Source organism: Sceloporus occidentalis, unplaced genomic scaffold, assembly GCF_023333645.1.
Source record: "Sceloporus occidentalis isolate IW3139 unplaced genomic scaffold, rSceOcc1.0.p SCAF_3, whole genome shotgun sequence".
NCBI classification, from domain to species: domain Eukaryota; kingdom Metazoa; phylum Chordata; class Lepidosauria; order Squamata; family Phrynosomatidae; genus Sceloporus; species Sceloporus occidentalis.
This window is the reverse complement of record NW_028316983.1, coordinates 226,954,017-227,242,374: the sequence shown is the minus strand read 5'-3', so window position 1 is coordinate 227,242,374 and position 288,358 is coordinate 226,954,017.

The window sequence follows — 288,358 nt, the reverse complement described above, 5'->3', positions numbered from 1 at the left end:
CTTTAATGGCAGGTTTATGTGTTTTAACTTGTGTTTTGCATTTTAACATGCTGTACCCTGCATCAAGCCTTGAGGAGAGACAAGAAATAAATAAAATTGTTGTTGTTGTTGTTGTTGTTGTTTTCCAGTTGTGGTTTGAAATTAATTTGTTTACTACTCCTTTCATGAAAAGACAGGCTTTTCGGTAAATATGTGATAGTACACACCCTTTATATGTCTAATTAGAGGTCTAGTTGAACTTACTATTGCAGTAAGTAGCATAGAATCAGAAGACTGGGAGAGATGTGACTTCCAGAGATGTAAAGGTCTTAGTCATTTTAATTTTAGAAGAAGGACTAAGAACTGCCATGCCCAATCAAAGTACTTACTACAGTTCACATAGTATTATACTTCTGGAGGCACCTTGATGCTCAGGATCACTTCAGAGTTTTCAGAGCTTCTAAAATCACTTAAGTATGAAGCTCTGGAGAAATGCATGCAAATTGGCACATAAAATCACAAGAAGCTTTAATCAGCGCATAAAGTTGTGAGATGTGAGTTTGCACTGGGCATTTTGCCAGTTCTACCAAAGAGATAGCTCTGAGCCATTTTCATATGTAACAATAAGAAGCTTTTACATTGACAGGGTTGAACCTTCTAATTTAAGCCTCAATTTCAGGTGATATTTGACCATTCAGCTACCTTTTAAAATCAGCTATAAAGTTCTAATTACACATCATGGGCGTATTCAAAACACACAGGTAGCAGTGAAGAAGGATCAGGAGGGACAGAAACCTGATACCTATACTTTACCTGCAGCTCCTGTTGCTTTCCTCTCCTCCTTCTCATCCTCCTTTCTTGGTAGTTGTTGAATTCTGTTTTTACAAATTGAAAAGTGTTTCATTCCCTCTTCTTCTTTTCACAGATAGGGAGAAGCACACACAGAGAGAAATCACACACCATTTGTACACGATACACAGTATATGAAAATAAATAAAATGAACAAGTGAATGAACGAATGAATGAAGAAAGGAAGTTGATTTGTTCTTTCAAAGGTCACTTGGTAACTGCACCAAAAATAAACATCAGGGATGGTGGATCAAACTGGAACTCTTATCTCCCTTACACATCAGAGTTGGAGGGAGGCTGAAAGGCCATCTAGTTCCACAACCTACTCAACATTAGAGCATCTCTAATAAAAGTTTCAGAATCTGAGGGTGCATGTGATCTGAGAATATCTTCATTTATAAAGGATGGGCTATATATTGCAACCTGGGCATGGCTATCTGGCTCTTCCAAGTCATGGCCAAGGAGGAGATCTCATAAAAGTCCTAGCATTAGCAAATTGTGGAGACTGTTTACATTGTAGGGAAAGAGGGAAGAACAAGTTTGGGGTTCAGTAGGGCCAATGTATTAACACTATTGACATTGTAAAGAGTATTAATATAGTGGTCCTACTTAACCCCAGACTTGTGCTTCTCTCTTTCTTTTGAGTGGATGGGCGATGCTGTTTCCTCTTCTACGTTTGTCTCCCACCGGAAAATGGCACTAGATCTAATGCTAGGTATGTAAAATGTATCTTGAATTTTATTTTATTGGGGGGGGGGGGGTTGGACTAAGTGGCCATGTTCTAGAAGAGTTTATTTCTCATGTTTTACCAGCATCTGTGGCCACCATCTTCAGAGAATGCTGGCATGGAAGAGAGTAGGGTATATATATACTGTGTGACCCTGGGGAGAGAGGAGTAATTTTCATGTTAATCTGCATAATGTTCTGATGTTGAATGCCAGGCCTCAGGGTTAGGGGATATGCAAAGAGGATTAGTGTCTGTTTAATTAGTGATCATTGTCTGCTGGGAAAACCCCTGACCCTGGGTGGTTTTTCATTTGTATTTGCTGAGTCTTGATTTTGGTGTTTTTCAGGACTGGCAACCAAACTTTGGCCCATTACAGATGGGTGTTTGCTCCGCCCCGAGTACATACTAGGGGGTGGCCGAGGATGCAGCGTCTAGTCAGGCCTCACCCTAGTATGTACTGGGGACGTCAAAATGGCGCATGGGCGCCACAACTGCGCCGCAAGAAGAACCCGCTTTTTGCCAGTTTGTTTTGCTGGGTGGGGGAGCCACATGGTTTGTCCGCTGCCACTCCCTCACACAGCAAACACGGGCGCCGGCAGAGCGCCCTTTTTGGGTGCTCTGTAAAGTGCCTTAGTTCACTTTAAGGGTTTCTCCTTTCATGTTGAAGTTGTCCAGGTGTTTGTGGATTTCAATGGCTTCCCTGTGCATTCTGACCTGATAGTTGTTGGCATGGTCCAGAATTTCAGTGTTTTCAAATAGCATTTTAATAATAATAATAATAATGATAATAATAATAATAATAATAATAATAATAATAATAATAATAATATGATTTATGTATATGCCGCCCAGTCATTGGGAATCCGGGCGGCTTACAACAGAGGGGATAATAGATGGTTCCCTGCCCTCAGGCTTACAATCTAAAAAGACACGACACAAAAGGAGAAGGGAATGGCGAGGGGGGAGGGGATCAGGTCCAGCATTCTTCTCTCGCTCTGAGGCCTGGACCAAGGCAGATGGACTGGAGGGAGGGCTCTTCTTCTTCAGCCTAGCCCTGATGGAGCTGGGCCAGACTAATTCCCTCCCTCATAGGCCGAAAGATGACAGTTATGGAGGGAGGAGCCACTTTAAAGAAAGAAAAAGATTATTTTATGCCCAGGATGGTTTATAACGTGTTCTGCTACTGCTGATTTTTCTGTCTGACCCAGTCTGTAGTTTCTCTCATGTCTCTGTTTGTTGTTCTGCCTCTTCAGGTCTTTTCCAGCTTATGATAGGTTTTTCTTGGCAAATTTCTTAAGAGAAGGTTTGCCATTGTCATCCTCTGAGGCTAATAGAGGCGGGTTACAGACCGCCGAGAAGCGGCGGTCTGGCTCCGCCTCTGCTTGCAGCGTCCGGGAACCACAGCCTTTAAATGGTGCAGCTCCCGGACGCTGCAGAGAAGGAGCGCGAAAATCACACTCCTTCTCAGGGCCCGGAAGAGGTGCCATGAGTGCCAAAGGGCGCACTCGCGGTGTCACTTCTGCTGTGCGATGTGCGGACGCAGAGCGTCCGCTATGTCAAAATGGCGGCGGCCATGTGGAACAGCTGCCGCCATTTGTCACAGACTCTGTCCATGATAGGGTAAGGGGCATCTGGAAGAGACGCCCCTTTTTCAAAATGGGACGTCCTAAGGACGTCCTTTATGGCGGTCTGTAACCCGCCAGAGTATGACTTGCCAGAGACCCAACAGTGGGTTTCATGGCTAAGCCAGGATTTGAATCCTGATCTCCTGAGTCACAGTCCAATGCTCAAACCACTACACCATGTTGGTTCTTTGGTACAGCCATTAAGCAGCAATAAGACATTGAGAAATTTCATATTTTACAAAAACAGAATAATATTCAGTAGAGGAATGTGATTTGATATGTGATCTGCTTTTAAGTGAAAAACAAACAACCAGCAATATTTTTAAATGGCACCCCTTTTCCACTAAGGACTCGGGATGCTTCAGAATGTAATAAAACACAATTGCTTCCATGATGTGGTATCATGCATTTAAATTGTACTACAAATATTAAAACATTTTTAAAGGGGCGAAATTGGGAAAAGGAGTGCGGATCATTTAGGAAGCCGCCTAGAGTGGCTCTCTGGGAATATATGTATGTTTATAGATATTTTAATAGGCAAGATTAACTATCTGCACAGAGTGAGTTAGACAATCAGAGCAAGAGCCGTGTCACTGAAAACATCTACAAAATTTTTTCGGTGGCAGTACTGATAAACAGAAGTTGGCACTTGGCATTCATATACATGTTATACAATAAAGTACAGTTAATAACTGTGATGTGATAAATCTTACCAAGAACTGACTACTAAGGGAAGTCTAGCAGCTTCTCTGTGATCTATTTCTATATGATTGTATGTGTGGGTTCACAGAGAAATGTGTTCTGAAATGAAACTAGCTGGAATTCCAGGTATACCCAAGGCTTCATTTGGAACCCAAAGTGGCACACATCACAATTACAAGATAAATTTTATGATCGGTAATTGATGTATCAGGTGGTCTACAGCACAGGAGCATTTCATACCTTTAGTAGATATATTCCAGAATACCCTAATGGAAAAAAGTCAAATTAGGCACCAAAACAATGAATCGTATTCAGATTCCAGATCTCCACGTTTGGCTAGAAAGTCCCTTGGGCTTGCGATATACCTCTTCCAGTTAAGGCCAACAGATCCCTGCAATTATATAGGGCAGAACCAAACCCAGAAAGTTGAAATGTGCAGATATGCTCCATTTCTCATCCTAGCAGTTGTGAAAATAATACATGCTAATTGGTAACAGGATTTTTTGGTCTTCCAGTCCATTACTAGCTTTGGACTGCAAGGCTAAAATGAATCTATCTATCAGGGCCTACTAAGCATGAAATAACCTTTTCCACGGCTCTGGGCAGCTGTTAACGTTTAGCCATGAGGCTGACAAGAGCTGAGGAATTCATCTGTTTAGTGGCAGGGACCATGGTTACTGCATCATGATGCATGAACCTGCAATTTAGCACAGACAAATAGAAAATATGTGGATTAAAATTTCTATACATTGAACAATAAGGAAAAGCTGTTTCCTTTCTACACTGCTTGTGAGTTTCACAGAGAAGCTGTGCTACTCACAGAAACACCTGGAAACAAAAAGCAAGACTAAATGGATGCTTTATGTGATCCAGCAGGACAATTTCTTTTCCTCTCCTGATTCAATGTGTATTGAATTTCCATATTTTTGTTGTAGTGATAGGGGAACATGAAACATTCACATTTTGGACAACAACTGCCAGAATCCTCAAGTCAAAATGGCAAATAGGTGCTGATGGCGAACCAGCTACAGTTTCTATTAGTTTAAATAGCTCTTTCACTCATATAATGGAAAATTACTGGGAGACCTTGAGCAAGACATGCTCTCTCAGCCTCAGCAGAAGGCAAAGGCAAACAACCCTCAGAACAAATCTTGCAAAGAAAACCCCATGATAGATTCATCTTATTGTTCCCATAACAATATTGTTGTTTCTGATTTATTTTTCTTTACCTTTTTGTAAGATCCTGTTCCAGGATAGGCAGCTAGGGAAACAAATGGTAAGGGGCAAGCCATGGATGCAATTTCAGGAGTCTTGGCAAGACTTGATTTAAGCCAACTGTAGCTTGTAAACCAAGAATAAACAATGAGTTTAGATTGTGGTTTGTGGCTGATTAATAAACCATGGCTTGTACTGGTTTATTGTAACACATGAATGCAGTCTTTGAATGATTCTGGAAAAACTGATAAAATGTACAGGCATTTCTCTGAATACACACAGAGATGGGTGTCCCCTTGTTGTAAATGCCCACTGCCATTAAAAGTTTAAAAGAGACTAAGGGCATCTTGTATACCCATATACACTTTCAGAAACTGTGCTGAATCTGTACATCTGACTCTCTGGTTGGAAGTGGTTGTGGAATCATCTTCCTTCTTTTACATTCAGCTGCAGTAGCACTCAGAAACCTTCATCACCCTGCATTCAGGAGCCAGACAAAGCAAGTTACCAAGTTATATCAAGTTAATATGCAGAACAACAGAAGAACCACCACCCCGCCGCCTTTCTTGCCACCCTACCATAACCAGAGAGCGAAAGAAAGGTAAGCAGGTTATTGAATTATGACGCTTGCTGATCACTAATAACTCACATAGTCCCTTTAAAATTGACTATAATGTGACATCTTTTGTTGTTGTTTTATTTTGCCCTATTTTACAGACAGTCTGTACTCTTCTGAACTGCTTTCCCTGGGGTTATTTTGGCTAATCAATAATTAGCTTAAATAATTAAACAATTTTAAAACACCTGTAGCTGTCTCTTTCAAGAGAGAAAGGCGATGGCACTCCTTTACTGTAGAACAAAACAACATAAACACAGATAATTACATTTAATGATAGACATCACTTGTACCCTACAGTGCACACATTAGCTGGCATATTTGGTCTTGTCAGTATGAAGGTTGCCATTTTATGGTTATGTTTAAGTTGTTGTCACTGAGTGCTTTTGTTCATTTGAAGCAAAGAAGAAGAAAACTTTTCTTGTGGTGTTTGGCGTTTACTTTTAAAAAGCCAAATTACTTTAATAATAATTTTACTGCTGGAAAATATATAAAATGTTTAGGAGGGGGAGTGGAAATATCGCAAGTAGCAAGATACAGAGTTATAGTGTTTATGTTGGGCTTGTGTTCATGGGCTGCATCTGCAATGCAAAAATAATGGAGGTTGACAGCACTTTAACTGCCACAGCAAGATGCTATGGAATTCCAGGATTTGTAGTTTTGTAAGATATTTCGCCTTCATTGTCAGATAGCTTTGATGCCACAACAAACTACAAATCCCAGGATTCCATAGAATGGGCCATGAAGGTTAAAATGGTGTGAAACTTCATCAATTCTGCAGTGTGGCTACAGCTCTAGTGCAAATTGAGTGCAAATTGAGATGGACATAAAAGGAAAGAGCTAATTCCAAAGAAAGTCATTGGGGATGCAGGGATGCATTCCAGGACAGCTGTAGTAACCACAAAGTTATCAGTTTTACTCAATTCACCACAGATTTAAAGATGTTTAAAGCATATAATGTCAGAGAAAACAATTTCAAGGGAAATGAGGATATGCCCTCCAGAGGGATCAGGAAAAAAAATGTTGATCCCAAGGGGGCTTGGCTTGATGATCTGGCTTGTCATTAGATGATAATTCCTTTGCAGAGGAGCAAACAGAAAAAGATGAATTGGTAGGAACAATGTTCATCTACTGTGCCTTCTCCAGCAGGCATGTCCATGTAGAGAAAGACCATTAGGCAAGGCAGCACATCACCAGTATTCTCTGCAGGAGGTGTAGAAAGAGACAGCACATCTGTATATTAACCTGATAGGTTAAAAAAGCAAAATAAAAAAATTCCACAAAACTTGTACTGACTTTTCTCTTTCCACTAAGCCTTTGATCATAAGCAAGCTTTAAGATTTCATAAGGTTCTTCATTATTTTACTGCCACATGCTTAGAAAACTTACCTCTTTCCATCTTGTCGTTCTCTCTCCATCTTGACCCTCACCTGAACAGTCAGATAAAATCCTCCCTTCAAGATTCCAGTTTCTTCCTCCCATTCAAACAAACAGCTTCATTTAGTATCTAAGCGGTTTACAACTGTAAGCTAATTGCCCCCAAAATGAATATTCATTTTAGCAACCTCAGAAGGATGCAAGCCTGAGTCAAGCTTGAGCCCTTTCTCTGGCATTGAACTTGCAACCTTATGGTTTGTGAGCAAGTGGCTGCAGTACAGGCATTTAACCACTGCGCCACCAGGGCTCTTTGTGCCACCAGGCACATACTCTTCTAGATGGGGAAAAGAAAACTTTTCCTTCCTGCTTTGTCAAGATTGTAATTACTTTATCCACCTCTCCTGCTCTCAAATAGGGGTGGTGAATAAATGAAACCCAATCCAGTCAGCTTTTCTTTATGTCAGGATGCTAATTCACCCCCTCCTCTTCGCTATGCTTCATTACTCAACTGTATAGGAGTGCTGAAAAGCCATGCATTGTAGGTGAGATATTTATTTATGTATGTGTTCCCAGAGAAATGTTGTAAATTTGAAATAAAAGTTATGTAAATTGAGGCCCTCTTGTATTTCACACACAAGCCCATTCCATTTTATGTTTGCTCAAAAAGGAACCACGAAACAATTCAGATATACATCTGAAAACATAGCATTTGAAGCAGCTGTAGAGCTGTCAATATAGCTATAGACATGAAGCTTTAGAATATATTTGTTACTAAGAAGCTCAGCCATGGTGACTTTTAGAATTGCATTTAATATTAGCATCAGCATGGTGCTTCGTCTTTATTGATTAAAAAAAGATGCAAGGATCTAGGCCTGGTTAGACAAAGTCATGGGATCTACAAGTCCACATGTTTAGACTAAGAGCTTTTCTCTTTCATTTGCAAGGTGAAGTGGGTTTTTTTCTCTGAGAAAGTTCAAGCCTCTCTCCTTTCTTTACTGGGAGATGAGACACACCAAGTGGAGATAAAATGAATTTGTTTATTTTAGGAATGCATCCTGGTGCTTCCTTCAAAAGATTCTTCAACAGAAAAGCATCAGTAAAGAGAAATACCCCTCCTTTACAGACTGTTCACTTTATATAGGTTTTTCTCAAGCCTTTCAATATGGAAAATAAAATTGCATATGTCAGAGTCTCTGGAACATGTTTTTAAATCAATCTCGATAACATATGGAAAAACATAAGGAGAACAGGAGCAGAGGCAGTTAGTACTCAACTGTTCATCTTATACTAAAAGAATATATCTAAATTCCATTCTCATGTTTATCTTAGTAGCTGGACACCAAGACCTTGTCTGAAAACAAAATCCATTAAGGATAGCATCTCTGTCAGACCTTTGTTTTCTTTTGGTTCCAATTAACAATAGAGAAGTAATTTTAATTTCTAATCTTTTCAACTTTAATTTTTTTGCTGCCTCACAGGTCCAGTGAACATTACATTCTGTAAAGGTCCAGTGAACATTACATTCTGTAAAGCATTCACCATTGCATTGACACAACAGATGCTGCAAAAGTGAGCTGGGCTATCTGTGTAAGAGATTCAAGGGGCTTGCTCATCAAAAGGGAAAATATCTTGATACAGTATGCTATTTGTTGCATCTTTTCAAGAAACTTTGTTAAACTCATGCAGCAATGGTGACAATAAGCAGACAGCATCTGTTATCTTGCAACATCCCATTTTCCCCATGTCTTAATGCTTTCATAGCCACTGATCCCGCAGTCTACACCTTCACACACATCCCCAATAAATAAATATGCTCAATAAATATAAATATTAGTCTTTGATGCATAGGGCAGGACAACTCTCTCTTGCCAAAATCAGCACAAATGGTTAAGAAAACATACTGGACAGATAGGGCTGATGGATCCTTGTCCACCTTTGAAAAAAAGTCAAGCCTTATTCTAAAAGTGCAAACAGAAAATGTCCTCATTCCTGCCCCTCTGGCTGACAAGTAAATGTTTCCATGGATGAGAGCAATCAGTTCTTAACTGTCTTGTTTGCTTCCACTGAATGGAGACCTCCTAAACTGGCTCACACTGGTACATCCCCCTTCCCACCACCACTGTGGGGTATCCTGAAGTTTTCAGAGACAGTGAGCAAGCTATCTGTATTTTGAAAGAGGGTAAATATTTATAATGATTGCTTCTGTCTTGTGTATGCAACTCCATTGACTCAGCTGTCCAGATTTAAAAAGCTATTATTAATACCTGAAGGACACGTTTGCCTCTACCCTTTACAAACATGTATTTGCGGGGGGGGGGGTTGAACAACATTGAGGTCATGTTTTGTTCCACCCAGAGGTGTTCCCTTCACCTTTAGGAGACATCCCCCAAGTTAGGAAGAAGTTAAATACAGACACACACAAAAATGTTCTCTTTCTTAGACCTGCTTCCCTCTCTCTCTGAGACCTGCCTCCCAGACTTCTGCTCTTCATCCATCCTAAACTCCTCTTCACATTGGAGGGTGAGAAAATCCATGTGTGTATTTTAGTGTATAATCCCTTAACCTTAACTAGATCCTCTTAGATTGGTCAGGAGTTGAGTTTTAGGTCCCATGGCGTTTTTTCCTTTCTTTTACTTTGAGAAACAGCTTGCATTGAGTATGGACAGTTCTGTTGTTTTATGTTGCTATTCTGTTGCTAAGATTGTTTTTGTTGCACAGTCAACTTGTCCTTCTATCTTGTACGACTCTGGTTAATTGTCCATTTTTAAAACCTTCAGCATGTAAGGTTCTGCAGACAGTGAGTGCCTGGCACACCTTTTTCTCCCAAACAAGTAAAACCAATGCACTGCTCTTTACAAGACTTTTGTGTGTCACTTAATGACCTAGGTAGACCTAGGTCATATTGTGAAAGTGTGTAATGTGATTGTTAAGGACTGCTGATTTTAAGCTCAATGGTTTTCCTTTACTATGGCTAACCTAATACCCAAGAGTGTTGGGCTTCATCTTTGCAATCTTGCGATAGCTTCTACCCTGCTGTCTATCACAGCACAAAATTCACTGCATGCATGCCACACCTCTGGAAAAAAGCCTAATATTTTGTTGTATATGTATATATGTTGATGAGATATTTCATTTTTGATTATGCCTTTGCAGATGTGCTCTCCCTGACAAATAAAACATATAGAGAGCAGTTTCACAGACTGTTTCAATCTCTAAGCACAGAATAAGAAGGCTGTAGAACTTCAGTCTCCATTTTTACTCCATTTACAATGACTGGGAACGATAAAGAATTTGTTAATAAAAAATGACAACCTTAATTCAACATTGTAAATGGTTTTGAGATTCAAATTAAGTTTTAAGATCTCAGTCAATATACCATTGTTACTTTTATGATCATCCTCTTATCTTGTTTGGTTCATAGTCTTTTAGAGCATGTGGCTCTGAGAAACCACCACTGCTTTAATAGAAGTTCTTTGCCATGTAAAATAAATAAATAAATGTTTAGAGAGGGCTATGTCATCTGGCTTTGCATTTTCAGGTGTTTGTCTGTTTTTATGCTTTGATCTGAACTTGTTCACAGCAGCTTGTGGACATAGGCTCTGAATCCATGGCCTACATTTATTAGAGTATATGTGTTTGTAAGCCCTTGCACATCAACTTCAATAAACATGTAAAGCCCAGAGGTGAGACTAGCAGGGGTGATTGCATTCCTCCTTACACATACTCGTTCCTAAACTGTTTGATTCTCTGCATAGAGCTAGAGCTGCAGCTAGCAGGATTAAAGGTTTGTCCATAGTGAGTGATGATAATGGCATTATGCTAGTCACACTGTTTTCATCTCAGCTGTCATTACATCAGGTCAAAGCATTAATGCAGCTTAACTGTATCCTGCTTAGGAAACAGAAGAACATTATCCTTCCACAAGCATAAAGAGAAGATGGGAAAGGAGGGGTTGTTTTCCATACTTTTAGAGATCATTTTTGGGTCACCTCTCAGCCTGGGGTTTTATCTCCTAATCAAGCACCTATTTTGTATTTTAATTAAAAATATTCCTGTATCTTCCTCTTTCTTTCTTTTCTTTTTCTTTTTTATGGTATCTTTGGACTACTTTGTAAATTCATAAAGACACCAGCTTTTCCATTCATCTAGTCTATTTGGAAAAAGTCAATTTTAATTTGCAGAGAACAGATCTCTGATAATGAGATTCTCCTCTACATGTCTTTTGCTTTCCCTATAGTCCTGTAGAGCCTGACAAGGATATTTTTTGTAATTATGATTTAATTAAGTATTCCCAAAAGAATTGCTGGATATAGAGCTGCCAGTGTAGCAAATGTCTTCCATTTAAAACCTTCACTTTTAGGATGACATTATATTGACCTGCTTTCACTGAAGCTCACCATTGTGGACAAAAAACAACAGCTCAAATATTCTGGTAAGCTTAAGAAAAGCATGACCTCAGACCTCAAAGTAGTCTTTCCTTAAACAAACTCTTCCCCCCCCCCTTTCCTTTTTTAAGAGAAAGAGTCATTATATGGATAACCAATTAAAATTCTATTCCTATATTATAGTTGAACAGGATAGACCAGCTGTGTGCCCTCCAAATATTTTAAGACTAGAAATGCAGCTTCATGGCACACTGGCCATTGTGTCTGGAATGGGGAAGATTTGTTATCCAAAACATCTAGTTTGTCCATTAAGGTTTGCTGCCTATGGCGGGATACAGACGGGCAAAAAGGGGTGTGTTCATGATGTCATGAAGGTATAGCCTTCAGACGGCCCTTACCTGAATGCCGCCATGAACACGCTGCCCGCACGCCCCAAGCGGGAAGAAGCAGCAATAAAAAGGTGCCGCTTTTCCCCGCTTCTTTTCTATATACTGCGCAGCTGCGCATCTCCGTTTGTAAGCTGCTGCACCGGTACGCCAGAATTGTTACGCCGCTAATTTAAGTTGCCCATTTAAAAGCTCCGTGTCTGCTGTGTCGCATAATGAGTCGGGGTCCTGGAACATGTGCAGTTTGCACCGAGGCTCTAATTAGAGCGTCAGATGCCATGCAGATGTGGAAGCTGCAGTACAGCTGCACTCTATTTTAATGCTCGTAACCCTAAGCCTAACCCTAACCCTAACCCTAGAGCAACATGTACGCATGTGCTGCTAAAATTGGGGAAAGTTTGGAATTTAAAGTGAACCCCTACACACATTCCTGTGCCATTTTCACCTAACAATAAAACCCCCCTAAAACTTTAAATATTTACATATGTACAAGGGAGGTGATGGGGGATGGCAGGGGGACAGCGGTGGCAGCGGCGACAGCTGTGGCTGTGCATTGCAGATTCAGCAAGAGCATGGGGACCAAAGGAGAGGAGGCATCCATGATGCTGGTGACACTACCAACGTGCAAGCGGACAAGGATGCCAACACCAGCTGATCACCAGCTGGCAGGAGACCACCATTGTTCTTAGACAGGGCGAGGGAAAAAGTTTAAAGGGACCTGGGTGCTTTAAATGTGCACATAGGCTTTCTGCCGCTGGTGCTGAGTGCCGCAGCTGCGCAGCTGCGCATCCGCCAGCCGGCAAAAGAAAAAAAAAAGCCCCGTTTTTGGCCGCCTGTGCAGAAGCTGCCTCTCTCTTTGCAGCGTCCTCCGAGGCGGCGGTATGGAAACTGCGGGTCAGAAACAGACCCAGGTGAGGCGTCTTCACTGCCCCCCATGTGGAAGCCCCATCTCCTGAGCCACGCCCCCGGGGCGGGCGGTCTGGAGGCTCCGTATTCAGCAGAATACACCTCCAAGACGTCTTCACCTGCCCATCTGTACCCCGCCCCAGTCACAACTGATGTATTGTAGTATTTGACGGTTTCCTTTATCAAAAAAGGAGGGAGTGCCCTCATTCACACAAACAGTGCCCCCTTAATGGACCTCAAGGATTTGGGGCACATCTTGGTGCTAGAAATCATCACCAGCACCCCATTGAATGAAAGTGTGCTCATGCAGTCTGCAGCTGTTGCTTTCTAACTTCCAATATTTACTCATGAAACTATAGGCTGTGCACTGCGGACAACATACCTGTTGTTGAGCAGAGGGACCTTGCCAATATTTCCTGTCTTGATGTAGGTAAATTGTAAAAAGTTATGGCCTGCTTTTCTGCCAAAAGATGTCATATCTGGTTTCTTTTCATTGTTCATTAATTCTCTTACCTACATGCACAAATGGTTCAAATATTTTGAACTGATGTTCATCTTACAATTGTTTGTAAGACAAGTAACAAATAAAAAAGCTGGAGCTAGACCAGGTAGTTGTCTGTTTCTCTCTCAGTCAGCTTGTCCCAGACTGTTTTGGCCCTCTTTAGTGGTCTGTTGTTCTGCTCTTAAGGATTTAAGGTCAGACCTGATGCTACACTGCAGTTCATAGTGCACATAAGCAGGAAAAAAACAGCAAAATCAGGTGTTATGCAATATGAGTTGTTCGTGGGAAGATGTGCCCAGTCCAGTAGGTGCCTTGTATCTGTCATTTGGGATTATCATCATAATAAAGACATTCCTTCTGTTTCTGAAAGTAGTACTTAGAAATAAAACTTCCACCATCTGAGATATAATAGGAGAAGGATTGTGCTGGCACTTCACCTTATGTGGCGACTTTAGTTAGTATTGGTTCAGGGAACTGGAGTTTGGTGACATTTCTGAAAGTCTTTTATTTATGTGTTGCATAACAAGATGGCATGTGAAAAGGGCTAAGATCCTACATTAAGCAGGCAAGGTATAACACTCCATCTACACAGTTCCATATTTTTTCCCTCATCCCAGAAACTGTCAAACTGAAGAAAGCCCCCCCCCCCTGCCTCTGCTGCTTATTGGGGGGGAAGGGGAGAGTGGCTATAACATTACTTACACTGTTTTCTATTGTCTCTTTTAGTTATTCCTTACTGCTTATAGAACAGTAACAAAAAGAAAGGGACGAGGTCTAAATATCCTAGATGCACCAGAGCCCATCTGATCTTGGAAACTAAATAGGGTCATCCTTAGTTAGTATTTGGATGGAAGAGTGCCAATGAATACTAGATGATTTGGGGTGTATTTCAGAGGATGGAACTGGAAAAAACCACCTCTGAGTAGCCCTTGCCTAAGAAAATTTTATGAAATTAATGGGGTTGCCATAAATCAACAGGTGATCTAGAGGTGCTCATGCACACATACACACTACGTACTCTAAAGCAGTGGTCCCCAAACCGTGCTCTTTAAGAGATTTTGGACTTCAGCTCCCAAAAACCTCAGCCATGTTGGCCAGTAACGTGGGATTCTGGGAGCTGAAGTACAAAATCCCTTAAAGATCACAGTTTGGGGACTACTGCTCTAAAGGCACCATATCCAATATGATCTTAGAAACTAAACAGGGGCAGCCCTGGTTAGTATTTAGTGGGAGAGCACCAATGATTACCAGCTTCTCTAAGTTGTATTTCAGAGGGTTTAAATGACAGTAATCCCTTGCTGAAGAACACCCTATGAATTAATGAGGTCACCATAAGTCAACAGGCAACTTGAAAGCACACACACATACACACACCAGAAATAATGGCATATGACCATAGGCTCATAAATATTCCCTGGATACAAAGAGATGTGAAGTGAAGGCATGCAATATCATTTTTAAAAGACACCTGATTGCAAATAGTGGTGTTAACGGACAGATAGATTTCTTCTTGCAGTCTGGAGTAAGTATAATGCTATGTGATGCTGATATGATAGTTTACACATCAGCATCGCTACAGGTTCCATCTTCTTTATCCAAAATGCTTGGGACCAGAAGTGTTTTCAATTCTGGAATGTTTGCATATACATAACGTTGGACTGGAACTGTAGTCTAAACATGAAATTAATTTATGTTTCATATTCACCTTATACACATAGTCTGAAGGTGATTTTATACACAATATGTTCAATAGTATTGTGCATGAAACAAAGTTTATGTACCCTGACCCATCAGAAAACATTTTGGAAAACCCAAAGAAAACTATCAAAAGATTAGAGGAGGTTCTAGGTAATTTTGGTAACCTAGCAGGATTTAGAGTAAATAAAAAAGTGGCTTGTTAATTAAAAATTTGACAACAAAAGAAGAAGAAGAAATGAAATCCATTATAGAATTTCAATTGATAACTAAAACCAAATATTTAGGCATAAATCTGACAAAAGACAATTCAGAACTCTTTAAGAATAATTATATACCAGTATGGGAAACTATCAAATCCAATTTAAAAAAGTGGGGCAAACAACAGACATCATTATTAGGGAAAATTGCTATTATTCAGATAAATGTCCTGCCAAGAATGTTGTTTTTATTTCAAACTTTGCCAGTTATAACAAATAAGAACACTTTTAAAATATGGGAAAGAGATATTTCTAAGTTTTTGTGGCAAGGAAGGAGACCCAGAATAAAATAAAGGTGATGCAGGACAGTAAAGATAGAGGTGGACTGGGATTACCTAACTTAGAGATGTACCATAATGCATGTGCTTTAACTTGGATCAAAGACTGGATTTCATTAGAGGATGATAAAATGATGTAGCTAGAAAATTATGGGTTAGATCTAGGATGGCACACATATATTTGTTATGGGACTGATAAAAGAATTAAAGAGTTCAAACAGCATTCTATTAGAAACGCCCTATTGACTATTCGGAATAAATATAAGAAACAACTGTACAGGCATTTACCCAGATGGACATCATTGTTGGAGGCATTTCATAAGAGAGGGAAAAATCTAACCAATAAAGAGTTAAGTTATGATGATATCTTTAAAAAGATGGGAGGAATGGAGGAATTAAAGACAAGAGAAGAATTAATGCAGATGGACCCCCAGATTAATTCGTTTAAATATTGGCAAATCAGAGAAGAGTGGAAAAGGGATACACTTAGAGATGGTATAGAAAGTAAAGAGACAGTTGAAGGCTTTCATGGCCGCCATCCATAGTATTTTGTGGGTTTTTCGGGCCATGTGGCCATGTTTCTTTCTGATGTTTCGCCAGCATCTATGGCTGGCATCTTCAGAGAATGCTTTGCCTAGAAAAATTGGGTGTATATATACTGTGTGAGCCTGGGAATGCAGGAGTGATTTACATGTGTATTGTTCTGTGTTGATGGCTGGCCTCAGCCTGGCAGGCTAATGCAAAAGAGGATTAATGTCTGCAAATTGGTGATCAATTATCTGCTGGGAAGTATCCCTTTGATTCCTGAATTATTTTTGTTAAATATCACTGATGCAATACCTGATAATTTGGTCCAAGGTGAACTGTTTTGTTATATATGATTACTGCTGCCCGACTGACATTTGCTAAATATTGTAAATCCAGTACTGTCCCAACAATAGAAGAATGAAGTTTGAGATTGAATGAACTAGCCACTTTTGATATGATTTCAATGTCTAAAAATGACAGAACTTTACAACAATATGAAGAAAATGGAAAGGAGCATCAATACTATGGGAAGATAAGAGTAATGTATAAAATAATGGAATAGGAGTTAATATTTTGTTTGTTATGTATGTGACTATGTGGTTATTCAATAAAGCAAAGAAGAAGAAGAAGAAGAAGAAGAAGAAGAAGAAGAAGAAGAAGAAGAAGAAGAAGAAGAAGAAAGCATAGATGTTACTGTCTCAGCCACTCATGTGGACAGTTTTGGACTTTGCAATATTCCAGATTTTGCACTTCAAGATAGGGGAGACTTAGGTGTCCTGGTGGTGATAGTAGGGTTCGGCACCGGGCACCAACCTATTGAGCGGCACCGCCCAAACGTCTCTTCCAGGAAGTGCCATCATAAGGGCTGTGACGCAGCTCTTATGATATCACAAAAAAGAAGCCGCTCTAGGTGGCTCCTTTTTTTTTTTGCAGCACAGTGGTGGCTCACCATTTGGTTGCTGCAGCAAGGCTGCAAGCAAATAGTTGAGGCATTTCAACGCCAGTGTATACCACCCTTTGGTCTGAACCACAGAATAAAATAGAATCACAAATACAGAAAGGGACCCTGAATAGACATCTTGTCCAGCTGTCTGCCAACGCAGGAATCTACTGCTAAAGTACCCATGAGATCTGGGCATCCAACATCTGTTTAAAACCCTCCAACAGAGGATATCCCAATACCTTCTAAGGGAATCTGTCAAATATTAATTACTGTCAAGATATTCTTCCTAACTCCTTACCTAAAATATCTGTTGCCCGTCTGCACAAACTGTTATGCCACCAGACTGTCCATAACTCACTCACCACACATTCAAGACAGAACTCCATACATTTTCTATTTGCAATGCTAATTACCTGTGAGTCAGGTTCACCACTATCATTAAGCAGAGTGAGGTGCTGAGACACAGCAGGGAGGGCAGAGATGTGTGCCATGCTGCCCATCTTATATCACTCCAAAGTACATTCCTGGTAAACTATTAGCAGGGTTTATGAAAATCAGATTGCTAGCCTAAATTGCACCTATTCAAGGAATAAAAAAATCTGTGGATAAGGAGAGCTGACTGTAATACTAACAAAATCTTTGGGACACTTTGTAGCCCATAGTGCATAGCAGGAGCTTGATCTGAGTTGTATGGGCCACAATTGTGCAAGGTTGATTTGTAAAGTGTAGTGCTTTTATCTCACCAGTCTTATAAAAGCATTCAACAGTCTTTGCATTTTGACGTGTCTAAATTAGGTTTTGATAAGTGCCATCTATCTGAGCAAAAACAAAAGTAAGTGAAAAATATCACTTTCACCATCATTAATGTACCTCAGATGTAAGTGCCAATAGGGTTACAGAACTCTTGATAAACCCCCAACATGCTAAATTAATCCCAATCAAAGCATGACATTTAGATCTCTCGTACGGAGTGTTAATAAAATGCTAATGCAAAAAGAGGAAAGAGAATGATAAAACTGTAAAATCAGCTGCCATATCACATATCTTTCACCTCATAATCTCTTTTCAGAAGCAATATTACTTTTATGCATGATACAAGGATTTAATGGGGATGCACTGGAAATGTTTGGCCTGAAGCTTTTAATTTGTAGGAATGCTTAGGTGCGTTCACATAAAACTGTGTGCCAGATCCTCTCCAGCTGGTGAAAATAAGACATATTTGCATTCCCTTCAATGGAACATCGATTTAATCTAGTTAGATGTGGCTACGTTGTTTTACTTTGTTTCTGAACCAGTGGGCATGGTCATCTTGTATGTTGTTATCTGAGGTAATGGGTTGTTACCAAAAAGCTGTATGGAACTGTTGTTTTCCTTCTGGCCATTCACAAAGAATAAGAAAATGTGTAAATGAGACTTTCCAAAGGACTCTAAATCATTAAAACAAAACAAAACAGAAAGAAGTCACATAGACTCCCAGTCTGTGTGTATGAAGAAGCAATTATGTTCTTAGAAGAAATGTAGTGCAGGCAAGAAAATAAAGGCCTGGAGAATAGCTGTTTTGGAACTCTGTTTTTGAATGTTGTTATTTTTGAACCAGTGGCTAAAGATGGGAGATGTAATTGGCCAGCTTGTTCAGAAAGACAAATTTACTGTTTTATGGCATTCCTTACTTACTTAATTCCTAAAGTATAGGAAAAACCTTCTCTGCACCATGATATAGACTCTCCTGCCCATTCCAAAGGCCATTGATCTGGCTTTGGACAGAGAGACGAATAGGTAGGCAGAGCCCCACTTCTCTCAGCCCCAGCAGCAGAATAAATAATATACACTATCTGCTAGGTTTAACCCTCTCCCCCATTGTCATTCCCTTTCCCTCATTTTTCATATCTTACTTAGATTGTAAACCTGAGGGCAAGGAACTGTCAAATTAGCCATTTGTAATCTACTCTTGGAGCCTTTTTGGCTGACGGGTGGGGTACATATACTCTAAAAACATAAATATATACATATTCAGGGAAACTGGAATTTAAAATAAGTTATTTGTGACATACCACATGACATGTTATTATATGAGGATATAAGAAGCATTGTTTAGACCAAAGGCCTATCTAGTCTGCAGAATTCTAACACACATTTAGAAGATAAATAAAATTTTCACTTTCAGATGCTTTCAAATTTGAAAGTGTGAGTATTGGTAAGTTCTGATTTAAAAATGAACTGAAGCCATATTCTCATCCATAATTATTCAGAAGTAGTACTCTAAGTCTTGGAGTGGCCCTTTTATACCCCTTGGAAGTTCCTTAGATTTTGCCCTAATCCTTCACCCATGAGTGCATCTGCAACCATAGCACTTGATTGGTCATGCTTAATATTCTTATCTTCATGTGCTATTCACTTCTTTCTGTATATCTACTCTATATGGGACTAGTACCCATGCAGTGGCTTGATGCAGTGGATCAAATGGTTAAGACGCTGACTAGATTGATTGCAAGATCAGAAGGTTGGCAGTTTGAGTGCCACATGATGGGGTGACCTCCCATCACTACTCCCAGCTTCTGCCAATCTAGATGTTTGAAAGCATGCAAATGCAAGTAGATAAATAGGTACCACTTTGATGGGAAGGTAAACTGTGTTCTGCGCAGTCATGCTGGCCATATGATCACAGAGTAGTCTCTGACAATGCTGGCTCTTTGGCTAAGCAACAGAGACAAGCACTACCCCCTATGGTTGGACACGACTTGACAGCCTTGTCAGTGGGGAATCAATCTTTACCTTGTTACCTTATGCAATTAACCTTATTCAATTAACTAGTCAGAATAATTGCTTAGATATATAGAAATCAAAACCAAAATAGATCATCCCAGATTGATTCATCATCTTTAAGTATTCCCAGCTAATGGAAAAGATTCTTAGGGCCTAAACAGACAGAAAGCTGCTTTGGGTCACTTTGGAGGTATGCTGTTTAAATGCTGCATGAGTCCTAAAAGGTCAGAAGCCATGCCAAAGCCACACTCCAGTTCTAAGGACTAGTTTGCAGCTTTGGCACAGCTTCTGACCTCTTAAGATACGTGTGTCATTTAAACAGCATACCTCCAAAGTGACCCAAAGCAGCTTTATTTTGGCTTGTCTGTTCAGGCTCAAAGTGTTCTCCTTAAACAAGTTTTGCAAAAGTGTAAGTCCTTACAAACAGAACAACTTGCAATTGCTACTGCTTTGTAAGTGGAGAAAATGATTTACCCTGAATCTGTTTGGAAATTGTTTTGAAGGTACAAAGACTTACTCAGCATGCAGCACTATAACTTAGCATTAGTTCTATCTCTCTATTTCTACAATTGTTTTATGCACGACCTGTTCCCATTTCATTGCCAATTGTATTTTCACTGATGCCTGCAATTTATGATTTTTATTATTGTTATGGTGTGGAAGATACTACTAATATATTTCTTGCCTAAGTCCTTTCATATTACTCTCTACATAATTTCTGTGAAACTATTGAGGAGTCTTTTAAAAACAATACGTTGAAGTCTGGAACTTTGATTAGAAATGGCAGATATGATTGTTTCCACATCACAGGTGGTCTCATGTAGCAATGGGAATTTGAGGCTAGGCACATACAGATACACCAGGATAAAAAGACAAGTGGATCTCAAACACACACACTTTCAACCTTGCATTACTATGTGCCATGCAAGAATTGGTCTGAGTAATACGCCCCCTATATAGTCATACAATCATCAGTAGGAGGGAAGGGGTAAGCTAGAATCATTTTCTCTGTGAACAATCCAGTTGTTCACACCTAAAGGTTTATATGTGTTTCTTGTGCATTTTATAAATGTACTTCCTTTCCCCCCTTTGTACCCTCTGTACCTGCTTTAGAAGACACAGCAGGAGTTGTGCTGTTCTTCTCTCACTCCTGATGTGCTTTCTCCACCAACAAAGCTTGCTGGAGAACAAGCAGCAGAAGAACACACTTCTTACCAGATTCTCTTAGGAAATTTATCACATGAGACTCAGTCTTGCATCAGTCTAGTCACATTTGTTTTATCAAAAGAGAATGAAAATATACTGTTTTTGATGCTTTTGTTACTACACTTCTCTTCAATAATGCAAGGGGGATTTTTGTGACATTGATGGACCGTCACACACTCTTTTCCTCATTCCCTCTTAATTCTGCTTTCCTGCCCTATGACCTACTCAGCATGTCACCATTATTATTATTATTATTATTATTATTATTATTATTATTATTGCAAATCCAGATTTTTCAGAATGTGATTAAATAAAAAGAAGAGGAGGAGGAGGAGGAGGAGGAAAGGTGTGGAAGTGGGGGGCGGGAGAGAAAACAAGGCTGCTTGTAAATAGCAAGGAAGAGGGGGAGAAGGGGAAAGGATGATATCTTGAGTCCAGGAATGTAATCCTGATGTAAATTAAGACCTGCCTGTACTGTACTGTGATCATATGGCATTAAACGTACAATTTAACATTGCCTTTGTCTTTTCCTTGTAATAGTAGTGTTGTGGATACTGATCCTTATCAGGCCAGGAACATGCTATATGGACTGGGAGGTTTAACTTTCTCCCCTCCAGTAAAATTCTCCTCTCTTTCCCACATATATTACCTTGTTTTTGGCCTGTTACATACAGGCACTTTAGTACGCGCAAAGCTCGTACTAGGGTTAGAAAGGGGCGGTGCTTCTGCACCCTAACCCGCACAAAATGGCGGCGGCCATTCCACACGGCCGCTGCCATGAGGACATACAGGGCAGCGTGGAAGTGACATCCTCGCTCCGCACCAGGGCGCATGGTGCGCCCTTAGCATGGAGCAGGAAGGAGCTCCATTTCGAAGCTCCTTCCTGGTTTGGTCCGCTGGGCGCAGCCTTCACACGGCTGCACCCAGCGGACCAAAGGAGAAAGGGGCCAAGCGGCCCCTTTCTCCTCCTCCCCACCGCCGTGGGGTGTCCTTGGGGCTTGAAGCCCCAGGGACACCCCTTTTCAGGCTGCAGGGAAGCGGCGTTTTGCCGCTTCTCCTCAGCCTGAAAAGCGGCGGATCGGGGCCTCAGCGGCTGCCATTCTGGCCACTGAGGCCCCGATACACCGGGGAAAGGGGCGGGTACAGCCCGCCCCAAATGGGCGGTCTGTAAACCGCCTAAGTTTTTAAAATGTGGAGAGGGGATTCTTTTTAGGGTGTTAAATTCAAAATGGGAATGTGGCTTTCCAAGGTTCTGGGAGAGCTAGGTGAGGCTCCATAACTGACAGAATTTGCTTTTGCTCATGTTTTTATAGAAATTAATTGAAGGCACTAATGCTTAAGCATTCGGGGAAAATGCTTATCTAATTTATTGGAAGAACTCAAAGATATAGCCACGTTAGAATCAATATGCAGAGAGATGTTGTAGCAGTTTTGAGAGTAACTGTAAGAAAGAAATTGGCAGCATGAGCTTTTATAAACTAAAGTCTAATTTTTATGATTTATTTATTTAAACTGAAGTTCATATAATGAATTTTATACAAAACATAATTTTGTATATATATTTTCTAATTCTATTACAACTTATGTCAATATCTTTTATATCCCACCTCAGTGTTCCCCTTTCACCCATTTTCACCATTATATTCCATCCAAAATCTCAGTTCCTTTCATGCAGGTAATCTTCTTTTCTCAATACTTTCTCAATGAATTATTTCCAGATTCCATCAAAGTCACTTCTTTTCCATAATCCCTTTTTTACTTTTAGTCTGCATTAAAGTTTTTCCTTTATACTCTCTTTCTCTGCTCTTAAATCCACCCAATTTTCTATTTTCCTCTTCTTTTACTCCTCATTTAACAATTCTCTCAAGTTTTTTTAAAAATTCCATTATTATTGCTGTTATTACCGAATATTCAGTCATAAACTCTTTTTTATATTTACTCCATATTTCTAATATTTTTTTTTTCATTTTGCCAACTACTTTTTTCCAGTTAGTCTCAAAGGTGATACAAGACCTCTCTACATACTAATTTATTGGAATAAAGGAGAGAGCATTAGGAGACATAGCAGAAAATGAACAAAAGGAATAGTAAATGAATGGAACAGGAGCAATTTAGTAGTGAAGTCACTACTGTAAACTCATAAACACAGAGTTCATCAAAATACACCAAAATATATGGTCTTCTCCTAGCTCACTTCATGGTCTTTCTCCCAGAGAGCAACAACATGACCAAAAATAACAATTACAATGAAAGCTAATTTCTTTTTTCCTCTCTTGGCAATTCTACAGCTTTACCTACTGTGACAGTAAGTGCTTTTGTTGTTACAGTCCTTTTGAAAGGACTGCCTTCATTGTGAACCAGTGTATCAGAACTCTGGAAGAATGAAAAGTTCCATTCATGTAATTTATAAGAAGCTTGTATTTCTTCTCCCTTTAGCAGCATGACGCATTAGTAAATGCTCTAAAGGCCTTCTTCAACTCGTTACCACCTAATGTTGTTTTCATTTGACATATTGCACAGTTTCTGAAAAATAATTCTATGGATTGCTATAGAGACTCATAAATTGTTTTAGTTAGATGTAGTGGTATATCCTAGAAAGTCTTGTTGCCTTATTCTGTATTTCTAGGTATTCCAACAATACATAATAAAAAGATACCTTGGACTTTGTTATTGTGTGCTTTCAAGTAGTTTCTGGCTTATGAAGATCCTAATGTAAACATAAATGACCATATCATGGGATTTTCTGTAATTGAGGGGCTATACAGATTGCCCCCAAGGAGCGGCTTGCAGCTGCCCCTTTCTTGGCCGGATAGGGCCCACAGCAACCTCATGATGTGGCCCCAATCTGGCCTCTGGACAGCATGAAAAGGAGCCGCAAAAGGCGGCTCCTTTTTGCACCCTCTAAAGGATTCCATAGCCATGGTAGCATGGCTCTATGGCACCCCTTCAGCACTGCATCATTTGGACGCAGCACCAGAGGTACGTCATGACAGTGCACACCAAAATGGCACCATGGGGGCGAATTAAGGACAAGCATCATCAGGATGCTCTGCCCTGACTCCACCTACAGGCTGGCACTTTCTGCTGGTCTGTATAGGGCCTGACAGTATGTTATTTGCCCAAGGTCACCTAATGTTTTCCCATGACTGAGTGGGGAACTGAACCTAGGTTTCCAGAGTTGTAGTCAGATGCTCAAAACACTAAACCACACTGGTTCTAATCCCCTGAATTACTTCCTTGCTTTCTATTTTTAGATGGTTTTTCTCACCACTAACCAACCTGAGTATGATAAGGATGAACATGTTTTAACAGCTTAGAAAGCAGCAAATGATATAAGGATATTATTTTATTTCATTTTATGTTTACACACGATATTAATTGTGACTATGACCATCTTATACTTGTATGATTGTTTGTTTGTTCACTAAGTAATAGCTATAGCAGAAAGGAAATGAGATGGCCACCATTTTACAGTAACCATTCCACATGCCTCCCCAATGGTTGCTCTTTGACAAACCAAACATAAGCCTGGGGCTGGGGACCACATTGAATTTGGCCCTTTGTGGTAAATATAGTTTATTGGAAAGTTGTGAGTGAACCAAAAGTTATAATTAGGAGAGTGATCTTGTAGCAGTTTTGAGACAAATTGAAAGAAGAAAGTTGGCAGCATGAACTTTCATAGACTTCAGTCTACTTCCTCAGATGCTTTTGGAGGAAGTAGACTGAAATCTATGAAAACTCATGCTGCCAACTTCTTTCTTTGTTAGTCTCAGAGTTGCTACAAGATCTCTGTACATACTGATTCAACAGACTAACATGGCTTTATTTTTGAATTGGGAGAGTGTTATGTAAAGTTCTAAATACCCTAAAGTTGCAAGATCCCATCTGATCTTGGAAGATAAGAAGGACCAGCCCTGGGTAGTGATTGGCTGGTAGATTACCAATGAATACCAGACTATGTATCAGAGAAAAAACTGGCTAAGCAACCAATATTCCTTGCATCAGAAAATATAATAAAATTCATGAGACTGCCATAAATTGACAAGTGACTTGAAGGCAGGCAGCCCTCAGTAAAGAATGAATGAGAGCCACACAACAGTATACCATAATAAAAAAATAAAAAAAATACAGTATGACTCTACTGGTTACAGAGTCACACTGGATGATCTGTAAAACTCATTGGTTGATCTTGGGCCACTCCTTTTCTATCAGTCTGACTTCACTCACAAGGCTTTTGAAGAAACAAATCAGAGAAGGAAAGCCTTACATACTAACTGGAGCTCATTGTCAGAAAAGTGGGATATAAATGTAACTAACATATTAATAAACAAAAAATAATAATATCCATACAGCTTTCTACTTTTCCAGAGATTGCCACAGTTATCAGCTTTCAGACAGCTTGTTACCAGAACTGAGAGAATAATTGTTCCTTCCCAGTCATTCTTGTGAAGTAGAATCTGACTAGTTTCTGCCCAAGCAGCTTTATATTTTATATTGAGTAGCACACAGTACTCCCAACAGTTAAAACAGAAGGAGAAAAGTTATGATCCAACAGTACATCAAGTGAAATCCACAATGCTTATTCATGATTATACAGAAATAAGACCACCTGCACTCAATGACAATTCTTCCCAGGTAAATGAAGCTAGAGATGAATACTTATTAATCACATATATAGGTGCCTAACAATATAATACATATAATACCAGCAATGTAATTATGAGAACCAGTGCAGTGTAGTGATCTGAGTGTATGGAGCTTTTTGCATGGGGCTTGTAGAACGGGACCGGAGTGGAACAAAAGGGGGTGGAAAGGGAACGGAACGGGGAAATCATGCATATTATTGCATGGGAGAATGCCGCTGATGCCGCCAGAAGTCCAGAATCTGTTCCTCAGCCATTCCACAGCAGCCGATTTTAAAGAACTCTTCAGATGCATTCTTGAAAATCAACTGCTCTGGGACGGATGGGGAACGGATTGGGGACTTCCAGCAGCATCAGTGGCATTCTCCCGTGCAGTAATATACATTCTTTCCTCTTCCCATTCCCTTCCCACCCCCTTTTGTTCCATTCCAGTCCTGATCTACAAGCCCTGTGAGATAAACCTATTAGACTTGGAGTCTGAAGACCACAATTCAAATCCCCACTTGTCATGGAAAACCACTGGGTGACCTTGGACAAGTCACAATCTCACAGCTACAGAGGAATGTAACAACACACACAATCCCAACAAGAGAAACCTGTGATAAATTGGAAACAACTTGAAAGTATAAAATATCCATAATACAATGCAGTTTAAACATCAGTTAAAGCTCATCAATTAAAGACACATTGAATAGAAAGATTCAGTTAAAAAAAACATCAAAAGCATTGCAATTTGGAGGTGGAATAATGTCTAGGCACTTTGGAAGGCTAAAATATTTGGATTTTTACTATCCTATTGGTTAGTTCCTTGCTCCTTCTCAGCAGTATTCATTTTTGTTCTCTTCTCTGGTTTGTAAGTGGGGTTGCCAGGTTAGGACTATCCCAAACCCTGAGATTATAGGAACAAAAACCTGGGACCTAGGAACAAATCCATGTGATGTTTTAAGGGGTTGTTGCTGGTGAAATTAAAGGACAACATTACAGGGGCAGCCCCTGGTGACACCATTAACCCTGATACATTAAACGTTAACCACAATTGCACAGAGTATGTCATTCAAATAAAAAATAACACCAGGTCTGACACATGAAGGAAATGTCTACCCTGAGATTCTCCCAACTCACCTTGAGGGCTGGAGAAGATGAGCCAGGCTGTTAGATCTAGGAACACTATTTCTAGTAGAGTGCTGGGTTTTTGTTGGTTTGTTTTTAACATAAAATGAAATGCTGCTCCCCATAAAATGCCCTCTGACTACCAAATCAGAAATGGGACACATTCCTGTTCACATTGTGGAATGCATGGGGTAGCATCTGTGTATTTGTGTCAGGAAGTGTCAGAGGTCTTGACTAATACAGAAAATCTGTTAGTCAAGGAAAGAAAAGTCTGATTTGGTCTATTTTGTCATGGCAACACTCTGGCCAGAATCAGCTTCCTTCCCTATAAATATATTCAATTCATTACAGCACATACACTTGGCACCAATCTTGGCTCATTGAACTGGCAAGGTAAATTTCAGCCCTGAGTTTGTTTCATCATGGCAGTCACTAGGATCTTTGCCCTCACTGTTGCTGTGGCGTCTCCCCTGTGCCAAAATGCTTGGCTTCAGCAAAGTGTGGGCTAGAACTGTATCCCATCCAGGACATACACAACAGTGTTCTTAATAGCAAGCAGGAACTGGCTATGGCTGATTGCTGTGTGAGTGACATATAGACATACACCTGTCACATTCCAGCATGCCAGATTTTGCAAATCAATGCAATGTATAAAAAGAGAAGTGCTTATTGTATATAAGGAAGTGCAGTGACAGTGGTATATATCAATCAGTTGGTGGGGGAGTCAATAATGTATGTTTAATTTTGATTAATATTTCAGTTGTGTTTAGTTATCTTTTATTTGTTATTACTGTTTGTATTTTAGATATATCTAAATAATGTTTTTGTGATTGTATTTATGTTTAATAAAAAAAATGAGAGAGAGAGAGAGAGAGAAGTGTTACAATTCCAGACTACCTGGATACTACAAAGTTATCCTTCCATCTTGCTTAATTTAGTATCTGAGACTTGATGGAGTAAAGGTGACTGGAGGCTTGTGCCCCAGCTATCAATCTGCTGGTGTCACAGATCTGACAGTTTCATTTGTGGACCCAGGGGAAAGTTCAACTCTGCTTACAACAAAACACACATAAACACATAGCTGAAGAAAATAAGGACACCATTTTATTGGTTACAGCTGCACATGGAGGTTGAAATGACACTGTGAAGCACTGCCCAATCTGCTGAGCATGGCAGTCACTGGTTACAGTTGAGATTATTACACCAGCTTTTATTCCTGCACTAGCCATGGGATGTAAATGCACATGGATGGATTCTATCACATAGCCCCGTCCCCAGGCAATACTCATCCCATACCCAATTCAAGCTTCTTCTGGACCTTTTAAAGAACATGGTTTTCCCATTCTTTAAAAGATCCAGGAGAAGACCAGATCGGGTACAGGATGAGTACTGCTCAGGGACAGAACTGTATGATAGAATCTGTCCCTGTGTGTTTACATCCTGTGTCTAGCATGGGAATAAAAAACAGTGTGATAATCTCCAGTGTTCCTGTTCTGGACCTTCTGGGGCACCTTTGTGTTGCCAAGACACAGAAAGGACAGAGGGAACTGAAGGGGTGGCCTCACACCCCACTGTATTCCAGCCCTTTAATGACATCCACCCAACTTTTTAAATTTCTCTGTAAGTAATACCTACATAGAACAGATGAAATTAAGGCATTTGCCAACTAACTGGGTACACATAACTTCTGTATGCAACTTCTACAAATAAAAAAATGAGTAAAACCTTTAAGAGCCTTCAATTTAGATTAAAGAAGACATAGTGCAGACAATTCGAGCTGTGAAAGGTAGAAATTGAGAAAATTTAAGTGCTGTCAGAAAAAAAATTAACCTGGACTTTACAGCATTCTTAAATAAATTTTAAATAGACTATAGTTTGACATGCTTTGTTTCCTGAACCAATGTTCAGATGTTCAATGTTCTGAGTCTGAGGGACATGCCTTGTGCAGACTATGAGACAGACAGGGAAACAGGACACTCCCAAGCATCAGAGATGTGAACTCAGTAATACTGGCCGTAATGGAAAACAGATGAGGGGTGGTGATGAAATGTTTGGACCATTTACATAGAAAATGCTCATTAATCAAGCATTTTTTGATAAAATTACCAGCTTGGTAGATGAAGGGAATGCTGTGGGTATAGTATACCTTGATTTCAGTAAGGCCTTTGACAAGGTTCCCCATGATATCCTTGCAAACAAGCTTGTAAAATGTGGGCTAGACAAGGTAACTGTTACATGGATTTGTAATTGGTTAACTGGCCGAACTCAAAGGGTATTCAACAATGGCTCCTTTTCATCCTGGAGAGAAGTGACCAGTGGGGTCCCACAGAGTTCTGTCATGGGCCCAGTACTATTCAACATCTTTATCAATGACTGGGATGACAGAATTGAGGGCATAGTTATCAAATTTGCAGATGATACCAAATTAGGAGGAGTAGCTAATACCCCAGAGGACAGGAACAAAATTCAAAATGACCTGAATAGACTAGAAAGTTGGGCCAAAGCTAACAAAATGAAATTGAACACGGAGAAATGTAAGGTACTGCACTTCGGGCAGAAAAATGAAATGCACAGATATAGGATGTGGGACACCTGGCTGAACGAGACTACGTGTGAAAAGGATCTAGGAGTCCAAGTAGACCACAAGCTGAACATGAGTCAACAGTACGATGCGCCAGCTGAAAAGGCCAATGAGATTTTAGGCTGCATCAATAGTGTCTAGTGTCTAGATCAAGGGAAGTAATAGTGCCACTGTGTTCTCCTTTGGTCAGGCCCCACTGGAATATTGTATCCAGTTCTGGGCACCACAATTAAAAAAGGACATTGAGAAACTGGAGCGTGTCCAAAGGAGGTGACTAAAATGGTGAAGGTTCTGGAAACCATGTCCTATGAGGAAAGACTCAGGGATCTGGGGATGTTTGGCCTGGAGAAGAGAAGGTTAAGAGGTGATATGACAACCCTGTTTAAATATTTGAAGGGATGCCATATTGAGGAGGGAGCAGGCTTGTTTTCTCCTGTTCCAGAGACTAGGACCCAGAGCAATGGATGCAAGCTAAAGGAAAAGGGATTCCACCTCAACATTAGGAAGAACTTCCTGACAGTAAGGGCTGTTCAACAGTGGAACACACTCCCTCATAGAGTGGTGTAGTCTCCTTCCTTAGAGGTCTTTAAGCAGAGGCTGGATGGCCATCTGTCTGGGATGCTTTGATTGAGAGTTCCTGCATGGCAGGGGGTTGGACTGGATGACCCTTGCGGTCTCTTCCAAATTTACGATTCTATGATCCCTGTGTAATCGATGACTCAGCAAAAGAGGCATCACTTTCACCACTTAAAGCAGCTCAAAATGTGTGGTTTGGGAAAAAGTCAGTTCTTCTCAGTCATCTATAGATCACATGGTACATTGTATCAACCATATCACATGGTACATTGTATCAACCATAATCCACAACTAATGTAGTAACACAGTATAATTACAGATCAGCCTCCCATTCATACTAGGCTTCAATCATAACAACAAGAGGTAATGCAGGAATTGCAAGTCAGGCTTCCTGTTTTTCTAGTGTTCCTGTGATAGCTAAAAAGCAACTAAGCAGCTCCTGTCTGTGAATGAATGTAGGCTTAACTTCAAAGCTGAACTGAATGTTATCCTTTAAGATAAGCAGTGCCTTGCAGTACTCCATTCTATTAAGTTTACTTGAAGTTGTGTTCATCTGAAATTATTTTTTTTTAGGTTTGGGCTCTCGATGGAAAAAAAATATAAATCTCTACAGTACTTCAGATATACGATTTTCTTCTTGATGATGATCTTTTTTTGTTGTTGTTGCATAAGGCTGAACCCCCGCATGTTCTGTTGAAATCCTATTATTTTAAAGTGGAGACCAATAACCAGAAATACCTGGCTGAAGAGCTCTTTTCTATTTCTTCAGATATTTATGTTTTCCTTTCTTTCTTTCACACATAATAAATGTCTGAATGTTTAAAGAAGTAGACATTTCCTCCAGAAAACCATCAGTTCAAACAGTTTCCATTCCACAGAATATTGTGCTTAATTTCATCTTGTTCAGTATGCAAAGTTCTAATTTCAAAAATATTTCAAAAATACTTAATTCAAAGACATTTCAAAAATACTGTCAAGATTGTTCTTGAATTTTGGAGGCACACTGATTTGGTTCTCTATTACAGATTAGATATACTGGGATGCACCCAGAAAAACTCTTCCTGGCTGCATTCACACTGCAGAAATACTCCCATTTGACACCATTTTAGCTGCTATTGCTCAATGCTATAGCATCTGGGAATTTTGTGAGACATTTAGCCTTCTTTGTCAGAGAGCTCTGGTGCTAAAACAAATTACAGTTCCCAGAATTCCATAGCACTGAGCCATGGCAGTTAAAGTTGTATCAAACTTTATTTCTAAAATGCAGGTGCTACATTTCCTAATTTAACAGAATTATAACTGGGAAAATATTGCATTAATAAAAGTGGGTATATCTTATTTTTGTGTGCATGATGATCCTGATCCAAATTGACTGGCTCAGCTGCTTTTGCTAAACATTTATAACAATGTGCTTTGAACCATGTAGTTTATGTAATGGAAGGGTAGGGTAGGGTAACATCGCCCCTTCAAACCTTTTTGGTTGCCCATGAGACTTGGTCATGCTTGCTGGGGCTGATGGTATAGGAGTAACATTTAGAAGGCCACAGGTTCTCTACATGTGGCTCTCAGTAGCTATCTATAGGCCATCTTGCAACTTATTTGCCTTACTCCCACCATGCTAAATATTGGAATAATTTCCTCATGCTAAATACATTTGTTATATACTATACACATTCCAAGTGTTGTTGCTATATACAGGCACTTTAAAGTTAAAGTATCTTTTGTAAAAATGATTTGTGTTTGCACTCCACTAGAAGATAGGCATGGAATAAAGAAATCACACAGAAACACCTCTCAAAGAATAGTCACAAAATTGATATTTATCAAACCCCACACACCCCTTTTTCTCATTTCAGGTAACTAATTTGAAATGGCTTGAATAAAGCTCTTATACAGTATGGGACAATGAAAGAATGTTAAGCATCAGCATCCTGTGCTTTAGCTTTTCAGGCAATTCCATTTTCTCTTTCATTAAGTCTGGTTTTATATTTTGGTTCACAGGTAGATTTTCAACCAACTGATATTCACTCCATTATGTGTGAGGGTAAAATTTGCATAGAAATCTGTTGTTGAAGGCATTATCTCTTCATAGCCTACTAAAAAGTACCTGAAAAAAAGCAGCCCTGCCCATTGGTATGTGCACAGCATTATTCTCAGATTGCCAATTTAGATTAACTGTTCTACATCAGGTGTGTTCCTGTTTGGGGAAGAAAGCTGTGTGGAAGAAAACACTGAATGATCAGCTGAGGAAGGGGCAGCCTCATTTTTTTTTTACTTTATTTTATTTAACCAACTCTCTTCAGAGATTACTATTAGACAGAGAGAGGCAGATATTTCAGGGGACAGATGCTGGACTGATAAATTGGGATAAATAAGTAGTAATAGTGCAGAGATTCCCTACTATTGTTTGCTTCTGCCAACAAAATGACTTGGATTAAGCCTGTTTTCCTCCCTGCTTATGCTCACTCTTCCCCAAATATTTATTTATTCATTTATTCATTCATTTGTTTGTTCTGAATAACCAAGGACACTATCAGACTGGGCCAATGAGTCAGGAAGTTAAGAGCATTTGTTCCTGTAGCTCTTGGAGTTTCTTTAAATATTCAAATGATATTTCTGTTGTCCCAGACTATTTTCAGCCATTTTCTAACACCAGCTGCAACATTATATTCCCACACTCAAGTGGATTTCTTTTTTTATTTTGGTGCATATCAGAACAATACACCCTTTTCTCTTTTGCTCCTCCTGTAAAATTGCTTGTTGATTTATAGTGCTATAGTGCATCAATGAAATTATAACAACAGTGGAGACAATTTGCACATCATTTCAACAAACCATAACCCAGTGGTTGTTGTTGTTGTTTTAAAAAATTGAACAGCTCTGGTGTGTTTGGGCATGTAGACACAAGAATCTAACGTGCAAAACATGCAGAAGACATGCATGTAGCTCAGAAACGCCAGCCGAAGGTTCTGTTGTGAAGCTCAGCTCCAGACTGCACAGGAAAATACCTCCCACACAGAGACTGCTTCTGCCATGATAAAGGCAATGCTAGACTCATGAAGAGGCTTTTATCCTTCAGTTGCAGATTTTTACAAATCATATAATCAAGCTGCTCCACCAGACACCAATATACAAACTCCACCACACGAAGCATCCATATACACTTTCCTTCTTGGGGTTTTGAGCCCTTCCTCCTCCTGGAATGTCACCCAGTTTTCTCTCACCTGCAGACCTGAAGCCTGCTGGTTTCACCTGCTGTGCCTGTGTCATCAGCTTCCTATGACTAAGGGCTTCCCAAATGCTGACTGCTATATCTTGAGAGTTAATGCTTCTTTACTTCAGTTTGGAAGAGCTCTAAATAAGTGTTACACTTAGTTTTTTGTGGTTACGTAGGTTTTTCTGTGGCTGGCATTTTCAGAGAATGCTGGCATGGAAGTGAGTGGGGTATATACATGTGTGTGTGTATAATATGTGACCTTGGGTTGGGAGGAGTGATTTCCATATTAATCTGTGTATTGTTCTGTTGTTGAATGGCAAGGCCTCGGGGTGGGAAGATATGCAAAGAGGATTTGTGTCTGTTTAATTAGAGATCCATTGTTTGCTGGGAAAACCTCTGACCCTGGGTGGTTTTCATTTGCATTTGCTGGGTCTTGATTTTAGTGTTTTTTGAGACTAGCCACAGATGCTGGTAAAACATCAGAAACAAACTCTTTTAGAATATGGCCGCATAGCCTGAAAAACCCACAAAAAACTATGGCTGTCCGCCATGAAAGCCTTTGACTTCACAGTGTTACACTTATTTTCTTTGCCCTTTAAAACAGCTTACCTCTGGGATCATTCTTGATTCTTTCTTGCTTCATCACCATACTTAACTTATACTATAAGGCTTATAGTCAGACTTGGGGCATCTCCCGTCATACAGTTGCTGATCCAGCTAGTTTGTTTCTTTGGTTTAATCTTGTGAATTTTACTGTGCTTTATTACTGGGATGTTTTTATGATATTTTTATATTGTATGTTTTTATATTGTATATTGCTTACATCTATGCTGTACCCCGCTTTGTTCATTTTTTGGAAAAGCGGGCTATAAATAAACAGTATTATTATTATTATTATTATTATTATTATTATTATTATTATTATGTAGGCTGCTATAAACAAATATACCAGCCAACAGATAAATGTAACAGTTATGTCTCTTACCTCCTTTCTCCTTAATTTCTGTATCAGCAGCACTATTGAAGACCTGTATGGTTGGAATACTTTGAAATTTCAATATTAGACATAACTCTTATGGTTCTTTTATATGCTTATGATATGGCTATGATTTCCACTGCACAAATTCGGATGAGATGTACATTGAATAAACTGAGTGAGTTTTGTACAGAACAGAATTTGATTATTATGTATGCTGGCAGGAACCATTCCCACCAAATTATGAAGATTTTCACCAGTCAGGATGTACTCTCAGTACAATAGTTTGTTCTCTTTTCAAGCTTTTTTGTGTCTACATTTTACTGTGGAAGGAGGATTGTGTACCTTTTATATTAGATGGGAATTTTTAATTGTAAATTATATTTTGTTTCCTCTTGTATATCTGTTGCTTGATTAATATAAAAGCTATGTTACTTTGTGGTTTGAATAGGTATTATGCATTTCCTAATTTCCATATTCAGTTGTGATGATCTATAGCTTAGAGCAATAAAGGGCCAAAACACACACTGCAGAAATAGTTCAGATTGAGACTGCTTCAACTGCCATGGCTCCTTGGTATGGAATCCTGGGAGTTTCTTGTGATGGCACCAGAGCTCTTTCTTTCAGAGAGAAGAGTAAATGCCTCACAAACCTTCAGTTCCCAGAATTCCCTAACATTGAGCCAGGGCAGTTAAAGCAGTCTCAAACTGGATTATTTCTGCAGTGTGTTTCATATCAAAGTGTCATGGACTGCCTTGGGCCTGAGTTACAGTCAGAGGACTCAGACTCTGAAGACATGGAGGAGGCTGAGACAGGGTCGGATCTGGGGTTGCCTGGATCAGCAGTCCCAGAGCAGGCTCAGGAAGCTGCAGAGGGAGAAACAGGCTCAAGGTGCTAGGAAGTGTGCAGAGAAGGCAGGTCATGGAGTCTTTGAGGCGTTCTTCCAGGCTAGAAGCCAAGAGGAGAGCTAATAGGTTTTAGCTGAGAGAAGCAGATGCCTTTTAAAAGACCTCCAGCTTCAGGAGTTCTTTGCAGCTTTGTTGTTCCTGTGTTCCTTGCTGTTTGATTCATGACTCTGGTTATCTGACCTCTGGACTTGCCTTGTGACTACGCTCTTGCCTCTGCCCTTTTGCTCTGACTGACTGGTGTTGTGTGACCTTTGGACTGCTCTCTCTCTCTCTCTCTCTCTCTCTCTGTGTGTGTGTGTGTGTGTGTGTGTGTGTGTGTGCGTATGTGTATGTCTTGGTTCTGATTCATCTCATAAGACATTCCACTACCCTATACTTTTGTTTCTGTTAAAACTATGTTAGAAATTTTTATGAATGTAGTATTTAATTTGATAAAGAGTTGTCTCAAAGGAGAAGATAAAGTGAAGGAGAAATCACTAACAAGCTGTTCAAAATATAAAAGATCCCAATGTATCATTAAGATATCATTTCAAATGTAAACACAGTTTCTGCAGCCCAGAAAAATGATGTAAGAGGCACAAAGTTACATACTCTATTCAGACAGTTCTCTGTATCTTGCATTTTATTTACACATTGAAATGTGTGATGTAGTTGTGAGTGAAGGTTTGTGATAAAACTAATAAACTCTTATTTCAAGAACAACATGACATCTGAAGATGTTTAATAGATCTGTTTTTCTCACATCTCTGAGACTGTTGTTATTTGATCCTATCCCCAAACACCCATTTTAATCAGAATTTTGATGAAGGAGGTTTATTGTTTGTGATCACCATCATTCGTCTCTTCCTGTCATAAATCAATCAGCAATAATGTGCCTAAGATGAGACAGTGAAAAGAAGGTTGGAGATAATTAAAAGCTGATGTGTAGTAAAGATATCCACCAGTGCTAACACCATAAAGGTTGACTTTTTCAATAATTGATATATCTAGCTTTTTAAAGGTCTAGAGCAGTCTTCCAAACTGCATTAGATAAATCCAGGAAATACATTGCAAGTCAACTCTAGCCAATGATTAGCTAGATAATTATGTTTCATTAGAGACTGAAAGTAGCTATTATTCAAGGAGACTTAGGCAATCTTCTACTGTCCTTGAAAAAGTCATAGGCCACTCAAAGGCTGCTGTCACACTGTAGAATTGAAGCAGTTTGACACTGTTTTGACTGTCTTGGCTCCATTGTATGAAATCCTGGGAACATTAGTTTGTTGTGGCACAAGAATGTTCTGAAAAAGAAGGCTAAACATCTCACAAAACTAGAAATCCAAGTATTCTTTAGCATCGAGCCATGGTAATTAAAGTGGTCCCAAACCACACTAATTCTGCAGTGTAGGTGCACCAAAATAAAAGTTTATTCCATTGTGTGGCTAGCACACTGTGATGGTGTGATAATACACACCTCTTTCTATGGCTGGCATTACTCAAGTGTCACTTGTAACCAGAGCTTCTCTTAATGGAGTACTTAAAGTGACTTTATGTCCGTACTCTATGGGGGTGTTCTCACTGGCTTATACTCCGTGTTTCAAATCGAATCCAAGGTATAGCGTTCCTATTGGAAACAGAATTAACTCTAGAACAGTTCTAGAGTAACCCACAATCATTCTCACTAAAATTCAATTCATATACCGTTTTTTTAAATCCGTGTTAACGACTTATAACCCATGTTAAAAAAACAGAAGGGTCGAACGTACTATTTTTCCTTGATTCGGGATAGGAATCGGAGTATTTAAATAGGAACGATCAGCCTCTGAAATCAGGTTGGGAGGAGCAGAGCGCGATGGGCTGGCTTGGGGGAGTTGCCCTTTCTTGTCCCCATCCGTTGTGGCCGTCGCCATCTTTGCTTCCCTCACCCCTTTGTCTGCGGCGGTCTTTCAATAAGAGATAAGGATTATTTTTTATTTTTTTAATGGTTTACAGGCGCTTAATCTCTTCAGCACTCTAAGCACTTGAAGTCCCGGCCGCTCAAGCACCTGCATCTGTCAAAGGACTCTTAAAGGCTTCCCGCGGTGTGAGGAGAGCCATTATTGAACAACATTTGTAATGGAGGAGAGGGTGGATGTACAGCAATCTGGGGGGAAATAGAGCCTTTCCTTCTCTCTTTCCCAAACGGAATCTGGGGAGACATAGGAAACCCTGGATGTGTGTGTGTGTGTGTGTGTGTGTGTGTGTGTGTGTATTCACCTGTCAAAGGACTCTGAGGAGAGCCATTGAACACCATTTGTAACGGAGGAGAGGCTGGATGCACAGCAATCTGGGGGGAAATAGAGTCTTTCTTTCTCTCTTTCCCAAACGGAATCTGGGGAGACATAGGAAACCCTGGATGTGTGTGTGTGTGTGTGTGTGTGTGTGTATTCATCTGTCAAAGGACTCTGAGGAGAGCCATTGAACACCATTTGTAACAGAGGAGAGGCTGGATGCACAGCAATCTGGGGGGAAATAGAGTCTTTCCTTCTCTCTTTCCCAAACGGAATCTGGGGAGACATAGGAAACCCTGGATATGTATATATGTGTGTGTGTGTGTGTGTGTGTATTCATCTGTCAAAGGACTCTGAGGAGAGCCATTGGACACCATTTGTAACAGAGGAGAGGCTGGATGCACAGCAATCTGGGGGAAATAGAGTCTTTCCTTCTCTCTTTCCCAAACGGAATCTGGGGAGACATAGGAAACCCTGGATGTGTGTGTGTGTGTGTGTGTGTATTCATCTGTCAAAGGACTCTGAGGAGAGCCATTGAACACCATTTGTAACAGAGGAGAGGCTGGATGCACAGCAATCTGGGGGAAATAGAGTCTTTCCTTCTCTCTTTCCCAAACGGAATCTGGGGAGACATAGGAAACCCTGGATGTGTGTGTGTGTGTGTGTGTGTATTCATCTGTCAAAGGACTCTGAGGAGAGCCATTGAACACCATTTGTAACGGAGGAGAGGCTGGATGCATAGCAATCTGGGGGGAAATAGAGCCTTTCCTTCTCTCTTTCCCAAAGGGAGTCTGGGGAGACATAGGAAACCCTGGATATGTGTGTGTGTGTGTGTGTGTGTGTGTATTCATATGTCAAAGGACTCTGAGGAGAGCCATTGAACACCATTTGTAACAGAGGAGAGGCTGGATGCACAGCAATCTGGGGGGAAATAGAGTCTTTCCTTCTCTCTTTCCCAAACGGAATCTGGGGAGACATAGGAAACCCTGGATATGTGTGTGTGTGTGTGTGTGTGTGTGTGTATTCATCTGTCAAAGGACTCTGAGAAGAGCCATTGAATCACCATTTGTAACAGAGGAGAGGCTGGATGCACAGCAATCTGGGGGGAAATAGAGCCTTTCCTTCTCTCTTTCCCAATCAGAATCTGCCTTCTCCTCCTTGATCCCATTTTCCAACCCTGGAAAGAGAATCTTTGGGGAAGAGTGCTCCCTCCCTGGGATGTCTGTAGAGCCATGAAGCGGGGATATGTCCTGCAAAACCCATCCCATAGTTCCTCTGGAAGGAGCTTCGGTTCCCAAAATCAGCTTTGCCTGCAGCCTCCCCCATTGATCTCTGGGCTCTCTGGAGGGCTCCCTGGCTGTCTTGGTAGCCATGAAGCGGGGATATGTCCTGCAAAACCCATCCCATAGTTCCTCTGGAAGGAGCTTCGGTTCCCAAAATCAGCTTTGCCTGCACCCTCCCCCACTGATCTCTGGGCTCTCTGGAGGGCTCCCTGGATGTCTGTAGAGCCATGAAGCGGGGATATATCCTGCAAAACTCATCCCATAGTTCCTGTTCCCCAAATTCGCTTTGCCTGCAGCCTCCCCCAGCCTCTCTGGGGTCTTTCTTCCAAGGCAGCAGCCAAGCAGTTTTCTCTCTCCCTCAACCATCCTTCCCCACGAATAATTACAGGACTCATAGGCACTTTAAGCGCCTCCTCATTGGCTCTTTTATAAAAAACCGTGAAATTTAAAAGTGAAGTTATGATGACGTCTCTTTGATTGACAGCCCCAAAATGGTGAGTGGGAACGAAATAAGGCTAAAATTGGTTTATATATACACCGTTTTATTTGAATAGGAACGAAAGCGGATCACTTAAAGCGAATCAGTTGGTAAATGAGAACGAAGAAAAAAAGCGATTTGGAACGCGGGATAACACCCGTTGTATTTTGAATCGGTTTAACCGATACCAGTGTATTTTAAACCGTTGTAAATCACAAGTGAGAACACCCCCTTTATTTCTTTTGCTACTCTGATGATGAAGTGGAAGAATCCATTTCCCCCCTGAAAATACTGATAATTTTCACCAGAGAAGGAAACTTCATGTTCATTTCATATTTTGCTTAGATAAAATCTCAGAAGAAACACTGTATCAAGTTGCCCTAGGCTTGTTTATGCAAATAAGGGGATCAGAGTCAGAACTAGAATCAGCCATTTTCTATAGGACCTAATGACACTTCAGAAAATGGAATTCAGATCTTCTACCTTTACTCCAGGGGTGAGTGACTAACGCTCTCCAAACCATTTTTTCTACAATTCCCCCAAAATCTTCACCATTGGCTGTGTTAATGAGGGTTGACAGGAGTTTCAGGCAAAATGTCTGAAGGGGAACAATCACCTACACCTGATTTATTCAAATCCTGTTTATGGACAAGAATATCATTTGATGATACATTAACAACAATATCTATCAAATCTCTCTTGACATCTCTGGATTTAACTTCATGGGAGATCAGCAGGCAGGATATTCTAGCTAGTTTTTTTTCCACAGTGACCATCAATGATTTTATTGTAATATACTCATCCCTCCACATTTGTGGCTTTGGCTTTTCCAGATGATTATTCACATATTTTATTAATATGTTCTCTCTAGAAATATCTAGGTCCTCCATTGCAACTCTATGGTCAACTTTAACAAAAGTTAGAGGAGGACATCTTCAAAAAGGGAAAAAAAGAGGATCCCAACAATTATTGTCCCGTTAGTCTGACATCAATACCAGGAAAGATTCTAGAGCAGATAATTAAACAGAGAGTCTGTGAACATCTTGAAGGCAATTCCATAATCACAAAAATTCAACATGGGTTTCAGAGAAACAAGTCATGCCAGGCAAATCCTCTCTCTCTCTCTCTCTCTCTCTCTCTCTCTCTCTCTATATATATATATATATATATATATATATATATATATATAAAATTACCAGCTTGGTAGATGAACGGAGTATTGTGGATGTAGTATATCTTGATTTCAGTAAGGCCTATGACAGGGTTCCCCATGACAATCTTGCAAACAAGCTAGTGAAATGTGGGCTTGACAACGTAACTGTTATATGGATTTGTAATTGGTTGACTGGCCGAACCCAAAGGGTGCTCAACAATGGTGTTTATCACATGGAGGTTTTTTCAGCTTTTTGCAGCTCAGATCCGGGGTGACTGCAGGTCCAACGATGCAGATGTGTTTCCTTTCTATGAGAACTCCTTCTGTGGTGCTTCTGCAGTGAATCCAAAGTGACTCCTCATTTTGATGAATTCAGAAAAAAGTGAATTCACAGAATTCGCTTTCAAGTTCATTTCGATTTCACTCCGAATTGGTCTGGTGTGGTATGTAAATTTGCTTCTGCTCTGGTACACAACCGCAAACCCCCCGGGTTGCAAATTTCTCATGATGAGGTGCTGCAACTTTCCCCTGTTTCCTTTTGGTGGTCCTTTCACTTTTGGGGCAACTTTCAGGGCAAGTCATTTTTTATATGTGTGTGTGTGTGCGTGAATGTTAATATACAGATATGTCTATCTGTCTATCTATCTATCATCTATCTATCTATCTATCTATCTATCTATCTATGTGTGTGTTGAAATTGCTGAAATGGAAGAGAAAATAAAAACAGGGGATGAAGAAGAAACGGAAATATTCAAGAGGCAAATATTTATGCAATCACGCAATTATGCGAAACAGGGAACAAGAAACGTACAAGGTCATGATTCATTCAGACCCACACTGATCATGTGCAAGGGTGCCTATTCGAATCGTTGAATCCCACTGGTGTGGTAATACAATTTGCACTCGCTCTGCTTTGCTTGAATCCACATCACGTGACTTGCCTTGGATTCAATTCTCCCTCGATTCGGAAGAGCAATGGAAGGGCAACCAGGTGTGATAAAACATTCACATTATAACATGAATTCGCATAGCTGAACCAGGAGTCACCCTGGATCTGAGCTGCAAAAACCCCTGTGTGATAAACACCAGAGGCTCCTCTTCATCCTGGAGAGAAGTGACCAGTGGGGTCCCACAGGGTTCTGTCCTAGGCCCAGTGCTATTCAACATCTTTATCAATTACTTGGATGACAGAATTGGGGGCATACTTATCAAATTTTCAGATGACACCAAAGTAGGAGGAGTAGCTAATACTCCAGAGGACAGGTTCAAAATTCAAAATGACCTTAATAGATTAGAAAGCTGGGCCAAAACTAACAAAATGAATTTCAACATGGAAAAATGTAAGGTATTGCACTTAGGGCAGAAAAATAAAATGCACAGATATAGGATGGGCGACACCTGGCTGAATGAGACTACATGTGAAAGGGATCTGGGAGTCCAAGTAGACCACAAATTGAACATGAGTCAACAGTGTGATGCGGCAGCTAAGAAAGCCAATGCAATTTTAATAATAATAAAATGTTATTTATGTTTCCCCGCCTCTCCCTATCGATCGAAGTGGGGTTACAGGCTACTAAAAACAAGTACATACAATAATCTTATAAAATATGAAGAAGATATTACAACAATAACATCAATCCATCAAACATCCAGGGGCAAGGCAGAATATCGCTGTCAAACAGGCATATTGGTCTTCACTCCACGGGGGGGGGGGGGGGGGAGCTTGATGAAAGAGTATGGTTTTAAGTCTCTTTTTAAATGTTTCCAAGGGGGTCTTGAGACGGAGCTCGTCAGGAAGACTATTCCACAACTTCGGGTCCATTATTGTAAAGGCCTTTTGGGATGAGAAAACATATTTGGAAGATGGTGTTTCCGATAAGTTTTTACCAGATGTTCTAAGTGTGCGGGGCGGATCGTACGGGCAGATGTGGTCCCTCAAGTAACTCGGGCCTAAGCCATGTATAGGTAATAACCAACACCTTGTATTGTGCCCAGAAGCGAATAGGCAGCCAGTGAAGAGCTTTCAGCTTACGTTGCATCAATAGAAGTAGAGTGTCTAGATCAAGGGAAGTAATAGTGCCACTCTATTCTGCTTTGGTCAGCCCCCACCTGGAATACTGTGTCCAGTTCTGGGCACCACAATTTAAAAAGGAGGGTGACTAAAATGGTGAAGGGTCTGGAAGTCATGCCCTATGAGGAAAGACTCACGTTGCTGGGGATGTTTAGCCTGGAGAATAGAAGGTTAAGAAGTGATATGATTTGAAGGGATGTCATATTGAATAGGGAGCGAGATTGTTTTCTGCTGCTCCAGACCCAGAAAAATAGATGCAAGCTCCAGGAAAAAAGATTCCACCTCACAATTAGGAGGAACTTCCTGACAATAAGAGCTGTTCGACAGTGGAACACACTCCCTCAGACAGTGGTGGAGTCTCCTTCTTTGGAGGTCTTCAGACAAACACTGGATGGCCATCTGTTGGGGGTGCTTTAATTGAGATTTCCTGCCTGGCAGAATTGGGTTGGACTTGATGGCCCTTCCAACTCTATTATTCAATGATTCTATGATTATAAAAAGGTGCACTGAAGAGATTCCTAGAGAGAACACTCCAATAGGCATTTGTAGCTCCTCCAGCACAATTCTATAGTAAATGTCTGGTAGATGTTGACCACAGAGTTACACTGGAGGACCTAGAGATTCCTAGGAACGTGTTTTTTCAGGTAAAAACATAATGTTTTTGTTATTTTCAGTTTTTCCACATTCATAGGAGTCCTGTGCCCCTAGCCCCAGTGAATGTGAAAGGAAAGGTATATTAGCAAGGCCTTATACCACATGGAGGGATGAGGAGACATTTCTCACTCTGTTTCATTTATGGCTGACTAAAAACATCTCAACAGAGTTCTGCATGCTTTTTGTCAGTGCAAAATCATTGAGGGTAAGGGAAATTTCATTGTTTATTCTCTGGTGCAACCTGAGGCATATCAATCTGCTCAGCCTTTTGAAAGTAGGATCTTATCTTCCCTAGTCTTGACAAGTATTCATACATTCCCTCTACTTCTCTGGTAGCATTCTCATTTTTGTATATGTGTGTCAGTCATCCTTTCATTCGGCTTAGCCATGCTAGCAACTCTGACACAGCCTACACTTACACAAACCACAGCTAACAAGTGAAGCTTATCAAACTCTGTCCTTTCTCTGTGTCACTTCTTTCTTAAAAAATAGCAAACTCAGACTTTGCCCTCTTCTTCAAAACAAACTTATGCTTTGAAGCTCAGTATCCTCAAGGGCCCCAGTATCAGATTTCACACACCACCACACCACTGCAAATTATCACATCCTTCTTTGTGTCCAAAACTGTGCTGAAGATGGCAGAAGGGACACTTGGATGAGACAAATTAGAACACTTTCCAAGACATTATTATTAAAGTGCAGTGGAAAAAGTCTACTGAGCTTAAAAAACTCACCCTGTTCCCTGGGATGCCCTTGAATGATTTTATTTGAACAATGAAATTCATATGGTGGCATTTAAATCAATTAAAGTAGGAGAATTGTTTTAAACTTTACTGGAGCTGTGATAAGGCTATGTTCTTGGTTCCAAAGTATTGTTAAAATGTAAAGTGAATTGTCATAGGAGAAATGTTTCAAAATACTATAGGCACTGGAAGAAGATTGACTTCTTAATAAAACCTATTATGTAAGGGTTTGACTTGAAATTTCCAAATTGACAACCCTAAGTTTTGTATCATCTCTTCTTCTTTTTCCTCCCCATCTTTTTAAGACCTACTTTCATAAAATCTTTTGTTTTCTTTAGTTTTCTTTGTTTTAGTGCCAAAGGAACTTTCAAAAATATATCCCAGGTAAGATGGGTTATCATATGAGATAAGACGAGTGGTGATATGGTCCTATGGTTTTCAGACCTGGGACTTTGGCCTGAAAGAGAGGAGCTTTTTAAGCCAGGTTTTGTGTGGCTTGGGTGGTGTTTAGATGATGCATGACCCCACCACATGCAGAAGCAGTGCCGGGGTTGCTCCCAGGCCACATGAGGTGGCCCATGCCTGACACCAGAAGGAGCAAATATTTTCTGCGCCTTACTATGGACCATCTGGGACCACAACAGGGGCTGGCATCTGGCCACTCCTTCCTGCCCTCTATTATGCCCCCTTAGTGAACCTAACCTGTGAACAACACTTCTATTCAACCAGTCCAGCAAGCCCGCGGTCTTGGTTTTATCTTTGATTCTTCTCTGTCGTGTATCCTTCAGATCTAGACCACAGCCAAGGCTTGTAGATTCCTTTTGTACAATATTGCCAAAATCTGACCATTTTTCTCCGCCTCTACTGCCAAGATTCTGGTCCATGCCTTAGTGATCTCACTACTTGATTACCGTCCCTTCACTGGCTCCCCCTCCGTTTCTGCATTCAGTATAAGCTCCTGCTGTCCACGTTTAAAGCCCTCCATGGGTTGGCCCCTCCTTACTTACCAGACCTTCTTTCTCCTCACCTTCCCACTCGGGCCCTCCGTTCTGGTAGTCAAGGTCTGCTGTCCCAGCCCAGGATTTCCTCTGCCCCATCTCGGATTCGCCCCTTTTCACTCGCTGCCCCTCCTGGAACCATCTTCCTCTGCGAACGAGAGCCATCACTTCTTTAAGCAGCTTCAAAATGGAGTTGAAAACCATCCATAATTGGTCTAAACTCCATCTTTCTCTATATGGAAGAATCGCAATAATTAAGATAAACATTTTGCCTCATTTTTTGTATCTATTTCAGAATCTCCCAGTGATCTCTTGTAGAAAATACTTTATGATATGGCAGAGAGAACTTTCGAAGTTTCTTTGGGAGGGGAAACGCGCCAGAATTAGATGGAAAGTCTTAACGGATGAGGTACTCAGAGGAGGTTGTGCATTACCTAATCTCGAGTTGTATTATTTTGCATCATGTATGTGCTGGGTAGAGAACTGGGTTCAATTGAGTAATGAAAGATTATTGGCACTTGAAGTTGGAGATCTTAGATATGGAATTCATGCTTATCTCTGGTATGATAAGGTAAAAGAACATAGGCGGGATACAGACGGGCAGGGGAAGACGTCTTGGAGGTGTATTCTGCTGAATACGGAGCCTCCAGACCGCCCGCCCTGGGGGCATGGCTCAGGAGATGGGGCTTCCACATGGGGGGCAGTGAAGACGCCTTACCTGGGGCCGTTTCAGACCCGGAGTTTCCAAACCGCCGCCTCGGAGGACGCTGCAAAGAGAGAGGCAGCTTCCTCACGGGCGGCCAAAAATGGGGCTTTTTTTTTCTTTTGCCGGCTGGCGGGTGCGCAGCTGTGCAGCTGCAGCGCTAAGCAGTGGCGGCAGAAAGCCTATGGGCACATTTAAAGTGCCCAAGCCCCTTTAAAACTTTTCCCCCCGCTCTGCCCAAGAACAATGGTGGTCTCCTGCCATCCTTGTCTGCTTGCACTTTGCCAGTGTCACCAGCATCATAGATGCCTCCTCTCCTTTGGTCCCCGCGCTCTTGCTGAATCTGCAATGCACAGCTACAGCTGTCTCCGCTGCCACCGCTGTCCCCCTGCCATCCCCCATCACCTCCCTTGTATATATGTAAATATTTACAGTTTTAGCGTTTTTTATTGTTAGGTGAAAATGGCACAGGAATGTGTGTAGGGGTTCACTTTAAAGTCCAAACTTTCCCCAATTCTAGCAGCGCATGCGTACATGTTGCTCTAGGGTTAGGGTTAGGGTTAGGGTTAGGGTTAGGGTTACGAGTCTTAAAATGCGCTGCAGCTGTGCTGCAGCTTCCACACCTGCATGGCAGCTGACGCTGCAATTAAAGCCTGACTGCAAACTGCGCATGTTCCAGGACCCCGACTCATTATGCGACGCAGCAGACATGGAGCTTTTAAATGGGCAACTTAAATTAGCAGCGTAGCAATTCTGGCGTACCGGTGCAGCAGCTTACAGACGGAGCTGCGCAGCTGCGCATCAAACGGAAAAGAAGCGGAGAAAAGCAGCACCTTTTTAATGCCGCTTCTTCCCGCTTGGGGTGTGCGGGGGGCGTGTTCATGGCGGCATTCAGGTAAGGGCCGTCTGAAGGCTCTACCTTCATGACGTCATGAATACACCCCTTTTTGCCCGTCTGTATCCCGCCATAAGGACTTTAAAAGACACTACTTGAGGAATGCACTGCTTTTTGTATGGAACAAGGTTAAAGACCTTTTCTATCTGGGTTTGCCTAAATGGGTTTCCTCACAGGAAGCTTTCTTTCAAAGAACAAGAGATAACAAGACATCTTGGTTGACATATAAAGATCTGATCTTTTGGAGATTTGATAACATAGTTTCAATGAGACAAAAAGAGGCTATTCTTCCAGGTGAATTTAAGATAGATTGGTACTTGTACTTCCAACTTACAGAAAGATTTAAAGTAGATCTAAAACAGAGAGGATTTAATAAAGAATTTAACGATTTAGATAAAATTTTGATGGATGATGGAAAGAAACATTTATCTTTGTATTATAAAATTTTGAAAGAAAGACAACTGGAAGACGAAGTGGTAAAACATTCAATGGTAAAATGGTCTCAAGACCTACAATGTTCAATAGACCTAGAATTGTGGGAAAAGTCTTGGAAAGATAGTAAAAAATTTACTGTCCGTCAAAATTATAAAGAAAACTATACAAATATGCTATACAGATGGTATATGACTCCTGTTATGATTAAGAAATTGTATAATACTGCAAACAATGTGTGTTGGAAATGTGAAAAGCATGAAGGATCCTTTTTCCATCTTTGGTGGGAATGTAAGATGGCAAAAGAATTTTGGGGAAACATACATAGATTAATGGGGAATATTTTACAAATAGAATTACCACTGGACCCTCGTCTATTTTTGCTAAATATGACTGGTACTTTAGAAAACTTAAAGCTAAAAGAAAAATCATCGCTGATCTTGTATATGGTCACACTGGGACGTATTATTTATGCACAATTTTGGAAAAAGAAAGAAATACCTTGTGAAGAAGAATGGATAGCCAAATTGAGGGAAGCAAAAGAAATGGATATTTTGACTGAGATGATGAGGAATAAGGATGTGGAAAAGATCTATAAGAAATGGGAATGTTTAGATGTATATTGTGGATTCATAATGCCATAGATTTGTAAGGCTTGGTGAATTTCAACCTGTTGTTATTACAGTTTATTTGTTCTATTTTATCTTCAAGAATTATCAACAGATTGGTAGATATAAGTGAATTTGTTTTTTGCGTTTATTTTAGATGTATAACATTGGTGAACTTTTTTTTTTTGAACTGCAGATATGGGAATATAGTCTTCTAAATTATATTTACAAAGTATCATATTATGTGTGGAAGTACTTTTAAGTGGAACAAAGACTGACACGGTCATATAGTATTCGATGCATTTATTTGTTATGTTTGTATGTCTTTTTTTGTTTGTAGGTAGATTGTATTGTGAATTTGTATTTGTGTATGTTATAATAAATTTTCTTTAAAAAAAAAAAAGAAAAAAGAAGACCATCCTGTTCAGAGAAGCATTCCCAGGCCTTGCTTAATTGTCGCTTGCCTCCCTGGATGAAGATTAACCATCCATTATGAAGCCAAACCCTCCCTCCAGTCCACCTGCCTTGGTCCAGGCCTTGGAGGTAGAGAGGAACTGCTGGACCTCATCCCCTTCCCCACCACAACTCCCTTCTCCTTTTGTGTGGTGTCTTTTTAGATTGTAAGCCTGAGGGCAGGGAACCGTCTAATTAAAAAGACTGTATGTACAGCGCTGTGTAAATTTACAGCACTTTATAAATAAAGGTTAATAATAATAATAATAATAATAATAATAATAATAATAATAATTGCTTGTTGTCAGAAAGTGCAATGGAGCAAAATGGAGGATGTACCCTGGCGATCCAATGACTAGGAGGGAATGATGAAGCTAAATAAACCTACAAGCACACACACACCAGTCTTTGAAAGTTACAGCAAGAAATCAATTAAGCCTTGCAAATTACAGTAACTTATTGCTCTTCTAGCTGAGCTGGAGATTTGCAAATGTCCCTTTGTTCTTGGTTGGAGCTGAATCCACCAAAACTAGAGAATTTGGACTCTCATCTCCCACCTGTAGTTGATCCAACTGGTGACATGGGGCTAGGCTCCAAGACCTGGCAGCCATATGTGAGGTACATTGTACTACTGCCACCCCTTATTTGTGTCTCTGTATGTACACATGTCTTCAGGTTGCTGTCAATTTACAGCAACCCCATGAATCCATACAGTTTTCTTAGGCAATGAATAATCAGAGGTAGTTTTGCCAGTTCCTTCTTCTAAATGTAGTTTACAACACCTGATATTCATTGGTGGTCTCCCATCCAAATACTAACCAGAGCTGGCCCTCCTTAACTCCTGGTGCATTTGGGGTATTTAGGCCAATAACAGCTATTTAGCCCTTAGCTATTTAGAGTGTTTAAGACAATATTTCTGTTTATTTGTATTTAAGCCAACAGGGTATCTAGGCCAACATTTCTGTTTTTGATGACACACTCCATGATATTTGCCATCAGGTATACCAGGGATGAGCAGTGGAAAAAAAGAAAATATTTATAATAACAACAATAATATATTTTTTTAATTTATATGCCACCTCTCCTGCAGGATTGAGGCAGATTACAACATCAGGTAAAAACACATATAAAACACAACATATAATTAAAATGTATACCTTTAATTCCCTTCTTCCCAACCTTACTACAATAAAATATCAATTAAACAATCAAGAATTAAAAGAATTACAGATTAAAATTGAATTAAAAGTAAATAATCAAACATTCACCAGACAGAGTCAAGAGGATGAACAGTTTGGGTGTTCTCTATGATGGTCTGTGTCCATGGGAGACCAGGTGGATTATTCAGGGAAGGCCTGTAAGAAAAGATCCATCTTGACAGCCCTTTTGAAGCTATCAGGATTGGTAATGTCCCTGATCTCTTCCAACAGACCATTCCATAGTTTGGGAGCAGCCTATGATAAGGCCCTCTGGGTAATCACCATCAACCTGGTCTTTTATTGGTTGAAGAAGGTTTTTCCCAAAGTGTGTGGGGTGGATTGTATGGAAGGAGGCAATCCCGCAAGTAGCTTGGACTCAAGCCTTTAATTCATACATAGGCTGTCTTTCCTTATAAAAGGGCTGCTCTGACTGCAAAGTTCTGTAACTAGTACAGACAGGCCTCGATATCCATGGGTTCTGTATTTCACGGCTTGAAAATATTTTAAAAATTATACATTCCAAAAAGCAAACCTTGATTTTGCCATTTTATATGAGGGACACAATTTTACTATGCCATTGTATTTAATGGGACTTGAGCATCCATGAATTTTGGTATCCATGGCGGCAGGGGGGTGGTGGAACAAAATTCAAGTGGATACCAAGGGTCCACTATATTGGTAATAATCTGTACAGCCATCCCGATGTGTGTGTGTGTGTGTGTGGAGAGACAGAGAGAATAGCTAAAATCCACAAAAAGTTGGGGTCTAGATTTCATGTCAAAGGGCTGCCAGTATGAATCAAAGGGCTGCAGTATTGAATAGTTGCTGGCAGCTAAGATGCATCATATAGTGACCTCTGAAATGCAAGCAAAAGTCTGGCAAGCATGTGGAAGACAAAGCTGCACCAACTGAGTCTTTAGTATACAAACCAGCATGTCAATAGCAACATCTCATTTCTTAAAATAGGTCATATCATTTCAGCACCATAGAGACACACAATCTGATAAGTGGGTGAAGAAGCTTCACTGATTGGCAATCTCTGACATTTGAAGAGAGCAGCAGGGCAACAAACTGTGTAAGTCTTTCAGAGGAAATTTACTGTGTGGAGAGCAAGACCTTATAAGATATCTGGGTAGGGGCATAAGAGCCAGAGATAGCTGAAGCAAAGATCATGACTCAAGGCTACTATCAAGTCTAGAAAATGGTAGTGTGAGTGGAAAGTCGGTGAAAATAAAAGATGAAGGGAGAAAATACATGTGCAGAGAGAGAAGGGAAATAAAGAGGAAGACATAAAGACTTGGTTGAACTAGGGCCACAATTTATTAAATTCACTGAGGATGATCAGCAGAGAGAAACAAATTTTCAGGGTCAACCTACCACAAGCTAAAATCTTAAAAACTGTCAGAGTAAATATTTCCAGCCTGGAGAAAAGAACGAAGCAATGTTTCTGTTCTTCTCCCTCAGTCATATCATGAAGTGTGGAGGATGTTCCTCTAAGAAGCATTCCCTCTCAGTACTTTTTAGTGCCTCACAGCACTGGGCAGATACCAATAGTTGACTAGAAACCCAGCCTTCTTCTTCTTCTTCTTCTTCTCATTATTATTATTATTATTATTATTATTATTATTATTATACTTTATTTATATAGTGCTGTAGATTTACACATGTTGTGGGTCCCATAGCCCTAGAGCACAAGTCTTTGGCTTGGCCAGTCTTTGAAAAGAAATATCCAGGCATACCAATGTGAACCTAATCTCAGCCACTTTGAAATCCTTGCCAAATTGTGACCTATTTACAAGCTGAAAAGCACCTAGCCATGCTGACATCATACTGACTTGCACTGGTAATGGGGGCACTGAGCAGCTTGCAAGGACTGTGAGTAAAGGCAGATGTTGCCATCATTGTGAAGAGCTGTATACCCACCAGAAAAGATGAGTTATTTAAATGTGGATTAAGGAAAAGAAGCCCCGAATTGGATGCCTCAGTCATGAAGACAGACCAGACCCAGTTTGGGGTTTTGGCTCGGAGTCATGTAAACAGGAAAAAGTGAGCCTGGTGGGGAGGTATGTGGATTTGGGGTAAATCACCCATGTAGACAAGGGTTATATCAGTTTCATGCTACTTAAATTGTCCAAAGGAAGCTTGATTTTTTAGCTTGGTGAAGTACAAGGCAAGCTAGCAACCACAGCACCTAAAAGAGCCTCTGAATAATCCCTCTACTGGTAAGGACTAGATGCTTTTCTTTCCTTAGAGAAAGACCGATCCCGTCCATGGCTCATCTCTTCCCTTTCTTAAAAAGAGAGATCCTTAGTACTAAAAGGTGTCACTCATAAATAATTTCCCCATAGTATGTTGGTGTGCTGTTTAAATTTCCCCCTCTACAAATACACTGCAAGATCAGAAGTGTTAAAATCCTGTTTTCTGTTTGATGTTTACGATGGCTGTGGTTTGCATTTTATTAGTGGGCATGGTTACAGCCCCAAGAGGGCAGGTACAGATTCTAAATTATGTATGCCATTTACCCTTGGCTTGATGTGTAAAGAAAAGAAGAAGATAATTGTATCCAGGCATTCACTTTCTTCAATTTATGCAAAGCTGTTTCTATGACTGTTGTAGTTTAGAGACAGAGTAGGCAGGAAAACATAATGTAAATAATCTAAATTTAGCTTTCTATTTTTTTTTAAAAAAAAGGATATGATTTGGAGAGTCCACTAATTTAGTTTAAGAAACTGGAAATCTGCACTTGGCCGCAGATCCCCTTGCATAGAAATGTGACAAGGTGCAGTGATAGCTTCCTAGTTTCGATAACTTGTAAAAGATATTACATACATTTACAATGGGAAATCAGTAACTGGTTTCTATTCATGATAAATACATCCAGCCTTCAGGTGCTGTATGCTTTTTTCCTGTATCCTTTTGCAGTTGCTAGGGACAGAGCTAATGACTTAATCCTCTTCTTGCAAACTTCTCAAATACATCAGGGGTCTTTACATACTACACCGTTATAGCACTATGTCATACCTTTCAGTATTTCAGAGATGAAAACTGAGATACATGTGCCCAAGCAGATTTCAGAGTTTGGTCAAAAATACGTGATCAAATGAGTTATTTTTGCACTTTGAACTTAGCTTGCAGAATAAACTAAAGTAAACTGAAACTGAAGAGAGAAAATGGGAAGAAGAGAGAGATCACAGAACTTTTAAAGAACAACTGAGAAAGTGGGAGAACAGAGGACTAACTGGGAGTGTCACTGCCAAACTTGGTTGGAGATGGTTGGAGATTTTGAGAAGATGATGCTAATAATGGTGATGATATTTATTTGTATTCCACCTTCTTCACAAACTTGGGACTCAAGGTGTTTTAAAATAATATAGTTCTTACTAAAATATAGTTTAAAACATAGAAAAATGTACACCTTAACATAGAATTAAACTAGTCCAAATATTTAACTTTAACTACTATGGCAAAATGCTGTGGAATCTTGGGGAATGGAATTTGGTGAGGCACTAGAACTATTTGGCTGAGAAGTTGAAATATCCCTTCTCAAACTGAGAATCCCAGAATTCTACAGGATATTTTCATGGCAGGTAAAGTGAAAGGGATGTAGTGGCTTAGTGGTTAAGACACCAATTCTAATGATCGTAAGATCAGAGGGTTGGCAGTTTGAGGCCCAATTGCTGCATGATGGGGTGAGCTCTTGTCACTGGTCCCAGCTTCTGCCAACCTGGCAGTTCGAAACCATGCAAATGCAAGTAGATAGACAGGTATCACTTCTCAGAGGGAAGGTAATAGCATTTGGTGCAATCATGCTGGCCACATGACCACCAGAACAGTCCTTGGACAATGCTAGCTCTTTGACTTAGAAACAGAGATGAGCACCACTCCCTACAGTAGGTTACGACTAGACATTCATGTCAAGGGACTATCTTTACTTTTGAAGTGATATCTTAGCACTATAATTCATAGTTCTTATGAAATTTGGGTGAATGCTAGCTGTTTTGAGTGGTTACTTTTATGTTTCTTATAATAGCTAGAGTTTGGAAAGTTACACAGACTTAAAAAGTTATTTTTGAACTCCAAATCCCAGAAAATCCCAGCCATTATGCTGGCTGGCGAATGTGAAATTTGTCATAAAAATTGTTCCCCCCCCCCCCCCCAGATAGCTTGAAAGTTACTTTTTAAAAGTAATTTCTTAAAAAGTTATAGTCCAAAGGCCCTAAAGTTCTTCAATCATAGTAAACATCACATTTTCAAAAATAATTTGTTTTTCTTTTTCTCAAAAGTAACCAAAATGGTTAAGTAAGAAAAAATCTAAATGTTTTCCGCATTTAGCAACATGAGGCAACATGAGCCACTATTTCTTCTTCCACAATTTGTACCACAAAGGGTAATTTATTTATTTTTATTATTATTTTTACAATTTTATTGATATTAAAAAAAGAATTTAACATCCAAAATATACCATAAATTTTAAAAATAATTGGTAAATTATACAAGCATTCTTATCATAGAATTAATTATTATTACACTTTCTAAGGCTATTTCTTTTCCTGCCTATCTTATCTTATTTGATAAGAGTCTGGGAAAAATATAAAAGGGGTTGTGTTCAAATCTCCCATTGTGGGTTTCATCAAATGAAGTGATGGTTTTAAGAGAAGAATTAGGAAAAGACTATTGGGTAATGTATGTAGATCTCACAAAATTACACCTGGGGAAAAAACAAATGAAAACACAAGAAGAATTCCAAAAAGAAGGGTTTACATGTAATTGGTTTACATACAGACAACTTAAAGAAAGGTTTTGGATGGATCAGCGAACTACCGGAATTAGTTTAGAAACTAGATTACACAAAATAATAAAGGATGATAAAAAAACAACTATCTAAATTTTATAAATTAATACGGGACTATGAATTGGAAGAAGAAACAGTCAAAGAGTTTATGATAAAATGGTCTAGGGACATAAATCAACCTATACAACTGGAGCAATGGGAAAAAATTTGGAAGAGGAAAATAAAACAAACATTAAATATAAGTTTAAAAGAAAATGTTTATAAATCACAATAGAGATGGTATTTGACCTCCTTTAAACTATCTAAAATAAATAAAAATAATGGACATAAATGTTGGAAATGCCAGAAAGATTTTGGAAATTATATGCATTGTTGGTGGAGTTGTGGAACAGTTACAACTTATTGGAAAAACATACATTCAGAAATGAAAAAGATATTTAGTATTAAAGAATGTACGGACCCTAAAATGTACCTCATGAATATAACTGATAACACCAAATTAGATGAGAAAGAAGGTAAATTGTTATTCCGTGTAATTATAGCAGTGAGAATGGTCCTTACGAAGTATTGGAAGAAGGAAGAAATACCTACGTTGGATGAATGGAGATTGAAGGTGATGGAGCTGTACGAGATGGTCAGATTACCGTATATACTCAACTATAAGTCGAGAAATTTTTGCCCCAAAATAGTCTCCAGAATCCTGGGTAGCCCTGGAGACCTCGCCTTCGCTGGGCTGCCTCCTCAGAGGAAGCCCAGCGAAGGAAAGGCTTCCCAGAGTGAGCCTTCACCCTGGAGACTTCTCCTTCACTGGGCTACCTCCTCAGAGGAAGCCCAGCGAAGGAAAGGCTTCCCAGAGTGAGCCTTCACCCTGGAGACCTCTCCTTCACTGGGCTGCCTCCTCAGAGGAAGCCCAGCGAAGGAAAGGCTTCCCAGAGTGAGCCTTCGCCCTGGAGACCTCTCCTTCGTTGGGCTGCCTCCTCAGAGGAAGCCCAGTGAAGGAAAGGTTTCCCAGAGCGAGCCTTCACCCTGGAGACCTCTCCTTTGTCAGGCTGCCTTCTCCGAGGAAGCCCAGCAAAGGACAGGCTTCCCAGGGTGAGCGTTCGCCCTGGAGACCACTCCCTCGCTGGGCTGCCTCTGCGGGGGAAAGTCCAGCTGGGGACAGGCTTGCAAGGGCGTGCGTTCGCCAGCAGCCTCTCCCCAGCTGGACTCCCCCTTAGGTCGGACCCTCGACTTATCCATGGGTCATATAAAAACCCACATTTTTGGCCCCAAAAGTTGACCTCGACTTATACACGAGGTCAACTTATACACGAGTATATACGGTAACTGCATTGTTGAAGAAAAATCACTAAAAGGTTTTCGCAAGGAATGGCAATTGTGGGGAAAATACATAATAGAAGAGAAAAAAGAAAGTATACAGACGGTCATTTTTGAAGTTTAATAGTATTTTGTTATATAAAAATTGTAATGTAAACAAGAAAATATAGAATAATAAGGTTAGAACAGTAAGATGTAGATAGAAATAGACACAAATATATAGGAATGATACATGAATCTTAAGGAGAAACAACAAATAGAGATAAGAGTTAGTAAAAAAAGGTTAATTTATAACAACATTGTAGCTATACTTCCATTAATAGGAAAGGAATTAGTTACAAGTAGCACTGTATAATGGTTTGAGCATTCCACTATAACTCTGCAGAATAGGGTTCAAATCCCTGATCATAAAACCCATTAGGTGTTCCTGGGCAAGGCACACTTCCCCACCCTCAGAGGATGGCAATGGCAACCCCCCTTTGAAGAAATTTGCCGAGAAAATCGTATGATAGCGTTGCCTTAGGGTTGCCATAATTCAGAAATGTCCTGAAGGCAAACAACAACAACAACAACAACAGTAATGTATAACTACTTGCTTCTGTTTGCTAATTTGACTTTTTCAGAGTAGGAAATGTTTGCTCTACAGATGTTGTTGGATTGCAGTTCTCATCAGCCTTTGCTGATTGAGCCAGGAATGATGTGTATTGTAGTCCATCAATGTTCAGAGTGTGATAGATTCTTTCTCCTTGCTTTAGTTCATCTTAGAAGTGTGGCAGGGACTAATCTATAAAGTTTCTAATTTATGCTTGTAACTATTTGATGTATAATTAAGTGAGTGAATAGCCAAATGAAAAATGAGAACTAATTACAAATTGATTAACACTGTATTAATAACCAAGGGAGCTCACCTTTGTTTGGACAACTGTGAGTAAATCTTTGCCTGAACACACTTAGTTTACTGGTTCTAGAATGTAGAACACCTCTGATGGAATTAGACATTCAAGGAAAGAGAGAGAGACATTATGTCAAAGTAATGCAAAGTAAATCTATAGGGATGCATAGTGCTATCACTCCATTGACTCAGACACGCTGTTGCTAGGCGCTTTGATATCAGCCGGAGTTATGCTGAGAAAATTAATTAGAGAAAATCATTACTGAAGACATAATGTCACTGATCTTCATTACCCATCATCCAAAAAAGGGACACACTTAATTTGATAAATTTTACTATTAATATGGAAACATAGATGCATGCTTGCATTATAATGATGAATTTCAGCAGAAACTGTCAGCTTCTTGAAAAATAATCATTACAATTTGGAAATGTGAAGCATTAGGGATATCACAGTTACCTAAATTAAGTTGATTTGCAAAGGAAAGGCAACAAGCTCATTTTCTACCTTTCACTCTACTCTCACAATAATTCCTGATGAGGATATTTCCTATATACATATTTTAATTATGTCTTAGTTGTAAGTCTTTCAGTGATGTCTTTGCTACCTTTTCTAAATTCTTTCTTCATGGATGTCAAAAATAACAGACCCAGTCTGATACTGTCCCACTGTGTCATGGCAGATGGGAACGGGAATAACCTATGTGTTCTGTTATGTATAGTATAAAAAGAATGCTATATGTGAGGCAACATGAATTTGGGTTTAAAAGGCTACACAAAATATTAGCTCTACACTACTTTTCCTCAACCTAGATCTGTGGGACTATAATGCACATTTTCACTTGCCATTAGCTATGTTAGATAGTATTGACGGGAGCTATACTTAAAAATGTCTGGAAGACACAAGATAGGTAAAGCCTGCTCTAGAAATGATTTACACATTCACTGAACAGTCATTTTCAATGAGCAATAAGACACTCCCAAGAAGACAGCTTTGAAACAACTCATCAGGTTCAAAATCAGGATCATGCCATCTTGTGAAAGGTAGATTTTATACTATTGACTGAAACAGGTGCTGATTTCCTGACTGTTAATTATTAGTGTCCATAGTTTACCCTTCTCCTTATGGCTGGGGCTTTGAGTGTTAAGACTAGACATCTGGTACATCACATGAGCTCATTTTCCTAAGTAAGATGTTACGATTCAGTGTCAATAAGTTAAGTGACATAAGGCTAAAAGCATTCATCTATGTAGCCAAAGGGAATACCTTTCCAGTGATAAGTAAAGCTGGCAACACCCATGGCTACCCTGATCCATAGATTTGCAAACAGAAAGTGGAAGAATAGTAATTTTCTGCTCCTGCTATCATCGTCATCGTCATCTTTTTCCATAAACAGGGATTCAAGGCAGCTTACAAATTACAATGATTGTGATATGGTTAAAAACATAGAAAAGATAAACATTAAAATGGAGTTCAACTATTGACAATAATGATAACAATTTAAAATATACACTTAAAATGACAAAAAGTACAATTTAAAGCAATATGATATCCTCTGAAAGAGCCAGTGTGGGGTAGCGATGAAAAGATAATTTTCTTTATAATCTTGACACAACGGAAAATGACTGGTAGTTTTCCATGTCCTTTCCCAGTTTTCCATTTCTATCAGCTTTCCAACATCTTGTGCCCATTTTATCATAATGTGTTTAATATTTTCATTTTTGAATTTTATAATATTTTGCTATGCGACCTTTTCTTTATATATATAAAAAATCTCATCTATCTCATTTTTGTCTGGGATTAAGCCTCAGCTCTTTTTATCTATTTTGAATTGTAAAAGTCATTTACAATTTATGGTGACCCAACATGGGGTTTTCTTGGCAAGATTTGTTCAGAGAGGATTGGCCAAGTCCATCCTCTGTGGCTGAGACAGTATGTCTTGCCCAGGGTCACCATTGGGTTTTATGTCTAAGCAGGGATTCAAACCTTGTTCTCTAGTCCAACTTGTGTGCTGAATAATAAATCTTTGCCATTTTGTTCTTTAACTCTATAGATTGATATTTTTATTTAATAATTAATGAGAATAATTGGTCTCAAATTATCAAAATTAACCCACCAATAAACATGTGTGTCTGTCCAGTATATGTGTGATCCACACCCAGATGTGTGTGTGTTTGGGGAGGGGGCGGGTAAATGATAGAAGGTCAAAATAAGTGATAGGAGCCCAAGATTTGGAAGAGCAAATGGTATGCTTTACAGAGAGAGAAGGGGTGAATTTCAGAGGTCTGTTATAGTGTAGTCTTTAGAGAGCTGGACTGAGATTTTCAAAGCTCCAAATTTAAGTCACCATTCTGTCATGAAATTCCCTGGATGACTTCATAGGATTCCACATTATAATATAGTGTTTGCTAACATGAGAGTTTTGTTTCAATTTTCTATAATACAAGTCTAAACTTTTTGGAAGAACTGATGCTACTTCTGAACTGATTCCAAAGTCTCCACTGTTTGAACCCAATTCCCACCAACATGTCCAACATGAGTGAATATGTGCTATATATATTTCAACTCTCCAGTGGTTTGTTTTGATCTACAAGAAAAAGGAACATAAAGTTGAACTTTTCCTCCACTTTATCTACAATGTCTTTATTGTTGCCAAGAGCAGCTTCATCTTCTAACTCCCATCACCACTTTAAGGGTCTTGGATTATACATCAGGTGGTAATCCCTTCTGAAGAACTATGAAAGTTTGAAATCTCACACTACACTGATGTATGTCACAGTTCAAACACACCTCAGGAAAATATTCATAGGAAAATATATCAAAGTGAAACATCCTACCTGAGAACAAGATACATATCAATAAGAGTTTACAGGGGGAAATCCATTTAAAATATGATGGTTTTGAACTTCCATCATTTATTATTGTTGAAGGTCCTTCCTTTGTTAGTACTCATTATGGCAATCACTGTCTTGTAGCAGCTTCTGGCTATACCTCTCTCTGAAGACAACAATTCAGAAATATCTAGGGCTGTTCTTTGGTGTAAGAAAAGCTAGTAAGTAATTCACGTACGTAGCAGGCCTCTTCCTTCAACTGCAAAAGCTCAACATTCACAGAAATGAATCATAAAATTATAGAGTTGGAAGAGACTCCAAGGGTCATTCATCCAACCCCTGCCATGCAAAAATCAAAGCAGTCCCAAGAGATGGCCATCCAGTCTCTGTTTAAAATCTCTAAAGAAGAAGACTCCACCACATTCCACCACACTACACACTATTCTGCTTTGATCAGACCTCACCAGGAATAATGGGTCCAATTCTGGGCATCAAAGAGGATGTTGACGAGCTGAAGCATGACTAGAGGGTGGCAACTAAAATGGTGAAGTGTCTGGAAACCACGCTTTAAGAAGAGAGACTTAGGGAGCTGGGCACTTTTAGCCTGGAGGAGAGTCGGTTAAGAGGTGATGTGATAACCCTGTTAAAGTAACTGAAGGGGTGTCATACTGAGGATAGAGCAAGCTTTTTTTTCCTGCTGCTCCAGAGAAAAGGATCCAGAGCAATGGATGCAGGCTACATGAAAAGTGATACCATCTAAACATTAGAGGGAACTTCTGGACAGTAAGAGCTATTATACAGTGGAATACAGGCCCTCAGAGAGTGGTGGAGTCTCCTTCTTTGGAGGTCTTTAAACAGAGATTAGATGGCCATCTGTCAGGAGTGTTTTGATTGTGAGTTCCTGCATGGTGGTGAGTTGGACTGGATGGCCCTTGGGGTAGCTTTCAATGCTATGATTCTATGACTTGATGATTCTATACAATTTGCTAACCTCGATTTCATCCAAGTCATTGATAAATATGTTGAATAGTACTGGGATCAGAACTGTGTGAATATTATATGTTCAGACAACATACAGTTGAACCTCATATCCATGGATTTTGTATCCAAGGATTCAATCATCCATTGAAATTGTTATTTTTTACAAAAATAAAATATATCTGAAAACCAAATCTTGTTTCTGCCATTTTATATACGGGACATCACTTTACTATCCCAATGTATATAATGGGATTTAAACATTCATGGACTTTGCTATCCTTGACAGTGGTGTGTGTGCCCTGGAATTAAACTTCAGGGGATACTAAGGATTATATATATATATATATATATATATATATATATATATATATATTATTAATCATAACAGAAACTATTAATGTTGTTTTAATATCTTCATAGTTTTAATTATACGATTAAGGACAAAAGAATGCTAACATTCTTGAGTTCACCTAATATGTTTGTTGGCGATACAAGATCTGAACCAGTAATTTCTTTGTTCACAGCTGGAAATTCTTGTAGTGTTGTTGTTTTAAAATCACCAGTACAGCAATGCAGATGGATTTGGACTGGGACTATGATGGTGAGACCAGAGTTCAAAATCCTGCTGAGCCACACACACTCAACTTTAGAGGAAGGCAATGTCAAATCTCCTTTAGATAAATCTTAGCAAGAAAGCCCTGTGCCAGTGTCACCAAAGGTTAGAGGGGACTTGAAGACACATAACAGTTACAACAACAACAACTACAAATATTGGAAATGAAGATGGGGTAAAAGCTATTTCAGAGCTGTCTCTCCAGATGACAACCCTCTCATCAGAAAGTTTCTATTTGTGACCAAAAAAAGTTCAGCATGTAGAATTATAACAGCAGAGAAGTCCTTGTAAACTCTCTACACTTACCCCGCCTACAAAATATGCAGATACTGCGAGTATTTTTGGATCTTGCCAATTTGTTGTTAGTATAAGGAAGGAGGTGACCTTACTATGTGCTGAAAGAAGACATGAAGGACATCATAGTGGAGCACAGATTGGTCTGTCACTTCTGTACATGATCCTACTATTATAAATTAGGTTGGTTTATGAAGTGGCTCAATATCCACACTGACAGATGTATATAAAGCTCCACCCCAAAAGACATTAAGGCATACCTACAAGAAGGTTGGAGCATGCCTAGTTTTGGTTTCAACTTTCTATATAGATAAAGCTGTTTAATTTTGATATGGTCTGGAGAAAACAGAAAGGAAGACTTTTTTCCCCTGCCTCATAATTCAAGAATCTGGGATCATCCACTGCAGATGATTGGTGGAGGTTTCAGAATAGGGGGAAATGTAAAGGAGTACGGTCAAATTTCTTCTTCTCTGCAATGGTGATCAATATATTTAAGTAACACATGGCTTAGTAGAATTGGGAATAATCTCCTAATAATGCAAGGAAATTTTCATAATTTATCTAATGTAAATAGTCTGAAAAAAGAATCTTTTCATTAGATTAAAAAATCATTTTCTTTTCTCTGCATATGCATGTTTATTACAGCATTTTAGCCCATGCAAGTGCAAATGTTTATGTTGCTACTCTTGCTGTCATGAGGAATGGCTTGGCTAGGATAGGGAAAGATTTAGCCAACAGAGTTGATGAGAATTTAACACTACTTGCCAAAATTACTGTCATTAGACAAAAATAGAATTTTATAGCCTTTTCCATTTTAGAAGTTTCCCCAAGCAATTAATTAGATATTTCTATCAAAGTTACAGTATTGTAATTGATAGCTGCTATGAGCTCAGCAATACAAACACACAGAGCCCTTGGGTGTCACAATTTTGTAAAGCTTAAGATTTGATTATTTTTATTTATTTTTCACCTTCAGATTATAAATAACACCCAAGGTGTAAACAACACTAAAATATAAGATAAAATCAATTACACTGGTTAAAAAAAGAAATTAAAAAACTACCAAGTTAAAACTGCTTAATGAAAGAAATCAGCTTAATTGAATGATACCCCAAAATGAACCAGTAGCCAGTGACACATTTGTAGCAAGGTCATGTGAATCCTGCCAGTAATCTGGCTTCAGAATTCTGCATCAGGTGTCATTTCCAAACACTGTAAAAGACAAAATAATATAGTTGCCCAATCAGGATGTAACTAAATCATAGGCAATCATGATCGGAACTAACATCTAGACTAGCTTCAGTTGTCATTGTGTCATTCCTGAAATCTAGTTCTCTGGATTCAGAATGTGAGACCAAGATTATACCAAACTTTGAATCTGAATCTTCAAGGGCAATGTAACCCCCATCAATAAAAGGATGAATCCTTATTTGCTGGTCTATTTTTCACCAGGAACATAGCAACTCTGTTGTCTGGATGAAATTTCAATTTGTTCAGCCTCACCCTATCCATTATTAGAGTTACTCAAATGCTGTAACATATTCAATTTTTAAAAATATGTAACAGCTCCAAATTGAAAATCTGAATGTACTCCATACCACTGGATGATATTTCTAAGTAGTTGTATCTTCACAAGTGAAGAATCCATTGATAACTCATTAAATTTACTGAAATGAAATGGATTTTTTAAGATGACAAAACATCTGGGAGGTTTGAAGCACCTCAACAGCCGGTTCTTTACAAGGACATTCTAGTACATTTGCTTCTTAAGCTATCTGATTTGAAGGATTAGCAATGTTTCATTTCCCCACAATGTGCCAGAACCAGAATCATACTTGTGTGTGTTGACTACAATTATTTATTTATTTCGTGGAAAGTCACTGCAGACCTGCAATCAATGATTCATGGACCACTACCAATAAGCAGACCATCATTTTGAGTAGCACTACCCTTGAGCATATGACTTGACATATTCTAGCCCAAACAGAGACCACTGTCATTCCTAGCATAATTGATGAGATGCTCACAGTGCTCAATGTAATCCTTCACCACAAGGGCACAAAACTGTATGGAGAACAGACAGACAATTCAGGAGCCTTGTTATTCTATAGTTCTGAGCTAACATTTTTGTTTCCACAGTTAATTTCTAACACTTTCTGATAAACACATTCTGTTTTCCCATTTTCCCAGGATATGTGGAAGGAATCAGATCTATAAGCAGGTAGCTGTTCCATGAATCACTGTCTATACGAGAAACCTGAGTCTAAATCCAATTATTAATTCCAAATAGAGTAAACCCACTGAATCAATGGGGATATGGTTAATCAACACAATGAAATGTGTTGATTCAGTGAAATAAATATAGTTAGAACTAACAATTGGAAAATGGAATTAAAAAGGCAGGATATGACAGGGTCAAACTGAAGAACAATTTTGAATTAATGTTGAGATGGATGTTTACAGTAAACTTCTTTTCTTTACTTAATATTATAAAATGATCTTGGCCTTCATCCTGTGATGATCGTAAAAACATACTTGAAATTTTTCATTGTATTTATGTTACAACATTGAGTTGCCTTGGGACGAACATTAAGGTCCAGGCTTCTTAGCAATATCCAAATCAGTTGTTTAAATGTAATAGCACAGTCAGAATTCATTAAAGTGTTGTACAATCATTTACAGTGTCATACACGCTTCCTGAATGGTCAATTCCACCAAGCAGGAGAACTGACTACAATGTTAATGAAGTTATCGTACTGTAATGAAAATCTTTTAAAAATGCTAATAAGGAAATTCCACTGAGAAATTATCTGAGGGTTAAATAACCTGAACTAGGATTAGAGCTGGTTAAGCTTTCTGCCAGTGGGAGGGGAACATGATCAATGTTTACTTTTGAAATTTGTTTGGTTCTCATTTTAATAAGAAGTGACCTAGTTCACGTTCCCAAATGAATACGTGAACTGATACACATCTATCATTTAGTTTTTGCACTTCTCCAAATTTTGTAATGTAGTTCTCCTTTCAAAAAGGCAGATGAAAAATGCTTGTTAGAAGTAACTATGATATGTGTGTGTGTGATGTATGCAAAATGCATAAATTGGAGAAGATTGTCTACAAAGTGTGTGTTATGTGTGGGGGGGGGGAGAAAGAGGGAAGTGCTTGCAAAAGTTTATATTACAGAAAACTACAAAATATGTACAATTCTGTTGTGTGCATATGGAATTTAATACTTTTTTCATTCAGATTTAAACCATCATCCCTTGAATGCCACAGGATAGCAAAATATAGACATGCAAATGTATATCTTTTTTTCCCCTCATGCAGACTTAATTCTTCACCCTCTGTGATTTCATAAGATAGTGAAAATCCACTGCAAAAATTCAGTGCAATAACAGTGGAGAGGTATCATTTGTTTAGAGGCCTAACTTGGATGAGGCAATAATTGCTTTCATTCTATCATAATCATTTAGAGAAAACTATTTTATTGTAGAATGGACTATGGCTGCATCTGCACTGTGGAAATAATCCAGTTTGACATCATTTCAACTGCCATGGCTCAGTGGTATGGAATTCTGGGAACTGTAGCATTGTGAGACATTTAGCCTTCTCTGTCAGACAGTTCTGCTGCTACAACAAACTACAGTTCCCAGAATTCCATAGCATTGAGCCATGGCAGTTAAACAATGGATTATTTCTGTAATGTGGATACAGTCCATATTACTGTAGGTGAGCATGAAATTATGAATGTGCCTTGATGTGAAAAACAAAATCTTTCCATGTAGAAATGCAAAGAGCAGGGAGAAAAATGTGCTCATGTCAAGGTGAAGAATAAATATTTTTTTTAAAAAAATGTTTTCTTAGTATTATATAGAGATGAATGTTTGTATACAGTTTGTGCATCTGAACATGTCCCTTTTCCCTCCACAGTTGGGTTCTCACCAATAAATCAATGGGAAATGCATATAAATCCCCACGGTGTTGATTTCATACAAGCTCTAAGACCTTTCTATATTATGGACATCACAGAAAGAGGTATGTGTGACTGAATTTGTTTGTGTACACATACTATCACTGAAGTGTCCTCTTAACACAATTGGAGTACATGAAGGTACATTTGATGAAAAAATTGTAAAACAGGTGAGTCTGATTTTTTTACAATGGTGAAACCTATAGTTATTCCTGAAAAGTAGGCATCGGGAAATGGCTGGTTCACATCATACACAGGAAAAAGCATGTTGTTATTATGATGCCTGCCTTGGCATATAAGTATTCCATCTGTGATTCACTCCTCCCTGCCAACCTGAAACTATATTTTGTTTCAAGTAGGGTTAAGAATATCCATTAGTGGTGTCCTCATAAATCATTTCCACTGAATATTGCAAGAATGCACCATAGCTTTGTATCAGGTACTAAAGAGCAAAGGAAGATACATGCATATACAGGAAACTCTAGCAGTTTAAATAACTTTATAATCCAGACAGATGCAAACCTGGGGAGGGCAATAGGAGGCAAAGACTACATTGTATATGGCCAGGTTTCCCAGGTATCACAGTTCTCATTAACTCTAACCAACATCGCCAACAGAGGGAAACAGTTTGAAGAAGGCTGAGTTATATCTTTGCTATTATATTTTGTGTACCGTGCACATATACATGAAGACCCATTGTGTACAGGTGTCAGCAGTACTCTGATTCATTGGTATAGCAATTCAGGTGGACGTTCCCAGGCTCAGACGATATGCAGAATGTCATATAATAGTCCATCAGTATTGTCCAGCTTGTAAAAATTTAACACCAGAAGGATGCCAGCAGGATGCTTGGAATACAACCCTTTATGAATCGGAGAAACAGCCATAGCATATTCTGAGGAGAAGTTTGAAGGGGAGGGAAGAAAAAGGAGAAAGAATGAGGAGACCACAGGGGGAGCAATGGTGAAGGAAAAAAATTGAAGCTGTTCACCTGATTCTACAATTTTAATTCAACCCCCCCTCCCCAAAAAACCCTTCCACTTTGACTTCCATCACTTCAGGGATGACTCTGTTCCAAAACACATTGCAGAAATAATCCAGTTTGAGACCACTTTAACTATCCTGGCTCAGTGCTATGGAATACTAGGGCTTGTAATGTATTGTGTCACCAGAGCTGCCTGGCAGCTAAATGTCTCACAAAACTAGAGTTCCCAGAATTCCCTAGCATTGAGCCAGGGCAGTAAAAGCAGACTCAAACTGGATTATCTCTGCAGTGTGTTTTGAACCTTGCACTGCTTTCCTTGCTTTTATGTATCCATATATAAGACATATGTAATCAATTAATACTATATCATCTTGTAAAATAAGGACCTTTATTTGATTTTTGTATTCCCAGAATCCAGTTTGCTTAAGGCCTGAGTAGATCAGCCCCCCCAGAGTTTTTACATTCATGACCTATGGTCATCTATCATTCTATTCTTGATTAAAATTTTCTTTTGATTTCTCTGATATTCTAGAAGAGGTCTCTTGGCCTTTCTTTCTTTCTTTCTTTTTGTTATCTTCTCTGTCACTTTGCAAAGAATATTATAATAGTTAACTTTATACATACAACTTGCTGAATATCTGCATTCAAGATTCTCTTCCTATTCCAGTCAACATTCATTTTTTGCTTCTCACCTATCCTTAACCATGTGAAGGGTCTCATCAATCATCCAGTGAGACTTCTCTTTCTTATTTTGCTAAAGATGTTGTCTTTTTGCATTGTTCCCTGATAATGTCCCTGGTTTTGGTCCACAGTTCTTCTGGCTCTCTGTCAGTTCAGTTTAGTAGTGCAATTTTTTACTGCAGCAAACCAGTCCATAAATTTTCACCAAAACTGATCTGTTATACAGACAAATGATATGATGTTTCCATTGTACTGAGCAGCAGATGTACGAGGCTGTATGAAATCTTGCTTTCTGTCCAAAAACTGAGGGTTTCCTTACTTTAATCTAATTCCATGCAGGGATTTTCTCATTTTCCTCATTGTGTAAAAATATTTCTTCTTCTTTTTCCCCTGGTGGGATGGAAAAGACAGTTTAAAAGGGTAAACATTATCCCTCCTTCACACCTGTACTGCTGAAAACATAACTCTGCATTGAAACTTAGAAGGCAAACTATTTTTGAAACATTTTAGCTCATAGTAGATGAGTATCAGCATATTGCCCTCTGATTTTATGCTAAAAAAATTCTTGGATTTCATTTGAAATGCAGTGGGAACATCTGACCTCGTAATCCCTATCTGTTAATTACAAAAGCTTTTCTATTTTGCCAACTGAAAGCCCCCCTCTCTTTCTGTATCTGATTAATATTTTCAGTCATGAACACAGATGATGATATAGCCTTTCCTCAAACGGAACAAGTACTCAAGGGATCTCTTTATGTCCACAGTAAGCAATATGAATGCATAATATGAAACACAGACAAAGCAAATGCCTGAAGGGACAGCTTTGTCATTTGAGATGAGACTGTATGATATGATACCACAAAATCTTGGAAACATATTCAGAGGAAGCTGTGTTAGCCATGCAGCAAAATACAAAATACAAAATCTGCAAAAGAGCAATAATTTTATCACCCAATCAAAATACAGAAAATATACCACACAAGCTTTCTAAGCTTCACCAGCTTCCTCATCAGACAAAAAGGTTAAAAAATTTACAGAGGAAGAAAAAATAATGGTGTTACAACCATAGACCTACATTTTGTCACAGAGATTAATTCTGTTGTCAGTTAAGATGGTCTAGAAGGATATTAGTACAGGCAGAGGCCATGTGGGGACCTGGGACAAAGGACAATAAAAGACAGGTAATAAAATTTCAACTCCACTTGCATTAGAAAAGTAACTTTCCTTGAGATTCAGGTTGCCCTTGTCCTGTGTAAATCTAAAGATGGCCACCTGACTCAGTGGGTCTACCACATTGCCGAAGGGGGGGGGGGGAAGCCGTTATCTGAGGGAGCCTCTGGAGCCAATGGTAGATGGTTCTCTCCACTTTATCATCACTACAATCCTACCAAGTAGGTCAGGCTGAGAAAGCGTGACCACCAGAAATTAATCCAGTAAGTTTTTTGGCTTAGTGTGGACATGAACAGATTCCAGTACAATACTCTTACCTACTGCCCCACATTGGCTCTCCCCTTCTAATATATTTATTTAGTTAAATCATTATTACAGAATTGCTTACATCTCTCCTCCATTGTATTTATGGTGTTTTATATTTACACAGGAGAATGAAAAACTGTATCATTTCTCATTTTGCCTACAAACTGGTGATATGTTTCATGACATTTCAATTAGAATCCTCACAATCTGTAAGAAGAATTTTTTCCACAGATTACACAATTGTGCAAACTATAATATTCATGCAAATGTTGATATCTTTTGGATAGACTTTAAAGTACTGGAATTAGTAGTGTTAGATGGGTTGTTTGCAACTTTTTCAGTCAGCCAGAGGTTCTGTATTTGATGCTTTGCCCCAGAAAGGTTAAAGTTTTTCAAGATATATTCTTACACAAATTACAGAAAATTCAGCACCCTTTCTCTGGTCCTCTCACTTGATCTCAGGGCAAGTGGGAGGAATATTAAGACAAAAGCACTGTCTTGAAAGTGTATGTGTGTGTTGTATGTATATATAGATTTATCTTTTATTAGATTTGGTTCTATTTAAATAGCATGCTCTGTGCTGCTGTTGCTTAAGATATGTCTAATAACATCATGAGGATCTGCCTAAGTACAAGGAATCATTCCTAGGTTTTGGCCCTGAAATCACAAGATTTGGGATTATTTTTAACTGACAATCCTACACACCAAAAATCCGGGCTGTGGCATACCGTAGCAATAGGATACTGGGTTTTGTCTCTTTCTTATGGAATCTGGTGATTTGCCATCACTGAGAATGAAAAAAAAAAAAAACCTTTGCTGATATTTTTTGTGTTACTGATGCAGTCATAGTGTACACATGGATCCCAAATGCACAACCAAGTCTCCAAATCCTCTGTCTCTGTCTTCCTATTTATTTATTAAATGTACTTATTTACTTATATCCTGCCTTTCTCCCAAAATAGGGAATCAAGGCAGTTGTTGCAGACCTGTTCTTAAAAGTCTTCCTGGAAGATATAGAGAAACTCCACTGATAAAACAATTAAGTCCTGAATAGCTGTATGAAGCACAAATCTCATAGTCAAAGTTCAACCGGCAAAACATCTTCCATTAAAATTGATGGTATTTAAAATTACTTCACTGTGGTTGGTTTCTGTTCCTGATGTCCTGAATAAACCTTTTCCACTGACGCACCTTGATTCCTACTGCTTTTTTGCTTTTAGCATTTTATAATTTGATCAGTGGTTTCAGTTCTCCATATTTCTTTAACATTTATGTGTAATTGAATCTGTTCACTTTTATTGCTCACTTTTTAAACTTTTACTTCCAACCCTGCTCTTATTGCTTTATCTTTCTTTAGTACTACTCCAGCAAATGTCTTCAAGCTTTATCTTTGTAAGCCACCAAATACATTAAGATCTCCATGTAAACATGAACATGGGTTAATTAAGAATCCACTAATGTCATAAGATAAAATAATCACTCTGCATCATTTAAGAAATTGGGATTTGCACTGAAGTGAATGCAAGCCTAGATAGGATGAAGGATTGTTTGAGAGAACAGGAATGGAAGGAGTGCAGGCTGATACAATGATTTCCATGATGTTCTTCCTTCCTTAATTGTAATATTATCAGATGTTTGATTACTTCTGTCTTAAAGAACATCCTGAGGGATTACTTGCTAGGTCTAACACTAGAACAGATGATCCTCTGGGGATTAGTTTACCTGTATGGCCATGAAGATAGGTCATGATCCTATCATGGAGGTTTTTGGACAAGATTTATTCAGAAGAGTTTTGCCATTGCCCTTGTCTGAGGCTGAGAAAGAGGATGACTTGTCCAAGGTTACCTAGTGTGTTTCCTTTGCTTTTAGGGATTTGACCCCTAGTCTCCTGGAGTTCTAGTCCAATACTCAAACCACTACACCTCAATTGTGTAATGAAGAAATATTTTCCTTGTCATCTGGACTTTTCCCCAGTAAAATATATTAAGATTGCAGTTTCGTAAAGGACAATTTTATACATTTTGTCATGCAACTCTGACTCTTTTTTTTATAACTATAGGAACATAGTCTATAGTTCATAGTAAATGGAAGCAGAATATCACATGGTTAAAGTGCTGTTTCATTATGTGCCCTGTAATCAGTGGTGTGTATAGAGGTGATAGCAGGCCCATAGCTAGGGTGGGGCAACGGGGGCACTGCTCTGGGGCCCCCAGCCAAAGGGAGCCCCAAATAGTGGTGCACCAAGATGGTGCCTGTGGCATGCGGTAGGACTTGGGAACATGCAAATGCTGTGCCCTACCAAGCCCTACTTTCCACCCCAGGGCCCCTAAATGCCTAGCTATGGGCCTGGGTGATAATGAGATGGCCTGAAGGAAAGTATGATTAGTAAGACAGATCAGTGGTTCCTAGGATTCAGGCATACATGTATACAATTTTTGTACTAATTAAAATGTTCCACTTGAAAAATGGGAAGGCAAATGTTATTCTTTTAAACTGTTATGAGCCAGTGTGGTGTAGCAGTTTGAGTGCTGGACAGCTACTCTGTACTAAGCATTCTGTATTCTGTCATATGGAAGGAGGTTAACGGAGATGACACCAGCCCTAATTAGACCACTGCTGAAAATGTTGGTATCTTCAAATCCAGGAAACATATACAAGGGTAGCCATGTTGGCTACGTAGCAAAATACAAAAAATCCAAAACAAAAAAAGAGCGAAACATTTATTAGCCAACCAAACTGCAGAAAATATATTATGCAAGGATCACTTGCCATCATTTTTTAGAAATCTTGGCAAATAGGAGAGGTGACAGAGGACTGAAGAAAAGCAAACATTGTCCCTCTCTAAGCAAACATTGTCCCTCTCTAAGCAAACATTGTCCCTCTCTTTAAAAAGGCCAGAAAAGAAGATCCAGGAAACTACAGACCATTCAACCTGATTTCAGTACCAGGAAGAATATTAAAATGCTTTATACAGGAATCTATTTGCAAATACCTTGATGACAATGTAGTCCGTAGGAGCTAGTATGGGTTTGTCTAGAAAAAAATCCTGTCAAACTAATATTTTTATCAGGCCTCTAGTTTAGTAAATAGCAGGAATGCTATGGATGCCATTTATATGGATTTTACCATTGCGTTTGATAAGATTCCTCATAATATATTGATTAGCAAACTTATTGCATGCGTAATAGATGGGAATATTGTCAGATGGATCTGCTCAAATATTAATCACGAATGACTGTGTTTCAAACTAGAAGGAGGACTTGAGTGGAGTGCCACAGGGTTCTATCCTAGGGTCATGATTCTTCAATAGTTTTCTCTGTGACTTAGATGTTGAGGTGGAAGTAATCCTTATCAGATTTGCAGATCACACAAACTGGGAAATGTATCTAACACATTGAAAGATGGGGACAGAATTCAAAAGGACCTAGATAAATTAGAGAATCAGCCTGAAATTATTACAGTAAAATTCAATAGCAAAAATTGCAAAATTTTACATTTATGCCACTAAACTGCAATGAACATGTATGGAATGGAGGATACTTGGCTTGGTAGTACTACAAGGGAAAAGGGCCTTGAGATTATTGTTGATCCTATGTTGAACATGAGCCAGCAGTGTGATGCTACAGTAAAGAAGGCAAATGCTGTCTTAGCCTGCATTTCTAGAAATATAAATTCATTTAAATCGTTAATAAGAAAAGGGCTCCAGGAGGCTCTCCTGGTGGGAATAGAGCGGGGTGCCCAATTCCACTTCTGTAGCACCATGGGTCACACCCATGACACTGGTGCGACATTTGGGGGGTGCTTAGATTACGTTTATCACATGGAATGACCTCCGTGTGGTAAACTCCTAAGAGTGGTTTGGCAATGGAGCCAACTGCATAAAGAGATGGTGGGGTCTCCTTTCCTGAACATCTTCAAAAAGAGTCTGGATATGCTTTAGTTGGATTACTATCACTGAGCAGAGGGCTAGACTCAATGGACTCTGAGACTCCTTCCAACTCTATGATTCTATTCTACAAAATCTATTTTAAGTTAAAAGTTTAAAAACCTCTGCCTGAAAATTAGAGCTGGCCCTATCATTAAGCAGAATGAGATAATGATATCAGACAGCCAATATTTATAGTAATATTTCCATTTCACCACTACCTCAGATGGAGTGGAAAAACTTATTTCTTCCTTTATATTGAAGTAATAGTAATCTGCCAGTCTTGATGGTTTCTATATGTGGAACAAGCAGGTGATCATTTTGTCCTTTCTTTCAATTGCAAAATGGCCTTGAAGAATTTGGTGAGCAGTTCCCATTTAGCACTGACTTTGTGTAAAGCAGCATTTTAAGTCCCTCATGAATTTACTACAAAACATAATTTTAAGATTTACTGATCTCAAATCTTACAGCTATAGGAATTCATTTTCCTAATTTGACATTTTCTTACCTAAGGAAATACAGGTTCCTTAGTTCAACAATAGGTTGGTTAAGACAAGAGACTTTAAAAAGCATATGGATCAGTTACATAGAGTTATGAAAATGAAAGGAGAGGAAAGGAAAGGAAAGATGGTTAGCCATATGGAAACTAAGGAAAGCCTGGAGTATGTTTATACTGGAGAAGAATAAGAGGGGATGTGACAGTATTCTTCAAATAAAAGGACTGTCACATAGACGTCTTGTTCTATGCTTCCCTTAGATTGACTGGATTTATGTATCATGAATGTTGACTATTAGGAGAAGCATCTTGACAATAGCAGTAGTTCAGTTATGTAACTAATTATCTTGAAGAGCAGTGGTCTTTTCATACTAGTATTGTATGTGTGTCTTTCTGTTTGTAAAGAGACTGGATAGGCTCTTTTGAGTATGCTCTGTTTCTGAACTCCTGTACAGGAAAAACCTCCCATCAACATGATGATGTAATGCTTTCTGAGTACAGCATCATGTGGTGACATGGATGTGTGAATGGGCCATCATAATTTAACAATCACAAATTTGATTTTTATATTACATGAAATGTCAAGCTTATCAATAGAGGCAGAATGCATTCAACAGAGGTCTTGCATGCAGTTGCCAGTGATAAAAGTGTCAATAGTCAAGAACTGAACTTGCTCTTATGAATCACCACAATCAGATCCAAGCTCAGCCTTGCCGTGTCTTTAACTGGCAAAATTATCATGCTAATGTCCACAGTGATGTACATGCATATATGTGTCTGCTTTAGATCTATCTCTGCAATAATTATACACTACAATCCAACTAAAAATAAAAATGTAAAATAACCTCTTTGGCTAAACTACTTATTTGTTATCCATTCTACTAGTTTAATGCTATAATTGATTCCTATCAACCTGGCAGACTTGTGTGTGCTATAATTTCTTTTTTCCAATGAAAAATGCAGACATTTCCACTGAATGATGCCCTTTCATTTTGTTTACTTGAGAACCTGGCATGGTGCTTAAGCTTAGAAATTTTGCATATTCATGAGTCACTAAATACTCTCAAAAAGACAGCAAAATCAATGTCATTTTGGTATTTGGTGTGCTCGAGCATGCTTTCTAAATTCATTATTTCCGTTTCAAATATTGCAGCCTGCTTTATTTTAATTGCTGAGTACTCTGACCCAAATCCAGTGGGGCAGTTCTGAAAATGTAATAGATGTCTCATTAAGAGCTGTGCTTTATAATTAAGCATATGCTTTGCTGGCTATTATTTGTTTCTTGGCAACTTGTTTTGTCCTTTCCACAACACTGAAATTCTCATTGCAATGAATTTTCTTTACAATGACCATAGGGCAAACACCTGGCCATATTTCCATCACAAAGCTTATTTAAGCCACTAGGTCCCACAGCTAACTCCCCAAGCCCCTCAGTGCCTAACTTGTATGCTACTGAGCATCTGTGACTTCTCTTTTACATTACTGAATAGACACTAGAACAAATCTGGAAGGAATGAGGCAAGGATCTGCAGGGGAGAGGTACTACTTCCAAGGCAGTGTTATCCTTGAGTCACTCATCATTTGTGATTTGTGGTAGTAATCAGGTGGCACACCAGATGTTGTCAAACAGCAAATCTCAACAATCTTTGCTAGTGGTGAGGGATGGTGGGAGTTACAGTTCAGTAACACTGGGAGTGCTGCATAGGACTCCGAGTTCAGGGTTGTCTCTGGCCTTGAAGTTTCCAGGCCAAAATTTTGAGCCTAGGGAGACCTTAGGTCAAGCTGTTAAGCAATATGCATTTGGTACCAACTACAGTTTTTCACATCTTGTCATTCAAACATAAACATGCACACAAAAGCACAGACCATATTTTTGTATTTCAAAAATATGGGTGCAATCTTAGGAAAATTCTGAGTCTGTTCCTGGATGGGATAGGTAAAACTTATTCTAGCATCCTTGCTTCTAGCCAGAAGGTGGATGCAGAGCAGAGCAGAGGATGAGCACTGGAATTGCAATAACTGGCAGGGAAGGAAAATAGCTAAATAAATCCATATAGCCCAGGTTGGTTTCCACAAGTTGTGGCAGCAAATCAATTAAGCCTTGGAATTGTAGCAAGCTTCTGCTCTTCTAGCTAAACTGGAGATTTCCATGCAGCACTTCCTTCTTTCCTGGCACTATGTCCCCCCACCTATGAAAACTGGAGACTCAGGGGCAACTTTGATATCTAACAACTTTAGTGCTGAGCTATTTACACTCCTGTTTTATGATGCTGATTGAGAATAATGTGATAGTAGCAGGGCCATGGGGGGGAGGGGATCTCACAATGCCTTACTTTTGCATGAGACAGAATGTATTTACCTGCCAAAACAGCCTGTCAAAGTTTCCTCAGCCCTGTGAGAAAACTCACATTCAGTGTGAGACCGAGATATCGAATACTTTTTTTTCTTTTGTGCTTTCTTCAATTTGTTGGATAGGTTTCTGTTTAAAAAATGTTTCCTTCATGAATGGAAGCATGGATACACATAGCCAGGGATGCAGCTATGGGACTAGGGAAAATAAGAATTTTACCTCCTACAATACAATTTTCATTGAATCCTAATTTTTTTGCATTGCAAGAGTGAGGCCCGGTACAAACCAGTGCTTTGCGCCAGCCTGGGGCTGAAATTAGGGTTAGGTAGAGCCGGAGGTCCACACACTCCCAGCCCTACTATCGGCATGCGAGTGCAATCTTGCCGTGCCCTGTCCACACATGTCATGCGATGATGACATCCGTGTGGCGCAGTGCTGTGCCACACAGATGTCATGATCACATGTGAGTGTGCCAATGGTGCCCCGGGCATGGCATAAAAAGAACCCACTGGAAGCAGGTTCTTTTTAGGCCTCCTGGAGGCTCCACCATTTGTCTACTGTGGTCACCATCTGGGGCAGAATAGGGCGACGTCTTGCCGCCCCTTTCTGCCAGTCTGTATCCCCCATGAAACACTAAAAGTCTTTCACACCTTAAACCCTTCTATTTGATGTGCTTGCTTTTTTGTAATAATTTTGCCTGACCTTTTTTCTGAATCTGTAAGCTCTATTTCTAAATTCCCAAATGAAGTTTTAAATTACTGTAGAAATTTTGGTAATGCAGAAAAAAAAAAATCAGTGGTGGGGCTGAATTCTTATTTGGGCCATAATTTATTTCCAGAAAAACAATATATAAAATACTAATATTGAATTACACATTCCTATTAGTTCCTTAGGAATGTGTAATTCAGTATTAGTATTTTAGAGATTTTTTTTCTGGATTGTACTGTATTGTTTTAATGATGTAATCCCACTTCGATCTTTGAGAGTGGCGGGAAATATAAAGAAAAATTATTATTATTATTATTATTATTATTATTATTATTATTATTTAGACATATCAGGTCTTTGATTTTTAAAATTATTCTTGGGTTTCTTTTAAGGCATATTTTGGTCTGGTTTTAAACTTACACAATTGTTCATAGCTTTGAGGACTCTGTGGGGCAGAAAAGGTGTCGTGTAAGTACTTCTAAAATACCTCCAAAAGTTTATTTAGTAGAGAAGAGAATCACTTTCCTGAGCAACTCCATTCTAAAGGACATCATGCTGCCTGTGAGGCCATACATCCATCAAGTTCTTCTGTTTATTCAAATGCCTAAGGATATATTTGCTAAGATAAACATGTTAATCCCTGTGTGCTAGTTAAATTCCACTAAGATAATTATATTGTGATAGTGCTTATATTAATGTCCTCTTTGTTCCATCTCATTTTTCATTCAAATTAATAAGGTTACTAACAGGACAAAACTATTATCCTGATGCTACTCCTTGGTCATGTAAATCATAATGAAGCAAAATTCATTTAGGAACTCATAAATAGCATCAGGCCTGTAGGCTAATTTCTCCACTATTCTTTCAACCAGTGATAATCTGAAACACATTCAAATACTTACATTGAAAGGTACAAGTGAATGTACCTTTAATTCTCCTTAGCTGTCAGTTTTGGCTTTTAATGTACCAATGTTACAAAAGCAGAACACACACAGAAAAGCCTGCAGGCTGAGAGAGAGGGCCCTGGCACAATGTGGCAATGCAGGTAAATGGATTTTCAGGGTTCAAAGCCAGTTCCCAAATAATTATCACACTTTCTCCTCCTCCACTGCTGTTCACCCTGAGACTTGTCTCCTTGCTTGCACGCCTGCAAAGATATAGCAATTGCTGAATCATCAGCCAGTGTTTTAAGAGCTTGAAACCCAACCCACCCACCCCGCACATGATAATAAATCAGCTACTTTACAAATGACACTTAAAATGAAGAATCTGTAGTTCAGCAGGTTAATATACTGGCTAAAATGTGGGTCAATAGCAATATAGTGTGCATTCAAAAGATTTTTTTTTCCCTGTAAAAAAATCCTGTGTCTTTAGTTTTAGTTAGTTTAGTTTTCTGTGACTTTCCCAGGCTGTTTTGGAATTATTATTTATTCCTGGAATATAATCCTGTGTTTTGATAGAAACTGCAAAACACAACAAAATTTGCCTCTCCTAAATTGCCATGACCGTTTTAGCCCATGTATTTTCTGGCCATTTTGCTGTAATTTAGAAAGACAGAAACAATTCCTCTCTCCCAACAATACAGCACGAGCCAACCATTCATCTCTTCTCAAACCCATATCAGTTTTCAAATGCCCTTCACACCTGGGACAAACCTGGATAGAAAACAAATCATTGTCTATTATGTATTTGTTAAATGACTGTTTTCCTCATCAATACATTGCAAAACCTTTAATTTTCTGCACATATGGATTCTGTCAAAGCAGTAAAACATCAATTTGTCTCTTTTTCCTTCATCTCCAAGAGCTTTTAGCTCTTCATGGCAATTTTAATATAATCTGTTCTTGAGTCCTATCCCGAAGTGATTTACTCTTGTTCAGGGAGCTAATTCCTAGGCACGAAATGCTAAACTTTCTCACTAACATTACACCACAAGCTTAATAAAAATATGTCCTTCCTTGGAGCTACATTTGAGAGACTTTAGGACAATGGTAGGTTTTCTTATTCTATAACAGAGTTCTGTAAGCAGTTTACAAGGTGTTATGCACTTTCTAGTAAACTCTGACTCATGATGACACTATCATAAGGTTTTCACAGCAAAATGTATTTTGAGGAGGTTTGCCATTGCCTTCTTCTGAGGAGGAGACAGTGTGGCTGAAGCCAGATGGACTGCAGGTGGCCTAATACCTGAATCAAACTGAAAGTCAGCAAAAACTCCCTTTATGCCTGTTGTGAGGCAGTGAAAGTAGCAAAAAAGTCATACTATACTTACATTGAAAGCCAGAATGATGTAGTGGTTTGTGCATTGGGCTACAACTCTGGAGGCCAGGATTTCAAGCTCCACTGTGTAACTTTGGACAAGTTACAATCTCAGACTCAGAGGAAGGCAAAGGCAAATTTTGTCATGAAAAACCTGTGATAGGTTCATCTTAGGGTCGTTGTAGGTCAGAAATGAGGTGAAGCTACACAACAACCACAAATACAGCATTGATTGCATTTTTAATGAAATTGAGCAGTTATTTCAAGAGTTGAGGAGACAATTGGGATCACATTTAGAAATAAGAAAAGTGGAGCCTCTGTTATACTGTGGCAATTTTGCCAGGCAATTCAGGGAGAAAGTATTTGCTCAAAGCTTGAGAACACAGTTATCACAGAATCTGGGGAAGGGTTGACTTCCCGTGGCATGGCTGTCTGAGGATCATCCCTTTGATCCCACTCTGGGGATGATAGCCAGTTTACAGAGTTAGACTGGGTTAAAAAAACATCAAAGTGGAGGGTGGACAGAAGAGCTCCAGAAGAGTTCTCCGATACTCCTGGGTATCCCTGATTGAATAGGATTGTAGTGAAATTAAGAAAATATAAGAGGATCGTGGAGATGAGTGGGGAAACGGAGCTATTCACGCTTGCAGGAAGACACAAGGACTGCAGCCACCACTTTTAACTTCTAATTTTAAACTTTATTGATAGCGAAACTAACATCAAGTAAATAGATCCCATGAAACCCGATGATTATTATTTCTGCTATTATAACCTATCTACAAAGTAGAGGAAACTACAAGAAGAAGGCTTACTTTGCAATTTTTGTTAATTTTTGTGGGAAGCAATCTACATATTTATTAAACCCTTAGCATTTTTTGAAACTGACTTAAAACAACAGACCTCCCCCACCAGACTATAAACTACATTTCCAACTTGGTGTACTTGGAATAATAGAGCATGTGAAGGGGAGAGTGGAAAGGATACAAATAAAAAGTACCTGAATGAGTTAGGAGCTGGTTCCTGTGACTTGTCGTGATGGTGGTGGAGATGATGGTCGTGGCCATGCAGATGATGGCTGGATGGTGAGAGGGGGACAAGTGGATGCCTGATGTGATATCTGTTCTAGGAACATTGGAGTGAAGTAGCTGGAGAGAAGAGACACATGGATTGCAGGCTGAGTGGAGTGGTGATAGAGTCTGACGGGCCATATTCTGGGCATTTCAAAGTCAGGAATCCACATGGAGAGCTGAGTGGAAAGAAGATGGAAGTGACAAGGAGAAACTAAAAATACCAGAGTAAGGAACTATACTTGGTGGCACACGGTGCAGCTTTGAACAGGTTCCCTCCAAAGGAACAGGAACAATAAGAGTCAAGCCAGTGACATCTAGTGGCTGGAGGGGGAAATTAAGGAACTATGGCCTGTTACAGACAGGCCAAAATAAAGCTGCTTCGAGTCACTTTGGAGATATGGTATTTCAATGATGCATGCATCCTAAGAGTCCAAAAGCTGCACCAAATCTGCACTCTAGTCCTTAGAACTGGCGCGTGGCTTTGGTGTGGCTTTTGGACTCTTAGGACGCATGCATCATTGAAATACCATACCTCCAAAGTGACTCGAAGCAGCTTTATTTTGGCCTGTCTGTAACAGGCCAATATTTGGCCAAACATAGTGCAGCTTTGAATAGATTCCCCCAAAGCAACAAGAACAATAAAAACTGAGCTGGTGCCATTTAGCGGACCAAGGGGAGAAATTGATTAATCCGGGAAGTGTAAAACTGAATGCAGAGAATAGAAAGTATTTTTATAGTGCCTTAAAAATAAGACAAGAAGAATATAAGAGGATTGGGGGAAACAAAAAGGTAGGCTAAATAATTAAGAGAAACAGTGGTTAGAGAGTTGTACTATCTTATAGTATAATATAGATTTGGATCTTTCTTGCTCGGGGCATTATAGTGGGTGCTTGTGCAAAAACAAAATTATAAGAAGACTAGAAAATTAAATTTATCATCTCTCTCCTTTAATAGAAAGAAATAAGGGGAAGGAAAAGGGAAGAAAACAAACTAAACATTTTTTTTTTACTTTTTGGGCTAATAGATACTAATAGGGTGGATAGCAAAGATTGACTTAAGGAGAAAGGAATCATACTAAATATTGGAAGGGAATATTGGATAATGATTAATAATACAGTGAGCCCGCGCCATATGCAGGCTTCTTATAGGCAGCTTTCAGCATACACTGAAGCCGCCTGGGAGACAGGCGAGTGCCCTGCATACGCATTGCCACGCGGTGAGCACAAGCCCCATTATATCCAATGGGGCTCATGAATGGTATGCATGGCTGAGGGGTGCACATAAGGCCACACAGCGAGCATGAGCCCCATTGGATATAATGGGGCTCAAGCTTATGCATTTTTTGCTTTACGTGGCGGGGGTCCGGAATGGATCCCATGTGTGAAGCAAGGGCCCACTGTACAATAAATTTAATATTAAAAATAAATATGCAACTGAAACCAGAATATTACTTGTTAAACATGTTCAAAAAATATTTAGAAAAGAAATATAGAAAAATACTTTTTAATATGGCCACTATGGCAAAGACAACTCTAGTGCAAAGATGGAAATCTGATCAGGTTTCAGGCAAAAAAGACTGGCTGCTAAACTTATATGATATAATAGAAATGGACAGTTTGACACAGTAAATGAGAGGAAAAATTGAAGATGAGGTAGTGGAAGAATGGTCCCTGTTAAATAAATATTTAGAAGAGATTTGGGATGTAAATCCAATACTAAATGCAGAAAAATAGTTAAAGATTTTTGGTACTTCATCAAGTTCCCAACAACTGAATGTGCCAAAATAAAAATTGGAACTAATTAGTTATGATTCTAATAATACTATATAATTATGTAATGAAATAGTGTGATAGTATGTAACTGTGATACTCATGAGTAGAAATGTATAAGCAATGTGAGTATCTAAGTAAAAAAAACTGGAAAGGCATGTGATATGAAGCAGTATCGTATAATAATAATTTGTTTTATTTATATACCGCTATTCCAAAGATCATAGCGGTGAACAGCAAGTAAGCAAATTAGCAAGTAAGCTAATTTGCCCCCAACAGTCTGGGTACTCATTTTAGCGACCTCGGAAGGATGCAAGCCTGAGTCGAGCTTGGGCCCTTTGCTGGTATTGAACTCGCAACCTTGTGGCTTCGAGTGAATGGCTGCAGTACAGGCATTTAACCACTGCGCCACCAGGGCTCCTAAAGGGGAGTATGAAAATGTTTGGAAAACAGTAAAAGGGAATATAATGAAGATATATAAATAATTAGAAAGGCTGGTTTCAGACCTAGGAATGTACTCTTTTGTGTGTGTGTGTGTGGGGGGGGGATATCTTCAAATACAAGCCATATGGTGACCTAACAGGCACTGGGTGGCATGCCAGAATCCAGGGAAAACCCAGACTGGGGTATGCAAACTCTACCAAGATGTTTCCAAAAAATGCAAGTAGCTGTGCTGATCTCTCTTATATACAGTCGCCCATCCAAGTCTGTGGACTTGAAATCGTCAGACTTGATGATCCACGGAAGGGTGACCTGACATTGAGGTGAATGGGGCGCGCTTCTGCGGTGTGCACCCTATGCTTGTGCGCAGGAGCGTACACCATTCATTTCAATGGAGCTTAATTATCTGTGAGTCTCCTAACTCACGAGGTGATCTGGAACGGATCCCCCACAAATTTGGAGGGGCGACTATAATTAAATTTTCTAGAAGTTTTCATCTCCACCAAGAACACATATATATTCAATCTAATGGATCTTGCTTATTTAATAATAAGACTCCCCAAAATAAGGATAACTAATAAGAATGTATCATTGCTGGTGGGGAGGGGAGGGCTAGAATCCCTTCCAGTTACTTTTGGGAATGTTAGCTAAATTCAGAAGGGAAAGTTGAGAGGGATGGCAATGATATTATAGTCCCCACTAATGAAAAAGAGCTTGAGACATTCATTCAGTGAGCTGTGAGTCCACTATACTAGAGTTAAATTAAATTATATTTAATGCTACATTTAGCTACATTATGTTTTAACTTATGTTGTAGTTCACTTTACAAGACACATGGGAGAAAGGTGAGATATAAGCAAGCAAACAAAAATGTAAACAAACACCCACACACACACACACAACTGAAAGTTATTGTCTTTTGTACTAGCAAATAAGTCGCTAGGAATGTTAGGACCATGTGACAAACTTGGCCTGGAAATGACATGGATGTGGCCACTAGGAGGAACTGGAGCAGAGGTAACTACAGTTCAAGTGGCAGCAGTATATGAGTCAGCATTTGGAAGCTGTGCATCATGGGACATCTGATGCAACATGCACATTAGGTGAAGTCAGTCAAGGGTGCATCATGGGATACAGTATGATGCAACATGCACTGGGTATGAAACTAGCAAGGTTTCTTTGGTGGCATGGCTGTCACATGACTTCACAGAAGACCACCTTCTGGTGACTATCTCCATTGTTGGTTGGATTGTTGGGTTGTTGTGGTCGGTGGTTGGAGAAGCACTTTGTTTGTATAGAACTGTGAATATCCAAGACGGCTGTCTGGAACTCTGTGCGATCTTGTAAATAGCTTACAACAAGTGATTAAAGCCCTCGTGTTCAAGAGATCCTTGCTGTCCAGCAGTGCTATTTCTTCAAGCCGGGAGCTCAAGGCTGAAACCTGCGTGGGAGGAATCTTTCCTTGCAGCCTGAAGCTTTGCAGACTTTTCTCCAACAGCCTTTTCCTGGTATCCTGCCTACATGGATCAACTCTGCAAGTCATTGTAGTGGACACAGCACATCTTCCTACACCCCTACAAGGGATCCTACCTGGATTGGGTTTAGTCTGAATTGGTAGGGAAGGTTAAACCTCCCCATCAGCAATTTTTAACTTAAATTTGTCCCTCCAATTGAGTTTTTCCATGTCTTTTTTGAGCTCCCTAGGCATTGGGTTTAATTTTGATTTTAAGAAGTGACTCTGGGAACATTTAAATCTCTTTTGTCCATCTGTCATGAATTTGGGAGTCACATGCTTTTATTTTCTGTTTCCTGAACACAGCTATGAGTTCTCATGTATTAATCTTCTTGAAATGGCATGGAAATAGCTGAACCACACTGAATTCTGTTTCTGCCATTGGTTTTCTCAGCAAGGGGCAATTTGATGTATGTTTTCTTGATAATGTATGGATAGACCATGAAGAATCCATCCTCACATCTTAAGGAATGAAGCAGAAATAGCAGATGTATGTTTGAAGGAAAAAACAGGAGGTGTGGCTTCTCAGCAGTATTCTTGAGCAACTGAGCTGAACGAAGGGAGACAAAAGTAAAGTGAGAAAGCCAGACTAGAAGCATAAACCTTTTCTGACCCTGACAAGACTACAAGTAGCTGATCTGACTGAGACAACTCTTGGGAGGAAGGCTGAGGTTCCCAGGTCAGTAAGCAGACATAGTACAATTGAAGCTTTTCTAACACAGTTCAGTACTGAAACTCTTGAACTATATCAGAGAATGTATGCCTACTTAGAAGCAAATTCCATTGGACCAAAGTGGAGATGATTTCTGAATAAATGTGTTTAAAATGGGTTTGTTTTTTTCATTTCATATTTCTGTAGTTGTGGTAATCACACTCTCAGCTTCATCCACAGATAGTATTGATTGACAATACAGTCCAGATTTGCCAAAAAGCTCCAGTAAAAACTAGTTAACCATGTTGACTGAAGCTCTGTGTTGGAATCTAGGACATAGTGAATAACCTTCTCTATATATTATTAAAATGAACTCAAAGGCTAGTCTTGGCCTCCATAGATTTTTATTTTATATGATCAAGAACAAACTCAAACACACTTCTTATTTCAAAATACAGCTAGCCCTCCATATCCATGGATATTTTTATTTTTTATATATATATATATATATATATATATATATATATATATCCCGCTCTATTCCCAGGACTGGGACTCAGAGCGGCTTCACAGCAATTAAAAAACAAACAAACAAACAAAAAGTACAATTAAAACATTTTAAAAATAAATAGATAAATGGATTCAACTATCAACAGATTGAAAATATTCCAAAAAATAAAAATTCTACAAAACTAACTTTGATTTTACCATTTTATATAATGGACACAATTTTACAATCCCATTGTATTCAATGAGACTTGAGCATCTACAGATTTTGGTATCTACAGGGGCCCTGGAACCAAACCCCAGCAGATATCAAGGGCCCACTGCACATCTAAATCCTCTAGGTAGGCTTGTCTAAACTGGTCTGTTGTTTGTCTGTCTGTATGTGAATTTATGTTTGTTTTTGATCACATTACTCACTTGTTCTCTTCTTCAGCTTCTTTTTAAATGTACAGAACAAACAAACAGAATACTTTTCTGCTAGACTATCTTTTATTTTTGGGAGCCAGTGTGGTATAGTGTTTTGAGTATAGGACTCTGAAAAACCCATGATATGGTCACCTTAGGTTCGCAATAAATCAGAAATGAATTGAAGGCACACAACAAAAACAGCAACGATTTTCTATTTATTTTTTTAATTGATTAATTTCTAACTTCAGACCAGGTAAATATGTTTAGGTTCAGAGTACTGAAATGACCAAAAAATAAAATAAACCAAAAGCTCCCCAAACAAACAAACAAACAAACAAACAAACACCTACTTAAATTTACTTCTAGAACCAGAACAGCTCTGAAGTATATCTTCACTTCTAGAACCAGAAGAGCTCTGAATTATATCTTCACTTCTTGAAACAGAACAGCTCTGAAGTATATCTCAGCTAAGAGCAGGTACCAGAATGTACTAAGAACTAGCAATCCTACTTCGGTGTACAAAGAGCCAGATTATTTAAAACACAGAAGATGCCACAGCATTCTCCTCCAGAAATTAATACAGAGCTGTAGTGTTCAAAATACTTGCAGTGAGATGAAAAATGATAACTGTAATACATGTTGAGTGCATTTTATGGATCATCTTAACACCATCACAAAAAAACTGATGTGTGTTTCTTCCTCCATTCCTTTTGGGAGCTCATTTATTCTGATCTTTATATTGAAATGAAATTAGACTAGGAAAACTGAACACCAGCTTAGAACTAAAATTTTGTCCCTTCATTCATTTCATTTGTAAGCAGTTGCTCTTCCCCCACTCCTTTCTCCACTGAAATGCATTGGCATTGTCAAGTTATCCTTTTAATTTTCTTGTTTTGCTCCTCAGTGTCTCAAAGTTGGGCCTTTTAAAGACACTGAGAGGCTAAGATCAGTACATTCACTTGAGCCCCTAGCCTGTTTCCTCCCTTTCCTTTATATGGAGCTCAGCTTAATGGGATTCTGAAAGAAATGGGTTGGCAATAGTACACCAGTGCCAATGCTGTTATGCCCCACTCATGTATGAAGCCAGGCAAAATTGCCCAACATGTCACCCTCCCTCCTTAAAAAGGCCCTGCTGTGATATGAGAAGGTAGTGAAGGGCTCATTGTGAGCTGGAGAGGTTTAGAAAAGGTGTAACTATTTTGCGAAGCTCCCTGGTGCTCAGCTGAAGTGGCAGGTAATTCTCTCCTTTTCTCTGGATTTGTGGAGGCAGAGAACATTGAAAGCAAAGATGGTCTGTTGTGCTGTTCTCTCCCCCCCCCCCCAACTCGTAAACTAAGAAGGAAAATTCTCCTCATGTTGCAATGTGCTTAAAGACAATAAGAAAGCAGCAGCATGACCTCTTGTTGCTTCAAAGCTCAGGGGCTTCACATAAGTTAGAAGAGAGAAACCTAGCTGTGTGCAGTAAGCCTTGATTGCTTTGGAAACCACTCTGACTCAGTGCAACAAGAGGATAGCTCCTTCCCCTCTGTCAGTCTGGAGTCATTCCACTCCTCTTTCCATCAGGCAGCCTCTTCTGAATCAATAGGCGAATGAACCCTCATGAATCCCAGTGGCTGCTTTCTGGGAATTATGCAATGGTCATATAGGATTCTGCTGAATGTTGGAAGAGGATGAAATATGATGAAACATGGTGATATTGCAGCCATAGGTACACATCATAATAATGTAGTTGTATTTATGAGAAAGTGAAAACACATCCAGTTGATTTGAGCAGAAATCACACAAAGCTGGTGGTTATGGGATGAAGCCCCAAGTAATACAACAAGGAACTATATTTTACCAGGGTTTTTTTTTTTCCTTTCCCTTATCTTTTTGCAGTTTGAATGGAGAACCTCTAAGTACTTCCTTTTCTTTGATCTTTCTCCTCTTTGGTACTATGAATTTTGCAGGTAATATTTACCCTCTTGACTCTTCTGTCATGCTATTATTGCTGTGTCAGTGGAGATCTGTGTTTAAGGTTGATATGGCCTTTTTGCAATCAACCCCAATTAGAAGACTTCAGAGATCACAGCTACTTCACATTCCATAAGGGTGAAGCTGGATAAATGAGCTGCTGGCACACTGTCCTCGGTTAGCAAAAACATGTCTAAAAATCAATAGGGCATACATTTGTGAGGTAAAAAATATATATATCCACAAACCAAAACTGGAAAACCTGTAATTGGTGTATTATTTTAGATTTTTGGACCTTGTTTAGAAATGTCATGTCAAGTTGAATGGCATTTACTTTCTGACTTTGTTGCCGTGTGCTCTAACATCTAGTAATCTATGCAGGAAGTATATTTTGCAGAATATACTTCCTGCTTAACCACCCCGATTGACCTCAAAGGTGCGGGATATAAATAAATTATTATTATTATTATTATTATTATTATTATTATTATTATTATTAATCTGTATTGTATAAAGTTTGTTTGGAAAATGAAATTATGTTTCATACTAACCTGGCAGAATAGACCTTAGCTCTCTTCCATTTCATTATCTTTTTCCTGCTTTATTGTAGAAATGTGAGACACCTATTTAGAAAATACATAGTCAAGTACATAAAATTTTATATTTTCAGTTTGATCCTATTTACATCACTTTGATATAAATAAGACTAGGTTTCACTCAGTTAAATGCATGCTGCCCTTAAGCAAGTTTGTATAGGGTTACAATTGTTGTGTATAATTATTCTGCATAACATTTATGCATAATTAGCCAACTATGTTCACTAAGTCTTGATTGTATTCTAAGGTAAGGGTGAACAGAATAACAGTTTATGCATGTTTAGTCAGCTATAAGTCCTATTAACATTTCCCAAGTGTGTAATGAGTGGGGCAGCTACAGCATAAGCAAGAAATTATGGTATTGTGCTTTAAACAGTTACCTATAACTGTAGGTAGATTCCCAGGACTGTGACTTGACTATGTGTCTACACATAAGATTGAGAGGGGTGAATCTACACTGTAGAAATAATGCACTTTTGATATTACTTTAACTGCCATGGCTCCATCCTACAGAATTCTGGGATTTGTAGTTTTGTAAGACACCAGCACTCAGTGGCAAAGAAGGTTAAAGACCTTGCAAAATTACAAATTCTATGAGTCCATAAGATGAAGCTACAACAGTGTCATCACTAGAGGAGTGTAGAGTGTGCAAACTGCACTGGGTGGCACCTGAGAGGGAAGTGTCACCCAGTTGAACCCTCCTCCCACTATGGGGTGGGGGTGGAGGGCCTTCTCTGCTGCCCTGGCTCTCTTGGCCAAGGGAGAAAGGGAGCAAAGAAGCAGACACAAGCATGTCCATGTGCCTGCCCCACCCCCTTCCCCATTGCATTGGCTATCTCAGGTGAAGGGGCAGGAGCCCCCCCACATCTTCCCCATTGCATTGGCTAGCTTGGGTGAAGGGGGAACAAAAAAACCCCACACTCATTGTGTTGGCTAGTTCAGGTGAAGGGGAAGCAATGAGGAAGGAGCGTGACCCCCTTCCCCCCACACCCCTTCCCTGTTGCATTGGCTAGCTCTTGGCTGGCATCTACAGGGGGTTGAGGGCAGGGCTGGCTGCCACCACTGCGCACCTGCACCAGTGACACCAATTCTAGGAATGCCACTGAACTATAGTACTTAAAGTGGTGTCAAACTGCAAAGAGAGAGAGACAGAGGTAGAGGCAGAGAGAGAGAGACAGACAGAGACGAGTGAAGGACAGAGAGGTGAGATGGTGAGATGTAATGCCTTCATTGCTGACTTAAAAATTAGGTTTAGAAGTGTGGTGTTGGAAAAATAAAATATAAAATGCAGACATATCCAAAGTCATATGTTTTGAATGAGACTATACTAGGTCCATCCGTCACTTTCGTATTGCCATAAAGAAAGAAAACTCAATCTGCTTCTCTTGCTCGTGCTTGTAAATGAATATTTCATGAGACTTTCTTAGGCTACAGCCTTTGTGGGCTCCATTGATAGATACATTGTTTTGAAAATGCTCCTTATGGTTTAATCCTGTTGATAGTTCTTAGAATCATAAAAAAAGATTTTTCTTCCCCTGCGTGCATATTTTTACAACAGGAAAGATTGAGAATTTAATAAAGATTCTGAGATTAGTTCAGTGCAACATGCTATCCCACAGTCATGAGAGAATATTTGTCTATTTGTCAAAATGGATTGTGAGGCAGAAAAAATAAAAAGGGGAAATACGTAGAGAAAGATGTATTATGAATGTCTATAAACCATTCTGAGACACTACTAAATCCCATACGAAATGCTGAAAGAAAAACGTCATGCAAGCAAATCAAGCTGATTAATTTTTTAAAGAAAAAAAAGATAATACCAGTATAATCCTTCCCCTGGTGCATTGGGTTGATTAAAACTGGTTTGTTAGTGCACCTTTTATGTTAGGGATGTGAAGAAATCTTATTAAATCTCTATAAGACAGATACACTATCAAGATTGCATCTTCAGGGCAGGGTGTTATCAGTACGCTGATGACACCCAAATATATTTCTGCATGTCTTGGTCATCAGCGACAATGACAGATAGCATTTCTCCCCTCAATCAGTGTCTTGAGGCAGTAATGGACTGGATGAGGGAAAACAAGCTCAAACTGAATCCAGACAAAACAGAGGTACTTACAGTAGGGGCCCCTAAACCAGGCATTGGGTTGCAACCTCCAGTCCTAGAGGGGTTCATGCTTTCCTCAAAAGTCTGTGTTCAAAGTCAATCCACCGGCTACCTATTAGTTTTCAGGCACGGTACAAGGTATTGGTTATTAACTTTAAAGTCCTACATGGCTTGGACACAACTTATTTAAAGGATCGGCTACTTCCAGACAATCTGCCCCTTGCTCTCAGGTGTCCTCTGGGAGGAATTTACTCCATCCTATAAAGACCAGATTGAGTGTGACCTCTCAGAGGGCTTTTTCTGCAACTGCTCTCAGCCTGTGGAATGGCCTGCTGGACGAGATCTGCCAAATCACTAATCTAGATAGCTTCAAGAAAGCTGTTAAGATGGATCTCTTCCAGCAGGCCTTCCCAGAATAAATTACTTGGCCATGTAGCGACACCCCCTCCCCCATATATTTGATGACTCTGCCCACTACTATTGTTTTAATTGTTCATGTAATTTTAACCTTAAACCGTTTAATTATTTTTAAGGGGGGGTATTTTGTATATATGGTGTATTCTTTTAACATTGTAAGCCGCTTTGATTGTTTTCGCAAAAAGCGGGGTAGAAATAAAAGTCTTATGTATTTATTTATTTAGTTTACCCTCCATGAAATTTTTCACTCTCTTGTGAGAACAAGATAGATAGATAGATAGATAGATAGATAGATAGATAGATAGATAGATAGATAGAGATAATTTCTGTAATATGCACAAAATGTATTTGCCCCAAATTAGTGTTGTTTCCCTTTGTGAAGCAAAGAACACACACAAGGCAAGCACAGAGGGATTGTTAGTTGATCACAAGAGTCACCACGACTTCTAATTTTTAAGTCTTTGTAACAAGGCCGCAACTAGTTTAGCCTCACAATTTTCATGAAAATGTTTCTCGCAAATGTGAAAAATGCCTTTTGACCAATAAAATATATGTTAACATTTCATTGAAGAGAAGAAGTGTTTGGCAGTTTCTTCTTCTTGCATGTAGGAATGACACAAGCACAGATTTACTTTAAAAGAAAAACAGAAGAACAGAAAGGTACAACCAGCATATGTTGGATATAACACTGTTGCGAGAGTCAAGCAAAAAATACATATACAAAATGTAAGATATATCCAGTTTTAAGTGTATGTGAGGAACCATTGGGGATATGAGCAGCAATTCAAACTGAGGTTGGACCAAGCTTGTTTTCTTCTACTCCAGAAACTAGGACATGGAGTGATGGATTAAAACAATTTTTAATTCTGGGCCTTTCTGCTTCATGTGTTGAGTAGATTTAGCATGGAAAGCTCTTTAGACAGGAAAGTATCTCAGCTGTTGCATTGATCCACAATTATTGCGACTGTTACCAATGGAAAATTTGTAAAACACTTCCTATTTAGGTAGGTGCTTTGCCTTGGATAATAATGATCTTTGTGGATCTGACCTGAGATTTGGTCTGGTTTGACATGCTACCAGACTGGCTCTGACTGATGGTGGAGCTCTTGACTCCTGGATCTGCTTTAACATCCCTGCACTGACCATATCCTAATCCTATACTGGGGCACAATTTTCCCAAATGGAAATCTAGTTTTGGATAGGCCAGGAATCAGGTATACAAATGGCTGTTATGCTTGTGCTTCTTCTCACAATTCAGCTGCTACAATTACATGATCTTTAGGGATATTCACTTGTCCAAACTCCCCATTTGCAGAGATCCTTCTTTTCACTACTAGATCCACTATTAAAAATAGTTTCACTATATAATTTTTTATGTTTGTTTTACAGGATGAGATCCTTACTTTTGTTATGTGTGTATCTTTGTGAGCATGCCTTAAATTGTGTGCATTGTTTGAACATATTCCCCCATGAACTAAAGTATGTCTGAACAGTTGTTTATGTGTGTTACAATGATACACATTTTCATTCCATAGGATAAATCAAGGAAATGACATGCAATGAAATTAACCGGTCTGTCATTGTATGGAATCTGGAACACAAATTACATCCATTCTAAAGATGGTCCAGAAAGTGCAAACCAAGACAATCCCACCAAGCAACTGATTAAAGTGGGATTCCTCACACAACACAAAAACACATAGATCTGGTCAGAAGAACAGTGACAGTCATCTCTTTGGAAAAGATAGTATGTCAGATGTGTGTCAGGGATTTAGTTTCCCTTTCCTCCTCTTATCTCAAACAATTGAGAAGAGGGAAGCAGGAAGATGTTCTACCAGTATAATGTTGGGATTAGGCCTTAGTCTTATCCTAAAGTAGCATCTAGTGCATTTAAAAAAGAGTTTACTTATACCAGTAACTTTGTGCAACTTTTTCTCCCATACGTCACAAACATAGAGCATAGCATTTTAACCATAAAGTCCATGTATGATACTAGTACTGGTACATCTGTGTCTTCTGAAATAATAATAGATTTTTGATAGGCCTTTGCTGCTTCTGATACAGCAGTAGTGCCAGCTTCTTTTTCATAGAATCATAAAGTTGGAATGTGTAGCACGGGACATCAAATCCAGATTATTTGTGTGTAATGAGGGGTGCCCCAGTTTAGAGCAGCGTTTCTTGCTGCTGCTCTAGCTTGATTTCTCACCTTCTTTCTGAAAATTTCAGACATTAATAACTTCTACAATGAAGACAGACAAATAATTCACTTGCAATTTCTGAATTCTCCCCTAACACCTCCTTCATTATCTTGTCATGGAGTAGTTCAGCCATTGCTTCTGATCTATTTAAAGAATGTTTTTAATTGATCTAAGTGCTATTACAGATATGCTCTTCAGAATCTCCTTTTGCATCTCTTATTATCAATTTGGCTTTCTTTTTTACCGTTTTGTATTCATTTTTGTTTATTGGGGAAATATTTGTCTTGAAGAAAATCACACACCCCCTTTCCAATAAATTTACTGACAATAAACATGATAGGGTTGGTGATACTCTTCTGGCTTACTATACAGTATACATTTCAATCTCAGCTTCTGTTATTGCGGCTTTGAGTAAGCCTCAATCAGTCTGCAGAGATCTGACCCTCTTGACTTTCTCTTTCAGCTTATTTTTACTATTTTGAGAAGTTTCCTCTTGTGAAATCAAATATAACTGTCTTACATTTCTTGGCAGTTTTCTGCTAACAAATAAATTCACTTGACACCATGATTACTGTTTCAAATCAGTTCAACAGAAAGTTGTATCTCCCATTAGTTCCTGAGCATAATTTAGAATAAATCCCAGGGCCACCTGTCCTCTGGTCAGTTCCATGATCAGCTGTGTGGTACATTGATTGTTGTAGTGTCTAGAAGTTTTATTTCTTTCTTGGGACCAGAACATGTATCCATCTGGTGTAAGGAAACCAGTTATAAAAGAGGCACTGGAAAACATAGTGCAGAACATACTGCTGTCTGAATTGAAGTAGAAGATGCGTGTAGGAAGCCACAGATGTCAAAACAAACTGCCCCATCCCAAAACACTGTGCAAAATGGTGGGTCAGCTGTTCATACTATTAAAGCGGCAACTATGAAATAGGCAGAGTCCAAGCTGTGCATTACTAAGAAAAAAAATGAAAATAAAACAGAGAGTACTTCAAAACTGAGGCACTGTGGTACAGTGGTACAGTGACACTTAGACTACTGGACACCTTTGTAATAATCATATCCCATAAGGATAGCATACAGTTGGAAAAAGTGCAGCTTTCCTGTGGATTTCCACTCCTTTATCAGTGCTCAGCACACAGAAGCACACAGAAGCTTCCTCTCTGTGGGCTGATGCTCCCAGCTTCAGCTGGGAAGAGAAGGATTAACCTTTCCCTTTCCTTGTCTGTTGTCTTGTCAAAGATTACCTTTTCTTGTGCAAGACAGCGTGATACAGCTGAACAGAAATATCAAAAGAAGCTGTTTAAAAAAACAGCAAAAAACAATGCAAAACACAGAGGAACTATATGAGTTTCTAATAAATAAAAAGGTCTATACCTGGCCTCTAAATAGTTGCAAATCAAGTGCCAGGGATGCTTTTTTTATTTTGAGAAAACATTCCAAAAATAGGGCAACACATTTGAGTAGTTTTACATGTACTTCCAATAAGAAGACACTTGAATATTGCATGCACCAGATATTAAGATGTAGGAAAGCTTGTGTGGAAAGATACATTCTTTTGCAATATGAAATGCTCTAATCTCAGCAGAAAAAAAACTGAAGTATAAGTATGGTAATGATGTTGATTGTCACGGTGATGATGGATTCTGTCTAGCAATGGAAAGAATATTCAAAAATATTTTTTAAAAAACAACATGCTTTTTGAGTGTTGAAAAACCCTGAAGAGAAGAATTTGTTAGCACTGGGGAAAAACTGAGTCCACACACAGAAGACTGCCAGCTAGCAAGACAAATACCACTGCCTAGTCTGGAAGTAGTTCACAACTGCTGAGTTTCTTCTGAAGAGGCTTTTAATCTTAGTTGCAGCAAATATTTACAATCACGATACAGCAATATCTACACAAACCAGCATAATGCTCCACCATCAACCAACATCCACACCACCACATGGTGTACTGCAGCATTCATCCTTTATATAGGCAAACAGCTAGGATTCTGATCCAAGCCCCTGCTAGTGTTTCATTAGCTTCTTGTCATGTAGCTACAGTGACAGTGCAGCATTGGCATGCTATGACTGATCTCCATACTCATGTTGCATCAGCTTCCTCTGAGTCAGTATTTCCTCTTTAACCCACTGCATGCTCCTGAGACATTTTAAACAGCCTGGGGCAAAAATATACTTCTCATACATTTAATTCTCACACCTTTGCATATTTGATTCAGCAAACATGTGAGTACTTTCTGTAGTTCCTTCAACATAATTTTTCATGCACTGCAAAGGCCCTATGCATCTGAATCCAAGAATCCCCCCCCCCCCCCCCCAAAAAAAAGCATATATCTAGTTAAAGGTCTGCTTGTCAGATGAGGTTTCTTGACATCTCTGTCAATTGTTTATAATAATCTGTTTTCAGTGATCATGGACTTCTCCTGAGGGAAATATGACTTGATTGCTTTGTTTAAAATGTGGCTCAAGTTGCACTGCCAAGGCTCATCTTTTTCCTAGCATTTTAATTATTCATTTCTCTGTAGAAAATCTGAGAGCTTTGTCTGCTGGCAAATAGAACGCAAATGTGTCCCTTTCATTTTTCTAATTAGGTTCTATATTGGTTTTCATATGATACACAGATGAGGTACCTGATATCTAGCAGTATCCAGATTAAGCATGGTTCAGCAGCAATGTCTTTCTAAATAATTGTCTTACACATTTTGCAGCTCAGTCTTCTGCATGTTTACTTGAAAGCAAAGCCCAATGAATTCAATAAAGCTTATTCCAAATCTGAATAAAATCCATATGGCTATCTTTGTTTACTCAGATGTAAGTCCCACTATGTTTTAAAGGGATTATTAGGGGGATGTCTATGAGTCTATGGTTTTAAGCATAATATTGCAGCCTTAGTGTGTCTTCATTAACAAAATCTCATCCTAGCTTACTTAGAAATAAATCTTGTTATATCCAATGGGACTTTGGGCTGAAATAGACAGGAAGTTTAAGACAGCTTGGGGGCATGGTGTTTACATGCTCCAAACCCCTAAGTCACCTGGAAGTCACGCTAGTGATTACACACTGGGTGGCTTCTGAGCAATTTGGGGGAGTGGTGTTTAGATACTGCAAGATCTGGAGCCAGTGAAAAGGTGGTTCTGGAGGCAAAGGAGTAGCTTTTTTACACCCCAAATAGGAGCAGATTTTTCCACTCAAATTTTGGATGGAAGTGGCTGGATTGGGGCTGCACATCTGTTTGCCACAGCCCCAATCCAACCTAAATGGGGTGGTTCCAAGCCTCCCCATCGGAGCCATCTGTTTCACCCCATATCCTGTCTGTCCATGTTTACAATCAAAGTGAATGGGATTTGAAACCTCTAAGGTTTAACTATAGGGTATTGGCCTATATAATATTTTAATCATGAACTGGACAATGGTGCCCTTGTGATGACTTACCCTATCATCGACATAACATGTCATGTTGCTCTCCATTTTCCTACTCCTTATCACATAGAACACCTCACCACTAAGACTATCACACCAGTAAGAATAAGGACTCCTGTCTGTTTACTGAATTTGTTATTTACTCATTCTCCAAGGAAAGAAGTCACAGGATAACACTTTTTGATAGTATCTAGTCTAGAAAACTATGGAGATTATCAAAAGAGAGATGTTCCTTCCATGTCCTGTCATATTCCTGTTCTTCCCGCACAATTGCAGGAAGGACTTTGAGATGGGATTCATGTTTATCCCACCTGGGAAGCACAAATGACAATGATCACATTAAAGCTTTTCAAATGAAGCCGCACAGATCCTGTCATTATCCTACCGTTAACCTGTCATTAAAGCTGACATTTTACGTTAACAGAGATCCGCATTAATGCAATGCCACTTTAATGACAGATTAAGGAGGGCCACCAAAATGGAAACCAAGCCTTATGAAGAAAGACTTGGGAAGCTGGGTATGTTTAGCTAGAAAAGAGATGGTTAAGAGGTAATATGATAGCCCTGTTTAAGCATTTGAAGGGGTGGCACACTGAGGATGGGGCAAGTTTGTTTTCTGCTGCTCCAAAGACTATAACATGGTACAATGGATGCAAGCTACAGGAAAAGAGGTTACACTTTAACATTAGGAGGAATTTCCTGACAGTAAGAACTGTTTGACAGTGGTATACACTTCATTGGAGTGTGATGGCGTCTCCTTCTTTGGAGGTCTTTAAACAGAGACTGGATGGCCATCTATCCGATCTGCTTTGATTGTGATTTCCTGCATGGCAGGGGGTTGGACTGGATGGCCCTTATGGTCTCTTCCACCTCTATGATTCTATGATTCAATAATGGTGGGATCGGCACAGACAGCTTAAGGACAGGATAAGGACTGGGGAGCAATAACATCCCTATCCCGTCCCTCTGTGAAATTCTCCTATGGTAGATCTGTACTGGTAGTCCCATCTACAGGAGATCCATTGAATCTATTGCTGAATAGTAAGTGGATGTGGTGTATACATAGGATGCGGTGGATTAGTCGATAAGACATCAATTCTGAGTACCAGAAGATGGAAGGTTGGCAGTTTGATTGTTAAATGATGGAGTGAGCTCCTGTCACTAGTCCCAGCTTCTGCCAACCTAGCAGTTCAAAAACATGCAAATGCAAGTAGACAGTGAATGACATTTCTATTCAGTCTATCAATGAGGCCTACAGTCTTGGCTTCCTATTTGACTCTTCATTATCATTCACTCCACAGATCCAGGCTACAACCAAGTCATACAGATTCTTTCTTTATAATCTCATCAGAATTCAACCGTTTCTTTCTGTTTCGATGACGAAGACTTCGGTGCATGCATTGGGGATATCATGCCTGGATTATTGCAGCTCATTGCTAGTGGGTCTTCCTATTTCTCACTTTAGCCACCTAATCTCTGTGCAATGCTCAACAACCAGGATCATCATCTCTGCCCGTCACTTTGATCGTGTTACCCCCTTGTCATTATCCCTTCATTGGCTCCCCATTCCTTTCAGAATCCAATATAAAATTATTCTCCTGACCTTTAAAGCTCTTCATGGCTTGGCTCCCTCTTATTTGACAGCACTCATCTCTCCTTACCACCCTCCATGTACATTGATATCTTATGACATCGGTCTCCTGACCCAGCCAAGAGTCTCTTCCTCTGCTGCTTGAATCCGCCCCTTCTTCCATGCTGCTCCTCATGAATGGAATCTACTCCCCACACAATTAAATAGATTTATATGATCCAAAGAGAAACCAGAGTATTAAAAACTGTTACTTCCTCAGCTAATGTTAAGGTCAAATTGAAGACACTCTTGTTTAGGGAGGTCTTCCAAATTACTGGTTGTTAATCTGCTCCTTATTTTGTTTTTATTGTATACTAGTTAGTATTATTTTAGAGATATTTTAATCATGTAATGTTGTTGTTTCAGGTTGTACACCACTTGGCAGGTTTTTATCCCCCCCCCATTTTATTTGATCCTTACTATGTAAAGCACTTTGCACACTTTACAGCACTTTATAAATAAATGTTAATAATAATAATAATAGTAATTTTTCAAGCCTATATATTTAGTTCCTGATCCAGCATCTAATCTCAGTAAAATTCTAAGCTAAGAATATATCATCTAGGTTGATATTTAAGTAAAGCTGTCCACAGCCTTTGTTGGTACAGTTAATCTTCATGTCCCTTCTAGTGCTGATTTTTTTTCAAGTTTTAAGTTTTCCCATTCAATAATATTTCTTTTTAAGAACTCTGCCACCTGCTTCAGTATCCTACTTCAGTTATTTAATCAGGTTAGAACTCTGCTAATTGATCTGGATATAAGGTTAAATCACTGTCATATTTAGAAGAATATACACATTGGGAAAATACACCTTCAGAGAAGCATTGTATGTTGAGCAACCTATCTATAAATTGTGTTGTCATGTTACATTGGGTAGATGATGATGATGATGATGATGATGATGATGATGATGATGATGATGATCCACTGGGTTAGAACCATTGAAATGTAAGTGTGTATTATTACTTCCAGAAGTAGGTTGTAGTTGCTGGTATTGGGGTATACCTGGTAAACATTACTGTCATTACAAGGCTCTTTCAGGACCAGACAACTGCTCTTGTAGCTGCTGATGTGATGTCATAATGAACCGCTGTGCCCACAATTTGTACTTCACATACAGCTTTGCAGATGTCATTCAGCATTAGATTCTGATGGAGAAATGAACATTTTTATTGCTGTGCATTGTTCATTTTGCTCCCATTCTGTAACAAAACATATGTCATGTGGAGTTGGAAGCCTCCAGCTGGTTTATGCTTGTGGGGAGAAAACAGGAAAGCTATAAAGCTATTGGGAATGAACTGTAGAGAAAGAAAAACAGAGTTCTTTCACCAATATGCACCAGAGTTAAGAAGAGGCTATGTTAGTGGAATGAAATGTTATCCAATGTCTGATATTAATCTCCACAAAGATATATTTACATTATAAAGAACTATCATGGCATTTCTAGAAAATCTGCTTTGTTCTTCATAGAGAAGAATATAATTTTGGTCCGTATCTCTTAGAAATTCCTTAAATGTTTGTATTATGTATTCAGCACATTTAGGCAGTGTCCACAGAAGGACAGCAGATGAGCCTGTCACCAGGTAAAAGTATCATCTGATTTCTCACTGAATCTTCAGTCATATTAGAATGTTTGGTGCCTAAGCCAACAACCTGAATCTGAAAGCTATTGTGAACTAGAGCTCTGGGTTATCTGAAGGGCTGTATTCTTCCTTATGAACCTGGCCTTGTTTTGACATCTTATGGGAGGCCCTTCTCTATATCCCACCAGCCTCACATATATATTTGATGAGAATAAGGACCTTCTCAGTGGCTGCTCCCAGGCTCTGAAGCTGACTTCCTCAATGGGTAAAATTAATGTCCTCCTTGCTATACTTCCTTAGGAAGGTGAAAACTTTTCTGTTTAGACAGACTTGAAGACTGATAGCTTAAGTGAAATAGGTTATGCATTATGTGCTATACAGTCTAGTGGTTGTTGTGGGTTTGTTGTTGTTCTCTTTTGGTTTTAATTTTATTGATGGTTTAATTACATTTTCAATTTTTGTATAGTGTCATTTTAAAAATAAAAATTTAATATAAAGTATTTTTTTTACTTTATGTTTTTAAAAAAGCCTTGAGACCTAAACTGGGAAGGAGACAGAATAATATAATAGTACTAGTGCTATAGGCTATATTTCAGAGGAAGAAACTGGCAAAACCACCTCTGAGTAATTCCTTGCCTAAGAAAGCCCTGTGAGGTTTGTGGGGTTACCATAACCCCACAACAAGTGACTTAAAGTCACATACACACACAGGGGAAGTCATAGTAGAAGAGGTAATAATGGTAATACAGTCAGGCCTCCATATCCATGAGTTATTTTATCCACAGTTTCAAGCATCCATGGCTTGAAAATAGTTTTAAAATATATACATTCCAAAGAGCAAACCTTGATTTTTCCATTTTATAAAAGGGGTGCTATTTTACTGTGTTATTGTATTTAATGGGACTTGAGCACCCATGGACTTTGGTATCCACAGAAGATCCTAGAACCAAACTTCAGTGGATAATAAATAAAAAATAAAAAATTTATTTATATACCGCCCTTCTATAAAACCAGGGTGGTGTACAGCATTCATAAAAAACCATATACATACAACATATTCATTAAAACCATTCCAGCCAGCTTGCCACTGCTGACGTAGAGGAGAGGGGGAAATTAGTGGGAGCTTGCGTCAGGGAAAGCTTGTTTAAATAAAAAGGTCTTCAGCCCCTTTTTGAACTGGGCCAGGGAGGTGGCCGAGTGGAGCTCAGTGGGCAGGGAATTCCAGAGGGTAGGGGCCGAGATGGTAAAAGTCCTCTTAGAGGTAGAGACTAATCTGGCCCCTGGAACCCTCAATAGCTGCTGCCCAGATGTTCTGAGAGTGCGGGGCGGATTGTATGGATACTAAGGGACCACTGTACTACTACTACTACTAATAATAATAATAATATCCACTTCACTCACAAAAGGGAATAGGTAAACAGAACTCAGTTCCCTGATGAATGGATGTATTTGGATTGGCCAGATTTGGTATACATTCCTTTGATAGGAACCAAAGAATTTCCCTCTGCCAGTGGAGAATTATTATTTTTTAACAAAGTGGGGGGGATCACCAAAAAATCCTCCTTCTCAATTTGTTACTGGGAGCTTGTTGGCACAGAAATTGAATTCTGCCTTGACTTTGTTCACATTATCTTTCAACCTTCATTTTTTATTTCATCCCTTCTTGTGACTGCTGCTGCTGCTCTCATTTGAGCACATTCAACTGACCATATATCTCTTTAGGGGAACCCTTGTGGTGTAGTGGTTAAATTCTGGTTCTGCAGCCACTCACAGTCACATGGTTGTGAGTTTGATCCTTCAGGGCTCCAAGGTCCACTTAATCTTCCAACCTTTTGTAGGATGGGAAAATAAATACCCAGCTTTTGGGGCGGGGGGGGGGGCGCAAATTGGCTTACACATTGTAAACTGCTTAGGGAATGCTAGTTCACTGATAAGCAGTATAGAAATATACTTGCTAAACTATAGCTATTCCACATATAAATAACACCTACCATCCTTCCTTGCTTCCTCCATACCAGGAGTACTTTCCCTAAATATGTATGTTGTATCATCCCTCTCCATTTCTTCTAGTTATACAAAATGGGGAAATTTATATTTTAGGAACACCTACATTTTGGATATAGATTATGGATTTGTCAGGGAGGTAACCTCTCTATCCCTCTCACACAGTTGGAGAATTCACTGTCTGAACCTTCATGAGTCCAGAGAATCAACTGTGTAAACTTTCATGAGCCCAGAGATTCTTTGAAGCTAGATATAATCTCCACCTCTTTCTTTATGCCTACCTTTCTCTTACAGCTTTAGGCATATCCTCCTTCCATCACATGAACTGCTGGAGAGATTATTTGTTTTCATAGTATTTGAAAACCTATGTTTTTAATTACCTTGATCATTTTTATAAAAATTAGCAGGGGAAATAATTGCCCTGCAGAATGATAATGAACAGAGTAAAAACTTCTGTTGACCTACTTTAAAATCATGCATTTTAAGAATACCTAAAATTCTGTTAAGCATTCAAGCAAAGTGTAATGGAGCAATTTAGAGAAAGATAAGCATATTTTATCCATTACTTGTTTTCGCAGAACGTCTGAATCCATTCCATCAAAATGTCCTGGCCATGATGGCCACGGGCCTGCCAGATTTCAAAAAGGAAGGAGCAAGATAACCAGATTTTGAAGGGGGGAATTATCATTATCCCTTAAAATAGAAAATGGTACAAGGTCCAGAACCCTTTATGACAGCTTATTGTCAAATTATAAGGAGGAACAGATAAGTGAAAGACACTGAGCTTCAGGGAGATATTCATAATGGAAGAAGCCTTTGTTTCCACTTCTTAAATAATACAAGAACATTCTCAGCCTTGAAAATGGCCTCTTGGCTCTTAAAGGGCAGTAAGCAGAATAGTACCACTTAATCACATATTAAGCTTCTTCTTCAACTTCTTTCAAAGGAAGAATATTAAACTATGAAAAGCAGTCTCACACAATGGAGTGATGAAGGTGGTGAATGTCAATCAGGCTGGGGCTGGTAATAACCATAGTCGAAATGGTTAGATAGCCATCAAGGGCCCATTCATACTACAGTTGGGTTGTCTTAGCTCCTTCTTCTTTGTGATCTTTAGCTGTAATGTACTGAGACAGTTAGTAAATGCCATCATTTCTGGTTTTTTTCCATGATACCCTGGAGTGGTGCCATACCAGAGTATTTTGGGATTATCAAAATGTCATAAAGACTAGAGACAGCTGCTGAAGCTCACTGTAACATTTCTTTGTTTCCCTGCATGCCATTCCACTGCCAATAAAACCACTGATGGGACTACATTGACTAGCCTTATATTAGGTGAGGAAATTCACACTGGTGGAAGCTATTAATAAGCTAAAGCTATACAGTGTGCCAGAGAACAAATGTCAATGTTATTTGAGGAATGAATTAAACAGCTCAAGGTTCCTGTAATGATGGAGAAAAAAATTCTTTGGAAGTTTTTGTTCCTTTACTTGCATTTTGGAGATGTATATGATGGTTTCCTCATTCCAAAGTGTGTCATGGGAGCTCCTGAATTCCCAAAGACTTTTCATTGCCACTTCCAAGCTCAGTTTAAAGTAACCAAACTCTTTCCAAAATGAATGTATATGTTCTTTCCTATGTTTTCCTCCTGTCTTGGAAGTAGTAAAGGGAGCCACTTTCAAGTAGACACAGCTATTATTTCCAGAACACAGATTTAATAGAAATCAAGTGAAGGGAAGAAGAATGTTGGCAGTAAAATTAAATGATCCTAATGTTTAACTAGTGTAATATTGTTAAAGCATTTTGACTGTACCTCCTGAATGATAATAAGTGGAAATTGGTGAAAATCAATTTTAGAAATGTTGCATAACATGTAATGTAAGACGTTCAATGAGAGAGGGAGGGGAACGACACAAGAGAGTGGTGGAAGGGATGAAACCTGGTATGTTTCTAGAAAGAGATTGCACACAAACATGTGGATATGCAGGTACAATCAAATCAAAAAACAAAATAAAACAAAACTGGGAAATCTTGTTGTTGTAAACTACCTTTGAGTAAATCTCAACTCATAGTAACCTCAATGAGACATTTCCAAGACCCTCTATCCCTGAACTGCTCTGCTCAGGTCCTGCATGCTCAGGGCCATGACAATCTGGGTTGAGTCTATCTGTTTGGTATGTGGTCCTGCTCTCTTCCTACTGCTTTCCACCTTTCCTAGCATTATTGTCTTTTCTAGTGAGTCCTGCCTTCTCATGATGTGGATGATATAGAACAGTGTCAATTTAGTCACCATAGCTTCCAGGAAGAGTTCTGGCCTGATCTGTTCTAGAAACCAATTTTTTGTCTTCTTACCTACCTATGGTATGCTCAGCACTCTTCTCCAGCACCACATTGCAAATGGGTTGATTTTCTTTCTATCAGCTTTCTTCACTGTCCAGCCCTCACATCTGTACATGGTATGGGGAAATATGATAACTTGGATTATCCTAATTTTAGTATCTAGAGTTGATACTTCCTGACATTTTTATTCATATGAGGGCACTGTTTTTTTTCCACCCTGTACCACCCATGGATAATTGGGAGGCTCTTTGTATCATTGTGGGAGGTAGCATGACACACTGTAGCAAAGAACAGTGAAAATAATTTCTCTTTCTCTTTCTCTTTCTCCAGTGGGAATCTCTGCTGGATTTCCACAAATGCCCTATTCCTCATTGCACACTGTTCTAGTGCAGATTTTATGGAGGTACAGAAACCTACCCCTCCATAATAGGAGTATCTTTATGATTGCACAGTATTACCTACTACTATCCTCCTCCACCACCATTACCATTATCTGAAATCCTAACAAGTAAGGGCACAACTATTGAGACTACTGCCAGTTTTGTGCAGAGATTTTCAGCAATAATTTGTAATTAACTTGAAAACACGAAGACAATTGATTTAATGCTGCAGTGCTATCAGCTGTGTCCTACTATTTACAGTTAATTATGGAACAAGCCTTCTGGGGATATTTCCTCTTTTTAAAACCCACTGGCTTCTTCTTATTAGTGAGCCGAGTCCCAGAATCACTTCTGAAGTAAAGAAGCCTTTTTAACTTGCATAAAGCCTAAAGATGACAGAAAGGGTGAAGGTTAGAAAGGAATAAAGAACGCAAATCCAGGTAATATGAATATTACATCAAGAAATACATATATTTTAGAAAGAAAAGAAACTGCTGCCAGATTATATTTTTAATATTATCAACTTCAGCTGAGAGTTGAATGTATAAAGCACAACATTCTTGGATGTGATACTAGGCTTATGAGACATATTTTCTTAGTGCTGTTTGTTTTTAGGTGTCATATCAAGGCATGACATCTAAGAAGCCTTTGGTATGGCCTGACTGGTAGTTTAATTTTTAAAAAATAAATAAATAAACCATTGCTACATTTGCACTCTAACATCTTAAAAAAAACAAAAAAACAATCCCTATTCAAACATTTAGAAAACTGCACTAGGGCTTAAAGTGAAACTGGGGCTCATTCCACACGGGCGTAAAGTGCATATTGGGGACGTACTAGGGTTAGGGAAAGTGCGTGCCTTACGCACGCACCTAACCCTAGTACGTCCCCAGGACTTACAAAATGACGGCACCCGTTCCACGGGGGCTGCCATGACTACGTCATGACCGCACTGTCTCCAAACGAGGCGGCGCAGAAGTGATGTGGTCGCGCCCTGCGAGGGCACCTGGGGCGCTCTTTTGGCAGTGCAGGAAGGAGCTCCGTTTCGGAGCTCCTTCCAGAATTTGTGTCGCTGGCGCAGCCTCTACACAGCTGCGCCAGTGACACAAATGAGGAAGGGGCCAAGTGGCCCCTTTCTCTTGGTCCCCGCCGTCGCTGGGTGTCCTTGAGGATTGAAGCTCCAAGGACACCCATTTCCAGGCTGCGGGGAAGCGGCCTTTTGCCGCTTCCCTGCAGCCTGGAAAGCGGTGGATCGGGGCCTCAGAGGCTGCCGTTGTGGCAGCTGAGGCCCCGATCTGGCGGGGAAAGGGCCAGTTACAGGCTGCCCCAAACGGGCGGTCTGTAACGCGCCAGGGAATGAAACCTTGCCTGCTGGTCCCACCTCTAAGGTGTTTCCAATTATGCTTTTTCCAAATATGCCTTTTAGTTCCCTGACCTTGTTCTGTTGAATGACAAGGTCTGGAGAAGAGTCCTATATGTGCTTATCTGAACATGATGAGAATTTACTATGGACTCCCAGTCATTCAGGGAGTTTTTTTGCATGTTCAAGTGAACATTAGTACAGTTCTTGCCCTCAACATAGCAAAATCTGCAGATATTGCCATTCAACATAGCAAACTTAGGGGCTAAACAGACCAGCACTAAACTCCAGCATCGAGCTGGAGTGGGGCCATGGTGACCACATGCTGGATGTCCCGACTCCTACCTGATGCTGGCGTCATGCCGCCTGGCCAACTTCATAGCAGGCGGCATCACACCATTTCTTTGGTGCAGTGTTTAGACGGGCTGCACCAAAGAATCGGGGAAAAGCCACCGCCACGGCAAGGGTGCCTTTTTGTAGCTTTATGAAAGAGTGGCATCTTGCCAGCACTTTTTTGGCAGGCAAAGCATCAGATTGGGGCCACAATGTGTGGTTGCTGCAGCCCCGATCCAGCGCTGAAAGGTGTGGCAGGATGCCACTCCTTTGGGCTGTCTGTACACCATAGTCACCATACCTGAATATATACAGTCTGCCTGTTGTACCGATGGATTCTATATCCATGAATTGTAAAAGCAAACCAATTTATACAAGAGACATCATTTTACTATCCTATTATATTTAATGGGACTTGAGCATCCATGGATTTTGGTATCCGGGACAGGTCCTGGGACCAAACCCCAGTGGATACCATAGGCCAATGATGGCGAACCTATGGCACCCGTGCCAGAGGTGGCACTCAGAGCCCTCTCTGTGGGCACATGCACCATCGTCCCAACACAGACTTCACTAGAGTTTGTCATTAGAAATCCAGAGGTACATGGCACTTTGCGATAAATAAGTGGGGTTTGGGTTGCAGTTTGGGCACTTGGTCTCTAAAAGGTTCTCCACCGCTGCCATAGGCCCACTGTAAATCAAGTTTTCACATGGCAATTTTGAGTTAAAGAAGATGGTGTTATTTGGCTCTTTTTATTCTGCTGTAAATTTTTAAAGGGTTTATTTATTATTTTAAAAATTTAAACGTGTTGGTAGAGGCGACTACATTGACACCTTTATTCCATTTACTAGCAAGCAACAACAAAACTTGTTGGCTTCCTTTAAGACTATGGAGATCATCACATGGGAGGCATGCATCCTTCTCCCATCATTAAACCATGTTAGTTGCATGATCAAGGGGAGGATTATCTCACCCCATCACACTTATCCTGTTCTTCTTCCATCCATAAACAGTAATGGATCTATCATTTGGTAATAACGGAAACTCCCATTACTACCAAATGACGGGTCCATTAATGTTTATGGACAGGAGAAGAATGAGATAAGTGTGTAAGGGTGTGATAATCTTCCCCTCAATTGAGCAATTTAGACAGTTTAATGACAGGAGACAGAAGCCTTTCTCCTCCGTGTGATAATCTCCAAGATTTCTGAACCAAGGCCTCTTCCTTCCTTCCTTCCTTCCTTCCTTCCTTCCTTCCTTCCTTCCTCCCTCCCTCCCTCCCTCCTCCTCCAGGCTTGTTTTTATTATTGATTCAATAATTTGTGAAGACTAATTTAAATAAAATAAACACAGTGTTTCCAGGATGCTTCACGGCTCTGCGCCCCCAGGAAACCAAAATTCATGGATGTTTGTGTTCTGTTATATACAGTGGCATATTACAATGCCAAAAGTCAAGGTTTTCTATCTGGAATTTATTTTCTTTTGTAAAATATTTTCAGGCTGTGAATGGAGGAATCAGTGGGTGCAGAATCTTAGTAAAGAATTAAAATGGAAATATATGGCCATATTAATCATTTGTCAAATCATAATAATACCATTTAGAGAAGACAGCAGCTACCACTACTGCTGTCCAAGTAAGAATTAAAGATAATAGGAAACCATGATTTCATTATATATGAACAAGCCTACATGAATGACCTACATGCCTTCCACTGTTCTTTCTCGTCTTCCACATGCTGGAGGAAGAATGCAGAACTAACTATAGTTCTACATCATATTTAAATTTGAGCAAAAATTATTTGTTTAAAAAACTGGAATTGAACTTCCGGGTTGGAAGGCGGGTCGAGTGGACGCGTTTGCGGAGGCTCCGCAAACTCGTCCGCAGGGTGCGGGTAAAGCTGCTTCAAATCGCCAGCAAAAGCAACAGAATAGTCCATAAAGAGTGGACTTCGGAGGGGGCCCTTATATCCCCACCAATACCTTCGGCATTTGATTCTGGATGAAGGCATGGGAGCAGCCATCCACAACCGCACTACTCTGCAGTGGGTAAAACCGCGAAGACTCACTGCCAATTTTTTTTACTCAAGATTCTAGGTGAAGGTTCCCTAGTCCCTAATTCGCTGGAAGTTAACTGTATGCTGACGCTCAGCTAGGTCCAGAATGGAACTCTGCACACACAAATAATAGTAAGTTTTTCTATAGACTGGAGGAAAAAGGGGATCCCAGCAGACTTAAAAGACTGCACAAAGAATTACTTCAGAAGCGCTTAGAAGCGGTAGGAATAGCAAGCAAGTCTGCCCTATCTCTTCTTTCTTTTCTTTGTGATATCTATTTTATCATAGAAGGAATAATAACAACAGCAAGAACAAGGATTTGATTTAAAATTACCTGTGAGAAACTTCTTTGTGGGATTAGGACTTCTCCGCATCTGTGAGAGCACAGGAAGCTGGGCAGGAGAGCAAGCACAAAGAACACAGGAAGTTACTTTAGCACACGCTTGGCATGCTGGGAATTGTAGTGCTGTAATTCTAACAGCGGAGTAATACTGGAAAAGCATAAATACTTTAATATTACAAAAGGACAAATAAAGCTAATAAGATAACAAGATACAATTAAGGATTACTTTAGATACCACAGCACACTGTTAAACATTTATTCTTACTGCTTGAAGCTGGTTGGGCTTAGTTTGAAACATAAGACTATTATGGACACTCGGAAGAAAACCCAGCTTCAGGCACAAAGTGTAAAAATGAGTGTGAATCCGCCAAGAAGAACATCTATTGATCAACAAACACCACAATTTTCACCTGAAAACCTTTCTTTATATTTCGAGGATATTCGTAGAATAACATCTCAACTCAGCCAACAAATGGAAAATTTAAGTAAAGAAATGAAACTTTTTAAAGTTGAGATAAAGAAAGAGCTACGGGATGATCTGAAAGAAATTAATAGTACAGTTGAAAAAATATCCTCGGGTTTGAAAAATATGAAAGATAAGAATGATAATTTGGAAGATAAACAACTGGACGTTCAAGAAGAAATTGAAGAGATAAAAGTAAGGCAAAATTACTATGAAGAAGAACAATTGATCAGAGATGCAAAAGCGAGGGGAAAATGTATTAAGATTAGAGGTCTTGCGGAAAAAGAAGGTGAAAACTTATACAATAGAATAATTCCAGAACTGGCAAAATTTTTACAAATTGAAGAACATTTTTGCTTGATGGAAACAGACAAAGTGTTCAGACTGAACTCGAAGATCGCTAAACAGCAAAAAATAGCTAGAGATATTGTGATCTATTTTTTGTGGAAAGAAATGCGGGACCGTGTCTTGAGAATTCATAGAGCGACTTCACTTAAAATCAACGGAAAAGAGGTACTTTTGTTTAAAGATGTTCCTGTTCAAATTTTGCAAAGACGTAAAGAGTATAAGTTTTTGACCAACGATCTTCAAATGATCAATATCCCTTATCGATGGATAATTCCCGAAGGGATTATTTTTTGGTATAAAAAGAAAAAGATTGAATTGAGAACTGTGCAACAAGCGAGGTTCTTTTGGGAAAAATATATGAAAGACCAAAAAAAAAAAAAAAAAACCCAAGAAGCCAGAGGCAAAATATGAAAATATCCCTGAGTTGCAACCGGGAGAAAAAGAATATAAGGCTTCTGTGATTAATATCCCTACTGACTCTTTGTTTGTCTCTAAGAACTTAAATAATGATCCCTTTGATACGCCAACGATATCGTCTGATAATGGCTTGATCAATAAAACCCCAGCAGAAGAAGGAAACAAAAGTCTAGATGAGGATTCAGTCGTCGGCTTAGACAATCCTGACCTAAATCAAAATGAGGACTGAAAAACTCAAATTTGTGACCTGGAACATGAAAGGTATAAATAGAGTGATTAAAAGGAAAAAAGATTTTTTTTTGTATTTGCAGAAACAAAATTGTGATATATGTTGTGTGCAGGAAACACATATTTGAAAATCTGATTTAAATTTCCTTAAGAATGCTAAACTTGGCCATTGCTTTGCAGCTGGCTAGGATAAGAAGAAGAAAGAGGTTGCCTTATATGTTAGACATAATATACCATCACAGGAGGTCTTGAATGACCCAAATGGGCATTATGTAGTGGTTCTATCTCAGATTCAAAATAAAAAAATTCTAATTTTAGGAGTCTACGCCCCTAACGAGAAAAAAGACAGGTTCTATGTGAAATTATTAAACAAAATTAAAGAAATCCCTTTTGATAATATAGTTGCTCTAGGGGATTGGAATGGGGTAATTAACCCCTCCCTAGATAGATTCTCCAATAAAAAAAATTAAAACCTCACAAGGTAAGCTACCTAAATCTTTTTTTGATTTGCTGAATCTTTGTGGAATGAAAGATGGATGGAGATTAAAATATAACAAGGCTAAAAGCTATACTTTCTTTTTAGAAGTACACCACTCTTGGGCAAGGTTAGATATGTTTTTGGTATCAAAGGATCTTTGCCCAAGTATAAAAGAGATAGAAACCCTACCTAAAGTGCTGTCAGATCATAATCCTGTGACTATGGCACTGTCGATAGGACATAAAACATGGGATTGGAAGTTAAATAACTTGCTTCTAAAAAAACAATAAAATAGTGCAAGAAGCCAAAGTTACGCTGATTAATTACTTTAAGGAAAATTTAGATACGGATACCAATATGAATATAATTTGGGACGCCTCTAAGGGAGTAATGCGGGGTTTTTTTATACAAAAAGGAACAGAATTGAAAAAAACTCAACAGAAAAAACTTAAGGAATTACAAGATAAACTAAATGTAAATGAAACATTACTCTTGAAATCCCCAAACAACAAACATATACAAGATGAGATCAAATATATTCAGAAACAAATTTCAATTTTATTAGTGGATGAATTAAATAAGAAAACTAGGAGGGCCTCACAAAGATATTTTAAACATGCAAATAAAACTGGTAAACTTTTGGTGTTCCAATTAAGAGAAAAAGCATACAAAAATAGTATCAATTCCATTCAAATAGACGGCACAAACTACTCTGACCAACATAACATTAAAAATGCCTTAGCTAAATTTTATTCGGGGTTATTAAAAAAAGATGATATCGATACCGATCATATAGAAAAAAATTTACATAACAGAACTTTGAGGATGCTGACTGAAGAACAAAAACAAATGTTAGACAGAGATATCACAGCACAAGAATTAGCGGAGGCAATCAAAATGAGCAAAAATGGGAAAGCAACTGGCCCAGACGGGTTCCCTTCAGAGTATTATAAAATATTTAAAGATGTTTTGGAAACTCACCTGCTTAAAGTCCTAAATAATATATGGCATGATAATCTACCCAAATCTTGGTTGAACTCAGATACGATTGTAATCCCTAAGGCAGAAAAGGACCCATCTAATATTTCTAACTATAGACCGATTGCTCTATTAAACACTGATGATAAACTATTTACACATATTATAGCTTCAAGACTTAAAAAAATTCTTTCAGATTTAATCAATCCAGATCAATGTGGTTTTTTGCCGAATAGGAGATTAAAGAAAAACATAAGGCATATAGTAGACATTCTAGAATATCATGGTAATAGGGTGGATAAAAAATTAGCCTTGATTTTCATAGATTTCCAAAAGGCCTTTGACAGCGTTAATTGGGCATTTATGAAAGTGTTAATTAAAAAGATGAATATGGGCAATAAATTTCAAAACTGGATAAACAAAATATATCAGCCACAAACTACAAAGTTAATAATAAATCGTGAAAAAACGCATAATATTAATATGTTGAAAGGAACTAGACAAGGTTGCCCCTTGTCGCCATTACTTTTTATAATTACTTTGGAAGTTCTTAATAATATGATAAGAGAAGATACAAGAATTACAGGAGTCAAAGTTAAAAAAGATCATTTTAAACTGAGGGCATATGCAGATGATTTGGTCATCTCATTATCAGACCAATTGAATGATATTCAATGGCTTATTGAAACTCTTGAACAGTTTGGTTCGGTATCAGGATTGAAGATTAATAAAGAAAAAACCTCTATGTTGTTAATGAACATATCAAAGCAAGAGGAAGATGAGCTGAAGTCAAAAACCTCTTTTCAAATTAAGGACAAGATTAGATACTTGGGCATTGAGATTATGGTAAAAAATATTGATCTTTTCAAAAATAATTATGAAAAAACATGGAAACTATTAAAAAAGACATGGAGAAATGGAATAAGATCAGAATCTCTTGGCTAGGTAGAATCTCTACTATTAAAATGAATATCCTACCTAGGATGATGTTTCTTTTCCAAAATATCCCAATATTAATTAATGAAAAATCTTTTAAAACATGGCAAAGGGATATTAGTAAATTTATCTGGGGAGGGAAGAAGCCTAGAGTGAGATTCAAAGATAGGCAGGACTTCTCTGAACAAGGCGGATTGGCAGTTCCAGATCTCAAAATTTATTTTCACGCATGCTGCTTTGAATGGATTAGTGATTGGTGTAATCTTGAAAATAGAAGCTTGTTAAATTTGGAGGGACACAACATTATTTTTGGCTGGCATGCGTATCTCTTTTACGGTAAACTAAAAGCAAATAGGGATTTTGAGAACCATTGTATTAGGAAGGCCCTCAATAAAGTATGGCAACGGTATCAGCCAAGATTGTTTAATAAAATACCCATATGGGTTTCAGTAAATGAAGCCTTTTATAAAAATCAAGAATTTATCCCGGAGAAATGGATTAACTATAAACATCTACTGATTATGGATGGCGAAACTCAAAAATTGAGACTAAAATCACATGAAGGGCTTATTAAGGAGGGATATTTGATTAGTTGGTTTACTTATAGACAAATTAAGGAGAGATATACTAAAGACATAAACACCACTGGCATAGAGGTAGTTGGGTCAACATTGGATGATATTTTATTCTCAAAAAAACCCCAAAAAATTGCTAGACTATATCAGGTTTTATTGTCCTTAGAGATGGAAGAGGATCATATTAAAAATTCAATGATAAAATGGGCCCAAGATTTGCAACATTACATCCCTCTAAGCGAATGGGAGAAAAATTGGAAAATAAGAATCAAATATACTGCGAGCTATGCTCTCAGAGAAAACTACTATAAGATTCAATTCCGTTGGCATTTAACTCCTTCGAAACTAGCCAAAATTTATTCTAATGTAAACCCAAACTGTTGGAAGTATAATAATGCTCATGGCTCCTTTTTCCACATATGGTGGAATTGTCACTACGCAAATAGCTATTGGAAACAGATACATAAGTGTTTGCAACAAATTTTAAGTTATAAATTTCCTATGTACCCAGAATTTTACTTATTGGGTATGGTAAAGGATGACACTCTAGAGAAAAGATTTGGAAGACTAATATTTTATTTGACCTCAGCCGCGAGGATGATTTATGCTGGTAACTGGAAAAGTAAAGGATATGTTGATTATAATAAGTGGCTATTAAAAGTATTAGATCTCTTGGAAATGGACAAACTTACCTGTAGATTAAGAGAACTTGATTGGGAAACCTGTAAATAAAATTGGAAACCAGTTATTAGCTTTTTGGGAAAAGAAAAGCAAATTAAATGTTTGACTGAGTGACTCTCATAGGATTCTGGTATCACCTTATGTTTTAAGGATTTAAGAATTTATTATTTATATAATCTAAATTGTAAATGCTTCTTAAGGAGAAATAGAGAATATTTTTGGAATCTCTCATTTTCCTTTTTTTTCTTCTTTTTATCTGCAGTATTTGACACAATTATATATGTCGCTGAAGATCCCAAGAATATACTTATAAAAAGTCTTCGCTTTTATTTTTGAACCATATTAAGGTGTCAGCAAAGTGGAATATCCTGAATTTAAAAGGGCTTTTGGAGTTAGCAAATGTAGAAGAATTCATAGCTTAAGACAGCATGCAGTAATTTCCAAGAAGCAAATTTTATTTTTGTTGTTAGTAATTGTTTGTATTGTATTAGTGTATGGGGTTATTGTAGGTTATGAGGGGGGGACTGTATAGAAAGTGTGTTAATTAAATGTATAAAATGTATGTATGTTAGATATATCTGTTATAATGAGAAGTAATGTGTCAATGTGTCAATGAGCTGTTTTGTCATATTTTGTATTGTATTGTACGTTTTTTTTTAAATAATAAACTTTATATTTTTAAAAAAACTGGAACTGGAGGCTTCATTTTTCCCACTAATTTTTGAGGTCTGGATCTTCAGATCAATCAAAAGCTATTTTGTCAATGCCCATTCACCTTCAGAAGCAAAGTAGCCTATTCTGTTCTGACATGAAGCTCATACAAGTTGATCTGAATCAATCCAATTCAATTAATTGTTCAGGTTTGAACCAAATTAATTGCATAGGCCCTAATTCAGATGGATGGATAGAAACAAAGATATAGATAAAACCTATTCTTACCTTCTTTTTCACTGTGCTGCTATCACATTCAAAGCAAAAAGTTGTTATGCAACTTCACATTTAAATGTATACATTGCTTTGAGATTTCTCAATGAGCTCTGTCCTTTTGAAAATGATTCCACATATCTACTAAGGCCAGAACTTGTCTTTACTGTTGCTGCTGTCCTACTGTCATATTGCTACTGTCCTCAGTGAATTTTGTTGAACAATGGAGCCAACCTTCATAGTTTGTTTTTGTTTGCAAGCCTGGTTGTAATAAAGAAATCATACCAGTGACAGCGCAACAGGAGTATGAAGTTCATTATCTGAAGTGCCCAAGGGCAGACAAGTAACACAAACCTGTGACCTACTCAATAAGAGAAAGGTCTACCTGGAAATGAGTTTTAAGATTTCAGTGGAACCTATAACCCTAGAAATATGCTTATGTTTGCAGTTTGGGTTAAGTCAAAACTGGTAATTCAATTTCACATGCAGACGCTTACATCTCATAAAAAGGTGACCTTGTTTGGCTTCTTTCATTTTTCCATCCTTTCCCTATGTTTCACTTCTCATTATTTCTAGAGTCATTATGCATTCACTCAGAGTGATGCCAGCACAACAACAGCATTAACAGCATCATCATCATTATTTTATTTTATTTTATTTTACTTTATTTTATTTACATCCTAACTTTCTCCCAATATAAGAACTCTAGGAGGCTAAACAAGTGATGGCATTACAGTCTAATATAAAGTGATGTCATAATGTAACTTCAGGTACTCACTAACTCATTAAGCTGTCTAATTTAGAAAATGGCAAATACAGAGATGTTCTTCATCATGATTTCATTTACTAGAAGAAGGAGCAATAAAACTGACAAAGTGACAGAGAGAAAAGTAACTTTTCATTTGATCCATAGGGAGAAGTGGTTAAGAAATAATAATAATAATAATAATAATAATAATAATAATAATAATAATAATAGGCTTCTTGTCCCTCTTACTTAGAAAGAGTGAGGCAGAAATGGACTCTAGTTCTAGTGCTTCTCCCACGAGTTGCTGATAATTTATGAAAGACTAATTACTTATTTCTCAGACCATTCAGGGACTATTCAGCAGCTCTATAGAAAATAACAATAGGACCAGCAGCATTAGCTCCACTCTCTATATCGCTGGCATAGGCAAATTACATCTCTTCACATCTTTCTCTCCTAGTGTGATTTCTGTCCTTATGTAACCCAGATTTTTGTTCCCATTGCCCTGTGTCTCAACTCACTTAAAAATGTCATGAACTAAGGAACATTATGGGGGAACTGTGACAAAGCCTCTGTTGAGGGGCCCCCAGGGAGGTTGAAGGAGTTGAAAATCCTTTGTGACTGAAAATGGTTGTGGATACATTATAATAGAAGGTTTTCAGTTAAAGCCTTTGGTACTACTGGGATGTGAGTCTCATAAGTCCTTTGTCCCTATCTCTGCAAGTAGAGAAAACAGCTGAAGTGTATAATGAAGAAAATACCTGGGAGCAAAGGATGTGGAGGGGATCTGTTAGAAAGTTTCTTAGGCAGAGTGTGGGAAATATAGATGGAGATCACAATGCTGGTTGGGGATTCTGGAAGTTGTAGTCTAAAACAGAACTTTTCTAAAGCCTTCAAGAACCTCAAGATCATCCAGTCTGGATGTGGGGCCACAGGATATGAACCAAAGCACATGGTAGCATGCCATACTCTTCTATTCCTCTTCTCTTTTATTCATATAAAGATTCCCCATGGTGGTTAAACAAAAAAATGCAAGGCTTTTTTTTCCAGGTCTACACTTCTTTCACTACAGAATCACTAAAACATATTTCTAAGAAAATGCAAGAGAATACCTTCTGTGAGCTAAAATGGAGCACCCATTTCTCATTTTTAATATTGTGTATATGGGGAGAAATCTTTATAAGAGAGGGAGAGATTTCTCTGCAAGGTTGAAAAAGCTTTTCCTGGATATATTCAAGCCTAAATTGCAAAAGAAAAAATGAACCATTAAGCTCTACATCATAAAAGCTTGTATTTGTAGACAAAAGTGTAAGTTTATAAAAGAACTGCTATCAACAAAAAGAGGAACCTTTTAAAGCAATAGCATTTGTAGCTTTTCTAAGCATACTTATGGCCCGTTACAGACGGGCGTAAAGTACATCCTGGGGACGTGCTAGGGTTAGGGAAAGTGCATACCTTACGCACGCACCTAACCCTAATACGTCCCCAGGATGTACAAAATGGCAGTGCCCGTTCCACACAGGGGCCACCTTTACGATGTCAGGAACGGCTGCCTCCAAACAGGTGGGGCGGACATGACGTCTTTGCGCCGCGTGAGGGCGCATAGAGCGCCCTTTCCACGGTGCTAGAAGGAGCTCCGAAACAGAGCTCCTTCCGTGATTTGCGTCGCTGGCACAGCCTTTAGATGGCTGTGCCAGCGACGCAAGGGAGAAAGGGACTGAGCGGCCACTTTCTCCTCCTCCCCGCCACCACCGGGTGCCCTTGGGTCTTGAAGCCCCAAGGACACCCCTTTCCAGGCTGCAGGGAAGTGGCCTTTTGCCGCTTCCCTGCGGCCTGGAAAGCGGCGGATCAGGGCCCCAGAGGCTGCCGTTCTGGCAGCTGAGGCCCCGATCTGGTGGGGAAAGGAGCGCCTACAGGCCGCCCCAAAGGGGCAGTCTGTAACGCACCCAAGTGACTTTCCAAGTGTTGCTGTATGGCAACTTCCAGCAGCCCTAGATAGTATGGGGAATGGTGAGGAATTTTGGAAGCTGAAACCCAGTCTCAGCTGATGACCCTCACCAATCTAGAAAGATTGCCACTGTGGAAGAAGTGAATTGCCAAAAGAGCATACACATTACACAAATACATGCACTCATTTATTTATTTATTTGTTCAATTTCTGTCCTATCTTTCTTCCAAATGTGTCCCAAGGTGGATTAGAATAAGATATATTAGTTATTTTATCTAGTTAATTAGTTAGTTAATTTGATTTTTAATATGGTTGCTTATTAAATTGTTTTTAAAAATTATTATTAATTTTAATGTTATTTATTTTAAAGCCAATAAAATTTAAAAATTGCAAATAAAAAGTTGAAAATCAGTTAAATAAGCTAGCACAACTAAATACCAATTCTTTAAAACACTAGAAAGTACAGTAATCTAAAATCATGACAAGAGCAATAAAAATGCAGTACACTCACCCTATCAAATGCCCATATTCCTTTGGTTAAATGATGCCCCCTTTAAATAAAGTCAGGAAGAAATGTCGCCAAGTTCCTGTTCAGGGCAGAGACATTGTTACCAGGTATGCTCAATAAATATGAGTATTAGAAATCTATGTATAAGACAGGGAAACTGTCCGTTATCCTAATCTGCATTTTAATGTAAGAGAAGTGTAGGCTCCTTAAAGGTACACATCCAAAGGAAATGATATAATGCTAAATCATAGTTTAATGCTAAAAAAGTGTGCTTCAGCAAACCCTAGGTTTGCAAGCCCCTCTATGCTTCCGTTGTGGCAACCTGCCTGAATGCACTTCCACCCACTATAGATTAACCACATTTTTGTGCCCTCTGAATTTGTGCCATCTGGACCTTGCCAAAGTGTATTTAATCTGAGGTATAAAAACTAATTTATTCATAGATTCTGAAGCTGTTTTCCCCAGCTAACAGCAGTTAAGATCAACCACAGTTTAAGGTTTGGGCAACATGGTAAATTACAGTTATTATAAAGCAGACACCAAAGTGTCTGATCTCTACCTTGCAGATGAGGTAGACAAATAAAACAGAAAGGGATCATTTTAGGGTTAGATGTATTTTGTGTTGTGTGTCCTTTTCTAGCTTTTCCATTAATATTCAGATTGACATTACGGAACCACAGATAATATCTGATTAAAACAAAATTAATATCAGTGTTGCCAGTGGCATAACTAGGGTTAGTGTCACCTGGTGCAGTAATTCATGGTGTCACACACATCCCCACACTGACGTTCTTCTATACCACACTATACATGTTTGTCTGAACTAAAGTTAGTCATAACCCATTATTCCCACACATCACTGAATATAATGGCAATAGTTGTGATATAAACAACTAGCCAGATTTATAATGTATATCTTTAAATTACAACAGCATATGCACAACCTAAATGCATTTACATGTACATAATTTCATGTGGTTAAATAAAAATTTAGTAAGGTGTGATGTTTTTAAAGAAAATGTAAACCAAATTATTTTTTTAAAAAAATAAAATTTAAAATTTACCTTTTCACTTTATTTTTATATCAAAATATATAAAAAACACTTCTATATATTTATATATAAAAAGGATTGTTATATCACAATAATCCAAAACAAGGAAATACAAAATATAACTTCCCAATGTACTCTCTATAACAGTTCCTATTACATCAAGTTATCTAAAAGTCTTATTGTTTTTTTCTTTTACCAAATATCATATATAGTTATATTCTGCTTTATGTATCTATATATCACTATAAAAATACATTAATAACTACATTATTAATAGCTACATTAATAACAATTCTACCCTACCAAAAGCTTACCTGGAGTTTATTAGTTCACTTAAGCTCCACATCCTCTGCACCACTATTCTTTATTTCCACCTCAATGAACAAAATTCGTCCTCAACTTGTTTTTTGCCTTTATTATTCAGAAGAGCTGTAAGTTTGTCCATCTCTAACATCTCTGATAGTTTTAGCTACCACTCGTCTATGCTTGGTATGTTTTTATTTTTCCAGTTCTGGGCTATTGTCACCCTCCCGGTGGTTAAAATTTACTTTAAAAAAAATGGGGCCTTTCCTTTTTCTTCCCTACTGAGCCTCAATTCCCTCACCCCACCTCTTCAGCATTTGAAAGGAATGCAGACAAATGTCATAGCCCATTTCTGCCAAAAGGCAAATATTTCATGATCAATGGTGACACCACCCTTACAGTGTCACCTGGTGCCATTGGCACCCTGTGCACCCTCCTAGTGATGCCTCTTAGTGTTGCATGAAGATAACTGTTGTGTTTTGTAGGGAAAGCGGAAGTGTTAATCATCTTTCTTTCCCTGGGCTTCGGGATCTCATGTGAAGTAATGATGAAACAGACATACTTTGGTTCAATGGATCTACTTGAGTACGGATCAACAACAGGATTTAGGGTAGTGTGCTTTACATGAAGCTACCTTTAACATAGATAGATTTTTCTGTGGATAAATCAAAGTATATTTGAACATCTGGTGTCTTTTGTGACAAGCAACTATGTTGCGCTACTGTATGTATGTGAAATATGAACAGAAGTCACCTTCACACACAGCTGGAGATTTGGTAGCTGCACATTTGACTGTCTGTTCTTTTACAATTATACAAAAAGGCTATTTCCATTATTTTGCTGGCAATTGTCAAATGGCTGTCTTTGCCGCATACCAAATAATGGATCTTTGTTGTGTTGATCAAAAGCTTAAAAGGAAAGGCAATTATAACTCTGAGAGATTACAATTAAAAGTCATTAAGGATGGGTCCTAACTGAAATGAGTGACAGAATCGTGACTCATTATTTAATGGTGCAATGAGTTTTGTTCTGATGACTGCAAAATCCCATTCTGTCTTTTAATCAATGGAATGTTCTTCTATCTCTCAATTTTAATAGAAGAACTGTCTGAATTTTGGAGGTTCAGAGAGTGCAATGATGATAACTTCTTTTTAATCAGGGCAATGCTTGAACAAATCTCAAAGGCACACACTAGCTTCTCTCTCTCTCTCTCTCTCTCTCTCTCTCTCTCTCTCTCTCTCTCTCTCAAGCTCCTTTGCACTCAGGTACAAGCATTTCATTTATTCTCTGATTGCTCCTCCCACAGAAAAGAAAGATGATTCAGAAATAGCAACAAAAACCCCTAGATGGATTTATATAGATTCTCATTGAGAGACTGAAAACTGTCCAGACAAAGAACTGCAAGTATCATTTATCAGGGGAAAGAGAGATGTAATATTTGAGCGTGAGCGATACACAATAGGGGTAGTGAGCAAATTATTGGATTTAAATGCCTTTGCAGTTATGGCACTCATTGGATCAATATGACTACTTACTTTCTTTCTGCCTAAGCTCCCTTATAATATTGTTATAAAAATCACTGAGATAACTTCAAGAATGGTAACCAGAGCTCAAAGCATAGGTTAGACATATAGGCTGTCTGATCCAAATATTTTTTTAAGAAGCAAGGAAAGGTTGCAAATTCTAATACACATGGGGAAGGTGATATAAATTATTAATTGTAGTTATTTGGTCACACTAGTAGGATTGTTAGCTTACTTGCTAATTAGCTTACTTGCTGTTCACCGCTATGATCTTTGGAATAGCGGTATATAAATAAAACAAATTATTATTAATTATTATTATTGTATGAGAAAGATGAAGACAGGTAAGAACACAAGTGAGCACTTAGAATAAACCCAACTATTCAGTATCTGCTAAGCTTAGATCTATTTATGTAATTAAGTAAAATAAATCAAGGTCCTAATAAATAAAACAGCCACTCTAGTTAACCTAGTACAAGCAGGATAGATATTTCTGTATTTTATAATGCTGATACTGGTGTTAACACACCCTGCATACCCTATTTTATTTTGAGGTACAAATATTTTGTTATATTTAATTATAATACCAGTTACAGAGAGACAAAAGCTTATAAACTCGAAAGGTCAGATGACCTTTAAATGAACTGATGTCTAGCCACACAGTCCTGAGGGCATGTGGAAATGACCCCTGTAATTTTATGGCTGTGAATATTGCTGCATCCCCACCCCCTGCAGTGTACATTTCCTCTTGAGGGTCACAGACAAATATTTGTCAGCCTAAAGCATTAAGCCAATCTTTCTGCTAGCTCCCTTGGTACTTTTACACATGTGATTCTATCCCAGATTCTCTGGGAGTTGTCTTGAGCTTAATACCGCTGATGAAATCAATGTCTCTTCCATCAACCAAAAATATACATTTTTTAACTGTGAAGTTAAAACCATCAGCCAGGTGGGGATCCCATTGCTTCTGGAATTCCTAGAAAATCCACCCAGTTGCCTCAAGATTCTACAAAAAGCCTGGCTTGGCCCTCACACTTTGGCTCACTCTGGAATCAGGCAGGAATGTCGTGGCATTTTATATTGACCCCTCAACACAGGCTGGGCACCCCCTCTTCACGTTTCAGACAGACTTGTTGAGCCACTGTCACTTCCACCATCCCCTGATAGGAGGACCACTTCTGGACTGGTATCATATTGCCTTACCTCAACCTTGCTACAGGCTACTAGTTCTAATTTGTGTGCATGTTATTGTGTTAATCATGATTTTCTTCTTTGCTGATAACCTATAAAACTAAGTTGTACTTTGCACTCTGAGAGTTCTAGTGTGTGGACCTGTTATACATAGGTGAGATCCCAGCTGTTGTTGTCATAGCCCTCTCACTGCTTCTAGTTGAGGTAAATCAATTTCCCACTGAATATCATTTATGATTTCCCTCTCAGGAACTCATGTCATGTGTGATTTATCTCACAGAATGTGAGCTGTCCTATAAAATCATTGAGGACATACTCAGAGGAAAAAAATGACAATATATAAAAGGCTATTTGCCTTTTCTTTTTCTTTTCTAATGGAATTGAAATGCAACTTATTACCATCAAAAGCCACAATTTTGATTTGTAGTTTTGATTTAAGATACCAAATATCAAATCCAGATTCATTTGTGGCATAGGGGAATGAACTACGTTGTCTTCAGAAAATTTTGAGTCACTTTCTGCAGTGTAAAAGCAAAAGGCACTTTCCCTTACACATGTTTATTTCATAGTTTAACAACCTGCAAACTGGATTCTACACTCTCAAAGAAAACCAGAAGCGGTGTACAGGTCAGAAACACTAAGGATCTAAAAGGATAAAAAATACACCAACTATCCATGAAATATCAAACAAAAAATAATAATTAAAAAGTCAGTTAAAATTTGATAATAGCAATCAGTGTCATTATCATTACCATCTCCTTCAGCAAAATCTATCACACTAAACAAAATGAATAATACAACAGGAAGAACCTTCCAAAATGGCCAGTTTTTATTGGCTATGAATAAAGGAGCTGTTGAAATCCATAAGGGTGTAAAAAAATATAGCATGGGCAGCACACAGAAGAGAAAATCCTGCCTTCATGCTCTCACTGTCCTGCAAAGTGCGGGATGAGAGACCAGTGGCTTTCCTGTACTACGTGAAACTCGGGGCAGGGAGAGGCTTCCATAGGGTGGGACTTTTAGCCCTGCACTTCCAGTGGGGCTTCCAGGGGGCAGGGCTTCTGACCTCTGATTTCCGGTTGGGTTTCTGGAGTGGGATGTGTGATGATGTGTCCCATTCACCCATCTATTTTCCTTTGGTGCAGCCTCATGGGTTTTGTCATCCCACCGCTGCCACCAAATTATGTGACAAGAACCAACAAAACTGCTTAGCTGGCACAGCCAAGGGAAGCTGGCACAGGGCTGGGGAAAGTCAGTGCAGCCCCCAAAGCAGTTGGGCAGGGACCAGGGAAGCCGGCACAGGGCTGAGAGAAGCCAGCATGACCTCAAGAGCACCCACACAGACCAGAGCAATATTGGCAGGGGGCAGAGTGTCGACCTTTGGCATCACTTCCCTTCTTTGGTGTCACCTGGTACAGCCTGCACTCCCTGCATGCACATGCACGCACACACACCAGTGACACTACTGTGAGAGACACAGGTTAAAAAGGGAGAATATGTGTAGGGCCGGAGCCCTGTGGTCATCATCACTGAGAACTGTAGCAGCGGAAGGTCTTCCCTGAAATTAAGGGTCATTCCCTCAGGGATCTTCATAGAGAACTATGCTTTCTAATTTGTTTAGAGATGACCTGGTGTTAGGGGTGGGTAGTGAGTTGGCCAATTTTACTGATGACATTAAATTATTTTGTCTTGTGAGGAAAAAAAATGGATTGTGAAAAGCTCCAAAAGAATCTCTCTGAAATGGGAGAAATAAAATGGGAGAAATAAAGTAGTAAAATAATAAATGTGAATTAATGTAAACAAGGGGAAATGATGATATGGGGTGGGGGAAATCCAACATCTAACCTCACATAAAAACGGGTGGAATCTGAGCTGGCAGTGACTGATCAAGAAATAAATGATGTAAATGTCAGCCCAGTGTGTGGCAGTGGTGAAAGCTGCCAAAAAAAAAAAAGGGGGGGGGGAGAGGAACAGAAAGAGGAAAAAAGAATAAAGACCATGTTGAACATAATTAGAATTAAAAATAAAATTACCGATATTGTATTGCTTTATACAGTCTTAAGCAATCTATGGTGTGACCACATCTAGAATACTATGTACAGTTCTGGTTACAGTATCTAAACATTGTTGATGTAGAAAAGGTTAAGAAAAGGACCAAACTGTCAATTATCTAGTATTATTGCTACTATCATTATTTTATTATTATACTTTTCCCCCACTGGTACTCAAGGGAGTAGAGCAACTGTCCTATAATGTTTAGGGCTATTAAAAAGATGTGTAAGAAGAGGTATGATAGTAATGTATCAGACTTGGCATGCAATGGCATGGAAAAGTTCGGAATATTTTTCTTCTTCTTTCGGGGGTGGGATTTATATCTCATGTAATACTAAATCAGGCCCTCCAGGTTTTGTTGAAGTATAACTTCTAACAACCCTATCCAGCATATCCAATGATGAGAACTACCATGAGTTTCAGCCCAAGAGCATTAGGAAGGTTTCACAAATCCCATCAATATACAAGATCATAAGGTTATGCTCTGATGCTAAATGATGGAAGATTCAGGACAGTGAAGAGGAAGACCTTCTTCAAACAGTGCCCATTGTGGACTTCACAAGTTTGGATGAGTTTACAAGGGGAATGGGTTAATTTCTAGAGGGTGGGCCATCGAGACAACCAGTCAGAATGGCTATATCACCACCAATGTCAGAGGTAGTGTGCCTCTCTGTGTTCATTGCTGGGGAGTACAAAGTGGAGAGTACAATCACATTCACATCCTGCTGGCTGACTTCCCACATGCAATTGATTGTCCACTTTGTGAACAAAATGTAGGGCTATATAGGACTTTGGTTCAACCCAACATGGTTTTTGAGTTCTTAAGTGGGAATAGGCCACCTGGTGATTATACTTCTGTATATAACAAGTGAGACCAATATATATATATATATATATAAAGGCATAGTCTCCAGAGTAATCTCTGCAGGAATACCAATTATGTCCTTTATTTGTGAGAAAATAGCCAAATAATTGTCTTGCATAACAGGTGCCATTTTGCACCGTGGACACTTCACATTTAGGAAGTAATGGAACATTTACTAAGAAGCATTGTTATTATTCCTGGAAGCTTTATGAACACTGGAGAATAGAGAACATTTAATGACCTGACCTGCATTGCAACCACCACAGGATACAACACATTCATCACAGACCATCTTTTCAGCTATATAATGGTCCTCAAAGCTCTTTTTCTTTTTCTTTAAATCTCTGGTATGGCACTTTTTTTTCCCACAGATATCTTTCATTCATTCCACACCTGAGCATTGCTAGAAACTTGTAGTCTATTTCCATTGCCAATTTACAGGATCAAAAGACAGCTCAGTTTCCAGCAGAGCAATGTTACATTCCATGCAATTAGTCTTTAGAAGAGACTAATCCCTCTTTGGTATTTTTCAAAAGGAAGTATCACAGTTGTTTGATATGGCCAACATGCTAATCATTTCAGTTTGGAAGTCAACATGAAATGAGTTTGTAAACCTGAGTCATTTTTCTGTGATGGGTGAGAAGGGTGTTGCCATTATTATAAAAGACACTTTTAGGAGAGTAGTGAATGAGAGTTTATCTTCAAGGAGACCATGCTCATCATTTCTCTTGCTCTACATTTTTGCCATGACACCTGCTTAAAATGCAAAGTGAAAATGTTTTTATGTGACTTTAAGTTAAATATGACATATGGCAACTCAGTCACAGGGTTTTTATAGGGTAATTTGCCTAAGGTCACCCCATTTGCTTACATTGTTGAGTGGAGATTCAAACCCTTCTCTCCCAGAGTCCCAGACCAACATTCAAATAACTGTAACATATTGGCATATTGAAATACATTGTAATCATAACTCAAAGTCACTAGATACAAATAAGAACATTATAGATAATTATAATGACAAAAAACTAGTAGATGTAATGCAATTACTTGCTATTAGTTCTTTTCTTTTACAATAAAAGAAGCAATTTTGAAAGAAGTAATTAAATTTAACCAATTAAATGCTTACTAGCTGCCTGTTTACCTCAACAAGATTGAACAAATCTTTGGAGACAACCTGCTGTATTTAACTAGTTATAATTTTCATACGGGTAGTTACCATACCTAATTTGATTTAACTAGGGTTAAAAATAGTTCTAATTAGTTTTCCTCTTCCCTTACTGAAGCTTAACCAGAAACACACAAATCCTTCCTCAACAAGGCAGTTTCTAAAATTCTTGCACAATAAATCCCATCATGTTCAGCCATCGAGCTGATTGTGAGTTTTGTAATCCAGTGCATGTGCATAGTGACATATTATGGAAAGTGCAGAAAAACTACAAAAAGAGCACTTTGAAAGAGTCAGTAGCCATGTGATTCTCTGTAAATTCCACAGTTCCATTACAGTTTAATGATTTAATCAATGAATTAATGAAGAACTAATGCAAGTAATAAAACTTCTTTCTCAACACTGAATTCAATGGTTTGATTTCATTACTTTCTGAAGATTACAATCAACAAATCAGTTAAATTCCAAGTATATAAGTGTTTGAGAGCTAACGTGGTATAGTGGTTTGAGTAGTAGAATAGGACTTTGGGAGTCGAGGGTTCAAATCCCCACTCAACCATGGAAACCCACTGTGTGACCTTGGGCAAGTCACACTCTCTCAGCCTCAGAGGAAAGCAAGAGCAAACCATCTCTGAGTAAATCTTGCCAAGAAAGCTCAAATATAGGATTGCAGCCTTAATCTTTTTGCCTCTGATTTTCTAGCTCAGCACAAAATTAAAGGACTAATGCCACTATGAATGTATTTCTTCTTTCAGGCCATCTCCCCCCTCCTCCTTTACAAATTATGTTCACTATGTATCATTCAATAAAATAGTAATTCTCAAGGATTTCCTTGTTTTATTACGAAGAAGCTAAACTACCTCTTTGCCATTTTAATCCTTTATAATACACTTCATTACTGGCAGTTAAAGAAGGATAATCAGCACCTTAAAGGAAGATTTATGCAATTGTTCCCCCCTTCTCTTTTTTTGGGCTCATAACAACTCATTGAGCTGTGAGAAATGCCAGACAAAAATACAGAGATAGAAGAAGAATGAATTTCAAGGAACTGGTGACCAGTCATTTGGTTGTCAAAACAGTCTACAGTACTAGGTCTAACTGATGACATTTAAGAATGGTCTTACCAAAGCAGGCAATCCTATTCCTCATAGATAGCTATTTTTGGCACCTCTTATTGAATATACAAAACATTAATTTAAAAAGAAGGCTATTTTCAGAGGAATCCACCTTATGCAGGTCAACTAAATATGTATTCATTGAGAATAATGGGATTTACTTCTAAAAAAGCATGATGAACATCCTTCCTTTCTCAAGTTCTTAGCAATTCTTCTTAAGGTATTATTACCTGACACATGTGAGTGACTAGACCGGTTATTCATGAGGGAAAGTAGCACTGGAAGGGGGGGGGGGAATCCCCCTTCTCCTACTTTTCCCACCAGATCTTCTAGGGGTAGTCCACACTGACCAAATAAAGTGGCCTCCAACTGCTTTGAAGGCAAGGTGTTTAGATAATGCATAAGGCAAAACCAGGTAGAAAGCAAAATGAAGCTGCACTCCAGGGCAAAAAAAAAATAAAACAGAGCAAAAAGAAGCTGGGATGTTCTAAGTCAAGGCGGAAAGTGCCCCTGTCACACCAGCATATAAACAGCCCAGTGCCAGTATGGAACTGTGGCATAGCAATAAGATGATCACCAATAGATGTAATTACAAAATACATAAGCCAGACAGTCCAATAGGGGTCATGGGTTAAAGGGAAGTGAAGGGGGGGGGTGAAAGAGGCATGTGTGGGGGGCTTCCATGATTGTGTTTTCCCAATGTATCACTCCACATATCAATGAACAATGCACTGTATAGATGGTGTATCACACATATGACTGTGTGGCTGGTCATATGGGTAGGCATTCAATGGAATGGCATCTGGATAGGAAAAAGGAAGCAATGAGAGGCTTCAGGCAGTGTGTCTGTGCAATGGTGTGCATGCAAAAAAACAACATGTGTGCAGCATGACTTGATGCTGAATTGTGCAGAAAGTCTGTGGGAGTTCAGCTTTCCTTGGGAGCAGGACATGTGGACAGCGGGGGTTTGATCCACTTTCAGAAAACCCAAAATTGAGCCACTTTTTCTTGTCCATTGGTTCAATTTTTAAGTTTTTAAGTTCAAGTTTTAATTGCTTATACTCATAGGACATCACGGTGTAAAAACAAAAAGGTTATACAAATATTGAATAACAAATGTAAAATATAAAATATAGCAGAGAATTTCCAACACCATTTCTAATACAACTAAGTGTATCAGTAAGAATTAAAATATTAAAAAAGATAAATAAAACCATATGGGAAATAAGACTTCAGACTTTTGGGAATGCCTTAAAATAACTTGCACAAGTTTTAGCTACTGTCATTAAGAAAGTTGCTGGTTTTCTAGTGATAATAGAATCTCTATTAAAAAGCAAAAATTCTAATTTTTGGCAAACAGATCAATTGTTTTTGATAAATAACAAACCACAAGTTATTTTTCTCTAATCCCCTTTGGCAAAGAGCAACTAAATAAACAGTAAAGGAGGTCCTCAACTTCAGCCAGACACAGCAACATTAGTGTAAACGAGAAAGGAACTTGTCTAATCAGCTGTCCAGCATTGGAGAGAACATTAGGTGAAACCTAGCTAATGTCAGTTCCCTTCTTAAACAAAGCTTTTCAACATAGGTTTTTATGGGTGTTTCGGGCTATGTGGCCATGTTCTAGAAGAGTTTATTCCTGACATTTTGCCTGCATCTGTGGCTGGTATCTTTTCTGAAGATGCAGGTGAAACGTCAGGAATAAACTCTTCTAGAACATGGCCACATAGCCCGAAAAACCCACAAAAAACTATGGATGCTGGCCATGAAAGGCTTCGACTTCACAAAGCTTTTTAAATTTAGATAGGTAATCCTCTGTGCCTGGAAGATGTTTAAATAAGTTATACCATGGGGCAATTTTAAATGAAGAGATGCAAACTCTTCTTGTGAAAACATATCCTTGGCATGTAACTTGAATTCTTTATTTTCTGGTAAATTATGTTTCATGGAAACATAAGATCCTGAAAAGCCAAATTTATGAAGAAGATATGTGATATTTTGATATGAGGGTTTTTCTTTTGAAGAGCTAAAAGCCAGTTGTTCCTGAAAACATAGTTTTGCTAGGTGAGTTTGTGACATTTCTTTCAATCTTGTTTCCAAAATTAAAGACAAACAGATTTTCATGAGCCAGGACTGTGATCCTGTTTCCAGCTGTAAGTATTGTACTGTGGTGTATCTTACTGTTCCCAAGTCAGTTCTTCAAATTTTATCCTTGATGTCATCCAAGTCTGCAGCAACTGGGAAGTCTCAAAGTTAAAATTTTTAAAAGTAACTCTTATCTTTCCAAAATTCTCAAAGGTAACTTTGAGAACTTTGAGACAGGGAATTGGATTTTATATGTTTTGCTATTTTTTTTTTTACTTGTGGCTTGTGTTCTATTTTTATTGTTCTTATGTTTGTTGTTACTTGCTTCAATCCAATACAGGGAAAGGTGGGATACAGATAATATTAATATTAATATTAATAATAATTAATAATTAATAATTGTTGCTTTCATTTACTTAGAAAAATCTGTATGCTACAAGGTTGTAGTATGGCATGAGGGAGAACATTTAGCCACGTTTTCTACCATATTGTCCTCTACCATGTAATGAGGCCACCTCTTGAATTTTAAAACCATGTAATGAGGCCACCTCTTGAATTTTAAAAGTAGCTAAACAGTTATACTTCACACCAGTGGCATCCCTATGCCTGGTGTCACCTGGTGCAGGGGAGGCTGCTGAGGGGGCTGTGGTCATCAAAAGGGTGCACTCACCCTTCTCTTTTGCCATGGTTGCACCCTCCTCCTGAGGAGGGAGCCATGACCATGACAAAGGCAGGAAGGATACACTTGCACCTTCTCACATCAAAGCAGGAGTATGGCCCTCTTCTGAGGCGTCACATAGTGTGGTCCACACACCCCATATCCTTTAATGATGCCACTAGTTCAAACCCAGAGGGAATGAAAGTATTCCTCAATCTTGGGCAAGTCACATGCGCTCAGCCTCAGGGGAAGGCAATTGCAAGCCTTTTCTGAACAAATCTTGACAAGAAAACTTTAGTGTTGCCATAAGTAAGAAATGACTTGAAGGCACACAACAATAATAAAAACAACAAAGTTATTTGTAAGTAGTTGCTCCCAAATTCTGAATAGGACAGGAATCCATTTCAGAAAGCAAAACGATTTATTAGTGTGCGTATGTTTGTGTGTGGCTCCTATCCTGACTTCTATATTTGGAAACATGCCAAGTAGTAGAAGTGGTTTCTAATTCAGACCAGATGTATGTGTAAGGCCCTGCCTAAATGAGAAAACCATCCCATAGAATGCCTGACTCCAGACACACATTTCAACATGGTTTTGTGTTTTGTTGTTGTTGTTGTTGTTGTTGTTGTTGTTGTTGTTTTAAAGCATAGTGTTTCCTGGGAGTGTTTCACTTTCCTCTGACTTGTCCATTTGCTGCATTTATGGAAAAAAAACATTAATTGAAGAAAACTCCTGATCCATGTTTATTTATCCAAAGATGACCTGTCATCTATGGCACACTGGGCATTTCTATTTATATGCAAAATAAGAACTGCAGTTGTTCTCGCAGAAGTATGGGAGTTCATAGAATATTCCCCTCACTCTCTGTTATACTTTCTACCTTATTAGAAAGAGAAGTCACCAGCTCTCCACATGAGAAAAAAAATCCAATCATTTAAAGAACAACTTACTATTGCATATTCCACGAACCTGCTGCCTCTCTATCTGAAAAGGCCTCTGTCTGACTATTACAGTGCAGTGATTACATGCTGCAAATCATTGTGCTTAAATTCATAACTTTTTCATTAATGTAATGGTTAGGTCTTTACACCAGCCTCATAGGAAAACTTTTCCATTTGTAAGTGGAGAGCGGGAGGAGTGGAACAGATCTAAAAGAATTCTGCAAATATACTCATTTCACAGGCTTATTGTTTACTGTCATTTCTTCCATTATTAAAACTAAATAAATAATGTTCCTTTTTGGTATTATCTCAGAAAAAGTAGTGAGAGAAAACAAATTAAGGAATAATCTGTGCAGATGGGCTGTCGCAGCAGTTGCCTGAAGGTCCCAAAGACATTTTGCTCTAACAAATGGTTTGCAAACTCTTCCCGATGTTAAAGTCAAACTAAAAATTGTATCCAGAATTGTCTACCTCTCTGGTTTAAACAGTACCACTATCAAGATGGGCAATATTTAAAACACATATGCAATTTGGAAAAGTTCTTGTTAACTGCCCTTGAGTCAAACCCAACTCATTGTGACTCACATATGAGACCTCTCCAAGACCTCCTGTTCAAGACTCCACTGCTCTGCTCACGTTCTGCAGGCTCAGGCCCATGGCCTCTCTGATTGAGTCCACCCATCTGACATGTGGTCTCCCTGTCTTTCTACTGCCATCTACCTTTCATAGCATCATTGTATTTTAGTGATTTATGCCTTCTGAAGATGTGGCTAAAGTTCAATATCCTTAATTTAGTCATCCTGCATTCCAGGGAGAATTTGAGTTTGTTCTGTTCTAGACCACATTTGTTTGTCTTCTTGGCCATCCATTGTATCCTCAGGCACTCTTATCCAGTATCGCATCTCAAAGGAATTTATTTTCTTTCTATCAGCTTTCTTCACTGTCTAGCTGTCTCATTTGTACATGGTGATGATGCTCACATGATGGGGTTTTGAATTTTGGTCTCGGATTAAATCTGTCCCTTTTCCCAATGGCTTCGGGCTTCTTGCCACTTTGGTGGTGTGTGTCATCTAATAAATGCCACACCTGTGAAGCAGCTGGAAACCACTCTATTTGGCCCATCTGTTTGGGCCTTAAAAATGAGAAGTCTGTTCTTGATGGGGACACATCATCTAGTCTGTTGGAATATTCTGGTATAACTAAATGTGTGCTTTATTGGTAGAACCCTTTAGCAAAGGACTTCAACCCAATATACGTGCTGAGTACTAAATCCACCCTTTTAAATGTTAATCTCAACTACCGGAAATTATTTAATGTGCAACACAAAATCCTTCTATTGTAATTTCACCAGAGAATGTTATTAGTTTCAAAGCTGTCAGATTAAGAAACATATTAGCCTGTCAATTTTCAAAGCAATTACCCACAGCTATCATGTTGCTGAGCCCCTCACTGCTTTTCTTAATGAGTTCAAAGTTCATTAGTGTTTCATCTTCATTTTCCTTGTAATTAATTGCTGGACTTATTTGTTTGCATGCAATATAAATATGGTACAAGTAGAAGGATTCATGCAAAAGGAAGTGAAGAAGAAAATATCCTTCTCTGACTGACATTGTTAAAATGTCTTGTGGAGAAACATCCCAAATAAGCTACTGTCACAAAATACCTCTGCCAACTGAAAGTCCAGTGGTAATCCAACACACATCAACAGGTGATGGACTTGAGCAAAGGTGGCAAATGGGCTGTATTTTACCTCCAATGGTCCTCGTTCATCACCCCATGTATCTGAGTATCTGAATTGATAACTGAAGTATGCAACTGAAGTGAGTTACATTTTGAAATATTAGGGTTTCATCATTGCCTGTAGCTGAAGTAATTGGCCATAATCCTTTGCAAAAGTGAGAAAATATAAAGGTGTTTCTGTTAAGAAAAGTGCAAGCATAAGGTATTTACAAAAGGAAAAAATAAATGCATAATCTATTATTATTATTATTATTATTATTATCTTATATCCCACTTTTCTCCCAATATAAGCAGTGAACAGCAGGTTTGAAACAATACAATTTAAAAAACAATACAACATTAAAATGTATAAATATAAAATTTTAAAAAACCATTTAAAAGTTAAAACAGTTATGAGTTAAAATAGAATATGTTAAAAATACAAATCTTAAAATTTAATTAGCACATCATTCCCAGCCCTTATCAGTTTTCAAAAGCCTTGTGGCACAAGAAAATCTTTACCTGTCACCAGAAGGACAGCCGGGATGGAGCCATCCTGACCTCTCTAGGGAGGGAGTTCCAAAGCTTGGGCGCAGCCACTGAGAAGGCCCTCTCTCTTGTTCTCACCAAACACATCTTAGAGGGTGGTGCGACAGAGAGATGGGCCTCTCTGGATGATCTCAATTCTTTGGGGGGGGGGGGCTCGCACAGGGAGATATGGTCCTTCAAATAGCCTGGACCCAAGCTGTACAGGGCTTTATAGGTAAACACAAGCACTTTGAATTGTGCCTGGAAATTAACTGGTAGCCATTGATGATGTTGCAACAAGGGAATTGTATGCTCCCTGTAGCCAGCTCCAGTTAACAACCTGGCTGCTGCTCTTTGGACCAGCTGAAGTTTCTGAGCACTTTTCAAAGGCAGCCCCACATAGAGTGCATTACAGTAATTGAGATGGGATGTAACTAAGGCATGTATCACCATGGCCAGATTCTCCAGGAATGGGAGCAAGTGCCACACAAATTTTAGCTGTGCAAAAGCACTTCTGGTCATCGCTGATACCTTGGCTTCCAGGCTCAGTGCTGAATCCAGAAGTACCCCCAAACTACGAACACGAGTTTTCTGGGGGAGAATAACCCCTTCTAAGGCAGGCTGAATCCCTATTCATGGATATGTCTTTCAAGTGACTAGGAACACCTCTGTCTGGATTACATTTTTGTTGCCCTCCTCCAGTCCATTACAGTGGCCAGACTAGGATAAAATAATGTACTAGGACATTTGGGTTTTGAAACACACCCTAAAACTTAGCAATACTAAAGTTACTCTCAAATGTGGCCCTTTTTCTGTCCATTAGCATGTCCTGTGCCATAACACATAAATGCTAATTACATGTTACATAATCCATGTTAAAGCATTCAAGTTCCAAATTGCTACAATTACTCAGGAAATTAATTCTTTCTAATCTTTGAATCTCCCTTACAGTATATTGGCAGCTCCCCCAAGGTTCTTGCTTTGATTTTCTTAGCTGCAGATGCCTTCAGTGCAACTTGATGAGATATATGAGAGTGTTCATCAGAGAGCAGGTCCATTACTATATTATAGTCCATGCATCTACTACATTGATACACAATAACACAAAAATGTTTTCTGGTATGAACATATATTAGCCAGCAGAGTAAATAATGCACTAGATTTTTCATACTGGCATTTCCACAAATGCAACATCTATCACCTCCAGGGATATGGAGTTACTTGCCATACCAATAGGCAAATGACATCTGTGTAGGATTATTTGGTATCTATATCAAGCAGAGTGCAGCATAGTCATTGTAATATGAGCTTGTGGTAGAAAACAGGAGAAAATAATCAGGATGTTCTTCTAAGATTAAAAAAAGGATGAAAACATATGTTTATTGTTTCAGGAAATCAATATTGGGATAAAAGTCAAAGACATTGCAGTGTTAGTCTGGAAAATCAGTATGCAAATGGATCATGTAGCAAATTTGAGACAAAGTGAAAGAAAGAAGCTGGTAGCATGAGCTTTTGCAGACTTGGTCAAAAAGTCCATTTTCCCTCTGGCCTTGGATCGTCCTGTTTGGATGATGCGGGCCATTAGCCTTGGGCCAAGATCAGGCAGACCAGACACGGATCTGGTCAGTCCAGCCAAATCCTGGGTCAAAGGGGTAGGCCAAAATGATTCCTCGTTTGCTTAGTGGTTAAGATGCAAATTCTGATGATCAGAAGGTTGGCAGTTCAAAGCCTGAGTGATGCATGATGGGGTGAGGTTCTATCACTAGTCCCAGCTTCTGCCAACCTAGATGTTCAAAAGCATGTAAATGCAAGTAGATAGATAGGTATCACTTAACTGGGAAGGTAACAGTGTTTGGTGCAGTCATGCTGGCCACATGATCACCATAGCAGTCCTTGGAGAATGCTGGTTCTTCGGCTTAGAAACGGAGATGAGCACCATCCCCTACAGTCAGTTATGACTAGACATTCATGTCAAGGGACTAACTTTACCTTTTGGCTGCAGCAGACCAGATTGTCCTTTTTGCCCATCAACTCCCTCTACCATTGCCATTAGTGAGAAGACCCTGTCAATGTGTTTGATGTGGAGATGGGGTGCGTGGCCATGTGACTGCAGCCAGGTGTCCTGTTTCCACATCAGATACATTGAAGTCTTCTCACTAGTGGTAATGGTGGAGGGAGATAAGGAGCATGCAGTGATAGCAGAGCTTCATGGATGATCAAAAAGTCCCCTCTAATTTCTGTCCCAAACTGAAATCTAATATGACCTTCTACCACAGAGACTTTACTTCTTGCAACAATATTTGTTGTTGTGTGGCTTTAGGTAATTTCTGACTTATGTTTACCCTTAGTAAACTTATCATAGGATTTCCTTGGCAAGATTTATTCACAAGGGGTTTGACACTGTTTTACTCTAATACTGGCAGTGTGTGATGTGCCCCAGCTGGCCCAGTAAATTTCCATGGCTGAGCAGGGATTTGCCCAGAACTGATATCCAACATTCAAACCACAACACAACACTGGCTCTACAGCAGCACTATATAAGTAATAACATAGGGCAGGCATATTTTGGTTTCTCAGATTTTGCTTTTTCATAACCTTAGGAAATCCATTAGAAAATATAGATAATTTGAAATCAAAATTTAAGAAATGTGTTGAAATATCAGGATTTAGGACAAACAAAGCCAAAACAACAATGTTAACTATGAATTTATTTGAAAGAAATAAACAAGATCTGATTTCAAAAAGCAATTTCCATATGGAAAAAAAGGTAAAATATCTGAGTATTACCTTAACAACTAAGCAAACTAATCTGTTTAAAAATAATTATGAAATAGCTTAGAAATAAATAAAAATGAATTAAAATGTTGGGATAAATTAGATTTAACATGGATGAGTAGAATCTTAGTTAAAATCTAATTAGATGTAACTATTTTTTTCAGATTCTGATTCTGCCTTATCAATACCATATAACTTTATGTCTTGGTTGCATCTTTCTTTTACCTTCCTGTGTAAAAGCCAATTGCAGTATGTCCTTCTTTACTTAGTTCTGTTTCTGTTTTCATTGTTCACTCTCTGTGTTCCATCTTTGCTATTTCTGCATATGTAACCCAGGGATGCAGTGGCTGAATTGGTTAATTTTGAAATTATATAAATTTGAAATTATATAAATTGATATTAAAATATGAAATAGAAGATGAAAATATAAAGGAATGCATGGTTAAATGGGCTAAAGATATGAGCCAAAATATACAATTGATACAAATGGAAAAAACTGCAATAAAAGAATGAGATACACTCTGAATTACGATATAAGAGAAAATTTATTTAAAATGCAATTCCTGTGGTATTTAACTCCATTTAAATTAGCTAAAATAAATAAGAAAATAATAATTTTATGCTGGAAATACTAAACAGAATTGGGATTTTTTTCTTCATTGCTGGTGGAAATGTAGAAAGGCAAAAGAATATGGGACTATGATACATGCCCAAATTAAAAGAATTTTAAATATTAATGGAGGCACAGATCCGAAAAGACAACATGGGAAATTCTTAATTTATATGATCGTTTCAGCAAGAGTGAAACATGATCGCAGTATCCTTCCTGGATGTCTTCAAAAGCAGGCTGGATAGCTACATGCTCAGGGATACTATGTTTGGATATCCTACATTGAGCAATGGGTTGGACCTGATGGCCCACGGGGCCTCTTCCAATTCTGTGATGAGTCTATGATCCTGCACTTATGATCCTGGTCAACTTATTATTATTATAGCTTTATTTATATAGTGCTGTAAATTTACACAGTGCTGTACATACAATCAGTTAAAAATAGAATAAAATTAAATAAACCTGCCTATGGCATACATTCTAAAAAACAATAAAATATAATACATATTAATACATATTTACATTAAATAATGAAATATAGCAAGCAACAAATACAAATAAACCTAGGATAACAATCATGTGATACCAGGGAATGCTTCCCTGAACAGTCTTGTCTTTAACTCAGCTTTAATGCTGGGTAAAGAGGTGATGAACCATGCTCAAGAGGGAAGGAGGTTCCAGGAGTGAGGAGTAGCTAGTGAAAAGGGGTGGATCCAGGCTGGAGAAGTGAAAATCCTTGGCTGGGATAACATTCCTTGATTCCCAGAAGAGATAGTGTGAATGGGAAGGTAAGGGGAAAGAAGATCTCATAAATAAGGAGGGGCCAGCCTATGCAGAACTTTAAAAGTCATAAACAGCAGTTTACAATAAATATGGAAAGGGAGGGGGGCAATGTAGGGATGACAATAAAGGGAAAATATGGTAAAAGCGGTGAGCAGAACTGATGATGCATGCAGGTGAATGATGGACATCTACATGCCTTGGCTGTAGCCTGAATCTTGGGGATACACAACAGGGAAGAATCAAAAATGAAACCAAGACTGCAGGCTTCCTGCACAGAATAGAGATATTGTCAACAAGAATAGAAAAGGAATATTTAACTGTAGGATTTGGTGGAAAAACAAGAAGCTCAGACTTAGACATACTGAGCTTCAAGCACCATTGCTGCATCCACTTAAAAACAGCTTCAAGACATGAAGAAACTTGCTGTTTGAGACCCAGAGAAAGATCAAGGGTTCAAAGATACAATTGAGTGTCATTGGCATACAGATGCTAAGAAAATCCAAAGGAATTAATGAGTTTGCCTAAAAACAGTGTGTAAAGAGAAAACAATAAGGGACCAAAAACAGAGCCTTGTGGAACTCCAACAGACAACGGGATGGGAGATGAAGCAGTGACCATCGCAAAAGATCTGTCTGATAGATAAGATTTAAACCAGTTAAGAACAGAGTCCGAGAACCCGAGGTCAGAGATAATATCAACGAAAAGACAGTGATCAATGGTGTCAAAGGCTGCAGACAGATCAAGGAAAAAATAAAGGCCATTAGCCTTGGCCTGCAAAGATCATCCAAGATCTTTGTAAGATCTGTTTCTGTAGAGTGCTGTGGGCAGAAACTGGACTGAAAAGGATCTAAGATGGAATTAGCCTCAACAAACTGAAGACAGCAAGAATAAACGACCCATTCCAAAACCTTAGATAGAAAAGGAAGAGGGGAAATAGGACGAAAGCCAGATAAAGAAGAAGGGTCAAGAAAAAAAATTCAGAATGGAGAAACTAAGGCGCATTACAGACCGCCCAAAACGGGCGGTCTGCCGCCACCGTCATTTGCAACGTGGAGGAGCCCCAGCTTCTCTTTGCGGTGCAATTATGATGTCGTGAGGCGCCAATGGTGCACTCACGGCATCATGTGCCGTGCAATGTGTGGACGCAATGCATCCACTACGTCAAGATGGCGGCGCCCATGTGGAACGGGTACCACCATTTTGTACGGACTCAGTCCGTATTAGGGCTAGGAGCATCCGGAAAGGACGCCACTTCTCAACCCTAATACACACCGAGTCAACCCTACTATGCCGCTTTGGTGCATCTGTAATGCGCGTAAAGCATGTTTAAAAGCAGAGGGGAAGGAGCCAGTAGAGAGAGAAAGATTAAAGATGCAGAGAAGCAAGAGTAGAAAGGAAGGAGCAGCAGAAATTAGAAGATGAAAAGCAATTGAATCAAGAGAACAAGTTGCGGCTTTGGAAGCGTTCGGCAGCATAGATAGTTCATCCAAAGAGACAGGAGAAAATGCAGAATTTTTTTTTTAGTTGAAAGTGATTCAAGATTAGCAGTAGCTGAAGAAATAGGACGAACAATCTTAGAATAAATAGTAGTAATCTTGCTGGTGAAATAAGTAGCAAAATCATTAGAAGAAAAATACAAGAAAAAGAAGAAGGAGAAGGTTTTAGCAAAGTGTTACAAGTGGAGAACAAACACTGTGGGTGCCTCTTATTGGCACAGATCAATGATTTATAATAGTTCTGTTTTGCCATGGACAGTGCATGCAAAAAGGATGACAAAATAATTTTTTAATAAATGAAATCAGCCCACTCCCTGGGCTTTTTTCACAGACGTTCAGCTACTGGAGAACAGGAACAGAGAAACCAAAAGGTAATAGTAAGCCAGAGCTGAGGCCTAGTCATAAAAGGAGATATGCGTACAGACACAGGGGCAAAGCTGTCAAGAGTTTATGAAAGAGTGGGGTATAAAAAAGGCATTGCAGAATTGGCAGAGTCCCCAAGATTTAGAGAAGAGAGAAAAGAATCCAAGCTCTGACTGATTAACAGACTGGAGGTTGTGAAAATAACATTGAACAATATGACAAGGAGGTGGAGTATAAGCAAGAGTAAAAGAAATTAAATAATGATCAGATAACAGGAAATCATTTACCAGGTAGTCAGAGATAAAACATTTTGCAACAAGAACTAGGTCAAGACAGTGACCAAATGAATGAGTTGCAGAATTAGAATGAGGTTGAAGGCCAAAAGAAGCTAGGAGAGAACTAAAGCATGATGTCGTCGGGTTCTTGAAATCCTCCAAGTGGATATTGAAGTCGTCTAAAATCAAAGAAGTATTGGAACAATGGATTTGAAAAGAGACTAATTGAGACAAGGTACTATAAATAAGGCTTTATTTATAAATACTTCAAAAGAGTAACAATATATGCAACAGAATCATACAAAACCCATATATATAAAAGATACAAAATAAACCATAGTAGTAATGGCAAACATAATAATAACAAGTAGCAAATAATACAAACTATACAATATAAGCAAATAACACAAGTAGAATGCAACAGAAAAGAAGGTTAAGAATAGAGGGAGCAAAAGAGGGAAGGGGGAAGGCTCACTACAAAGCTAGCCTTATTAAGACTCTAAAGTTGATTAGAGCTATGCATATACAGCTGTAGGTCATCTGTGTTCTCAGTGGCTCTCCATTAACCCTGAAATGGTTATTAACCCTATAATGGCTCAAGTGTAGAGTTTGTTACTGTTCTAACAAGAAGGGACTGCATCTGATAGAAAGAATGACAGCCATTACTTAAAGTCAGAAAGGAACTGGGTGGCAATAGATAACCACAACCCACAGCTATAGAAGAAAGAAAAGTCTAATGGAATGAAACTGAAACAAAGAGAATCAATAGCTTGGAGGGAAAGCCAGAACTTGAAACTGGCAGGAATTGGATAGTAAGACACCAACCACCACCACCCCTCTACCCTCAGAATGGCTGGTGTAAATGAAAGAAAGTCTACTGAAAGAGAGGGCTACAGAGGTAGCAGTATGGCTTGTGAGCCAGATTTCAGTAAGAGTGAGGAGATTAAAGGATTTAGAAAGAAGAAGGTCACGAATTTGGGGCCGCAGAGTGACAATTCCAAAATGAAAAAAAAAATGGAAACTGAGAGAAAGGAAGAGGCGAAATGGTGATCAAATTAGGAGAGATGCATGGGGCCATGAAAAGGAAGAGATTTACGATCAAGAACAAAAATGTTGCAATGGCAAAACTGAAAAATATAGCTGACAGCATTCAGTAACACTGTAAAGTCGAAGGCTTTCATGGCCGGCATCCATAGTTTTTTGTGGGTTTTTCAGGCTATGTGGCCATGTTCTAGCAGAGTTTCTTTCTGACGTTTCACCAGCATCTGTGGCTGGCATCTTCAGAGAAATACAGTAACATTGCTTGTCACCTTAAGAAACCAGGAGTCTGATGGGTAAAATAACCAAATGAGAAAGGAACTCACAAGAAGTTATACTGACTAAATCCAGTTTTTATTGAGTGAACTAACCTCTGAGTCACTCCAGAAGCTACAAAACTGTAGTCAAGTAAATTTCTGAGATCAAGAAAAGGTAATTAGAATTGAAGTCCAGGCAATAAAGGCTTTCAAACTGCTGAAGCTCCTCCTTCACAACTGGTGGTTCTGGAAGGGGTGAGAGGCTGGCTTTGAAGCCTCAGATACTCCTCCTCCACAGCTGGTGGCTCAGGAAGGGTAGCAGGCTGGCTTTGAGGCCTCAGATGCTCCTGCTCCACAGCTGGGGGCTTATACAAATTCTTTACTGGATCTGAAATGGACATAACTCCATACATCCAATTTTGTTTTATTTTATATTTAGTGAAAAAGGCCATCTCGTCAATTTTCTGTATAGGATGGAGCAGAAAGTCTTTCCTCCCAAAGAGTAAGTGACCAGAAGTTAATTTTAATATTAAAAGCTTTTGGCATACACAATCTAGTATACCATGCAAGGCATTCACCTGCTGTTATGTGAGGCTAAATAGGGGGTGCAGTTGTGCATGTAATGCCCCACACACAAAGGCGGCTGCCCGACTGAGCGGGCAGGCCGCGTTGCCGCCGGGGCCGGCAATGCAAGGCTCCTGGCGCACCCCAGCATGCTTTGCTGGGGCACGCTGCCTTGTGATTGGTGGCCAGGGAGTGAAAAGGAGGGACTTCCGCCTCCAGAGGGTTGCTCTGAGAGGCGGGCAGCCCCACTCTATAACGTGACACCGCTTCCCAGTGACTAGGGGCTTTATTATTAAATGCAATCTGTAGGTTGCACAGATACGAGAGGACGTTACATTAGCCCCTAGCTCATTCTGATGTCTTGCTGATATATGACTTGTCCTTATCTTACAACAGCGGGTTGTACGATGATCCAGAAATCATGCTTTTGGGCCAACCCTACCTTTGGTTGCTGGTTTTGCATTAATAAAGTTGTGGCTTTTCCTCCACAATTGGCTCTTGTTTTATTGTGGCGCCACCCTCCCAGGCAAATGTCATGCTCTTCTGTTCATTGAATGTGAAGATCTGCATTAGTCACAAAGCTGTACACAAAACACTGCCTGGGTTTGACATTTGGGACTTATATGTATATACCAGTCTTTATCCTCAGTTAAATGTGAATAAATGAACACCTGTAAAGGACAAGCTTTTGGATAGATCCTTTAAAACTACACACACACACACTTTTCTGTATTGCAGTGTTACCATCTTATCCCTTGTGAGAATTTTTTTTCTCCAAAAGGCAGAAAGCATCTAAAAATACAGGTATCAAGAATACGGTTTCCGTAGCAACAAAGCCCCTTAGTGCTCTTTCAGAGTATCCATACCTGTTGTGATTGGAAAGGGTAACTATAGTACTGTTAGTACATTAATGCATTTAGTTAGCAGATTAAAGGAAACACTATATTTAATGCATATCAGTTTAAAAGTAATAAGCAGCAAAATAAAATAATGGATTTCATTCTTTCTGAAGTCTGAGATGGCTTACACCTGAAAATACATAATGTTAAATAGAAAAGCTAAATGTATTTCTTTTCTAAATGTATAATCCTGACCTCTTGAAACCTTCAGAATATGTTGAAAGGAACCATCTGAAATGAAAGCCTTCTCACATCTGAAAAATTGTTTTTATTTCACTATGTGGCATATTTGTATTTAAGAAAATGATAACTGGTATGGCTGAGAGAGTAACGGGCTAAACAGACTGGCACTAAACACCAGCATTGGGCTGGAGTGGTTGCGTGATGACCGCACACTGGCTGCCCTGACTCCTCCCGGATGCTGGTGTCACGCTGCATGCCCAACCACATGGTGGGCAGCGTCACACTGTTTCTTTGGTACAGCGTTTAGATATGCTCCACAGAAGAAATGGTGAAAAGCTGCTGCGGTGGCCACAAGGGCAGCTTTTTGCCATTTTAAGAAGGAGCAGCATTTTGCAGGCACTTTTTTGGGTTGGCAAATTGCTGGATTGGGGCCATGGTGTGCGGTTGCTGCAGCCCTGATCTGGTGCTGAAAGGGGCGTTGGGACGCCACTTCTTTGGGGCTGTCAGTACAGCCCCTAAGTACCCTCTGATTTTTGAGTTGTAAGGTACCTTGCCCTGAATTTGAATCCAGTGGTGGTAAACCACAGTTGGAAGGAGCACATTTATTTATCTATATACAAAGTAAACTGTCATACATACATATAAACAGACAACACGAACAACAACATAAAAACAACAACATAAAACAACATAGAAAGATGTCAACAAACTTATTTGTAACCTTCTTTTATGAATCTTCCTAAATCACTTAAGATCACATTAACATTATCTAGTTTCTAAATCTCCTTTTAATTTCTTTACACCAAAATCTTGTACCTTTCAATTCTTTATAGTTCGATTGTTTCCAATGTTATATCATAACTATATCCCAAAATACAGAAAGAAAGAACAAATAAGGTATCGCCCTAATCAAAATTCCAGCTGCTTTTGCCCATATATTTTTAGAGAGTTCCAATTCTCTTCCGTCAATTTCAGTGACATATCATTCATAATGGATGTTAAAATATCTGAGGCGCATTACACACCGCCATTTACTAAGCGCTCTGCGCATCCTAGGCTTAGCAAGGGGCATGCTAGGGTTAGGAAGGGTCTCACCTTCCTAACCAGCCCCGCTCCTAGGACGCGCAGAGCGTGTAGTATATGGCGGCGCCCGTCCACATGGGCGCCACCATATTTATGTCTTGGACGCACAGCGTCTGGATGTGGTGCAGCAGAAGTGACACCGTGAATGTGAGCCTCGTGCCTCATGGCGCCACTTCCAGGGGCCAAAAAGGAGCGCCATTTCGGCGCTCCTTTTTAGCTGGGCTGGGAAGCTTCGTGGTCGCCGGGGCTTCTCGGCTTAGCTAATGATGGTGGTGGCAGACCGCCCACTTTGGGGCGGTCGGTAACGCGCCTTTGTCCATTGCCTCTCTCAACTTAGCAAACCACTTTTCTTCTGGGGGAGTCTGTTCTTTTTTCCAGTATTTTTCATATAGCATCCTCACGGATGTGATCATATACAATGTAACTTGCAAAGTCTTTTTATCTAATTTTAATTTGCTGGTCATATTTAATAAAAATATTTGAGACTGTAATGGTATTTTAATCTGAAGTATCCCCTCCATCAATTCCTGTATTTTCTTCCAGTATTTTTCTGCTATTGGACATTTCCAAAATTGGTGGAAAAATGTTCCTTCTGGTTTCTGGCATTTTATATTTCCTGTTTTGTAAATTAAATTCAATTTAGAAGGAGACATATACCATCAGTACATCATTTTTTAAAAAAAAATATTTATAGTCTTGACACAAGGTGAATTTATTAGTAACCTTCCAAGTTTCTTCCCATGTTTCCAATTGAATGGGTTCACCAATATCCTGTGCCCATTTTACCATTACATGTTTTATAGCTTCATTCTCTAGGTTCTTTGTCTTTAGAATTTTACAGCATTACATATATGATTCTTCCCTTTATCCATAATTATTTTATCTATCTCATTTTCCTCTCTTGTAAATCCTATTAACTTTTTATCTTTTTTTAAATTGTTCTAATATTTGATTATATGTAAACTAATGAATAGTGAAACCTTCTTTTTTCAGTTCTTTTAATGTTTTGATCACATAGGTTTTTTTCTTCTCCTTGTATTATATGTTCCTTGTATTTTAACCATTGGTCATCCTTGTTTTTTGATCTATATAGAAAGGCCTCTTGTGATGACACCTACATTGGTGTCTCTTTATAGAATTGTTTCTTAATTTTTAACCAAACATGTAAAAGTGATCTTCTGATGAAATGATGGTGGAAATCTTTAACAAATCATAACAAATTTAACTAATCATAACTTATAATTTGCTTTCCTTTTTTCATTTCTTTGTTTCCTATTTCCTTCCATGTTACTGAAAAACACATACCTTCAGTAGGACAAATTCAGCCTTAATATGATCATATGTATGCTTCTAGCCAGGCTTTGCATTTCATTATGTTTTGCTGTTATAACACTGCACAGTAATAATCATTCTGCACCTGCCTCTGGCTACCCCTTTCCCCCAATCTGTACTGGGCCTTAGTCTGTAGAAAGTTGAGAATGGAGGAGATTTCTAGGCAAGCGGGTATTCCCAAAGTTCTTTACCATTCTTGGCCATATTCTGTGAAGTTCAACTAAGGAAGAATAAAGAGAGTGAAATTCATTTAGGGTGAATTGAAAGAGCAAGCTGGAGGTATGGCTAAGAGTGAACAAAGTGATTCTATGAGGGTAGGTGAGTGTTAAGGTACATAGGGTGAGTGTGAACGATTGTGTTTAAAATGTTTGTGATTGCACGGTTTTATTATGGGATTTTATCTATTTTATGCAATGTTTTTCATGGTTTTTTAATTGTTTGTACACCGCTTTGATCTGCGGAAAAGCGGTATATAAATAAAATTTATTATTATTATTATTATTATTATTATTATTATTACAATATATCATGAACAAAGGGGATTGTAACATAACTGTTTCAGTGCGCAGTGCGCAGCTACCCATGCCTTTCCCCATGTTAATCCAGTCTACCCTTACTATTGTCCTACTCAGTAACTGGAGGAGGATGGTCGATGTCCTTTGGCCACTGGACATGTTCCTTGGACTGTCCTCTCTAATTATTTTTTCACTGTACTTCCACAATTAACAAGAATGACAAACAGGCTATTCAATAAGACAAAGGCTTGGTAATGAAGAAGCAAAGACTCACAGAGAATAAACTCAGATGACAATCAACAACAACCCAACCTCTGTGATGACCCTTTCAAAAATCTGCTATTAGTAGCTAAATCTTGCAAATGATTGAAAAGATGCAAGAAATGACTGGTTACATAATACCAATGACTTCACATAATCCCATCCCATGAATGTAGTGATTGGAGAGTGCTCGTGAAAGTACGAATCTATTCAGAATTTAGTGACTTCTATAGCAAAGCCCTGATGCACACCTTTAACCAAAAGGACAGAAAGTTTCAGAACATTATACAGTGGGAAGAGGGATTATGCATTATTTATTTATTTATTTTATTATTTGTTTGCTTGCTTTATTTGTATGCTGCCTTTCTCCCAAATGGAACCAAAGACAGCTCCCAGACTAAGTCAGTTAAAAACCTTCACAATATTTTTTTTCAAAAAATTAAAATCACCACATAAAACAAGACAAATCATCTGAAAGACATACAAAAGTTTAAAAAGATAACTAAGGTGCAATCCAGAATGCCCCAAAGGGACAGGCTGGAGGTGCCCAGTTTCCATCCGGAGGGACACTGCCGCATTCCTCCAGACCAAAAAGAACCCGGAAAAACAGTTATTTTTGGCGCGCCGGGACAACATCACCAGTGCACCATTGGTGCACTGTGACATGTCCAAGATGCAAGCACGGCGCCTGGCAGTGCGGACGCATCATGCCACACATGGACAGTGCCACGTAAAGATGGTGCCATTCATACATATGGAGGTTCCAGAGTGTGCGAGCCTATAACATTATGAAGCTCCCTTGCTTACACCTTAATAGCCTGTTGAAACAAAAAGCTTTTTGCCTGCCAGTGAAAGGAAAGCACAGAGGGAACCAGTCTAGCCTTTCTTGGAGTTCCAGAGGATGTTCACAGTAATATGCAGTGAAGAAAGAACAAAGATTAAAACAAAACAAAAAAGTAAAGTTTTGTGACTTGGTGAAACAAGGGCTGCGTGATGCTGCCAACAGAGTAATCAAGTAAAGACACAGAAGTTCATTCATGGGCAAACCAAATTTGAATTTATTCCTGTCTGTGTCCTTTAATTTGTAAGGTCGTGTTTTGTGTTTATTATATAAGACTGCAGCATTTTGTGTTTAATGGCCTTTTCACCAGGCTGTCAGTTCTTCGCCTGAGCTGAAAGGAAAGGGAGGAGGACAATTGTCTGAACAAAAGCTAGCAGCTGTGATTAGCTGGACTCAATGCACCATTTGGTTTCACTTGGTACAAAAGAGGGAGAGAAAGAGGGAGCAAGAGGGAGCATACCAGGAATGACTCAAAAGTAGTCAGGTGCCTACTGTTAAGAGGAATCACATTGGAACTATCTGCAGTTTTCAGTAGTTGAATCTGCAGTTAAAAGGGATATCCTGGAAGTCTTGCATCCAGGAGGCATCTTATGGGAGATAGTACCTATAATTTATGTTAATAATATGTCATTTCTGATGTTTTCATAATTAAACCTGTATTATATGTAAAAATTACATTTGTGTGTGATGAGGTATATTTTTTAAAAATATATAGCAATGCACAATAACAACAAATCAATATAATCAGAAAAGGAAAAGAAAGCAAAAGACAAAAACAAGAGAAAGCACATGCACACACATATTCATACAGCAACACATCTGACCAAGCATCACAAACATTGATTTTAAATGCAGCTTGATCCAAAAAATGATTACACAATATCCCTTTAATGTCATAACTGTATTAAAAAGATGAGACCCAAAATGTTTATTGATGCAACAGTGGACCACATAATAATTACAGCTCAGTTACTGATGTGTTTTCTTGAACCACAACAGGTTCCAGTAACTGTCAACACTACTGTGTAAAGGTAACCCAGGGCTTTTAAGAGAGAACTTTCATTCAAATTCAAATATATCACACAGAAAAGAAAAGAATTGTTATTTCCTTTTAATATGGTCTCCTTGTTAGGAAATGACATGTATGTGACCTCAAGATAGAGCTGTAGCGGAACCTATTACAGTTCCAATGGCAGTTGACAGTTGAAACTTGCATTATGGAATGTTGATGCTGTCAGTCCTTCTGAGAGAGTGTGTCAGTTATGACAGTTGGTGTTAGAGTAACTGCCTCTCTGTTTTGTTGTTATGGTTGTTTGGTTGGCAAAGTAAATTATTTATTAAAGTAACTTATTTATTAAAGCCCTCGTGTAGAGTGAAGGCTTGAAGTGCTCTTGTCATTATTTCTCAAGCTGGGAGCTTAAGGCCGTTTACAGTGGTGAAGGAATATTTTCCTTCTTGGCCTGAATACCTTTTCAGACATCTCTTCAGATTCCTTCTTCCTGGCGTCCTGGCATCGTGGTTCAACTCTGTAGGTGGTCGTGGTGGACACAGTGCGCCTTTCCACGCCCTAACACTCCTAGCCATACTTGCTAGGAACATATGTTTCTTTAGATGCCTGAACCTAGCTTTTCATGTACAGAGAATAGGTCCTTCTACAACATGAAAGACTGCTATGGGGCAGTGTTATCTAAATGATAGCGAAATTTTTCATCACTGGAGCCTTGTATTTGTCCTGCCAGACAATTGAAGTCAGTCCTTCAGAGTTGGCTCACAAACCCCTGTTACCTATGAAGCAGCTGATGTAATCCAGTGGGCAAGAAATCCTTAAGAAAGGGATGATGCTTGTAAGGTTTTAGTTTAGAAACAGAGGGATTTCTATAGAATTCTTGAATCTTAAAATTATAGAGTTGGAAGGAACACAACATAATGTGACAGCAGTCGGGAACAAAGACCTCCAGGTGCATGCAAAGGAGAGTATGAATGTCTTTTTAAAAGTCCAGAATGGAATAGCGAAGCTTTGCTGTAGCTGGCTGTGTTTGACAAGTAACTGGAAGGTCAAACAAGACCTGAGGGCTCCCAGTCTTTAACTGAAAAATGATATCATCCTGTTTTGATTGAATTAGGAAGTGGTGGAGAGTTAACTTAACATTGTCATGAGCCCTCCAGCCAGGATTTAAAGCAGAAGAATGTGTCATTGGGGTCTGCAAGATGTTTCATGTCTCCTAGTCCTGGTCAGCTGACTTTCCCAAAGAAAACAAGTGTTTTTTTTTTAACAGGGTGTGTTAAAAATGGACACAGAATAGTGTTTTTTGGAAACTGTATGCTCAGTGTATTGTTGAGAGTGTTAAAACACTTTTAACAGTGAAACAGGATTTAAGAGTGGTACAATCTTTGTTCTTTTTTATTTTGTTGAGTTATGATTCAGGCATTTGGCTGGATGATAGCTAATTTTCTCCATTGTTCTCTGACATATCATTAGCATTTATCAAAATCTTTAATTTCACAGCAATTTGACTCTCCACAGGGACTTTTCTGTTCTCAACAATTATTAGGGATGATTAAGTATTTAGGATGAGTTCCAAAACATATGGATAGTGTACAAGATTTTCATGGTGGAACCACCTTTTCTTGGGCCTCTTACTTACTTAATTTTGCATAGGGGTGATGTACTGGAGAGCTATCCCTAAACATGGTATTTATTGTGTTTTATGTACTTTTAAGTGGCCTGTCAAAATATGATAACCCCATGAATTTCAAAGGGTTTTCTTAGGCAAGTAATACTCAGAGATTGTTTTGCCTGTTTCTTCCTCTGAAACATAGCCTATATAGCACCTGATATTTGTTGGAGGTCTCCCTTTCAAATACTAACCAGGGTTGACTCAAGGTCAGCTGGGATCCCTTCAAAAATGTGGGGTGGCATCCTGTTAGTGATATAAGTATGACTAAGTGTATTTCTGCTGCTTTTGTTGTTGTTGCTGCTGCTTCTGCAAGAGTATTCCTTTACCTCCTTTCCTCAGGAACTCATTACCCACAACAGAAACTCACAGTTTTCTCTACAGAAGCATGGTCTTTTACAGGAGAGTGGGGACGAGATAGAATTTTTGCATATATTCTGATCAGTTGGATGAGCAATGATGCAAATATCATTGAGAAAAATGATGCAAATATCCTTGAGGGGTAGGAAATCAATCGAGGCTTCAAATCCATAGGTGTTTCAGTAGCAAGGTCAGATTCAGATTCTGTTCAAGAATCCAGGCATCTGTGAAGTGTCATCAGATAAAGTGCCTTTTTCCAAAGAGTTTCACTTGTAATTGTGCTGTTGGTTGTGATCCTATCTATAGCAATTTAATTGAAAATGTGTTTTTCAATCAATTTGGAATTATTCTGAGAGTACCTATCATTACTGGAACCACAGTTTTGTTCTTCCAGAGGTACTGAATCTCAATTTGTGGTATTATCATCTGCGTATTGTAAATTGTTGATGTTTTTTCTTCCAGCTTTCATGCTCCTTTCATCTGAGGCTGCTGACACACTGTAGAATTAATGCAGTTTGGCACTGTTTTAATTTGGCTCCATCCTATGGAATCCTGGGATTTGTAGTTCATTGTGGCACCAGAGCTCTCTGACAGAGAAGATTTAGCATCTCACAAAATTAAAAATCCAAATGAAATATCTTCATCTACCAAAGTTATGTAACCACAGTGAATGACTAGGAAAGGGACAGGGGGAGAAATCTTCAAAGTATCATAAAGCCATTTTATAGATTAGTATCATGGCCATATTTTACATGCAATGTACAGATCTAGTCATAATCCTTGTACAAATGTATAAGCTTTGTCTGAATCTCTTGGGGCAATTCTTACCCCTTCGAGGCTGGAAAATGTAAACTAGAAGCTTGAAACTGCATGTTTGGAACCCTAAATTAGAGCTGTCAGGATATTTCCAAAGATGCCACATATAATCCTTTCTTTTTTAGTGAAAGCACTGTCAAAGGCTACCTCTTACTTCTTAGTTGTAGTTGTTTTCCTGGTAGAATAAAGCCCTGAACTTGTTTTTTAGGATCTCCCATCACAAGAGTACTAGAAATAATCTATCACTCATTGTAACTCTCCCTCCCCACAGCCTATTCCTGCCTATAGCATTTTATGTGACAAAGATGGTAAGGCTAAATGGCAGTTGATGAGAATGAACAGTTTCTATAAAACAAGGACTCCTTGTGCTAAATTGCTATGATGCTGTCATAAAATGATGCTTGTGTTGGCGTTTCTAGCAGCAAAAGCTGTCCTCCTGCCTTAAAAACAAACAAACAGGCATTTGTATTTGGAGTTTAAAGCAACACCGGTAAATGAAAGTCCTACCCATGATTCTAGTGCTGGTGTTACAGTTATTTTATTCATTCATTTATTTATTTTTGTGAATTTATGGGGATGACATTTTTGGTAGAATGCCATTCATCCAGTGGGATAGAGGGACATCATGTCTCCAAGGCTTGTAGTTCATTAAAATTGGTAACAGTCTTACTTTGTTGGTTTTTTATTTATTTTCTAGGCTATCAGGATTTATTAGGATATTTCTCCCTGTTTCTTTCTTGTGCTCATTGTATGTAGCTTGTTTTCACACATAGTGTGTGTTATAATACCTTTTATGTGCCATGCTGAACATTTGGTCGTGAGAGAGAGAAGTAGGATACACTATAAAACACATATTTGATACAAGGTTTTGAATGACATTTTGGACTTTAAAGCGAGTTTTCCCTTTATGTTTCCAAGTTTATGACTCCATACTTACTTTCATTAATAAGGGACTATGTTAGGGATGTAAGTCCTTCTCTGTTTTGACCTTGCATGCAAGAACAAATATTTAAAGTAGTTTTTTCTTTGATACAGGCAAAGACATATATATATATCTCCACAGTATTCTCCTCCTATTTGAATACGCCAATGTGTTGCAGATAATTATTCTGGGAGTGGGGCCATGTTGTTTTTTCTGCAAAAATCCATAGGTAAAAATCCATTATTTCCTCTGGTTTCCTGCACAGGAAATAATGGCCTGTTACAGACTGCCAAAATAAAGCTGCTTCGGGTCTCTTTGGAGGTATGCTGTTTAAATGATGCATGCATCCTAAGAATCCGGAAGCTGCACCAAAGCTGCACTCCGGTGCTTAGGAATGGAGTGTGGCTTTGGTGCGACCTCCGGACTCTTAGGACCCATGCATCATTTAAATAGCATACCTCCAAAGAGACCTGAAGCAGCTTTATTTTGGCAGTCTGTAACAGGCCAATATCCCTATAAAATAAATAGTATGGTGAGCTGGTTGGTTCCTCTAACTCAGTGGTTCATAGGAATTGCTCAAAATTGCTATTGGTCTATTATTATGCTTGCTAGGATTTCTCCTTTTTCAACTTACTCCCTAGAAGTCCCACTGTACTAATATGACTAAAGTTTGTGCTGAATGAGTAATACTGTGTTTCTGAGGTAGATCTAGATCTGTTGCAAACAATCTGACCTGATTTTTCTCTTTTGAAGTTCAATAGTAGCTGTGAAACAGAGAATACACGCAGAATAGTGAACAATGACATGTTTGTCAGTGGGGTGGGGTGGCTGGGTAGAGTGATATCATATGAGATAAAGTTTGAGGAAATAATATAGTGGGCCATTGACAGGCAGGGGTGTTTGGTTCCAAAATCTCCCATGGATACCAAAATCTGTGGATGCTCAAGCTCCATTATATGCAATAGCACAGTAAAATGGTGGCCCTTATAAAAATGGCAAAAACAAGATTTGCTTTTTGGATTTCTTTTTGGAGGGGGCATAATTTTAACCCATGGAAAGTTGAATCCATGGACATAGAATTCGTGAATATGGAGCGTTGATTGTACTTCAATAGCAATATTTGAGGAGAGACTAGGTTCTTCTACTGAAGCTAGAATTCAGCTGGAATACTAGTATTATAAATAAACAGGATGACAACTGCTATGGGGGCTAAGTTCAGAACTGTGCAACTATGAACAACTGCATAGTATACCTTTATTTATTAATTCCTGGTATCTAAACCATCAGTTCCTGTGCTGACTTGTCTTTCTTTCTCAAAAATTTATGCAAAATGAAAGTTGTGCAATTCCAAGTAAAACTGCATGGGTTTCTTGAAAATTGACAATTTTTAAACATTGCACAGTTTTCCATCCTTTTTGAGTAAAAAATTCTCAATCTTTTTTTTAATCATATTTATTGAGTTTTATAACATTATCTTAAAAATATACAACAAGGCAGAATAAAATATTTTGACATTACAGGAATAGCAATGCCTTTTCCTTGACATCGGACAAGAAGTGGAAGAATCAAGAATTTCCATCCTCAACATGGCCATGTTTGGGGACAGGAGAGAGAAATCAAGCATTTTCTGGCTGGTAAGATGCTGACTCTGTTAATTCCAAGATCAGCAGGTTGGCAGCTCAAAGCCTGGGTGCCACATGATGAGGTGAGCTCCCATCACTAGTCCCAGCTTCTGCCAACCTAGGATTTTGAAAGCATGCAAATACAAGTAGATAAATAGGTACCACTCCAGTGGGAAGGTAAATATCATTCTGTGCAATCATGCTGGCCACATGATCACAGAGTAGTCTCTGACAATGCTGGCTCTTTGGCTTAGTAGCAGAGATGAGCACCACCCCCCTATGGTCAGACATGACTTGACAACCTTGTCAATGGGGAATACATTTACCTTTACCTTTAAGAAGGGAATTATATATTTTCTCAGTGAATACTGCCTGCTGCAAAGAAGTGAGTCTTGCTGTTTACTGGATAATGAATGGACTGCAAGAGAATATTGGAATTTAGATTACAACATCCATGACTTTCTATTTGACATCACAAGGAGCTTTCTTACAGGCCAAATTATATGTATGCAAAATTCTGATCTCTTCCATGAGGTTTGTAGTTTGGTGAGGCAATTCTAAACACCCCTCCTTAAACTATGGATCTAAAAATGCTATAGGATGTTGCCATGGTGATTAAAATGCCACTAAAATTGTGTAGCATGAAAGGACCCATATTCTATCACATTCAACTTTCTGTTCACATGGTAGCCTACTAGTTGCCTGTGAGAAACTCACAATCAGGAAACTCTCAATCAACATTTTCCCACTTATGTTCCCAGTGAAATATTTAACTTCAAAACAGGAAATATCTCTAAGTTGAGATAACTGGTAGCAAGAAAGATGAAATGAGAATTAAAGAGTATTCAATCTCAGCCAAATGTTACTCAAAACTACAATAAAAGTCATTCAACCAGAATATATATCACAGCTTAGGAAACAGCTCAAAGTCTATGATTAATTGGATGGTTAGAGAGCAAGGAAGTTATGGATAGGGGAGGGTGAAGTGTCTCTTCATAAACATGAAGCCTTACCCAAATGACATGAACAAGATGGGTCAAAAACTTAAAGCAAATGTAAGCAGACAATCAGGGATTCAAAAGGGATTTTACAGAATTAAGAGCATCAAGGAGCAAGAAGTCAAATATGGCATCCTCTGGACTGCTGAATGATAGTGAAATGGATATTATAGAATCGTGGAGTTGGAAGAGACCTCAAAGGCCATCAAGTCTACCCTCCCATGCAGGAATACAGAATCAAAGCACTCCCAACAGATGGCCATACAGCCTCTGTTTAAAAACCATCAAAGAAGGAGATTCCACCACCCTCCAAGGTAGTATGTTCCACTATCTAACAGCTCTTATGGTCAGGAAATTCTTCCTAATGTTTAGGTGGAATCTCTTTTCCTGTAGCTTAAACCCATGTTCTCTGAAGCAGTAGAATACAAATTTGCTTCATCTTGTATGATATCCCTTCAAATACACTATACTTCCATTGATGCAGTCTAGAATTGCATTGGGATTTTGGCTGCATCATCACACTGTTGACCCATGCTCTACTTATGGTCTACTGAAAATTCCAGATCCTTTTCACGTCTATGATTGTGAAGCTAGGTGTCCCCTGTCCTATATCTGTGCATTTCATTTTTTCTGTTGTACCTTACATTTCTCTCGGTTGAAATTAATGTTGTTAAAAGAGCATAAACTGATTGCAAAATGTCTAAATGAATTATTTTCATCTATCTTTACTAAAGGAATGCTGATTAGATATTCATGCCTAAAAACATATTGTCAGTAATCAAGCCTGAGGAACTGATAGAAACAGAGATGACAAGTGATGGCATTCACGTTTTATTGACAAACTGCAAACAAGCAAATCCCTGGAACCTAGTGATTGTGAAATTGCTGATCTCTTAACTAAAGTGTATGATTAATCCTCGCAAGATTAGATTGTGTACCAGAATCCTGGAGTGTGACTAATGTAGCTCTATTTTAAAAGGGAAGCCTGGTGGCACAATGATTAAATGCCAGTACTGCCGCCATAAGATTGTAAATTTGAGCCCAGGGAGGGTTCCAAGATCCACTCAAACTTCCATCCTATGACAATAAAATGAGTACCCAGCTTGTTGGGGGCAATTGGCTTAAACATTGTAAACCGTTTAGGATAAGCTAGTTTACTGATAACCGATATAGAAATATACTTGCTATTGCTATTGCTAAAATGATGGTGGAATTCAGGGGAGATTCAGGAAATCATAAGACAACTTGATGTCTCTTTCACATGAATTGGTAAAAACTGTTATTAATGACATGTCAAACATATAGAAAGGTACACTCAGCTAAAAAGGAATCAACATGGCCTCTGCAATTATAAAGTCCTGTCTCGCTAGCAATTTGTAATACTTTGCAAATATCAAGAAACACATGGACAGGAGTGATCCAGCAGATATTTTTCATTTGGTCTTCCAAAAATCATTAAGCAATTTTCCAAACTGAATATGCCTGAGTAAACATAGCAGTTGAGGAATAAGAGAATACCTTGTTATAGACTGAAAATTAGTGATATAACAGGAGATTGAGATTAAATCAGTTGTCAGATCTCACAATCAAGTGATACAGGTAGTAGGTCATCAGGAATCTGTACTGAAACTGGTACTTTCTTGACTTTTTCATAAATTATCTTGAGTTAGAGATGAGTAGTCAGGTGTCCAAATGTTTTAATACCAAGTTATTTAAGGTGAGGAGAACAAAAGGAGATTGTGAAGAGATGCAGTGTGTCTTTTTTGAAGTTCAAAATAGGAAGACTTAAATTAATTAAATGAATTAAATTGTTAAATGAAAAATGGTGTAGAGTGATAAATATTGCCATTCTAAAAAAAAAAGAAAAAGTGACACTGAGTTGCCAGTGATTGGTCAAGAAAGCAATCCTGGAGTTATGACTGATTCAATAAAAGAATGCCAAATGCCATGGTTGGAACAATTTGAAAATACCAGAAAAATATACTCTGAATAATTTTTTGTTGTTGTTGTTTGCCTTTGAAGTCATTTCCTACTTATGGTGACCCTAAAATGAAACTATTATGGGACTTTCTGGGACTGACAGTATGTGACTCGCCCAAGGTCACCCAGTGGGTTTCGATAGACAAGCAGGGAATTGAACCCTTATCTCCCAATTTATAGTCCAGCACTCAAATCACTACACTACACCGGCTCTCCTGAATCACTGTCACTTTATTCTGTCCTAGCAGCACCATTTGTGGCTTCTGGACACTTAAAAAAAATCCATGAAATCCACGTTGCAGTGGCCTACTAGTGGTGTGTTCACTCAATGTATGTACAATGGAAAAAATAACAATGATGTGAGTCCAAGATCAGGTAGAAGAAGCCCAGTCCAGATTTTTAACAGCATTATTAGAACCAAATACTCTATAAGTGTATTGGGAGAAGTTGGTGATCTTTTTACTGCATATATTCAGGGGGGAAAATGACCTGAGAACTTCATTCTACCATTGTTGAAAATCTTTCTTACAAAACATGACAGATTTCTTTCAGATACCTTATTGCTATTTCAGCATGACTGAGATGCTTTCCTTCCTTTTCACTATTTTCAGTATTCCTAAGATCTCCAGCTCCTTCCCCGCCTACTGTGTGGTCTACTCTCCCTCCTTGTTGACAGATCTAAAGGCCCTTGAAGGAAATACAAAAGCTTTCCCTCCCTCTATGATCCTGCACCAGAGCAATGCTGTGCTTTTACAAAATGCTCTAGATGTTGGGTTCAGAGACCTTTGGATTGTATCAAATGAAGTAAGCATTTTTATAAAGGAAATCTTAGGGAAAAAGGACATGATCCATAAAATGTTTTTGTGTCTTTTGTGTTTTTGTGTCTTTTTGCAATTCAGTCTTTGCCCACCTACCCTTCTTCTTACACACACACACACACACACACACACACCCCAGCAGCAGTGAAAACACATTGTGAGCTCTTGTGACTGGTGCCTCCTAAGCCAGTGTGTAGATAAATAGATTTTCATGATGGTGTTATTGAAACGACAGAACATGTTCTTTTGTACTGCCAATTTTATAAAGATAGTCACCATCAGCTGATTGCGCCTCTCCTAAATAAATACCCTGGTCATACTGACACTTGCTACTTACGTTATATTTTGGATAATCGAAAACCAAATGTTCTTCACAAGGTGGCAAAATTTTGCTATATTGTATGTAAATTATGCCCCCAACCGGTTGTTGATGGAAGCTGAAATGTCTACAGCTGATCTGAAATTGTATCTGAAATTATATAGATAATTTTTAATAACTGTACTGTGTAATTGTTATATGGTTAATTTTTGTATTGGTCAATGACCGAATAAAATTTTACTTACTTACTAGATTTTCATGAACTTTAAAGACAATCTCAGGTACTGAATTACCTCCTCTAAACAGGTTGTTGTTGCTGCTGTTGTGTGCCTTCAAATCATTTCTGACTTATGGAGACCATGAGGTAACCCTATCACAGTGTTCTATGGGCAAGATGTGTTGAAGGGGTTGCTATTGCCAACTCCAAGGAGAAGAGAATGTGACCTGCCCAAATTCACTCAGTGGGTTTCCACAGATACGCAGGGACTCAGACCCATATCTCCTGGAAATGTGTTCAAACCATTAGATCATGCTGGTTCGTCATTAAAACAATTTAGTTTTAAAATTCAGGCTAAAACTTGGAGCAGATTCATTGCTATATTGACAAGGGAGCCACCAAGTGATTGTCTGTGTGAGCAAGATCTGCAACAAGCACAAACATTTCAGTGACAGGTTAAGAAATCTTCACTGCTATCATCAGAACCTCAGATAAAAGCTGAGTATATACCTCACCTGTTGTTTGCCTTACATGTTGTTGACCCATTTCAAGGAGTTAACATGAGACCACAAAGGCAAAGACTAAGTAGATTACCGCCCTACACTCTTATGGCACTGCTATTCAACTTTAACTGCTCTGGCTGTCTCCTGTTGCGTTCTGGAATTTGCAGTTTGAGGAGGGGCATTTAGAATTCTAAGCCAGAGAGCTCTTAGGCCTCACTGAATTACAAGCCTCAAAATGCAACAGGGGAAGCCAGAGTAGTAAAAGTGGAATAGCAGCATTATAAGAGGCCCAGTGAGGAAATCTACTAAGACTGGGTCTGCACAGACCAGAATACTCTAGGAGCAACCTGGAGTATTCTGGCCCTGGAACTTCTCTCATAACCTGGGACCCTCTGTTGTGATGTTGGTTGACTCTTCAAAATGCAAGTCCTGCTTTACCACCTAGTGGTGTCAGAGCTAGTTTGAGTCTCTCATGCTGAGGTCAGAATGAGGCAGCCAGGCATGGCTGTGTCTCATGTACTGAAACAAGAACAAGGGAGATACACCAGCAGCTTTGTCAATGGGTGACATAGTGGGATGCATGGTAAAGAGTCACCCAGCATTACAATGCATACTCCAGGAGAACTGCAGCAAAAAGTAACATTTTTAAAAAACAATAGTGTATGTGGGGGGGTATATGAAGAATATGCTACTGAACTGGCTGAATGTTGTCCATACTGTTCACACCAGAACTGGAGATTGGGCCCTGTGTTGTCCAGACTCCCTGCCAAGATGATTGGGCAAAGGCTGTTTATTTGGCCTGCAAAGACAACTCCCTAAGAAGCTAATCTAAAGTGAATATTAATGTACTAAAAGTAATAATAAAACTCAGAATTAAACAAGTAAGGAGGCCATTGAGGCCAAGGAGGCCATGGAAACCCACCAGTTGATGTTGGGCAAGTCATGCTCTCTGCCACACAGAAAGGCAAACATAATATCCTCTGAACAAATATTGCAGAGAAAATCCCATGATAGGGTCCCCTTAGGGTTGCCATCTGTCGGAAACTACTTGAAAGAAGACAACACTCCTTCTATCCACCATCTTGAGGGAGAGAAAGGCAAGGCAGCTCCATCAGGCCTCCGAGAGAGAGCAGATCTGCTGGACTTTCCCTCTTCTCTACTATCATTCCCTTCTCCTTTTGTGTCTTGTCTTTTTTAGATTGTAAGCCTGAGGGCAGGGAAATGTCTAATTAACAAATTGTAAGCCACTTTGATAGCCTTGGCTGAAGAGTGGGGTATAAATAAATATTATTATTATATGATTAACAACAGTAATCTCTTTAATAATAACATGTTATTAAAAACTGAAATATAACCAAGTGGCTTATGTTAAAGCTTTGAGTGATAATGTGCTCATTCTTTTCAGCCATGTTTCTTTCCTTCTTTTTCATGGGATTTAAAGTTGTTGTTTTTCTCTGAGATTGCCTCTTTTTGACAACTTGAAATCTGAAAATCATTGAGAGTCATCAAAGCACAATGGTTATATTTTTCAAGACTTCAGATACATGACATGCATAAAAGATAAAAGTGCTTCACACAGTAAGAGATTTCCCTCTAGCTTGTGCTCTGTACTTTGCCAAGAACATATGTAGGCATAGCTGGATTTCCAGCTCTCTGTTGACAGTGTGAAGCCAGTAACCCAGCACTTCATATCAAAATGGAACACACGTTGCATCTTCATAGACCCACTTTTTTATCTAGCAAAATGCTATTATTGCAGGTCATCCATTTCTCTAAAACACAGAAATTTAGACATTTATTTGGAGGTGGAAGGAGAAATGCTTGAGAGCTTTGGTCAATTTGTATTGTGCTGACTGTATCTGTCCCTCCTAGACTAATGCACAGATAAAAGTCTACTTATCCTTCAGATTTTGGTGTCTTGAGAATTGTAGCAGGGTCTAACATTGGATTCAAATGAACTGAGGGCTTTAAAAAAAGCTTCCATCATTTTACCTTTCAGGCAATAACTGTTCCAACTATATGGGCTGCTGGGCTCCATGATATTATGGGATATAATTGTGTGTTTTCTTGCTTAGGTGTATAAGGTAACCCATGGCCTGATGACACATACAGCACATATTTTGAAGCCTGCTAACACACACACACCAGCCCACTGTAAAAATCAGCAGTGGAAGCCACAAAAGCTGTCACAGTCCAGCTCTCTAAAAGTGTGGCACTTTCATTGCTTTCTTTCCTCTCCAGTTGCTTCAAGAAGAGAAATAGATATTCCAGTCTATGTTCTCATTGAGTAAAGCTGCTTTGGTACAGGAAAGGCTTTAGTAAATTTTGAAGGTAGCACTGGCTGCAGGAGCAAATTTGGTGGTTGCAGCTGTATTTGTATCATGTTGGCATCTTGTGGTGATATGACCCTTGCTGCAGCTCCATTTAATGTATCCATATAAGAATAAGAAACATCCATCTTCTAGGAACAGTACATAGAGAAAAAAGACAGCTGCCACTATGGCCATTTGTCTTTAGTAATATACTAGACCAGAACCCTTAGAGTCCAAACCCAGATTTTGATGAGCAGGTATTAGAGACACCCCCCCCCCACACACACACACACTAATTTTCTTCTCAAAGGAAAATTGTGAGCTACGGCAAAATATTTTGGAGTGGTTTTTTCTTGATTTGGCAATGCCCAATACCTTTACCAAAGACCCACTCTTGAGAGAGATGAGAACAGCTAGAAATTGATTTGGATCAATACAACTCCAAACAATTTTGCTGTAGTTGTTTCTCAAGAAATTATCCTGGTGAGGATATGCATTCAAAAATGTATTGCTACATTCCCAGGTGACTTTGTGACCATATTTTAATGATCGTGTGCTGGGGGCATTGGCTGACAGAACTTCTAGCAACAAAGAGTGGATAAAAAGCATGTATTAGCTAGAAAACAGAAAGGAAGAAAAGTTTTAAAAAGCATTGTAAATATCTATTCTAATATGTCTTCTTGCCCAGACTTTTTATAACTAAAACATATTAATGCAGAAATAATGTGGAACAGATTTAATTATGAATACATGCAAAAGTGATATGTAGAGGAATTAGACATATCCATCCATCTCTATCCTTTAGTTACAGAAACTTCCAGGGTAGATGAGCACAATAAGCAAAATAAGCAGAAAAAATCATACCATTAAACACAGCAGAATAATACATACAAATAATGCAAATGAGTTCAGGAGAAGCAACAGAAGTGTTAAATTAAACTCTCATAATAAACTAGTTTAGATTACTTGGATGCTGGAATGTTATCATAGAGTAACCCCTCTCATGAAAATGAAAAGTTGCCATAAGGCAACCTTAGTTGGTACCATATGGGCATTGCTGATAAAATCAGCTGATCAAACATCAACAAACATCAATCAACATACAGTAGATAATAGTTAAAATTTCACTTATAAAATTATATTAAAAGAAAAGAAAGAATAAAATTTAAAAGTATAAAGTCATTATAAATGCATGAAATTATTATAAAATTTTAACAGACTAAAGAATATTATGAAATTTTAAGAAACCAACTTACACCAACAGACCATTGCTGCTGCACAAAAACTGGCCACCCTTGTTGTTATTGCTGGGCACTGGTCTGCCAGCAAATAAGATACATAAAATTCATCAGTTCTTCCAGGAAAACGACTAAGAATCAGATAAATAAAAAAATGATGATAGCCATAATAAAAAGGACAATACAACAATACATGACCTATAGTCTCCACTGTACCACTTCCACATGGGCATATGCATGCATCATAGTGAATATTTTTGAATCTCTCTTCCAATAAGGCTGAAGGTAGGACATTGAATTTTGCTAAAGTGAATGCTATCCTGTAATTTGGAAGGGTTAGAAGACTCAAATGGTTAGTCATGTTGGCCATATAGCAAAGTACAGTTGGCCCTTCTTATACATGGATTTTTTACACACGGATTCAAGCATCTACGGTTTGAAAATGTTCAAAAAAAAGTATACATTTCAAACATCAACCCTTGATTTTCCATTTTTTATACGGGACACCATTTTGTTATATCATTATATTTAATGGGACTTGAGCATCCATGGATTTTGTTATCCACGGGGGATCCTGGAACCAAACTCCAGCATATAACAAGGGTCCACTGAACAGTAACATCCAAACTACACAAAACAGTTATACCTTTATTTGACCAACCAAAATGCACAAAATATATCATGCAAGCTTTTGAAGCTCTACCAATTTAAAGCTCAAATATGAATGGTAGTAACCTACTTAGTAAGACTTATATCTTCAGAAGACTACAGCATAAGACTTGGGCCAATATTACATCTTCCACTAACTGCATACAGCAGAATATGGTAGCAATGTAGAAGAATTCTTCTGATGGTTGTTAGTTTGTAGATTAGCTTACAATACACGTTCACTTTCTATCAATTACCTGGAATTTGTCTGATATGAATAACAGAACTACTGTATATTGCCATTGTATACTTTGCTACATGTCAGGGAATAAATTTTCAATATTTTATTTTCTCAAGAATGGCTAAATTTCTGTTTTACCACTTTAGCATCTTTAGTCAAAAGGCGGCCACCCGACTGTGTGGGTAGGCCACGTTGCCGCTGGGGCCACAGGGGCTCAGCGTGCCCCAGCATGCCTTACTGGGGCGCGCTGGCCTCCTATTGGCCAGCCGGGGGGGAGGGACTTCCACCTCCAGAGCAATGCTCTAGGAGGCAGATGGTCCCTCTTTATGGTCACCCCGGTCCTCCAGGGTAGCCGATTGGCTGGCTGCTCCTGGGGGCGGGGCGACTCCCCTCCCGGCCCCCACCTACCTTCTCGGATGGTCTATTTAAGGCCACATGGCTTCCTCCATTGGCGCCATTCTCACTTGGCTCTGCTGCGGAGCAGAGCCGAGACTCCAGAGAGGCAAGCACAGGGGGCTTCCCCCCTCTGCTTTGGGCTGAGCGTCTTCAGCGGCCCAGTGTCTGGCGGGTGGGCTGCCTGCCTCCTATGTCTTTGGGGGTAAAGTGCTGCGGCCGCCATCTTGTTGCTGGGCTCCTGCCTTTTTAGGCCCAGCCGTGAGTACCCCTCCTCTCTGCTGCTTGCTCCTCCTCCCTTCCTGTTTTGATGGCTTGCCCCCTTTGGGATGCCATTCCTGTTTGGGCTTTTCTGCCCTCGAATTCTTTATTATTTTGTCTGTTTAGGAGAGTGCCAATTGTTTTCTGTTTGGACTCCTCCCCCCTTGTGTTCTTGTGGGGATTAACTGCCTCCAACATTGTTGGCATCATTGGTCGCACTCTCTCAGCCACCTTTTTCAACTTTATTTCTATGGTTCACTTTGAAGGCCAATTGGCCTGCTTTGCTTCTTATGGCTGCATAGTTGGCCACACTCTCTCAGCCACCTTTTTCTTAATTTGTGTTTTCACATTGACTGTCATTAAGCTGACTGCCCTTACTTTTCACCATGCCTAACAAAGCTATGCACCCCAAGGTGTCCTCTGCCTCATCCATTGGAGCCCAACCTGGTCAATCTAAGGGACCCCATCCAGTGCCGGCCATGGTTCTACCTCCGCCTGCTCCCCTGGAACCGCACCAGACTCAGGATCCAGGAATGTTACTGCATCCAGATTTTCCCGTGCCAGCCCATCTCCAGTGGTTCCTTTATTGTCTGAATAGGCGATGAGAGTTGTCTCATTCCATTGCGGAGATGATTGCAAAAGCCACATCGCCCTGCCACCTGTGTGCTCCAGAATCTCCTTCCCTTCCAGCAGTTGCCAGTTCTTCTAGAGCTACAGCCTCCAACCAAGCACCTCCATCAGCCCGTGACAAGACCCCTGCGGCAGTGTAGCCTTCGAGAGTCTTGTCGTCCTCCAGCTCCAGCGACTTGTCTTCATCATCATCTTCCAATTCGGACGGTGATGCGACTGGCAGCATGGGTGTGGCCAACAGATGTAGGTGGCGCAGAAAGGAATGCAGAGTGAAGAATAGATGTCAACGGGCTCGTTCCACCCAAACTGCTCAACATGCTTAAGATGCAACCAGCACATCCATACCTATCGTTAGAGATGGCTTTTGGGTCGAACATGCCTTGGCCCCAGGCTTGCCGTGCTGGGCCATCAAGCAGCGTACCTGGCAACCCGGTCTTCAGGGGGTTTGGGTCAACCAGCAAGCAGAGGGGTTTCCAGTTTGCACACTTGGCAAGCACCCTCCTGGCTCTCATCTACCCCGTAAAACTAGAAAGCTTATACTCAGGGGCTGTTTTGTCGATGTTTTTAGTTTGGTTCCACTGTCAGGTCAAGCAGCTCTAGCAGTCACCTCCTACGGTCGACTGTAATTTTGATAATTGGTTGGAGGGTTTCACCATCTTCAGGGCTGTCATTGCTATGGCCTTCCCTGAACGGGCTTGGCAGCTAGCTAGCCATTTTCTCCATGTCCTTAGGGCCAGAGAATTTGCCGGTGATTCAGCAGCTATCGTTTACGATACTGCGTTCCGCCAGCATGCTTCCCAAAATTCCAAGGAGCGATGGGCCAACTCCACACTGAAATTTGGCTTTTGGAAGTCGGCACACAAGCCGTGCCATGTGTTCCTTCCCCCGGCTCAGCCTCTCCTGATAGTTGGGGCCTCTTTTGCCAGGATTTCAATGTAGGAAAGTGCTTGCGCATGCAGTGCAGGTTTGACCACCTCTGTGCTTCCTGCAGAGGCTTACATGCTAGGCTGTCCTGCCCTCTTGCCCTTCCCCCTTCGCAGACCTCCCGGGCTTCACGTCCTGTCTCTCTTCCCAGCATGGGGGCTGGCCTTGATCTTCACTAACCTTGTACTGGTAAGTTTGAATCTTTTCTTCTTGTTATTTGCCATTTTGAAGTTTATTCAATTGCAAGTTCAGGCTAAGCGTCATGGTGCTTGTTGTTTTCAGATTCGCTGTCTTGCCGAACGGTTGTGCCTACTGGTTCTTTCCGCTCTGGTGGCTATGAGGCGGAACCTTGCTGATCATTGGATGCATGACACTCCTTTCAGACATGCCATACACCATGTCGAGCTCAATGATCTGCTGGACAGCTACTAACGTGTTGGGCTATCTCTGTTGGGCTGTCACTGGCCTGGCCAGCCAGGCAGCCCCCCTCCTGGACCCTTAGTGGGTGTGTTGCTTACGTGGGTAGGGTTGGCGGTAGGCGTTCCTGTGGAATGGCCTTTTGTGGCAGCAGCAGAGGTTCTGAATCTGGTAGGCATGGTCTGTAAGGTTGCGTAGCACTGTATCAGGAGTCCCTATGGGACATGGGAGTGATGAGGGCATGTGTTCTGGCTATTGAGGGGGCCATAACGTGACACTGCTTCCCGGTGACTAGGGGCTTTATTATTAAATGCAATCAGTGGGTTGCATGGATACGAGAGGGTGTTATTTTAGCTCCTAGCTCATCCCGATGCCTTGCTCTATACGACATGCCCTTTATCTTACAGTGGCAGGTTGTATGATGATCCAGACCTCATGCTTTTGGCCAACCCTACCTTTTGTTGCTGGCTTGTGATAATAAAGTTGTGGCCTTTCTTCCACATGTGGCTCTGCTTGTTATTATGGCGATCCCCTCCCAGGCAAAGGTGGCCGCCCAACTGCATGGACAGGCCACGTTGCCACCCGGACCCAGCACCACAGGGGCTCGGTGTGCCCCAGCATGCCTTGGTGGGGCACACTGATCTCCTATTGGCCAGCCGGGGGGGGGGGAGGGAGGGACTTCTGCCTCCAGAACAACGCTCTAGGAGGCAGATGGTCCATCTTTATGGTCACCCCGGTCCTCCAGGGCAGCCAATTGGCTGGCTGCTCCTGGGGGCGGGGCAACTCCCCTTCCAGCCCCCACCTTCTTGAATGGCCTATTTAAGGCCACGCGGCATCCTCCATTGGCAACATTCTCACTCAGCTCTCCTACCCACCCTCCCTAGGGTGCATGGTTTTTCTCACAACTTTGGGGTGGCAGCAGAGGTTCTGGATCTGGTAGGCATGATCTATAAGGTTGCATAGCACTGTATCGGGAGTCCCTATGGGACACGGGAGCGATGAAGGCATGCGTTGTGGCCATTGTGGGGGCCATAATGTGACACTGCTTCCCGGTGACTATGAGCTTTATTATTAAATGCAATCAGTGGGTTGCATGGATACGAGAGGGCATTATTTTAGCCCCTAGCTAATCTTGATGCCTTGCTCTATGTGACATGCCCTTTATCTTACAATGGCAGGTTGTACGATGATCCAGACCTCATGCTTTTGGCCAACCCTACCTTTTGTTGATGGCTTGCGTTAATAAAGTTGTGGCCTTTCTTCCACATGTGGCTCTGCTTGATATTGTGGCGATGCCCTCCCAGGCAATGAGTTCATCATTATCAAACAGTGTTGGAAATTACTTAGTGTTAGGGAACATTTTTTCCTTCTCCAGATATTAGATCCCCTTTGCTCTTGACTATCCAAACCCTAACATTAAAAATAGCATAAAATTGCTGATAACTCTGGATGGGTGACTAAAAATTTAAATGCTATTTTGGAACTTAATGGAACTGTCTTTAAAATAAGGACTTTCCCTTCCTCACTTTTAGAAGTAAGAAGGAGTCAGTAGAATGGGAGTAGGTGGTACCTGTTCTGTTCTTGTCTGCAGAACTAGCTCCAATGAGTAATAATAGCAGTTTCCTGTTTAGCCCCATAGATATTAAGCCAAAGTATCATGAGACCCCACTTTTCCCCGTGCTGTTTAGTATGTACATGAAAGTACTGGGATAGAGTACAGATGCACTGGGTTAGAGCACAGGGGCAATTAGCTTACACCTCGTAAATCGCTTAGGGAGTGCTTAGTTCACTGATAAGTGGTATAGAAATGTACTTGCTATTGATATTACTATAGATAATTATGAGGTTTTGGAACGGATGCAGTTTGACTTCTCCTTGTTATTGCAGCCAACTGGACTTGTGAAGCTACTGTATCTGTGCTGGATGAGGACCAATAAACTGAAGCTTAATCTTAAAACATTCTGTGGATTGAAAATCAATCTATCCTGGATGGAGTTATACTCTCCCTAAGGGAGCAGGTACATAGCTTGTCAGTACTACAAGATCCACCTCTGTCACTAGGGGTCCAGGTGGCGTCTGTGGCTTGGAATATTTTGTGTCACCTTCCACTGGTCAGTATCTATGGGATTTCCTGGACTGAAATATCCTAGTCACAATAGTTAGTGAACTAATAAATTCTCAATTAGATTTTGATATATCATACCTGGGGCTACCCATGAGAACAACTCAGAAACTCTCACTACTGTAAAACACAGCAGGTAAATTGTTGACTGAAACATTTTACATAAACTATATAATGACCATTTTAAAAGAATTGCATTGACTGCCAATACTCTTCTTGCCTAATTCAAGCTGTGATGATGACAATCAAATATCCCCAACATTTATTTATTTATTTTATTTTACATAGAACCTAATCACCTGAATGAGTGCCTCTCTCTATCTTTTGATAAAGGATGGGCTATAAATATTTGGATAGATAAAACAAATAAATATTTTTCACCCAAAATGGCATGTTGTCTTTCTTCTTTCAACAACAGCTGTCAGAATAAAAAAAGTAAGGCTGTTTTATTGCTTTTTTTTTAAGAAGGGAAGGTTATTGCTTCAAATAATAACCAGCTTTCTGAAAACAATAATTCACTTCAGCCACCACATAGACAAACTCAGCTTTAGCTGCTCCTAGATTAGGCTAGTGACAGCTACACTGCTACTTCTAATCAGGTGATTAATAGAACAGCAGCCTATTAAATAATATAAATGAACCAGAATGGATTGTTTCTAAGATTCAAAACATTGGTAAGATACATAAAATCAGAAAATCAAATTAATTACCTTGACAGAAAAATATGCTATGCTATCTCAACTGTACTGTTTATCAAAGCTCAGCTTGTTCTTGCATTTGTTTCTTGGAATTGATTTCATGTAAAAATGAGATATTAAAGGCTCTGTAGATATTCTTATGCTACTCATTCAGTGAAATCAAATCCTTACTTGTGAACAAGAGCTAAGTAATTTAATTGCAAAGTAATCAGCATTTCTAAGATTTTCAGTCAATGCACAAAAATTGGTATATAATCATATTTCTACTATGCTTTTCATTTCACAAGTACTTGCAGTCCAGTGCAGGATTAATTATAGGCAGCACTAAAGTTGGGATTGTAATATTTGATTATTTCATTCTGGAATGTAATAATGAAATATTGCAAATGTTCCCCCTTCCCAGCAGAGTTAGCATGCAAGATATATATATATATATATTTAAAAAATGATTTACAATATCTTTTTTCTACCTTTCAGTTAGGTTTTGCAATGAAATTCTTTCCACATTTTTTTCACAACCAAGCTTATCAAAAGAAAGATGTAAAGAAAAGGTAAATGTTAAACTTTTTGTTTGGAATATCTTTTATGTTAAGACATTTTCCTCATCAAGGGTAAGAAAATTGGCTAATATTCTTTACATGTCTTCAACAATGCCAATCCTCCTCTGCAATATTAATCATCCTTCTATCAGTGATAGGAAATATACACTAGGGATATAAAAATATATTTAAAATATTTGAAAATGATTGAAAAAATATGTTCATGTATCAATCTAGCCTATTAAGAAGAATCCTGGAAGGATAAAAATAACCCACAGTTTTTGGATCATTCTGACTCCCCCCCCCCCCCCAACAGAAAATCATGAATATTCTTAACCATCCATGTATTGCACGGAAATATTATTTTTGCTGGAAAAATGGTATACATTTTGTGCAGAATAAGTCCCCAACTACAGCATGTTCTGCAAGAAAATATTTGTCTCCATCTTCAAAAAGGGGGAAAAAGAGGATCCCAACAATTATCGTCCAGTTACTCTGATATCAATACCAGGAAAGATTCTGGAGAAGATCATTAAACAGAGAGTCTGTGAACATATAGAAGGCAATTCCATAATCACAAAAAGTCAACATGGGTTTCAGAGAAACAAGTTATGCCAGACAAATTTAATCTCTTTTTTTTGATAAAATTATGAGCTTGGTAGATGAAGAGAATGCTGTGAATATAGTATATCTTGATTTCAGTAAGTCCTTTGACAGGGTTCCCCATGACATTCTTGCAAACAAGCTTGTATAATGTGTGCTAGACGAGGTAACTGTTACATGGATTTGTAACTGGTTGACCAGCCGAACCCAAAGGGTGCTCAACAATGGCTCCTTTTCATCCTGGAGAGAAGTGACCAGAGGAGTCCCACAGGGCCCTGTCCTGGGCCCAGTGCTATTCAACATCTTTATCAATGACTTGGATGAGACAATTGGGGACATACTTGTCAAATTTGAAGATAACACCAAATTAGGAGGAATAGCTAATACTCCAGAGGACAGGATCAAAATTCAAAATGACCTAATAGACTAGAAATCTGGGGCAAAGCTAACAAAATGAATTTCAACACGGAGAAATGTAAGGTACTGCATTTAGGGCGGAAAAATGAAATGCACAGATATAGGATGGGGAACACTTGGGTATACGAAACTACATGTGAAAGGGATCTAGGAGTCCAAGTAGACCACAAGTTGAACATGAGTCAACAGTACAATACGGCAGCTAAAAAGGCCAATGCAATTTTAGGTTGCATCAATAAAAGTATAGAGTCTAGATCAAGGGAGGTAATAGTGCCACTGTATTCTGCTTTAGTCAGGCCCCACCTGGAATACTGTGTCCAGTTCTGGGCACCACAATTCAAAAAGGACATTGAGAAACTGGAGTGTATCCAAAGAAGGGAGACTAAAATAGTGAAGAGTCTGGAAACCATGCCTTATATGAGAGATGCCTTAGGGAGCTGAGGATGTTTAGCCTGGAGTAGAGAAGGTTAAGAGGTGATATGATAGCCCTGTTTAAATATTTGAAAGGATGTCATATTGAGGAGGGAGCAAGCTTGTTTTCTGCTGCTCCAGAGAACAGGACACAGAGCAATGAATGCAAGCTACAGGAAAAGAGATTCCACCTCAACATTAGGAGGAACGTCCTGACAGTAAGGGCTGTTTGACAGTGGAACAAACTCCCTCAGAGTGTAGTAGGGTCCCCTTCCTTAGAGGTCTTTAAACAGAGGCTGGATGGCCATCTGTCAGGGATGTTTTGATTGAGAGTTCTTGCATGGCAGAATGGGGTTGGACTGGATGGCCTTTGCGGTCTCTTCCAACTCTACGATTCTATGAGTCTGTGATTTAAGTGCATAAATATTATATTTTGTGTAGAAAATGCTGGTTTCTTCACAGAAAAAAAAGCTATCTTCTGAGCAAAAAGTGGAAATTTTGCACTGCATAAGTCCCAAATTGTGAATAATCTTTTTAAAATGATGCAGTTTTTTGAAAGACTTTTACAGAGTGAGAAGTATTTACTTGTTGCTTTTTTGAGAATGAAATGAATGAAGAATTATATCTCTAGTACACAATCACTAAACAGTACATGCTGGAGTGAGGTGGAGATAGCTTTAGATCTGATGGACATAATTTAGATCTTGCAAGATATCCAGTAAGGGCTGCCACCTATGCCACCTTTCATTTTACCAAACAGAATGGTATAGTTATTTTAAAAAATGACATCACTTCATTGTGGAAGAAGGAGAAAATGCCCCCTCCTGTACTCTAATTGGTGTGAACCAGAGGAAATGAGGATGAAGCATTAGACCTGCCTCATTGCATCCTTCCAACTCAGGATTGCTCCATTAGGCCTCTATTTCATTTGGACAGAACCTTGGAACCAGTTAATTGTTTCTACTTGATTGGCACAATCCTCTTTGGCACAGGACACCCACACATTTCTGAAATGTTTGGCACACCACATACAATCAGCAAAGGAGTACAGGTGTAAAGGAGACAAGGGAAACTCCCGGAGGAAACCAGAGAAGGATTTTCAAAGACACAGGTAATCAGAACACAACCTGCCATGCTGTGCCCCCAAATGCTAGAAACCCCATTCAACCACCTTCTTATTTTACATCCATTCTTATGTCACACTTAATCAAAGGAATTGATTAAGTTAAGAGGGCTAGCCATATTCTTGGAGAATTCCAGAGCAAACTGAAAAGCATTTCATTTTAATCTGACAACCTCCTAAGAATTCTTCCACCCAAATTATGTCATAAATATGCACAATGTGACAGATGGCAGGGCTCTTGAATTTATATAAATATTCATCAACTTACAGATTCCTCAACTACCCACAGAGAATGTTTACATTTGAACGGAAAAAATCAAAACATTATGCCTACATACCTAAAAATATAATTCACACTTTGAAAAGTAATTTGCACATGAGAGAAAACTTTATGGACATTAAAATATAATCCCTTTGGAAAATGTTAGTATTAACTTTGTAATTAAACATAAAGAAGCAATGGATGTGATTGTGCAAAGATCTGTTCTGACTCAGTCCCCGTGCTTCTCTTCCAGCAGCTCTGGGACACAAATCAGGGGAACCCTCATGATGCCAACAAAAAGGTATCATAGTGCCGTCACAAACCACTATCAGTTCTCTTTATCATCAGCAGTACCCTCAGGCTTTTCTGTACTTAAGATCTTTGTGAATCCCTCTTTAAATTTAGAAATCCCAGCACATGAACCAAGCGCAATAGATTGGGAGGTAGAAAAGCTTGTGATCATAAAGATCCCAAGGCAATCAGCTACATGTACTAGAGGAAAGTGAATTTTCTTTTTGTTTAATATGGGTTTCAAATGAGAATTTACCAAACATTTGCATTTCTTCATAAATGAAAATGATTTAACATTTTTTAAAAAATCATATGTAAAAAAAAAAGCCACACTAACAGGTTAATCTAGTCAGACAGAGGATTTTAGCTGGTTAGAGTCTATCTTTGAATTCTTGTGTGCTCATCTATACAGGTATTGAGTTAGGGTTGCCATTTCTTTTCTTTTTCTTTTTTCCTGAGACGCTCCTTGCCCTCAACGGCCACAATAGCTGAGCCTATTTAATATGTTCAGTGTTGATTATAAAAACTTTTGATTGTGTTTGTCAAGAAATTAGTATTTGCATCTTCACAATGTTACTGCAGTGATGAGAAAATTTATTTCCTTTCAAAGACTTAAACCAAGTCACCCCAAATGGACAAATATTTGGATTACCTTCATTAGATGGACAGTTTACTACACAAATATCTGGGTTAGAAATATCGGATATTGCTTTATATCAGGTCAGACTATATTGGACCATCTAATACAGTTATTATGTTTGTGACTGGTAGTGAATCTCCAGGAGTTCAGATAGGGATGTTCAAGAATTCTGAGCTGTGTGGGTTAGATCATATTTCTCTTTCCAATTTCACACACTTCCACAGCTCATGACTTAAAAACATATTTGAAAACTTAACAAAATGTGTTTAAAAGTGCATAGTTTAGGATGTAATACAATAGTATTGAGAAATATAATTTTTGTATAAATTTTTAATCCGTTTTTATTTTAAAAATACATTTATAAGCACACATTTTACAGAAAACTGCATTTAGATCTATGCTTTTCAATATGTATACTTAAATGTGCAATAGGTTACCCTGGCAGACACAACACTGTTGTTGTGAATGAGATATACATTGCGAAGGGGAAAAAAGAAGACATTGCTCATGCCACAATACCTAGTGTGGTATCACAGGATCTCTCACAATTAAATTTGCTATCATCTGTTACTTTTTAATTCATGTAAGGTTATCACTCAATTTGAATGTATTTCTGATAATGTATACAAATAATTTTTAAGGAAAGCAACAAGAGTTTCAATAAAATTAACAAAATTTCTTCATTACATCTTAGCTCATGGAGGGCTGAGCAGTTGGGCTCAGCTGAACCATAATCTTCATGGTATCTGATTAATCTGGCATATTGAGCCATTTGGGGATCACCAAGTTTGACAGCAGGGAACTGGAGGACATAACCAGAATTTTCCTGGAGCTATGGACATGACCATACATATCCAGAGATATAACCTTTGTCTTCAGATCCTTGATATTCATCTACAGTGTTGTGTTTCTTTTACCCAGTTATTTGACTCATGCCTTCCCACTAATGAGGGGGAGGGAAGCAATAGAATCCCTTTGGGAACAAGACTAAGTAATTTGGACCTCTAAAATTCGAGGAAAAATCTGTATGAGAAATTTTCAATAATCTTCATTTTCAGTTCTACATATTCTTATAAGAGTTTAAAACTCCTCAAAGGCTGCATCTGCACTGTAGAAATCATGCAGTTTGACATCACTTTAACTGTCATGGCTCAATGCTATGGAATTCAGGGATTTGTAGTTTGTGGTATTTTTAGCCTTCACTGTCAGAGAGCTCTGGTACCAGAACAAACTACAAGACAACAACAACAACAATAACAACAACAACAGCAGCAGCAACAACAACAACAACCTACAGGACAATAATAATAATATCGAGGAATCCAAGCAGATCACAGCAGTAAAACAAGATACAGTTAAAAGAGAAATGCATTAAAAATTCCAAGATCCCCATCCCTCCCCCCTCTTGTAAAAACATAATTAAACACTAAAAAGAGATTAAACTAAGACGAAAAGTTAAAAAACACATTAGTGTACAATAAAAATTAAAATGAAGTAAAAAAATTTCAAGCAGGACAACTAACAGACGTTTCAGTTCTATATATTATCATAGGCATTTTCATAGCACACTACTTATATCAATTCAAGAGTCCTCACTACTAAACATGTAACAAAAGGAATATTATGAGAGAAGGTTTTGAACTCAAGAAAACTGAAGTTTGGAAAGCAGATTTACGGCTTTCACTCATCAACACTGATAACTGTATACAAGACTTATATCATATTACACACCACTTTGAAAATTTAGGGCAAGAATCATGATCTGCATCTTTTTGGATCCTATGACATTCCATCCAACTCTGACAAGTCTGTAAATATGTTTCATATCATGAGGCCTGGATTTCACTCTTTACTGCATCTGAAGATATGAGTTTGTAGCCATAAAAGCCTATGCAAAAAATAAAAGTTAAATAATCTTAAAGATGTTGCTACATCCCATATTTTTTCCCGTTCTACCTCCCTTCTTCTTTTTATATTACTATAGGGTACTGCATAAAATATAGCTTGAAAGTAGTGGAAGATATTTTAGTAAAGGGTTATGATGAATATATTACTGTCATTTGGTTGTACAGGTGGCACTGGGGAGATCTGTCTTGGGTCAATTTTTATTGCATAACCTCTTTAATGATCTGTAAAATTGTTTTAATAGCACTTCACATAATCCACAGATGATGGCAAATTGGGAGATGAAGCATATACCAGCAGGAACAGAGACCAACCGTGACAAAATTTAGCTGGATTAGAAATAGAAATGGTATTTTACCAAATGAGATTCAGCTTGAAACTTTGAAAAAAGTATTAGTGAAAGAAACTTCAGTCTTTCTCATAGAAAAAATGGTAAGCTGCTTCAGGTCACTTCAGAGGTATGCTGTTTAAATGACACTCACGTCTTAAGAGGCTAGAAGCTGTGCTAAAGTTGTGCTTCAGACTTTAGGACTGGAGCTTGGCTTTGGTGAGGCTTTCAGATTTTTCAAACACATGCATCATTTAAACAGCATACCTCCAAAGTGACCTGAAGCAGTTTTATTTTGGCCTGTCTGTTCGGGCCCTATTTTACCCAGAAGTGACATGTTATTTATTTATTTTTTAAAAAAGAAAGATGCCAACTAGTTTCAGGAAAGAAGCTGTGAACATAAACCACTGTTTTGTACAGTCCCTGCATTGTAAACAATCTTTACATTATAATTAGTAATCATGACCACAGGCTTGGGCTCCCTACAATCAGAAGATGATAAGGGAAACCATGAAGAGGCAGATGACGGGTGATCATTTTTCCTATGCTTTCTTACTCCTTGATGCAATCCTGTTATCTCCTCTGTAAGTTAGGAAGTTAGGGGCTCTACAGACTGGTACTTTATACTGGCCTGTAGGTGGAGCCACGGACAATATCCACATGCTGGATGCCGTGGCTCTGCCCCCTTTGTGCCACGATGTCACACACCCTTCTAGATGGTGAGCAGCATCATGGTGCAGCCCTGGCACTGCATCTAGACGATGCAGCACTGAAAGGGCATCAAAAAGCTGAGCCACTGTAGCTATGATGCCCTTTCCAGGGCATAAAAAGAACCCACCGTTTGCGGATTCTTTTTGCACGGGGTTGGGGGTGTGCCATGCAGTTGCCACGTCCCCAACCCAGTGCTTCTAAGGGTGGCATACAGCTGCCCCTTATGGGCTGTCTGTACAGCCCCTTAGTCTCCCTACTCACTGAAAGGACAGTTTCAGAATGTACCGAAGCTGCAATGTTCTCCCAAAGGCAACAAAGACATTGCCTGGAAGTTTGAGCAGGACTCCTGTAAACCAAAGGAGTTTTCAGAGATAGAGTGGGAAGAACTATCTTTCCAGGCTGCTATTGTTTTGTGCCTATAACCCTTAGGGAAATCTATCATGAGGTTTTCTTTGTTCTCTCTCTCTCTCTCTCTCTCTCTCTCTCTCTCTGTGTGTGTGTGTGTGTGTGTGTGTGTGTGTCTGTTCTGGGGTGTAATTTCCTTACTCTGAGACTGAATGTGACTTGTTCAAGGTCACCCAGTGAATTTCCATGACCCACATGAGATTCAGATGCCTGGTCTCATGGAGTCTTCTTATAGGTTAATATTTTTGTTGGAACAGTAGCTAAGCCTGCTGAACTAATGCTAACAGTGTGTTTGGGATGTGGACAAAATTCATACAGCTAACTCACACAGATTTGGAAGATGTCTGGATTGAAGCAAGGTTCTTCTAGAGTGGATAGAATATGAATCTTTATACCTTTGAAGATTACTAAACAATTTAGATTCAGAGACAGGTAGAGACTGTGATATTTATTCTTAGTTTTTCACTTCCTGAGTAAAAACAGTATAATAATCTCACTGTTAATGTCCCATTTATGTCTGCTTTGGATTCTTCTCTATGAGTATTACTATTACATTGTTTATACATTCTATTTCTTGTTGTACAATATCTAACTACCTATGACTCACATTCCATGTTGATGTCCTCTCACATCCCATGTTCCTATAGTATGTATTATTGAGCTCTGAATTTTCCTTTTAACTCAGAGCAAGTCAATAGCTGCACACCCTTTTGGCTTGAGTCCAGTTGCACCATTAGCCACAGTGCTCCTCATGCTTCTGCTCCGTATTTCCCCCATAGTTATAGTAGTATACCTTCTGAACCGAGAGTCTCATCTTTTGACACTATCTCTTATCTCATTTCAGATTGGATTGTCATCAGACTTTCATTGTAAAAGGCATTCAGAACTGATTAAATTGTGTCTTTTTCTGTGCAGCACTCAGAAATATGATGTCACTGATGTTATCTCTGAGAGATCCTTTGCTAGTGTCATCTCTCACTACTGCTGCTCTTTGACACATTTAGTCTAATTCTTCAGCAAAAGCCTGTCTGATGTGGGACACCCTATCAGCAACAGTGTTGCCATCAGCATAACTTCTTACCTCACAGAATCATGCAATCCCACCAGAATAGAAAAGAAGTGTTATTGCAAGAAATAACACCCAGATAGCAATTTAAGATGTATTTAATAAGATTATATTATTTACTGTAATCATACTTGATGTTAGAGACCAAGAGCTTAAAAGTACAGTATTGTACATAGAACTGACTTATATAGAAACCTGTTGTTGATGTTGTTGTTAGCTGCCCTCAAGTTCACATCAACTCACGGTGACCCTGTGGATGAGACATCTCCAAGCCTCATCCAAACCTTCACTGCTCTGCTTAGGTCTTGTAGATTCAGGCCTGTGACCTCCCTGATTGAGTCTAGCCATATAGTGTGTGATCTTCCTCTCCTGCTGCCTTCTACATTCCCTAGCATTATTGTCTTTTCTAATGACTCATGTCTTCTCAGGTGGCCAAAGTAACTTTAGTTTAACTATCTTGGCTTCTAGGTAGTGTTCAGGTTTGCTTTGTTCAAAGACCCATTTGTTTGTCTTTTTGGCTGTCCATGGTACCCTCAGCACTCTTTTCCACATCTTAAATGTACTGATTTTTTTTTATCTGTTTTCGTCACAGTCCAGCTCTCACATCCATACATGATGATGGGGAATACAATGGATTGGATGATTTTAATTTTAGTTCTCTGTTGTATATTTTTACTCTTTAGGATCATGACTAGTTCTTTTATTGCTGTCCTTTTCATTCCTAGTCTTCTTCTTATTTCTTGACCACAGTCTCCTTTCTGATCAGTGTTTGATCCAAGATATGAGGAATCTTTAACTATTTTGATTTCTTCATTGTCTCGACTGTATGTACATATGTATGTATGTATGTATGTATTTTATTTATTTCACAGATTTATAGCCTGCCTTTCTCCCACAATTGAATTCAAGAAGGGTTATAATAATTTAAAAATCCTCTGTGGTCATTATTTTTGTTTTTGTTTTAATGTACAGCAGCAAGCCTGAATTTGCCCTTTCATCCTTGACTTTCCCTAGTAATTCTTTTAAGTCCTTGAGGTTTCTCGCTAGTAGTATGATGTCATGAGCATAACTTAAATTGTTGATGTTTCTTCTTCCTGTCTTTACTTCTTGTTTTTCTGAGTCTAAACCTGCTCAGATCTACCTGGGATGCTGGTGGTAGCAATATCTTAGGAAAACTACATGCAAATGATGTAGGACTGACACAGATTATAGTTAGGTGTGTGATCACCTCTGTGGGATTCACACACTCTGCTGGGTAGTGATAGCTCATGGACCAGGCTGGTGAGAAGCATTCGGTTTGAAATAGTGATAGGAAGAATGTACCCTGGCTGTGGAATGGACACCCTAAAGATGTTCCTTCATTGATAGCTTTTGGTACCCAGTGAAGGTCTTGACACCTTGTTGTATATTTTTTGGCACTCAGTGAAGATTGTTTAAGTCTTGTAGGCTTTTAAAATCTTTGTTTCTTAAATCATATTTGGTTCTAAATTTGTTTGGTCCTCAAATTAGACTTTTTATTCTACCACTTCTATATTGATTATATTTCATTTTACCTTTTTAGATCTTTCTTTTCCAAAACATTTTGGAATACTATTCAAAATATCTTGAGAATTACATTTGATCTTTGATACTTTTGGGCCTCTTACAACTATGCTATTGAAACCAAATATATATTGGCCTAAAATTATAATGAATAGTAATAAGCCTCTGTTCATATGCCTGTTCTGTGTTTTGAGTTTCTCCTGTGTCTTCTGGCCTAACCTATAAATAAAATACTAGTGGTCTTACCAATACCAGTCTTCTTTTTCTGGTCTCATGTTGTGCCTTCTAATACAGTAGAGCTAACCTCCTACTGCAATCAATAATTCATCAAAAGTCTAGTTACTTTTTACCCAGCCAAATACATGATAGTTAATCATTTTAAGCAGATTGAACTGCAGTGCACTTAAACTTATTTCTAGCTGTCAAAATCTTCTAAAGGCATACAGAAATGTCAATACCTCAAGATCTTGCTATTTGAATAGAAATTATCTGTTGTTTTTTTTAAAAAGACAGAAAAGCCACTGGTGTATAACAGCTTGGAAACTCAAGGGTTTGTTAAATAGATAAAATCACAACCTGTCAGAATAATCTAACAGCAACTGGGGCAATGAAGGGGAAAAACACACACAATGCATGTTTTGTTTCCTTGCTCAGTGTTTTTTTTAGAAGAAGAAGTTGCTATGCCTTTGCATAAAATATCTACAAATGGGGTTTCCCAACTTACTATAGGTTGCCGGGGGAGATATCGCACCGGGCTGGCCTCCTCCCCAGCGTATCCTGCAGCAGGCCCAAGCCAGCCCTTCGGGGTCCTGATTGGCTGTCGGGGTGAATTGGAGGCAGCAATTCTAGCCAAGGGCCTGGACTGCAGCTCCCAGAATACACTGGGAGTGGAGGTGTCATCTGATTGGTGGTGCCACAGCAGAGAGACAATGGGATTGGTTGGGAGGCCAAAAAAGGTGGGACCTCCAGGCCTCCAGGTCAGCCATTGGCTGAGAGGCCTATTTTAAGCCATGTGGTGCTGGTGGCCAGTGCCATTTTCACCTGGCTCTTCCCACCCTCCCTTCTTATTTTCAGGGATGGTGATGTGCTGTCACAACATTTTCGGGGGCGATAGTGTCCTATGATGTGGAGCACTGGATTGGGAATCCAACAGGGATGTGGGAGCATGACAGTATCCCCCAGAGAGAAGGGGTAGAGACGCAAATAGGCACGCAACTGAATTACTGGGATGTGAATAGGCAATCAGCTGGTTACTCCTTTGTCATTCCAAAGCTTGGCTGTGACCAGGCAATTTGGTTCATCGATGAACAAGGGAGTTAGTCGATGCTAGATCCAGACTTTATGGATTTTGGGCCAACCCTATCTGTCAGCTGTATTCTGTCAGCTATATTCAATAAAGTTGTGCCCCTTTCCTTCCAGCTGGGTTTATTGTGGTCATTCATTCTGATGCTTCCCCTCCTTGCCACTGTCACCATTATTTCTATTTTCAGATTTGTTCTTGGGAGTGTCAAGAGAAACTTCTTCATCTGCTTTTCCATCAACAATTGGCATCTCCCATACTGCTGTTTGCCTAATCAATGCTACAGTGTTTTCACTCATTTCCTTCATGATTGCCATGATTTCTTTCTCTCCAGATGCCCCCCTAGGACTTCCCTATCACTTCTCCACAGTTTTGCTTTCATTTTCTCTTGTGCCTGCTCTTCTCTTGTCACCTATTTTCTGGAAGCCACTCTACCTTCCCAATGGTCAGCATCAGTATAGGTTTATTATATGTCTGGTGTCACTTTCTTGGACAACATGTATATAAGGGAGAGTTCTTAGTCCAACCCCCCACTGGTGTTTAATTCCGCATCTGGATGTTTTCTATTTCAGGGGTGGGTAACTGCAATGAGGCTGGGCCCAATCTTTGTATGTATATCAGGCCATGTCAATATACTTTTGGATTAGAATTCAATTTGCTTATTCTTCCTTTTAAGTGCTATGGTGGCATCTGGGAGCTTTTGGGTGTCCACAGGCTTGGAAACCACAATAAGGGATTGTGGCCTGTGGCCCAGCGGACCAAATTTTCTTCATCCCTAATGATCATGAAATGTTGAGGGAGATCATTTAGAGGTTTAAAGCGAAGTGTTAACAATATATGGCTGATAGGCAATTCTATTTCTCATAGTTTTTTGTGGGTTTCGACTTTACAATTCTATTTCTCCGTTGCATCAAATCCAAGTGAGGCAATGAGAATACTAAACCTGTTTCTGGCCATTGCAATTATACAAACAATTATATACAAGTTCCAGTAAACTGAAGTTTCAGTCAGATAAAATAGAGGTACTTCCACTAAGTGGTTCATCAGCCCAGACATGCCTTATCTGGAGGACTGAGTTCATTGCCTAGTCATTAATCCTCTTCATCACTAGAGACATAAATGGTCTCTGTGGCTTGGAGTACCCTTTAGCAGCTTATCTGTGGCCTACCTGGACTGATTGTCTTCAGTGATCCATGATCTGTTATCATTGGCTCCTTACGCTACCTCCACAATACACTGTATATGGAAATGAATGAGACACTTGTTAGTACACAATATGCCAAGAGTGTCAGAGCACTGAGCACTCTGGTTCAGAAAATGTCAGAGATGTGGCCACAGGAGAAACTGAGACAAAGGTGACAAGGTTACCAGAGTTCAAGTGGCAGCCATCATGAGTCAGCATTTGAAGTGTCCTTAGTCATAGGAAGCTGATGGCACAGGGACAGGAAGTGAAACCAGCAGGCTTCAATTCTGTAAAGTCACAGCTGAAAGGTGACAGGAAACTGGATGACGTCCCAGGAGGGGGAAGGTCTCAAAACCCCAAGAGGGAAAGTGTATATCTAAGAGAGAGGCCAAATGCTGTGTGTGTTGGTATTTGTATCTAGGAGTCTGGCGAAGCAGTTTGATGGTTTGTATTTGTAAATATCACAACTTCAAGATTAAAGTCCTCTTAGTTAGAATTCGGCTGTTCAGCAGGTCTTTATCTGGCCAGCAGCTTCTGTGTGGGAAGAATTTTCCTTTGCAGCCTGAAGGAGAGCTACACAGCAGAGCCTTCCAGTGGCGTTCCTGTTTCATGTGCATGTCTTCTGCATGTTTACATGTTAGATACTGATTCTACATGCACCAACAGAGAGGCCATAGTGAGAGGATTTTCACAGCAGTTTCTGACAATAACTGTGATATAAAGTGACCGTAGTAGTTGTAGTAGAGAGATTGGGAGTAACTGCTCCTCCAGCATACAAAACCAGCCAAGTGACTGAATAAATCTTAACACCATTTGAAAGAATTGTTACCAAGGTGATAAGACATTATATGAGAATTCTATTTTTGGTATTTGACCTGTGAGGACTTTTTATCTATATACGTGGATTGTCCCTTGATTCCTGCAGTCATAGGACTGGATCTTTACTTGAAATGAGGTGATTCCTTATTAGAAGGTAAGAAGCTTTGTAAAGTGACATTATTTGTACAAGTTCTGTTTTTATTGAATTTTAACATGCATATCTTATTGAAAATAATGGAATTAATGCTTATGAGGTAATCACTGAGAGGGGGCAATATGTAGCTAGATCACACCCAATGTTTTTCTCTTTTCCCCCTTCTTAGATATATGTTTGCTACACCAGGCCTTTTGCTTGCTTCCTCTGTTTTGAAGTCATTTCCTCCTTCAAGTAAGATACCCTCTGCACCTTTGTTCACTTTGTATGAGAACAGGGTTACAAGGTCATGACTATCCCAGCTCTTGAGATTTATGGGCCAAAATCTAAGACCAGGGGTGACTCCCCCTCCCTTTTGATGTCATAGGCAGAAGGCTGTAATGATGTTACAAGGTGATGGGCAGCCTCTGGTAATGTCATTACATCAGATACATTGAACATCAACCACAGTTATACAGAATATGCCACTGAAATAAAACAAAAGCAATGTCTAAGTAATAAGTAAATATTTCAAGGCAGAATTATTGAGGTAACTTACACTTAGGAGGAAAGGGTCCAGGCCCTGACACTAGGGAACCTTCAGAAACTGTGGCTTTTCCTTCTGATGGCTGATGGCCTAACAATTGATGCCAGATTTAGAGGCTCCTCTAAGCTTTTGGAGTTTTTGCGGCTCCTGTAACCAATCCTAATTTAGTTATTTTGTTTATATCCTTTTCTATCCTTGGATGAATTTCTTGAGACAAAAGAAGAAAACAAAAACACTCTTCTCCCTCCCTCCTTTACCTTGCTAGAATTCAAAGTAACTGTTTCTGCTTTTTACCATAAACTCACATTGCACTAATCTGCTGCACTCAACTTGCATACACATCAGATATTTTACACCTCCCTCAAATGTATGATCATTTCTGTAGCTCAGTCAATAGGCATGATACTTTACAGAGGATATGATAACAGGTGACTGCTGTTCCAATCTGAAACTGAAAACAAAAGGAAATGGAGACATGGGTATTTTACTTGCACATGCTACAGCGTATGCTTAGTGCATATCCACACTAGTAAATAACAATAGCAGGGGCCCTTCCTTGGAATAGATAGCTGCTGACAGTGGTACAATACAGAACTGCATGAGCAGAGCAAAGTGCACGTTCAAGATTTCATATGGTTGTATGAATTCTTTTTTCTTCTCATCAGACTATCTGTTTGGTCTATATTGGCTTTGAGGGAAAGTGCCTTGTTCACAGAGAATAGATACTTACTTTAAAACTGTCACAGGGTATGTCCTTCAATATTATCTTGAAATATTTTTTATATTTTGAATTGTAGTTAATTTCAAAAAACTCAGAAAGCATTCTTTTTATGATTTTTATTTTGCTGCCAAGTTCAGTGACTGAACACAAATATTCTTTATTCATGTTCCATTGCTGTTATAATGCGAGTTTTCTTTAGAAACATCATCATTGTTGACAGTTTATGTTTCCTGCAGTGGTCAGTCCACTCCCTGTAGAGTACAACCCTTCAGTTTTATACTTTTATGTATTATGAGGTCAAAGGAGCAGATACCTGGCTTCCATCTACCACAACAGCACCAATCAACTTTTTGAAGTTTGTTGTTGCTGGGACTGCTGATTCTGTCACTGGGCTTTTTCTTGTATTCTTTCATGTCAAATCTGCACTGCACTAGAGAGCATTAATTCAACAGGCAGGATGACATCTTTAGGAAGGCAGCCCTGGGTAAGCAGCATGTTTTCGTCCCCCCTTAAGGCAAAAGTCCAGTTCCAAAAAAAGCCACACATTTGCTCAGCCTCTGTGTCTAATATTCTACTGCACCATAACCTTTAACTCTTTCTCTCTCTCTTTCTCTCTCTGCGTCCATGTAAATTTCTCTTCAGAATATTTTTGTACTGTTCTTTTCTGGCTCCCCACTTCCACCAACCAATTTTAAATCACGACTTTTTAATTGTATATATACTCTATGAATGTATTTTAATAATTTTATAGTGTTGTATTTTAACTGTGGGTTTATACACTGGACTGTCTATGTGACAAATGTTGCTGTCTTTGAGCAAGCAGGGATCACCAGCATTGAGGCCATGCTATTGAGGATGCAGGTGTGCTGGGCAAGACACTAGGATGAAGGACCATCGCCTCCCAAAAATAGTATTCTACGGTGAACTCGCCACGAGTCAGCGTAAGAGGGGCACCCCAAAGAAGAGATACAAGGACTCTCTGAAACAAAATCTCAGGCTTGGCCAAATTGACCACCAACAATGGTCTGCCCTGGCCTCGCATCGGGAGGCATGGAGATGCACTATCCACAATGCTGCAGCCTTTTTTGAAAGCTCACGGCGAACAAGTCTTGAAGAGAAACAACAATGCAGAAAGAACCACAACCTGGAAACATCACCCAAGGAGACTTTCCGCTGTGCTCTCTGCAACCGGACCTGTTTGTTCCGGATTGGCCTTTTTAGTCACCAATGCGCTTGTACAAAGCGTGGGATGAGTCCTTCCTGAATCTTCATTCGCAAAGCAAAGCCAGAGAGAGAGAGAGAGATGTGTTTTTAATTGTGCTTTGTATTTTAATATGTTGTGCCTTACCTTGAGACTTGAGAAGTGGGAAAGAAATAATTTTTTCCCCAAAAAGCCAAGTATTGTGGGTGAGTTAGCCATGAGAGAATGCATGTGCATGTCATGGCCAGCCAAGAACAGCTCTCGGAGGAGGAGGATGAAGAGGGGCCTCCTCCAGAGCAAGAGCTAATTGAGGCTACACCAGGTGCTCATCCTGCTCTGCCAGGTCCCAGCTGTGATCTCCTAGCCTCAGAGGAGGAGGCCCAACTAGGTCCTAGTGTTAGTGAGCTGCCTCCTGTGGTGCAACAGCCTAGTGGTGACTCTGGGGAGGAAGCTTGCCTGAAGGTGCCTACTTACAAACAGCGAAGGGCTGACAGTGCTTGCAGGTGCAGGTTTAGGAGGATTGCAGAGAGGCAATCAGCAAACCAGCTGCAGGTGGCATGGGGGAGAGTTTCCCTTACTTAATCTGTAGAAAGTCCTCAACTCAGTGCCAGAGTTTATTGCATGATCTCTTGGTGTGATTGCTGCTGGCACTGGTTCCTTGTATCTTGACTCTTTGTTGCTTTGACCTCAGACTGGACCCTTGTTATATTCTGGCTGCTTTGACCTTGGACTGCTTTGACTACTCTGACTCCTGGTATCCTGACTTCGGCTTGGCTTTTGGACTGCTCTGACTTCTGGTATCCTGACTTTGGCTTGGCTTCTCAGACTGCTCTCACGCTTACTCCTTGCAAGGTCTGTGTCCTGCTTCCACTTGCTGGGCTAAGCCATTCTTATTGGCGTGTGTCTGTGTGTGCTGGCTGCAGTCCAGGACAGTGCAAATGTGGCACAGGCAATCTACCAGGACATCCCAATCACAGTGCCTCTGTGTACCAAAATACTGGGGCTTAGTCAGCTTTGGAGCATTGCAGATTGGCTATTTGCTTCAGCATTATGACAACTAGCTAGCATAGTGCTCCAGAGTCTTTGAGCAATTCACTCAGGAGTGTCAGGCCAGTTTCTTCTTGGGTGATATTTGAAGAAGTGGAGAACACAGAGTGAGACTGTACAGGGTGATGGCATGGGGTGTCCTTGTAGTTTTGTATATCTTGTCAGAAAGCTGGCTCTTCCTCAGGGCCAGAGTCAGGGTCAAAGAATTTAAACATATCCCAGTTTATGTAGAAGTCTTACCATTCTCCATGATGTTTTATTCTTAGGTAATTGTGCATAGAAGACTGAAACCTAGGCCTTGAGAAATGATAAATTATCTGTGCTTTTCCCCTTACCCTTTTACTATCAAAGGTTCTGATAAACATTTTAGTGAAAACTGTTATTTACCAGGCAAAATGCACTTAATAGAATCATAAAACATTTGCAGTGCTTTAATATTCCTCTTTCTTGCTGATGGTATTACTATGCTTATGAATGTATTGAAATATTCTGCTGGCATTCTCACATTAGTCCAATTTATTATAGGAATATGTGCAATGATTTCAGTTCAAAAATGAAGTCTTTTGTTCACATCTCTAAGGTGTGCTCATCTACATTATAACACAATATTTGAATATCTCATATAAGTTCCTATGCATTCATGTTATTTGATTCCCCTATTTTACACACAGAATTTGATATGCAAATTTCAGTTTATCCCCCTGTATGAAATGAACTGCCAATTTCATATGGGCAATGTGACACTTTGCTTCAGTACTGGTATGTAGTTTAAACATATTAGAAGGTATAATTTTCATTAGTGCTTGCTATTGACATTTTACTCCATGATTTATAACAACAGATAATAACAATATGCCTGAGATGCCTATATTTTATTTTTATTTCCTGAGATTATATAAATACATTAATTCAAAAGTAATAGTTTCTGACAGAATATGATTTATATAACTTTAAAGTAGACAATAAAGACATTGAAATAGTCAAAGATTTCCAATAGCCTGTCTCAGTCATCAATCAAAATGAAGACTGCTGGCAAGAAATCAGAAGACTAGGTCTGGGAAGAGCAGCTATGAAGGGATGACACATGATCCCAAATTGTTAAAATATATCACTGAATACTAAAATAATGTTGGTCCACAGCATAATATTCAACATCTCTATGCATGGTTCTGAAAACTGGACAGTGAATAAAACTGAGCGGAAAAATAGCAACTCATTTGAAATGTGGTGCTGGAGAAGAGTTCTACCGGTACCATTGACAGCTAGGGGAAAAAAAAAGGATCCTAGATCAAATCAAGTCTGAACTCTCCCTAGAAGCCAAGATGAATTAGCTGATATTGTTATATCATGAGAAGATGACAATAATGATTGGCAAGGTAGAAGGCAGCAGGAAAAGAAGAAGACCACACTACTGGTGAATAAACACAATCAGGGAAGCCATGGCCTTGAGTTTGAAAGACCTCAGCAAGGTTGTCGATAACAGGGTGACTTGGAAGTCTCTCATTCACAGGGTCACCATAAGTCAAAGTCAGCTTGATGGCAGTTAACAACAGCAACAGAATGGGAAGAATAATGGAACAGATGCAAAAAAAACCTTTTGCATACTGTTGATAATGGCGGGTTACATACTGCCATTAAAGTACGGACTCAGTCCGTACTAGGGTTAGGAAGGTGCGGTGCTTCCGCACCCCCCTAACCCTAGTACGGACTCAGTCCGTACAAAATGGCGGCTCCCCTTCCACAAGGGGGCCGCCATGACGACGTCACGACCACGCCGCCTCTACACAGGGCGGCGCGGACGTGACGTCGTCGGTCCGCGCCAGGGCGCCTAGGGCGCCCTTTCCACGGACCAGGAAGGAGCTCCATTTCAGAGCTCCTTCCTGGTTTGCGGCGGCGCTTTGCTTTGCTGGGCGCAGCCTTCAGACGGCTGCGCCCAGTGAAGCAATGAAGAAAGGGGCCAAGCGGCCCCTTTCTCCTTCTCCCCGCCGCCGCGGGGTGTCCTTGGGGCTTGAAGCCCCAGGGACACCCCTTTTTAGGCTGTGGGGAAGTGGCGTTTTGCTGCTTCCCCGCAGCCTGAAAAGCAGCGGATCGGGGCCTCAGCGGCTGCCGTTCTAGCAGCTGAGGCCCCGATACACCGGGGAAAGGGACGGGTGCAGCCCGCCCCAAATGGGCGGTCTATAGCCTGCCAATGATGGTTGAGATAGTGATGATTTTATCATTGCTACTCTCACTGCTGTTATTGTTGTTGTTGATATGTTTTTGTGATAATCCAAAGCAGGTTGCAGAATTATTGAATTTATCATCTAAAACAAAGCAGCATCATAGTAAAAGGCAAAACCAACTTTAAAATGTAGGTTGATTTGTCTTTAAAATTATGGATGAAAGCTGCTGAGTAACATCATCTATAATCAGGGTTAGATGTTACGTACAAATTAGTATCAGGACATTACAAGATTATCAGGATCTTAGTTTCCTGGATGATTCAATACTAATTAAATGAAGAAACAAAGATTGGACCAAAGACTATGTTATTTAGATTATGAAGAGTGTAATCAAGTTATACTGGCGCCTAGAGACAAAATAGTGAGAAAAAATGCAACAAACATAAGGTATTTTTTGATGTTCAATGCCATTCTAATTAGAGCATTTTAATTGGGATAACAAATTGGAATCCTTCATTAATTGGGTTCCTTCATTTGGTTAAGATTTGTTCTTCTTTATTTGAATGAGATGTCAGATGATGGGGTGATTGCTTCTTCTGCTTGCTGTGCCCACCCCCATGGTCAGTGAATCTGAAAAAGTAATATTTATAGACATACTAAAACTACATAATACATTTTAGCAAAATTGAAATGAAGATAGATAGGAAATTCACAATAATTTTCACACATTTAAAATAAAGTCTGAATGTCTTTCTTGGTCATGTTGTAGGGTGATTGTATATTGGAAACCAGCTGTTACAGGTTACTGAGAGTAACAAGATGTCCATGGTGGATATCATTAATTGTGGGACAATTTGTATCTTACCAGGATTTTAGGGTCCCAGTTAGTGTATGAGTATTCTGGTCTGCAGTTCATAGGTACAGTTGGACCTTAGAAACCACAGCTCAATATGGTAAAGTCATAACAGGAGACAGAATTTTCATCTACTGCACTCATTGTCCCCAGATGTTGTACTATAACTGTCGGGGATGCTTTGATTGAAAGTTCCTGCATGGTAGGGGGTTGGACTGGATGGCCCTTGTGGTCTCTTCCAGCGTTACAATTCTATGATTCTAACTCTAAGAATTCCCTGCCAACATGCCCAGTGGTCAAAGATGCTGGACATTTAGACCAAAACCCTCTGGAGACCCAGGCCTGGAAACCACTGGACTATATATTTTATTCAGCCAAGTTGAAAAGCATGGTATCTAGCAACTGACTCTAATTTCCATAGTAAGAACAGAATGTCTGAAAACTATTTTTAATGCTGAGATAGAATAAAAATAATAAGATCTCTGAATTGAAATGCATTTTTCTTTATTCATTCACCAAGTTTACATTTGGGTTTCACTAATAGTTTGCACTGCCATCATACAATAACGTACATGATGATATTGAGGAAATGACCATCCTCAATGATATTGAGCAAATGACCATCCTCAAAAGATGAATAGAATAATAATAATAATAATAATAATAATAATTTTTTATTTATATACCGCCCTGTGGCGAACCAATCCGGGAGGTTTACAGCATTAAAATAACATACAGCATAAAAACAATTTATTTCCCTCCCCCCTTAAAAAGTTATTAAACAACATATCTAATTTAAAACCACAATAACTAGTTAAAATAACAATAAATTAAACAAAATAATACCAACCAATAAACCACTGCAACTTCATTCTATTTATCTAGCCTCACCTTTGTGGGAAAACAAGGCTTCACTGACCTCTGTACTGTCTAAACAGACATTAATGAATTGAGTGTTTTAATACTGAATGTATAATTTATCACATTAATAAGAAAACTTAGTGGGGCTTGAAATTGGCAAATGCTAAGTTGCAAATTGTATCCAAGTTAAGAAGGCCTGGTCTAATGACAATGCATATCAGAGCTATATGTTTTCCATGACAGAACTACTAGCTGTTCATAACTACATTTTAAAACCTTTTTGTTCATCTACCGGCACCTAGCAAGAAGGGCATTTACAAAATCACCATCCCTAAATTGACTGGAATACTAGTAGATTATGATATGCATCTATTTGTCATTAGTAGATACTTCAGTTTCTCAAATGTAGTCAAAATCATCATCAGTACCTCTGCAGCATCCAAATTCTGTCCACTTCACCACTTGAGCTCTTGGTCTCTTTCCAGTCTTTAAACAGGATTACCTTATTGATATAAATATAGAAAGAGTACAGCTAAAAGTGTACTTAAATCCAAATGAGTTCAGTTCAGTTTAGTCCTGACATTTAATTCCTGCACCTGTTTTATACTACAAGATTGTTGCAAGGATCCAATGAAGGAAGAACACTATTCAGTCTTCTACTTACATGTATGTAATAAAAATGCAAGTAGGAAGTTGGATCAAACCCATCCTCTCCACACTGTGAACTGTCAGAACACTTGAAATCAGGATGAGGTGAGGGAGAATTAGACATGCTTATGGATGATAAGTCTATCAATGTTTACAAGGCGTGGTAGCTATATATTACCTTGGGATTCTCCACTGGGGAGTTACACAATTACAGCTTAGATATGGAATTTGGAAGGTTTGTTGTTGTTTTTGTTGTTTCTTATTTTTAACCCAAACTCAATTACTCTTTGAAATAGGATAATGAATGAAACAGAGTAATGAATAGTGTCTATTGAAATGAAGCTTTCCTGTAAAAAATGTACATAAAATTGTGTGTTGAAAGAGATAATACTGACATGAAAATAAAAGTATTAGAGGAATTAATATCTAAAATGGATCATATTGAAAACTACTTGCATATTGGTAAAATGGAATACAAAAGACCAAGATCTGCATAAGGAGATGCACCATAAAGTTCCACCATGGCAGAACTATGAAACATCTCTCCACTACTCTCTCACATGTTCCTCTTTCATGGCCACAAAGTAGCTGGTGGAAAGTTGGAACAGATGAGAAACATTAGATTCTGTGAGTATAGCCAGACTCACAATGACAAAGTTATCTTCCACCTAGAAACAGAATGATAAAATTTTCTTCCAACACCTACAGAGGACCCTGGGAGGTACCAAAAATGCCTTTTATCTTTATCAGCCTGGGTATAGTCACATAGCCAGATGTTCCTCATCCATCTGTCCCTTTCCACCAGCCACTATTGGACCATGGAGTGGGGGGGGGGGGGGTCATAGGAGAAAGTGTAAGCTGGACCTACTCCTGCATATATCACTAAGAGGACAACAGCCAAATGTAGATATAGTAGAATAGCTTTATGCACAAATGCAAGAAATTTTTAATTTTAACTTTTTTTTAAAGAAAAGTTTGTGTTTATTTAAATTTAAGATTTTTTGGGAAAGAACACCCAGGTTGAACTGACAGGAAAAATAAGAAATCAATAGACATAGGAAAATATGTCTATCCTTGAGTGGGCAACTGCAGACGAGCAGGGGCCATTCATCCCATACCCATCTGGGAAGCCATACTGTCATTTCAGTGTGCCACTTCTAGCTGCAATTTTCACCAATTTGCGGAATGTGTGCTACTGCTTGATATAAACATCTGCTGAGATCAGAATGTGGGATCAACAACGAGGGGGTACAGTGATTCCTTCCTTGTTGATCACATACAGTGATTCCTTCCTTGTTGATCAGTGCAGGGTAAACAAGATTTGCAGTCTGGACAACTTGATTAGGCCAAATTGGACCCAATCCAACTGTTCAGACAGCCAAGAGAACCAGAGACACTCCTTAAACCATTGGTTCTCTTAAATTGGATTAATAGTTTAAAATAGCAGTTTTACTGAATATGACCATATGTCACTTGGACAGTTGGCACAAGGACTGGAGAGAGTTTGTTGTATATCGTTAGTGCAGACAAGCCCTAGGTTTCCTCAGTTGGTAACTCTTTATTTGCTTCTTGTCTGGCTATATTTTTCATGCTGTACCAAGTTTTCTGAAATCATCTTATCTTTTATTTACCTTTCAGCAAGATGGCCATGTCTCCAACTTCTCATTTTAATATTCCCCATTCCCTTTACACATATTATTTTTCACATGTGTATAATAAGCTCACAGACCCACACAATGAATGGCACTGCAGGGGAGGGGCTGCCTTTGCTAGCCTCCTTGAATAGAGATCAGAATACATTGCATCCAGTGCGTATGTTTTTTTAAAACTTTGTATGTTTAAAAATGGTGCTTTGATCACAAATGAGATACAGGGGTACATGTGCCTCTCTATTTATGAATGGAGGAATGCATGTACACTACTTTTAAACTACATTTCAACTCCAGGTTGCTGCTGTTTTTAAACAAACAAGCAACATACAGTTTTTCCCATTGTTGATGTAGCATTCTTTATCTACAGTACAGTATTTTCTGGTTTGTTTGTTTTTTAAAGAAAAAAAATATTCCCAATCACAGCCTGTCATGTTTTCATCTTCACTTAACACATCCTTGCAATATTTTTTGGGGGAGATGGGTAGAGATGTGATTGAAAGAAACAGATAAATTTGTTGTGACAAGGACAGAAAAATAATGTCAGACAACTGTTTAGTTGACCATATAGAAATGTTAGAGTAAAATTCTTACCATTCTCCACGTTGTTGTTGTTGCTGCTGCTGTTGCATTAAACATCTTGGTCATAATTTCCTTGCAGACATTAATGCCAGTCTTAGTGCTTAATAAGGATTTAGAAGAAGGTAAACATGAATTCTTCTTGTAATAAATAATATAATGGGATGAGAGTCCCTCTTTAATTTAAATAAAATGGGAAAGCTTAAGCTTTGTACAAGCCACTTAATTTCTCCTGTAATATTCTCAGTTCCCTTTACTAAGACGTCATCTTTATATCTTATTGCTCCTTATAAGTGACAAGCTACTTAGATTGGTCAAAATAATTTAGGAAAGCCAAAGCAACTAACAGGTAATACATGCAAATCAAGAATATGTTATTTACATTTTGAACATTGCCTTTAGCTATTTTTGTTCAGCTTTCCAGATGCAATATCGATTCAAACAGCATCTCTGCATAGCAATTTATCTACACTAAATTATTTGTAATGGCTACATCATTTTTTTGTATAATGGTAACATTTAACACTCTGATTCTAATTCCACATAGGTAGGTGACAGCCTAGAATAATTTGAGACTAGGGCACAGCTTTCAACTTTGCTGAAAAGATTTACATGCCTTGTTGAAGACTGAATGATAAAGTCTATAGTGCTGATTGCTGTTCAACTTGAAATAAGAGACTAAACACATATATGGGTTGTAAAATCGGCCACTTTATTGAATTAACCTATTTAACTGTCTTCTTGAAAACCTGTAAAAATTTAAGGGAGCAACCTGGTGTGGGAGCAGCTGTGGCAGGTGGTCTATTCCTCAGATCACCTCCTCAGCTTCCCCTGGGCAAAACACCTGAGCTCCATGGAAAAACCCATAACTGGGTTGCTCCCTGGCCAACTCGCATCTGGAATGCCAACCTGAGATTTCCTCACTCAACTCATAGGTCTTGATTGAGGGTTATATCCCAGGTCAGCCCTAAGGAAGGTCTCTTTCCTTCTCTCCTTACTCACAAGACCTAAAGAGAAAGTTTAAGGGGCCTAACCTTCACCCCAATCGGGTGCCATAAGTGTTCACCTGACAACTAATTCTCCCCCATCAACAGCCAGTGACCACCTATTTAAGTCCACACCTAAGCCAATTTTCCAAGTCCCCGAACAACAGTGTTAGGTAGGTGAAAAACCCTTGGAAAGGAGAGAAAATTCCGACCCAGTCCTTAAAGCGACCAACACTGAAGTCGAGGCGGGAGGGTGGGACAACAATTGCAAAGAGGAAGGGTGGTGCTAGCTTAAATAGCCTCAGCTCCACCCCCAACCCTTCCCTGATGTGCTGCAGAAACAACACATCTAATTGGCTGCTGGCCTCATTCAAGAGGCTGACTCCATCCTGGCCTCTGAGGGAGAGAGGAGGTAGGACCAATGCCAACAGGCCTCCCTAAAGGAACTGAGCCTTCCCACAAGGCATCTGAGTCCATCCTGACCTCTGAGGGAGAGAAAGGTAGGCCCAACCCCTTCCCTAATTGGTCCTAACCAGAGTAAGAAGAAGGGCCCTCCCTCCAGTCCATCTGCCGTGGTCCAGGCATCAGAGGGAGAGAAGATCTGCTGGACTTTTCCCCTTCCCATTCCCTTCTCCTTTTGTGTCTTGTCCCTTTAGATTGTAAGCCTGAGAGCAGGGAAATGTCTAATTAACAATTTGTAAGCCACTCTGATAGCCTTGGCTGAAGAGTGGGGTATAAGTAAATAATAATAATAATAATAATAATAATAATAATAATAATAATAATAATCAGAAGGCAGCAAACACATGTCTCCAGGCATAGGGGCCTGGGGGAAATGGATTCTCCTTAGCTTCCAAGATCAGTCAGGATCTAGTGTCTTCAGGGAATTTAGGTTTATGCTAGCATAGTGCATAAACAGACTTCCAGCCAATGTCTATACAAAGGAGAATGCTTTATCCATGCAACATTCTTCCCCATATATTTTGAAACTGATTGCATAGGATTTCATATTGTGGAAGAACCTATGTGTGTGCATACAGCACTTGCTGTCTACCTTGCCTTACTCCTTACTTCCAGCATTTTGGCTGAGAGAGACACTGAAGATCTGCTTAAACTAATCTCATCCACCTTTAATTGTTAGTAGATATAATGTATTCAGATTTTTTTAAAAAAACAGGCAATAGACTACCTAAATTGGATCTCTGTAGATTTCATCTCCTTCTCTGTTTAATACATTTGATAATCCAGTTAAAGAGAATCTGAGTCACATTTTCTTTTATTAAATGTAAACTATACTATATATGAAATAATGCCAGAATAAACCCAATAGTCTCTAAGGCACCATAGCATTTTTGTCTTCCAATATATCTTCACACAAAACGAGTAGTCTAATCTGCTTGTATTGGTTGAATTGCCATTGGCTTCAGCTTCTATCATATATGTCTTTCTCCTACACTGCTTTCAACATAGCCTCAGGGGTGTCCTGCTGCTTTTCAAAATGAAATATAACTCACGCCACACTCACAGTGTTCAGTTGAAAAGTTAACTACACTCCCAACCACTTCAGGTCAAAACATACTGGAGTCCTTTCACATTCACTCCTTTTCTTTCTTTCTTTCTTTTTCTTTTATCCATCCCGCATTCTGTGAGGCTTTCTCTCACAGTAATTGTGGTAATACTTAATAGGAACAAAACAAAATTCATAATCATTTGGTCTGTATTGAGTTTTGCTGAATCAAATTGCTTGTACAGCTACTTATACTTGACATTATCACTGATTTTCCTTAATAAGCTTGCTTTTGAGTCATTAAATTATCTTTATTGTTTTGAATTATAAAGAGTGAAACTGGTTTTATAGTACTCCCCCCCCCCCCCCGAAATCCTATGATACATGGTGGGATATAAATACTGACATAGCTACCCTTTCAACTAAATTGCATTCCAGTTGTGATCTTGTTAGGTTTCTCGTGGAAATATGAACTGATTGATAAGAACAGGTAGGCCTTTGCAAGACTGGCATTTTGTAAACATTTCTATTGAATGGTCCTTTTCTGGTTCTGTTGATGACATTTCTATTAGACCAGTCCAAGAAGCCCGCAGTCTTGGTTTTATTTTTTTATTCTTTTCTGTTGTGTATCCTCCAGATCCATGCCACAGCCAAGGCCTGTAGATTCTTTCTCTACAATACTGATAAAATCCATCCATTCCTCTCAGCCTCTACTGCCAAGACCCTGGTCCATGCCCTGGTGGTCTTGTGATTAGACTATTGTAACCTCCTTCTGGCAGGGCTTCCTCTCTTTCCCCTCCGTCCATTGATCTCTGTCCAGCATTCAGCTGCACACATTATTATATCCGCTCACCGCTTTGACCATGTTTCTCCTCTATTATCATCCCTTCACTGGCTTCCTTTCCCTTTCTGTATTCAGTATAAGCTCCTGCATGGGCTGGCCCCTCCTTATTTATCTGAACTTCTTCCTTCTCACATTCCCACTCGTACCCTCCATTCTGGTAGTCAAGATCTGCTGTCCCAGCAGAGGATTTCCACAGCTCCATCCTGGATGCATCCCTTCTTATTGCTGCCCCTCACTCCTGGAACCTCCTTGTCCCACAAACATGGGTCATTATCTCTTTAACCAGTTTCAAAACTGAGTTGAAGACTATGTAGTTCAGGAAAGCATTCCCAGGTATTGTGTGATTGTTTATCCGATTGTTATCTGAGATCTGATATTTGATTTGATATTTGATGTTTTTAATTTGTTGTCTGCTTTTTATATTTAATTCTATCTTGTATTATTATCTATTGTTTTATATGTATTTTGTAGAATGTATGCCATTGGCTGGTTTCATTTTATCACTTTTATTGTTTGTATGTACAGCACTGTGTAAATCTACAGTGCTATATAAAATAATAATAATAATAATAATAATAATAATAATAATAATAATAATAATAATGTGCACTGAGGGATACTTGAGGAATTCAGAGGAGGAGCTGCTTCTCAGAGCCAGCTCACTTGCAGCCCATTCTCACTTGACAGTTACAGCACTATCATTCGACAACTGTCATTGTAACTTTTTATGGATTCCTGGGGCCTGTAGTTCACTTTGGCATGTGAGCTTTCTGGCTGAAAATTCTAAATGCCAGCTATGAATTCAAGTCTTTTAGTCAATGTCTCAAGTCAAGTCTCAAGTCTCTACCTTCAAGTTTCAAGTCAAGTCTCACGTCACAAATCTGGGAGCCAACTTTAACAGAAAAATGGGAAGTGGGTGTGTTTTTTGGAGGGGAATAGCAAATGCAATAGGTAATGGATTTGAGGCAGGGGTTGAGGTCAGCAGCCTGTTCCTGCTGCACATTGGAGGAGCCTTTGAAAGCTTTTGAAAAGGTTTAGAAGGATCCTTCCACCTGATCTCGTTGTCTAAGACATTTGGTTTTCATCTCTCAGAAATGTGCCCCATGCCCTTGGGATGGGATGACACCAGCAAGTTGGTTGGTAAAAATGTACAAGTGATAAATCAAGTCAGTGTCTCATTTACTGCCACTAAAGTGACTTGAGTCTGATTTAGGTCCCTCTCTCTTACTTAATGATTTCATTTTTATGCTGCCTTTCTCCCCAAAAAGAGACCCAATTTGGCTCACAAAATTCTCTGTCCTCTGTACGCTCTCAGAACACCTAGTAATACTGAGTAATTTATCTTTCTCTTGGAGGAAGGTACAGTACATCCAGGAGTTTTGTGGGGGTTTTTTTCTGTTGTTTTTTTTAAATGATAGATCAGATTAAAAATAGGCAGTAATGAAGTTTCTTGGACTAGAAATGATTTGATGTATCTATCTCAACTAACATCTTCAGTACTTTACATAATGTCCTTTCTAAATATTAATTGACCAAGAGGAATTAGTAAGTATTTTCAGAATCAAAATATTGACATTTGCTATGGTATTAAAGGATGGTTTGATGTCTGCAGAGGAAATGTTTATGCTTGAGTAAGCCAATGATTTTGCATAGAACTAGAAGGAAAGAAATAGTTTCAAATAACTTCAAATTACAGTTAATAATTTAGTAATAGGGAGCCAGTGAGTAATAGGGAGCCAGTAAAGCTTTCAGCTTTTGTCTCTCTGTGTATAGATAGATAGGGATGTAGGTATTGTTCACTTAATAATGTGGATCTGTGAGATCGTTATTTTATGAATAGTTTTCTAATAATATCCATATATCAACTCTTCAAGATACATTTTTGATTTAGGACATGTTAATTGTGCAAAATGGTTTCTTACACAAAAACTGCAACATTTTGAATGTGACATACAGCCTGGGCAGACAGCCATTAATACCACCCTGGGGGCAGAGTTGGAGCATGGTGTCAATATGACACAAGCCCCAATTCCACCCCCATAGTGGCATGATGTTGCACACTTCACCACATGGCGTGCAGCATCACAGCACTCCTCTGACACTGCTTTAGATGACACAGCACCAAAGGGGGACCATAAAGCTGTGGCATCTGTGGCTATGGCACTCTTTCCAGGGTGCAAAAAGGAGACACTTTTTGCGGCTCCTTTTTGTGCCACAGAAAGGCCAGATCAGGGCCACAGGATGCAGTTGCTGTGGCCCTGATCTGGCAAAGATGGAGGCGGCTGCAGGCTACCTCTTCAGGGGCAGTCTGCACAGCCTCATAGATGGCTAAGAATTATATATGTGAACAAGAATGTGTAAATCCTTGAAATAAGAAAATTTTGTATTATTTATAGCATTTCCATTCTGCTTTTTTATGCAAATGTCAAAAAGGAAGACCTGGAGACTTTGTCCCTTTTTAGGTAAATATACCATGGCAGAAATGGCTCTCTTTGTTAGATTTCTGGTGAATCACTAAAGCAAATAAATAGTTCTAAAACCTTTAGCATTCAAGCATGAAATATCAAGGGCTGGATTTGCACTGTAGAAATAATGCAGTTTTATGCTGCTTTAACTGGCATGGTTCAAATGTTATGGAATTTTGGGATTTGTAGATTATTGTGGTGATAGAACTCTCTGACAGAGAAAGCTAAATATCTTACAAAGCTAAAAATTCTAGGATTCGACAGCATTGAGCCATGACAGTGTCAGACAGCCATTTTTCTGCAGTGCAGATACAGTCAAGAAGTAGGAAAATGTCTATGGAAGCCTCATATTTACAGAGCAACAGCTTTATTTTTCCTGACCCATACTGTGCAAAAATCACAGACTATCACCTATTAATATAGACTTCTACATATGGAATGCTTTTAAAAGATTCATATTAATATTTTTTTCATTATAGCTTTTTGGCACAGCACTTCCCAAATTCTCCTTGTTACCCTGTCTCTTGTTCCTGTCACTCACTCTGAAAGATTGTCAAAGACTTCAATGAGCCTATTCTGGAATAAGCCGTCAGATGACTAGAGCCACTCTCAACAACTCTTCTCCTGGCTTGCCACAAGAATATCAATGCAGAGATGGTGTTTCAGTAGATAGTATAGGTCAAAGTTATTAAGCAAGCACTTTTCACTACTTTACCTGTCTAAACTGTCATGAAATTTAACTGTGCTCTCGCTACTTTGAGACCACAATCATTAGTGCTTGGTGAAAGAAAAGTGAGTTTGAACATATTGCTCCCTGTCATTATCTATGCTGTTCAGATATGCAAATGTTCCTTAAGTCAAATTTGGCAGCCAAGGAAAGAAAGTCAAGGGGAAAAAATTATTCACAACATTCATATTTTTTTCATTTCCCTTTCTCTCCCTCCTTGTTTGGAAGGAAGTTTCTGTAAAGAAGTGGTGGTGGGCCCCTACAAACTATGGCTTACAAAAAGGGAAGCACCATGAAAAACACATACTTCCACCTTTTTCCTGTCTCAGGACAGAGTTCTCCCCATCTTTGGCATGGAAACTGTAGTTGCTACATTATCTGAAAAATACTGGAAAGAATAGTCATTTTGTAAATCCAGGTTGTTTTTGATGCTACTGATGCTGAAAGATTCTTGAAACACACTGTACATGGTCTGCCTTTGTAAACTGTATAGACACTTCACAGAGTTCAAAATGCTATGGCCAGCGTTGTGACTTGGGCTTCATTGGTTGCTTGTCCTTTTCTTGGTAGAATAAAAAGTGCTGTTTATAACCTTTATATACATACCATGCATAGTCATACACAGTTTGGTTCCAGACTATCTAAAAGATTGTATTGCCCTAAATGAGCATGCCCAAGTTTTAAGATCTTCAAGGGAGGACTTTGTGCAGTTCCATCACCATCACAGGCCTAAATGGTGAAGGCATGGGAAAGAATTTTCCTAGGGGCTGCTCCTAGCCTGTGGAACTCCTTTCTACAGAAGGTCCAGCTAGCACCCTTCCTGTTCTCTTTCCATTCGCAGACTAAGACTTTTCTGTTTAGTCATGCCTTTGACTTTTAATCATATGGCAGCAGGGTGTTTGGAAGTACTCTATTTGTTGTTGTTGTCATTGTCATCTTGCATCCTTTCAGTTATGTTTTAAATCTTTTTAAAACTGACCAATCATGTGCCTTTTAAAAGGAATCGTGATTTCATTGTTTTGCTTTGTTTAGTAAAATATTCATATAAACTTCTAAATTTTGTAAGCTGCTTTGAATGCCATGCTGGGAGAAAGGTAGGATGAAAAATAAATAAACCAAGAAATACAGTAAATAGATCTGTTACAACTTGTCTTGTCTTATAGATATAGGACATAAACAGTACTAGTCAACCAGACTGAGTGACTTACATGGGAGAGGGTACAATCTTTTGGTTTTCCTAGACTTCTTGATGGCTTTGGATAATATTCTTCTTTAGTTGGAGTGGTGTTCATGTGACTTAAGTATTTTGGGAGAGACAATCTGTGGTTAGATGGTGTCAAGTGATAGACACATAGGCCCAGTACAGATGGGCAGAAAGTGCTGTCCTCGGGCCAAAATTAGGGTTTGGGAGCATGCAGCAACAGCATGCTCCCGAACTCTAATATGGAACAGCAGGCCCATCATGGCAGCCTCCTGTCCACACGGGGGCCACTGTGATGACGCAAGCACCGTGCAGCATCCAGACATCGCTGGTAGGAAGTGGCATCATAGCGGTGCCCTTTCCTGTTTGCGGTGCCACAAAAAAGAAGTCACTCTAGGCAGCTTCTTTTTGGCAGTGTGTCTGCAGCATGCGGCTGCTGCAGCATCGACTTGGGGAAAGATGGGCAATGCAGAGCTGCTCGCCTGCCAAGCACCATAGTCTGTAACTATGGCCTGTTCTGGACGGGCATAAAGTATGCGCTCATGTGCACTAGGGTTAGGAAGGGGTGTCACTTCCTGATGCTTTTAACCCTAGTACGCACGGAGCGAGTACAAAATGGCGGCACCCTTCCATCTTCCACCCCGGAAGTGACACTGTGAGTGCATGACTAGCGCCTCGTGGTGTCACTTCCAGGGCACAAAAAGAAGTGCCATTTTCGGGCTTCTTTTTGCTGCGGTGTCCGGGAACCGTGCAGTTTGGCCATTGCAGTTCCCGGACATGGCAACCGGCAGCGCCGGCAGACCGCCGCTTTCAGGCAGTCTGTAACGTGCCTATGGCATAAATGCATTTTAAGACATGGAGGAGGATCCTGAGAGGTCTGGGTTCAGACTCATCTTTCACAGTATTGCTAGGTAGTCTGCTCAGAGCTGAAATGGGCTGGTGTCTAAATCATTAGATTAGGATCTAAACTGAACCAGGTTGTCCTGCATGTAATATGAATATTTTGTATACACTACTATAATACATACGTTTTTGTAGCAATTTCCATGTACATTTTTTTGTATTCAGTTTTTGCTTTTGAAATCTGCCTTTTTGAAAAACATTTTATATGAAGCTTTCTTAGTCAGGAACTTTGGTGAACATTTTCCCCATGTGTACAAAAGAGAGCCCTGGTGGTGCAGTGGTTAAATATCAGTACTGCAGCCATTCACAACCACAAGACTGTGAGTTGGATCCCAGGCAGGGCTCCAGGGTCAACTCAGTCTTGCAACCTACTGTAGGTCGCTAAAGTGAGCATCCAGCTCGTTGGAGGAAATTAACTTACACATTGTAAATCACTTATGAGTGGTTAAGTGCCCTGATAAGCAGTATAGAAATGTAGTTGCTAGTGCTGTTATTTGTATGTGGGATTTTGGGGTGGGGAATGTTAAGGAAAAAGCAACATGGGATATACAGTGAATGAAATAAAACTTGTATGTGAGAGTCAGGGTGACTCAGCAGAAGCAAATTAAGAGCCACACAGGTGTAGAAGGTAATAGAATTAGCAAGTCCTAAATGCCAAGGACAGAAATGCAAAGTGGATAATTGAACACACCTGAGAATTGTTAAGTGGTCAAGGCTGAGATGATGAAATCATTAATTCTGGGTAGAAACAAGAGAACCAATGAGAATGGATGTACACGCCCACTGGGTGGAAACTGACAAGAGTGGGTGGTATGATCCAAGGACTATAATAATGACTATGAACCCTAATGTATTTTGTGGGTAGTAGTGGATAGTAGTGAGGAGTATTGTTGGAGTTGTGTTGGATAGTATTGGAGCTGTATATAGTAGAATAAAGTAGATCTTTTATATAAGACTACTGAGTTGTCTGGTGTCTTGAGTGAAGATACAAGAGCCAGCTGGATCCTGAAGAAGTGGGAAGACTTCTGTGAAAGCAAGAGTGAGAAGGCTTGGAGAGTTTGTCAGGGTCTTCAGCCTATTCTCTGTAACTCTGCTGCTTTTGAAGCAAAGCTTTAACCACTGACCAAAACTGGTCAGCGCCGGTGCGTAACAAGGTGGTGAGTTCGAGCCAGAGGTGAAGAGCTACAACTCCCATCATCCCTGACAAGGGTTACGGGCCCAGTTACTGCAGCACCCAGCATCCACAGAAGCTGAAAGTTCCAGAGAGTGGAAGACAGATCAGAGCAAGCTGTTTGCGCTGCACTGATAAGCTCCGTGAGTAACTCCTCCTGTGTTTTGATTAAGCCCAAAAGGGGTCAGCTGTGCATACTCAGAAGGACTGTGTCAATTGAGTCACTGCACAAGTTAAAATGGAGATTTTGAAGTTTAGTAAATTGAATAGAAGCAACTACTCCACCTGGAAGATTTATGCCCAGTCTCTACTAGTAAAAGAAAGTTTGTGGGAAACTGTTGAAGCCGGGCTGCCAGCAGACCCTACTGCATCTATAAAAGAGAAAGATAATAAAGCCAAGGCTTGTCTTTTCCTAATGCTGGAAGAAGACTTGATTAATGATGTCAGAGATAAGGAAACCGCCAAAGATGTGTGGGACACTCTGCAGAGACTACACACTCCTTCGACTGCCTTTGCAAAAATGCTATGGTCAAAGAGAATTTATAGGCAAAAGATGGCAAAAGGCCAATGTGTAATAGAACATTTGAAAACGATGCAAGACCTATTTGTGCAGGCTGAGCTAAGAGGAGTTAAAATAAGTAGAGAACAGCAGTGTTATATTTTAATTGAATCATTAGACCCTTCTTGGGGGAACATTACTAACAGCCTTCAGAACTTACCGGAAACAGAATTGACTAGAGACTTGATTGTGGCCAGGATTCTGGAAGAGAACCAGAGGAGACAGTCTGAAAGAAGTGACGCAGCAACTTCTAAGACTGTGCCTAGTGAGCAAGCCAAGCCTGATGTGCGTGGGCTGGACCAGGCAGCTTCTTCGAGGGAGCAACGGAGATGTTTTTACTGTAAGAAGATAGGACATCTACAGAGGCAATGCAAGCAGCTGGCTGCTGATAGAAGCAAGCAAGAGAGCAGATGGCAACCACGGCACGACCAGAGGCAGAAGCAGTCCAAGCCGCCATTTTTGAAAGACATTAGAAATAATAATAAGGTGTTTGCCACCATGATCAAGGAAAAACAAAAAGCAAACTCTAAATGGCTAGTTGATTCAGGAGCTTCGTCCTCCATGTGTAATAACATTAACTTAATTAATGAAAGAAAGCCAGCCAATGTAAATGCTGTAGTTTTGGCTGATGGGAATGAGCTTAGTACTGTAAATCAAATGGGAACAGTTTACATTCCAGGGCTAAAAGAAAACTTTAATGATGTTTTGCATGTTAAGGAATTAGAAAACAACTTGTTATCAGTGAGCAGATTAACAGACAGAGACTACATAGTCACATTTGAAAAGAACTTGTGTAAAATAACCTTGAATGGGGAACTGCGTGGTATAGGTTTGAAAAAGGATAAGCTTTATTTCTTGGAAGAAAATGTTGATAATTACAAGGTAGAGAATGCTAACAATATTGATAATGTGCCGATGCACAAAGACTGCATACATGAGCTCCATAGAAAATTTGGCCATGCAAGTTTTAAGTGTTTAAAGAATTTAATAAGCATGTGTCCAGATCTAAAAGTGGCAGAATGTAAAAATCATTTAGACTGTACTGTTTGTAATCAAGTGAAGGTCAGAGCTTTTCCAGTAGCTAAGAAATCCAAGAGAATTGCTCAAAGACCATTTCAATTTGTACATGCTGATGTAGCCCAAGCAAATTGTTTGTCTTTAGGAGGAAGCAAATATTTTCTAGTAATTGTGGACAGATTTTCAAGATATGCTTTTGTAAGAATATTGAAAAATAAGTCTGATGCTGGGCAAAGTTTGAAAGCATGGGTAAGAATGGTAGAAAGACAGTTTGATAGCAAAGTTGGGACTATTGTTACAGATAGAGGTGGCGAATTTTTAAACAACCAGCTATATAATTGGTTTCAGAAGGTGGGAATAAGGCATGAAACCACCAACCCTGCTTGTCCAAGTGAGGATGGTTTAGCAGAAAGGAAAATCCAGGACATTAAAAGGATTTCTGCTTGCCTGATGGCAGATGCAGGAGTTGGAAACAGCTTCTGGGGTGAAGTTACACTGACTGCTATACACATAAGCAATAGGTTGTATCATTCAGAGATTGAAGACATTCCCTACAGGGTCTTGTATGGGAGAGTGCCAAATTTTAAATATTTAAGAGTTTTTGGACAATATGCACATGTGTACATACCTGCTTGTTTTAGGAGAAAAGGAGAACCAAAAAGCAAAAGGCTTATGTTCTTAGGATACTCAGGGAATAGCTACAAGTTTCTTTTGGGAGGAAGAGAAGTACAGTACTCCAGGTCTGCAAATTTTGAAAGACATGCTGGCTGGGACAAGCTGCATGCCAATAAAGAAGTGTTCTTGAGGTTAGGAAGCTCAAGTGAGCAAGAAGCCCAGACTGAACCAATTTCAGGAAACGGAGGGGTTTCAGTCAAGCCAGAAGCCTCTACTAGCAGTAGTGGTAGTACCTCTGATGAGGAGACACAAACAAGACCAGTAACCACTAGGATGACAGAAGACAAAAGATTTAGCAGAAAGACAGCATCTTCTAGTGCAGACAGTGATGAGGAGAGAGGCAGAACGACAGAATTCATACCCAGGCGAAGTCACAGAGTTAGAAAGTCACCAGATAGATTTGTTGTGACACAGGCAAGAGCTTGTACAGTAATAGAAGAGCCTGAGAGTTTTGAAGAGATAGAAACCTTTTCTAGGGAAGAACAAGAAAGATGGTGTGAAGCAATGGATAGTGAATTTAGTTGCCTAGTGAACAAAAATGTGTTTGAAGTTGTGGATAGACCCAGAGATAAGACAGTGATTGGTTGTAAATGGGTGTATAAGAGAAAAGAAATGCCTGATGGAAGCATTAAGTACAAAGCAAGATTGGTAGCTAAGGGTTTTGCACAGCAACAGTATGAGAATTTTGACAAGACTTACTCTCCAACAGCAAAGCCAGAAAGTTTGAGAATGGTGTTAGCTGTAGCAGCAAGAAGGAATCTAGTTGTGGAACATTTTGATTTTGAAACAGCTTATTTAAATGCAAATTTGGATGAAGAAATATTTATGGAACAGCCACAAGGTTTTGAGGAGAATGGAAGTCAGAAAGTTTATAGATTGAAGAAGGCATTATATGGTTTAAAACAGAGTGCCAGAGCTTGGAATTTGTGCATTAATGATGAGTTAGTTAAGTTAGGATACAAGAGAAGCGTGGCAGATGATTGTGTGTATACAAAAGGAGATATAGTGTTAGTGATTTATGTGGATGACTTGTGCGTGGCAGCAAAGTCAAAACAGGAAATTGAGTCAGTGAAGAGAGAATTGTCAGAAAAGTTTGTTTTGAAAGATCTAGGTTTGTTGAAGTCTTATTTAGGCATTAATGTTGAATGGACACAAGAAGGTCATTGTTTGTTAAGTCAGAGAAAGAAGATAGAGAACTTGATAGAAAAGTGTGGACTACAGAATGCTAAGATAGTTAGAGCTCCAATGACAACTGGTTTCGTTTCTGAACCAACAACCAGAGATTTTGAGGATAAGACTTTTTTCAGGAGCATAATAGGATCTCTACAATTCATTTCTTGCCACACTAGACCAGACATTGCGTATGCTGTTAACGTTTTATCTAGAAGACTTTGTGATCCTAAAGTTGAGGATTGGACAGCTGTGAAACATTTGTTAAGATATTTGAAAGGGACTATAGACAAAAAGTTAATCATCAGAAGCAGTAATGCAGATTTAGATTGCTTTGTAGACAGTTCGTTTGCGTCAGAGTCAGGAGACAAGAAATCAGTTACAGGAATGATAATCAAATACAGTGAAAGTCCCATAGTATGGAGAAGCAGAAAACAAACAAACGTAGCATTAAGCACATCTGAAGCAGAGTTTGCAGCTTTGAACGAAATTGTGAATGAGGTACAGTGGCTTGAACAATTGTTAAATGACTTGAACGAAAATTTCAGAGTACCTGTTGAAATTCAAGAAGATTCGCAATCATGCATAGCAATGGCTGAAACAGAAAGTTTAAAGAACAGAACCAAATATGTGGGTGTAAGGTACCAAAATGTGAGAGACATGGTTCAAAAAGGAGAAATAGAGTTAAGGTACATAGAAACGCAAAATAACATAGCAGATTTGTTTACAAAAGCTTTAACAGTAGAAAAACATGAAAGATTGACACAAATGGTTGGAATGACATTGTAAGCCACATACAATATTTTATTTCGGAGGGGATTGTTAAGGAAAAAGCAACATGGGATATACAGTGAATGAAATAAAACTTGTATGTGAGAGTCAGGGTGACTCAGCAGAAGCAAATTAAGAGCCACACAGGTGTAGAAGGTAATAGAATTAGCAAGTCCTAAATGCCAAGGACAGAAATGCAAAGTGGATAATTGAACACACCTGAGAATTGTTAAGTGGTCAAGGCTGAGATGATGAAATCATTAATTCTGGGTAGAAACAAGAGAACCAATGAGAGTGGATGTACATGCCCACTGGGTGGAAACTGACAAGACTGGGTGGTATGATCCAAGGACTATAATAATGACTATGAACCCTAATGTATTTTGTGGGTAGTAGTGGATAGTAGTGAGGAGTATTGTTGGAGTTGTGTTGGATAGTATTGGAACTGTATATAGTAGAATAAAGTAGATCTTTTATATAAGACTACTGAGTTGTCTGGTGTCTTGAGTGAAGATACAAGAGCCAGCTGGATCCTGAAGAAGTGGGAAGACTTCTGTGAAAGCAAGAGTGAGAAGGCTTGGAGAGTTTGTCAGGGTCTTCAGCCTATTCTCTGTAACTCTGCTGCTTTTGAAGCAAAGCTTTAACCACTGACCAAAACTGGTCAGCGCCGGTGCGTAACAAGGTGGTGAGTTCGAGCCAGAGGTGAAGAGCTACAACTCCCATCATCCCTGACAGGAAAATCAGATGTGCATCATAAATGATAAAACAGGTATAGTTATATTCTGGGACATTCATTCAGGGGTTACTCTTGCTTTTTTGATTTCATTAGTCAATCTATTCATCAGATGAGAATTTCATCTGTCAAATAACAATCCTCAAACTCAATCATTAGCACAACTGCCAAATGGAACAATTGGAAACCAATAGCATTTTGTGTGTGAAAGAGAGAACGAACCCTGTGAATTATTTCTACAAAGTAGTACTATAACAGTGAATTCATTCTGGTAAGAATTATTTCAGAAATTTGATCAGGTAGTCTATTTCAGGCTTTGACCCTGCTCATTCAGGTAGGCTGGCTAACAACAAGCAGTGTTTCCATATAGAAAACTGCTTTCATGGATAGTGCTTATCTGATATCCTATAGGCCCCAGGATGTTATCACAAGCTCACAAAGAAAATCTCCCTGTTTAGAGACTGACTTCCTTTTGAGGATGGCACCAGATCGCAATGACTTCAGTTCAGTGACTTCTCAGCCCCACACATTATTTTCCTACTCTGGAGAAAAGGGACTCAGGCCCGATACAGACCAGCGCCTGTGGACAGAGTTAGGGTGCAGCGTCTGCATGCTGGATGCCCTAACTCCAGTCAACATGGCACGTGCCATGATGATGAGACTCTGACACTGCATCTACATGATGCAGTGCCAAAGGGGCGTCATAATACCACATCGCTGCAGCTATGGCGCCCCTTGGAAAGTGCAAAAAGGAGCTGTTTTTTGTACTCTCCGTAGGCCAGATTGACATGTGGTTTCTGCGACCCTGATCCAGCCAGTAAAGGGGTGGTGTGCCCCTTTAGCCCTTTAGAGCAATCTAGGCAGTCATCCAAGCCACATGCCCCCCTGTACCATGCATACAATAGCTGCTTAATCATTGGGTCTGTTACTGCCAGTCTTGTTTCCAACACCATTTTAAGCCATTGTTAACATTTTTAATTCTGAGTACATGGTAAGGTTATGCAGATTAGACCCAAACCCCCACCTCCTGCTAGAGCTTCTATAAAGAAAACCAACTCTTATCTCCCAGTAAGTCTTAGCCTATAGGTTACAAAATGTAGCTGAGAAAACAAAGGTCAATTTCTTCTTTCCACTATTGAAACCAATAGTGTCATAAAATACCTTTCAATAGTGGAAAGAAGAAATTATTTAATAGGGGAAAGAAAAAATTAATAGTGGAAAGAAGAAAATATTTATTTAAGAGGAGTCGAGGAGTCAAAGCTAAGTGATCTTTGAACTATATTATGTTTACTTATTTATTCATTTTACAGATTTACCTTTTTGATTTGTATCCATCTTTCTCCCAAAATTTCTCCCCTTGCCAAACCCAACACTTAGAAGCCACCCTGGTTGCATTGTGCATTGGGGTGGGATACAAATAATTTTTTATTATTATTATTATTATTATTATTATTATTATTATTATTATTATTATTAAAAGTGGGACTCAAGACAACTTTTTGTGATCAGGAAAGGATAATATAATAAGAGCTTTTCCATTTTTCTATTCCACACTTTTCTATTGCACATTGTTACTGACTCTGACTTTCCCAAGCTATCTGGAAGGTACCTGAAGATGCCAGGAATTTAAGAATTTAATGTTAAGAAAATTGTCTGAAAGAGAAAATGATAATAAGTTTGGAGTAGCTATGAACAAATAGATGAACCAGTAGAAAAGTGGTTATCAAACTTTGGTTCTTCAAGTGTTTTCAACTCACTTCCCATAATTCATGTCAGTTGACAAAAATGGCTGGGTCTTCTGGGAATTTAGGTCCCAAATACCTGAGAACAAACATTTGAGAACTGCTATGCTAGAAAGTGCAACCAGGTACATAAATGTTTGCTAATCTTCTTATAAGGATTTCCCAAGTTTTCTTCTCACCAGTGGAGACAGAAAGAGTGCATTTTCAAAAAAGCATTCACAAGTGTGAGACTGCTAGATTTTAATAACATGATATTTGTTTAATGCAAACTACAATTGCTGCCACTTAGACCTTTTAAAAGTAAAGCACTTGTGTCTTTAATGGTACAAAAATCTTGTCCTTCTGTGCTTAATGTAGGGGTGTGTGTGTGTGAGAGAGAGAGAGAGCACGCGCACGTACGCATTTTTTTAACAAAAGTGAATGAAACTAATTTTGTGCATAGGCTTCATGTGCAAATTGTGGAAACTATGATTTTCTTTTAAAGTATTTATGGATTTCCTCTTTCACAGGGGAGAAGTTGTCCGTTGATATGTTGGAACACCTTTTCTTGGAGCAAAAGCATTGATGAATATTACTTACATGCCCAGGAGAGATGTGCCCATAGGGCTCTAGCAGCAACACATTAAAAATAGTAATAGATGGGCCTTTTAGCACGTAAGGAATACGTGCTAGGGTTGCCTCGGGGCGTCACTTACAGACACCCCACAACCCTAGCACATATTCCATACGTCAAAATGGTACCGCCCTGTACAGATGAGCACCGCCATTTTGACGTGACGGATGCTTAGCATCTGCACATCGCAGCCTGCGAGTGCGCCCTTTTTGGGTGGTTTGTATCCCGCTGATGTTAATGTTGTTCAGGTATTGCTGCTGTTTTAGAATAAGTATTTACCAAAATTTTCAAATTTCTTTATAAATTGTACATTTAAAATATAATGTGGCAGAAAGGGGAACAAAAGCCAGCCATAGAAACATCTATAGTATGGGCTTTAAGTTTAGCTCTTAGAATCCAGCTTTGAGTCCTTCTGAATTCAACCTTGAATTGTCAATCCTTTTTGTGACAAGGATGTAAATCTTCACTTATTTTATTCTTGAATGCAAGAATAAATAATTTCAATAGCTTTCTCCCATACAGTGAGAACTTCTGGGCAGTGCTTTATGCCTATTCACATTATGGGACTTTTAAAAAAAAATAAGGATAATAATTTATGTAAAGGATACTCTACTGCACATAAATATTTATGTATGTGTATGCAGAAAACGTGTACACTGTTTCCTGTACAAAAAGGGGGTTTTTTATACAACAAACACATTTGCTATACAAACTTCATTTTCCTTGCTCTCTTAGCATGATTTCCCCCCGTTCTCTGCCTTCTTACTGTGAACAGGATATTTCTGGGATATTTGAGACTTTGGAGTGAAACAGATGTCCTCTTTGTGGCAGCTTCCTGGCAGATTGGGGGGGGGGGGTCATTTAGACAATGCACACCCCCAAGGCAGCAGGAAGCAACCTTGATGCCCCCCACCCAACCACATGGTAGGCAGCTTTGCAGCACTTTGGCGGTGTGGCATTTGTATGCCGCATGCCACAGGAGCACCACAAAGCCACAGCAGTGGCAAAAAAAGCTGGCTTTTTGCTGGCTCAAAAAGGATCATCTTTCTGCCACTTCTTTTTGGGCTGGAAAAATGCTGTATTGGGGTTACAGCATGTGGTTGCTGTGGCCCCAATCTTGCAATCAAAGGGGATGTATCAAACAGCCCCTTCAGGGCTGTCTGTTTCAGCCCAAAGTTACTTATTACAGTATATCAGAAGAGAGCTTCTACTTAAGGGATTTCCTTGAACTTTTCCTAAAATGATATTACAGAAATGTCAAGCCATAAATAGGTCAAGCTTAAATGGACTTGTTATGGGAAATGTACAAATAGGATTAGAATATGGATACCACTGAATGGGATCTAAATTCTAGTTTTTAAACATTTTTAATTAGCTAGCTTAAGCAATGAACACCACAAATACAGATTTTTGATGTACTTGTTGCAGGGTTTAATGTAAGTTATCCTGACAAATTCATTGGTATAAGTATTCAACAGCAGGTTTCTCAGAAAATAATTATTCCAATATATTCTACAGCTGTCATTTTTCTTATATCTCTAGACATAAATTAATGTAATACATAATGTACTGAAGCATACATTTATAGCATTTGTGTTCCAGAGAGAGATATCTCATTCTGTGTAAGCTTCATATTTATGTTCATTTGTGTCTGCTCTCTCACATAACAGCATCAATCTGCATTTTTAAAAATTAAAAATTATATCTGTTTTAGTTTTAAAAGGTTGTATACATTTTGGCATATTTTTGAGCTGACAAAAATTGGAGAAGGGCATAATTCAAATTATAACTGTCTTCTATTCCATCATTTGAGTATTAGAAGAACTCTTGAGGATAAGGCATTTCTAACTTACTCAGCAGTTGTACAATGAGAACTCGAGCCCAAAAAACCCACAAAAAACTATGGATGCCGGCCATGAAAGCCTTCGACTTCACAGAACTTGAACCATTTTCAGTTTTTGTGTTATGGACCCCAAACCACCAAACCTCAAACTCATTTGAGCTTTGAACTTGCAAAGCTATGTAAAAGGACTGTATATCACTCTGGAGCCCATGGAAAGATTGAGGACTGGCCACATTACCACACTACGCTCTTATAGTGCTGCTATTCTACTTTTACTGCTCTGGCTGCCTCCTTTTACGTTCTGAGGTTTGTAGTTCGGTGAGGCCTAAGAGTTCTCTGGCTGAGAATTCTAAATGCCCCATCCTCAAACTGCAAATCCCAGAATGCAACAGGTGGCAGCCAGAGCCATTAAAGTGGAATAGCAGCGCTATAAGAGTGTAGTGTTGCAATCTAGTAAGTGTTGTTACATTACTCTGCAAAAGGATCAATCATGGATACAGAGTGTATTTACAGTTCACAGTTATAAAAGGGATGTAAAGCATTCATACATGCTCTTAACATTGATGAGAAAGAGTTCCAGTATTTTTACACACTCAAAAAAGTTGTCAAATATTTCAAGATTTTTTATTCTTGGACAAGAATGCAACTTTAGCTTACAGTTGTAAACCACTTAGACACTGTTAGTTCAGTATGAAGCAGTATATAAATGACGCTGTTTTTGTTTGTTTGTTTTTTGCATAAAAACCATTTGTCGAATACCTTTTTTATATCAAAATCAAAATGGTAAACTATTTATTATTGTCATTGTTTTTGTTGATGTATACATTTTTATCCTGCCTTTATCTCAATAATGGGACTCAAAGCAGCTAACAACTTATTTAAAATGATACAAATTCAAACAATACAAAAGAATCACTAAAATATAAATATAATGTTAAAAAACAAATAAACAATTTACAAAGTTGAAAACATTAAACATTAAAAATACTAAAAATGCTTTAAAAGGTGTATACCAACCTTATAACAGAACTGCACAGTTTTAAATGCTCAACCCTTTTAGTTTATAAATGTGTGATGCCACAGAATTGTTTTTACTTTCTGCTGGAAGGACAGCAAGGGTGAGGCCATCCCAGCCTCTCTGTGGGGGGGGGGGGATTCTAAAGTTTGGGAAAGGCCACCAAGAAGACTCTTTCTCTTGTTCCCACAAAGCAAGACTGAATGGATAGTGGAACAGAGAGAAGGACCTTTCCAGACAATCTTAGATCTCTACTGTACTCATAAAGGGACTCCAAACTATAGGCTCACATGTAGCCTGTGTCTGGAATCCTTTGTCATGATCTACACTAAATTTGTTTACATATACTTTGCTATGGAATAGAGGTTTTAAAGTCTATGTTAATGAATTGCAAAGATGTGTAACAGGATAATGGTTAGAGTTTCTTGATACACAACAGGATTGATGCAGATCAGGACTAATGTTACTGTATTCCCAATGCACATTGATCACTTTGCTGTTTTCCCTACATAGTACATAGTAGTGTAACATCTGTTATATAGTAGTGTAACAACAGTCCCTGACTGACCTTGGACATTACAGAACTGCCCAGTTCTAATTCTCACAGATCAATATCAACCCCCCACTGCCCACACATCAGGCCCCCTTAGATGGCACAAGAAAGTTAATCTAGCACACTGCTTTCTGCCTTCTAACCACTGGGAATGGCGAAGAGGTTCAGGAGGAATGCAATAACTGCCAATATTGTATCTTCTGCCTGAAGGGGCTGTCCCACTTGTCTCAATTCAGTCTCTTCTGCCTAAGGTGACTCTCCCACTTGGCCTAATGGTAGTCCTCTCCCTGTTGCCAGCAATGAATATTATCTATGAAGCAAAAGACTCCTCCTCACAGCAGTAAGACAAAGAGATTACCATGACATGGTTATCGGTAGATGCTTCAGGTATACTGATGCATTGAACCTCAGAGGTTCTTCAAATAATGCTAAAGACAAAGCTCAGAAGACTAGAAGACAAATGGCATTATGCTTAAATGAGCCACAGTGGGGTAGACAAGCATACCACAGACCCTAACCTTGCTCCTTTGTAATGTCCGCTTATGAAGATGTACGTCTCCAACAGGATTTCAGCTGGTAATTGTATATTATTGTATATCATTTTATATCAATGAATGCTAATAACATTAAAGTCAGGGTCATCCATACCATCACATTTCCAGTGTCAATGTGTGAAAACTGGACAGTGAAGAAAACTAGCAGGAACAGGATAAACCCATTTGAAATATTGTGCTAGGTGAGAATTCTATGGATATCATGTTCTGTTGAATGACCAATAAATAGTCATAGAAGAAATCAAGCCTGAAGCTAAATGGCCAAACTGAAGCTATTATTCCTGACATTTCACCAGCATCTGTGGCTGGTATCCTCAGAGAAGCTATTATTCTTTGGGCATATCATGAGATGGCATGACTCATTAGAAAAGCTGATAATACTTGGTAAAGTGGGAGATGCTAGGAAAAGAGGACGGTCACATGAAAGATAGATAGACACAATCAAGAAAGCCACATCCTGAGTCTGAAGGACACGAATTGCTGACAGGATCTCTTGGAAGCTTCTCATTCATATGGTCATAAGACGAATCCAACTTGACAGCAGTTAATAACCTCAAAGAGTCTTTACCATTCCACTGTGAATTAGAAAACTTTGTACTTTTCTATGCTAGAACTAGGAATTTTGGCTGGGGGGGGGGGGGGAATAGCCTTGCTCATATTTTATGAAACATGACTGAAAGCACTCCCATGTAAACACAAATACTGTATATTCTGGGTTACTCCATAATAATGTCTAGCGGTGTAAAGGGGGGCATTTTAAGAATCAGGTACTATGCTATGTTATGTGCTGACAAAAGGAAGCAGCATACAGGAGGACTGGGTTCTGAGTTCATTAAATGGAAACCCATAGGACAAAAACATGGAAAAATAAAACTAAATGAAATCAGCCAAAGCTAGGAAATATATATATGGCTGTAAACATAACCCAAGTGGTAAGGCAGTAAAACTGTCACCATCTCTGTACTGTTAAATAGTGCCAAGAATTGAGCCACACAGAACTGTGTAGACAGGAGTCACCATCGTAATGAGATGGATTGGGGATTTAGAGGGCAAGAAACCTGCCTTGAGTAGGAGGGAGATGTATCAGGCTCTGACAGTGCTGAATTTGCAAAAAACAAAAACACTGGGAGGGTGGGCAGCTGAGGTAAATGACAAAGGACTACAGAAGAGACGGAAAATCAGAGAGGGACTTATAAACGTGTGCTGATGATGCAGCCATTCTCCTATAAAAGAGCAAGGGAAAAAATTGTTTCCCTCTGCAGAAAAAGAAAGTATAACAACCATATGTTGCCTTTTCCAGTAAAGGAAATATGTGTATACAAAAAAGAGCTTTACCATGTGGGTTATTTGCATTTCAGGATCCATATATCAAGGGTGTATGTAAATGTCTTTCCAGCAGTAATGCCCAATCTAGTAGTGAAACATATGCCTATACTGATATTTCCATCTCTATCACAGTGTAAATGGAACTGTTCGTGCCTCTACAGTGCAGAGGCTAATCTTGATATTTTTCCTCTTAACCTTATGTGGTAAAGAGGAAAAAAATATTATTTTCTTGATGTGAGTGGGCTTTTGCTGTTGTTGTTGACAATCTTAGAGAAAAGGTGTGTATTTTGAGAAGCTTTTTTGTGTGTGTCTTTTGCTTATTTCTCTAAAAGTGGTGTGGGCAACTTATGTGTGTTCAGAAAAAAGGTTTCTGCCCCAGGACTCCCCACCCCTTCATGAGAGGGGGGTAAGGTTGAACGAATAGAGAAACATGAAATGTCTGAGAGTCTAAATTTGAAAAAAATAGTTGTTTATAGTACTAAAAGGCATTCAAGCCAAATCTGGCACATAAATGGGTCTAAGAAATATGGCACTGTATATAATTGCCCTAGCCTCAGCATCCCCAGGCTTGCCCTTTCTATTCTTACCCTTACCAGATTCAGTGTCAAGGTCAGCACACCCTTGTTCTACTTGTATTCACTTGAATAATAGAATCATAGAATCGTAGAGTTGGAAGAGACCACAAGGGCCATCCAGTCCAACCCCCTGCCATGCAGGAACTCTTAATCAAAGCGTTCCCAACAGATGGCCATCCAGCCTCTGCTTAAAGACCTCCAAGGAAGGAGACTCCACTACACTCCGAGGGAGTGTGTTCCACCGTCAAACAGGCCTTACTGTCAGGAAGTTTCTCCTAATGTTTAGGTGGAATCCCTTCCTGTAGCTTGCAGGAAATTTAAGTAGAAATGTAAGTGGAAATCTGTGTGTACCTGAAAACCCAATTCATCTGGAAAACTGATTATGTAGATCATGTTCATAGATCATGTAGATAGCTCTGTTTTCATTCAGGCAAATATGAAATCCCTTCCAGTCCAAACTGTTACATATACTGTAGAGAGGCTGAGAAAAGAAGGATCAGAACTGGCAAATACAGAGACATTGGGTTTACAGCATCTGATTTCTGATTTCTCCAGTTTGTTTCTTAGTCACCAAACTCAGCCAGCAGAGACATCAGAGCACAGCTAAAAATAGCTGCAGATGTCACTGCTTTGACAGGGCATCTAAAATAAAAGTCCTAGAGCTTAATTCACACTGGCTGACAGCTTGTGCAGTCATTTACACCTGTGCAAAGTGAGTTCAAAGTGGGTGTCAGATGCTGCCCTGTCTAATTTGCTTCTCCTAACCCTCTATTTTCCTTGGCCTATTCATCCTCAAGCTGCCTCTGGAGAGTAAGGCTACCGAGGATGTTTGCCTGTCTTCTGGAGAAGCTGTATATCTATCATTGCTGCTGTAATCAATCCAGTTTCCTATTCCAGTAGCTTTGAGCTTAATAGTCTTCTCTTCTGAAGGATGCTTCCTTGCTACAGATAATATGAAGTGATTTGTCACCACAGTAATGTAGCAAACACTGGGCAGCATGAATTCTCACCCTCAATGTGGCAGGAATAGCTAAAGGGGGGGGGGGGGTATTTCCTTAAAGGAATTAGGAATTGCAATACTGGTACCTGCATTTGTGGTACCATTGCCTATACAGAGAAGATGAAAGGCACAATTGTTAGGTAAATGGAAGGCCACAGTTTAGCACAATTTAAAACAAATGGCAGAAGTGGTATTCTAGTTGCCACTAATACTATTTCATTAATATCTCCTATTTGACAAGGAGTTTGAACAAATGGTGGCTTCACAATTTCAGCTGTTCTTGGTGGAAACGGATTATCTGGATCCATTTTAGCCTGGTTTCGAACTAGGGAACAGGAGTGAAAGAGACACTCTGACCAATTATCTACTTTGGGTGAAAGCTGAGGAGGAAGGTGTTAGCTTGTTGAATTGCTAGGATCTTTCAGCAGCTTTTGATATTTTACTGGACAGGGTCTATGAGATGGGAATAGGAAACATTGTAGAGCTGGCCAGTTCCTTAGAGTAGAATGGCCAGTAAACTGTAGGATGCCACTAGGTTTCATCTTGTCTCCTATGCTGTTCAACTGGGGGAGGTCATTAGGAATTTGAGGGTTGTTTTGCATCAGATGACACTCAACACTAGTTCTCCTTGTGCTCTGAGTCAGCTGAGGCTGTGCAGGTACTGGAATCCTGCATGGATGCTGTAATGGGCTGGATGAGGGCCTATAAACTGAAGAAAAATCCCAATAAGAAGATGGCTGTGAAGACTGGTGGTTCTTAAGTCCAGAAATTGGATAAGGAACCTGCCTTGAGTGAGGTTGTACTCTCCCAAAAGAGCAAGTCCATAGGTTAGGAGCACTCCTACATACATCTCTGAGATTGGAGACCCAAGTGGAATCTGTAGTTTGGTTTTGTTTGCTAACACTGACTGTTACACCAGCTATGGCCTTTGCTGGGCAGGGATATCTCAACTGCAGTGGTCTGTACAATGGTAACTTCCTGACTAGACTAGTGCAATGTACTATTTATGAGGCTGCTCTTGAAGATGACTTGGAAGCTACAACTAGTGCAAAATGCATTATAAAATGGAGCATCAGATAGACATCAGTGGGAGTCAAATCCCTAAATGGATAGAACCTTGAAACTTGAAGAAGCACCTCTTCCTATATATAGCTTCCTGAGAACTGACATCTGCTGGAAGGTACTCCACCATGTGCCATCTGTGGGAGCAATACATCATACAAGAACATATGAGAAGCTTCCTCTGTTGTTGTTTTTGTTGTTACTGTTACTGTTACTATTTGGTCACAATTTTGACAATGTCATGACCATAACTATCCTCCGCAACCTACTTTACTGGGCATCAGCTGCATGAGAAGAACAAGGTTCATTCTACCAATAATTTGAGTAAATAATGTGTCAATCAGGTTTGGAGAGGGTGAGCCAGGAGAGGTTACATAGTTAAGTATTTTTAACTAAGTTTATGTCTTAAGCAGACTGACATTCTTTTTCTTAAAAAAAAGATTTCCATAAACTCTGCAAAAATCATGTTAGCATTGAGTTTCACCTGCATCTGCTATCAGCCTCTTTCTGTTCTTGGTCCACTGTTGTGTCATTAAACTGAAAATTCTCTCACACTAGATATTGGATACATGGATGGAAAGTGCAAGAGATCAGTTTCTTCATTTGGCTGCCACTACCTTCTGGTGTGAGGCTGAAAACCTCTGCACATCTCAATACTCTGCCATTAAAAACTCTGCCAGCACCAATATAGAGTGCTAGAATTTTTTAGAGCTGTACAGTGGGCGCTCCACATTTGCAGATTTGAGTTTTGTGGATCTGATTATTCATCGGTTTAACACATTCTCTCAAATATGTCTGATTAACATGTTTTCTTTGCCAGACATTGACCATAAAATCATGCTGAAGGGCATGCAGATACCTATTAAAAACACATGTCTAGGCATTTGTAGGCCCTCAAATGTGATTCTATGGTTTGTTTCTTCCAGATGTTGATAATAGAATTGAGCTGGAGGACTTAGAAATTCCTAGAGAAGTGCTTTTTTTAAAAAATGCATTTTTTTTTTATTTGCAGTTTTTCCACTTTTACATAAGTCCTGTTTCCCTAACTCTAGCAAATGTGGAGAGCTGGGTGTAGTGTGTTTTGTTTTGTTTTGTTCTTAAATAAAAATTGCCGAAAACTTCAAATAGCTTCATATTCAAAATAGGAAAAAAAATTAGGATTTCCCAGACCTGATGGAAATGTCATTGACCCATGTTTCAGGCTGGACTTTCTTCACCGTATGCATCTGATGCCTAGTAAAGCAAGTTGGGGAAAGTTACAGTCATGGCAATAGTGTAACCATAATGGCTAAGTAGGAATTGTGAATATGGAATATTATCTAGACCTGTTCCATATTCATGATTGTGATTAGGGCTGCATCTACACTGTAGAATTAATGCAGTCTGACACTGCTTTAACTGCCATGGCTCTGTGCTATTGAACTCTGGCATTTGTAGTTTTTGAGATATTTAGACATTTCTGTCAAAGAGCTCTGGTGTCACAACAAACTACAAACCCCAGGATCCCATAGGATGGAGCTATGACAGTTAAAGAAGTGTCAGACTGCATTGATTCTGCAGTGTGGCTGCAGCCTTAGTCACAATTGTGACTCCTTAGCCAAGGTAGTAACTCCCTCCCTAACCTACTTTACCAGGCATTAGCTGCGTAGGGAGAAAAAGGTCTAGTCTGTTGATGACTGGAACATGAGTGAATGATGTTTCCATCAGATTTGGGGGAAATGGGCCAGGAGAGGTTAGACTGTGTCGGCACTGCAGAAATAATCTGGTTTCTTGTGTAAGTAGCTACAGAGCAATCTTCTGACATCTTCAACAGGCCCAACAAAGCAGGGGAAAGGGACTTTTAAAATAATTTGTCAATAGTGCTCATCATGCTGTTATTTATTATGTTTTATTGAGGTTGTCCCACTGAAAATGAATGGCATTCTATGATTCAGTGATTACTTTAAATGCATGAAAATCCAAGGTTGCCATGGCTCAATGTTATGCAATTCTGGGAATTGTAGTTTGTTGTGGCCTCAAAGTGGAGCCACATTTACATTTATTGTCTATGTAACAGCATAAATAATAAATCACAGGAGATACCACAGGACTACATTTGCTTAATGACCATATTCACATGTTTTGGAGATTCTGCATGCTACACAGTCATGGATATGAAGAAGGACTGTTTTTGCAGTCCAAGCCTTATCTTATCTTTGCTAATAAGTGCTATCAAAAGTGATGTAAAATAGAGAAGAGGCATGAAATGCAATTTTACATCCTATCTGTTTTGTGAAGAGTAGCTGACAAATCTATCTGTTTGACCAAAGGGAAGTTAAATATGCATTTGGCAGTGCTTCTTATAAGCTGATAATCAACATTTGGAATGGATTTGGGTGATGCTGTCACACAGCAAGGCCCCAGCCTTGAGCATTTAAACTAATTGCTGAATCATGGAATGCCATTTATTTTCAGTGGGACAACCTCATCAAAACATAATGAATAACAGCAGAATGAAAACTATTGACAAATTATTTTAAAGTGCCTTTCCCCTGCTTTGTTGGGTCTACTGAAGATGTCAGAAGATTGCTCTGCAGCTGCTTTCACAACACGGCATTTGCACAGGGACAAGCAAAAAAGTTTTACAATAAGAAATACATCCCAATTTTATCTATGTTTACGTAAAAGTAAACAGATCAGTGGAGCTTAGTCCAGGGTAGTGGAGCTTAGTCAAGCAAGGGAGTTGTTGCTTTCGTTTGAAGGAAGGGATATAAATTGTCACTTGGTTTATCCCTACTCAATATTTTTTTTTTAAAAAAATGCAATAAATAAATGAATGAATGAATACCTTTGTCTTGTCCAAGGGCCTAAGCAGACAGGCAAGATAGCCTGGGCCAAACACAGGCTGTCATACTCTGGGTTTTGACCCAGCTTAGTCCTCAAGGTGACAGGCAGGTGTTCACATGCCTTGCTGCCCCTATACCTGTACTACTGCCATACACCCAGTACCAGCTTCCACCATTGTGTCTGCTCAAGAGCTCTCTGTCATGGCCTGTAAGGGCAGAAACTGGGTACCTGGCTACACCCACATTACCAAGTCCCCCCCCCCCCCCGACATCATTGACTGCAACAGGGGTCTTCAGAGCAGACATGATAGTGTAGGCTGGTACAGGGCATGCAGGTCTGTGTGGTATGCCAGTTGTCACTGCAGAGTTTCAAAGAAATTCTGTGGCAAACAGCAGATCTATATGCTCCAAGCTAAGGCCCCTTTGGTGCAGTATTGGTCCAGAACCAGCAGATTGGCATTCAGACAAGCCAATCCCAGCCCAGAGCTAATGCCCTGCTTTATCCATTCAAGATGATGTGAGGCCAGGTGATAGCATAGGCTTTTTAACCTGTGCATACAGGCCCTTCTCTCTTAATTTTCTCTAGGCATATTCATTAATATAAATTAACCATTTTCTCAAAATGACTTTTCCTTGAAGTGGATAATATACGTGTTCATATGTACCTAAAACAGTAAAATAATCTGACAACAATAGATGGTAAATGTTTTTTCTTTGCTGGCTTGGCATATAAATCATTTTGCAATGATAAAATAGCCCAGGATTTAGCTGTATGTACCATGAATTAAATTTCAGTTTGCAGGATTTAAAAAAACAAATGACAAAGATTATTCTGCTTTCTTTGACATTCACTCTTCCTTTTCCCAATGCCTTTCTTCCCTCTCCATCTCTCTCATTATCACATCCTCCTATCATTTCCTCCTTCTCTCTCCAGGTTTCTCCAACATTATTTTAGCCCACTATTTTTTTTCTCCTGCCCCAGTTGGGTTTTTCATATTTCAGTGTTTTTGTACTTGCACCAAATTATAAAAATAACACATTTTCTCTCTCTTCTGGGTGAGATTAGAAGGGATTGTGTGCATTTTCCCCCAATGTTTTTCACCTTCCCAGTTTTTCTAGTGGCAATCAATATTTTCACAAAATTTTCCAAACTGCAACCCCCCCCCCCCCCATCTTGCTAAATTTGACCATTTTTGGAAAGGATATCCTGAGGCATCAAGATAGTCTTTCTCACAAGGAATGAGGAAATTTGTAAGTCTTTTTTAATAGCCCATTATAAGGTCTTTAGGTGGTAGACACATAGGAAATACTCTGTTTTCTCTACTTGTTGAAAGAGAAGGACAGCCCTCCCTAATCAGATATGTCTGCCCTTTGAAAGTGCTGACTTAGTTAGATATAATTTCAAATAATTCTTTTTGCTTGCAGGTTTAGGGGTCTGTGATTTTGCAGGCTGCATGAAACCTCTAGCCCCAGACCTAATACATATTCATAAGATTGCAATGTACAACCTTATGCATATGTATTAGCTATGGACTGGGACTTTCATATGGGCTTTGAAGTCATAGACCCCTAGCCATTCAAGCAGAAATAGTGCTTGAAAAATGTAGATCTAGCTAGGCCAGCACTTTCAAAGGGCATGCCACTCTGCATAGGGAGGATTATTCTTCTCCTTGGATAAGTAAAGCAAAGTGACTCCTTTCCATGAGCCTACCTGCCGAACAAGCCACTAGGAAATAGAAGATCAAGAAATCTTACTCATTTCATTTGAACTTCATTTGAACTGAAGATAGGTTAAAATCCAATTTCTGAAAAAAGTGAACACATGTGTGCGCATGTGCACACACAAATAAAACAAAATTGCTGTCATCTAAGCATTAAAACTAAATTCGCCTCTCCCTCCTTCATTAATACCGAGGCATGTAGAAGAAGACCTAATTGTCAGCTAAGCACTGAAACTCGATTGAGAACTCTATGGGACACCAATTTCCATAATGTCAGTTTGCATAATATATAAATCCTATGTCCTCATTATGCATTATTTCTTATCATCATCTCATGCTGCATAGAGGCATTAAGGGAAGGACAATGAAGACCTTTGACCTGATTATTCCCACAAACAGGGAAGGAGAACTCACACCAAGTGTCCCTTTCTTCTCCAAGGGCAGGTCTATGCTGTTTACTAATGAGATGAATTGATATTCTATGCTCTGTAATATTGTGCCTGACACTAGTCCGGGGGGGGGGGGGGGGAGGGCTAATTTGCCATATATTCCAGTTATTCCTGTTTCATAGGGACTATGTCCACTTTTAGATAACTATCATTCACTCACTCTTTATTATTTTGTCCATCTTGGAAAGATGGGGATGCTTTTAGAGAAATTTAGGTTATGTGCACGCTTTCTAGACTCTTCTCACTAGGTATGGGCAATCTGTCAATTTGTTTCAAAGATTTAGCTGTGGTAGTCTAGAAAATCAGTATGCCAAGGGATCTTGTAACAACTTAGAGCCTAACTAAAAGACAGAAAGCGAGTTTTCATAGACTTGAATCTGCTTCTTATGATGCACTAAGTAGACTTAAGTCTATGAAAGCTCTTCCTTTCAATTAGACTCAAAGGTGTTAACAAGTTCTGTTTTGAGTATGATTTGAGTATGCTTTTCTAATCTTAAATTTCTTCCACCCATACCCACATCGGTTTTTAAAGTCTATTTGAAAACTGGGTCTGAATATATGCAGTTTGTATGCAATACCTCTTAATGTTTCGCTCTTGAAATTCTTGTGAATTCCAGATATATTTTTAATTTGTTGAAAAGTGTTAACGTCTCTGAAAGCTCGAGCTGTACATAAATGTAGTAGTTTTTAAGGTGCACATGATTCTGTCAGTAAAGAAAGCAAAACCACATCTGATTTTGAAGTACATTTATACACATTACATTACACATACCTACATGAAGTACCACCATACATGAAACATGATATCTGACACTTTCATCAAAATCAAGGATGATTTTGGGTGGTCCCTAGCCAATGTTCCTGGATTCACCCACACAAGAGTGAAAGTTCCCTTTTAAATAAGGTGTGTCTCTCATAGAATATTTAAGAGCCAAACTCAGCATTTGTTCAATACTGGGAGTGGGATTTCATAAATTCTTGAATATTTTTGAGGGGGTCCTCGGCAGGGATTTCCGGCCTACAATACATTCAGAGCCAAACTGGCTCCTATATCCCAAGAGTTTGTCTACTTCTAGTGTAAGGACTATGCATTTATGTTCCCATCAAAAATAAATCATTTTTATACAGTATACGTTCTGGCAGCAGATAGGGAAAGAAACTTTCTCGCTACAAGTGTGTGATGCGAGAATGAAGCATTGCATTGATATCAATAAGCAACAAAGACTTACCTAGAAAAGGACAAAAGGTGTCCGGGAAAGTCACAAGGGCTGACTTTCTGAGTGTCAGCTGATTTAACAACAACAAAACGCTTTCTGCTAATATCATCACTGATTACAATGCATTCTTCATCAGCCACAGGCTCCATTGCTTCAGTGTATGTTTGGACTACATTACATGCATCTCAGCTACAGCCCTGACTCAGGCTATAAAAAAGATATCAAAGGTAAACTTCACAGACCTTAATATCTGAAGCAGAGCCAAAGAAAGATAATTCATATTAATCATGAACTTCCAGAGCAGGTGGGGAGGGAGGGAGGGAGATAGGGGTGTAGATCAGACATAAAGTGCCTTCTGTCACTTGCTGAATAACTCTACTAAGGAAACAATGGATAGTGTGCCAATTTCACTTGAATATCTTGTATGCCCAAGGAAATTAATATAAGTCAATGGATGACCCTGCAGATACTGATCACACTTGCTATTTGCTAAATATGTAGCTGATATTACAAGGTATGATGAGAAAATAGAGAAGGGACATTAAAATGAGTTCAGAGCAGGGTGATAAATTGGATTCATTTTAAAAAGCAGAGTAGAGGAGAAAAAGAGACACATCTAGGGGTGACAGAAAATAAGGGACTAAGAAGATACCCAAAGACATATTGATCAGTCTAGAATACACTTGTATTTAAGAGTGGTTACATTTTGAAACACAGGCTTTCACCAGGATATTCTATGGTAAAATCTCCAAGGAGATTCTGAAAATGTTGGCAGATACATTGGTCTAAACCACTTTCTAGCTGATTTCATATCAAATAGGAGCAGGTCTTTTGTAAATATGATGGATCTTGCAAACTCAACACCAAGTCATTCAAGAGTACTTTGGAAAAAGGTTCATAACCATGTGTTTCCCCTCCAGCTGTGTGAGCTGTGGCTAAACTCAGAAAGAACAAAAAAGTCCAATGAGGACAAATACTCATGAAAAAGGATCCTGTGGACCCTAGCTTCACTGCTCCATTGGTCTTGTATGACACACAAAGCCAAAAATAGTCATCCAGGCTTAATGGTTCTGCTTAATTATATTTTTGCTGTATATCTCAGGTTTAAAATGTGTCAGTGGAAATCCAATGTACAGTAGCATAGGCAATTTTATGATTTTAAATTTTTCATAATAATAATAATAAAAAATTTATTTATATACCGCCCTACTATGAACCAGGGCGGTGTACAACATAAAATCATATACAATACATACAATAAAAACAGCAAATACATTAAAAGCATATACATTAAAAACATTCTAGCCAGCATGTCACTGCTGACATAGAGGGGGGGAAGAGACTAATTAAAGCCTGTGTCAGGGAATGCTTGTGTGAACAAGAGAGTCTTCAGCTCCTTCTTGAACTGGACCAGGGAGGTGGCCGAGCGGAGCTCAATGGGCAGAGAGTTCCAGAGGGTCGGGGCCGAGATGGTAAAAGCCCTCCTTGATGTGGAGGCTAATCTGGCCCCTGGAACCCTCAATAGCTGTTGCCCAGATGTTCTGAGAGTGCGGGGCGGATTGTATGGGGAGAGGCGGTCCTCAAGGTATCCTGGGCCCAAGCCATTTAGGGCTTTATAGGTGATAACCAACACCTTGTATTGTGCCCGGAAGCGAATAGGCAGCCAGTGCAGATCTTTGAGCACTGGTGTTATATGACTGGCTCTGGATATACCAGTAACCAGTCTGGCTGCCATATTCTGCACTAGTTGTAGCTTCTGGGTGAGGTACAAGGGTTGTCCCATGTAGAGCGCATTGCAGAAATCCAAACGAGAGGTTACCAGAGCATGTACTACCGTTTCAAGGTCCCTCCGGCCCAGGTAGGGACGCAGCTGGCGAATCAGCCGAAGCTGATAACAGGCGCTCCTGACTGTGGCATCCACCTGAGATGTAAGGTGGAGCGACAAATCAAGGAGCACCCCCAGACTGCGCACGGAGTCCTTCACAGGAAGCGTGATCCCGTTCAGGACAGGTGGAACCACCGCCATTCCCAGGCCGGGGGAACTTATCACGAGTACCTCCGTTTTCTCTGGATTCAGACTGAGTCGGTTTTCCCTCATCCAGCCCATTACCGACTCCAGACAAGCCACGAGAGGAGAGACGCCATCCCCAGTCACCGCATCAGTCGGAGACATAGAGAAGACTATTTGGGTGTCATCAGCGTACTGATAAGCCCGCGCCCCATGTCTCCGGATGATCTCTCCCAGTGGTTTCATGTAAATGTTGAAAAGCATGGGAGACAGAATGGCTCCTTGAGGGACCCCAGATGTAAGGGCCCTCTTATTGGAGCACACGTCTCCCAGCTGTACCATCTGGAACCTCCCTGAGAGGTAGGATCGGAACCACTGGAGCGCAGTGCCACCAATCCTCACCTCTACCAGGCGCTCCAGAAGGATACCATGGCCTATGGTATCGAAAGCCGCTGAGATGTCCAAGAGCACCAACAGGGACAGTCCCTAGACTGTCCCTGGCCTTCAGGGTCAAGTAAATACACTCGATAAAGGAAGTTTGACGGATGTGGTTCCTGGTGAGAGACAAGGTGTTCTTATGTACCAAGGCAACACCCCCCCCGCCCACCTAACCTGGACTGGTCCTTCACTGAAAACCCGGCAGGGAGGGCCTGCGCCCACACAGCATCCCCCTCAGGCCCAAGCCAGGTTTCAGTAATGCAAGCCAGGTCACAATTGCTATCAGCTAGCAAATCGTGGATGATGTGGGACTTGTTATTAATAGACCTGGCATTGCACAGGAGCAGAGACAGGGTTTGTGGCACGGTTGGAATGACCCTCAGGTCCTCTTGGTTAGGAGGGGGAGAGGAAGGAGAGATGGATATTACGCATCAATCTCGCCTTCCCCTGTAACGCTGGTCCACTCTCCTACTGCCATACCTCCCCTTGCCCCACACTACTTCAATAGGAGCCCCGCTCATACCAAAATGCTCACCCTCTACCTCCCCGGTCGAACCGCTCTTCCCTTCCATAGCCTTCTCCACCCTCCACCGTACAGCAATAATCGCAGGGAAAGGATATCCCAATCATGCCCTGCTACTTTCTGGCATCCAAAAGACAAACACTCCTCTCCACAGCACACAGTCCTGCCCGGTGGGTTGGGACTAACATGGGAGCGGACTACAGTCCTTGCCACTCCTCCTTGATGGAGTAGAGACATGAGCGGCGTCCTCTTTGGGGAAGCCGCTCCCACCGGCCCCTCCCCTCCGAAAGATGCCATTCCAGCGGCAAGGCAGAGTCTCTTGAGGCCGCTCTTGCCCGGTGGCATGGGTGTGTGGGTGGTGTTCCCTTTGGGGAGCCAGCGAGCTGGCTTTAAGGAGGGCCTCTCCCACCAGCCTCTCCCCTCCGGAGAAACGCCGCTCCAGTGGCGAGCAGAGTCTCCTGGGGCCACTCCTGCCCGATGGCGTGGGTGTGTGGGCCGCGTTCCTTTTGGGGAGCCGGCGAGCCGCTGTACATCCAACGGACTCCTCCCTCCCTCTAAAAACGCCGAGCTGGGCGGCAAGGGCAAGTCCTCCTCGGCGCTGGGTCGCTCCCCTCCCCGGTGGCTTGGGGTGGCGCAGGCGTCAGTGGTGGGCCGGGAAGCCAGCTTTAAGGAGGAGGGCCGCTCTCACCGGACTCCTCCCTCCCTCCAAAAACACCGAGCTGGGCGGCAAGGGCAAGTCCTCCTCGGCGCTGGGTCGCTCCCCTCCCCGGTGGCTTGGGGTGGCGCAGGACTCTGTATAACCACCGTCTCACAGCCAACCCCGGAACTAGCACCGTGATTTAATCCTAGCTATACAGCGTTCCAGGTATTTATTTTGCCTAAACCCCCCCTCCCTATACACAATGGTATCATCCGGGCGCAAGCTGTTCCCCCTGAGTTGGACTGAACCATGAAGGCGCGGGGGTGGGTGAGGACAAGGAAAGGGCTCTCAAGGGAAACAGGCTTGGTGAAGGTTCTGGGAGATACCATTGGTTAAATCCCCTAATACCCCCCCACGCCTTAAGGGAGAGTTGGACGCGGCCAGCACTCACTCACTCATCAAATAACACACTTTATATCCCCTAATATATTCATTGTGAGAAAAAAACATATCTTGTCTCAGAAACTGACACATTTGCGAAGCTTATAGTATGTTTCAGGCACACAAAATCATGCATGCATTTTTAACCTGTAAAAAGTAAATGTATAAAATTTGGGGGAAAGAGTATAAATTGGCTGTAGTCTATGGGGAAATGCATACATCAGGAAATGTACATGAATAAAATATAGAATATGGAAAACACAGAAAGAAAATATGTACAAATTTCTAGTGTGGAAGGAAAGAAAAATTGATCAACCAAATTGTTGGACAGAAATGAAAGTAGGATTCAAAGCAATAGGACACATTCAAGCTGAGAGTGCCACCAAATTCTGCTACAACCAGGACAGATCCCAAGATGTAAAATAGGGTGGGGCCAGCCACAGATGCTCTGAGGTTCTCTGAAGATGCCAGCCACAGATGCTGGAGAAACATCAGGAAGAAACTCTTCTAGAACATCACCCCATAGCCCCCCCCCCAAAAAAAAACCCACAAAAAACTTTAGAAGCGGAATTGACAATATAATTGACAGATCTTATAACACCACATTGTGGCTAGGCAATAGGTATCCCAGACTCAATCCATGCTTCTGACATTGCTTTTAATGAATGGGAAAATCCCATGAACGGCTGTTGATCCTGTAGTTAACCTGTTCTTGAAGTATGTGCCATAGGTCATTCAGGGATAATTCAGAGAGAATAGACTGGTTTCACTGCATCCCTCCCCATTCCTAATGAATGCAAGACTTCTTATTTTTCCATACTGAGGCAGCAGTCCATCTCAGGCAGAAGAAAGGGGATTTAAAGGGCTTTCACTGCAGGGACACGCACACACACCCACACACCCACACACACCCACACACCATTCCCAAATGAAAGCAAGACTTCTTAGTGCTGACAAGACAACCATTTCATCTGGGGTAGTAAAAACAGGATTGAAAGGGCTTTCACTGCACGACTACTTTACTAATTAAGCTCAGATAGCTGACGAAGTAAAGGGAATGGTGATGTGATAAGATACATGGGCAGCCTGCCAACAATTCGCTATGGAATGGTAATGTGATAAGAATCATTGCTGCTTCAATGTTTAAAAGACGCAACAGAATCAGGAGGGAATCTTTATGTGATAAACTGCATGAAGAATTGTGGTGGGATCTGTTCTGTTTCCAAAAGCAAAGGACTACCAAAGTCAATCATTCAAGAGTTTTCTAGTCATAAATCACAATGGCAAAAATATGCAATCTGCTGTCCACAAAAAGTATATAAAGCAGAACCCTGCGACAGGACCTAAGTAAATTAGAGGGGGATAGAACGATAATAGTTGGAGATTTTAATGGTGTTCTTAAGCCTAAAAGAGATAGGAGAGCAAATAAAAAGATTCATAACAATCAGGGGAAACTTCCTTTGAGTTGTTTTGATTTGATAAAAGAGAATAACTTAACAGACATATGGACTTACCTTTATAAAAATAAAGATGGATTCACATACTTTTCAGAATCCTGTTGGTCAGCCTCAAGGATTGATATGTTTCTAACAACAAAAAAAGTTCTACCTCTGATAAGGAAAATGGAAATTGCTCCTAGGGAGTTATCGGATCATAATATGATTGAAATGACCATGGAGGTAGAAGGAGGAATGAAAGAATGGGTATGGAAGTTGAATGAGAATCTATTGAATGATGAGAAATTTGTAAAAGAACTTAAAGAGGAAATTAAACTGTTTCTAATAGAAAATTCTTCCAAGGAAGTCAAGGACAAAATTGTATGGGATACGTGCAAGGCTGTAACTAGAGGGCTGTTAATCAAAAGGGCAGTAGAATTGAAGAAGCAAAAACAAGGAAAGCAAGAAGAATTACGACAAGAACTTAAGAATTTGGAAGTTAAAATGCAGAAAAAAATGAATAATAAGAGGCTAGAAAATCAGTATAGAACACTGAAACTTAAGCTGCAAGAGGATTGTATAGAGGAGATGACAAAAAAGATCAAAAGGATTAAGCAAAGGTATTTCCAACACGCAAATAGAACAGGAAGGTGGCTGGCCTTTAAACTTAAAAAAGAACAAGACAAAAGAATAATAACGGAGATAAATTATAAAGGAAAAAGAATAACAAGTTTGAAAGAAATTAAAAAGGCCTTTGGTGACTACTATCAAGAGTTATTTAGGGAAGAAGGAGATAAAATAACAAAGCAAAATAAAATATCTGAATTCTTAAAGAGGAAAGAGAGTAGTATAACGAAACTTAGTGAGGAGCAGAGAGGTCTATTAGAAGAGCCTTTTACACAAAAAGAGATTCTAGAGGCAATAGATGCATTAAAGTCTGGAAAATCGCCTGGCCCAGATGGCTTTACTGCAAAGTTCTGTAAGATTTTTAGATTAGAAATTATCCAAATAATGGGTAATGTATTTAACAAAGTGAAGATGGAGGGGAAACCAGAATCTTGGGATAATGCCAATGTGGTTATAATACCCAAGGAGGGGAAAGATGCGAAAGAGTTATAGGCCTATAGCGTTGCTGAACCAGGATTATAAAATTTACACATGGATAATAGGACATAGGGTACGGAAAGTGTTGAACGAAATTATTCATACTGACCAGAAAGGATTTCTGCCTGGTAGGCAAATAAAACAGAACATAAGATCTTTGTTGAATATTGTCGAATACTATAACACAAATAGGGAAAAAAAGCTAGCGCTGATATTTCTCGACGCCGAGAAGGCCTTCAACAATATAAATTGGCAGTTTCTCTTGGAGGTGTTAAGAAGGATGGGTTTTGGAAAGAATATGGTAGCGAATATTGAACAGATTTATAAGCAACAAACAATTCAAATAATAGTGAACGGGGAAAAAACAGGGAAAATTAATGTGGATAAGGGCACTAGACAGGGGTGTCCGCTGTCCCCACTGTTGCTTATAATGGTACTAGAAATTTTGAATAACGCTATAAGAAATAATAACAAAATCAAAGGCACAAGGATTAAAGGATATGAACATAAGACAAAGGCGTATGCCGATGATTTGGTTATAATATTAGAAGACCCTATGAAGAGCATAAGTTATATATTAGAGGAACTGAACGATTTTGCTAAGGTCTCAGGATATAAAATGAATAAAAATAAGACACAGATGTTGACAAAGAATTTAAATGGGAAGGAAAAAGAGGTACTATCCTTAAAATCAGGCATAAAGATAGAGAAAAGGGTGAGATATTTGGGAATATGGCTCACAAATAATAATTTAAACTTATTTGAGGATAACTATAAAAGAGTCTGGAAACAAATAAATAATGATATGATTCAATGGAACAAATTTGATTTAACCTTATATGGCAGAATTGCAGCTGTTAAGATGAATGTGTTGCCTAGATTGATGTTTTTATTTATAAATTTGCCAATTATCATGAAGGATAAGATATTCAAAGATTGGGAAGGGTCAATATTTAAGTTTATATGGAGGGGCAAAAAAGCAAGGATACAGGGTACAATACTAAAAAAAGAAAAAGCCTTGGGAGGATGTGCCCTACCAGACTTAAAAATCTACTATAGAGCGTGCAGTCTAACTTGGATTCAAGAGTGGGTTACATTGTCAGACAAACATCTATTAGATCTTGAGGCAGTTAACCTTAAATTTGGATGGCACGCCTATATGTGGTACAACAAAGACATAGAAAGCAGGGAATTTAACAAGCATATATTGAGAAAAGCACTGTTTAAAACATGGAAAAGTATAAGAGAAAAGATATATTTTGGACTACCTAACTGGGTTTTGATTCAAGAAGCCTTTTTTGGCAGGAGGAAAGAGAGAGAAGAATGGATAAGAAACAGGGACCTGATAAAAATAAGTAATGATGGTAGGATAGAAATTGTCGATCTCGAAAACTTACATCAAAGAGATATTAAACTAAACTGGTACTATATGCAAATAGTACAAAAAATTAAGAAGGACATGAAAGATAGAGTCTATGAAAAAGAAGTTAGTAAGCTAGATGAAATGTTTTGGGAAAAGGATAAAGGAAAGATATCCAAAATATACAGTTTTCTCTTGAACAGAGAACTGGAACAGGAAGTGATTACTCATAACATGACAAAATGGGCCGAAGAAATAGGGCACAGCATAGATATGGACCACTGGGAAAATGTGTGGCGTAAAACTAGTAAGTTTACGGCATCTCAAGATTACAAAGAGAACTGTTTAAAGGTTGTGAATCACTGGTATTATACACCGCTAAGGATCGCGAGGATCTACAACTTAAGTAACAATGCCTGTTGGAAGTGTCAAAGATGTAAAGGAAATTATCTGCACATGTGGTGGTCTTGCCCTAGGGTTAAAAATTTTTGGCAGAAAGTTCATTGTAAGATACAAGAGATATTTAATGTGAAATTTCCATGTATTCCGGAATTATTTCTACTTAATATGACATCTTTCCTTGGTGGAACGCTTGAACCAAAATTTTGGAGAATCTTCCTTTATGTAACTACCATGGCCAGAATACTTCTGGCTAAAAATTGGAAGAAAAAAACTATACCTAGAATAGATGAGTGGCTACGGAAATTGATTGAAGTTAAAGAATTAGACAAACTAACAATGATGATAAACGATGATAAAAACAAAGAAAAGAAGCTAAAAGAATGGGAACCATTAGAAAGGTATTGGTACAGAAGATGTAATTTAGATGACAAATGGATAAAGAAAAAGGAAAGGGAAAAAAAAGGGGAAAAGTAAGGAAGGAAAAAAATTCGTTGGGTAAAAGGGTTGAAGACAATCTGTAAATAATGTAGACAATAGGTCAGAGCGTATTAAATCTCTATAGGATTGTACTAGGTACTAATAAAAGTAATGTATAGATATACACATGGAAAGGTTGAAAGCAACATTAATGAAATGCTTTGTGTTTTGATTGTTTTTTTCTTTTTTATTGTGGATGGTATCCCCCAAAGTTATGTATAAAATATGTAAAGGGGAGGGGGGGTAAGGGAAAAAAATGGAATGGACTTAATGTCTAAGCAAACATATATATGTATACAAATACTCAATAAAGATATTTACAAAAAAAAAAAAGAAAAGTATATAAAGCAGAACCCATGAACATCTGTAGTTAAAAGACCAGAACAATTGGTGAAAGGTAAATGAGGCCCTTCTAGCAATGGTGTCTTGTCCAGATGCAATTTGCCTGATTCTACATGCATTTTCAGACCCCATAATCCTAATTTCTAAACTCACTTCAGCCAGGAAGCTCCAGTCATTGTATGTCTTTATAAATGATTGAAAGAAATAAAAAAAATGTATCTTTCAAGTATTAGGAAAACTTGATGGGGGTAAATCCTGGACTGATAAAAATCTTTACAGTTTGAGATGAATTCTGAGTAAACTTCACCTTTTTTTGCATAGTAAATGCTATTTTCAGTGCAAAATATATGCAAATGTCAAGCAGAATATATCCCCAAGTCCAGTGATTTCTGCATAGAAACACAGCATTAACACTGCATTAAAATGTGCAAAATTTTGTTGAGAATAAATACTTGAAAAACTTTACAGTTTTTGAGGAATTTGTTGAAGCAGGAAGAAAATTGCTAAAATCACTCATTATTTCCTTTGAGAATAAAATTAATGAACAATTACATTCCTAGTTTAAGATTATTTCCATCTAGGTCCCTTCCATGTTTCTATGTTTTAGAATTCTTTATAGCCCTTATATTACAGTGGATACATTCTTGGGAGGCGGTGGACTTAAGGAAACTGACATCCTGCTCAATAAATTGAATTTTCTCCCACATATATTTCAATGCATTTCTTTCTAACTTTGCAATGCTGTCTTCAAGGCTTAAGAAGATAGCATTCCAATTTAAGATCTGTATGCACTGCCACTGTACTGACAAAAATAAACACCAAGCTTAATCGTTTGCCTCAGTTCAAAAGGAAACCAGATGCCTCCTTTTTGTATTTCTTTGATCAATCCATATTCTAATTGCTCACTGCTCTTACAGTTCAACCACTATGCTACAGAAGGAGCAGTGCAATTTTAATTCTAAGGAAGATAAAGATGGTATTATACAATTCAAAAAGGTATAGGGCAGGGGTGAAAAGTACAGGTATGTTCTAATTGTCTCAGCAAGTAGATGGCAATTTATACATTTCCAAACAATCCTAAACTGCCCCAAAGACATGGAAGTAACAGGGTTTTTTCCCTTGATCCTCCAGTGAGGATGCTTGAGGTATTTATTTTTTATTCATTCTGAATTAAACAGACTGGATTTTTACCTCCCTCACTGATCTGAGGATCAGAAAACAATGGTCCTTTGAATTTTACATTTTCCTGAGTTTTGTAATGCTGCTTTCAGGCTCAGAAATGTACAGCAATCCAATTATTTGTCCTAACCATAGTAGATCTACTGAATCAACTGCTTAATGGTAATAACCACTTACTATTGTTCAAGTCCATTGATCCAATAGGTCTGATTCGGACTAATAACTCTATTAAGGCCAAAAAGTTTATAACTGTGCTGCATGTTTTAAAAATATATTAAATGTATATTTAAATACATTTTAGATACTAAATATGTTCTAATTGTTCTTTGGCTGTTGACAGCCAGAGACATTGGAAATTTTAGTGGAAGAGGGGACAGCATTTATTGCCCACATGTCATGTACATGCCCTGTGTGTGGGCAGGGTGCACTGTAATGGCACCACCCACACATAGTAGGGCTTGGGACAGTGTGGTTGGTGCATGGTCCCAAGACCTACTATTGCCGCCAGGACATCATGTCCTGGCAGTAGGTACCAGGCCTAAGAAAAATCTTTATAGCAGCCCCCCATGCCTAACTATTAAACAGAAGAAATAGTTAACCATGTGATAAATGTCTGAATAACTGAATTTCTTCCTAAAGTCCATGTTATAACGTGTTCAACCTGACTTAAGCAAAGTGCAGTATAATATGTGAGAGTAGCCAATAAAAGTAGTAACTGATTCTGCTATGTAAAGAAAAAAAATGCAAGGTATGATGAAATGAAAAAGAGGAACCTTTTTCAAGAAGCACTGGTATATAAGTACTCTGCAGGAAGCAAAAGAAGATAATACAGCTATTGTAAAACGAATCTGAATAGGGATTAATGAAGGATACCCACAAGGTATTTCACTGCTTGGAGCATTTCTTTTTCCATTTTCTGAAGGTAATGAAAGCATGCCAGGCTAGATCAGGTCATGTACTGTTAAATATAAAGTAATAGAAATCAAAAGTACATAGAAAGTCCTTAGATGTTTTGGAAATGCATAACCTTAGTCACTTTACCTGCTTTTTTAATCAAGCAGGTTTTTCCTAGTGGCAAACATTGCAGAAATCCTTTTGTACTTTTTAGTCCACCATTTAGGGGGTTTACACATTAGTATGAGATCTGGAAGTCTGGAGGTAAAGTAAGCTCTGGTCAAGTGGATGAGGCATCTGAACTGGTGTGTGAGCTTGAGAGCAACTTGTCTATGACTAAAGGAAATGTTTTTAATTCTGAACAGTAAGAACCAAGTTAAAGGCTGTGGGTGCATTTGGTGGATTGACAAAGATTTTGGAAGATCAAGTGACTTTGGGTGAAGCTTCAGACATGGCTGGTGTGATCTCAAGGGGTTGCACTGACCATGGGAACCTTGGAGCACTCCTGTTGGGCACACAGTTATACAAGGTGACAATAGCAGCTCAGGAGCCATGGGGACTGGACTGTTTAGAAACATGCATGGGCATGGACTCAGCCCCAATGAGCTCCTTGAACCAATTACCCTTCCTTCCCTGTATCACAGACATTGCAGAGCAGGGACTGAGATGCTATGATGCCTTCATCCATTGTGGTTTACAATGCAGTTCCTATTTGGCTATTCTTTATAGGGATCAGATGCTTCTTTTCAGTGGTCGTCTCCTCCAATGTAAAAGGGATATAATGCTGCAGAATGAATAGCTGGACTTGTTCATCCTACTTTATCATGAGTTGGAGAAGAAGGACAACAAGGAGATAGATCACAGAATTATAGAGTTGGAAGAGACAACAGGGGCCATACAGTCCAATCCCCTGCCCTGCAAGAAATCACCATCAAAGCATCCCCGACAGATGGCCATCCAGCCTCTGTTTAAAGACGTCCAAGGAAGGAGATTCCATCACTCTCTGAGGGAGTGTGTTTCACTGTCAAACCGCTCTTACTGTCAAGAAATTCCTCCTAAAGTTGAAGTGGAATCTCTTTTCCTGTAGCTTGCATCTATTGTTCCATGTCCTAGTCTCTGGAGCAGGAGACAACAAGCTTTCTCCATCCTCAATGTGACACTCCTTCAAATACTTAAACAGGGCTATCATATCACCCCTTAATAGTCTCTTCTCCTGGCTAAACATACCCAGCTCCCTGAACCTTTCTTCATACATCATGGTTTCCAGACCATTCACCATTTTGGTCACCATTAGGTGCGTTCCTCTGTGAGGAGTTATATAGAGCTAGGCTCCTAGCTCCACTCCCTAGTGACACACAGATGTGACTCATAGAATCCCCACCCCCTCAACAACAAACACACTCTTCCAAGTGTTTTGAAAAAAAATTAAAAACCCACCCACTCAAAATGGCTGCCCAGAAACTGCTCTCCTTCTTTTCCCTCGCAGGGACTGGCCTGGAATGACAAGGAGAAGTTGTGGAAACAAAGGTAGATAAGACCTGATCAATTTAGTTGCTTGGCACACGCGCACACACACACACACACACAGAGGGGGGGGGTTACTTCCAGAGCACAACCTTGGCAAGCATTCTCCTGAAGCTACTACATGGTTATTATCTGAAACGATTCTGTGTGTTTCTCTCACCCTGCCTGATAAATTTATGATGAGACTTTTTATATGAGAGTGGTGATTAACTTTACCCTAAGAAGGGACCACATTCATCCACAGTTTTGGATGCAAATCATGATCACTGTGTGACTGACTCAGGGTGGGCAATCACACAGTGACCACATTGTACAGAAGATCCAAAGTAATGCCTTGGTTTAGTTTCAGTGTGCCCAAGGAAGGGCTATGGTGGAAAGCCAATTTCTTTATTTATTTACCCAAAGGAAGAGATCATTCTGGGAGTAACAGGGAACAACAATTGGGTAAGAAGGGGACAGGAAATGCTCCTGCAATTCCAAAAGGGGACCAGCCCCATTAATAATAATAATAATAATAATAATAATAATAATACTTTATTTATTTATATTTCTCTCCTCTCCCTGCAGATCGAGGCGGAATTACAACAATAAAAACAACAATTACAAGATTAAAACTACAATGTCATATAAAATACACTCAATAAAACAATATAACCATCACCAATACAACGTATTGACTAAATAGTCATTTAAAATACATATCATTACAAATAGAGGTGGAGTATTTCTAACTCTCTTATAATAGATTAGGTGGACAGGCCTGCCGGAAGAGATCCATCTTAAGTTCCTTCTTAAAGGCATCTAAGGTGGTAATAAGATGGATCTCTTCTGGCAAATCATTCCACAGTCTGAGGGCTACCGCAGTAAATGCTCTATGGGAAGTTGTTATTAACCCGGTCTTAGCATATTCCAATAATTCATTCCCAGATGTTCCGAGAGTGTGGGGCGGATTGTGTAGGGAGAGGCGTTCCCTCAAGCAACTTGGGCCCAAGCCATGTAGGGCTTTAAAGGTAATGACCAACACTTTGTACTGCGTCCAGAAGGTAAATGGCAGCCAATGAAGAGATTTTAGTACTGGTGTTATATGTTCAGACCTAGGTGTTCCGGTGACTAATTTGGCAGCTGCATTTTGAACCCATTGTAGCTTCCAAACTTGGTACAAGGGTAGCCCCATGTAGAGTGCTTTACAGAAATCTAAACAAGAGATTACCAGTGCATGTACCACTGCTTCAAGGTCCTTTTGGTCCTGGTAGGGATGCAGTTGGCATATCAATCAAAGTTGATACCAAGCACTTCTGATCGTCGCATCTACTTGAGATGACAACTGTAGAGACGGATCCAAGAGTACTCCCAAATTGTGAACTTTGTCCTTTAGGGGAAGTGTGACCCGTCCAGGACAGGTTGATAAATTTCCTTCCCCAGATCTGAGGATCCTATTGCTAGTACCTCCGTTTTCTCTGTATTCAATTTAAGTTTGTTTTCCCTCATTCAGCCCATTACTGACTCTAGGCAGGCATCCAGGGGAGAGATGCCATCCTTAGTCACTGCAGCAGTTGGAGACACAGAGAAATAGATTTGGGTGTCATCAGCGTACTCTCTCCCAGCGGTTTCATGTAAATGTTAAACAGCATGGGGGACAGAATGGCACCTTGAGGGACGCCAGATGTCAGCTCTCTCCTGGAAGAGCAACTGTCCCCCAGCCTCACTATCTGCCCAAGAGGTAGGAGTGGAGCCACTGGAGCGCTGTGTCCACAATGCCTAACTCCCTCAGGTGTATTATCAGTTTTACTGCAAAAAGTTGTAAGTTATGAGGGAGAGATTTTCTGTTTTTCTCATGCTGAAAAAAGCTATGCTCATGGAGTTTCAAGAACTCATCTGGCATTTGAACTTTGCTAGCTTTGTAGTGACAGAATCTAACAACATAAAATCATGTGTGCTGAAGAGACATTATAAATAAGGCAATGTCTCAAAACCTTTGAACATCACTGTTTCATTGCTCCAAGGAAAGCTTTGTACTGCTGGCAACAGCTCCTCAAGAGTAAAATGCAGAAAGCTCCAGATAACCAGATGCTTGTGCTTTCTTCTTGCCAAGAAGACACTGATTCCTATTGTGCTTGCTTTTCTGTTTTGATATTTTGTCTGTTCTAGAACCAACCTTGGCATTTCATTTGTGTTCCTCTCCATTTGTGTTTTATCCTTTCTGCCTTGTTTTAACTGTAGATTCCTTGTTATATGCTAATCTTTTCAGCTTTTCTAAGTAGATTTTCCTCACATTTTTGTAACTTTTGGTTTCCGACTCAACACTTACTAGACATCACTTAATATTGTCTCACTGAACCAATGTGCCTTGCAGAATTTTGACAACATAGTGCTTATTCTTCCATGCTGGTGTCCTGAGAGGTAAGAGTGAAACTAGAATCTTCTGACTGAATTTCTATGTATTAATAATGGTAATTTTGTTAGTGAAAGGTCACGGGTTATAAAGGCAAATCTAACCTTGGAGTCAGGCATTACTGTTATGTCAGCTTGAACTTTGATACAGCACAAAATTTTAATAAAACATAGACACACAACCTTAGATGCAACTGCTAGCCCCAGTTAGAGCATCAATTGTGTGATTGATTCACTGGGCCCTCTTTAGTAGAGACTATCCATTGCACTTATGCCAAATCATGAATGTCTGTTTGCATACTGTAAATGTATACTGTATAAATGTGTACAGTAAATGACAACAGTTTCTGAAACATATTTTATTTATGCACAAAAAGATCCACCTACATAATTCATAGATATGTTGAATTATATAAAGGTATACCAGAATATCTAAGAAATCTCTTAAGATAACAATATTCCAAATTGGATCTCTAGCCTAAAGAAACCATTTTGCCACAAACAAGCATCTCTCATTAATATCACCTAGGCTATTTAGAAAGAAATTCAAATGACTGTGAAATGCAGTCAATAACATTCTTCAAATGCACTCAACTGGAAAAAAATCCTAATATTCATGCTAATAGAATTCTGTTATTTAATTTCAGCTTTTGAGACACTCTGTGGCCAAAGAGTAAAATATATAACACATATAATTCACATTGATAATGCAAGAGGAACAAATGTGAATAGGCAATATCCAAAACTGAAATTAATCTTATCTTTGTTGTCTTATTTGTGGTAATAAGCCAAATTAGTGTATTATCCAGTAATGACTATGTGTTTTCTGCTGAATGTACGACTTGCTACCCTCTGCTTTTACTGTATTGTATAATGGAGCAAATGCAATGTTTGCCAATGTAAAATGGTTCTCGGAATCAAAAATGTGACAGGAAAATTCCATTTTACACAAAAAGCTGGAGGTTTACTCATAATTACAGAGGGAGATGACAATATGCAGCTTTGACAGAATGTACACCAAAGTGCATTCGAGTCAAGTCAGGAACCTACCTGGAACATTTACAAAGCTCACATACATTGCAAGTAGAAATGCAAATGAAAAAGTTAAGTGTTCAAATAAGAAGAGTCATTCTATGGAGAGATGGAAACTTTTCTGGCATATAGCTTTCAAAGGCCAAGTATGCCCTGGCTTAAATTTGAAGACAAACTAACTTAAAGGAAAGTTCAAAAAGGGATGCTCATTATCCCTTCCTCCCCTTGCTTTCCTATAGTCCTTCAGAAATAAGTCTCCAAACTAAGGGCCCATTCATGCTGAAAAAATAACCTGGTGTAGGAATCGGCTTATTTCCCAGAAATGCCACGATCGAATCTCTCCCTGGATCAATTCTATCTGTGGCATTGATTTGCCATGATCGTGGCATTTTACCCCGGGATTCCATTCACATTTGGCAACAAGAAAAATGCTACAATCTGGGCAGAGGGGGAGGAGGAAGGGGAGGAAGAGTAGAGATGGCTGAGGGAGAGGAAGAGGAAGAATGACAAGAATGGAAGGGGCAATCAGAGGTGGCTGGGAGGAAGGAGAAGAACGGAGGGGGCAAATGGAGACAAGAACAGGGTGGCTGAGGGAGAGGAGGAGGAAGGAGGGAATCAGATCAATTTTCAAGTTCTCATTGGCAAAAAAAGGTTCTTTTGAAAAGAACCGCAACATTTACACCGCACTTCCCCCAATTCAGGTCAGAAAACCCTGATGCAAGTATGAATGATCCCCAATTTGGGTCAGGAATCCCTGGTGCAAATGTGAACGACACCCCCCCCCCCCCAATTTGGGTAAGGAAGTGTTGGGGACTGTTGGGGTAAGAAGAAATCTTGTAAGTCAGACAGTAGCCCATCTTGTAAGGATCAATTTCTTCTCCCCACATCCTCTAAATTACATACCTTATTTTTCAAGATCCTCCTTCAGTACTCTGGAAGCTTTTCTGGTAGTGCAGGGAAATACAGGGAAGAGGAGAAGGAGGAAATCATGCCCTTTTATGAACTTCCTTAAGCTGTTGTATCTTGGGTTCCAGGCTAATGATAACTGGGAGAACTGTAATATTCCAGAGTAGTGAAGCTTCATATTCTTAAATGTCCCCTGTATGAAAATACAAATATTGTGCCATCAAAAGCCCATGTCATTGAAGAGTTGTAGTCTATCATTTGTGACTTTTCTCCCTCTGCAGGGAATAGAACTGAATAGAGCAATAAAAATGATTTTTGAGAGTCCCTCATTTCTCATATCTAAATACTGGTGGGGCACAACAGAAAGACAGACAGACAGACAGACAGACAGACAGACAGACAGACAGACAGACAGAGATATGAAGCCATTTGAAGTACATGTTTCAAAACCAGGCTTCTTTGCAATGATTTCAAGTGAGAAAGAAACGTGCAATCCTTTGTATTCTCAAGATGCCAGAGATACAAATATTTGCTCCAGCTGATTGCCCCCCTTTTGGAAAAATATCCTGGTCACTCTGATGCTTTTATATTAGCAACTTATTAAATAGCCAGAAACCCGAAGTGATATTCAGGGTAGCAAAGTTTTGTTATATTATATGTAAACTCCGATCCCAAATGGTAAATGGGAATTAATATAGGCAAGTCGGTAAACCGGTTAGACTAGGAAACTCAGGTAAAGATCCTGGGATATTCTGAAGTATAGCCCTGGACTTGTCCGAGCCTAAGGTCGATAACAAGGAATGGGAATATAATACTTCAAATTATGGATATACTTGGTATTTACCAATAAAGTTGCTATTTTACTTGATTATGTCTTAAAATCTGTGGATAATATAGACATAAAGATTTTATGTAAAAGCACTGGAAACTAATGAAGCTAATCCTCTGCAGTTTGTATGACTTTAAGAGAATGTCAGGAGAGATGGTGATTAGCACCAGATTTGCCTGGTTTATTCCGAAGTGGTAAGAGTTTTATTATGATTTTAAATGGTTGTATAAGTGACTGTTTATAACTGTGTACAGAAACCTATAAATTTCTACTGTGACTTTCTGTAATGGTATTTTGAGACTACTGGTCAATGACCGAATAAAAATTTTACTACTACTACTACAAATATTTGGGGAGTGCTGCTTGAAGAAATGAAAGGATAACATGCATCACAGCTGCTCAGAATTCAGTTACCCACATTTTCTACCAAAAAGCTGATCAAAATTATTGCTCTTTTTCCAATTGAGTGCCATGCTCGCATTCCAGCTGCTGCTTGAGTGCACAGTTTGATGAAAGAGACCTATATATACATCCTGGTCAGTTAAGGTTTTCAGTCAGTTTATAGGTACAAGTCATCATAAACTGGTGTAGATTGTAATTCCATGCATTTGTACAAGGAGTAGAAAAAGAAATTTCATTCAGTTCTGTGACTTCTGAGCAAACTTGTTTTGTACAGAGCCCCTTATGGAAACTGCTGTCAGGTAGTCCATCCTAACCTCTGATTTTTTTTCTTCTTCTCTTGTACCTGAATGATGAAAAAGTAGCAGGGAAACAAGTCATATTCATATATGCTTTCAGCATCTGAGCACTCAAGTGAATGCACTGATTAATGTTGCTGTTTAAGCAAAGGTTAATTCATTGTGATAAAGACTAATTGGACTCTCCCTTTCCAAATATTTTGTGTGATGAGATCATGACACCTATTAATCCTAATCAGTGTTTTCTAAATAGAGTAATAGTAGGAGGGCAACTGAGGATTCCCAGGGATCTCTTCCTGGGAGAAATGGGGAAGAGATGAAAAAAAGTAAATGGAAACTAACTACAAAGTATTGAGATGATGTTTGGAAATGAACTAGTAGCTATCCATACACACAGACATGCAAAAAGTGGATTTTAAATAATTTTAAGAAACAATATCAAATTCCAGTGTAATAACATGTTAATTTGAGGTAACACATGGAAAAATATTAAATACAGTTGTGTGACACTGTAAATACAGTTGTGTGATACTGTTGCATTTCACAAATACCTAGGTTAATATATATTAAGGGCAGGCAATTGGACTGCAGCTGCCACCAGCCTGGGGCATCATAGCCAATGAGGAGGGATTCTGGGAGTATCAGTACAATAGCATCTGTAGGGTTACTGTTGCCTAACTTTATCACAGAGAGTACACACCAATGCTAACTCATAGTTTTAATGTCCACTGAGGGAGCTGCTCTCAGTGAGGCCCCTCAAGAGTTGGCTTACACAGCTCCATGCAAACCTGACAACATCCCGATTCAAATTTTTCATTGGAAGTATTTGAATGTGTGAATTCATCCTTTTGACCTGCTTTATATGGAAAAGACAATGGCATATATTTGATGTGCATCAAAATATACCCTTGCTTAGTTACATCCTTCATATAACTTTTATGCTTCCATTGTTTTAAAAAAGAATGATTTACAAGTAACTGTTTGATAATTAGCTATTTCCAAAGTCTAGATTGCTCAGAGCTAAAGCAGAGGTTTAAGCACTGGATTCTCCTAGTGACTTTTTTTTTTTTAAAGTATGGGAAATATTCCTTTTCAACCCATTACTGTGGTTCAGAAACCTTGCACACGTTATTTTTCTAAGGTCTAGGGCCAATGATTATGACACAGTGCTCAGAATTCTATTGGTTGTTTCAACTTGAGTAAGTTTACTGAATCAATAGGATTTATATAATTAAATTGTCAACAACAGTAGGTCTGCTATAGTTGAAAATAGCAATAAGATTCAGGCCAAAAGTTTTTAATTAATTCTTCTTTGCAATTAAACAATTAGTCAGATGTTGCTTTCCAGCCTTTTGATTCTGAGTTGTGAAATGAGCTATGCATTCTAACACCTCCTTAGGTCTGATTCATTTTTGAAAGCTGAAAGGCACTTATTTCATCACCATGTAATAAGGGCAAAAGACCTAGTGTGGTGTACTGATCTGGACTCCAGGAGATCAGGAGACCAGACTTTGGATCTCTGTTCATCCATGAAGTCAGCGTGGTGTGGTGGTTTGAATGCTGAGCTAGGATTCTAGAGACTAGAGTTCAAATCCCTGCTTAGCAATGGAAACCCCCTGGGTGACCTTGGGCAAGTCATTTTCTCTCTCAGCCTCCGGGGAATGCAATGACAAACCCCTGCTAAACAAATAATGTGTGAGGTGAAATGTTCATCTTGTGTGTGTATGTGTGTGTGCCCTCAAGTCACCTGTTAACATATGGTGGCTCCATGAATTTCATGGGGTTTTCTTAGGCCAGGAATCCCCACGGGGGGGGGGGGGGGGGGTTGCCATCCTTCATCTGAAATATGGCCTGCAGTATCTAGTATTAATTGCTGGTCTCCCATTCAGCTACTTAGTAGAGTCTCCATAAGTCACAAATGACTTAAAGACACATCAACAACAACTAAGGCCACACTGTAACTTAATAGTAACAGTTACACAACAAAACAAGCAAAATCATTTGCCAGCATCCTATTATGGGCTTATGTGTGCCTAAGGGCAGCTTACATGTGTGTAAATTCCTTTCTGGATGAGTGTGGAGGGCTAGACTTGTCAAATGAATCCTGACTCTAACCCCGCAGAAAACTACACCCAGCCTATTAAGTCCCAGGAAGGGCTGCTACCCTTCTTATCAAACAGAATGGATGGGAAGGGTGAGTTGATTCAGACCCTAAAGATCTGGCTGCTCTCAGCTCCTGGTGGAAGGAAAAGAAGAGTGTACCCCATTTGAGAATGTTCCATTGTTCCTTCTCCCCCAACCAAAGTGATACCAGCTGCTTCTCTATTGTCTGAATTTCCTCTCCCTGCCTATTGTTAAGCAATAACAGCAAGGCTTGACAGCTGCTGGCCAGTGGGAGGACACAAAAATGTGTGGTCAGAGGTACACATGAATGTAGGAGCTTGGCCGTTTTGTGTTAAGTTTTTACTTAACATGGAATGATACTTCTTTGCATAGTATAACTCCATGCAGAAGTTACTTTTATAGTACAGTAACATAATGTAAGGCAATTATGTCTTAACTGTTAGTGGAAAGAATTATAATTAGTTGTTTTGATAAACATTAAAAACATTTATAATTAGTTATTAAATATATCTAGTTTTTGTAAATAGTTATTTCCAAGATGAGATATGTTGATGGGAGTTGTCAGTGTGAACTGGAGTCCTGAAAAATCAGTTTTAAATCATGTGGAATGCCTCCATGAGAATACTGGAGAATACTACAGAGACTGATTTCTAGCACCTCGTGATACACAATATAACAGGTCATCTTCGGTGAAAAGGTGTTGCCAGAAAGCAGAATTTCGTGTTTGCAGAAACAGTGGCTGTTGCATTCTGTTAATTTCCTTCTTTCATACGTAGATCACAGAAATAGATTATTCACTTTCAGTATTAAACGTGTGGCTGAATGTCATGTATCAATAAGACCTAAGCAAATATGATTAACTGTGGGATAATTGGAAAGAAGAAATACACTCTGTATTCCTAAAAAGATTGCAATCTTAGCCACAAACCAAACAGAATATGGGAGAATTTTAGCCACAGATGAACCAGAACATGGTAGTTCAGATTATCTTTATTTTTTTTAAAAGAAGTATGGCGATGGATTCAAGTGGCTCACATTTTGGCATTTTGGGTACTGGGATCCTCCACAACAATTTAGTCACCTAGTTATCTTATTCTAAATCAGTGGTCCCCAAACTTTTGGGGGCTGTCACCCCCTTTCCTCTTGGATGACAACCCTAGCAACCTCCCACATATATTTATTGATATTTGGTCTACTTTCCACTACACATTCAAAACAACCAATCTTGGTCACTGCTCCCTTTGCCACCTGCTCACACTGATAGCAGCAACCAAGCATCTGGCTGAGCAGTGACTAAGAAGCCTCTCACCTGTGCTGACCTTATGGCAGAGATAACCTAGGGGTCATGCAGAGTGTGGGTTGCACCAAGTGACACCATAAATCGGGTGACTCCATAACCACCACTCTAGCAACACCACTGTTGCTCCCTAAACACCTGCCTCTTGGAAGAAATGGGGTGTAGCATTAGTGGACCTTGCAAGACACAAGGAATTCAGTGGAAGAGATGGAGAGGCCAGAAAGTGGAGCAAACAATGCCTCTCCTTTCCCCAGTCACAGAGCTTCAGACCCTCTGGGAGAAGAGAAGGAGACAGAGCAGATCTTTCTGGGTTCCTCCATCCTTCTGGTATGGCCTGGACCTAATTGTGAGAGAGGGACAAGCACGCAGGAGAATTAGGGAGCTAGTGAGTGTGAGGAAGGCTGCTGTCTGCCATTGACATGAGAGCCTCAAGCTTTGGGATTGGATTGCACGAGGAATCTGGGGATTCTTCACCCTCTTAACACTCAAAGCAGAAGCCTGTTGTTAGAATGAGAGATAGCAGCCTCCAGCTTCAGGAGTAGGTTGTACAAAGAATCCAGTGATTTTGTTTCAGGAGTCAGTCTGTTCCCAAATGGCATTGCTCCAAGCCACAGAAGTGATGCCCTACATCCAAACCCTGTGAGAATTTCCCAACCACCAGTACTAGTGAACAATGCAGCTAAGGAAGTGAGTTCATGTGGAGAGGTGAAGAGCAGCAGACACCACCACATGAACCAATCAGCATAGCTGTACAGTGGTTTTAAGGGACCCTGAAAATAGGTTTCATGCACCCCGCATCCCTGTCATGGTTCTAAAGGCTGCTGGTTCCCTTGCCTTCCTTGCACACCAATAATTTGACTGAAAGTCCCCCTGAGGTCCCCCTTTCCCCTCACTGCTCCCCTGCTGTCTCCCTTTCCACTCATTGCCCTCTTAGGGGTGTACTGCCCACTTTAGGAATCAGTATTCTAAATTGTCATGTTATAAATTTTGCCCTAGTTAGCTTCTGAAGGAGAAAAAAACAGAACAAGAGAATTTAGAACATGGTGTATGGGAGACTAAGCTGCTGTGATTGTTCCCAAAGCTTCAAAGGGGGCCTAAAACCCTAAAGGCATCTCATCTTGCCTGATGTTGGGAGCTAAGTAGGGTAGTGTCTTGATCAGTGGACCCAAACCTGAAGAACCAGGACAACATATCAGTGTAAACTAACTAATGCTTACTACATCACTATATCCCCTCCTATTTCTTTTCATGCCAGAACCATAACTTCTCAGCATGACAATCCCAGAGCCATCACTGTGTTGTGGTTTGAACATTGGAAACTCACAGGGTGACCTTGGGCAAGTCACACTCTCTTAGCCTCAGAGGAAGGCAATGACTATCCTCATGGCGCCATAGAGGTAGGGAAGGCATGGGTTGGGAAGTAGGCTAGAACTGCTTCTGGGGCAAATAATTGTGGAAAGGGGCATGAAGACTATCTCTCTAAATGAGCATTTGTTTACTGTATTTGCTTGTTAACACTCAAACCACAATACTACACTGGCTCTGGGACAGTTATGCGTGCACACACACACACACACAAATTTTTTTTTTTTTAAGTTGAGCATGATGTTTTAAATGATGGCACACCTTTTTGATTAGTAGGAGGAGATATGACCATGCTAAAGTTAAGTACCTTTAAAAAAATAAAAACGTAGTCTCAGCCTCCTCCAATTGAGACTTTAAACAAGAAATGAAAAAGCTTATATTCAAGAACTATTAATATATATTCACTGGAAGGTCCCTCTGTTGGCACAACCTTAGATGTGTTGGTGTGATCAAGTTGCCTTCAAGGAGAGTCATGGTTGAAACATGAACTACACAAGGAATAATACTTACTCTGTGTCTTAATTCTCTTCAACCAATGGCTTCATGTCCAACCCCATCAGGAATCTCTTTCAACGGCAGTCAAGGTTGAAAGAATTTCCCCTCCACAGACCTAAATGGGAAAATGAAATTTTAAATATCAAGCTGGCCTCCCAGTACAAAGAAAAAGATTTTGAGTATATAGAGAATTAATAACATAGCATTTTGAGGGTATTTTGCCTCAGGGCCTGAGCTTGGAAAGTAAGATTTTTAAAAAAGAAATGTATGATATAATTCAATGGAAAAGCAATTTTCATACAATTTTAGTAACTTGTTTCATCAGTCTTTATGTTACATATTAATTTGTTGTTAATTTTATTTTTTCAAAATAAGAAGTCAATCAAAAAGGCCCAAAACTGAGAGAAAGCATTACACTCCATAAACAAAGAGAAAAGGTTGGAAGTACATGTCACATAACAAAACAGCAAAGGTATCAGTTGTGTTGTTTTGCAAAAGGATTGCTGTTATGTCCTCATTTTCTCCCAAAGCAATGTGTTCTAGGTATAATAAGGTATAACAGGATACTTCGCAGCTTGAAAGGAGGGTACATATAACCCGTCTACTTAGAACTGCAGAAACAAGCAACAAGACTCAGTCAGAACAAGCTTCAAGAGGAATATTGGCCCTTGCAACATTGAATTGCTGCTTTGCACATTCCTGGAGCTGATCTTGAAGAGCGGGGACACACAACCCACTCAGTCCCCAAATAATTAAGTCCTAAAATATGACCACAGAGATGATGTGCACATGCCACATTAATGTGGTGACAACTAGTCCATGTAGGCCAAATCATGCAAAAAGAAAAAATGCAGACAATTAGGGGCACAACCAAGAAAGCATGATTATCTTGTTTCCCTTCTGGCACTTACAATATTGTTGTTATGTGTCTTTAAGTCATTTCCAACTTATGGCACCCCTAAGGCAAATCTATCAAAAGGTTTTGTTGGCAAGATTTTTTTCAGAGGAGATTTGCCATTGTCTTCCTTTGAGCCTGAGAGCATGTGACTTGGTCTCCCAATTAGTTTTATGGCTGATCTAGGAATCAATCCCTGATCTCCAGAATCAAAGCCCAACACTGAAAACACTACATCACACTTGCTCCTAGCACTTGGAATACTTAAAATTTATTTCAATCCAGTTTAACACAAAATGGATGGGGGGAAGCAATTTTCTCAACAATCCAAAACTTGAAAACTTGAGATGTCTACCTAAGAGTAAAGATCAGGTTTGGTCAAAAGTGGTTCACAAATGGTTATTTTTAAGGTGGTTCTAGAGTATAACATCAGCAACAGTTACTACACAGAACACCAAAATGTCTGTGGGAAGGTAGCCAAAGTCATTGACAGACTTTAATAGAGTTTTTTTTCTTGTTCTTCTTAAATAAGACACCAAGTCTGGTAACTCTATGTTGAAGCATGCCAATTCACAGAGCATAAAAAACAAGTAGACACTTCATGGTAGAGGTGATAACAGAGAAAACCTTTCTTGTTGAAATACTCAGATTTCAACCAATGTCACCAATGTAAAATCCTCTGATTATACTGAAGAACAAAAATAGCCGATGATGGTAATGAATGATGCAAGTTACATATTATGTCTCCTGTCAAAAAGTTTAAAGTCTTTCCTCTGTGGTAGGAAGTTACAGATGGAAAAGCTTAATGCAATCAAAATGAACAAGCACATTCTTAATGGCCTGTAAGATATTCAGTGCTTTTCTCAATGTAATCCCATCATTATCACTGTCAGCTTATTAGCTCAGGCAGTATGCTAACTGGCTTCTTCATGGTCATTGGTGACAAATATAAGATGTGATGCTCTGAGATGAACTTTTATGTCCTGAGGCTGGTGATCTCATCCCCCACATGCATCAAGGAGAAGAAACAGTGCAGTGGTCAATAAGGAAATGCAACAGAGAGATCACAACAAGTTTGTGATCAAAGAGGTTTGAAGGAAAGAACTATTTTTCTTCCAATGACCTTTTATTTCTTCCTCATAAAACACATGGACAAATTCATCTAGCACATCACTAGGGAGTCAGCTAAACTCCCAGGCTCACATCTGTGCAATTGTAAGTGGCTCTAACCATTAGATATGGCAATTACACAGGAACAAGAGAAACGAGATAAAAATGATAGTTCAGGCTGAAAAATCTGATGCTGTCTATTCACTTAAGGAGAAATGGGCTGGAAGCAGGAAAGACTGGTGCCTTGTCAATAAAGCAGCTTTTATTTATTTATTTTTTAGACTATGATAGGTATATTAGCCTTCTCTATCAGATCACTATAAAAATAAATAAATCTAATATTACTTTCTGAGTATTCTCCAAGGATCAGAGATGTTATCACAAACTAGTTATCTCAGTTGTGTTTTTTTCTCTTTTCATCAGTAGTAGATTTTCCATTCTTACATAAAGCCATTTCTTAATTAACGGATATCTCTTTTTCACCTATACCAGAAGTTCATGTTATGAGCAAATATGTACACAATAAAGTTTAACAACATGGACTATCAAAGCTCAGAGTTGTCTTTGACAACGCTGGCTCCCTCATTTTAGTAATGGAGATAAGCACCACCCTCTACATTCAGACATGACTAGATAAACCTGTCAAAGAAAAAAGCTTTACCTTTAATGATTTTTATGACCTTTTCTAACTTGGAAATTGATGTATTTAGTGTACATGTATTCTAATATATACGTTTTAGTGCATTTTTCAATCTAAATATTTTTCTTTGCATTTCCCCCACTGGTTATAATTTGTTTAATTAATTTATATCCTGGCTTCCTCCCTGTATCCAAGCAAAACTCACCACATGTTTAATAAGCAGATAATACTAAAGTTTATAATATTAAAACATAATTAGGTTATCACATCAAATTGAATTGAAAGCACACTAGGGTCTGAGACACACCGCCCAAAAGCGGCATGCCGGCACTGAACCCTAGTCTGTACAGGTGGCGTCATCATGGTGGAATCCTCTCTACATGGGCGCTGCCATAATGATGCCGCTGCCAATGGTGCACTCATGACGTATGCAACACGCCAAAAAAAGAACCCGGAAGAATTGGGTTCTTTTTACTGTGGAGGGATGCTGCACAGTTTAAAACGGGTGAGTGCAGACCACTGTTTCAGGAGAACAAAAAAGAAAAGCTGGATTTTCAGTTTGTAGAGATACACGTTAGCTGGAAATCTGCTGGTTAGTCCCAGCTAGAATAAACCCATTGAATCCATTGCTGAATTGATCCAATTGATCAATTGATCCAATGATTATACTGTAGGACTAAGAAGATCCTGGGCATTATGAATTGTGACCATCAATTTATGTATAATTCAAAAAGAAAAAAGAAAATCTGCTGCTTAAAATGTCTTCCTAATGATGAGAAAGCAAAAGATATATGCATACTTCTTCAGTAATCTCAAAGACTATTAGTTGGATAAAGCCATTCATTGCTTTAATAAATGAAAGTTTCTTTTCCATCCTTAATAAGTTTGTCAAACTACAATATTGGTGATTTGCAAATGAACATTTTACAGTAATAGTAAATAATAGTTAAAAACAATAATTCTTTGAGTAGTGTGTCTGACCAGAATATTTACACGTTTAAAAAAGAGCACATCCCACCCACCCCTGCTGGAGATTGTCAGTGGATGTCATTAAATAACTGTCAAAATTCATTTATGTAATGTTATGAGCATGGTATACCATCACAGCATATTTGAACTATTTGTCAGATTTCTTGAAAATTGTTTGCCTCATTTTCTTTCCCATTAATCCTTTGGTAACTGTTTCCCAATTATCAGTAATGTGTGCTTTTGGTTTTGTGGCATTAGAATGCAAAAGGAAACATAGAAAGGAGCATTAAGGGTTTTTTTTTAATGCACTGTATTAAGTAGGCAATTAGTTTCCTTATTACCAGTGCACAAGAATGGAAAAGTCTGATTTACACATTAAGGATGGCAGGGTGACCATTTTAATGGATATTTTAAAAACAAGATGTACATTGGAAGAAGCCAATTTTGATTTAAGTGATGTAAAATTCAATTACAGACAGAACTATTTTTGATAGTGATTACTGACTCTTTGGGAGGGTTATACTGTATATAATCACAGAAATGATCCTATGACCTTAAGTTGTTAGAGCCAACGTCATTAAAATGGAACACTGAATGCATTTATAGGAAATGTGGGGGCATTACAGTAAAGCAGGGCAGATATAGAGGTAGCATTTGACTGATACTAGGCATGCATAGTTTGAAGTTCTTTGATACATTCTGGATTCACGACTTTGATAAACTCAGACCTGCATGTATTCTGTGGGTGTTTCATTTCACTGTTTTATCAGGGCAGGATCACATTTTACTTAAGGCCCATTCAGTGGAATTAAAAACACAAGGTCCAGGATCCTCTCAGTATCTTAGGGAGATATAATCACTATAAATTGGACATTTCTGTCTCATGAATAATGTCCACTTTCAGTTCAAGATTGTCAAAGTGGTGAAAATGTGTATCAAGAGGGACACTGCACATGAATGCAAATTCATGGATGCTAATTTAACATGGATATTACCCTAAAAGCTGGAGGGACATGGGGGTCCCCACCAGTACTGTAAATGTCTCCCCAGAATGTTAGGGAAATTAGGTCAAAAGGACGCCTTCAAGAGGAGGATGACTTCAGGGATCTTTACACCTGTGTATACCAGTTCTAACTTCAGAGAAACTCCAGTTTTAATGAATAAGAGAGTTTTATTTAGAAATGTGCAAAGGTGAAAACAGACATACAAAATCAAGGCAACCTTAAGAACAATAAAAGGCTGATAGGAAAGGTTAGGGAGGAAATTAGAGGGGGTGATAATTACCAGTTCTGAGGGGAAGGGTCCATGGAACCCAGAGAGTGGCTCAGACAGCATCTGAGGATGACACAGTGAGTGAAAGGGAATCTCTTGTGTACACAGGGTCCATGAGCAAACTGTGAGCAAGGTGACGATGTCTGGGGCTGATATTTATATCTTATTTCATAGTTTCAAGGGCTGCTTGATTCAATAATAATAATAATTTATTTATTTATAGCCTGCCCAATCACAAGGAATCTGGGCGGGTTACAGCAATAAAAATACAGAATATAATAAAAATTCAAAATTAGCCCCTTCCCAATCCCCAATCCCCCACACTCCCTCCAGGCTGGAAGATAACAGTTGCCGTGGAGGGAGGGCTCTTCTTCTTGAGGGCAGTCCCAATGGTGCTGGGCCCGCCCCCTCTCTCCCTCCAGGCTGGAAGGTGGCAGTTGTTGCCATGGAGGGAGGGCTCTATCCCATGATGTAACAAAAGCTCCGATTTTTCACACAGAATTGGCCTGCGGAGTGACAAAACACTGATAGGATTTGAGACAACCCCAGGATAGTCATAGAGAAAGGGTAATATAGGTATACAACATGGGGTGAGGTGGAGGTATGGTCTTTAACAGTTTTGCAATGGAAGCTACTTAGGGCCAAAAAAGATGGCTCTATAGGAGCAGCTTGATGCTACCCCCTTGAGTGCCGGATTGGGGCCATGGCAACCACATGCTGCAGCCCCAATCTGGCTTTTTTTCCAGTGCAAAAAGAAGTGGCAAAATGCTATTTCAACTTGCACTGGAAAAAGGATGCCCTTTCCACTGCTGCTGCAGCTTTTCTTCACTCCTGCAGCATGCAGCATCTAAACACCACACTGCCAGAGCATCAAAAAGCTGCCACCATGTAAACAGCTAGGCAGCTTCACAGCAGGTTCCTACTAGCTTAGGGTCATGCATCATACATGCACCAAGCCCACAAGCCACTAGGAAGCCAGGGTATTTTGCCAGTCTGTTCCAGTCCTTAATCTCCATTGACAAAGAGAGTGCAAAGAGCCTGGGGTGGTTGGAATGGATCAGCAAATTCATTTTAGTATTAGCTACGTCTTCCACATTTCCTTAGATCAGTGTAACCTCTTATCTAGTTTCCACAGGTCATCATGACATCTCCAAAAACATGCCTGATGCTAGTCAATCCTGGGAAAAGAGCAAGATAAAAATAAATATAATAATAGATCGATAGATAGATAGATAGATAGATAGATAGATAGATAGATATCAAATATGAAATTCCATATCCAGCATGGAGGTGTGGTTTATATTAACAATGTGCACACACATTTGTTGTGGAGATTTAAAATTTTGGGTCAGTTATACAACATTTATTCCATTCACACTGCAGAAATAACCCAGTTTGATACTACTTTAACTGCCCTGGCTCAATGCTCCACTGGAGCCACAACAAACTCCATTTCCCAGAATTCCATAGCACTGAGACAGGGCAGTTAAAGCAGTATCAAGCCAGGTTATTTCTGCAGTGTGGATGGAGCCTCTCTCATTCAACACATGGATTCCATAGCACAATTATTATGTAACCTTACAGGAAAAGATGTACTTTACTCACCATCAATGTAAGATCTCAATGAAGAAATGAATTCATTGAATGTTATGCTGCACACACATCATCCTTCTGCTTTGATGAGGAAGGAGTAGATGTGATCTTTATTGTGCTTCTATTCTTATAATAACTGCAATTCTGTACCTACTTGCCAGGGAATGAGTTGAAGATGCTTACATCCAGCTTAGAAGTAAGGAGAAGCTATGCTTCTGGGATGAAGGGGGTTTAGTTCTCAGTAAATGTGGATGGGATAGTGTCTTACAATCAGTCTTAAATGGGCTGACCAGTTCCCAAACAAGGAATGAAAAAAACATAATGTAGTGGAGTTTTCTGCTAAAATCACCCTCTTCTCCACTGCCTAGAACTTGTTGTAACATAAAGTGGATATTTCTTCAATTATTCATGGATGTACAAGGCTTGTAGTACATGAAATCAAGCAATTTTTAAAATATGCATATGTACACTGCGCCCGCGTTTTATGTGTGTGCGCCATACGCAGCTTTCAGCATATGTCCGTCACATGCCCCAGAAGAACTAATGGGGTGCACACTCATGGTGTGTGCACGCCACCTCACTGCCGTGCTCCACAGACACGAGCCCCATTACTTCCTATGGGGCTTCAGCATACGCTGATTTCCCCTTACGCGGAGGGATCTTGAACGCATCCCCACATAAGGGAATAGGGCACTGTATTTAAAAACCAAATAGGTAAAAGTGTGTATAGTTGAAAAAATATGCATAGCATATTTGACCTTTGAATCGATTTGTCTGTGTGCACAAAATTGGGGAAAGTGTACAAAAATGAGTACTACAAAAAGTGCATGAATTAAGGCATTTGTTGTTATTTCCCATCAAATCAGCTTTGATGTATGGTGGCCCTATAAATGAAAGACCTCAATGGGTCCTGGTTATGAAGAGGCCTGCTCAGATCTTTCAAACTCAGGGCTGTGATTTCCTTTTTTGAACCCATAAATCTGTAATGCAATTTTCCTCTTTTCATATTGTCTTCCATTTTACTGAATAGTGTTGCATTTTCCAGTGGATCGCAATCATAGAATCATAGATGAATAGAGTTGAAAGAGACCAGAAGAACCATCCAGTCCAACCTCCTACAATTGTGGTGGTGAACCTATGGCATACATGCCAGAGATGGCATGTGAAGCCATTTTTAGGGCACATGGAAGACAAGGAAGAGAAGGAGCAGCTGCACACCTGATCATCCTCTTCCCAGCCATCCTGGGCCTTCAGCTCTTTCCATGAACAACAGATGATTTATAAAGGCCTGGGAGGGTGCAGAGGGAGGAGGAGGACCAGGTGCACACATGATTCCCCTCTTCCTGGGCCTTCAGTTGTCTTTGGAGAGGCAGATGAAAGCCTGAGGGGGGGGGGCAGACGAGTAACAGGAGTGTGTCTGTTTTTCCCCTCTCATCCCCAGGGTTTCCACTGAATTCTCCCCCCATTGCACATTCCAATTAAGTTTATTCTCTTCTTGTCAGCTTTGTCCAGTATCTAGGTGTCACAATCATACACAGAAATCAGAAATATTCTGGCATGGTTGATTCTAACTTTGGCAGCAGAAAAATATATCTGGACATTAAATTAGGACTGTTCTGAATGATGTTTCAAATGTTTTGTGTTCCATTGTCTTCTTTTAAAAATTAGATTCATTAGCAAGCTGGTATTAAATGGAATAACAGCTTCCCTAGTTCACTGTTCAATTATCTGAAGAAAAGAACAGCTTCAAAATAGCTTAGGCTATACATATGGATTCTTTGTCCAGCTGAAGGCAGTCTAGAATTGGGGCTCTAAGTACAGTGCCAAGTCTTAACATGGTTGTAAGAAACAATACGGGTTGAAGGACTTTCACATTCTTGGCTAAAACAGAGAAGATGGTTTTAGTTTCGAGTGAACAAACACACAGGGCAGGCATCTGCCACAGGCCAAATAATCTCTTTAGGGACAAAGCATGTCTTAGCATATCATAAAGGAAACACAGAACCAGAAATGTGGGTCAGCAGAAGAAAATGGGCTGTAGAGTGTAAAGTGAAAATACAGTGTGCCCACGCTATAAGCGGATGCCCCATATGCGCCTTCCTGCTTACACAGAAGCCGTGTGATGGGAGAATGAACGGCACGCGTGCCCATGGCACACATGCTCTCCCACACCACGAGCATGAGCCCCATTCAATTGAATGGGACTTGAGCATGCATGTTATTTATTTTCTGTTAGGGGACGCAGAGTCTCTTAAATAATATATTTGCAAGTGTGGCATCGCTCCTACTTTACATTAAATTATGTTGTCTCTGTTTTTATAACCAGGCCCATCTCAATTCACTTATGGTGGCCGTATGAATGAAAGACCTCAATGAGTTTTTGTTATCAAGAGCCTTTCTCAGATCTAACAACATGGGGCTATGATTTTCTCTGTTGAATCCATACATCTGTAATGCAGTCTTCTTCTTTTGACATTGCCTTCCACTTTACTGAACAGTGTTGTTTTTTCCAGTGAGTCACAATGTCCCATAATATGAAGTTGAAAGCTTTCATGCCTGGCATCCATAGTTTTTGTGGGTTTTTCATCCATGTGGCCATGTTCTGGAATACACACACACACACACACACATATTCTCCAAAGATGCCAGCCACAGATGCAGGTGAGGCGTCAAGAATAAATTTTTCCAGAAAATGGCCATATAGCCCAAAAAAATCACAAAAAAACTATGTCCCATAATATGTTAAAAGTACAATTTCCTCAGCATTTATGCAGAAATTAATATTTCTGTGTTGAAATATTATATTCTATTCAAAAAAAGAATGTAGCTCAGAAAATACAGTTTCCTGTGCAATGCAACCATGTGTGGATTTTGCTCAGAATGAGTCCTTAACTGTGAAGATTCTTGTTAGTCTAGGATTCTTTTTATCAGGGTTTCTCAATACTCAAAAAACATGTTTTTCAGCTGTTTAATAATATTTTCAAATATTATTTCCATTCCTATAATGCAACACTTTCCCCATTATATCTCAGTATTCTGATTTCTTGACTGTAGCCTCCCTTTTGAGCAATGATTGATCCAAGATATGAGAAGTCTTTTAGTATTTCAGTTTCCTCATCTTCTACACTGAGTTTATATAAATCATTCATGGTCATTAGTTTTGTTTTCATAATGCTCAATAGCACTTTCTTCTTACATTGTTGTTCAAAGCCTTTGCCCTCTTTTACTAATAGTATGATGTCATGTGCATATCTTAGAATCCTCTGATTTTTATTCCTCCATCCTTCAAATTCAAACCTGATCTGCATATTACATTTTCTGCATATAAGTTGAAGAAATAGGGTGAAAGTATACAACCTTTTCTAACCCCTTTTCTCTTTGAGAACTATTCTGTTTTTCCATATTCTGTTCTAATGATAGTGCAGGTTACACATCTGGAAAATCAAATGCAGTGGCATATCCAAATCTTTATGAACAATCCATAGCTTTTTGTGATCTATGCAGCCAACGGCTTTGTTATAGTGTATAAAGCACAAGTTGATTTTCTTCTGAAATTCTCTGGTGTGCTCTATTATGCAACATATATTTGCAATGTGACCCCCAGTGCTTTTTCCTTTTCTGAAACCAGCTTGCACCTGTAGTATTTCTCTCTCCATGTATGGTGGTAGTCTTGCAGTAGAATTTTAAGCATAACTTTGTTTACAAGGGAAATTAAAGCTACTGCAATCTTTTGTGTCTCCTTTTTTGGTGGTAGGAATATATATTGATTGTTTTGAATTTGTGGGCCATTGTTTTGTTTTCCATATTACTTGGAAGATTTTAGTTAGAACTAAAGTTGATTCTGTCTGTGTAGATGCCAGCAGTTCTGTTGGTATGTCATCTTTTCCTAGTGATTCATTCCTTCAAATAGCTCTTGAGTGCAGCTTTCACTTCACTTCCCATTGCTAACATCTGTACTGTTGTATGTCATGCATAATCAGTTGAAAATAGTCATCGTGGTACATATAGTCCTTTAAAACTCTCATTTTAGGATTGCTAATTTTTAAAACATGGCACACTTATTAACTTTATGGTGAATATTGCTTTTTATTGTATTTTTACATACAGCTTTTGCAGAAATGCTCTTTTATTAGCCTATTTATTAAATATATACATGGAGGAGTGATCATGCATGAAAACATTTTTATGGTAGTGTTATTAGTCTCTAGAGTTTTCCAGTAGTGTCGACTTCTTCCCCTGAGTCACCGTTGGTTTATATATCTGTCCTTCCTTCCAGCTGGAATGTTGTATCTCTCCATAAATTTTACCCTTTCTTGTGGGCATTTTTTTTAAAAGAAGCATTATACAAGCTTTTCAAATAATTTTATCTCTCGGCACTTGGTTTTTTTTAGCAATGACATACAGCTGATGTTGATATCTTGTTGAGCTATTTTCAATTCTAATAATTTGTATTTAGGAATTTAAGAAAATTATTATACTTCTTATTACTTGAAATATCTTTTATTCTCACATCCTTGTGTGGAATTTGGACACATTAATTGTTTAACATGGAATCTGATTGTAGTGACGGAGAAGTATTCATCCTTGAGTGTTATCTTCACCCTGGGGCATTGGCTACTTATGTTGTGACTTGAGAATTAATAAGAATCATTCAGGTTTTTTTTTTAATCAAATAATATTTATTTCAAATTTTCCATACCGCACAGAAAGAAAAAAAATTCACTTTTTGTTTTAATACAATTACACTTCTTCTGTGAATTTATACATCCTGTAAATTTTTTCCTTATTGCTTCAAATTAAAAAACAACAACAACACTTCTATTATACATTACACTGACAACACAAAGGGGTTATATACCTGTTTTTTGAGGTTCATTATTATATTTACTTACACCTTCTTATATCCCTATATTCTTTCAAAATATCTGAGTTTTAACTTTAATTTCTTTGTTTACTTCTTTTTCTTTTTACTCCAACTTTCTAACAGTTTTCCCCATTTCTTTTCAAATTCTTGATTTGTTTTTCCTGCAATATACATAGTCATTCTATCCATTTCCTTAAATTCGTATACTTTTGTTTTCCATTCTACTATGTTGGGCATTGTTTTTTCTTTCTAATGCCTTGCAAAGACTGTGCGTGCGGCCGTCACCAAATAAAGTAGTGTACTAGTCTGATTTCTATTTAGTTTTGTATTAGCTATTTCTGTCATATTTAATAAAAATAATTCTGGACTTAAAGGTATTGTTGTCTCGTTTACTTCCTGTATTTCCTTATGAATTTGCTTCCAGAAGTTTGTATTGTAAGTAGCATTGGCTACTTATGTTGTGACTTGAGAATTAATAAGAATCATTCAGATTGAGATCCTGCATTGGGAGATTTAGCTACAGTCATAGCTCCAATATCTTCTGATGCTACCCTCCAAATCCTAATTTTGAAGAACTGCCCCCCCCTCCCACCTAACACAGGTATTCCTGTGACTCCAGAGAATGGGGCAGTGAGTAATGATGTATCCAGCTCTCTCCCTGTCACAGAACATGTTGAGACAGGTTGCTGCAAAGACCCCAATAAATTTCTTTGAAGATCCTATTGTTGTTGCTCATTACATCTTGCCCTGCTACTATGAAAGAGGTAGACCCTTCATTGTTCACTGCCCCACTCTCAGGAATAATTGTGTCTGTGTGGAGGGATCAATTTGAAGGGCACATCTGGTCATTGTACTCATGTTATGAACATAAATGTGAACTGAAATGATTACTGTGTCATATTTTTATTACTGAACATGATACTACCTTTACTGTAAGCAAGTGGGCAATTTGCTCTGATGCCATTCCAATGAATACAAAATTTTAACTCGACCTACTTAAAAGGAATTCAGGTACAGAAAAGAGGATGTTGAATAGGAAGAGGAAGAAGAAGGAAGAGGAGGAGGAGGAGAAGGACGGACTTTTGGTATACGTGAAATTCAATTGGTCAGAATATTTTTTCGAATATCAAAAAAAAAAATAGACTTGTCAAGAAAACCCAAATGAACTGGTTTTTATTGCTTTTCAGAATTTTGCAATCTGGTTTACACCTTTTTAAAAAATGTACACAAAAATGTATATTTTCAGACAAGATACACACACAAATTAAAATATTGGAGGAAATAGTTGACAAAGAGGAAAAAGCACACAGAGAAATATTTAGTTTAAGAAATACACACACAGAAATACATATGAATTGTTTTGCTGTGCATTCTTTTTTGTTGGTTTTTTTCTTTTTTAATTTTTATTAATTTAATTATATAAACACTGAAAACATAGCAAAATAAACATACTTACAAATAGCATTCACAATTATTTTGTTGTTGAATTTTTAGGTATTTGCAAATAGATCTGAGGGCTAACCAAAATAAATTTAAAAAAAGGAAAATGCAAAATGTGAATTCTTTGATTTACCATAACTTATTTCAGTGTAGAGAATAGTAGTATAAATGTATCAACAATTTTTGGTGCCACAAATAGCCTTTTTAATGTACACATTAGTGATAGGCAGCACTTCTTAAAATATTTGATCCCCTTATATTCTTGAAATGTTTCACCCTCTGAGTACAGAACTTCAGAAAGCCTTTAACATCAGAGGAAACCTGGGGATAAGCCAACTGTAAACCTGGTCTGTGTGCCATGACATGCACTTTTGTAAATAACTGTTGTTTTGCACTCTATTCATCTCCACTACAGCTTCCTTCATTCTGACATTTCATGCATTCTTGTTTGCAACACCTCTATGCATGAACTTCTAGCTCTAATTTAAATTGACAGTATTATCCAAGACAGGATGCAGGAAGGAAATGCATTTCCTTCAACTCACAGGCGAACTAAAGACCTCATCCAGGCCATATTCAATAAAAAATTAGCCCATGGTGACTTGACATTTCTGGTAAAATCCTGAGAGCACCACCTCTTAAAAATGACTACAATCACTGCTTATTTTGTATCAAGTAATAATTCTTTTTTTATTTGCCCAAATAAAAGCAACAGTGCACAACTGCTCTTATTAGCACTGCTTCTGCTGCTAGTACTTCTGCTGCTACTACTGCTCTTACTTCTGCTGTTACTACTGTCACACATTTTAGTTATTTCCTTTGTGTCAAAAATTAGGACAAAATTAACAATCATCTAGTTCAGAGTACTAACTTGTCCTGGTCTAAATGCATGAGAGATGGATGGTAAATGTGGTACTGGAAAAGATGTGGTACTGGATACCGCAGACAGCTAAAATTGCAAACAAATGAAACAAATCAAGCCTTAACTATCCCTAGAATGCAATATGACTGAATTGAGTCCATCATGCTTCTGCCACATCATGAGAAGGCATCACTAACTAGAAAAGATGATAATTGTCTGGCCAACATTTGGAATAGGGAAATGGTCAGGGCAATGGACATAATTGCTCCTGAGCATCTCCTCTTACAAAGCAGAGCCAAACCAACTCACTTGTTCTCCAGGGAGTTGGTGGTGATGAAAAAAGAGTAAGATGGAGACTAGAGTGATGTTGGCAGAAGTCTCGAAACAAACCTGACAAAACACAGGCTTGAGTCTATCTGACTCCCTCTCCTTCCTTGGTAGTCTTTAAACAGAGGCTGTATGGCCATCTGTTGGGTATGAATCAAAGCATACCCATCCAGCCTCTGTTTAAGTTTCAATTTGTTTGCCCTCATCCATTACTGCATGGTAGGGGGTTGGATTGGATGGCCCTTGTAGTCCCTTCCAACTGTATGACTCTGTGAAGGTCTACTCTGTGGCAGTGCAGGCAGCAAAGAAATTATGTTTTGCTGCCAACATTGCATCTGCACAGAGCTGTCCATCAGAGCTATTCTGAGTGGTCAGGGATCTCTTGTACACACCCTCTCAAGTAGAAAATGCAGAACACTCAGCAGCCCACTGTGAAGAATATGCACAACACTTTGCAGATAAAGTCGCTCAGATCTGCTCAAACCTGGAAGCTATAGTTCATACAGTGCCAGCTAATGTAACCTTGGCACCTGTCTGTCCAGTGTTAATAGATACTTTTCCATTTGTGCAGCCTGATGATGTGGACAGCATTCTTGGAGAGTTAAAAGCCACCACATGTGTCTTAGACCTTTGTCCATCTTGGCTTATCAAACAAGCCAGAGGAGGACTGGCTGAGTGGGTGAAGCACCCTACAACAAGGCAGAATTCCATCTTGCCTAAAGGAGGCAGTTGTGAGAACTTTATTTTTAATAAGACATCCCTCAAACCTGCTATAATAAATAATTATCAGCCATTGTCTGGACAAGGTTCTGAACCTGGAGGCCCAAGTCTCTGCAGTGACCAGGAGTGCTTTTGCACATTTAAAACTTGTGTGCCAACTGCACCCATTCCTTGAAATGTAGGATTTCACCTCAGTGGTACATGCCTTGTTTACATCCTATTTCAGAAGGTGAGTCTGTCAGCTACTCAATCTCCACCATTCCTCTCAACCGCCTTGCACATTTTTACAGAAATATAACTTAGAGGAAGCTTCTTTTTGTTTGTTTTTTTCTCTTGATCTATTGTCATGAAATTAAGAGCTGTTTTTAATGAAATTCTGTTTTCTCTCCCTACATTCCAGAGCAGGGTGTGTGTGTGTGAGAGAGTAACCTATGTCCCTAAGGTCACAAACATCCCTTTCAGTAATTTTAAAAATCTCTGTTAAATGTTCAGTTCAGACTAGGGATGAGAAAAGATGAAGATTTTATTTTTTTCTTGAATCCATTTTTTTTCTACACTAAATAAATAAATAATTTCCAACCAGAATATGCAATTGATGAATTTTATTTAATCATTGAGAAGCAAACAGAAACAAAATTATTTATCATCTTTGGTGATCACAAAGTCAATGAACTGACCATCCAGTTGATGGTTAAGTGTAGCCTCCTACAGCCTATCCCCCTTGATCTTTGGGGTAGGATTGTCTGTAAGTATTCATACATGTGTTAGGTATAGGGGATTAGCATTTGGCACAATCCTTTTATGTTGGCAAAAATATCCTTCTAGGACATTTTGCCAGCATCTGTGGCTGGCATCTTCAGAGATGAAGATGCCAGTCACAGATGCTGGCAAAACACCAGGAATAGACTCTTCTAGAACATGGCCACAGAGCCCGAAAAACCCACAAAAAAACTATGGATGCCAGCCATGAAAGCATTCAACTTCACATCCTTCTAGGAGTTGAACTGAGTCAGAAAAGATCTCAGAAAACAACAACGATGAATGTGACAATGGGGTGGGGGCTTACTTCCAAAACAAACAAATATGCAAATGACTTGGCTGTAACTTTACTTTTAATATTCAAGTCATACACTCGGCCACTGTTTTCATTATTTGCCACTGAAGTCATTTCATGAGCACAAGATTCAGCTGATAGCTCTTGTAAAGGCTACATGCATTGTTTATTAATGCAGCTTTATATTATGCAACCCTGTTTGAAAGATCTGGGATGAATGTATTTTTCAAATGACAGGAAAAAGTAATCCTTTCTCTCAAGTCTCCAACTGTTGCTCTGATGTTAGACTTCTGTGGAGTCATTTATTGAGCAGGCTCCAGGTTGTGTAGAATAGTAATGGTGATTTATAAAACATTGTCCCACTGCCAAGATTTCATATTTTACACCATTTAAGTACCAAAAAATGCATAATTTCTGTCAAGGGCAGAAGAGCAGAACACTGTGCAAGTGTTAAAAACAAATATGATACAGTATAGAATCCCCCTCCCCCATTATTACATTTTGGGGATATTGTCACAAATTAATTGTCTCAGTTACATTGGTGTATCAAATCTGATGCCATTCTCCAAGTGTGGATGTTTCAATATTTTGATAGACTATAGAAAAAGTTTTAAATGCTTTATTGCAAAGATGAGAATAATCCAGATGTCATTGGGCTACAATGCCCAGCAGCATTATTCAACATAGCCAATGATGAAGAATGCTTAGATCTTCAATCCAACAACATCTGGAGAGCTACGTGATTAAGGAGTTATGACTGGTTATTTTTATGGTACTTTTTTTCCTGTGCATAAACACTGTGAGCCCTAGTGGGGTCTTATGTAGCCCAACAGTTGGTGCTTATCTGACTCTGGGTTAGCGATTTAGTCCAGGTCAAAACAATGTTTTTATCCTCGTTTCTTTGACTTTTTTAAACTAACAAGTATTCTTTTGAGTACAGATGTAGCAGGAAACTCTGATTAGTTTAAAAACAAGGAAGATTGATGGACACAAGCCTGTGGATCACAAAACCTGGTGGTTGTAGCCTTGTAAAAGAAAAAAATGTTTTAGCCTTAAACTGGGAATGCAGTGGCTCAAATGGTTAAGGTGCTGACTCTGATGATCACAGGGATGGCAAGTTGGCAGTTCATGACCCAAAAGCCATGTGACGGTGTGAGCTCCTGTCACTAGTCCCAGCTTCTGCCAATCTAGCAGTTAGAAAACATGTAAAAGTGCAAGTAGATAAATAGGTACCACTTCAGTGGGTAGGTAACACCACTCCCTGCAGTCATGCTGGCTACATAATAATTTGTGTTTTTTTAATAATTTGTTTTATTTATATACCGCTATTCCAAAGATCATAGCGGTGAACAGCAAGTAAGCTAATTAGCAAGTAAGCTAATTAGCACATGACCATGAAGCTGTCTTTCACAATGCTGGCTCCCTCAGCTTAGTAATGGAGATGAGCACTGCCCTCTAGAGTCAGACATGATTGTTTAACAATCACGTCAAAGGGGAAACCTTGACCTTTTAAAGCTTTCATAGGCTACATCACAATTCATCAGATGTATGATCATTGTTTGCTTTTATATGTAGTCAAGGGTCCATTACAGAGATCAACCCCTAAATAGAGCCATAGAAGACTATATCCCTATTACGTAGCTAGTATGTGTAGTTTTCGATGGTCAGTCAATGCTTTTCTCTTTTCAGTGAAAGGAGGGCAGATTCAGAAGGAACCTTTCATCTGCACACAAAGTGCTTGATATAGAACAGGAAGCCTGAGCAAAACCTGTGCTCTGTGTGATCATCTTAAGGCAACACAGAAGATAAACACTGCTGATGAAGGCAGTGTCTTTACAGTCTGTTAATTGTCAATGCATGAGATATTCAGCTGGCATTCTATCATGAGCTGCTTGTAATTCTAAAAGACTTTTAATGAGCATTTATTATCATTGAAAAGAAAAATCTGACATTGTAGAAAATATTATGGAAATGAATGCAACAAAACATGACAAGTTGTAACATCTCTTGTAATTCCCTTTATTTACAAGCAGCAACAACTCAGTTTCCCATTTGTAGCATCTTGGATTTTAAAAAGTCAAATTAGAACTGACGAAAGCATAAGAAGTATTGCGTAATGAAAGCCAATATCGTGTACTGGTTGAACCATGAGACTAGGATCAGGGAGTCCCAAATACTACTACTCCACTCAACCATGAAGCTCACTGCATGGCTTATACAGTCACCTACTTCCAGGCCAACCAACATGAAAGGGTTGTTGTTACAGTAGTTTTCATTAGAAGGATAAAATGTGGGCATAAAGGAGATGATTGTATACCATCTTGAGCAGCTTGGGGGAAAAGTGAGATATGAATGCAATAACAAGAGCTATTATTATTGTTGCTATTATTATTATTATTGTTGTTGTTGTTGTTGTTGTTGTTTCTTAACCATCTCTCCTGAAGGCTCAAGGTGTGGGACAACATAGATTAATACAATCATAGAATCATAGAATCATAGAATCATAGAATTGGAAGAGACCACAAGGGCCATCCAGTCCAACCCCCTGTCATGCAGGAAATCCAAATCAAAGCATTCCCGACAGATGGCCATCCAGCCTCCGTTTGAAGACCTCCAAGGAAGGAGACTCCACTACACTCCGAGGAAGTGTGTTCCACTGTCGAACAGCCCTTACTGTCAGGAAGTTCCTCCTAATGTTGAGGTGGAATCTCTTTTCCTGCAGCTTGCATCCATTGCACCGGGTCCTAGTCTCTGGAGCAGCAGAAAACAAGCTGGCTCCCTCCTCAATATGACATCCCTTCAAATATTTAAAAAGAGCTATCATATCACCCCTTAACCTTTTTTTCTCCAGGCTAAACATCCCCAGCTCCCTAAGTCGTTCCTCGTAGGGCATGGTTTCCAGACCTTTCAGCATTTTAGTCGCCCTCCTTTGGACACGCTCCAGTTTCTCAATGTCCTTTTTGAATTGTGGACACAGTATTCCAGGTGAGACCTGACCAAAGCAGAATATAGTGGCACTATTACTTCCCTTGATCTAGACACTATACTTCTATTGATGCAGCCTAAAATTGCATTGGCCTTGTTAGCTGCCGCATCGCACTATTGACTCATGTTCAACTTGTGGTCTACTTGGACTCCTAGATCCCTTTCACATGTTGTCTCCTTAAGCCATGTGTCCCCGATCCTATATCTGTGCATTTCATTTTTTCGCCCTAAGTGGCACCTTACATTTCTCCCTGTTGAAGTTCATTTTGTTAGCTGTGGCCCAGCTTTCTAGTCTATTCAGGTCATTTTGAATTTTGATCCTGTCCTCTGGAGTATTAGCTATTCCTCCTAATTTGGTGTCATCTGCAAATTTGATAAGTATTCCCCCAATTTTTTCCTCCAAGTCGTTGATAAAGATGTTGAACAGTACTGGGCCAAGGACAGACCCCTGTGGGACCCCACTGGTCACTTCTCTCCAGGATGAAAAGGAGCCATTGTTGAGCACCCTTTGGGTTCGTCCGGTCAACCAATTACAAATCCATCCATGTAACAGTTGCCTTGTCTAGCCCACATTTTACAAGCTTGTTTGCAAGAATATCATGGGGAACCCTGTCAAAGGCCTTACTGAAATCAAGATATCCTATATCCACAGCATTCCCTTCATCTACCAAGCTAGTAATTTTATCAAAGAAAGAGATGAGATTTGTCTGGCATGATTTGTTTCTCTGAAACCCATGTTGACTTTTTGTGATTATGGAATTGCTTTCTAGATGTTCACAGACTCTCTTTTTAATGATCTGCTCCAGAATCTTTCCTGGTATCGATGTCAGACTAACTGGCCGATAATTGTTTGGATCCTCTTTCTTCCTCTTTTTGAAGATGGGGACAACGTTTGCCCTCCTCCAGTCTGCTGGGACTTCTCCTGTTCTCCAGGAGTTTTCAAAGATTATTGCCAATGGCTCTGATATTACATTTGCCAGTTCTTTTAATACCCTTGGATGTAGTTCATCTGGTCCTGGAGACTTAAATTCATTTAGATTAACAAGGAATTCCTGTACTATCTCTTTACTTATAAATAAAATATATAACTAAACACATGAAACTGTTCAAACACATTGATAAAATGCATAAACATATGATTAAGATAATTGAAACATTAATGATTTTTTATTTCATCAGAACAGATACTTCCTTTACCTTCACAAGTGACAATCATTTGAAATTGTCATTGTACTCATAGATCCAAAACACACTGCAGAATAATCCCCTTTGAGATTACTTATCTGTCCTGGCTCAGTGCTAGGGAATCCTGGGAATTGTACTTTATTGTGGCATCAGAGCTCTCCGACAGAGCAGGGTAAATATCTTACAAAATCACTGTTCCTAGAATTCCCTAGCATTGGGCCAGGCCAGTCAAAGTGGTCTGAAACTGGATTATTTCTGCATTGTGTTTTGGACCATAGTTGCTGTGACTAACTGCCACCTGTGGGCTGTGGCCAATTTTCTCCAAAGTCCCCTGTAGGTTGCACACACATACCATGAAAAATCCAAACACCTCTGTTTTCCTCTACAGTTCCTTTCAAAGTAGTATCAGGAAGAGACACCATTCTACTGGCCATCATCATTTTGAGACAGGTTTCAGAGGACAACAGGACAGTATAGGGTGCAGAGGACAAAGGCAAAATTATGAGGGGCAATGTGGGGTTCTTGAATGTTTGTAGGGTGTCTTGTGTATTTGTGAGGCATTTTGTGTGGTTTGAGGACTAAATTTGAGGCTGCACGCAGCCCACAGGCTACATTTTGCCCACCACTGTTCCACAGATTGAACCATCTGGGCTGCATCCGTGCTGCAGAAATAATCCAAGTGATACCACTTTAATTCTCATGGCTCAATGTTATGGAATTCTGAGTATGACAGAGAAGGCTAAATCTCTCACAAAATTACAAATTCCAGAATTCCATAGCACTGATCAGTGGCAGTTAAAGTGGTGTCAACCTGGATTATTTCTGAAGTGTGGATGAAGCCATGATCTGCAGCCAGCTTAGTACAATGGTTAGAGAGCCAGGCTAGCACTTGGGCAATCCAGATCCTAGACTCCACTGAGCCATGAATCTCAAATGTAAGCCTGTCACTCACAGCCCTGGCCTCCTTAGTGTGTTATTTTCAGGACAAAGTTGGAGAAGAACAGCTATGGGACATGATTGGCATTATTATTATTATTATTATTATTATTATTATTATTATTATTTCTATCCTGCCCCTCTGTGCAACACAACTGTGGATTACAAGATTAAAACATACATTCCCATATTTCACAATCCCCCCCCCAAAAAAAATACAATTAACCAACTTACAATTTAAAACATTGCTTAAAATAATAAATAAAACAGATAAACAGTGGCTACAGCAGAAATCAGGATAAGCAAGTTAGGCTGATTTTAACGCTTTTGTTTTAAAGGGTTAACTTTTTTAATGTGCTTTTAGTGTGCTTAAACTGTTTGGTTTTGTTGTTGGTGTTGTTTTGACTTATTTATGGTGGTTAAATTAATAAACTGATTTTATTACATGCTGGTGGCGCAGTGGTTAAATGCCTGTACTGCAGCCACTCACTCAAAACCATAAGGCTGAGAGTTCAAGACCAGCAAAAGAGCTCAGGCTCAACCCAGGCTTGCATCCTTCCGAGGTCGCTAAAAGGAGTACCCAGATTGTTGGAGGCAAACTAGCTTACAGTTGTGAACCACTTAGACACTGCTTAGGTGGTATGAAGCGGTATATAAATGAAGCTTGTTTGTTTGTTATATGATATATGTCAGGATGTGAATATTTAAATAAACGTATAGCTAAACCTATCCATAAAATTAAAATCATTTTAAAAGTGTGACATCTATTAAAAACCTACTTAGCTAATAGGTACGTTTGCTACAGTAAATATTAATATAACCATCATGAGGCAATGGTTTGAGCACTGGACTAGGAATCTGAAAGACCAGGGACTGGATATCTCACAAAACTATAAATCCCAGAATTTCATAGCATTGAGTCACGGCAGTTAAAACGGTGTCAAACTGCACTAATTCAGCAGTGCAGATGCAGCCTAAGTAAATTCCTTCCCTGTTGGTAGAACAACTAGGATGTGTGCATTGACATGCTTCCCTTAGAATGAATTTCCACAGTCTGGGAGCAAATGCTGATAGGTCCAGTCTCATGTCTTCACCAAACATGTCTGTTAGAATAGTTGAAATGAGATGAAGTTATCTCTGAATAATCTTAAAATGTGGGCAGGGTCATATGGAGAAATAAACCCATCAGATAGCCCAAAACCATGTGCTACACATAGATAAAATTGAATAAGTTTCTAGAAGCAGTTTTAGCTGTTTTTGTACTTTTGAAGGAAAAACCTTCAAATCATTTTAAAAACAATAGGTAAAGTGGAGGTTACAGGCAATAAAATGGTGCCCTCTCTGGCACCTGTCAGCAGAAATGATTTCCTGATGAATTTTAAGTCTGTCTATAATTTATTATTAGAGTCCTTCTTTCCTTGAAGACCATTGTTCACCTGACATCAGTTGCCTTTCTGAAACCCCTTGAAGGTCTGCACATCATATGAAAAATATTAATTTATTATTCTGGTTAGCTATTTGAAAATTTGACTTCCTGTCTAACACTATATCTGGTTATTTTAGAAATAGGCAGTACAAATATAGCCCAAAATGACGGCTCCTAGAGATGTCACGTATATTGAAGGAAGATAGCAATAATTTTATATTGTTACATTGGTGAAAAGACTACTTTAAAGACAGAAAAAATGTAGGGTGCAATTTTAGTTTCCCAGGATGTTAACCCTTTTAAAGGGAAACAAAAATATGCAATTAAAGTTTAACATACTGTGCCTATATGGGTCACTAGGTAATTCTCTGCTTTTGATTACAGTGCGGAGGTCCATGAAATGGATATGGTATGGATGAAGATTTATATGAAAGAATGCCAAGCAAAAAGAATCCATGGGTTAATAGTCACCTAAGAACTCTGACACTGATATAATGGATGATAGCTAATTTTGTTCATTGGTACTTAAAAGAAAATGTCTTTCTTGAAGTCAATTTGGATGTCACTTTGAGCTATTCTGGAAATCAGAATGGAGAATGTGTGACCCTTCAGTTGTTATTGATCTACATCTCTCATCAGCCTTAGCCATTATAGCCAATTGCGATGGATAACTTGAATTGCAGCATAGCAACAGAGAGGAATACACGTTTCTCTTCTTCACAATATTATGAGTAAGAGAATGTGATCGCATATTATTATTATTATTATTATTATTATTATTAACCTTTATTTATGAAGCGCTGTAAATTTACACAGCGCTGTACATGCAATCTTTTTAGTTAGACGGTTCCCTGCCCTCGGGCTTACAATCTAAAAAGACATGACACAGAAGGAGAAGGGAGTGGTGGAGGGAGAGGGTAAGAGGTCCAGCAGTTCCTCTCTACCTCTGAGGCCTGGACCAAGGCAGATGGATTGGAGGGAGGGCTTGGCTTCAAAATGGAAGGTTAATCTTCATCCAGGGAAAATATATACTCTCAAGTAGGATAATACAAATACAATACATAGCAATACAGGAAATGGTTTGATAAACAGGCACTAAAAGAACATCAGATGGTAAGCGACAATTATGCAATGCCTGGGAAGGCTTCTCTGAACAGGATGGTTTTCAACTCCGTTTTGAAGCTAGTTAAAGAAGTGATGGCTCTTGCTTGTGGGGGAAGAAGGTTCCAGGAGTGAGGGGGCAGCAAGTGAAAAGGGGCGAATCCGGGATGGGGCAGAGGAAATCCTGGGCTGGGACAGCAGACCTTGACTACCAGAACGGAGGGCCCTGGTGGGAAGGTGAGGAGAAAGAAGGTCTGATAAGTAAAGAGGGGCCAGTCCATGTAGGGCTTTAAATGTTGACAGCAGGAGCTTATACTGAATGCGGAAAGGGAGGGGGAGCCAGTGAAGGGATGCCAACACAGGAGAGATGTGGTCAGAGCGGTGGGTGGAAGTGATAATGCGTGCAGCTGAATGCTGGACAGAGATTAAAGGACGGAGGTGAGAAAGAGGAAGCCCAGCCAGGAGGACGTTACAGTAATCAAGTCGGGAGATCACTAGGGCATGGACCAGGATCTTGGCAGTAGAGGCGGAGAGATAAGGTCGGATTTTGGCAATATTGTACAGAAAAATCTACAAGCCTTTGCTGTGGTCTGGATCTGAGGGATACACGACAGAGAAGAGTCAAAGATTCCATGCTCTGTGTCCATTTAGAAGTTCATCATGAAACATCAAACGAAAGTTGTTGTACAGTTTTCTCCTGCTATACCAACTTTCTTTAAGAACTATTTGTAGAATAGCAATATGAATCTGACTATATTTTATTGTTGCATGAAAGAATTCCTCTGTATTGGAAACTATAATTCTATTAATGCAGGCTAAAATATTATTTACCTTCTTTGCTGCAGCATTATACTGCTTGCTCATGATCAATAATGACTCCAAGGTCATTTTCATATGTACTTCTGCTAAATCATATATATCCTATCCTATAAGTGTGCATTTGATTTGAAGTGGCCTAAATGTAGGATTTTGAATTTGTCTCTGTTGAAACTCATTATATTAATTTCAGTTCAATTGGTTCTTTTGAATTCTGCTCCATCCTTCCATTGTGTTAGCTACCTTTCCCAGTTTTGTATCATCTACAAACTTGATGCTAAATCTGACTAATCTGCAGTTGCTCAGATCTTCCTTTTTGCCCTCTTTGAAGAGAGATGCAATGTTTGCACTTCTCCCATCCTCTGGTACCTCAACCACTCTCCTCAGTTTCTTAAAAATGAAGGCAAATTATTCAGAGAGTATATCAGCAAGTTCCTTCATTACTCTGACATAGAGTTCACCTGCCCCTGCAGATCTGAACTAATTTAGGTTAAGAAGGTGACTTCTTACTATCCCCTTATCAATTTGGATTTGCAATCTAGATCCTTTGGACTGACTCTCTCTGTCTTTTTTTCTTAACAGAGAACTGGCTTTCATTGAACTCAGTAAATATCTACAAACTGAAGCTCTCTCGCCCCTTTTCTTATTACTGAATTGTTGTTGTTGTTTCTTACCTACCTCTTCCAATGGATTGAGGTGGGGAACAATAACAAATTAAAATACAACATACAACATCCATTAAAAACACACAGGGCTTTATCACACAATGATTGGTGTTAAATGCTGTTTTAAATTTGGATAGTGTATTCGGCTGTCAGATTTCCTGTGGCAAGTAATTCCCCAGTCTACGGGTGGTTGAAGAATAAGCGTCTGCGTGATAGTTGCTAACCAAGTCCTGTATATTAAAGACTAACTCACTTCCTCATTAAAAACATTTAAGAAGAGATGATCTGTACATCTTGCCTCATAGACTCATGCTTTGTATTGATGCTACATTTTCAGACACATAGAACATTTAACAAAAATTTATTTAATTAAATGAAACAATTTATTATCAGGAAACACCTACACACAAAACATCCAATTTAGCCACTGTAGTATTTCCAATATCTACTTTTATTAAACTTTTTAAAATAAAACAACACTATTGTCCTTGCAAAAGTGGACTTCTGTTTCGATTGATATATGACATGAAAAAGTGTCTATATAGACATTTCTGTGGATCTGACTCACTGATTAGATTTGGTGCAAAAAAATCAAAGGCATACAGTCCTTATGAACCTGTTCTACAGATGCCATATTCAAATGAAATGTTCTTCTAGCTTAGGATATTTACTCGACTGTTTGAATTCCTATAATTGTTTTCAAATAAAAGCAGAGCAGAAAAGACAACACCTGCCTCAGGGTTCCTCTTCAAAGTGCCAGCACAAGATTCATAAGGACCATGCAGCTGCTTTGTGATCATATTATCTTTCTTTTCATAATGAAAATATTATCATCATATATAATTCTACCAACAGTGGTGTATGTTTTTGAAAACTACAGGATAGGGCACCACTTATTTAGGGAAGGGGGTCCAATAGACTATTGCAGCTCCACCTTCCTGCTTCCCAGGTCTCATTTGCTAGAGAGTACCCTGTGGGCAAAGCTGAGAGAGATGGTCCCACCTCCCCACCCCCTTCCATGCATCATCCAACCAGTTGTTTATAATACGTGGCAGGTTGGCATGCTCATCCAAGATCAAATTCTGAGTGTCAGTTGATTTACCATTCACTAACCTGGCATTCACCAGCAGCATTTTTAATCCAGAGGATTCTGTTGCCATGACTATCTAGGTTTGAATATGGCACCTTCTGCATGCAATATTCCACTGCACAGCTATGAACCCAAATCTGTATGGTCAAAGGCTTGTGGTCGTTTATTCACATAAGGGGAACCATAACATCTTTACAGACATTTTGTTATGTGAAAAAATGTATACTTTCCCAATACAAGGCCAGATTCTATATGAGAGGGTTGGTAAATTAACAGAATTTATGCATTGTGTACTTATTAGCAATTACTTCATCACTTCCAGTAGTACTCAGTTGCATTGATCTGATGCTCTCTCCTTGTTTATGTGGGTTCTCAGATTTGTTACAGGTATTCATATCTGGGAGTCTTGCATTATAAGCCTGCCCACTGGTTCTTGTCTCTGTGTCATCATTCGCTTCCGGGCTCAGTACAAGGTGTTGGTAATGACCTATAAAGCCCTAAATGGCTTGGGCCCAGAGTACTTGGAGGACCACCTCTCCCCATATAATCCGCCCCACACACTCAGATCAACAAGGATGAAATTGTTAGGAGGTCCCAGCAATGCGCTATGTGAGGACCTCACAGAGGGCATTCTCTGTCGTGGCCCCAAGATCTTGGAATAGTCTCCCAGATGAGCTTCGCTCCACCAAATCCTTAGCTCTTTTCAAAAAGAATCTGAAGACGTATTTCTTTTCCCAAGCCTTCCCACCATGAAAATTCTTCTCTTACCCCTTTTCATTGATGACCCCAGACTGTATATATCGATTTCCCCTTCCATCTGGCCCTTTTGTCGTTAGTATTACTATGTTGCTTTTAATGCTGTTTTTAATTGATTTTATTGAAATGTTTTTATAAATAATTGTTCACTGCTTTGATCAAAATTTTAGGAAAGCGGGTTACAAATAAACTATATTATATTATTATTATTATCATTCCTGTCTGCTTGTCTGACCTTATTTACCTTCTATTTCTAAACTTCTTCTTGGCCAATGTGAAGTCGAAGGCTTTCATGACTGGCATCCATAGTTTTTTGTGGGTTTTTTGGGCTATGTGGCCATGTTCTAGAAGAGTTTCTTCCTGACGTTTCACCAGCATCTGTGGCTGGCATCTTCAGAGGCCTCTGTGAAGATGCTAGCCACAGATGCTGGTGAAACGTCAGAAAGAAACTCTGCTAGAACATGGTTACACAGCCCGAAAAACCCACAAAAAAAACTTCTCTAGGAATTTCTAAGTCCTCCAGCTCAATTCTATGACTAATTTAAGTCCTAGTGATTTGAATACATCTGCTGTAGGTTTTAATGTGTCTGGATCCAACCATACTGAGAGCACATTTAGATGCTAATTTTTATCTCTGGTTCAAAGTCAGAATATGCACAACCCGAAACATCCAACTACAAATGAGGCAGTCATGATCCTGAGTTCTCCTCCATTTTGAATGAAATTAAAGATGAATCTTTCCATTTTCTCTCCCTTCACCACCTGCAATTACCAGTGGCAATAACCATGGGGATGACAGGGACAGACACATGGGAGTCCCTCTCTCTCTTCCTCTCCATCCATAACCAAGCCTCTGGTACCTTAAATGCTGTGAGATGTAGTTTTAAATCTCAAGTATCAAAGATGTGAGAGCCAGCATGGTATGGTGGAAACTACAACTCTGGAGACCAGGGCTGTAATCCCACTCAGCCATGGAAACCCATTTGGGTGACCTTGGGCAAGTCACAGTCTCAGAGCAGACAAAGGCCACCCCCCACCCACCCAAATAAATCTTGCCAAGAAAACCCTGTGATAGGTTTTCCTTAGGGTCATGATAGGTCAGAAATGACACACAGCAACAATCAAATATGGGAGCGGGGGTTAAAACAAAAAGTAGAGACCAAAAGAACACAGAACAGAGAAATACAGGATAAAGGAAATGAGAAAGAGGACACTGAATCCTTTTTCTCCTGAACATGGTGTAGAGAAGCTCTAGAAAAAGGGGCATGGAACACCCAGAAGTTAAGGAATCATTAGGTAAAATTGTTTACGGACTTATCAGTGATGACAGTTACAACCAAAATTTAAACTCTTGGGAGACAAACCCTTCTTGTTTCATTTTTTCTTCATTTTTGCTTGCAATTATCATTTCTCAGTTTAATCTAAGCTTTAGGTTGTGGGCTTGGGCCTCCTTTTAACTGTGTGGTAAAAAACAAACAAACAAACAAAAACCTGACCTTGTATACCTTTTAGTCAGAAAATATATTTATAGCTTTTGAAAATGAATATTTAATTAAAAATTGACCGTCTTACCAACGATGTGGACCAACAAACTTAAATTTCTCACCTGGAATGTAAAAGGTATTAACAGAATATTCAAACATAAAAAAGTTTTTTTGTATCTAGAAAAGCAAAAGAGTGATGTTTATTGTATCCAGGAAACACATATATGCAAAAATGAGTTGAAATTTCTTGAGAATAGGAAATTGGGTCAATGTTTTGCATCAGGTACCAACAAAAGAAAAAAAGGTGTAGCTTTATATCTTAAACATGATCTAGAAGGCAAAGAAGTATTAAATAATCCAAAAGGACATTATATTGGTGTATTAACAAGAATACAAAATCAAGACACTTTAATCTTAGGAGTTTATGCCTCGAACGAAAAAAGAGATCTATTCCATTCCAAATTATTGGGTAAAATTAAAAATATCTGTTTCGATTACATAGTGGGATTAGGGGATTGGAATGGGGTGATTGATCCTTTAACAGATAGATATTCAGAAAAAAAAATCAAAAATAATCAAGGAAAGCTGCCTAAGGCATTCTTTGACCTGCTGGATTACTGTTCTATGTTAGATTGTTGGCGTACAAAATATAATAATGCTAAAAGCTACACTTTTTTCTCTTCAGTCCACCAATCTTGGGCAAGGCTAGACATGTTTTTTCTCTCTGCTGGCTTGAGCACCAGAATAGGAGAGATTGAGGTTCTCCCCATGGTTATGTCTGATCACACTCCGGTTACTATGTCTTTGTTCTTGGGTCAAAAGGAATGGTCTTGGAAATTAAATGTCTCATTACTAAAAAACAATAAAATAATATCAGATGCCAGACAAATGTTAAATTATTTCAAAGAAAATACAAATGGATACACAGATATAAACAATTTGGGATGCCTCAAAGGCAGTAATGAGGTTTTTTTTATCCAGAAAAGTGCAGAACAAAGAAAATAATACCAAAGAAAACTTAAAGAACTACAAAACAACCTTACCCAACAAGAGGTTTTGTTATTAAAATCTCCACATAACAGATCAATCAGACAAGAAATCCAAATGATCCAAAAGCAAATATCGATCTTACTAACAGAAGAAATCAGTAATAAAATGAAAAGAGTCAAACAAATATATTTTGAGCACTCCGGCAAACCCGGTAAATTTTTAGCATACAAACTCAGGGGGGAAAAAACACCATTGCAGCCATTAAAAAAGAAAATAGATATATTAATGACCAAAAAGAAATTAAAAACACATTTAGTAATTATTTTACAACCTCATTCAAAGAAAATGCCACTCTAAATGCAAATCCCCAAAACTATTGGAAAAATAGACCGATTCAATCCTTAACGAAAGAACAAAAAACATTCTTGGATCAAGACATTACTTTAACTGAGTTAACAGAAGCAATAACAGCAAGTAAAAATGGGAAAGCAACGGGCCCTGATGGTTTTCCCTCAGAATACTATAAGATCTTTAAAGATCAAATAGAAAACCACCTATTAAAAGTAATGAACAACATATGGAGAAATGGTATTCCTAGATCCTGGATCCAATCAGATAAGATCCTAGTTCCTAAACCAGACAAAGACCCTTTAGACCTGGCAAATTACAGACCAACAGCACTTCTCAATGCTGATTACAAACTCTTCACCCATATATTATCTTCCAGATTGAAATCCATACTCAAAGATATAATTAACGAAAACCAATACGGGTTTTTACCAGATAGGAAAATAAAGGATAATATAAGACATATATTAAATTTAATAGAATTTCATAACAGAATGATCAACAAAAAATTGGCTTTGGTCTTCTGTGATTTTCAAAAAGCTTTTGACAACGTGGGTTGGGGATGTTTGAAAGAAGTGATAAAAGAAATAAATTTTGGTATAAAATTCCAGGAATGGATTAATAAAATATATGAAAAACAAACCACAAAACTAATAATCAATGGGGAAAAAACCAAAGAAATTAATATCTCGAAGGGCACCAGACAAGGTTGCCCATTGTCCCCCATTTTGTTTATAATTGTTCTGGAGATCCTCAATAACACAATAAGAGAAGATGTTAAAATCTCAGGGGTCAAAATTAAAAAAAAAAAAACACAATACAAACTCAGAGCGTATGCTGACGATCTAATGCTTTCCCTGGCAAACCCAATTGAAGATTTATCACATATAAATGCAATTTTAGACAAATTTGGCATATTTTCCGGGTTGAAACTTAATAAAGACAAAACATCAATGTTAGTAATGAACATATCAGCAAAGGAGAACTACAATCAAAGGTTACTTATCAAATTAAAAACAAAATTAAGTATTTAGGTATTCTAATCACGTCCAATAATAGAGATCTTTTCCAAAACAATTACGAAAGTACCTGGAAAAGCATTAAAAGAGATATGGATAAACGGGATAAGATAGGCCTTTCGTGGTTGAACAGAACGGCCACAATAAAAATGAATATTCTACCTCGTATTCTGTATCTGTTTCATAACATCCCTATTCTAACCAATGAAAAACCCTTTAAAATCTGGCATAAGGATCTATCTAAATTTATCTGGGGAGGGAAAAAGGCAAGAGTTAGATTCAAAGAAATGCAGGACAGCTATGAGAATGGAGGCCTGGCAATTCCCAATCTCAAACTCTACTTCTATGCGTGTTGTTTAGAATGGCTTCAAGAGTACACTTGATAATAAGCCATTATTACAATTGGAAGGATACAATAATGTTTCTGGCTGGCACGCTTATATTTTTTATGAGAAATTAAAAGCAAATAAGGACTTTAAAAATCATTGTATAAGAAAAGCCCTAATAACAACTTGGCAAAAACTTAAACCTAGACTATTCCCCAAAATCCCTCTCTGGGTCTCAATTAATGAAGCATTTTATCCAAATTCTGATCTCATACCAAAACGTTGGGCTAACTACCACCATCTTTTGACAATTGATAAATCAACAAATAATATAAGCTTGAAAACTCTGGAAACATTAACCAAAGAAGGGTTGAATATAGGTTGGTTTACCTATAGGCAAATAAAAGAAAGATTTTGTATAGATAAAACCAATCCTGGCTTTGATATAAATAAATCTGAACTAGATGATATTTTCTTTTCAAATAAACCTAAAAAAATAGCCAAGTTTTATAAACTATTACTGGCCCAAGAGATAGAAGAAGAATGCATCAAAGTTGCAATGTCTAAATGGGCCCAGGACTTTCAACATACACTACTTTTAGCTCAATGGGAAAAAAACTGGAGAACAAGAATTAAGTATACAACTAGCTACACCCTAAGAGAAAACTATTACAAGATGCAATTTCGTTGGTACCTGACCCCTACGAAATTGGCAAAAATATACAAAGGTGCTGATTCAAATTGCTGAAAATGTAGAAAAGCGCCTGGCTCCCTATTCCATCTTTGGTGGAATTGTGTATATGCAAAAGAGTTCTGGAAACAGATACATCAATGGATTCAACTAATACTAGATGATAAATTTAAGCAAGAACCAGAAATCTACCTTTTAGGTATGATAATAGATGATAGTTTAGATAAAAAATATGGGAAATTACTATTTCATTTAATAATAGCATCTAGATTAATCTTTGCAGCAAACTGGAAAAATCAAGAGAAAATTGATGGTAATCAGTGGATATTAAAGGTATTAGATTTAATAGAAATGGACAAACTTACCTGTTTGGTGCACGGAGATTAATGGGAAAATTGTAGGAAAATTTGGAATCCTTTTCTTGAGTTCCTGGAAAAGAAGAAAAATATTAAATGTGTCATAGACTAATGTGAATCAGAATCTTAATAATTACTTACCGTCATTAAGGCTATTTCTCATGCTCATGATAATAATTCTATGTTTCTCTGCTTTATACTAGAAGATCTATCAACCTTACAAAGAAATGGAAGAAATATGAATAAAATTATATATATATATATATATATATATATATATATATATATATATGTATATATATAAAACTTGGGATTTAATTTTTATTGTATTATTATATTATATATACCTGTAGATATGTCTCAGGGCAGAGCCTCAGTTAGTATAAATTCTTATGTTAACCTGATGTAAAAGTGTAAGCTAGTTCCTTTATTAATTAATAAAGAAGTAGACAAATTATCTTTAAACACCTTCAAACTGATAAGAAAGAGTGTATTGGTAAACTCCAGGAAGTCAATTTTTATGTTAATTGTTGTCTGGTTTTAAATCGTTGTCCAAGGGATAAGAGTATAGTTTGTTATTTAGGGGTAAATGTATAAATATTTGTATTGCATGTGTGTATTATGTGTAATTTACGGTTTGTAAGGTATGTTAATATTGTGTTTTTTAATTCAATAAAATTTATATTAAAAAAAATAAAAAAAATTGACCGTCTTACATGTAGGACTTCTATCACACCAGGCTGCTGAGATGTCACAATCACGTTCATGTAGGAAATGCAAACATACTGGCTTGGGGGACAGTCACTTTCATACAGCTCTGCAAAACTGGCACAGTGTGGCTATGGTCCCAAGGTCTGTCTTCTGCATGCTAGCCTTCATAACCCTGCCTTCCTGCCCTATGCCCTTTTGGTCTCAGTTCTTCCTCTCCCTCTGCAATTGTGCAGTCATGACAATTAAGCAAAAACAGAATAGAAAAAAAATGGAGGAAGAAAAACAGTTCGCTTGGGAATAGCAAGGAGGAGTGGAACAGAAGCATAATGATGCCCACTCACACTATCTGACCACCAGCATACCAGAACTGCAACAGGAGGAACATCACATGTGAATCAATAGTGGAAAGGCAGCAGAATTGGGAGGCATTAAAGGGTTTTTCCCATCAATAAAAAGGAGCATTCTAGGAACAGATGGAAGATGAAGCAGCTACAGGACAGACACAGCATCATGTGATCAGGTACATCTACAGATGCTTCTATCCTTCTGTATTTCCCCTTTGGCAGTGTCATGTGATGAAGTTTATACAAAGAAGGTATCCTTTTAACAGGAACAATGATTACACCAAATGGTTTGAGGTTAACTAACATAGGCAGCAAAAACGATGTTGTTTATATATCTTGTCATTGTGGGTTTTAAAGTTTAGGACTACTCAGCTGTATCTGAATGACATACTAATCCAGTTTACTTTAAGCCAAAGCATAGCAATTGCTGAGGTTTGAAATTGGCCTGGAATATCTAGGGGGAATATTTCTAAGCTAAAATTTACAGCATTCTTTTCTTGCCAGAAATGTCCTTTGTTGTAGATATTACATCTAAGAATATCACTTTACCTGTCAACAGTATGAAATATATTCTATTCCTGTTCTATGCAGTAGGTCAAAATTAAATCCCAGCTCTGCTGGCTGCAGCTAAAGAACACAACTAGGCAACTGAAGGATAAGTTGATACTTCGGCACACAGGGGACTTATCTTACTAGCTGTGAAGTGAGAACACTTGACACTTCTGAGGAAAACAGCTCTAAATGATTGTGGAGGGTGTGCCGCTCTCTGTGTGTATTATAATTGTTTTCCAGATCAAAACCAAAGGAAGTGAGATTTAATGTGACACTTTATTTCCTCCTTGAACCCTTGTTGATTTGGGCAAAGCCTTGATGTCACTTCGAAAAAATATTTTCATCATTTAAGGATTTATTTTCTTAACAGATTCAGCTATAAAATCAGCAAAATTCATCAGAGATAAGTGTTATATAGCAAAAGATAGCCTTGGGTTTGGGTATAGTTGGATTTTAACTGAGTTTCTACCAGAGAGGCTAAAAGATTTGTTGTTTTCAAATTCCAGTATGAATGTACTTGGTCTCCATTTCTGAGACTAGTGTGAGGAACAAAATATAACTATTTAACTCATATATGTATTTCCCAAATGCTCTAATGTAAACTTTCTTTCTCTCTCTCTTCCTCTCTTTCTCCTTTGCTAAATTGCCATTAGACTATGACAGAAAACAGATGTTGTTAACTTATGGGCAAACACAGGTGCAAAAGGAATGCTCAGGAAAGATTTTTGACCATTTTCTGATTAAGCTATGTTACCAAACATATGCAAATTTTGTTTTTGTCAAGGGATTTTCTGTGCAAAAATGTTCTAACTGGAGTAGATCCATGAAAATGAAGCAGTGTGATTAGAGTGTTGGAATAGAACACCAAGGACCTTATATAAAAAAGAGCCCTCCCTCCAGTCCATCTGCCTTGGTCCAGGCCTCAGAAGGAGAGAAGAATGCTGGACCTGATCCCCCCCACCATTCCCTTCTCCTTTTGTGTTATGTCTTTTTAGGTTGTAAGCCTGAGGGCAGGGAACCGTCTATTATCCCCTCTGTTGTAAGCCGCTCGGATTCCCAGTGATTGGGCGGCATATAAATAAATCCTATCATTATCATCATCATCATCATCATCATCACCATCATCACCACCACCACACAGAGCCCTTACCATGGGCAAACTGTTCCTGAAGTGTTTCTGAAGCGAGAAGGTGTTATTGTCGTTCTTCTAAAACATCATTGAGGCATCCCACTTCTCTCCTGTTGAGGAACTGTTTGCAGAGAAGCCATTTTTGAACCTTCAATTTACACTCTAGTCTCTTGGGGGATTATCACACAAAGCCCTTACCATTGGCAAAACATTCCGGAAGTGTTTCTGAAGTGTGAAGATGTGATTGTCCGTCACACTTCTAAAATGTCATTGAGAAGATCCCATTATTCAAAAAAAATAGCTTCTCCGTGAACGCTTCATCGACGGGAGAGAAGTGGGATGCCTCAATGACATTTTAGAAGTGTGATGGACAATCACATCTTCACACTTCAGAAACACTTCCGGAATGTTTTGCCAATGGTAAGGGCTTTGTGTGATAATCCCCCAAGAGACTAGAGTGTAAATCCCCTCCAATTAGCTATGGAAGCCTACTGGGTAACCCTGGATAAATCTCACTTTTGCAGCCTCAAAGGAAGGCATCCCTGAATAAATCTTGCTATGAGAACCCTATCATAAGAGTCATCATAAAACATCACGGACTTGAAGATGCATAACAATAGCAAATGTGACACAGAGTGAAGAAAATAGATGCTGTTAGACACCAGCTCCCATCAGCCTCACCAACCTGACTCATGGTCTGGTATAATGGCAGTTGTAGTTTAGCAGTTTTTGGAGGGCCACATACCTTATGTAGTTAATTAAAATGTTGACTAAATGTTGATGTATCACAAATGGGGCTGTGGGAGGTACTAACTATTTTTAGTTTCCAAGGTTGGAAATTTCCTTTATAAGGAAACGTTAGAGGCCCTTCATACCTGGCCATTATAGTATTATATTCTACTTTAACTAACATGGCAGCACCCTATAGAATCCTGGGATTTGCATTTTAGGGAAGGATATTTAGAATTCTCAGCCACAGGACTGTAGTGCCACTCAAAACTACAAAATTCAGGATTCTATAGGATAGAGCCAAGCACAGTGTAGTGTGAAGGGGTCCCTGGTATGTTTTCCTAAAGAAATGGCATCCACGGTATAAGATTCCCTCCCTTGTCCTAAAATAATGTCTATGAAGGTCAGTCTTTGTCAAGAATTCATGAAACAAATGGCCTTCAGAGAAACCTCTGAGAAAATCCTAACCAATTGTTCTTATTTGAAAGAATAATCAAGTGCCTGCACTGTGATCTCCTTCACTAGAATCCTTCAGAATGCTGTATCAGAAGCAGAGCTAGGCCCTAAAATTGTAATTTATCATTTGATTGAAAATATTGTTAGCAAACATTACTTTATTCTAAGATTTACAGACCTTAGTCACGGAGGCAAGGCCAAAACAAAACAAAACAAAAAACCTTGATCATTATTTTCACCTAAATAAGGGGAAAGTTGTTGAAACAGATCAGTCATCATGTTTGAAATAAGTGTCTTGGTGGGAAGGTTCTGAACAGAAGACACTAAATAAATGTGCTTTCTGCTCCCTTGAAACTCCAGTATAATAGTTTGCATAATCAGTACATTTATACTGAATTGCTTATTCTACTTTTTATGCCCCCATAATTATGGGCCTTTAATATCTGACACAGTTTGGTAGGGGACCCACAGTATGGAGGTCATCTTGCTCTTTTGCATTTCTAGCAATTTACATCTCCAACAGAAGCAGGTCTTTTGTAAAGTCTCAACTGTTCATTAAAGACCAAGTCACTACAAAATATTGTGAATTCCAACACAGATAGATCACTACTATATATTGTTACCGGGGGGGGGGGGGGGCGGGGAGATATCCTTTACCCTCAACTACTATGAGGCTTTCAGCGGACTCTGGAGAAAAATGAGATTTTTGAGGGGAGTGGGAGATGACAGCTTCATTCCTATTAATCATATATTCTATCCTCATGTTTGGACCCTGTGAACCTTGGCATCACTTCACCACCAAAGTTGTTGCTTATACTGTGAAAATACATGAATCTTAACCTGGACAAAAAGAAATTATCTCCTAAAAAGACAAGCATGAGAGAAGTCTACTGCAGTCCCTTAACTTTCTTTTGGGAAATCTCTAAGGATTTATTAAGAAACCTGAACAAATTCCCCAGGGAAATGCTGTCAGAAGAACATAGCTACTTCCTATCCTACTCTTTTGTGCTCAACAGACTATATATACCACGATCACCAAAATCGAAAACACAGTAACACAAGCACTATACATTTGATCTTTAACAAATTAAATCTCCACAGAGCATCTGATTCTTTAATTAGGACACTAGAAATGATGGAGCCAATAGAGAGCTTGGTACTTGTATTGAAGGAGATGGATTTCAATGAAGCCTTCCTCCACGGACCTTTTCCCAGTTTTGCCACTTAGATATTATGGATACATTAAAAAAAAACAACCCACACACACTCAACGCACAAACAATAGAGCAACAGAGACACCTACAGGAACTTCAATAATATTCAGGGAAATCCTTTGATAAAAGCAATATGTTTTTTGTAATGTATTCTTCTAGGTTTCCTCCATGATGTAGAACACAAGAACTAGAAAATCAATGCATTTCACTAGATTTCTGCAGTACAGCTGTTTCCTGATGTTTCTAATACTTAGGCTACATAATAATTAAAGATTTAAATGCATGTCATGTAGGCACACATCAGCCAAAAGATAGCAACCAAAAAAATTGAGGTCCGATTGACAGCCTGCGAGCTTATTTGCATTATACTCCTGCATGGATAGAATTATTATGCCCTCTGCATCATGCTTCTCCCAGCAGTGAAAACTCCAGTCACACAAACTAAAAAGCTAGAGTTTGCTTTCCTTGGAATGAGGTCACTGGAGGCTTATGACATTTCTGTAATATGTGATTTTATTTTTTTTTTTTTGCATATATATGGAAGCAGTATATAAGTGAACACACACAATAATGACACTAATAAATAGTTAGTGACTTATACATCTGCTAAGTACAACTTACATGCAGTTAAGTCTCATTTTGGACACAATGCAGAAGGGTATTTATTTGCTGTTGTACTCCCTCCTAAAACTTGCCATACCTGGCAGGAATCCTTACTGCTACTGTTGCTTACTGGTAGAGAAGGAAGCTTTGCTTACTAGTAGAGCAGGAAGCTAATTCAGGTCATAAAGATCTGTCTCTTGAGCTCTTAAGGGAAGGAAAGGGCAGGTGCTCTCCATTTGAGACTACACTGTCATTTCTTCCCTCATGAATGAGCTGACACCAAGTACAGTCCACCATGTTCCCTTTTTCTTTCAGTAAGCAACAGCAGCTTAGGGCTTGCTAGAGTCTTTATTTATTTACTTCCCACTTCCCCCCCAAAACTGGGACACAAAGAGGCTTCTGGTGGGATCAAGTAGAATTGTAGGACGTCATCTACTGTTTCCACATTAGAATTGTAGATTTCATGGGATCCCAAATATGCTTCTGAGATGGCCCCTCTTGCTTCCTCTCCCTCCTGTGTTTTGAAAATGGTCTTTTTCATAGACATAGTTTGTAGACTGATGTTGTCAGCCCCAGAATATGAAGAGGGGAATGGGGAAAAGAGGCTAGAGGGGGAAAGTGCCCTATTCTCTTGTTTAGTGATAAATATCATGGTCATCTTGCCTAGGTCTTGCCTAGGCTACCTTAGGTCCTACTAAGATGCATCAGTGGTGTAGCTGAGCAGGTGAGGGGGATGTAGGCAGCACCATGTGACAACCCAGGGAAGGGGTGACACTGGATTGACCCTCCTCCCCATACAACGGAGGGACAAGCACATCCCTCATGGTTTAGACACAACCCCAGATCTCTCCCCAGGGAGGGAGGTGAGGTGGTGGCAAGGATGGTGGAGGGGCAAGTGCACCCCTCATGGCTTCATTGCCAACCCACCCCTCTTCTGGGGAGGGAGCCAAGGTGGTGGCAAGGAACATAGAGGGGCAGGTATGTACCCAACTTCAGCCAAAGGAGGGCAGAAAGGAAGGGCCTGCAAAGGTCGAGAAGGATAGCTGAGATAAGGGAGTGGCTCTGAGATTTAAGACAGATGTGAAACACTGGCTCCTTTTGTCAGAGATTATTGCGCTTTCCATTTAGTGAATGCTGTTGGCTCTGGCTTCTCTGGATCTTGTCCCTGCACTCTTAGCTTCCTAGACTTTTGACTGCTCTTGAACCTGCGACCTCAAAACGGACTCACCAACCAACCCTCTGGCATCCTTGACCTCGGATTTAACTGGTATTTGTGATCTCTGGAATCCTGAATTTGGACTGGCTTGTGGCTCATCCTATTTGGACAGAAGACACGTCTGTTATTCATAAACTATCTGTTGGCTACTTGGCCTTGTCAGCTGTGTGTGTGTGTGTGTGTGTGTGTGTGTGTGTGTGCTAGCAGCATTCCCAGACAGTTATAAATTGTTTATTTGTTTTTTTTAATCTTATATTTATAGTTGTATTATTTTTTGTATTAATTAGGGATATTAATTAATTGGGGAGAGATCTGGGGTTGTTTTAAATATGGTGTTAGTTGCCCTAAATCCCATTATTGGGAGAGAGGAGGCATAATAATGAATCATAATCATGTCACTCTTTCAGCCTCAGTGGAAGGCAAAAGCAAACTACTTATGAACAAATCTTACCCAGAATATTCCGTGATAAGTTCACCTTAGGGTCTCCATAGTCAAAATGACTTCAGGACACACAGCAACAATTATCAATAATCTGTCATCAGGTTTTAAGAGGCATTGACTAGGGCAACTCACACCAATAGCTCTACCTCATAACTCTTAGAATTAAGGATCACTCAAAAACACATTACAATACTTACTGTTATACCATTATTTTAAGGAGCAATAATACTACACACACAGTTTATGCACATTATGTTGTGGGCAGAGATGCAAGAAGCTGCCTTGTCCTGAGACAGACCATGACTCTATCTAGACTGAAATAGTTTTCTCTGATGGAAACTGTTTCTCCACCATCTTGGACAGGAGTCTCTCAGCCTTGCTACTTGAAATGACTGCCCAGCTTCTACAGGAACTAGAAAGGGCACTTCTTATTGTTTCTTATTAGTCCTTTAGCTACTGATTTGCAAAGAATGCAAGGAGAGTGGCTTGGATGATGAGATGTGAGGATGAAGGAATGGACACCTGTTTTTTTCCCCCTTGATTATCTCAGCACTGCCTGAGTTCCTTTATTTGGAGTTACTAGGAACTGAATCTCAGAGCTTTTGCATGGGAAGCTGCTGAACTAATATACCATCTCCCCAAATGAGCTTTCTGCCTGATTGATCTTCATCTACATGGCATACTAACAGTCGTTTTACTGTGCAATTTACTAACTGTAGGGTTGTACATTAAGAACAGACATTTATTTGTTTTTTCCACTTTTCTGATTCAATCGATTTATATCCTGCCCTTCAATAAGTTCATTAAAAACATAACAATAAAACAAATTCAAATGAAAGGATTTAAACAAGAGCATTAAAAGGCCACAATACAAAAGAGAAGTAGCAAAGGAACTAGCAGAATCTACTACCTGATGGAATGTCTTGTCAGAACATTTCGTAGAGCTGACAAAAGATGAAGATGAAAAAAGAATACAGAGACATAAGGCAGGTGGAGGAAATCTGGTGAGCAGTAGCAATCCAGTGTGTAATGCTTCATGCTTAACTAGGTGTGTATGCTCTCAGGTATCTTGGGACAAAACATGAAGAACATGGGAATGTGAAAATATCTGTGATGTCTGCTGTTGGAATCCATTCTTATAAGAATCCACACAGAGTCCAATCTTCATGTAGGAGCAGTAAGTTTATTCATTCTAGAGCTACTGAGCACAGCCAGTCTCAGGAAAGTGAGATGAGGAAGAGAGAACAATTCTGTTTGTCTCAGTTTGATGGGGCTGCATGAAGAAGTTAGTTTCAGCAAATAAACACACACACACCACCTCCACCTCCACCACCACCACCCTCCTAACAGATCTTGTCTCCAATAGGAGACCAGAACACCACATTGCTCTCATGATGTTTATGGAAAGCATAATATTTGTGAAACTCCTTTTTATGTGTAAAATGGGAGTCTTTTCCTTTTGGGAAGACAAGTGCATATGTATGCACATGTGTATGAGTACATATCTGCACACACACCTGCTTACATTAAGTAGATCAGGACATCTCAGTTGATAACAATGACACAAACAACCATCCAATGCAACTAGTTTTTTTAGTTTATGCGACAAGACATCAATTATTAACTTTTTTTAGTTCCATGCATTTTACAAAAATGTACTAAAACCTTTGGGCTATCATAAGTCAGAAATGACATGAAGGCACACAACACACACCATTCAGGAAAAAATGTTTCCTGAATCAACAACAACCTCATGGCTTTGCTATGGCTTCTGTTGGGGAGATGGGGTTTTTTGCCACATCCCTAAGTAAATCTCTGTTGTAGGAACTCAAGAATTACTTGGAGTTGTTTTATGGAATTCCATGAAATAAATGTCATTGAAGTATCAATTTTACTCTCCATCTCATTCTGCATATTATTATGTGTTAGCAGTTCTGCTCCATTACACAATGAAACTATTTTTTCCAATTAGCATATAATAGAAAATCAGAACCAATTTTAAATCAAATTAACTATTTCTAGGCAGAACTTAAAGGGAGGCATGATAGTGAAAGTGAATTCCGTGCTTCTTCTATTTATTTGCAGCCATTTCCACTGAGATCTAGCCCAAGTGATGTTCCATCTAAAGATAACACAAACAGAACATTTGTAATTCAAATTTTATCTTGTATATACACAATAGGATAAAAAACATGCTGGCTGTCATCTATTAACCACATGCCTGCCTCCTAGAAATATTCTGGCAGCTCAAGGGAAAAGATCACTTGTGGAATATGGAAAGTTGTGATTTTTCTCTCCTTTCTTTCCTGTGGAGAAGCTGAGCCTTGTTGAGAAGAACAGACACTGATCCAAAGTGCCAAAGAGGTCTGTCAGTTTGAGTTTTATGTATCCATTAGAAATAATCAACCAGATACTGACCTTCCCATTTCTAACTGTAAGGGAGTTTCAGGGACTCCTGGCCTAGGACTTTGCTGCTTCTAGCAAACTAGGGAGGCTGTGAGCTACTGTGCTGACCAGTGATAAGAAGAATGATGGAAGTCTAACACCGGGGCAATGCTGGGGCCTCAATGATGGAAGGGCACAGGCATAAACTTGGAGAGATTAGCCAAGTCAGGGAGGGAGTAAGAAGAAGGCAGTGAGTATGGACAGGGTGCTGGATTTTTGGTCCTTGGGTGTGGGTGAATTGTGCCACTAGCCTCACAAGAATGACAATTCTTGGTAAGTGTCAACCACTCATTCTGTGTGAGACGGAAGACACAATCCACAACACCAAGGATATACCCAAGCCACCGAATCCCAGGGACAGCCTAAACAAACTCTTGATTCACAACAGCCTGGAGGACTGTCCTCCCAAAAGTTGTTTGACTAGATCTAAATAAGAATAATTTATAGTGCTTCACAAAAGTTGATGGCTCCTTCTAGCCTGCAGCCTTACCTAGTTCTCAATGGAAGCTGCTTTTCTACAGGCTGTCGTTGATGCCATTAATCTGGCAGAATTAGCCCAAACATGCTTTGGCCTTGGATTTTTTTTCCAGATCATAACACTGATATGTGCATGCCTTTAACCTTTTAGATAGCATTTGCTTAGATGCTTTTAGCATCTACCAAAGGAGGCAAAGGCAGAGGAACAAGGGAGACCCAGCAACCTACACAGCTGATTAAACTTTCTCAGAGAGAGGAGAGGGGGATGTTGAGTTCAGCAGATTCTCTCCCAGGGTTTAGCTTCTACTGTTATAAATACCAGCTTCTCAAAATCCTTCACTCTCTTGAGCAGATGTAAAGAATTCAAGGGAGCATCAGCTCGTTACTAGAACAGAGTTCTCTGCTGGACCTGTCATAGAATCATAGAAACTCTGCAACCCAAAGGTACTTATTCAGCTACTCCAGCTGCAAAGAATGGTCATCTAGGGCCTGATTCTGCACTAATTCACCCTCTTCCTCAGGCTGGACCACTTAGGAACTTGGAAACAGGAGGAAACCTGATCCTGTCCTGGTTTACCCTCCTGGCATCTGTTTTTGTTTTGTTTTGTTTTGTTTTTTGGTCCCTTCTAAATATGAGCTCATAATTGTGTTTCACTGCTATGTTATAATGAACTTTATGTAAACAATGATTTTACAGCTGATATTGGTACAGCCTGGACTGTTAGTCTTGCAAGGTGAGATCTTAAACACCTTTCACTCTGTGAAAGAATGAAAAGGTGAGAACTTTGGACTTTGGGGAGCTATGTAATGGTTTAGGACAATGGCTATATGGGGAATAAATTTTTTGATAATTCCTGATTGGTGAACCATATAGACCAAGAGCTTTCATGTCCCATTCCTCATGGAAGGGTCAGAAGACATCACACTGACCAAACAGATTACAATCAATGCAGCTACAGTAAAGGTGAACACAGTTCAGTTTTGGTTTTGCCTGTGTTCCATTATGGTGACCTTTGGCAAGTCACACTGTCAGTTTCAGAAGAAGGTAAAGACAGACTCCCTCTCAACAAATCTTGTAAAAAAACAACACCAACCACAGGATAGGTTCACCTTACAGTTGGCATAGGTCAAAAATGTCTTGAAGACATATAATAACAACAATAGCATCCTACTGGTTTCTTATGAACATTTAAAAACCCTCCAGAAATGGTTGGACATTACTGACTGGTGTAGAACAGTCCTACTTATTTCATGATTGCAAAGGAGGCATTGTGCCTGCAGTGTCATTGTGAGTGAATGCACAAGAACATTTACTTGTGCATTCAATTGCATGTTTGGTATCTTGTCCATTTGCACATCATCATGATTCAACACAAAGGTTTCTTAGCACAGTTAATGATAACTTAATAACTGCATCAGTAGGAACAGAGTGTCTAGATCAAAGGAAATATTAGTCACATTCCATTTATAAAAAACATCATAAGAAAAGCAGTATTAAAAAGGAATATCAGCAATCTAAGATATGCAGATGACACCATGCTATTACCAGAAAATACCAGAAATTTGGAAAGATGATTGAAGAATGGTTTTATCAGTGGAAACCAATACTCTCTTTCCTAACAGAGGTGCGTTACAGACCACCTGTTTGGGGCGCGCCTGTAACCGGCCCTTTCCCTGCCGGATCGGGGCCTCAGCTGCCACA